General features: G+C 42.2%; 4 protein-coding genes and 17 non-coding genes across 23 annotated transcripts; 4 read left to right on the top strand and 17 right to left on the bottom strand.

The window, feature by feature from the left end:
* Positions 1–3778: 3778 nt before the first annotated feature.
* Positions 3779–3851, bottom strand: trnas-gga (transfer RNA serine (anticodon GGA)). Its single transcript has one exon. It is a non-coding gene; the product is annotated as a tRNA-Ser (tRNA).
* A 2452-nt stretch (positions 3852–6303) lies between these two features.
* Positions 6304–6376, bottom strand: trnas-gga (transfer RNA serine (anticodon GGA)). Its single transcript has one exon. It is a non-coding gene; the product is annotated as a tRNA-Ser (tRNA).
* Positions 6377–11355: 4979 nt separating this feature from the next.
* trnas-gga (transfer RNA serine (anticodon GGA)) lies at positions 11356–11428 on the bottom strand. Its single transcript has one exon. It is a non-coding gene; the product is annotated as a tRNA-Ser (tRNA).
* A 3462-nt stretch (positions 11429–14890) lies between these two features.
* Positions 14891–14963, bottom strand: trnas-gga (transfer RNA serine (anticodon GGA)). Its single transcript has one exon. It is a non-coding gene; the product is annotated as a tRNA-Ser (tRNA).
* A 2452-nt stretch (positions 14964–17415) lies between these two features.
* On the bottom strand, positions 17416–17488 carry trnas-gga (transfer RNA serine (anticodon GGA)). The gene has a single exon. It is a non-coding gene; the product is annotated as a tRNA-Ser (tRNA).
* A 9009-nt stretch (positions 17489–26497) lies between these two features.
* Positions 26498–26570, bottom strand: trnas-gga (transfer RNA serine (anticodon GGA)). The gene has a single exon. It is a non-coding gene; the product is annotated as a tRNA-Ser (tRNA).
* Positions 26571–29520: 2950 nt separating this feature from the next.
* Positions 29521–29593, bottom strand: trnas-gga (transfer RNA serine (anticodon GGA)). The gene has a single exon. It is a non-coding gene; the product is annotated as a tRNA-Ser (tRNA).
* Positions 29594–31034: 1441 nt separating this feature from the next.
* On the bottom strand, positions 31035–31107 carry trnas-gga (transfer RNA serine (anticodon GGA)). The gene has a single exon. It is a non-coding gene; the product is annotated as a tRNA-Ser (tRNA).
* Positions 31108–31532: 425 nt separating this feature from the next.
* On the bottom strand, positions 31533–31605 carry trnas-gga (transfer RNA serine (anticodon GGA)). Its single transcript has one exon. It is a non-coding gene; the product is annotated as a tRNA-Ser (tRNA).
* A 14106-nt stretch (positions 31606–45711) lies between these two features.
* Positions 45712–45784, bottom strand: trnac-gca (transfer RNA cysteine (anticodon GCA)). The gene has a single exon. It is a non-coding gene; the product is annotated as a tRNA-Cys (tRNA).
* A 30747-nt stretch (positions 45785–76531) lies between these two features.
* On the bottom strand, positions 76532–76604 carry trnas-gga (transfer RNA serine (anticodon GGA)). The gene has a single exon. It is a non-coding gene; the product is annotated as a tRNA-Ser (tRNA).
* Positions 76605–86131: 9527 nt separating this feature from the next.
* On the bottom strand, positions 86132–86204 carry trnas-gga (transfer RNA serine (anticodon GGA)). The gene has a single exon. It is a non-coding gene; the product is annotated as a tRNA-Ser (tRNA).
* Positions 86205–105327: 19123 nt separating this feature from the next.
* Positions 105328–105400, bottom strand: trnas-gga (transfer RNA serine (anticodon GGA)). Its single transcript has one exon. It is a non-coding gene; the product is annotated as a tRNA-Ser (tRNA).
* Positions 105401–106843: 1443 nt separating this feature from the next.
* On the bottom strand, positions 106844–106916 carry trnaf-aaa (transfer RNA phenylalanine (anticodon AAA)). Its single transcript has one exon. It is a non-coding gene; the product is annotated as a tRNA-Phe (tRNA).
* A 432-nt stretch (positions 106917–107348) lies between these two features.
* On the bottom strand, positions 107349–107421 carry trnaf-aaa (transfer RNA phenylalanine (anticodon AAA)). The gene has a single exon. It is a non-coding gene; the product is annotated as a tRNA-Phe (tRNA).
* Positions 107422–108358: 937 nt separating this feature from the next.
* Positions 108359–108431, bottom strand: trnaf-aaa (transfer RNA phenylalanine (anticodon AAA)). The gene has a single exon. It is a non-coding gene; the product is annotated as a tRNA-Phe (tRNA).
* A 4473-nt stretch (positions 108432–112904) lies between these two features.
* On the bottom strand, positions 112905–112977 carry trnas-gga (transfer RNA serine (anticodon GGA)). The gene has a single exon. It is a non-coding gene; the product is annotated as a tRNA-Ser (tRNA).
* A 40587-nt stretch (positions 112978–153564) lies between these two features.
* map1b (microtubule-associated protein 1B) lies at positions 153565–176252 on the top strand. Its single transcript, XM_074690086.1, has 7 exons — positions 153565–154000; positions 156861–156962; positions 165818–165900; positions 166660–166800; positions 167694–172845; positions 172943–173178; positions 173985–176252. The coding sequence occupies exons 1-7, from the start codon at positions 153817–153819 to the stop codon at positions 174138–174140; spliced, it is 6054 nt and encodes a 2017-aa protein (XP_074546187.1). The 5' UTR covers positions 153565–153816; the 3' UTR covers positions 174141–176252.
* A 4850-nt stretch (positions 176253–181102) lies between these two features.
* ptcd2 (pentatricopeptide repeat domain 2) lies at positions 181103–184521 on the top strand. The gene is made up of 10 exons (XM_074690580.1): positions 181103–181270; positions 181543–181635; positions 181719–181848; positions 182508–182625; positions 182797–182875; positions 183023–183114; positions 183199–183312; positions 183408–183482; positions 183565–183678; positions 183986–184521. Exons 1-10 carry the CDS (start codon positions 181135–181137, stop codon positions 184205–184207), a joined length of 1173 nt encoding a protein of 390 aa, XP_074546681.1. The 5' UTR covers positions 181103–181134; the 3' UTR covers positions 184208–184521.
* A 651-nt stretch (positions 184522–185172) lies between these two features.
* Positions 185173–193138, top strand: cacfd1 (calcium channel flower domain containing 1). Of its 2 annotated transcripts, none has more exons than XM_074691157.1 (5): positions 185173–185771; positions 188897–188969; positions 189700–189825; positions 190047–190154; positions 190577–193138. In XM_074691157.1, exons 1-5 carry the CDS (start codon positions 185663–185665, stop codon positions 190665–190667), a joined length of 507 nt encoding a protein of 168 aa, XP_074547258.1. In that variant the 5' UTR covers positions 185173–185662; the 3' UTR covers positions 190668–193138. The 2 variants fall into 2 exon arrangements, with proteins under 2 accessions (XP_074547258.1, XP_074547260.1); XM_074691159.1 differs by having other exon boundaries at positions 190317–193138.
* A 3581-nt stretch (positions 193139–196719) lies between these two features.
* LOC141805059 (carboxyl-terminal PDZ ligand of neuronal nitric oxide synthase protein) lies at positions 196720–270601 on the top strand. 2 transcript variants are annotated; one of them, XR_012599683.1, is made up of 12 exons: positions 196720–197233; positions 199296–199367; positions 233784–233876; positions 234003–234061; positions 235364–235472; positions 238056–238197; positions 241799–241968; positions 246839–247000; positions 248804–249002; positions 252550–252880; positions 262038–262272; positions 267246–267386. XR_012599683.1 is itself a non-coding variant. In XM_074689744.1 (11 exons), the coding sequence occupies exons 1-11, from the start codon at positions 197129–197131 to the stop codon at positions 267787–267789; spliced, it is 1986 nt and encodes a 661-aa protein (XP_074545845.1). In that variant the 5' UTR covers positions 196720–197128; the 3' UTR covers positions 267790–270601. The 2 variants fall into 2 exon arrangements, 1 of the variants encoding a protein (XP_074545845.1); XM_074689744.1 differs by lacking the exon at positions 262038–262272 and having other exon boundaries at positions 267246–270601.
* The last annotated feature ends 1168 nt before the right edge of the window (positions 270602–271769 follow it).

The raw sequence follows: 271769 nt of genomic DNA, 5'->3' as shown, positions 1-271769 counted from the left end.
AATGGTATGTGTTATGTTCAAGATTTAAAAAGCAGCTTACAGGGACCATCTCAGCCACATGCACTGGCACAGGGAGAACTGGGGCTGGTCTTCTCACAGCAGCAGGTGGTGGAGCTAGAAAAAAGTCAGACGGGGATGGGCACACAGGGGTATGAGGGCGAGGAGATGGGGAACGGCAGGGAGCTGGGGAATGGCGAGGAGACGAAGGGTTGTGGGAAGATGGAGATTGGGATGGGGATGTGGTGGCAGCAGCAGAGCCAGGGTTACTTTGTGTCTGTGTAGACATTTATAATCAGAATCACAAAACAACACACCAGGTTTTTGTGAGCTCTAAATCATAGTCTTTAATACTTACCTGAGAGGGTTTTTTCCTCTGAACATTGAGGTTTGGTTTTGGTGTATGTGTATGGGACCCAAACCTCGATCTTTCAAACTGAATAAAGTAACAGAGAAATATAGACAATAATTAAAACGCCTATTTCTAGGCGAAAAATACATGTTCATGGTCTTATGTAATCTGATAATCTGATAATTATGTAATCTGATAGTAACTCTACAGTTTGTAGCTTTATAAAGAAGTTATATTTACCATGGACAATACCAGTTTAGTCCTTTTCACAGGACTTGCCCCAGCTGATGGACCAGCTGTGGATTCAGTGGCTGTGGACCCAGTCAGTCCTGCTGTGGACTGACTGGATTGAGGCTGCTGTCCCCCAGATGAAGAAGCCCTGGCATGCTCCCTTGCCTGAAAAAAAGTACACCAGGAGTAAGTGCATTAGTGTGCATAATAACATAAGCAGTCAACATTCGGAGGAAATACTTTAACCCTTTCAGCGGAATGTTGAATTTAATAAGGGTTACCTTGTGAAAGCCACAAGAACAGCTCTGAGGTCCTTGGACAAGAGTAGCCTGTCCTCTCAACTGAAGAGGACACCTCTCTATCTGTAACCACAAAGTTCAACTTTACCAGCTGCAAGAATAGCACAATATAACTGTAAACTAACAAAAGAAATACTATTACATCTTTATTTACCACCATTTGCTGAGCCAGTTGTGGATTAGAAAAAACTTAATATTAAAGTGGGTGTTTTTCTGACATGATGTGTGTGTTCTTTTAAAAGTTTACCATTTGATAATAGTGGTGCCACTTTTTCTGGCGGGGTGCAGGTCTGTTGCCCTCACTGGAAGGCCAAACACCAGTGTCTGCAAACTTTTGCAGGCGATGGTGCCAGTGGGCATCATCCATAGCCTTGTGTGACTTTCCAGACATCTAAAGTAAATAATAAAAATGAAAGGTTGAAAAACATACACTCATATGCTCATAGCCCATATACTAGCACTGGTACTATAAAACAATAAAACGAATCTTTTCCATTTGATTTAAGGAGTAGAAGGTTTTTCTCAACTCTAAAAAGGAACATTTAATCCAACACAAATTGCAGCCTAGTTCTGATGACGTTATTCATAAACTGTGAACCCTTCTATTCACCCCTGGAGGCCAAGGAGGAGGCTTACAGGAGCGGGGACCCAGACCTGTTCAAGTAGGCCAGGAACAAAGTGACAAGGGAGATCAGCCCTTAGAAGTCTAGAAAGGCCTGTGAGATGTCATGAGCTACAGGAGACCTTCCCCCCATCCTGCAGGTAACAAAAAAAAGTCCAGTCCCAAAGAAACCCGCCATCAAAGGACTCAACGACTACAGGCCCTGATGTCTGTGGCCATGAACCCCTTTGAGAGACCGGTGTTGGGCCACCTGAAGGACATCACAGGCCTCCTGCTGGACCCCCTGCAGTTTGTCTACATTTCAAACAGGTCCATGGAGGATGCAGTCTTCTGTCAGTGGATCACCAACTTCCTGACTGTCAGGAGATAGCAGATGAGCTCATATGACCCCACCCACCCACCCACACACACACCCACGCACACACACCCACGCACACACACCCACGCACAAACACCCACGCACAAACACACACACACGCGCGCACACACACACACACACACACACACACACACACACACACACACACACAAACACCCACGCACAAACACAAACACACACACACACACACACACACACACACACACACACACACACACACACACACACACACACACACACACACAACCACCCCCACCACTCTGAAAAGTGCTTGTACACATATTATTTACACTTATTTGTTTAAACTGTTGATCTTATATTGTTTATATTGTTTATTTAGTTAATTGAGTTTATTCTTGTTCTATTTAAGGCCTTCACAAGAGAGCACAGCTCACCAAGTTAAATTCCTCGTGTTTTCAAGCAATACAGCTGGTTCTGATTTTTAATCCTACAGTTTATCATACATTCAAATTGACACACCTCGAGATACAAGTTAACTGAAGAATAACACAGTCTTAGAATTAAATATAGTAAAAATAAATAAAAAAGTAAAGGCAATACTGCCCCTCGTACACGTTGCATACAGTAGAAATCCCATCTCAAGTATAATTGAGTCAAATATACCTGTGCAGCTCATGCCACGACTGAACGTATAACATGCTGGTCACAAGCTAGCGAGACACTCGGTAGCACAACCTTTACCGGCGTTGTGAATAAATAAATGAATGAATGAATGAATGAATGGATAACTTGTGACTTAAAAGTACAACACTAAACGAATAACATACCATAAACGTTATATCAGGCTTTGCACTAACAGCGTCTTTGCGCCTTTTTGTCCGCGCAAAATAAAACGAATATACTTATCTAATAAATTGTGACTGAAAAGTGCGCCGTACGGGCACACATGTATGTAATTATGACATACATTACACTTTCTGACCATTTTATAGCTTGCTGCGTCTTTTTTTCTGCCATCGACAGCTTTTCAAGTGTTAATGTACTTGTTTATCCTACTAGCGCTAGTATACGCGCGCGAGTATAAAAGTACTAAACTTCACTCAACACCAACATATCCCGCATTGTACACAAAAAGAGAACTTAGCTCGTACATTTCTATCAACAAATGAACAAGAGTTTAGAAATTAGTGGAGCATCAACATACCTTGAACGCTCTCCGCCGCTACTTTTCGCCGTTCTGTCGGAGCGCACTTGGTCTTTGACAGATATAGCTCCCGCCCCCCGCTCGCTCCGATTAGCCGGCTAGGAAAGATGGAGAGCGAGCCGTAATTGGTCGACGCGTCGAAAGATGGTTTTCGCTCCGTGATTGGTCGGCGAAAGATGGATACGGCCCGTTGATTGGTTGTAGAAAGATGGATTTGCTCTTGTGATTGGCAGACGAAAGATGGATCTGGCGCTGTGATTGGAGTCGAAGATACAGTCGAGCGGCTGTCGGGTACCGCGAATTTTGGCTCCTTCAGCTCCAATCAGATACATGTGAAAAACCTCATGGACATGTGTGCCTCCTTTCACACTGTGATAGTTGAAAGAGGACAAGCTTGGTGAGGTTGAAAAAGCTTTCACAAGGGAGGATTGCAATAGAGTTTGGACTCAATACAGTGCCCATGATAGAAACATTGCCTTCAAGCAAAGCCCAAAGTCCAAACTATGGGCCCTTCGATAACCATGGGAACCTGAAATGGACTGGTCAAAACCAAGAACAGAAAACTCTTTCTGACATCATGGGCTCTCAGAAAATGGACTTCCATGTGCCTGGCCTCAGGACAGTCTGGCTGAAAAAAGGGACACAAAGTGCCTTTCAAGCTTCAAAGGTTTTTGGTCACATGGCCTACTATGAATACCATTTGAAAGACACATGTGTGCACGCAATGCTTGGCTGCCGAAACCCAGGTTTGAACCAGTAACCTTTAGATCTCCAGACTAAAGCTCTCCCAACTGAGCTATTTCGGCTCCTTCAGCTCCAATCAGATACATGTGAAATACCTCATGGACATGTGTGCCTCCTTTCACACAGTGATAGTTGAAAGAAAACAAGCTTGGTGAGGTTGAAAAAGCTTTCACAAGGGAGGATTGCAATAGACTTTGGACTCAATACAATGCCCATGATTGAAACATTGCCTTCGAGCAAAGCCCAAAGTCCAAACTATGGGCCCTTCAATGACCATGGGACCATGAAATGGACTGGTCAAAACCAAGAACAGAAAACTCTTTCTGACATCATGGGCTCTCAGAAAATGGACTTCCATGTGCCTAGCCTCAGGACAGTTTGGCTGGAAGTTGGACTCAAAGTGCCTTTCTGTTTTTCAAGCTTCAAAGGTTTTTGGTCACTTGGCCAACTGAGAGTACAATGTGAAAGACACATGTGTGCACGCAAAGCTTGGCTGCTGAAACCCAGGATTGAACCAGTAACCTATAGATCTTCAGACTAAAGCTCTCCCAACTGAGCTATTTCGGCTCCTTCAGCTCCAATCAGATACATGTGAAAAACCTCATGGACATGTGTGCCTCCTTTCACACTGTGATAGTTGAAAGAGGACAAGCTTGGTGAGGTTGAAAAAGCTTTCACAAGGGAGGATTGCAATAGACTTTGGACTCAATACAATGTCCATGATGGAAACATTTCCTTCAAGCAAAGGCCAAAGTCCAAACTATGGGCCCTTCGATAACCATGGGAACCTGAAATGTACTGGTCAAAACCAAGAACAGAAAACTCTTTCTGACATCATGGGCTCTCAGAAAATGGACTTCCATGTGCCTGGCCTCAGGACAGTCTGGCTGGAAGTTGGACTCAAAGTGCCTTTCTGTTTTTCGAGCTTCAAAGGTTTTTGGTCACTTGGCCAACTGAGAGTACAATTTGAAAGACACATGTGTGCACGCAAAGCTTGACTGCCAAAACCCAGGATTGAACCAGTAACCTTTAGATCTTCAGACCAAAGCTCTCCCAACTGAACTATTTCGGCTCCTTCAGCTCCAATCAGATACATGTGAAAAATCTCATGGACATGTGTGCCTCCTTTCACATCGTGATAGTTGAAAGAGGACAAGCTTGGTGAGGTTGAAAAAGCTTTCACAAGGGAGGATTGCAATAGAGTTTGGACTCAATACAGTGCCCATGATAGAAACATTGCCTTCAAGAAAAGCCCAAAGTCCAAACTATGGGCCCTTCGATAACCATGGGAACCTGAAATGTACTGGTCAAAACCAAGAACAGAAAACTCTTTCTGACATCATGGGCTCTCAGAAAATGGACTTCCATGTGCCTGGCCTCAGGACAGTCTGGCTGAAAATAGGACACAAAGTGCCTTTCTGTTGTTCAAGCTTCAAAGGTTTTTGGTGACTTGGCCAACTGAGAATACAATGTGAAAGACACATGTGTGCACGCAAAGCTTGGCTGCTGAAACCCAGGATTGAACCAGTAACCTTTAGATCTTCAGACTAAAGCTCTCACAACTGAGCTATTTCGGCTCCTTCAGCTCCAATCAGATACATGTGAAAAACCTCATGGACATGTGTGCCTCCTTTCACACTGTGATAGTTGAAAGAGGACAAGCTTGGTGAGGTTGAAAAAGCTTTCACAAGGGAGGATTGCAATACAGTTTGGACTCAATACAATGCCCATGATGGAAACATTTCCTTCAAGCAAAACCCAAAGTCCAAACTATGGGCCTTTCGATGACGATGGGAACCTGAAATGTACTGGTCAAAACCAAGAACAGAAAACTCTTTCTGACATCATGGGCTCTCAGAAAATGGACTTCAATGTGCCTAGCCTCAGGACAGTTTGGCTGGAAGTTGGACACAAAGTGCCTTTCTGTTTTTCAAGCTTCAAAGGTTTTTGGTCACATGGCCAACTGAGAATACAATTTGTAACACACATGTGTGCACGCAATGCTTGGTTGCCGAAACCCAGGATTGAACCAGTAACCTTTAGATCTTCAGACCAAAGCTCTCCCAACTGAGCTATTTCGGCTCCTTCAGCTCCAATCAGATACATGTGAAAAACCTCATGGACATGTGTGCCTCCTTTCACATCGTGATAGTTGAAAGAGGACAAGCTTGGTGAGGTTGAAAAAGCTTTCACAAGGGAGGATTGCAATAGAGTTTGGACTCAATACAGTTCCCATGATAGAAACATTGCCTTCAAGCAAAGCCCAAAGTCCAAACTATGGGCCCTTCGATAACCATGGGAACCTGAAATGGACTGGTCAAAACCAAGAACAGAAAACTCTTTCTGACATCATGGGCTCTCAGAAAATGGACTTCCATGTGCCTGGCCTCAGGACAGTTGGGCTAGAAGTTGGACTCACAGTGCCTTTCTGTTTTTCAAGCTTCAAAGGTTTTTGGTCACTTGGCCTACTATGAATACTATTTGAAAGTCACATGTGTGCACGCAATGCTTGGCTACCGAAACCCAGGTTTGAACCAGTAACCTTTAGATCTCCAGACTAAAGCTCTCCCAACTGAGCTATTTCGGCTCCTTCAGCTCCAATCAGATACATGTGAAATACCTCATGGACATGTGTGCCTCCTTTCACACTGTGATAGTTGAAAGAGGACAAGCTTGGTGAGGTTGAAAAAGCTTTCACAAGGGAGGATTGCAATAGACTTTGGACTCAATACAATGCCCATGATTGAAACATTGCCTTCAAGCAAGGCCCAAAGTCCAAACGAGGGGCCCTTCAATGACCATGGGACCATGAAATGGACTGGTCAAAACCAAGAACAGAAAACTCTTTCTGACATCATGGGCTCTCAGAAAATGGACATCAATGTGCCTGGCCTCAGGACAGTCTGGCTGAAAGTTGGACTCAAAGTGCCTTTCTGTTGTTCAAGCTTCAAAGGTTTTTGGTCACTTGGCAAAATGAGATTACCATTTGAAAGACACATGTGTGCACGCAATGCTTGGTTGCCGAATCCAAGGATTGAACCAGTAACCTTAAGATCTTCAGACTAAAGCTCTCTCAACTGAGCTATTTCGGCTCTTTCGGCTCCAATCAGATACATGTGAAAAACCTCATGGACATGTGTGCCTCCTTTCACACTGTGATAGTTGAAAGAAAACAAGCTTGGTGAGGTTGAAAAAGCTTTCACAAGGGAGGATTGCAATAGACTTTGGACTCAATACAGTGCCCATGATGGAAACATTTCCTTCAAGCAAAGCCCAAAGTCCAAACTATGGGCCCTTCGATGACCATGGGAACCTGAAATGGACTGGTCAAAACCAAGAACAGAAAACTCTTTCTGACATCATGGGCTCTGAGAAAATGGACTTCAATGTGCCTAGCCTCAGGACAGTTTGGCTGGAAGTTGGACTCACAGTGCCTTTCTGTTTTTCCAGCTTCAAAGGTTTTTGGTCACTTGGCAAAATGAGATTACCATTTGAAAGACACATGTGTGCACGCAATGCTTGGTTGCCGAATCCAAGGATTGAACCAGTAACCTTAAGATCTTCAGACTAAAGCTCTCTCAACTGAGCTATTTCGGCTCTTTCGGCTCCAATCAGATACATGTGAAATACCTCATGGACATGTGTGCCTCCTTTCACACTGTGATAGTTGAAAGAGGACAAGCTTGGTGAGGTTGAAAAAGCTTTCACAAGGGAGGATTGCAATAGAGTTTGGACTCAATACAGTGCCCATGATAGAAACATTGCCTTCAAGCAAAGCCCAAAGTCCAAACTATGGGCCCTTCGATAACCATGGGAACCTGAAATGTACTGGTCAAAACCAAGAACAGAAAACTCTTTCTGACATCATGGGCTCTCAGAAAATGGACTTCCATGTGCCTGGCCTCAGGACAGTCTGGCTGAAAAAAGGGACACAAAGTGCCTTTCTGTTTTTCAAGCTTAAAAAGGTTTTTGGTCACTTGGCCTACTATGAATACCATTTGGAAGACACATGTGTGCACGCAAAGCTTGGCTGCCGAAACCCAGGTTTGAACCAGTAACCTTTAGATCTTCAGACCAAAGCTCTCCCAACTGAGCTATTTCGGCTCCTTCAGCTCCAATCAGATACATGTGAAAAACCTCATGGACATGTGTGCCTCCTTTCACATCGTGATAGTTGAAAGAGGACAAGCTTGGTGAGGTTGAAAAAGCTTTCACAAGGGAGGATTGCAATAGAGTTTGGACTCAATAATATGCCCATGATTGAAACATTGCCTTCGAGCAAAGCCCAAAGTCCAAACTAGGGGCCCTTCAATGACCATGGGAACCTGAAATGTACTGGTCAAAACCAAGAACAGAAAACTCTTTCTGACATCATGGGCTCTCAGAAAATGGACTTCAATGTGCCTGGCCTCAGGACAGTTGGGCTGGAAGTTGGACTCAAAGTGCCTTTCTGTTTTTCAAGCTTCAAAGGTTTTTGGTCACTTGGCCAAATGAGAATTAAATTTGAAAGACACATGTGTGCACGCAAAGCTTGGCTGCCGAAACCCAGGATTGAACCAGTAACCTTTAGATCTTCAGACCAAAGCTCTCCCAACTGAGCTATTTCGGCTCCTTCAGCTCCAATCAGATACATGTGAAAAACCTCATGGACATGTGTGCCTCCTTTCACACTGTGATAGTTGAAAGAGGACAAGCTTGGTGAGGTTGAAAAAGCTTTCACAAGGGAGGATTGCAATAGAGTTTGGACTCAATACAGTTCCCATGATAGAAACATTGCCTTTAAGCAAAGCCCAAAGTCCAAACGAGGGGCCCTTCAATGACCATGGGAACCTGAAATGTACTGGTCAAAACCAAGAACAGAAAACTCTTTCTGACATCATGGGCTCTCAGAAAATGGACTTCCATGTGCCTGGCCTCAGGACAGTCTGGCTGAAAATAGGACACAAAGTGCCTTTCTGTTTTTCAAGCTTCAAAGGTTTTTTGTCACTTGGCCAACTGAGAATTAAATTTGAAAGACACATGTGTGCACGCAAAGCTTGGCTGCTGAAACCCAGGATTGAACCAGTAACCTTTAGATCTTCAGACCAAAGCACTCCCAACTGAGCTATTTCGGCTCCTTCAGCTCCAATCAGATACATGTGAAAAATCTCATGGACATGTGTGCCTCCTTTCACACTGTGATAGTTGAAAAAGGACAAGCTTGGTGAGGTTGAAAAAGCTTTCACAAGGGAGGATTGCAATAGAGTTTGGACTCAATACAATGCCCATGATGGAAACATTGCCTTCAAGCAAAGCCCAAAGTCCAAACTAGTGGCCCTTCGATTACCATGGGAACCTGAAACGGACTGGTCAAAAACAAGAACAGAAAACTCTTTCTGACATCATGGGCTCTCAGAAAAAGGACATCAATGTGCCTGGCCTCAGGACAGTCTGGCTGAAAACAGGATACAAAGTTCCTTTCTGTTTTTCAAGCTTCAAAGGTTTTTGGTCACTTGGCCAAATGAGAATACAATTTGAAAGACACATGTGTGCACGCAAAGCTTGGTTGCCGAAACCAAGGATTGAACCAGTAACCTTTAGATCTTCAGACCAAAGCTCTCCCAACTGAGCTATTTCGGCTCCTTCAGCTCCAATCAGATACATGTGAAATACCTCATGGACATGTGTGCCTCCTTTCACACTGTGATAGTTGAAAGAGGACAAGCTTGGTGAGGTTGAAAAAGCTTTCACAAGGGAGGATTGCAATAGAGTTTGGACTCAATAATATGCCCATGATTGAAACATTGCCTTCGAGCAAAGCCCAAAGTCCAAACGAGGGGCCCTTCAATGACCATGGGACCATGAAATGGACTGGTCAAAACCAAGAACAGAAAACTCTTTCTGACATCATGGGCTCTCAGAAAATGGACTTCCATGTGCCTGGCCTCAGGACAGTTTGGCTGGAAGTTAGACTCAAAGTACCTTTCTGTTTTTCAAGCTTCAAAGGTTTTTGGTCACTTGGCCAAATGAGAATTAAATTTGAAAGACACATGTGTGCACGCAAAGCTTGGCTGCCGAATCCCAGGATTGAACCAGTAACCTTTAGATCTTCAGACCAAAGCTCTCCCAACTGAGCTATTTCGGCTCCATCAGCTCCAATCAGATACATGTGAAATACCTCATGGACATGTGTGCCTCCTTTCACACTGTGATAGTTGAAAGAGGACAAGCTTGGTGAGGTTGAAAAAGCTTTCACAAGGGAGGATTGCAATAGACTTTGGACTCAATACAATGCCCATGATGGAAACATTGCCTTCGAGCAAAGCCCAAAGTCCAAACTATGGGCCCTTCAATGACCATGGGAACCTGAAATGTACTGGTCAAAACCAAGAACAGAAAACTCTTTCTGACATCATGGGCTCTCAGAAAATGGACTTCAATGCAGCTGGCCTCAGGACAGTTTGGCTGGAAGTCCGACTCACAGTGCCTTTCTGTTGTTCAAGCTTCACAGGTTTTTGGTCACTTGGCCAACTGAGAATACAATTTGAAAGACACATGTGTGCACGCAAAGCTTGGCTGCCGAAACCCAGGATTGAACCAGTAACCTTTAGATCTTCAGACCAAAGCTCTCCCAACTGAGCTATTTCGGCTCCTTCAGCTCCAATCAGATACATGTGAAAAACCTCATGGACATGTGTGCCTCCTTTCACACTGTGATAGTTGAAAGAGGACAAGCTTGGTGAGGTTGAAAAAGCTTTCACAAGGGAGGATTGCAATACAGTTTGGACTCAATACAATGCCCATGATGGAAACATTTCCTTCAAGCAAAACCCAAAGTCCAAACTATGGGCCTTTCGATGACGATGGGAACCTGAAATGTACTGGTCAAAACCAAGAACAGAAAACTCTTTCTGACATCATGGGCTCTCAGAAAATGGACTTCAATGTGCCTAGCCTCAGGACAGTTTGGCTGGAAGTTGGACACAAAGTGCCTTTCTGTTTTTCAAGCTTCAAAGGTTTTTGGTCACATGGCCAACTGAGAATACAATTTGTAACACACATGTGTGCACGCAATGCTTGGTTGCCGAAACCCAGGATTGAACCAGTAACCTTTAGATCTTCAGACCAAAGCTCTCCCAACTGAGCTATTTCGGCTCCTTCAGCTCCAATCAGATACATGTGAAAAACCTCATGGACATGTGTGCCTCCTTTCACATCGTGATAGTTGAAAGAGGACAAGCTTGGTGAGGTTGAAAAAGCTTTCAGAAGGGAGGATTGCAATAGAGTTTGGACTCAATACAGTGCCCATGATAGAAACATTGCCTTCAAGCAAAGCCCAAAGTCCAAACTATGGGCCCTTCGATAACCATGGGAACCTGAAATGGACTGGTCAAAACCAAGAACAGAAAACTCTTTCTGACATCATGGGCTCTCAGAAAATGGACTTCCATGTGCCTGGCCTCAGGACAGTTGGGCTAGAAGTTGGACTCACGGTGCCTTTCTGTTTTTCAAGCTTCAAAGGTTTTTGGTCACTTGGCCTACTATGAATACTATTTGAAAGTCACATGTGTGCACGCAATGCTTGGCTGCCGAAACCCAGGTTTGAACCAGTAACCTTTAGATCTCCAGACTAAAGCTCTCCCAACTGAGCTATTTCGGCTCCTTCAGCTCCAATCAGATACATGTGAAATACCTCATGGACATGTGTGCCTCCTTTCACACTGTGATAGTTGAAAGAGGACAAGCTTGGTGAGGTTGAAAAAGCTTTCACAAGGGAGGATTGCAATAGACTTTGGACTCAATACAATGCCCATGATTGAAACATTGCCTTCAAGCAAGGCCCAAAGTCCAAACGAGGGGCCCTTCAATGACCATGGGACCATGAAATGGACTGGTCAAAACCAAGAACAGAAAACTCTTTCTGACATCATGGGCTCTCAGAAAATGGACATCAATGTGCCTGGCCTCAGGACAGTCTGGCTGAAAGTTGGACTCAAAGTGCCTTTCTGTTGTTCAAGCTTCAAAGGTTTTTGGTCACTTGGCAAAATGAGATTACCATTTGAAAGACACATGTGTGCACGCAATGCTTGGTTGCCGAATCCAAGGATTGAACCAGTAACCTTAAGATCTTCAGACTAAAGCTCTCTCAACTGAGCTATTTCGGCTCTTTCGGCTCCAATCAGATACATGTGAAAAACCTCATGGACATGTGTGCCTCCTTTCACACTGTGATAGTTGAAAGAAAACAAGCTTGGTGAGGTTGAAAAAGCTTTCACAAGGGAGGATTGCAATAGACTTTGGACTCAATACAGTGCCCATGATGGAAACATTTCCTTCAAGCAAAGCCCAAAGTCCAAACTATGGGCCCTTCGATGACCATGGGAACCTGAAATGGACTGGTCAAAACCAAGAACAGAAAACTCTTTCTGACATCATGGGCTCTGAGAAAATGGACTTCAATGTGCCTAGCCTCAGGACAGTTTGGCTGGAAGTTGGACTCACAGTGCCTTTCTGTTTTTCCAGCTTCAAAGGTTTTTGGTCACTTGGCAAAATGAGATTACCATTTGAAAGACACATGTGTGCACGCAATGCTTGGTTGCCGAATCCAAGGATTGAACCAGTAACCTTAAGATCTTCAGACTAAAGCTCTCTCAACTGAGCTATTTCGGCTCTTTCGGCTCCAATCAGATACATGTGAAATACCTCATGGACATGTGTGCCTCCTTTCACATCGTGATAGTTGAAAGAGGACAAGCTTGGTGAGGTTGAAAAAGCTTTCACAAGGGAGGATTGCAATAGACTTTGGACTCAATACAATGCCCATGATAGAAACATTGCCTTCAAGCAAGGCCCAAAGTCCAAACGAGGGGCCCTTCAATGACCATGGGACCATGAAATGGACTGGTCAAAACCAAGAACAGAAAACTCTTTCTGACATCATGGGCTCTCAGAAAATGGACATCAATTTGCCTGGCCTCAGGACAGTCTGGCTGAAAGTTGGACTCAAAGTGCCTTTCTGTTGTTCAAGCTTCAAAGGTTTTTGGTCACTTGGCAAAACGAGATTACCATTTGAAAGACACATGTGTGCACGCAATGCTTGGTTGCCGAATCCAAGGATTGAACCAGTAACCTTAAGATCTTCAGACTAAAGCTCTCTCAACTGAGCTATTTCGGCTCTTTCGGCTCCAATCAGATACATGTGAAAAACCTCATGGACATGTGTGCCTCCTTTCACACTGTGATAGTTGAAAGAAAACAAGCTTGGTGAGGTTGAAAAAGCTTTCACAAGGGAGGATTGCAATAGACTTTGGACTCAATACAGTGCCCATGATGGAAACATTTCCTTCAAGCAAAGCCCAAAGTCCAAACAATGGGCCCTTCGATGACCATGGGAACCTGAAATGGACTGGTCAAAACCAAGAACAGAAAACTCTTTCTGACATCATGGGATCTCAGAAAATGGACTTCAATGTGCCTAGCCTCAGGACAGTTTGGCTGGAAGTTGGACTCAAAGTGCCTTTCTGTTTTTCAAGCTTCAAAGGTTTTTGGTCACTTGGCCTACTATGAATACCATTTGAAAGACACATGTGTGCACGCAATGCTTGGCTGCTGAAACTCAGGATTGAACCAGTAACCTTTAGATCTTCAGACTTAAGCTCTCCCAACTGAGCTTTTTCGGCTCCGTCAGCTCCAATCAGATACATGTGAAATACCTCATGGACATGTGTGCCTCCTTTCACACTGTGATAGTTGAAAGAGGACAAGCTTGGTGAGGTTGAAAAAGCTTTCATAAGGGAGGATTGCAATAAAGTTTGGACTCAATACAATGCCCATGATGGAAACAATGCCTTCAAGCAAAGCCCAAAGTCGAAACTAGGGGCCCTTCAATGACCATGGGAAACTGAAATGTACTGGTCAAAACAAAGAACAGTAAACTCTTTCTGACATCATGGGCTCTCAGAAAATGGACTTCAATGTGCCTGGCCTCAGGACAGTCTGGCTGAAAATAGGACACAAAGTGCCTTTCTGTTTTTCAAGCTTCAAAGGTTTTTGGTCACTTGGCAAACTGAGATAACCATTTGAAAGACACATGTGTGCACGCAAAGCTTGGTTGCCGAAACCCAGGATTGAACCAGTAACCTTTAGATCTTCAGACTTAAGCTCTCCCAACTGACCAATTTCAGCTCCTTCAGCTCCTATCAGATACATGTGAAAAACCTCATGGACATGTGTGCCTCCTTTCACACTGTGATAGTTGAAAGAGGACAAGCTAGGTGAGGTTGAAAAAGCTTTCACAAGGGAGGATTGCATTAGACTTTGGCCTCAATACAATGCCCATGATGGAAACAATGCCTTCAAGCAAAGCCCAAAGTCCAAACTAGGGGCCCTTCGATTACCATGGGAACCTGAAATGGACTGGTCAAAACCAAGAACAGAAAACTCTTTCTGAAATGATGGGCTCTCAGAAAATGGACTTCAATGTGCCTGGCCTCAGGACAGTTTGGCTGGAAGTTGGACTCAAAGTGCCTTTCTGTTTTTCAAGCTTCAAAGGTTTTTGGTCACTTGGCCAACTGAGAATACAATTTGAAAGACACATGTGTGCACGCAAAGCTTGGCTGCTGAAACCCAGGATTGAACCAGTAACCTTTAGATGTTCAGACCAAAGCTCTCCCAACTGAGCTATTTCGGCTCCTTCAGCTCCAATCAGATACATGTGAAAAATCTCATGGACATGTGTGCCTCCTTTCACATCGTGATAGTTGAAAGATGACAAGCTTGGTGAGGTTGAAAAAGCTTTCACAAGGGAGGATTGCAATAGAGTTTGGACTCAATACAGTTCCCATGATAGAAACATTGCCTTCAAGTCAAGCCCAAAGTCCAAACTATGGGCCCTTCGATAACCATGGGAACCTGAAATGTACTGGTCAAAACCAAGAACAGTAAACTATTTCTGACATCATGGGCTCTCAGAAAATGGACTTCCATGTGCCTGGCCTCAGGACAGTCTGGCTGAAAATAGGACACAAAGTGCCTCTCTGTTTTTCGAGCTTCAAAGGTTTTTGGTCACTTGGCCAACTGAGAATACAATGTGAAAGACACATGTGTGCACGCAAAGCTTGGCTGCCGAAACCCAGGTTTGAACCAGTAACCTTTAGATCTCCAGACTAAAGCTCTCCCAACTGAGCTATTACGGCTCCTTCAGCTCCAATCAGATACATGTGAAAAACCTCATGGACATGTGTGCCTCCTTTCACATCGTGATAGTTGAAAGAGGACAAGCTTGGTGAGGTTGAAAAAGCTTTCACAAGGGAGGATTGCAATAGAGTTTGGACTCAATACAGTTCCCATGATAGAAACATTGCCTTCAAGCAAAGCCCAAAGTCCAAACTAGGGGCCCTTCAATGACCATGGGAACCTGAAATGTACTGGTCAAAACCAAGAACAGAAAACTCTTTCTGACATCATGGGCTCTCAGAAAATGGACTTCAATGTGCCTGGCCTCAGGACAGTTTGGCTGGAAGTTGGACTCAAAGTGCCTTTCTGTTTTTCAAGCTTCAAAGGTTTTTGGTCACTCGGCCAACTGAGAATACAATTTGAAAGACACATGTGTGCACGCAAAGCTTGGCAGCTGAAACCCAGGATTGAACCAGTAACCTTTAGATCTTCAGACTTAAGCTCTCCCAACTGAGCTATTTCGGCTCCTTCAGCTCCAATCAGATACATGTGAAAAACCTCATGGACATGTGTGCCTCCTTTCACACTGTGATAGTTGAAAGAGGACAAGCTTGGTGAGGTTGAAAAAGCTTTCACAAGGGAGGATTGCAATAAAGTTTGGACTCAATACAATACCCATGATGGAAACATTGCCTTCAAGCAAAGCCCAAAGTCCAAACTAGGGGCCCTTCAATGACCATGGGAACCTGAAATGTACTGGTCAAAACCAAGAACAGAAAACTCTTTCTGACATCATGGGCTCTCAGAAAATGGACTTCCATGTGCCTGGCCTCAGGACAGTTTGGCTGGAATTTGGACTCAAAGTGCCTTTCTGTTGTTCAAACTTCAAAGGTTTTTGGTCACTTGGCAAACTGAGATTACCATTTGAAAGACACATGTGTGCACGCAATGCTTGGTTGCCGAAACCCAGGATTGAACCAGTAACCTTTAGATCTTCAGACTTAAGCTCTCCCAACTGAGCTATTTCGGCTCCTTCAGCTCCAATCAGATACATGTGAAAAATCTCGTGGACATGTGTGCCTCCTTTCACACTGTGATAGTTGAAAGAGGACAAGCTTGGTGAGGTTGAAAAAGCTTTCACAAGGGAGGATTGCAATCAAGTTTGGCCTCAATACAATGCCCATGATGGAAACATTACCTTCAAGCAAAGCCCAAAGTCCAAACTATGGGCCCTTCCATTACCATGGGAACCTGAAATGTACTGGTCAAAAACAATAACGGAAAACTCTTTCTGACATCATGGGCTCTCAGAAAATGGACATCAATGTGCCTTGCCTCAGGACAGTCTGGCTGAAAACAGGACACAAAGTGCCTTTCTGTTTTTCAAGCTTCAAAAGTTTTTGGTCACTTGGCCAAATGAGAATACAATTTGAAAGACACATGTGTGCACGCAAAGCTTGGCAGCCGAATCCCAGGATTGAACCAGTAACCTTTAGATCTTCAGACCAAAGCTCTCCCAACTGAGCTATTTCGGCTCCTTCAGCTCCAATCAGATACATGTGAAAAACATCATGGACATGTGTGCCTCCTTTCACACTGTGATAGTTGAAAGAGGACAAGCCTGGTGAGGTTGAAAAAGCTTTCACAAGGGAGGATTGCAATAGACTTTGGACTCAATACAATGCCCATGATTGAAACATTGCCTTTAAGCAAGGCCCAAAGTCCAAACGAGGGGCCCTTCAATGACCATGGGACCATGAAATGGACTGGTCAAAACCAAGAACAGAAAACTCTTTCTGACATCATGGGCTCTCAGAAAATGGACTTCAATGTGCCTGGCCTCAGGACAGTTGGGCTGGAAGTTGGACTCAAAGTGCCTTTCTGTTTTTCAAGCTTCAAAGGTTTTTGGTCACTTGGCCAAATGAGAATTAAATTTGAAAGACACATGTGTGCACGCAAAGCTTGGCCGCCGAAACCCAGGATTGAACCAGTAACCTTAAGATCTTCAGACTAAAGCTCTCCCAACTGAGCTATTTCGGCTCCTTCAGCTCCAATCAGATACATGTGAAAAACCTCATGGACATGTGTGCCTCCTTTCACACTGTGATAGTTGAAAGAGGACAAGCTTGGTGAGGTTGAAAAAGCTTTAACAAGGGAGGATTGCAATAGACTTTGGACTCAATACAATGCCCATGATAGAAACATTGCCTTCAAGCAAAGCCCAAAGTCCAAACTATGGGCCCTTCGATAACCATGGGAACCTGAAATGGACTGGTCAAAACCAAGAACAGAAAACTCTTTCTGACATCATGGGCTCTCAGAAAATGGACTTCCATGTGCCTGGCCTCAGGACAGTTGGGCTAGAAGTTAGACTCACAGTGCCTTTCTGTTTTTCAAGCTTCAAAGGTTTTTGGTCACTTGGCCTACTTTGAATACCATTTGAAAGACACATGTGTGCACGCAATGCTTGGCTGCCGAAACCCAGGTTTGAACCAGTAACCTTTAGATCTCCAGACTAAAGCTCTCCCAACTGAGCTATTTCGGCTCCTTCAGCTCCAATCAGATACATGTGAAATACCTCATGGACATGTGTGCCTCCTTTCACACTGTGATAGTTGAAAGAGGACAAGCTTGGTGAGGTTGAAAAAGCTTTCACAAGGGAGGATTGCAATAGACTTTGGACTCAATACAATGCCCATGATAGAAACATTGCCTTCAAGCAAGGCCCAAAGTCCAAACGAGGGGCCCTTCAATGACCATGGGACCATGAAATGGACTGGTCAAAACCAAGAACAGAAAACTCTTTCTGACATCATGGGCTCTCAGAAAATGGACATCAATGTGCCTGGCCTCAGGACAGTCTGGCTGAAAGTTGGACTCAAAGTGCCTTTCTGTTGTTCAAGGTTCAAAGGTTTTTGGTCACTTGGCAAAATGAGATTACCATTTGAAAGACACATGTGTGCACGCAATGCTTGGTTGCCGAAACCCAGGATTGAACCAGTAACCTTTAGATCTTCAGACCAAAGCTCTCCCAACTGAGCTATTTCGGCTCCTTCAGCTCCAATCAGATACATGTGAAAAATCTCATGGACATGTGTGCCTCCTTTCACACTGTGATAGTTGAAAGAGGACAAGCTTGGTGAGGTTGAAAAAGCTTTCACAAGGGAGGATTGCAATACAGTTTGGACTCAATACAATGTCCATGATGGAAACATTTCCTTCAAGCAAAGGCCAAAGTCCAAACTATGGGCCCTTCGATAACCATGGGAACCTGAAATGTACTGGTCAAAACCAAGAACAGAAAACTCTTTCTGACATCATGGGCTCTCAGAAAATGGACTTCCATGTGCCTGGCCTCAGGACAGTCTGGCTGGAAGTTGGACTCAAAGTGCCTTTCTGTTTTTCGAGCTTCAAAGGTTTTTGGTCACTTGGCCAACTGAGAGTACAATTTGAAAGACACATGTGTGCACGCAAAGCTTGACTGCCAAAACCCAGGATTGAACCAGTAACCTTTAGATCTTCAGACCAAAGCTCTCCCAACTGAGCTATTTCGGCTCCTTCAGCTCCAATCAGATACATGTGAAAAATCTCATGGACATGTGTGCCTCCTTTCACATCGTGATAGTTGAAAGAGGACAAGCTTGGTGAGGTTGAAAAAGCTTTCACAAGGGAGGATTGCAATAGACTTTGGACTCAATACAATGCCCATGATAGAAACATTGCCTTCAAGCAAGGCCCAAAGTCCAAACGAGGGGCCCTTCAATGACCATGGGACCATGAAATGGACTGGTCAAAACCAAGAACAGAAAACTCTTTCTGACATCATGGGCTCTCAGAAAATGGACATCAATGTGCCTGGCCTCAGGACAGTCTGGCTGAAAGTTGGACTCAAAGTGCCTTTCTGTTGTTCAAGGTTCAAAGGTTTTTGGTCACTTGGCAAAATGAGATTACCATTTGAAAGACACATGTGTGCACGCAATGCTTGGTTGCCGAAACCCAGGATTGAACCAGTAACCTTTAGATCTTCAGACCAAAGCTCTCCCAACTGAGCTATTTCGGCTCCTTCAGCTCCAATCAGATACATGTGAAAAATCTCATGGACATGTGTGCCTCCTTTCACACTGTGATAGTTGAAAGAGGACAAGCTTGGTGAGGTTGAAAAAGCTTTCACAAGGGAGGATTGCAATAGAGTTTGGACTCAATACAGTGCCCATGATAGAAACATTGCCTTCAAGAAAAGCCCAAAGTCCAAACTATGGGCCCTTCGATAACCATGGGAACCTGAAATGTACTGGTCAAAACCAAGAACAGAAAACTCTTTCTGACATCATGGGCTCTCAGAAAATGGACTTCCATGTGCCTGGCCTCAGGACAGTCTTGCTGAAAACAGGACACAAAGTGCCTTTCTGTTTTTCAAGCTTCAAAGGTTTTTGGTCACATGGCCTAGTATGAATACCATTTGAAAGACACATGTGTGCACGCAATTCTTGGCTGCCGAAACCCAGGATTGAACCAGTAACCTTTAGATCTTCAGACTTAAGCTCTCCCAACTGAGCTATTTCAGCTCCTTCAGCTCCAATCAGATACATGTGAAATACCTCATGGACATGTGTGCCTCCTTTCACATCGTGATAGTTGAAAGAGGACAAGCTTGGTGAGGTTGAAAAAGCTTTCACAAGGGAGGATTGCAATAGACTTTGGACTCAATACAGTTCCCATGATAAAAACATTGCCTTCAAGCAAAGCCCAAAGTCCAAACTAGGGGCCCTTCAATGACCATGGGAACCTGAAATGTACTGGTCAAAACCAAGAACAGAAAACTCTTTCTGACATCATGGGCTCTCAGAAAATGGACTTCCATGTGCCTGGCCTCAGGACAGTCTGGCTGAAAATAGGACACAAAGTTCCTTTCAGTTTTTCAAGCTTCAAAGGTTTTTGGTCACTTGGCCTACTATGAATACCATTTGAGAGACACATGTGTGCACGCAATGCTTGGTTGCCGAATCCCAGGATTGAACCAGTAACCTTTAGATCTTCAGACCAAAGCTCTCCCAACTGAGCTATTTCGGCTCCTTCAGCTCCAATCAGATACATGTGAAAAACCTCATGGACATGTGTGCCTCCTTTCACACTGTGATAGTTGAAAGAGGACAAGCTTGGTGAGGTTGAAAAAGCTTTCACAAGGGAGGATTGCAATAGAGTTTGGACTCAATACAGTTCCCATGATAGAAACATTGCCTTTAAGCAAAGCCCAAGTCCAAACGAGGGGCCCTTCAATGACCATGGGAACCTGAAATGTACTGGTCAAAACCAAGACCAGAAAACTCTTTCTGACATCATGGGCTCTCAGAAAATGGACTTCCATGTGCCTGGCCTCAGGACAGTCTGGCTGAAAAAAGGACACAAAGTGCCTTTCTGTTGTTCAAGCTTCACAGGTTTTTGGTCACTTGGCCAACTGAGAATACAATTTGAAAGACACATGTTACACGCAATGCTTGATTGCCGAAACCCAGGATTGAACCAGTATCCTTTAGATCTTCAGACCAAAGCTCTCCCAACTGAGCTATTTCGGCTCCTTCAGCTCCAATCAGATACATGTGAAAAACCTCATGGACATGTGTGCCTCCTTTCACATCGTGATAGTTGAAAGAGGACAAGCTAGGTGAGGTTGAAAAAGCTTTCACAAGGGAGGATTGCAATAGAGTTTGGACTCAATACAATGCCCATGATGGAAACATTTCCTTCAAGCAAAGCCCAAAGTCCAAACTAGGGGCCCTTCGATGACCATGGGAACCTGAAATGTACTGGTCAAAACCAAGAACAGAAAACTCTTTCTGACATCATGGGCTCTCAGAAAATGGACTTCAATGTGCCTGGCCTCAGGACAGTCTGGCTGGAAGTTTGACTCACAGTGCCTTTCTGTTTTTCAAGCTTCAAAGGTTTTTGGTCACTTGGCCAACTGAGAATACAATTTGAAAGACACATGTGTGCACGCAAAGCATGGCTGACGAAACCCAGGATTGAACCAGTAACCTTTAGATCTTCAGACTAAAGCTCTCCCAACTGAGCTATTTCGGCTCTTTTGGCTCCAATCAGATACATGTGAAAAACCTCATGGACATGTGTGCCTCCTTTCCGACTGTGATGGTTGAAAGAGGACAAGCTTGGTGAGGTTGAAAAAGCTTTCACAAGGGAGGATTGCAATAGAGTTTGGACTCAATACAGTTCCCATGATAGAAACATTGCCTTTAAGCAAAGCCCAAAGTCCAAACGAGGGGCCCTTCAATGACCATGGGAACCTGAAATGTACTGGTCAAAACCAAGAACAAAAAACTCTTTCTGACATCATGGGCTCTCAGAAAATGGACTTCCATGTGCCTGGCCTCAGGACAGTCTGGCTGAAAAAAGGGACACAAAGTGCCTTTCTGTTTTTCAAGCTTCAAAGGTTTTTGGTCACTTGGCCAACTGAGAATACAATTTTAAAGACACATGTGTGCACGCAAAGCTGGGCTGCTGAAACCCAGGATTGAACCAGTAACCGTTAGATCTTCAGACCAAAGCTCTCCCAACTGAGCTATTTCGGCTCCTTCAGCTCCAATCAGATACATGTGAAAAACCTCATGGACATGTGTGCCTCCTTTCACACTGTGATAGTTGAAAGAGGACAAGCTTGGTGAGGTTGAAAAAGCTTTCACAAGGGAGGATTGCAATAGAGTTTGGACTCAATACAGTTCCCATGATAGAAACATTGCCTTCAAGCAAAGCCCAAAGTCCAAACTAGGGGCCCTTCAATGACCATGGGAACCTGAAATGTACTGGTCAAAACCAAGAACAGAAAACTCTTTCTGACATCATGGGCTCTCAGAAAATGGACTTCCATGTGCCTGGCCTCAGGACAGTCTGGCTGAAAATAGGACACAAAGTGCCTTTCTGTTTTTCAAGCTTCAAAGGTTTTTGGTCACTTGGCCTACTATGAATACCATTTGAAAGACACATGTGTGCACGCAATTCTTGGCTGCCAAAACCCAGGATTGAACCAGTAACCTTTAGATCTTCAGACCAAAGCTCTCCCAACTGAGCTATTTCAGCTCCTTCAGCTCCAATCAGATACATGTGAAAAACCTCATGGACATGTGTGCCTCCTTTCACACTGTGATAGTTGAAAGAGGACAAGCTTGGTGAGGTTGAAAAAGCTTTCACAAGGGAGGATTGCAATAGAGTTTGGACTCAATACAGTTCCCATGGTAGAAACATTGCCTTTAAGCAAAACCCAAAGTCCAAACGAGGGGCCCTTCAATGACCATGGGAACCTGAAATGTACTGGTCAAAACCAAGAACAGAAAACTCTTTCTGACATCATGGGCTCTCAGAAAATGGACTTCCATGTGCCTGGCCTCAGGACAGTCTGGCTGAAAATAGGACACAAAGTGCCTTTCTGTTTTTCAAGCTTCAAAGGTTTTTTGTCACTTGGCCAACTGAGAATTAAATTTGAAAGACACATGTGTGCACGCAAAGCTTGGCTGCTGAAACCCAGGATTGAACCAGTAACCTTTAGATCTTCAGACCAAAGCTCTCCCAACTGAGCTATTTCGGCTCCTTCAGCTCCAATCAGATACATGTGAAAAATCTCATGGACATGTGTGCCTCCTTTCACACTGTGATAGTTGAAAAAGGACAAGCTTGGTGAGGTTGAAAAAGCTTTCACAAGGGAGGATTGCAATAGAGTTTGGACTCAATACAATGCCCATGATGGAAACATTGCCTTCAAGCAAAGCCCAAAGTCCAAACTAGTGGCCCTTCGATTACCATGGGAACCTGAAACGGACTGGTCAAAAACAAGAACAGAAAACTCTTTCTGACATCATGGGCTCTCAGAAAAAGGACATCAATGTGCCTGGCCTCAGGACAGTCTGGCTGAAAACAGGATACAAAGTTCCTTTCTGTTTTTCAAGCTTCAAAGGTTTTTGGTCACTTGGCCAACTGAGAATACAATTTGAAAGACACATGTGTGCACGCAAAGCTTGGTTGCCGAAACCCAGGATTGAACCAGTAACCTTTAGATCTTCAGACCAAAGCTCTCCCAACTGAGCTATTTCGGCTCCTTCAGCTCCAATCAGATACATGTGAAATACCTCATGGACATGTGTGCCTCCTTTCACATCGTGATAGTTGAAAGAGGACAAGCTTGGTGAGGTTGAAAAAGCTTTCACAAGGGAGGATTGCAATAGAGTTTGGACTCAATACAGTTCCCATGATAGAAACATTGCCTTCAAGCAAAGCCCAAAGTCCAAACTAGGGGCCCTTCAATGACCATGGGAACCTGAAATGTACTGGTCAAAACCAAGAACAGAAAACTCTTTCTGACATCATGGGCTCTCAGAAAATGGACTTCAATGTGCCTGGCCTCAGGACAGTCTGGCTGAAAATAGGACACAAAGTGCCTTTCTGTTTTTCAAGCTTCAAAGGTTTTTGGTAACTTGGCCAACTGAGATTACCATTTGAAAGACACATGTGTGCACGCAATGCTTGGTTGCCGAATCCCAGGTTTGAACCAGTAACCTTTAGATGTTCAGACCAAAGCTCTCCCAACTGAGCAATTTCGGCTCCTTCAGCTCCAATCAGATACATGTGAAAAATCTCATGGACATGTGTGCCTCCTTTCACACTGTGATAGTTGAAAGAGGACAAGCTTGGTGAGGTTGAAAAAGCTTTCACAAGGGAGGATTGCAATAGAGTTTGGACTCAATACAATGCCCATGATGGAAACAATGCCTTCAAGCAAAGCCCAAAGTCCAAACTAGGGGCCCTTCGATTACCATGGGAACCTGAAATTTACTGGTCAAAACCAAGAACAGTAAACTCTTTCTGACATCATGGGCTCTCAGAAAATGGACTTCAATGTGCCTGGCCTCAGGACAGTTTGGCTGGAAGTTGGACTCAAAGTGCCTTTCTGTTTTTCAAGCTTCAAAGGTTTTTGGTCACTCGGCCAACTATGAATACCATTTGAAAGACACATGTGTGCACGCAAAGCTTGGCAGCTGAAACCCAGGATTGAACCAGTAACCTTTAGACCTTCAGACTTAAGCTCTCCCAACTGAGCTATTTCGGCTCCTTCAGCTCCAATCAGATACATGTGAAAAACCTCATGGACATGTGTGCCTCCTTTCACATCGTGATAGTTGAAAGAGGACAAGCTTGGTGAGGTTGAAAAAGCTTTCACAAGGGAGGATTGCAATAAAGTTTGGACTCAATACAATACCCATGATGGAAACATTGCCTTCAAGCAAAGCCCAAAGTCCAAACTAGGGGCCCTTCAATGACCATGGGAACCTGAAATGTACTGGTCAAAACCAAGAACAGAAAACTCTTTCTGACATCATAGGCTCTCAGAAAATGGACTTCCATGTGCCTGGCCTCAGGACAGTTTGGCTGGAATTTGGACTCAAAGTGCCTTTCTGTTGTTCAAACTTCAAAGGTTTTTGGTCACTTGGCAAACTGAGATTACCATTTGAAAGACACATGTGTGCACGCAATGCTTGGTTGCCGAAACCCAGGATTGAACCAGTAACCTTTAGATCTTCAGACTTAAGCTCTCCCAACTGAGCTATTTCGGCTCCTTCAGCTCCAATCAGATACATGTGAAAAATCTCGTGGACATGTGTGCCTCCTTTCACACTGTGATAGTTGAAAGAGGACAAGCTTGGTGAGGTTGAAAAAGCTTTCACAAGGGAGGATTGCAATAAATTTTTGCCTCAATACAATGCCCATGATGGAAACATTACCTTCAAGCAAAGCCCAAAGTCCAAACTAGGGGCCCTTCGATTACCATGGGAACCTGAAATGTACTGGTCAAAAACAATAACGGAAAACTCTTTCTGACATCATGGGCTCTCAGAAAATGGACATCAATGTGCCTTGCCTCAGGACAGTCTGGCTGAAAACAGGACACAAAGTGCCTTTCTGTTTTTCAAGCTTCAAAAGTTTTTGGTCACTTGGCCAAATGAGAATACAATTTGAAAGACACATGTGTGCACGCAAAGCTTGGCAGCCGAATCCCAGGATTGAACCAGTAACCTTTAGATCTTCAGACCAAAGCTCTCCCAACTGAGCTATTTCGGCTCCTTCAGCTCCAATCAGATACATGTGAAAAACCTCATGGACATGTGTGCCTCCTTTCACACTGTGATAGTTGAAAGAGGACAAGCTTGGTGAGGTTGAAAAAGCTTTCACAAGGGAGGATTGCAATAGACTTTGGACTCAATACAATGCCCATGATTGAAACATTGCCTTCGAGCAAAGCCCAAAGTCCAAACGAGGGGCCCTTCAATGACCATGGGACCATGAAATGGACTGGTCAAAACCAAGAACAGAAAACTCTTTCTGACATCATGGGCTCTCAGAAAATGGACTTCAATGTGCCTGGCCTCAGGACAGTTGGGCTGGAAGTTGGACTCAAAGTGCCTTTCTGTTTTTCAAGCTTCAAAGGTTTTTGGTCACTTGGCCAAATGAGAATTAAATTTGAAAGACACATGTGTGCACGCAAAGCTTGGCCGCCGAAACCCAGGATTGAACCAGTAACCTTAAGATCTTCAGACTAAAGCTCTCCCAACTGAGCTATTTCGGCTCCTTCGGCTCCTATCAGATACATGTGAAAAACCTCATGGACATGTGTGCCTCCTTTCACACTGTGATAGTTGAAAGAGGACAAGCTAGGTGAGGTTGAAAAAGCTTTCACAAGGGAGGATTGCAATAGAGTTTGGACTCAATACAATGCCCATGATGGAAACATTTCCTTCAAGCAAAGCCCAAAGTCCAAACTAGGGGCCCTTCGATGACCATGGGAACCTGAAATGGACTGGTCAAAACCAAGAACAGAAAACTCTTTCTGACATCATGGGCTCTCAGAAAAAGGACATCAATGTGCCTGGCCTCAGGACAGTCTTGCTGAAAACAGGACACAAAGTGCCTTTCTGTTTTTCAAGCTTCAAAGGTTTGTGGTCACATGGCCTAGTATGAATACCATTTGAAAGACACATGTGTGCACGCAATTCTTGGCTGCCGAAACCCAGGATTGAACCAGTAACCTTTAGATCTTCAGACTTAAGCTCTCCCAACTGAGCTATTTCGGCTCCTTCAGCTCCAATCAGATACATGTGAAATACCTCATGGACATGTGTGCCTCCTTTCACACTGTGATAGTTGAAAGAGGACAAGCTTGGTGAGGTTGAAAAAGCTTTCACAAGGAAGGATTGCAATAGACTTTGGACTCAATACAATGCCCATGATGGAAACATTGCCTTCAAGCAAAGCCCAAAGTCCAAACGAGGAGCCCTTCGATGACCATGGGAACCTGAAATGTACTGGTCAAAACCAAGAACAGAAAACTCTTTCTGACATCATGGGCTCTCAGAAAATGGACTTCCATGTGCCTGGCCTCAGGACAGTCTGGCTGAAAAAAGGGACACAAAGTGCCTTTCAAGCTTCAAAGGTTTTTGGTCACTTGGCCTACTATGAATACCATTTGAAAGACACATGTGTGCACGCAATGCTTGGCTGCCGAAACCCAGGTTTGAACCAGTAACCTTTAGATCTCCAGACTAAAGCTCTCCCAACTGAGCTATTTCGGCTCCTTCAGGTCCAATCAGATACATGTGAAAAACCTCATGGACATGTGTGCCTCCTTTCACACTGTGATTGTTGAAAGAGGACAAGCTTGGTGAGGTTGAAAAAGCTTTCACAAGGGAGGATTGCAATAGACTTTGGACTCAATACAATGCCCATGATTGAAACATTGCCTTCAAGCAAGGCCCAAAGTCCAAACGAGGGGCCCTTCAATGACCATGGGACCATGAAATGGACTGGTCAAAACCAAGAACAGAAAACTCTTTCTGACATCATGGGCTCTCAGAAAATGGACATCAATGTGCCTGGCCTCAGGACAGTCTGGCTGAAAGTTGGACTCAAAGTGCCTTTCTGTTGTTCAAGCTTCAAAGGTTTTTGGTCACTTGGCCAAATGAGATTACCATTTGAAAGACACATGTGTGCACGCAATGCTTGGTTGCCGAATCCCAGGATTGAACCAGTAACCTTAAGATCTTCAGACTAAAGCTCTCTCAACTGAGCTATTTCGGCTCTTTCGGCTCCAATCAGATACATGTGAAAAACCTCATGGACATGTGTGCCTCCTTTCACACTGTGATAGTTGAAAGAGGACAAGCTTGGTGAGGTTGAAAAAGCTTTCACAAGGGAGGATTGCAATAGAGTTTGGACTGAATACAGTGCCCATGATAGAAACATTGCCTTCAAGCAAAGCCCAAAGTCCAAACTATGGGCCCTTCGATAACCATGGGAACCTGAAATATACTGGTCAAAACCAAGAACAGAAAACTCTTTCTGACATCATGGGCTCTCAGAAAATGGACTTCAATGTGCCTGGCCTCAGGACAGTTGGGCTGGAAGTTGGACTCAAAGTGCCTTTCTGTTTTTCAAGCTTCAAAGGTTTTTGGTCACTTGGCCAAATGAGAATTAAATTTGAAAGACACATGTGTGCACGCAAAGCTTGGCTGCCGAAACCCAGGATTGAACCAGTAACCTTAAGATCTTCAGATTAAAGCTCTCCCAACTGAGCTATTTCGGCTCCTTTGGCTCCTATCAGATACATGTGAAAAACCTCACGGACATGTGTGCCTCCTTTCACACTGTGATAGTTGAAAGAGGACAAGCTAGGTGAGGTTGAAAAAGCTTTCACAAGGGAGGATTGCAATAGAGTTTGGACTCAATACAATGCCCATGATGGAAACATTTCCTTCAAGCAAAGCCCAAAGTCCAAACTAGGGGCCCTTCGATGACCATGGGAACCTGAAATGGACTGGTCAAAACCAAGAACAGAAAACTCTTTCTGACATCATGGGCTCTCAGAAAAAGGACATCAATGTGCCTGGCCTCAGGACAGTCTTGCTGAAAACAGGACACAAAGTGCCTTTCTGTTTTTCAAGCTTCAAAGGTTTTTGGTCACATGGCCTAGTATGAATACCATTTGAAAGACACATGTGTGCACGCAATTCTTGGCTGCCGAAACCCAGGATTGAACCAGTAACCTTTAGATCTTCAGACTTAAGCTCTCCCAACTGAGCTATTTCGGCTCCTTCAGCTCCAATCAGATACATGTGAAATACCTCATGGACATGTGTGCCTCCTTTCACACTGTGATAGTTGAAAGAGGACAAGCTTGGTGAGGTTGAAAAAGCTTTCACAAGGAAGGATTGCAATAGACTTTGGACTCAATACAATGCCCATGATGGAAACATTGCCTTCAAGCAAAGCCCAAAGTCCAAACGAGGAGCCCTTCAATGACCATGGGAACCTGAAATGGACTGGTCAAAACCAAGAACAGAAAACTCTTTCTGACATCATGGGCTCTCAGAAAATGGACTTCAATGTGCCTGGCCTCAGGACAGTTAGGCTGAAAACAGGACACAAAGTGCCTTTCTGTTTTTCAAGCTTCAAAGGTTTTTGGTCACTTGGCCAACTGAGAATACAATTTGAAAGACACATGTGTGCACGCAAAGCTTGGCTGCCGAAACCCAGGATTGAATCAGTAACCTTTAGATCTTCAGACTAAAGCTCTCCCAACTGAGCTATTTCGGCTCCTTCAGCTCCAATCAGATACATGTGAAAAACCTCATGGACATGTGTGCCTCCTTTCACACTGTGATAGTTGAAAGAGGACAAGCTTGGTGAGGTTGAAAAAGCTTTCACAAGGGAGGATTGCAATACATTTTGGACTCAATACAATGTCCATGATGGAAACATTTCCTTCAAGCAAAGCCCAAAGTCCAAACTATGGGCCCTTCGATAACCATGGGAACCTGAAATGTACTGGTCAAAACCAAGAACAGAAAACTCTTTCTGACATCATAGGCTCTCAGAAAATGGACTTCCATGTGCCTAGCCTCAGGACAGTTTGGCTGGAAGTTGGACTCAAAGTGCCTTTCTGTTTTTCAAGCTTCAAAGGTTTTTGGTCACTTGGCCAACTGAGAGTACAATTTGAAAGACACATGTGTGCACGCAAAGCTTGACTGCAAAAACCCAGGATTGAACCAGTAACCTTTAGATCTTCAGACCAAAGCTCTCCCAACTGAGCTATTTCGGCTCCTTCAGCTCCAATCAGATACATGTGAAAAATCTCATGGACATGTGTGCCTCCTTTCACATCGTGATAGTTGAAAGAGGACAAGCTTGGTGAGGTTGAAAAAGCTTTCACAAGGGAGGATTGCAATAGAGTTTGGACTCAATACAGTGCCCATGATAGAAACATTGCCTTCAAGCAAAGCCCAAAGTCCAAACTATGGGCCCTTCGATAACCATGGGAACCTGAAATGTACTGGTCAAAACCAAGAACAGAAAACTCTTTCTGACATCATGGGCTCTCAGAAAATGGACTTCCATGTGCCTGGCCTCAGGACAGTCTGGCTGAAAAAAGGGACACAAAGTGCCTTTCAAGCTTCAAAGGTTTTTGGTCACTTGGCCTACTATGAATACCATTTGAAAGACACATGTGTGCACGCAATGCTTGGCTGCCGAAACCCAGGTTTGAACCAGTAACCTTTAGATCTCCAGACTAAAGCTCTCCCAACTGAGCTATTTCGGCTCCTTCAGCTCCAATCAGATACATGTGAAAAACCTCATGGACATGTGTGCCTCCTTTCACACTGTGATAGTTGAAAGAGGACAAGCTTGGTGAGGTTGAAAAAGCTTTCACAAGGGAGGATTGCAATAGACTTTGGACTCAATACAATGCCCATGATTGAAACATTGCCTTCGAGCAAAGCCCAAAGTCCAAACGAGGGGCCCCTCAATGACCATGGGACCATGAAATGGACTGGTCAAAACCAAGAACAGAAAACTCTTTCTGACATCATGGGCTCTCAGAAAATGGACTTCAATGTGCCTGGCCTCAGGACAGTTGGGCTGGAAGTTGGACTCAAAGTGCCTTTCTGTTTTTCAAGCTTCAAAGGTTTTTGGTCACTTGGCCAAATGAGAATTAAATTTGAGAGACACATGTGTGCACGCAATGCTTGGTTGCCGAATCCCAGGATTGAACCAGTAACCTTTAGATTTTCAGACCAAAGCTCTCCCAACTGAGCTATTTCGGCTCCTTCAGCTCCAATCAGATACATGTGACAAACCTCATGGACATGTGTGCCTCCTTTCACACTGTGATAGTTGAAAGAAAACAAGCTTGGTGAGGTTGAAAAAGCTTTCACAAGGGAGGATTGCAATAGAGTTTGGACTCAATACAGTTCCCATGATAGAAACATTGCCTTTAAGCAAAGCCCAAAGTCCAAACGAGGGGCCCTTCAATGACCATGGGAACCTGAAATGTACTGGTCAAAACCAAGAACAGAAAACTCTTTCTGACATCATGGGCTCTCAGAAAATGGACTTCCATGTGCCTGGCCTCAGGACAGTCTGGCTGAAAATAGGACACAAAGTGCCTTTCTGTTGTTCAAGCTTCACAGGTTTTTGGTCACTTGGCCAACTGAGAATACAATTTGAAAGACACATGTTACACGCAATGCTTGGTTGCCGAAACCCAGGATTGAACCAGTAACCTTTAGATCTTCAGACCAAAGCTCTCCCAACTGAGCTATTTCGGCTCCTTCAGCTCCAATCAGATACATGTGAAAAACCTCATGGACATGTGTGCCTCCTTTCACATCGTGATAGTTGAAAGAGGACAAGCTAGGTGAGGTTGAAAAAGCTTTCACAAGGGAGGATTGCAATAGAGTTTGGACTCAATACAATGCCCATGATGGAAACATTTCCTTCAAGCAAAGCCCAAAGTCCAAACTAGGGGCCCTTCGATGACCATGGGAACCTGAAATGTACTGGTCAAAACCAAGAACAGAAAACTCTTTCTGACATCATGGGCTCTCAGAAAAAGGACATCAATGTGCCTGGCCTCAGGACAGTCTTGCTGAAAACAGGACAAAAACTGCCTTTCTGTTTTTCAAGCTTCAAAGGTTTTTGGTCACTTGGCCTACTATGAATACCATTTGAAAGACACATGTGTGCACGCAATGCTTGGCTGCCGAAACCCAGGTTTGAACCAGTAACCTTTAGATCTCCAGACTAAAGCTCTCCCAACTGAGCTATTTCGGCTCCTTCAGCTCCAATCAGATACATGTGAAATACCTCATGGACATGTGTGCCTCCTTTCACACTGTGATAGTTGAAAGAGGACAAGCTTGGTGAGGTTGAAAAAGCTTTCACAAGGGAGGATTGCAATAGACTTTGGACTCAATACAATGCCCATGATTGAAACATTGCCTTCGAGCAAAGCCCAAAGTCCAAACTAGGGGCCCTTCAATGACCATGGGACCATGAAATGGACTGGTCAAAACCAAGAACAGAAAACTCTTTCTGACATCATGGGCTCTCAGAAAATGGACTTCCATGTGCCTGGCCTCAGGACAGTCTGGCTGAAAAAAGGGACACAAAGTGCCTTTCAAGCTTCAAAGGTTTTTGGTCACTTGGCCTACTATGAATACCATTTGAAAGACACATGTGTGCACGCAATGCTTGGCTGCCGAAACCCAGGATTGAACCAGTAACCTTTAGATCTCCAGACTAAAGCTCTCCCAACTGAGCTATTTCGGCTCCTTCAGCTCCAATCAGATACATGTGAAATACCTCATGGACATGTGTGCCTCCTTTCACACTGTGATAGTTGAAAGAGGACAAGCTTGGTGAGGTTGAAAAAGCTTTCACAAGGGAGGATTGCAATAGACTTTGGACTCAATACAATGCCCATGATTGAAACATTGCCTTCGAGCAAAGCCCAAAGTCCAAACTAGGGGCCCTTCAATGACCATGGGACCATGAAATGGACTGGTCAAAACCAAGAACAGAAAACTCTTTCTGACATCATGGGCTCTCAGAAAATGGACTTCCATGTGCCTGGCCTCAGGACAGTTTGGCTGGAAGTTGGACTCAAAGTGCCTTTCTGTTTTTCAAGCTTCAAAGGTTTTTGGTCACTTGGCCAACTGAGAATACAATTTGAAAGACACATGTGTGCACGCAAAGCTTGACTGCCAAAACCCAGGATTGAACCAGTAACCTTTAGATCCTCAGACCAAAGCTCTCCCAACTGAGCTATTACGGCTCCTTCAGCTCCAATCAGATACATGTGAAAAATCTCATGGACATGTGTGCCTCCTTTCACATCGTGATAGTTGAAAGAGGACAAGCTTGGTGAGGTTGAAAAAGCTTTCACAAGGGAGGATTGCAATAGAGTTTTGGCTCAATACAGTGCCCATGATAGAAACATTGCCTTCAAGCAAAGCCCAAAGTCCAAACTATGGGCCCTTCGATAACCATGGGAACCTGAAATGTACTGGTCAAAACCAAGAACAGAAGACTCTTTCTGACATCATGGGCTCTCAGAAAATGGACTTCAATGTGCCTGGCCTCAGGACAGTTGGGCTGGAAGTTGGACTCAAAGTGCCTTTCTGTTTTTCAAGCTTCAAAGGTTTTTGGTCACTTGGCCAACTGAGAATACAATTTGAAAGACACATGTGTGCACGCAAAGCTTGGCTGCTGAAACCCAGGATTGAACCAGTAACCTTGAGATCTTCAGACTAAAGCTCTCCCAACTGAGCTATTTTGGCTCCTTCAGCTCCAATCAGATACATGTGAAAAACCTCATGGACATGTGTGCCTCCTTTCACATCGTGATAGTTGAAAGAGGACAAGCTTGGTGAGGTTGAAAAAGCTTTCACAAGGGAGGATTGCAATACAGTTTGGACTCAATACAATGTCCATGATGGAAACATTTCCTTCAAGCAAAGCCCAAAGTCCAAACTATGGGCCCTTCGATAACCATGGGAACCTGAAATGTACTGGTCAAAACCAAGAACAGAAAACTCTTTCTGACATCATGGGCTCTCAGAAAATGGACTTCAATGTGCCTAGCCTCAGGACAGTTTGGCTGGAAGTTGGACTCAAAGTGCCTTTCTGTTTTTCAAGCTTCAAAGGTTTTTGGTCACTTGGCCAACTGAGAATACAATTTGAAAGACACATGTGTGCACGCAAAGCTTGACTGCCGAAACCTAGGATTGAACCAGTAACCTTTAGATCTTCAGACCAAAGCTCTCCCAACTGAGCTATTTTGGCTCCTTCAGCTCCAATCAGATACATGTGAAAAATCTCATGGACATGTGTGCCTCCTTTCACACTGTGATAGTTGAAAGAGGACAAGCTTGGTGAGGTTGAAAAAGCTTTCACAAGGGAGGATTGCAATAGAGTTTGGACTCAATACAGTGCCCATGATAGAAACATTGCCTTCAAGTCAAGCCCAAAGTCCAAACTATGGGCCCTTCGATAACCATGGGAACCTGAAATGTACTGGTCAAAACCAAGAACAGAAAACTCTTTCTGACATCATGGGCTCTCAGAAAATGGACTTCCATGTGCCTGGCCTCAGGACAGTCTGGCTGAAAATAGGACACAAAGTGCCTTTCTGTTTTTCGAGCTTCAAAGGTTTTTGGTCACAGGTCCTACTATGAATACCATTTGAAAGACACATGTGTGCACGCAATGCTTGGCTGCTGAAACTCAGGATTGAACCAGTAACCTTTAGATCTTCAGACTTAAGCTCTCCCAACTGAGCTATTTCGGCTCCGTCAGCTCCAATCAGATACATGTGAAATACCTCATGGACATGTGTGCCTCCTTTCACACTGTGATAGTTGAAAGAGGACAAGCTTGGTGAGGTTGAAAAAGCTTTCATAAGGGAGGATTGCAATAAAGTTTGGACTCAATACAATGCCCATGATGGAAACAATGCCTTCAAGCAAAGCCCAAAGTCGAAACTAGGGGCCCTTCGATGACCATGGGAAACTGAAATGTACTGGTCAAAACAAAGAACAGTAAACTCTTTCTGACATCATGGGCTCTCAGAAAATGGACTTCCATGTGCCTGGCCTCAGGACAGTCTGGCTGAAAATAGGACACAAAGTGCCTTTCTGTTTTTCAAGCTTCAAAGGTTTTTGGTCACTTGGCAAACTGAGATAACCATTTGAAAGACACATGTGTGCACGCAAAGCTTGGCTGCTGAAACCCAGGATTGAACCAGTAACCTTTAGATCTTCAGACTTAAGCTCTCCCAACTGACCTTTTTCAGCTCCTTCAGCTCCAATCAGATACATGTGAAAAACCTCATGGACATGTGTGCCTCTTTTCACACTGTGATAGTTGAAAGAGGACAAGCTTGGTGAGGTTGAAAAAGCTTTCACAAGGGAGGATTGCAATAGACTTTGGCCTCAATACAATGCCCATGATGGAAACAATGCCTTCAAGCAAAGCCCACAGTCCAAACTAGGGGCCCTTCGATTACCATGGGAACCTGAAATGGACTGGTCAAAACCAAGAACAGAAAACTCTTTCTGAAATCATGGGCTCTCAGAAAATGGACTTCAATGTGCCTGGCCTCAGGACAGTTTGGCTGGAAGTTGGACTCAAAGTGCCTTTCTGTTGTTCAAGCTTCAAAGGTTTTTGGTCACTTGGCCAACTGAGAATACAATGTGAAAGACACATGTGTGCACGCAAAGCTTGGCTGCTGAAACCCAGGATTGAACCAGTAACCTTTAGATCTTCAGACTAAAGCTCTCCCAACTGAGCTATTTCGGCTCCTTCAGCTCCAATCAGATACATGTGAAAAATCTCATGGACATGTGTGCCTCCTTTCACATCGTGATAGTTGAAAGAGGACAAGCTTGGTGAGGTTGAAAAAGCTTTCACAAGGGAGGATTGCAATAGAGTTTGGACTCAATACAGTGCCCATGATAGAAACATTGCCTTCAAGTCAAGCCCAAAGTCCAAACTATGGGCCCTTCGATAACCATGGGAACCTGAAATGGACTGGTCAAAACCAAGAACAGTAAACTCTTTCTGACATCATGGGCTCTCAGAAAATGGACTTCAATGTGCCTGGCCTCAGGACAGTTTGGCTGGAAGTTGGACTCAAAGTGCCTTTCTGTTTTTCAAGCTTCAAAGGTTTTTGGTCACTTGGCCTACTATGAATACCATTTGAAAGACACATGTGTGCACGCAATGCTTGGCTGCTGAAACTCAGGATTGAACCAGTAACCTTTAGATCTTCAGACTTAAGCTCTCCCAACTGAGCTATTTCGGCTCCGTCAGCTCCAATCAGATACATGTGAAATACCTCATGGACACGTGTGCCTCCTTTCACACTGTGATAGTTGAAAGAGGACAAGCTTGATGAGGTTGAAAAAGCTTTCACAAGGGAGGATTGCAATAGAGTTTGGACTCAATACAATGCCCATGATGGAAACATTGCCTTCAAGCAAAGCCCAAAGTCGAAACTAGGGGCCCTTCGATGACGATGGGAACCTGAAATGTACTGGTCAAAACCAAGAACAGAAAACTTTTTCTGACATCATGGGCTCTCAGAAAATGGACATCAATGTGCCTAGCCTCAGGACAGTTTGGCTGGAAGTTGGACTCAAAGTGCCTTTCTGTTTTTTTAAGCTTCAAAGGTTTTTGGTCACTTGGCCAACTGAGAATATAATTTGAAAGACACATGTGTGCACGCAAAGCTTGGCTGCTGAAACCCAGGATTGAACCAGTAACCTTTAGATCTTCAGACCAAAGCTCTCCCAACTGAGCTATTTCGGCTCCTTCAGCTCCAATCAGATACATGTGAAATACCTCATGGACATGTGTGCCTCCTTTCACACTGTGATAGTTGAAAGAGGACAAGCTTGGTGAGGTTGAAAAAGCTTTCACAAGGGAGGATTGCAATAGACTTTGGACTCAATACAATGCCCATGATGGAAACAATGCCTTCAAGCAAAGCCCAAAGTCCAAACTAGGGGCCCTTCGATTACCATGGGAACCTGAAATGTACTGGTCAAAACCAAGAACAGAAAACTTTTTCTGACATCATGGGCTCTCAGAAAATGGACATCAATGTGCCTAGCCTCAGGACAGTTTGGCTGGAAGTTGGACTCAAAGTGCCTTTCTGTTTTTCAAGCTTCAAAGGTTTTTGGTCACTCGGCCAACTGAGAATACAATTTGAAAGACACATGTGTGCACGCAATGCTTGGTTGCCGAAACCCAGGATTGAACCAGTAACCTTTAGATCTTCAGACAAAAGCTCTCCCAACTGAGCTATTTCGGCTCCTTCAGCTCCAATCAGATACATGTGAAAAATCTCATGGACATGTGTGCCTCCTTTCACACTGTGATAGTTGAAAGAGGACAAGCTTGGTGAGGTTGAAAAAGCTTTCACAAGGGAGGATTGCAATAAAGTTTGGACTCAATACAATACCCATGATGGAAACATTGCCTTCAAGCAAAGCCCAAAGTCCAAACTAGGGGCCCTTCAATGACCATGGGAACCTGAAATGTACTGGTCAAAACCAAGAACAGAAAACTCTTTCTGACATCATGGGCTCTCAGAAAATGGACTTCCATGTGCCTGGCCTCAGGACAGTTTGGCTGGAAGTTGGACTCAAAGTGCCTTTCTGTTTTTCAAGCTTCAAAGGTTTTTGGTCACTTGGCCAACTGAGATTACCATTTGAAAGACACATGTGTGCACGCAAAGCTTGGCTGCCGAAACCCAGGATTGAACCAGTAACCTTCAGATCTTCAGACCAAAGCTCTCCCAACTGAGCTATTTCGGCTCCTTCAGCTCCAATCAGATACATGTGAAATACCTCATGGACATGTGTGCCTCCTTTCACACTGTGATCGTTGAAAGAGGACAAGCTTGGTGAGGTTGAAAAAGCTTTCACATGGGAGGATTGCAATAGACTTTGGACTCAATACAATGCCCATGATGGAAACATTGCCTTCAAGCAAAGCCCAAAGTCCAAAAGAGGGGCCCTTCAATGACCATGGGAACCTGAAATGTACTGGTCAAAACCAAGAACAGAAAACTCTTTCTGACATCATGGGCTCTCAGAAAATGGACTTCAATGCGCCTGGCCTCAGGACAGTTTGGCTGGAAGTTGGACTCACAGTGCCTTTCTGTTGTTCAAGCTTCAAAGGTTTTTGGTCACTTGGCCAACTGAGAATACAATTTGAAAGACACATGTGTGCACGCAATGCTTGGTTGCCGAAACCCAGGATTGAACCAGTAACCTTTAGATTTTCAGACCAAAGCTCTCCCAACTGAGCTATTTCGGCTCCTTCAGCTCCAATCAGATACATGTGAAAAACCTCATGGACATGTGTGCCTCCTTTCACATCGTGATAGTTGAAAGAGGACAAGCTTGGTGAGGTTGAAAAAGCTTTCACAAGGGAGGATTGCAATAAAGTTTGGACTCAATACAGTGCCCATGATGGAAACATTGCCTTCGAGCAAAGCCCAAAGTCCAAAAGAGGGGCCCTTCAATGACCATGGGAACCTGAAATGTACTGGTCAAAACCAAGAACAGAAAACTCTTTCTGACATCATGGGCTCTCAGAAAATGGACTTCAATGCGCCTGGCCTCAGGACAGTTTGGCTGGAAGTTGGACTCACAGTGCCTTTCTGTTTTTCAAGCTTCAAAGGTTTTTGGTCACTTGGCAAACTGAGATTACCATTTGAAAGACACATGTGTGCACGCAATGCTTGGTTGCCGAAACCCAGGATTGAACCAGTAACCTTCAGATCTTCAGACTAAAGCTCTCCCAACTGAGCTATTTCAGCTCCTTCAGCTCCAATCAGATACATGTGAAATACCTCATGGACATGTGTGCCTCCTTTCACACTGTGATAGTTGAAAGAGGACAAGCTTTTTGAGGTTGAAAAAGCTTTCACAAGGGAGGATTGCAATAAAGTTTGGACTCAATACAATGCCCATGATGGAAACAATGCCTTCAAGCAAAGCCCAAAGTCCAAACTAGGGGCCCTTCAATGACCATGGGACCATGAAATGGACTGGTCAAAACCAAGAACAGAAGACTCTTTCTGACATCATGGGCTCTCAGAAAATGGACTTCAATGCGCCTGGCCTCAGGACAGTTTGGCTGGAATTTGGACTCAAAGTGCCTTTCTGTTGTTCAAGCTTCAAAGGTTTTTGGTCACTTGGCAAACTAAGATTACCATTTGAAAGACACATGTGTGCACGCAATGCTTGGTTGCCGAAACCCAGGATTGAACCAGTAACCTTTAGATTTTCAGACCAAAGCTCTCCCAACTGAGCTATTTCGGCTCCTTCAGCTCCAATCAGATACATGTGAAATACCTCATGGACATGTGTGCCTCCTTTCACACTGTGATAGTTGAAAGAGGACAAGCTTGGTGAGGTTGAAAAAGCTTTCACAAGGGAGGATTGCAATAGAATTTGGACTCAATACAATGCCCATGATGGAAACATTGCCTTCAAGCAAAGCCCAAAGTCCAAACGAGGGGCCCTTCAATGACCATGGGACCATGAAATGGACTGGTCAAAACCAAGAAAAGAAAACTCTTTCTGACATGATGGGCTCTCAGAAAATGGACTTCAATGTGCCTGGCCTCAGGACAGTTGGGCTGAAAAAAGGACACAAAGTGGCTTTCTGTTTTTCAAGCTTCAAAGGTTGTTGGTCACTTGGCCAACTGAGAATACAATTTGAAAGACACATGTGTGCACGCAATGCTTGGTTGCCGAAACCCAGGATTGAACCAGTAACCTTTAGATCTTCAGACTAAAGCTCTCCCAACTGAGCTATTTCAGCTCCTTCAGCTCCAATCAGATACATGTGAAATACCTCATGGACATGTGTGCCTCCTTTCACACTGTGATAGTTGAAAGAGGACAAGCTTGGTGAGGTTGAAAAAGCTTTCACAAGGGAGGATTGCAATAAAGTTTGGACTCAATACAATGCCCATGATGGAAACAATGCCTTCAAGCAAAGCCCAAAGTCCAAACTAGGGGCCCTTCAATGACCATGGGACCATGAAATGGACTGGTCAAAACCAAGAACAGAAAACTCTTTCTGACATCATGGGCTCTCAGAAAATGGACTTCAATGCGCCTGGCCTCAGGACAGTTTGGCTGGAATTTGGACTCAAAGTGCCTTTCTGTTGTTCAAGCTTCAAAGGTTTTTGGTCACTTGGCAAACTGAGATTACCATTTGAAAGACACATGTGTGCACGCAATGCTTGGTTGCCGAAACCCAGGATTGAACCAGTAACCTTTAGATCTTCAGACCAAAGCTCTCCCAAATGAGCTATTTCGGCTCCTTCAGCTCCAATCAGATACATGTGAAATACCTCATGGACATGTGTGCCTCCTTTCACACTGTGATAGTTGAAAGAGGACAAGCTTGGTGAGGTTGAAAAAGCTTTCACAAGGGAGGATTGCAATAGAATTTGGACTCAATACAATGCCCATGATGGAAACATTGCCTTCAAGCAAAGCCAAAAGTCCAAACGAGGGGCCCTTCAATGACCATGGGACCATGAAATGGACTGGTCAAAACCAAGAACAGAAAACTCTTTCTGACATGATGGGCTCTTTGAAAATGGACTTCAATGTGCCTGGCCTCAGGACAGTTTGGCTGAAAAAAGGGACACAAAGTGCCTTTATGTTGTTCAAGCTTCAAAGGTTTTTGGTCACTTGGCCTACTATGAATACCATTTGAAAGACACATGTGTGCACGCAATGCTTGGCTGCGGAAACCCAGCTTTGAACCAGTAACCTTTAGATCTTCAGACTTAAGCTCTCCCAACTGAGCTATTTCAGCTCCTTCAGCTCCAATCAGATACATGTGAAATACCTCATGGACATGTGTGCCTCCTTTCACACTGTGATAGTTGAAAGAGGACAAGCTTGGTGAGGTTGAAAAAGCTTTCACAAGGGAGGATTGCAATAAAGTTTGGACTCAATACAATGCCCATGATGGAAACAATGCCTTCAAGCAAAGCCCAAAGTCCAAACTAGGGGCCCTTCGATTACCATGGGAACCTGAAATGTACTGGTCAAAACCAAGAACAGAAAACTCTTTCTGACATCATGGGCTCTCAGAAAATGGACTTCAATGTGCCTGGCCTCAGGACAGTTTGGCTGGAAGTTGGACTCAAAGTGCCTTCCTGTTTTTCAAGCTTCAAAGGTTTTTGGTCACTTGGCCAAATGAGAATTAAATTTGAAAGACACATGTGTGCACGCAAAGCTTTGCTGCCGAATCCCAGGATTGAACCAGTAACCTTTAGATCTTCAGACCAAAGCTCTCCCAACTGAGCTATTTCGGCTCCTTCAGCTCCAATTAGATACATGTGAATTACCTCATGGACATGTGTGCCTCCTTTCACACTGTGATAGTTGAAAGAGGACAAGCTTGGTGAGGTTGAAAAAGCTTTCACAAGGGAGGATTGCAATAAAGTTTGGACTCAATACAATGCCCATGATGGAAACATTGCCTTCAAGCAAAGCCCAAAGTCCAAACGAGGGGCCCTTCAATGACCATGGGACCATGAAATGGACTGGTCAAAACCAAGAACAGAAAACTCTTTCTGACATGATGGGCTCTCAGAAAATGGACTTCAATGTGCCTGGCCTCAGGACAGTTTGGCTGAGAACAGGACACAAAGTGGCTTTCTGTTTTTCAAGCTTCAAAGGTTGTTGGTCACTTGGCCAACTGAGAATACAATTTGAAAGACACATGTGTGCACGCAAAGCTTGGTTGCCGAAACCCAGGATTGAACCAGTAACCTTTAGATCTTCAGACTAAAGCTCTCCCAACTGAGCTATTTCAGCTCCTTCAGCTCCAATCAGATACATGTGAAATACCTCATGGACATGTGTGCCTCCTTTCACACTGTGATAGTTGAAAGAGGACAAGCTTGGTGAGGTTGAAAAAGCTTTCACAAGGGAGGATTGCAATAAAGTTTGGACTCAATACAATGCCCATGATGGAAACAATGCCTTCAAGCAAAGCCCAAAGTCCAAACTAGGGGCCCTTCAATGACCATGGGACCATGAAATGGACTGGTCAAAACCAAGAACAGAAAACTCTTTCTGACATCATGGGCTCTCAGAAAATGGACTTCAATGCGCCTGGCCTCAGGACAGTTTGGCTGGAATTTGGACTCAAAGTGCCTTTCTGTTGTTCAAGCTTCAAAGGTTTTTGGTCACTTGGCAAACTGAGATTACCATTTGAAAGACACATGTGTGCACGCAATGCTTGGTTGCCGAAACCCAGGATTGAACCAGTAACCTTTAGATCTTCAGACCAAAGCTCTCCCAAATGAGCTATTTCGGCTCCTTCAGCTCCAATCAGATACATGTGAAATACCTCATGGACATGTGTGCCTCCTTTCACACTGTGATAGTTGAAAGAGGACAAGCTTGGTGAGGTTGAAAAAGCTTTCACAAGGGAGGATTGCAATAGAATTTGGACTCAATACAATGCCCATGATGGAAACATTGCCTTCAAGCAAAGCCCAAAGTCCAAACGAGGGGCCCTTCAATGACCATGGGACCATGAAATGGACTGGTCAAAACCAAGAAAAGAAAACTCTTTCTGACATGATGGGCTCTCAGAAAATGGACTTCAATGTGCCTGGCCTCAGGACAGTTGGGCTGAAAAAAGGACACAAAGTGGCTTTCTGTTTTTCAAGCTTCAAAGGTTGTTGGTCACTTGGCCAACTGAGAATACAATTTGAAAGACACATGTGTGCACGCAAAGCTTGGTTGCCGAAACCCAGGATTGAACCAGTAACCTTTAGATCTTCAGACTAAAGCTCTCCCAACTGAGCTATTTCAGCTCCTTCAGCTCCAATCAGATACATGTGAAATACCTCATGGACATGTGTGCCTCCTTTCACACTGTGATAGTTGAAAGAGGACAAGCTTGGTGAGGTTGAAAAAGCTTTCACAAGGGAGGATTGCAATAAAGTTTGGACTCAATACAATGCCCATGATGGAAACAATGCCTTCAAGCAAAGCCCAAAGTCCAAACTAGGGGCCCTTCAATGACCATGGGACCATGAAATGGACTGGTCAAAACCAAGAACAGAAAACTCTTTCTGACATCATGGGCTCTCAGAAAATGGACTTCAATGCGCCTGGCCTCAGGACAGTTTGGCTGGAATTTGGACTCAAAGTGCCTTTCTGTTGTTCAAGCTTCAAAGGTTTTTGGTCACTTGGCAAACTGAGATTACCATTTGAAAGACACATGTGTGCACGCAATGCTTGGTTGCCGAAACCCAGGATTGAACCAGTAACCTTTAGATCTTCAGACCAAAGCTCTCCCAAATGAGCTATTTCGGCTCCTTCAGCTCCAATCAGATACATGTGAAATACCTCATGGACATGTGTGCCTCCTTTCACACTGTGATAGTTGAAAGAGGACAAGCTTGGTGAGGTTGAAAAAGCTTTCACAAGGGAGGATTGCAATAGAATTTGGACTCAATACAATGCCCATGATGGAAACATTGCCTTCAAGCAAAGCCAAAAGTCCAAACGAGGGGCCCTTCAATGACCATGGGACCATGAAATGGACTGGTCAAAACCAAGAACAGAAAACTCTTTCTGACATGATGGGCTCTTTGAAAATGGACTTCAATGTGCCTGGCCTCAGGACAGTTTGGCTGAAAAAAGGGACACAAAGTGCCTTTATGTTGTTCAAGCTTCAAAGGTTGTTGGTCACTTGGCCAACTGAGAATACAATTTGAAAGACACATGTGTGCACGCAAAGCTTGGTTGCCGAAACCCAGGATTGAACCAGTAACCTTTAGATCTTCAGACTAAAGCTCTCCCAACTGAGCTATTTCAGCTCCTTCAGCTCCAATCAGATACATGTGAAATACCTCATGGACATGTGTGCCTCCTTTCACACTGTGATAGTTGAAAGAGGACAAGCTTGGTGAGGTTGAAAAAGCTTTCACAAGGGAGGATTGCAATAAAGTTTGGACTCAATACAATGCCCATGATGGAAACAATGCCTTCAAGCAAAGCCCAAAGTCCAAACTAGGGGCCCTTCAATGACCATGGGACCATGAAATGGACTGGTCAAAACCAAGAACAGAAAACTCTTTCTGACATCATGGGCTCTCAGAAAATGGACTTCAATGCGCCTGGCCTCAGGACAGTTTGGCTGGAATTTGGACTCAAAGTGCCTTTCTGTTGTTCAAGCTTCAAAGGTTTTTGGTCACTTGGCAAACTGAGATTACCATTTGAAAGACACATGTGTGCACGCAATGCTTGGTTGCCGAAACCCAGGATTGAACCAGTAACCTTTAGATCTTCAGACCAAAGCTCTCCCAAATGAGCTATTTCGGCTCCTTCAGCTCCAATCAGATACATGTGAAATACCTCATGGACATGTGTGCCTCCTTTCACACTGTGATAGTTGAAAGAGGACAAGCTTGGTGAGGTTGAAAAAGCTTTCACAAGGGAGGATTGCAATAGAATTTGGACTCAATACAATGCCCATGATGGAAACATTGCCTTCAAGCAAAGCCAAAAGTCCAAACGAGGGGCCCTTCAATGACCATGGGACCATGAAATGGACTGGTCAAAACCAAGAACAGAAAACTCTTTCTGACATGATGGGCTCTTTGAAAATGGACTTCAATGTGCCTGGCCTCAGGACAGTTTGGCTGAAAAAAGGGACACAAAGTGCCTTTATGTTGTTCAAGCTTCAAAGGTTTTTGGTCACTTGGCCTACTATGAATACCATTTGAAAGACACATGTGTGCACGCAATGCTTGGCTGCGGAAACCCAGCTTTGAACCAGTAACCTTTAGATCTTCAGACTTAAGCTCTCCCAACTGAGCTATTTCAGCTCCTTCAGCTCCAATCAGATACATGTGAAATACCTCATGGACATGTGTGCCTCCTTTCACACTGTGATAGTTGAAAGAGGACAAGCTTGGTGAGGTTGAAAAAGCTTTCACAAGGGAGGATTGCAATAAAGTTTGGACTCAATACAATGCCCATGATGGAAACAATGCCTTCAAGCAAAGCCCAAAGTCCAAACTAGGGGCCCTTCGATTACCATGGGAACCTGAAATGTACTGGTCAAAACCAAGAACAGAAAACTCTTTCTGACATCATGGGCTCTCAGAAAATGGACTTCAATGTGCCTGGCCTCAGGACAGTTTGGCTGGAAGTTGGTCTCACAGTGCCTTTCTGTTTTTCAAGCTTCAAAGGTTTTTGGTCACTTGGCCAAATGAGAATTAAATTTGAAAGACACATTTGTGCACGCAAAGCTTGGCTGCCGAAACCCAGGATTGAACCAGTAACCTTTAGATCTTCAGACTAAAGCTCTCCCAACTGAGCTATTTCGGCTCCTTCGGCCCCAATCGGATACATGTGAAAAACCTCATGGACATGTGTGCCTCCTTTCACACTGTGATAGTTGAAAGAGGACAAGCTTGGTGAGGTTGAAAAAGCTTTCACAAGGGAGGATTGCAATAGAGTTTGGACTCAATACAATGCCCATGATGGAAACATTTCCTTCGAGCAAAGACCAAAGTCCAAACGAGGGGCCCTTCAATGACCATGGGACCATGAAATGGTTTGGTCAAAACCAAGAACAGAAAACTCTGAAATGTACTGGTCAAAACCAAGAACAGAAAACTCTTTCTTACATCATGGGCTCTCAGAAAATGGACTTCAATGCGCCTGGCCTCAGGACAGTTTGGCTGAAAGTTGGACTCAAAGTGTCTCTGTTTTTCAAACTTCAAAGGTTTTTGGTCACTTGGCAAACTGAGATTACCATTTGAAAGACACATGTGTGCACGCAATGCTGGGTTGCCGAATCCCAGGATTGAACCAGTAACCTTTAGATCTTCAGACCAAAGATCTCCCAACTGAGCTATTTCGGCTCCTTCAGCTCCAATCAGATACATGTGAAAAACCTCATGGACATGTGTGCCTCCTTTCACACTGTGATAGTTGAAAGAGGACAAGCTTGGTGAGGTTGAAAAAGCTTTCACAAGGGAGGATTGCAATAGACTTTGGACTCAATACAATGCCCATGATGGAAACATTGCCTTCAAGCAAAGCCCAAAGTCCAAACGAGGGGCCCTTCAATGACCATGGGACCATGAAATGGACTGGTCAAAACCAAGAACAGAAAACTCTTTCTGACATGATGGGCTCTTTGAAAATGGACTTCAATGTGCCTGGCCTCAGGACAGTTTGGCTGAAAAAAGGGACACAAAGTGCCTTTCTGTTGTTCAAGCTTCAAAGGTTTTTGGTCACTTGGCCAACTGAGAATACAATTTGAAAGACACATGTGTGCACGCAATGCTTGGCTGCGGAAACCCAGCTTTGAACCAGTAACCTTTAGATCTTCAGACTTAAGCTCTCCCAACTGAGCTATTTCAGCTCCTTCAGCTCCAATCAGATACATGTGAAATACCTCATGGACATGTGTGCCTCCTTTCACACTGTGATAGTTGAAAGAGGACAAGCTTGGTGAGGTTGAAAAAGCTTTCACAAGGGAGGATTGCAATAAAGTTTGGACTCAATACAATGCCCATGATGGAAACAATGCCTTCAAGCAAAGCCCAAAGTCCAAACTAGGGGCCCTTCGATTACCATGGGAACCTGAAATGTACTGGTCAAAACCAAGAACAGAAAACTCTTTCTGACATCATGGGCTCTCAGAAAATGGACTTCAATGCGCCTGGCCTCAGGACAGTTTGGCTGGAATTTGGACTCAAAGTGCCTTTCTGTTGTTCAAGCTTCAAAGGTTTTTGGTCACTTGGCAAACTGAGATTACCATTTGAAAGACACATGTGTGCACGCAATGCTTGGTTGCCGAAACCCAGGATTGAACCAGTAACCTTTAGATCTGCAGACCAAAGCTCTCCCAACTGAGCTATTTCGGCTCCTTCAGCTCCAATCAGATACATGTGAAATACCTCATGGACATGTGTGCCTCCTTTCACACTGTGATAGTTGAAAGAGGACAAGCTTGGTGAGGTTGAAAAAGCTTTCACAAGGGAGGATTGCAATAAAGTTTGGACTCAATACAATGCCCATGATGGAAACATTGCCTTCAAGCAAAGCCCAAAGTCCAACTTAGGGGCCCTTCAATGACCATGGGAACCTGAAATGTACTGGTCAAAACCAAGAACAGTAAACTCTTTCTGACATCATGGGCTCTCAGAAAATGGACTTCCATGTGCCTGGCCTCAGGACAGTCTGGCTGAAAAAAGGGACACAAAGTGCCTTTCTGTTGTTCAAGCTTCAAAGGTTTTTGGTCACTTGGCCTACTATGAATACCATTTGAAAGACACATGTGTGCACGCAATGCTTGGCTGCGGAAACCCAGCTTTGAACCAGTAACCTTTAGATCTTCAGACTTAAGCTCTCCCAACTGAGCTATTTCAGCTCCTTCAGCTCCAATCAGATACATGTGAAATACCTCATGGACATGTGTGCCTCCTTTCACACTGTGATAGTTGAAAGAGGACAAGCTTGGTGAGGTTGAAAAAGCTTTCACAAGGGAGGATTGCAATAAAGTTTGGACTCAATACAATGCCCATGATGGAAACAATGCCTTCAAGCAAAGCCCAAAGTCCAAACTAGGGGCCCTTCGATTACCATGGGAACCTGAAATGTACTGGTCAAAACCAAGAACAGAAAACTCTTTCTGACATCATGGGCTCTCAGAAAATGGACTTCAATGCGCCTGGCCTCAGGACAGTTTGGCTGGAATTTGGACTCAAAGTGCCTTTCTGTTGTTCAAGCTTCAAAGGTTTTTGGTCACTTGGCAAACTGAGATTACCATTTGAAAGACACATGTGTGCACGCAATGCTTGGTTGCCAAAAGCCAGGATTGAACCAGTAACCTTTAGATCTTCAGACCAAAGCTCTCCCAACTGAGCTATTTCGGCTCCTTCAGCTCCAATCAGATACATGTGAAATACCTCATGGACATGTGTGCCTCCTTTCACACTGTGATAGTTGAAAGAGGACAAGCTTGGTGAGGTTGAAAAAGCTTTCACAAGGGAGGATTGCAATAGACTTTGGACTCAATACAATGCCCATGATGGAAACATTGCCTTCAAGCAAAGCCCAAAGTCCAAATGAGGGGCCCTTCAATGACCATGGGACCATGAAATGGACTGGTCAAAACCAAGAACAGAAAACTCTTTCTGACATGATGGGCTCTTTGAAAATGGACTTCAATGTGCCTGGCCTCAGGACAGTTTGGCTGAAAAAATGGACACAAAGTGCCTTTCTGTTGTTCAAGCTTCAAAGGTTTTTGGTAACTTGGCCAACTGAGAATACAATTTGAAAGACACATGTATGCACGCAATGCTTGGCTGCGGAAACCCAGCTTTGAACCAGTAACCTTTAGATCTTCAGACTTAAGCTCTCCCAACTGAGCTATTTCAGCTCCTTCAGCTCCAATCAGATACATGTGAAATACCTCATGGACATGTGTGCCTCCTTTCACACTGTGATAGTTGAAAGAGGACAAGCTTGGTGAGGTTGAAAAAGCTTTCACAAGGGAGGATTGCAATAAAGTTTGGACTCAATACAATGCCCATGATGGAAACAATGCCTTCAAGCAAAGCCCAAAGTCCAAACTAGGGGCCCTTCGATTACCATGGGAACCTGAAATGTACTGGTCAAAACCAAGAACAGAAAACTCTTTCTGACATGATGGGCTCTTTGAAAATGGACTTCAATGCGCCTGGCCTCAGGACAGTTTGGCTGGAATTTGGACTCAAAGTGCCTTTCTGTTGTTCAAGCTTCAAAGGTTTTTGGTCACTTGGCAAACTGAGATTACCATTTGAAAGACACATGTGTGCACGCAATGCTTGGTTGCCGAAACCCAGGATTGAACCAGTAACCTTTAGATCTTCAGACCAAAGCTCTCCCAACTGAGCTATTTCGGCTCCTTCAGCTCCAATCAGATACATGTGAAATACCTCATGGACATGTGTGCCTCCTTTCACACTGTGATAGTTGAAAGAGGACAAGCTTGGTGAGGTTGAAAAAGCTTTCACAAGGGAGGATTGCAATAGACTTTGGACTCAATACAATGCCCATGATGGAAACATTGCCTTCAAGCAAAGCCCAAAGTCCAACTTAGGGGCCCTTCGATTACCATGGGAACCTGAAATGTACTGGTCAAAACCAAGAACAGAAAACTCTTTCTGACATCATGGGCTCTCAGAAAATGGACTTCAATGTGCCAAGCCTCAGGACAGTTTGGCTGGAAGTTGGACTCAAAGTGCCTTTCTGTTTTTCAAGCTTCAAAGGTTTTTGGTCGCTTGGCCAACTGAGAATACAATTTGAAAGACACATGTGTGCACGCAAAGCTTGGTTGCTGAAACCCAGGATTGAACCAGTAACCTTTAGATCTTCAGACCAAAGCTCTCCCAACTGAGCTATTTCGGCTCCTTCAGCTCCAATCAGATACATGTGAAAAATCTCATGGACATGTGTGCCTCCTTTCACACTGTGATAGTTGAAAAAGGACAAGCTTGGTGAGGTTGAAAAAGCTTTCACAAGGGAGGATTGCAATAAAGTTTGGACTCAATACAATGCCCATGATGGAAACATTGCCTTCAAGCAAAGCCCAAAGTCCAACTTAGGGGCCCTTCAATGACCATGGGAACCTGAAATGTACTGGTCAAAACCAAGAACAGTAAACTCTTTCTGACATCATGGGCTCTCAGAAAATGGACTTCCATGTGCCTGGCCTCAGGACAGTCTGGCTGAAAAAAGGGACACAAAGTGCCTTTCTGTTGTTCAAGCTTCAAAGGTTTTTGGTCACTTGGCCTACTATGAATACCATTTGAAAGACACATGTGTGCACGCAATGCTTGGCTGCGGAAACCCAGCTTTGAACCAGTAACCTTTAGATCTTCAGACTTAAGCTCTCCCAACTGAGCTATTTCGGCTCCTTCAGCTCCAATCAGATACATGTGAAATACCTCATGGACATGTGTGCCTCCTTTCACACTGTGATAGTTGAAAGAGGACAAGCTTGGTGAGGTTGAAAAAGCTTTCACAAGGGAGGATTGCAATAAAGTTTGGACTCAATACAATGCCCATGATGGAAACAATGCCTTCAAGCAAAGCCCAAAGTCCAAACTAGGGGCCCTTCGATGACCATGGGAACCTGAAATGTACTGGTCAAAACCAAGAACAGTAAACTCTTTCTGACATCATGGGCTCTCAGAAAATGGACTTCAATGCGCCTGGCCTCAGGACAGTTTGGCTGGAATTTGGACTCAAAGTGCCTTCCTGTTGTTCAAGCTTCAAAGGTTTTTGGTCACTTGGCAAACTGAGATTACCATTTGAAAGACACATGTGTGCACGCAATGCTGGGTTGCGGAATCCCAGGATTGAACCAGTAACCTTTAGATCTTCAGACCAAAGCTCTCCCAACTGAGCTATTTCGGCTCCTTCAGCTCCAATCAGATACATGTGAAAAACCTCATGGACATGTGTGCCTCCTTTCACACTGTGATAGTTGAAAGAGGACAAGCTTGGTGAGGTTGAAAAAGCTTTCACAAGGGAGGATTGCAATAGACTTTGGACTCAATACAATGCCCATGATGGAAACATTGCCTTCAAGCAAAGCCAAAAGTCCAAACGAGGGGCCCCTCAATGACCGTGGGACCATGAAATGGACTGGTCAAAACCAAGAACAGAAAACTCTTTCTGACATGATGGGCTCTTTGAAAATGGACTTCAATGTGCCTGGCCTCAGGACAGTTTGGCTGAAAAAAGGGACACAAAGTGCCTTTCTGTTGTTCAAGCTTCAAAGGTTTTTGGTCACTTGGCCAAATGAGAATTAAATTTGAAAGACACATGTGTGCACGCAATGCTTGGCTGCCGAAACCCAGGTTTGAACCAGTAACCTTTAGATCTTCAGACTTAAGCTCTCCCAACTGAGCTATTTCGGCTCCTTCAGCTCCAATCAGATACATGTGAAATACCTCATGGACATGTGTGCCTCCTTTCACACTGTGATAGTTGAAAGAGGACAAGCTTGGTGAGGTTGAAAAAGCTTTCACAAGGGAGGATTGCAATAAAGTTTGGACTCAATACAATGCCCATGATGGAAACAATGCCTTCAAGCAAAGCCCAAAGTCCAACTTAGGGGCCCTTCGATTACCATGGGAACCTGAAATGTACTGGTCAAAACCAAGAACAGAAAACTCTTTCTGACATCATGGGCTCTCAGAAAATGGACTTCAATGTGCCAAGCCTCAGGACAGTTTGGCTGGAAGTTGGACTCAAAGTGCCTTTCTGTTTTTCAAGCTTCAAAGGTTTTTGGTCGCTTGGCCAACTGAGAATACAATTTGAAAGACACATGTGTGCACGCAAAGCTTGGTTGCTGAAACCCAGGATTGAACCAGTAACCTTTAGATCTTCAGACCAAAGCTCTCCCAACTGAGCTATTTCGGCTCCTTCAGCTCCAATCAGATACATGTGAAATACCTCATGGACATGTGTGCCTCCTTTCACACTGTGATAGTTGAAAGAGGACAAGCTTGGTGAGGTTGAAAAAGCTTTCACAAGGGAGGATTGCAATAGACTTTGGACTCAATACAATGCCCATGATGGAAACATTGCCTTCAAGCAAAGCCCAAAGTCCAAACGAGGGGCCCTTCAATGACCATGGGACCATGAAATGGACTGGTCAAAACCAAGAACAGAAAACTCTTTCTGACATGATGGGCTCTTTGAAAATGGACTTCAATGTGCCTGGCCTCAGGACAGTTTGGCTGAAAAAAGGGACACAAAGTGCCTTTCTGTTGTTCAAGCTTCAAAGGTTTTTGGTCACTTGGCCAACTGAGAATACAATTTGAAAGACACATGTGTGCACGCAAAGCTTGGTTGCCGAAACCCAGGATTGAACCAGTAACCTTTAGATCTTCAGACTTAAGCTCTCCCAACTGAGCTATTTCAGCTCCTTCAGCTCCAATCAGATACATGTGAAATACCTCATGGACATGTGTGCCTCCTTTCACACTGTGATAGTTGAAAGAGGACAAGCTTGGTGAGGTTGAAAAAGCTTTCACAAGGGAGGATTGCAATAAAGTTTGGACTCAATACAATGCCCATGATGGAAACAATGCCTTCAAGCAAAGCCCAAAGTCCAAACTAGGGGCCCTTCAATGACCATGGAACCATGAAATGGACTGGTCAAAACCAAGAACAGAAAAATCTTTCTGACATTATGGGCTCTCAGAAAATGGACTTCAATGTGCCTGGCCTCAGGACAGTTTGGCTGGAATTTGGACTCAAAGTGCCTTTCTGTTGTTCAAGCTTCAAAGGTTTTTGGTCACTTGGCAAACTGAGATTACCATTTAAAAGACACATGTGTGCACGCAATGCTTGGTTGCCGAAACCCAGGATTGAACCAGTAACCTTTAGATCTTCAGACCAAAGCTCTCCCAACTGAGCTATTTCGGCTCCTTCAGCTCCAATCAGATACATGTGAAATACCTCATGGACATGTGTGCCTCCTTTCACACTGTGATAGTTGAAAGAGGACAAGCTTGGTGAGGTTGAAAAAGCTTTCACAAGGGAGGATTGCAATAGACTTTGGACTCAATACAATGCCCATGATGGAAACATTGCCTTCAAGCAAAGCCCAAAGTCCAAACGAGGGGCCCTTCAATGACCATGGGACCATGAAATGGACTGGTCAAAACCAAGAACAGAAAACTCTTTCTGACATGATGGGCTCTTTGAAAATGGACTTCAATGTGCCTGGCCTCAGGACAGTTTGGCTGAAAACAGGACACAAAGTGCCTTTCTGTTTTTCAAGCTTCAAAGGTTTTTGGTCACTTGGCCAACTGAGAATACAATTTGAAAGACACATGTGTGCACGCAATGCTTGGTTGCCGAAACCCAGGATTGAACCAGTAACCTTTAGATCTTCAGACTTAAGCTCTCCCAACTGCGCTATTTCAGCTCCTTCAGCTCCAATCAGATACATGTGAAATACCTCATGGACATGTGTGCCTCCTTTCACACTGTGATAGTTGAAAGAGGACAAGCTTGGTGAGGTTGAAAAAGCTTTCACAAGGGAGGATTGCAATAAAGTTTGGACTCAATACAATGCCCATGATGGAAACATTTCCTTCAAGCAAAGCCCAAAGTCCAAACGAGGGGCCCTTCGATGACCATGGGAACCTGAAATGGACTGGTCAAAACCAAGAACAGAAAACTCTTTCTGACATCATGGGCTCTCAGCAAATGGACATCAATGTGCCTGGCCTCAGGACAGTTTGGCTGAAAACAGGACACAAAGTGCCTTTCTGTTTTTCAAGCTTCAAAGGTTGTTGGTCACTTGGCCAAATGAGAATTAAATTTGAAAGACACATGTGTGCACGCAATGCTTGGTTGCCGAAACCCAGGATTGAACCAGTAACCTTTAGATCTTCAGACCAAAGCTCTCCCAACTGAGCTATTTCGGCTCCTTCAGCTCCAATCAGATACATGTGAAAAACCTCATGGACATGTGTGCCTCCTTTCACATCGTGATAGTTGAAAGAGGACAAGCTTGGTAAGGTTGAAAAAGCTTTCACAAGGGAGGATTGCAATAGACTTTGGACTCAATACAATGCCCATGATGGAAACATTGCCTTCGAGCAAAGCCCAAAGTCCAAACTATGGGCCCTTCGATAACCATGGGAACCTGAAATGTACTGGTCAAAACCAAGAACAGAAAAATCTTTCTGACATCATGGGCTCTCAGAAAATGAACTTCCATGTGCCTGGCCTCAGGACAGTCTGGCTGAAAAAAGGGACACAAAGTGCCTTTCTGTTTTTCAAGCTACAAAGGTTTTTGGTCACTTGGCCTTCTATGAATACTATTTGAAAGACACATGTGTGCACACAATGCTTGACTGCCGAAACCCAGGATTGAACCAGTAACCTTTAGATCTTCAGACCAAAGCTCTCCCAACTGAGCTATTTCGGCTCCTACAGCTCCAATCAGATACATGTGAAAAACCTCATGGACATGTGTGCCTCCTTTCACACTGTGATAGTTGAAAGAGGACAAGCTTGGTGAGGTTGAAAAAGCTTTCACAAGGGAGGATTGCAATAGAGTTTGGAGTCAATACAATGCCCATGATTGAAACATTGCCTTCGAGCAAAGCCCAAAGTCCAAACGAGGGGCCCTTCAATGACCATGGGACCATGAAATGGTTTGGTCAAAACCAAGAACAGTAAACTCTTTCTGACATCATGGGCTCCCCGAAAATGGACTTCAATGTGCCTGGCCTCAGGACAGTTTGGCTGAAAGTTGGACTCAAAGTGCCTTTCTGTTTTTCAAGCTTCAAAGGTTTTTGGTCACTTGGCCTACTATGAATAACATTTGAAAGACACATGTGTGCACGCAACGCTTGGCTGCCGAAACCCAGGATTGAACCAGTAACCTTTAGATCTTCAGACCAAAGCTCTCCCAACTGAGCTATTTCGGCTCCTTCAGCTCCAATCAGATACATGTGAAATACCTCATGGACATGTGTGCCTCCTTTCACACTGTGATAGTTGAAAGAGGACAAGCTTGGTGAGGTTGAAAAAGCTTTCACAAGGGAGGATTGCAATAGACTTTGGACTCAATACCATGCCCATGATGGAAACAATGCCTTCAAGCAAAGCCCAAAGTCCAAACGAGGGGCCCTTCGATGACCATGGGAACCTGAAATGTACTGGTCAAAACCAAGAACAGTAAACTCTTTCTGACATCATGGGCCCTCAGAAAATGGACTTCAATGCGCCTGGCCTCAGGACAGTTTGGCTGGAATTTGGACTCAAAGTGCCTTTCTGTTGTTCAAGCTTCAAAGGTTTTTGGTCACTTGGCAAACTGAGATTACCATTTGAAAGACACATGTGTGCACGCAATGCTTGACTGCCGAAACCCAGGATTGAACCAGTAACCTTTAGATCTTCAGACCAAAGCTCTCCCAACTGAGCTATTTCGGCTCCTACAGCTCCAATCAGATACATGTGAAATACCTCATGGACATGTGTGCCTCCTTTCACACTGTGATAGTTGAAAGAGGACAAGCTTGGTGAGGTTGAAAAAGCTTTCACAAGGGAGGATTGCAATAGACTTTGGACTCAATACAATGCCCATGATGGAAACATTGCCTTCAAGCAAAGCCCAAAGTCCAAACGAGGGGCCCTTCAATGACCATGGGACCATGAAATGGACTGGTCAAAACCAAGAACAGAAAACTCTTTCTGACATGATGGGCTCTTTGAAAATGGACTTCAATGTGCCTGGCCTCAGGACAGTTTGGCTGAAAACAGGACACAAAGTGCCTTTCTGTTTTTCAAGCTTCAAAGGTTTTTGGTCACTTGGCCAACTGAGAATACAATTTGAAAGACACATGTGTGCACGCAAAGCTTGGTTGCCGAAACCCAGGATTGAACCAGTAACCTTTAGATCTTCAGACTTAAGCTCTCCCAACTGAGCTATTTCAGCTCCTTCAGCTCCAATCAGATACATGTGAAATACCTCATGGACATGTGTGCCTCCTTTCACACTGTGATAGTTGAAAGAGGACAAGCTTGGTGAGGTTGAAAAAGCTTTCACAAGGGAGGATTGCAATAAAGTTTGGACTCAATACAATGCCCATGATGGAAACAATGCCTTCAAGCAAAGCCCAAAGTCCAAACTAGGGGCCCTTCAATGACCATGGAACCATGAAATGGACTGGTCAAAACCAAGAACAGAAAAATCTTTCTGACATTATGGGCTCTCAGAAAATGGACTTCAATGTGCCTGGCCTCAGGACAGTTTGGCTGGAATTTGGACTCAAAGTGCCTTTCTGTTGTTCAAGCTTCAAAGGTTTTTGGTCACTTGGCAAACTGAGATTACCATTTAAAAGACACATGTGTGCACGCAATGCTTGGTTGCCGAAACCCAGGATTGAACCAGTAACCTTTAGATCTTCAGACCAAAGCTCTCCCAACTGAGCTATTTCGGCTCCTTCAGCTCCAATCAGATACATGTGAAATACCTCATGGACATGTGTGCCTCCTTTCACACTGTGATAGTTGAAAGAGGACAAGCTTGGTGAGGTTGAAAAAGCTTTCACAAGGGAGGATTGCAATAGACTTTGGACTCAATACAATGCCCATGATGGAAACATTGCCTTCAAGCAAAGCCCAAAGTCCAAACGAGGGGCCCTTCAATGACCATGGGACCATGAAATGGACTGGTCAAAACCAAGAACAGAAAACTCTTTCTGACATGATGGGCTCTTTGAAAATGGACTTCAATGTGCCTGGCCTCAGGACAGTTTGGCTGAAAACAGGACACAAAGTGCCTTTCTGTTTTTCAAGCTTCAAAGGTTTTTGGTCACTTGGCCAACTGAGAATACAATTTGAAAGACACATGTGTGCACGCAAAGCTTGGTTGCCGAAACCCAGGATTGAACCAGTAACCTTTAGATCTTCAGACTTAAGCTCTCCCAACTGCGCTATTTCAGCTCCTTCAGCTCCAATCAGATACATGTGAAATACCTCATGGACATGTGTGCCTCCTTTCACACTGTGATAGTTGAAAGAGGACAAGCTTGGTGAGGTTGAAAAAGCTTTCACAAGGGAGGATTGCAATAAAGTTTGGACTCAATACAATGCCCATGATGGAAACATTTCCTTCAAGCAAAGCCCAAAGTCCAAACGAGGGGCCCTTCGATGACCATGGGAACCTGAAATGGACTGGTCAAAACCAAGAACAGAAAACTCTTTCTGACATCATGGGCTCTCAGCAAATGGACATCAATGTGCCTGGCCTCAGGACAGTTTGGCTGGAAGTTGGACTCAAAGTGCCTTTCTGTTTTTCAAGCTTCAAAGGTTGTTGGTCACTTGGCCAACTGAGAATACAATTTGAAAGACACATGTGTGCACGCAATGCTTGGTTGCCGAAACCCAGGATTGAACCAGTAACCTTTAGATCTTCAGACCAAAGCTCTCCCAACTGAGCTATTTCGGCTCCTTCAGCTCCAATCAGATACATGTGAAAAACCTCATGGACATGTGTGCCTCCTTTCACATCGTGATAGTTGAAAGAGGACAAGCTTGGTAAGGTTGAAAAAGCTTTCACAAGGGAGGATTGCAATAGACTTTGGACTCAATACAATGCCCATGATGGAAACATTGCCTTCGAGCAAAGCCCAAAGTCCAAACTATGGGCCCTTCGATAACCATGGGAACCTGAAATGTACTGGTCAAAACCAAGAACAGAAAAATCTTTCTGACATCATGGGCTCTCAGAAAATGGACTTCCATGTGCCTGGCCTCAGGACAGTCTGGCTGAAAAAAGGGACACAAAGTGCCTTTCTGTTTTTCAAGCTACAATTGTTTTGGTCACTTGGCCTACTATGAATACTATTTGAAAGACACATGTGTGCACACAATGCTTGACTGCCGAAACCCAGGATTGAACCAGTAACCTTTAGATCTTCAGACCAAAGCTCTCCCAACTGAGCTATTTCGGCTCCTACAGCTCCAATCAGATACATGTGAAAAACCTCATGGACATGTGTGCCTCCTTTCACACTGTGATAGTTGAAAGAGGACAAGCTTGGTGAGGTTGAAAAAGCTTTCACAAGGGAGGATTGCAATAGAGTTTGGAGTCAATACAATGCCCATGATTGAAACATTGCCTTCGAGCAAAGCCCAAAGTCCAAACGAGGGGCCCTTCAATGACCATGGGACCATGAAATGGTTTGGTCAAAACCAAGAACAGTAAACTCTTTCTGACATCATGGGCTCCCCGAAAATGGACTTCAATGTGCCTGGCCTCAGGACAGTTTGGCTGAAAGTTGGACTCAAAGTGCCTTTCTGTTTTTCAAGCTTCAAAGGTTTTTGGTCACTTGGCCTACTATGAATAACATTTGAAAGACACATGTGTGCACGCAACGCTTGGCTGCCGAAACCCAGGATTGAACCAGTAACCTTTAGATCTTCAGACCAAAGCTCTCCCAACTGAGCTATTTCGGCTCCTTCAGCTCCAATCAGATACATGTGAAATACCTCATGGACATGTGTGCCTCCTTTCACACTGTGATAGTTGAAAGAGGACAAGCTTGGTGAGGTTGAAAAAGCTTTCACAAGGGAGGATTGCAATAGACTTTGGACTCAATACCATGCCCATGATGGAAACAATGCCTTCAAGCAAAGCCCAAAGTCCAAACTAGGGGCCCTTCGATTACCATGGGAACCTGAAATGTACTGGTCAAAACCAAGAACAGTAAACTCTTTCTGACATCATGGGCCCTCAGAAAATGGACTTCAATGCGCCTGGCCTCAGGACAGTTTGGCTGGAATTTGGACTCAAAGTGCCTTTCTGTTGTTCAAGCTTCAAAGGTTTTTGGTCACTTGGCCAACTGAGAATACCATTTGAAAGACACATGTGTGCACGCAATGCTTGGTTGCCGAAACCCAGGATTGAACCAGTAACCTTTAGATCTTCAGACCAAAGCTCTCCCAACTGAGCTATTTCGGCTCCTTCAGCTCCAATCAGATACATGTGAAATACCTCATGGACATGTGTGCCTCCTTTCACACTGTGATAGTTGAAAGAGGACAAGCTTGGTGAGGTTGAAAAAGCTTTCACAAGGGAGGATTGCAATAGACTTTGGACTCAATACAATGCCCATGATGGAAACATTGCCTTCAAGCAAAGCCCAAAGTCCAAACGAGGGGCCCTTCAATGACCATGGGACCATGAAATGGACTGGTCAAAACCAAGAACAGAAAACTCTTTCTGACATGATGGGCTCTCAGAAAATGGACTTCCATGTGCCTGGCCTCAGGACAGTTTGGCTGGAATTTGGACTCAAAGTGCCTTTCTGTTGTTCAAGCTTCAAAGGTTTTTGGTCACTTGGCAAACTGAGATTACCATTTAAAAGACACATGTGTGCACGCAATGCTTGGTTGCCAAAAGCCAGGATTGAACCAGTAACCTTTAGATCTTCAGACCAAAGCTCTCCCAACTGAGCTATTTCGGCTCCTTCAGCTCCAATCAGATACATGTGAAATACCTCATGGACATGTGTGCCTCCTTTCACACTGTGATAGTTGAAAGAGGACAAGCTTGGTGAGGTTGAAAAAGCTTTCACAAGGGAGGATTGCAATAGACTTTGGACTCAATACAATGCCCATGATGGAAACATTGCCTTCAAGCAAAGCCCAAAGTCCAAACGAGGGGCCCTTCAATGACCATGGGACCATGAAATGGACTGGTCAAAACCAAGAGCAGTAAACTCTTTCTGACATCATGGGCTCTTTGAAAATGGACTTCCATGTGCCTGGCCTCAGGACAGTCTGGCTGAAAAAAGGGACACAAAGTGCCTTTCTGTTTTTCAAGCTTCAAAGGTTTTTGGTCACTTGGCCAACTGAGAATACAATTTGAAAGACACATGTGTGCACGCAAAGCTTGGTTGCTGAAACCCAGGATTTAACCAGTAACCTTTAGATCTTCAGACTTAAGCTCTCCCAACTGAGCTATTTCAGCTCCTTCAGCTCCAATCAGATACATGTGAAATACCTCATGGACATGTGTGCCTCCTTTCACACTGTGATAGTTGAAAGAGGACAAGCTTGGTGAGGTTGAAAAAGCTTTCACAAGGGAGGATTGCAATAAAGTTTGGACTCAATACAATGCCCATGATGGAAACAATGCCTTCAAGCAAAGCCCAAAGTCCAAACTAGGGGCCCTTCAATGACCATGGAACCATGAAATGGACTGGTCAAAACCAAGAACAGAAAACTCTTTCTGACATCATGAGCTCTCAGAAAATGGACTTCAATGTGCCTGGCCTCAGGACAGTTTGGCTGGAATTTGGACTCAAAGTGCCTTTCTGTTGTTCAAGCTTCAAAGGTTTTTGGTCACTTGGCAAACTGAGATTACCATTTAAAAGACACATGTGTGCACGCAATGCTTGGTTGCCGAAACCCAGGATTGAACCAGTAACCTTTAGATCTTGAGACTTAAGCTCTCCCAACTGAGCTATTTGGGCTCCTTCAGCTCCAATCAGATACATGTGAAATACCTCATGGACATGTGTGCCTCCTTTCACACTGTGATAGTTGAAAGAGGACAAGCTTGGTGAGGTTGAAAAAGCTTTCACAAGGGAGGATTGCAATAGACTTTGGACTCAATACAATGCCCATGATGGAAACATTGCCTTCAAGCAAAGCCCAAAGTCCAAACGAGGGGCCCTTCAATGACCATGGGACCATGAAATGGACTGGTCAAAACCAAGAACAGAAAACTCTTTCTGACATCATGGGCTCTCAGAAAATGGACTTCAATGTGCCTGGCCTCAGGACAGTTGGGCTGGAAGTTGGACTCAAAGTGCCTTTCTGTTGTTCAAGCTTCAAAGGTTTTTGGTCACTTGGCCAAATGAGAATTAAATTTGAAAGACACATGTGTGCACGCAAAGCTTGGCTGCCGAAACCCAGGATTGAACCAGTAACCTTTAGATCTTCAGACTAAAGCTCTCCCAACTGAGCTATTTGGGCTCATTCGGCTCCAATCAGATACATGTGAAAAACCTCATGGACATGTGTGCCTCCTTTCACACTGTGATAGTTGAAAGAGGACAAGCTTGGTGAGGTTGAAAAAGCTTTCACAAGGGAGGATTGCAATAGAGTTTGGACTCAATACAATGCCCATGATGGAAACATTGCCTTCAAGCAAAGCCCAAAGTCCAAACTAGGGGCCCTTCTTTGACCATGGGAACCTGAAATGTACTGGTCAAAACCAAGAACAGAAAACTCTTTCTGACATCATGGGCTCCCCGAAAATGGACATCAATGTGCCTGGCCTCAGGACAGTTTGGCTGAGAGTTTGACTCAAAGTGCCTTTCTGTTTTTCAAGCTTCAAAGGTTTTTGGTCACTTGGCCTACTATGAATACCATTTGAAAGACACATGTGTGCACGCAATGCTTGGCTGCCGAAACCCAGGATTGAACCAGTAACCTTTAGATCTTCAGACTTAAGCTCTCCCAACTGAGCTATTTCGGCTCCTTCAGCTCCAATCAGATACATGTGAAATACCTCATGGACATGTGTGCCTCCTTTCACACTGTGATAGTTGAAAGAGGACAAGCTTGGTGAGGTTGAAAAAGCTTTCACAAGGGAGGATTGCAATAAAGTTTGGACTCAATACAATGCCCATGATGGAAACAATGCCTTCAAGCAAAGCCCAAAGTCCAAACTAGGGGCCCTTCGATGACCATGGGAACCTGAAATGTACTGGTCAAAACCAAGAACAGTAAACTCTTTCTGACATCATGGGCTCTCAGAAAATGGACTTCAATGCGCCTGGCCTCAGGACAGTTTGGCTGGAATTTGGACTCAAAGTGCCTTCCTGTTGTTCAAGCTTCAAAGGTTTTTGGTCACTTGGCAAACTGAGATTACCATTTGAAAGACACATGTGTGCACGCAATGCTGGGTTGCGGAATCCCAGGATTGAACCAGTAACCTTTAGATCTTCAGACCAAAGCTCTCCCAACTGAGCTATTTCGGCTCCTTCAGCTCCAATCAGATACATGTGAAAAACCTCATGGACATGTGTGCCTCCTTTCACACTGTGATAGTTGAAAGAGGACAAGCTTGGTGAGGTTGAAAAAGCTTTCACAAGGGAGGATTGCAATAGACTTTGGACTCAATACAATGCCCATGATGGAAACATTGCCTTCAAGCAAAGCCAAAAGTCCAAACGAGGGGCCCCTCAATGACCGTGGGACCATGAAATGGACTGGTCAAAACCAAGAACAGAAAACTCTTTCTGACATGATGGGCTCTTTGAAAATGGACTTCAATGTGCCTGGCCTCAGGACAGTTTGGCTGAAAAAAGGGACACAAAGTGCCTTTCTGTTGTTCAAGCTTCAAAGGTTTTTGGTCACTTGGCCAAATGAGAATTAAATTTGAAAGACACATGTGTGCACGCAATGCTTGGCTGCCGAAACCCAGGTTTGAACCAGTAACCTTTAGATCTTCAGACTTAAGCTCTCCCAACTGAGCTATTTGGGCTCCTTCAGCTCCAATCAGATACATGTGAAATACCTCATGGACATGTGTGCCTCCTTTCACACTGTGATAGTTGAAAGAGGACAAGCTTGGTGAGGTTGAAAAAGCTTTCACAAGGGAGGATTGCAATAAAGTTTGGACTCAATACAATGCCCATGATGGAAACAATGCCTTCAAGCAAAGCCCAAAGTCCAACTTAGGGGCCCTTCGATTACCATGGGAACCTGAAATGTACTGGTCAAAACCAAGAACAGAAAACTCTTTCTGACATCATGGGCTCTCAGAAAATGGACTTCAATGTGCCAAGCCTCAGGACAGTTTGGCTGGAAGTTGGACTCAAAGTGCCTTTCTGTTTTTCAAGCTTCAAAGGTTTTTGGTCGCTTGGCCAACTGAGAATACAATTTGAAAGACACATGTGTGCACGCAAAGCTTGGTTGCTGAAACCCAGGATTGAACCAGTAACCTTTAGATCTTCAGACCAAAGCTCTCCCAACTGAGCTATTTCGGCTCCTTCAGCTCCAATCAGATACATGTGAAATACCTCATGGACATGTGTGCCTCCTTTCACACTGTGATAGTTGAAAGAGGACAAGCTTGGTGAGGTTGAAAAAGCTTTCACAAGGGAGGATTGCAATAGACTTTGGACTCAATACAATGCCCATGATGGAAACATTGCCTTCAAGCAAAGCCCAAAGTCCAAACGAGGGGCCCTTCAATGACCATGGGACCATGAAATGGACTGGTCAAAACCAAGAACAGAAAACTCTTTCTGACATGATGGGCTCTTTGAAAATGGACTTCAATGTGCCTGGCCTCAGGACAGTTTGGCTGAAAAAAGGGACACAAAGTGCCTTTCTGTTGTTCAAGCTTCAAAGGTTTTTGGTCACTTGGCCAACTGAGAATACAATTTGAAAGACACATGTGTGCACGCAAAGCTTGGTTGCCGAAACCCAGGATTGAACCAGTAACCTTTAGATCTTCAGACTTAAGCTCTCCCAACTGAGCTATTTCAGCTCCTTCAGCTCCAATCAGATACATGTGAAATACCTCATGGACATGTGTGCCTCCTTTCACACTGTGATAGTTGAAAGAGGACAAGCTTGGTGAGGTTGAAAAAGCTTTCACAAGGGAGGATTGCAATAAAGTTTGGACTCAATACAATGCCCATGATGGAAACAATGCCTTCAAGCAAAGCCCAAAGTCCAAACTAGGGGCCCTTCAATGACCATGGAACCATGAAATGGACTGGTCAAAACCAAGAACAGAAAAATCTTTCTGACATTATGGGCTCTCAGAAAATGGACTTCAATGTGCCTGGCCTCAGGACAGTTTGGCTGGAATTTGGACTCAAAGTGCCTTTCTGTTGTTCAAGCTTCAAAGGTTTTTGGTCACTTGGCAAACTGAGATTACCATTTAAAAGACACATGTGTGCACGCAATGCTTGGTTGCCGAAACCCAGGATTGAACCAGTAACCTTTAGATCTTCAGACCAAAGCTCTCCCAACTGAGCTATTTCGGCTCCTTCAGCTCCAATCAGATACATGTGAAATACCTCATGGACATGTGTGCCTCCTTTCACACTGTGATAGTTGAAAGAGGACAAGCTTGGTGAGGTTGAAAAAGCTTTCACAAGGGAGGATTGCAATAGACTTTGGACTCAATACAATGCCCATGATGGAAACATTGCCTTCAAGCAAAGCCCAAAGTCCAAACGAGGGGCCCTTCAATGACCATGGGACCATGAAATGGACTGGTCAAAACCAAGAACAGAAAACTCTTTCTGACATGATGGGCTCTTTGAAAATGGACTTCAATGTGCCTGGCCTCAGGACAGTTTGGCTGAAAACAGGACACAAAGTGCCTTTCTGTTTTTCAAGCTTCAAAGGTTTTTGGTCACTTGGCCAACTGAGAATACAATTTGAAAGACACATGTGTGCACGCAATGCTTGGTTGCCGGAACCCAGGATTGAACCAGTAACCTTTAGATCTTCAGACTTAAGCTCTCCCAACTGCGCTATTTCAGCTCCTTCAGCTCCAATCAGATACATGTGAAATACCTCATGGACATGTGTGCCTCCTTTCACACTGTGATAGTTGAAAGAGGACAAGCTTGGTGAGGTTGAAAAAGCTTTCACAAGGGAGGATTGCAATAAAGTTTGGACTCAATACAATGCCCATGATGGAAACATTTCCTTCAAGCAAAGCCCAAAGTCCAAACGAGGGGCCCTTCGATGACCATGGGAACCTGAAATGGACTGGTCAAAACCAAGAACAGAAAACTCTTTCTGACATCATGGGCTCTCAGCAAATGGACATCAATGTGCCTGGCCTCAGGACAGTTTGGCTGAAAACAGGACACAAAGTGCCTTTCTGTTTTTCAAGCTTCAAAGGTTGTTGGTCACTTGGCCAAATGAGAATTAAATTTGAAAGACACATGTGTGCACGCAATGCTTGGTTGCCGAAACCCAGGATTGAACCAGTAACCTTTAGATCTTCAGACCAAAGCTCTCCCAACTGAGCTATTTCGGCTCCTTCAGCTCCAATCAGATACATGTGAAAAACCTCATGGACATGTGTGCCTCCTTTCACATCGTGATAGTTGAAAGAGGACAAGCTTGGTAAGGTTGAAAAAGCTTTCACAAGGGAGGATTGCAATAGACTTTGGACTCAATACAATGCCCATGATGGAAACATTGCCTTCGAGCAAAGCCCAAAGTCCAAACTATGGGCCCTTCGATAACCATGGGAACCTGAAATGTACTGGTCAAAACCAAGAACAGAAAAATCTTTCTGACATCATGGGCTCTCAGAAAATGAACTTCCATGTGCCTGGCCTCAGGACAGTCTGGCTGAAAAAAGGGACACAAAGTGCCTTTCTGTTTTTCAAGCTACAAAGGTTTTTGGTCACTTGGCCTTCTATGAATACTATTTGAAAGACACATGTGTGCACACAATGCTTGACTGCCGAAACCCAGGATTGAACCAGTAACCTTTAGATCTTCAGACCAAAGCTCTCCCAACTGAGCTATTTCGGCTCCTACAGCTCCAATCAGATACATGTGAAAAACCTCATGGACATGTGTGCCTCCTTTCACACTGTGATAGTTGAAAGAGGACAAGCTTGGTGAGGTTGAAAAAGCTTTCACAAGGGAGGATTGCAATAGAGTTTGGAGTCAATACAATGCCCATGATTGAAACATTGCCTTCGAGCAAAGCCCAAAGTCCAAACGAGGGGCCCTTCAATGACCATGGGACCATGAAATGGTTTGGTCAAAACCAAGAACAGTAAACTCTTTCTGACATCATGGGCTCCCCGAAAATGGACTTCAATGTGCCTGGCCTCAGGACAGTTTGGCTGAAAGTTGGACTCAAAGTGCCTTTCTGTTTTTCAAGCTTCAAAGGTTTTTGGTCACTTGGCCTACTATGAATAACATTTGAAAGACACATGTGTGCACGCAACGCTTGGCTGCCGAAACCCAGGATTGAACCAGTAACCTTTAGATCTTCAGACCAAAGCTCTCCCAACTGAGCTATTTCGGCTCCTTCAGCTCCAATCAGATACATGTGAAATACCTCATGGACATGTGTGCCTCCTTTCACACTGTGATAGTTGAAAGAGGACAAGCTTGGTGAGGTTGAAAAAGCTTTCACAAGGGAGGATTGCAATAGACTTTGGACTCAATACCATGCCCATGATGGAAACAATGCCTTCAAGCAAAGCCCAAAGTCCAAACGAGGGGCCCTTCGATGACCATGGGAACCTGAAATGTACTGGTCAAAACCAAGAACAGTAAACTCTTTCTGACATCATGGGCCCTCAGAAAATGGACTTCAATGCGCCTGGCCTCAGGACAGTTTGGCTGGAATTTGGACTCAAAGTGCCTTTCTGTTGTTCAAGCTTCAAAGGTTTTTGGTCACTTGGCAAACTGAGATTACCATTTGAAAGACACATGTGTGCACGCAATGCTTGACTGCCGAAACCCAGGATTGAACCAGTAACCTTTAGATCTTCAGACCAAAGCTCTCCCAACTGAGCTATTTCGGCTCCTACAGCTCCAATCAGATACATGTGAAATACCTCATGGACATGTGTGCCTCCTTTCACACTGTGATAGTTGAAAGAGGACAAGCTTGGTGAGGTTGAAAAAGCTTTCACAAGGGAGGATTGCAATAGACTTTGGACTCAATACAATGCCCATGATGGAAACATTGCCTTCAAGCAAAGCCCAAAGTCCAAACGAGGGGCCCTTCAATGACCATGGGACCATGAAATGGACTGGTCAAAACCAAGAACAGAAAACTCTTTCTGACATGATGGGCTCTTTGAAAATGGACTTCAATGTGCCTGGCCTCAGGACAGTTTGGCTGAAAACAGGACACAAAGTGCCTTTCTGTTTTTCAAGCTTCAAAGGTTTTTGGTCACTTGGCCAACTGAGAATACAATTTGAAAGACACATGTGTGCACGCAAAGCTTGGTTGCCGAAACCCAGGATTGAACCAGTAACCTTTAGATCTTCAGACTTAAGCTCTCCCAACTGAGCTATTTCAGCTCCTTCAGCTCCAATCAGATACATGTGAAATACCTCATGGACATGTGTGCCTCCTTTCACACTGTGATAGTTGAAAGAGGACAAGCTTGGTGAGGTTGAAAAAGCTTTCACAAGGGAGGATTGCAATAAAGTTTGGACTCAATACAATGCCCATGATGGAAACAATGCCTTCAAGCAAAGCCCAAAGTCCAAACTAGGGGCCCTTCAATGACCATGGAACCATGAAATGGACTGGTCAAAACCAAGAACAGAAAAATCTTTCTGACATTATGGGCTCTCAGAAAATGGACTTCAATGTGCCTGGCCTCAGGACAGTTTGGCTGGAATTTGGACTCAAAGTGCCTTTCTGTTGTTCAAGCTTCAAAGGTTTTTGGTCACTTGGCAAACTGAGATTACCATTTAAAAGACACATGTGTGCACGCAATGCTTGGTTGCCGAAACCCAGGATTGAACCAGTAACCTTTAGATCTTCAGACCAAAGCTCTCCCAACTGAGCTATTTCGGCTCCTTCAGCTCCAATCAGATACATGTGAAATACCTCATGGACATGTGTGCCTCCTTTCACACTGTGATAGTTGAAAGAGGACAAGCTTGGTGAGGTTGAAAAAGCTTTCACAAGGGAGGATTGCAATAGACTTTGGACTCAATACAATGCCCATGATGGAAACATTGCCTTCAAGCAAAGCCCAAAGTCCAAACGAGGGGCCCTTCAATGACCATGGGACCATGAAATGGACTGGTCAAAACCAAGAACAGAAAACTCTTTCTGACATGATGGGCTCTTTGAAAATGGACTTCAATGTGCCTGGCCTCAGGACAGTTTGGCTGAAAACAGGACACAAAGTGCCTTTCTGTTTTTCAAGCTTCAAAGGTTTTTGGTCACTTGGCCAACTGAGAATACAATTTGAAAGACACATGTGTGCACGCAAAGCTTGGTTGCCGAAACCCAGGATTGAACCAGTAACCTTTAGATCTTCAGACTTAAGCTCTCCCAACTGCGCTATTTCAGCTCCTTCAGCTCCAATCAGATACATGTGAAATACCTCATGGACATGTGTGCCTCCTTTCACACTGTGATAGTTGAAAGAGGACAAGCTTGGTGAGGTTGAAAAAGCTTTCACAAGGGAGGATTGCAATAAAGTTTGGACTCAATACAATGCCCATGATGGAAACATTTCCTTCAAGCAAAGCCCAAAGTCCAAACGAGGGGCCCTTCGATGACCATGGGAACCTGAAATGGACTGGTCAAAACCAAGAACAGAAAACTCTTTCTGACATCATGGGCTCTCAGCAAATGGACATCAATGTGCCTGGCCTCAGGACAGTTTGGCTGGAAGTTGGACTCAAAGTGCCTTTCTGTTTTTCAAGCTTCAAAGGTTGTTGGTCACTTGGCCAACTGAGAATACAATTTGAAAGACACATGTGTGCACGCAATGCTTGGTTGCCGAAACCCAGGATTGAACCAGTAACCTTTAGATCTTCAGACCAAAGCTCTCCCAACTGAGCTATTTCGGCTCCTTCAGCTCCAATCAGATACATGTGAAAAACCTCATGGACATGTGTGCCTCCTTTCACATCGTGATAGTTGAAAGAGGACAAGCTTGGTAAGGTTGAAAAAGCTTTCACAAGGGAGGATTGCAATAGACTTTGGACTCAATACAATGCCCATGATGGAAACATTGCCTTCGAGCAAAGCCCAAAGTCCAAACTATGGGCCCTTCGATAACCATGGGAACCTGAAATGTACTGGTCAAAACCAAGAACAGAAAAATCTTTCTGACATCATGGGCTCTCAGAAAATGGACTTCCATGTGCCTGGCCTCAGGACAGTCTGGCTGAAAAAAGGGACACAAAGTGCCTTTCTGTTTTTCAAGCTACAATTGTTTTGGTCACTTGGCCTACTATGAATACTATTTGAAAGACACATGTGTGCACACAATGCTTGACTGCCGAAACCCAGGATTGAACCAGTAACCTTTAGATCTTCAGACCAAAGCTCTCCCAACTGAGCTATTTCGGCTCCTACAGCTCCAATCAGATACATGTGAAATACCTCATGGACATGTGTGCCTCCTTTCACACTGTGATAGTTGAAAGAGGACAAGCTTGGTGAGGTTGAAAAAGCTTTCACAAGGGAGGATTGCAATAGAGTTTGGAGTCAATACAATGCCCATGATTGAAACATTGCCTTCGAGCAAAGCCCAAAGTCCAAACGAGGGGCCCTTCAATGACCATGGGACCATGAAATGGTTTGGTCAAAACCAAGAACAGTAAACTCTTTCTGACATCATGGGCTCCCCGAAAATGGACTTCAATGTGCCTGGCCTCAGGACAGTTTGGCTGAAAGTTGGACTCAAAGTGCCTTTCTGTTTTTCAAGCTTCAAAGGTTTTTGGTCACTTGGCCTACTATGAATAACATTTGAAAGACACATGTGTGCACGCAACGCTTGGCTGCCGAAACCCAGGATTGAACCAGTAACCTTTAGATCTTCAGACCAAAGCTCTCCCAACTGAGCTATTTCGGCTCCTTCAGCTCCAATCAGATACATGTGAAATACCTCATGGACATGTGTGCCTCCTTTCACACTGTGATAGTTGAAAGAGGACAAGCTTGGTGAGGTTGAAAAAGCTTTCACAAGGGAGGATTGCAATAGACTTTGGACTCAATACCATGCCCATGATGGAAACAATGCCTTCAAGCAAAGCCCAAAGTCCAAACTAGGGGCCCTTCGATTACCATGGGAACCTGAAATGTACTGGTCAAAACCAAGAACAGTAAACTCTTTCTGACATCATGGGCCCTCAGAAAATGGACTTCAATGCGCCTGGCCTCAGGACAGTTTGGCTGGAATTTGGACTCAAAGTGCCTTTCTGTTGTTCAAGCTTCAAAGGTTTTTGGTCACTTGGCAAACTGAGATTACCATTTGAAAGACACATGTGTGCACACAATGCTTGACTGTCGAAACCCAGGATTGAACCAGTAACCTTTAGATCTTCAGACCAAAGCTCTCCCAACTGAGCTATTTCGGCTTCTACAGCTCCAATCAGATACATGTGAAAAACCTCATGGACATGTGTGCCTCCTTTCACACTGTGATAGTTGAAAGAGGACAAGCTTGGTGAGGTTGAAAAAGCTTTCACAAGGGAGGATTGCAATAGAGTTTGGAGTCAATACAATGCCCATGATTGAAACATTGCCTTCGAGCAAAGCCCAAAGTCCAAACGAGGGGCCCTTCAATGACCATGGGACCATGAAATGGTTTGGTCAAAACCAAGAACAGTAAACTCTTTCTGACATCATGGGCTCCCCGAAAATGTACTTCAATGTGCCTGGCCTCAGGACAGTTTGGCTGAAAGTTGGACTCAAAGTGCCTTTCTGTTTTTCAAGCTTCAAAGGTTTTTGGTCACTTGGCCTACTATGAATAACATTTGAAAGACACATGTGTGCACGCAACGCTTGGCTGCCGAAACCCAGGATTGAACCAGTAACCTTTAGATCTTCAGACCAAAGCTCTCCCAACTGAGCTATTTCGGCTCCTTCAGCTCCAATCAGATACATGTGAAATACCTCATGGACATGTGTGCCTCCTTTCACACTGTGATAGTTGAAAGAGGACAAGCTTGGTGAGGTTGAAAAAGCTTTCACAAGGGAGGATTGCAATAGACTTTGGACTCAATACCATGCCCATGATGGAAACAATGCCTTCAAGCAAAGCCCAAAGTCCAAACTAGGGGCCCTTCGATTACCATGGGAACCTGAAATGTACTGGTCAAAACCAAGAACAGTAAACTCTTTCTGACATCATGGGCCCTCAGAAAATGGACTTCAATGCGCCTGGCCTCAGGACAGTTTGGCTGGAATTTGGACTCAAAGTGCCTTTCTGTTGTTCAAGCTTCAAAGGTTTTTGGTCACTTGGCCTACTATGAATAACATTTGAAAGACACATGTGTGCACGCAATGCTTGGTTGCCGAAACCCAGGATTGAACCAGTAACCTTTAGATCTTCAGACCAAAGCTCTCCCAACTGAGCTATTTCGGCTCCTTCAGCTCCAATCAGATACATGTGAAATACCTCATGGACATGTGTGCCTCCTTTCACACTGTGATAGTTGAAAGAGGACAAGCTTGGTGAGGTTGAAAAAGCTTTCACAAGGGAGGATTGCAATAGACTTTGGACTCAATACAATGCCCATGATGGAAACATTGCCTTCAAGCAAAGCCCAAAGTCCAAACGAGGGGCCCTTCAATGACCATGGGACCATGAAATGGACTGGTCAAAACCAAGAACAGAAAACTCTTTCTGACATGATGGGCTCTCAGAAAATGGACTTCCATGTGCCTGGCCTCAGGACAGTTTGGCTGGAATTTGGACTCAAAGTGCCTTTCTGTTGTTCAAACTTCAAAGGTTTTTGGTCACTTGGCCAAATGAGAATTAAATTTGAAAGACACATGTGTGCACGCAAAGCTTGGCTGCCGAAACCCAGGATGGAACCAGTAACCTTTAGCTCTTCAGACCAAAGCTCTCCCAACTGAGCTATTTCGGCTCCTTCAGCTCCAATCAGATACATGTGAAAAATCTCATGGACATGTGTGCCTCCTTTCACACTGTGATAGTTGAAAGAGGACAAGCTTGGTGAGGTTGAAAAAGCTTTCACAAGGGAGGATTGCAATAAAGTTTGGCCTCAATACAATGCCCATGATGGAAACATTGCCTTCAAGCAAAGCCCAAAGTCCAAACTAGGGGCCCTTCGATTACCATGGGAACCTGAAATGTACTGGTCAAAAACAATAACGGAAAACTCTTTCTGACATCATGGGCTCTCAGAAAATGGACATCAATGTGCCTGGCCTCAGGACAGTTTGGCTGGAAGTTGGACTCAAAGTGCCTTTCTGTTTTTCAAGCTTCAAAGGTTTTTGGTCACTTGGCCAACTGAGAATACAATTTGAAAGACACATGTGTGCACGCAAAGCTTGGTTGCCGAAACCCAGGATTGAACCAGTAACCTTTAGATCTTCAGACTTAAGCTCTCCCAACTGACCTATTTCAGCTCCTTCAGCTCCTATCAGGTACATGTGAAATACCTCATGGACATGTGTGCCTCCTTTCACACTGTGATAGTTGAAAGAGGACAAGCTTGGTGAGGTTGAAAAAGCTTTCACAAATGAGGATTGCAATAGACTTTGGACTCAATACAATACCCATGATGGAAACATTGCCTTCAAGCAAAGCCCAAAGTCCAAACTAGGGGCCCTTCAATGACCATGGGAACCTGAAATGTACTGGTCAAAACCAAGAACAGAAAACTCTTTCTGACATCATGGGCTCTCAGAAAATGGACTTCCATGTGCCTGGCCTCAGGACAGTTTGGCTGGAATTTGGACTCAAAGTGCCTTTCTGTTGTTCAAACTTCAAAGGTTTTTGGTCACTTGGCAAACTGAGATTACCATTTGAAAGACACATGTGTGCACGCAATGCTTGGTTGCCGAAACCCAGGATTGAACCAGTAACCTTTAGATCTTCAGACCAAAGCTCTCCCAACTGAGCTATTTCGGCTCCTTCAGCTCCAATCAGATACATGTGAAAAATCTCATGGACATGTGTGCCTCCTTTCACACTGTGATAGTTGAAAGAGGACAAGCTTGGTGAGGTTGAAAAAGCTTTCACAAGGGAGGATTGCAATAAAGTTTGGACTCAATACAATACCCATGATGGAAACATTGCCTTCAAGCAAAGCCCAAAGTCCAAACTAGGGGCCCTTCAATGACCATGGGAACCTGAAATGTACTGGTCAAAACCAAGAACAGAAAACTCTTTCTGACATCATGGGCTCTCAGAAAATGGACTTCCATGTGACTGGCCTCAGGACAGTTTGGCTGGAAGTTGGACTCAAAGTGCCTTTCTGTTGTTCAAGCTTCAAAGGTTTTTGGTCACTTGGCAAACTGAGATTACCATTTGAAAGACACATGTGTGCACGCAATGCTTGGTTGCCGAAACCCAGGATTGAACCAGTAACCTTTAGATCTTCAGACTTAAGCTCTCCCAACTGAGCTATTTCGGCTCCTTCAGCTCCAATCAGATACATGTGAAATACCTCATGGACATGTGTGCCTCCTTTCACACTGTGATAGTTGAAAGAGGACAAGCTTGGTGAGGTTGAAAAAGCTTTCACAAGGGAGGATTGCAATAGAATTTGGACTCAATACAATGCCCATGATGGAAACATTGCCTTCAAGCAAAGCCCAAAGTCCAAACGAGGGGCCCTTCAATGACCATGGGACCATGAAATGGACTGGTCAAAACCAAGAACAGAAAACTCTTTCTGACATCATGGGCTCTCAGAAAATGGACTTCAATGTGCCTGGCCTCAGGACAGTTTGGCTGAAAACAGGACACAAAGTGCCTTTCTGTTTTTCAAGCTTCAAAGGTTGTTGGTCACTTGGCAAACTGAGAATACAATTTGAAAGACACATGTGTGCATGCAAAACTTGGTTGCCGAAACCCAGGATTGAACCAGTAACCTTTAGATCTTCAGACTAAAGCTCTCCCAACTGAGCTATTTCAGCTCCTTCAGCTCCAATCAGATACATGTGAAATACCTCATGGACATGTGTGCCTCCTTTCACACTGTGATAGTTGAAAGAGGACAAGCTTGGTGAGGTTGAAAAAGCTTTCACAAGGGAGGATTGCAATAAAGTTTGGACTCAATACAATGCCCATGATGGAAACAATGCCTTCAAGCAAAGCCCAAAGTCCAAACTAGGGGCCCTTCAATGACCATGGGACCATGAAATGGACTGGTCAAAACCAAGAACAGAAAACTCTTTCTGACATCATGGGCTCTCAGAAAATGGACTTCAATGCGCCTGGCCTCAGGACAGTTTGGCTGGAATTTGGACTCAAAGTGCCTTTCTGTTGTTCAAGCTTCAAAGGTTTTTGGTCACTTGGCAAACTGAGATTACCATTTGAAAGACACATGTGTGCACGCAATGCTTGGTTGCCGAAACCCAGGATTGAACCAGTAACCTTTAGATCTTCAGACCAAAGCTCTCCCAACTGAGCTATTTCGGCTCCTTCAGCTCCAATCAGATACATGTGAAATACCTCATGGACATGTGTGCCTCCTTTCACACTGTGATAGTTGAAAGAGGACAAGCTTGGTGAGGTTGAAAAAGCTTTCACAAGGGAGGATTGCAATAGACTTTGGACTCAATACAATGCCCATGATGGAAACATTGCCTTCAAGCAAAGCCCAAAGTCCAAACGAGGGGCCCTTCAATGACCATGGGACCATGAAATGGACTGGTCAAAACCAAGAACAGAAAACTCTTTCTGACATGATGGGCTCTTTGAAAATGGACTTCAATGTGCCTGGCCTCAGGACAGTTTAGCTGAAAAAAGGGACACAAAGTGCCTTTCTGTTGTTCAAGCTTCAAAGGTTTTTGGTCACTTGGCCAACTGAGAATACAATTTGAAAGACACATGTGTGCACGCAATGCTTGGCTGCGGAAACCCAGCTTTGAACCAGTAACCTTTAGATCTTCAGACTTAAGCTCTCCCAACTGAGCTATTTCAGCTCCTTCAGCTCCAATCAGATACATGTGAAATACCTCATGGACATGTGTGCCTCCTTTCACACTGTGATAGTTGAAAGAGGACAAGCTTGGTGAGGTTGAAAAAGCTTTCACAAGGGAGGATTGCAATAAAGTTTGGACTCAATACAATGCCCATGATGGAAACAATGCCTTCAAGCAAAGCCCAAAGTCCAAACTAGGGGCCCTTCGATTACCATGGGAACCTGAAATGTACTGGTCAAAACCAAGAACAGAAAACTCTTTCTGACATCATGGGCTCTCAGAAAATGGACTTCAATGCGCCTGGCCTCAGGACAGTTTGGCTGGAATTTGGACTCAAAGTGCCTTTCTGTTGTTCAAGCTTCAAAGGTTTTTGGTCACTTGGCAAACTGAGATTACCATTTGAAAGACACATGTGTGCACGCAATGCTTGGTTGCCAAAAGCCAGGATTGAACCAGTAACCTTTAGATCTTCAGACCAAAGCTCTCCCAACTGAGCTATTTCGGCTCCTTCAGCTCCAATCAGATACATGTGAAATACCTCATGGACATGTGTGCCTCCTTTCACACTGTGATAGTTGAAAGAGGACAAGCTTGGTGAGGTTGAAAAAGCTTTCACAAGGGAGGATTGCAATAGACTTTGGACTCAATACAATGCCCATGATGGAACATTGCCTTCAAGCAAAGCCCAAAGTCCAACTTAGGGGCCCTTCAATGACCATGGGAACCTGAAATGTACTGGTCAAAACCAAGAACAGTAAACTCTTTCTGACATCATGGGCTCTCAGAAAATGGACTTCCATGTGCCTGGCCTCAGGACAGTCTGGCTGAAAAAAGGGACACAAAGTGCCTTTCTGTTGTTCAAGCTTCAAAGGTTTTTGGTCACTTGGCCTACTATGAATACCATTTGAAAGACACATGTGTGCACGCAATGCTTGGCTGCCGAAACCCAGGTTTGAACCAGTAACCTTTAGATCTTCAGACTTAAGCTCTCCCAACTGAGCTATTTCAGCTCCTTCAGCTCCAATCAGATACATGTGAAATACCTCATGGACATGTGTGCCTCCTTTCACACTGTGATAGTTGAAAGAGGACAAGCTTGGTGAGGTTGAAAAAGCTTTCACAAGGGAGGATTGCAATAAAGTTTGGACTCAATACAATGCCCATGATGGAAACAATGCCTTCAAGCAAAGCCCAAAGTCCAAACGAGGGGCCCTTCAATGACCATGGGACCATGAAATGGACTGGTCAAAACCAAGAACAGAAAACTCTTTCTGACATGATGGGCTCTTTGAAAATGGACTTCAATGTGCCTGGCCTCAGGACAGTTTGGCTTAAAAAAGGGACACAAAGTGCCTTTCTGTTGTTCAAGCTTCAAAGGTTTTTGGTCACTTGGCCAACTGAGAATACAATTTGAAAGACACATGTGTGCACGCAAAGCTTGGTTGCCGAAACCCAGGTTTGAACCAGTAACCTTTAGATCTTCAGACTTAAGCTCTCCCAACTGAGCTATTTCAGCTCCTTCAGCTCCAATCAGATACATGTGAAATACCTCATGGACATGTGTGCCTCCTTTCACACTGTGATAGTTGAAAGAGGACAAGTTTGGTGAGGTTGAAAAAGCTTTCACAAGGGAGGATTGCAATAGACTTTGGACTCAATACAATGCCCATGATTGAAACATTGCCTTCGAGCAAAGCCCAAAGTCCAAACTAGGGGCCCTTCAATGACCATGGGACCATGAAATGGTTTGGTCAAAACCAAGAACAGTAAACTCTTTCTGACATCATGGGCTCTCAGAAAATGGACTTCCATGTGCCTGGCCTCAGGACAGTCTGGCTGAAAAAAGGGACACAAAGTGCCTTTCTGTTGTTCAAGCTTCAAAGGTTTTTGGTCACTTGGCCTACTATGAATACCATTTGAAAGACACATGTGTGCACGCAATGCTTGGCTGCCGAAACCCAGGTTTGAACCAGTAACCTTTAGATCTTCAGACTTAAGCTCTCCCAACTGAGCTATTTCAGCTCCTTCAGCTCCAATCAGATACATGTGAAATACCTCATGGACATGTGTGCCTCCTTTCACACTGTGATAGTTGAAAGAGGACAAGCTTGGTGAGGTTGAAAAAGCTTTCACAAGGGAGGATTGCAATAAAGTTTGGACTCAATACAATGCCCATGATGGAAACAATGCCTTCAAGCAAAGCCCAAAGTCCAAACGAGGGGCCCTTCAATGACCATGGGACCATGAAATGGACTGGTCAAAACCAAGAACAGAAAACTCTTTCTGACATGATGGGCTCTTTGAAAATGGACTTCAATGTGCCTGGCCTCAGGACAGTTTGGCTTAAAAAAGGGACACAAAGTGCCTTTCTGTTGTTCAAGCTTCAAAGGTTTTTGGTCACTTGGCCAACTGAGAATACAATTTGAAAGACACATGTGTGCACGCAAAGCTTGGTTGCCGAAACCCAGGTTTGAACCAGTAACCTTTAGATCTTCAGACTTAAGCTCTCCCAACTGAGCTATTTCAGCTCCTTCAGCTCCAATCAGATACATGTGAAATACCTCATGGACATGTGTGCCTCCTTTCACACTGTGATAGTTGAAAGAGGACAAGTTTGGTGAGGTTGAAAAAGCTTTCACAAGGGAGGATTGCAATAGACTTTGGACTCAATACAATGCCCATGATTGAAACATTGCCTTCGAGCAAAGCCCAAAGTCCAAACTAGGGGCCCTTCAATGACCATGGGACCATGAAATGGTTTGGTCAAAACCAAGAACAGTAAACTCTTTCTGACATCATGGGCTCTCAGAAAATGGACTTCAATGCGCCTGGCCTCAGGACAGTTTGGCTGGAAGTTGGACTCACAGTGCCTTTCTGTTGTTCAAGCTTCAAAGGTTTTTGGTCACTTGGCCAAGTGAGAATACAATTTGAAAGACACATGTGTGCAAGCAATGCTTGGTTGCCGAAACCCAGGATTGAACCAGTAACCTTTAGATCTTCAGACCAAAGCTCTCCCAACTGAGCTATTTCGGCTCCTTCAGCTCCAATCAGATACATGTGAAAAACCTCATGGACATGTGTGCCTCCTTTCACATCGTGATAGTTGAAAGAGGACAAGCTTGGTAAGGTTGAAAAAGCTTTCACAAGGGAGGATTGCAATAGACTTTGGACTCAATACAATGCCCATGATGGAAACATTGCCTTCGAGCAAAGCCCAAAGTCCAAACTATGGGCCCTTCGATAACCATGGGAACCTGAAATGTACTGGTCAAAACCAAGAACAGAAAAATCTTTCTGACATCATGGGCTCTCAGAAAATGGACTTCCATGTGCCTGGCCTCAGGACAGTCTGGCTGAAAAAAGGGACACAAAGTGCCTTTCTGTTTTTCAAGCTACAAAGGTTTTTGGTCACTTGGCCTACTATGAATACCATTTGAAAGACACATGTGTGCACACAATGCTTGACTGCCGAAACCCAGGATTGAACCAGTAACCTTTAGATCTCCAGACTAAAGCTCTCCCAACTGAGCTATTTCGGCTCCTACAGCTCCAATCAGATACATGTGAAAAACCTCATGGACATGTGTGCCTCCTTTCACACTGTGATAGTTGAAAGAGGACAAGCTTGGTGAGGTTGAAAAAGCTTTCACAAGGGAGGATTGCAATAGAGTTTGGAGTCAATACAATGCCCATGATTGAAACATTGCCTTCGAGCAAAGCCCAAAGTCCAAACGAGGGGCCCTTCAATGACCATGGGACCATGAAATGGTTTGGTCAAAACCAAGAGCAGTAAACTCTTTCTGACATCATGGGCTCCCCGAAAATGGACTTCAATGCGCCTGGCCTCAGGACAGTTTGGCTGAAAGTTGGACTCAAAGTGCCTTTCTGTTTTTCAAGCTTCAAAGGTTTTTGGTCACTTGGCCAACTGAGAATACAATTTGAAAGACACATGTGTGCACGCAATGCTTGGCTGCCGAAACCCAGGATTGAACCAGTAACCTTTAGATCTTCAGACCAAAGCTCTCCCAACTGAGCTATTTTGGCTCCTTCAGCTCCAATCAGATACATGTGAAATACCTCATGGACATGTGTGCCTCCTTTCACACTGTGATAGTTGAAAGAGGACAAGCTTGGTGAGGTTGAAAAAGCTTTCACAAGGGAGGATTGCAATAGACTTTGGACTCAATACCATGCCCATGATGGAAACAATGCCTTCAAGCAAAGCCCAAAGTCCAAACTAGGGGCCCTTCGATTACCATGGGAACCTGAAATGTACTGGTCAAAACCAAGAACAGTAAACTCTTTCTGACATCATGGGCCCTCAGAAAATGGACTTCAATGCGCCTGGCCTCAGGACAGTTTGGCTGGAATTTGGACTCAAAGTGCCTTTCTGTTGTTCAAGCTTCAAAGGTTTTTGGTCACTTGGCAAACTGAGATTACCATTTGAAAGACACATGTGTGCACGCAATGCTTGGTTGCCGAAACCCAGGATTGAACCAGTAACCTTTAGATCTTCAGACCAAAGCTCTCCCAACTGAGCTATTTCGGCTCCTTCAGCTCCAATCAGATACATGTGAAATACCTCATGGACATGTGTGCCTCCTTTCACACTGTGATAGTTGAAAGAGGACAAGCTTGGTGAGGTTGAAAAAGCTTTCACAAGGGAGGATTGCAATAGACTTTGGACTCAATACAATGCCCATGATGGAAACATTGCCTTCAAGCAAAGCCCAAAGTCCAAACGAGGGGCCCTTCAATGACCATGGGACCATGAAATGGACTGGTCAAAACCAAGAGCAGTAAACTCTTTCTGACATCATGGGCTCTCAGAAAATGGACTTCAATGTGCCTGGCCTCAGGACAGTTTGGCTGAAAACAGGACACAAAGTGCCTTTCTGTTTTTCAAGCTTCAAAGGTTTTTGGTCACTTGGCCAACTGAGAATACAATTTGAAAGACACATGTGTGCACGCAAAGCTTGGTTGCCGAAACCCAGGATTGAACCAGTAACCTTTAGATCTTCAGACTTAAGCTCTCCCAACTGAGCTATTTCAGCTCCTTCAGCTCCAATCAGATACATGTGAAATACCTCATGGACATGTGTGCCTCCTTTCACACTGTGATAGTTGAAAGAGGACAAGCTTGGTGAGGTTGAAAAAGCTTTCACAAGGGAGGATTGCAATAAAGTTTGGACTCAATACAATGCCCATGATGGAAACAATGCCTTCAAGCAAAGCCCAAAGTCCAAACTAGGGGCCCTTCAATGACCATGGAACCATGAAATGGACTGGTCAAAACCAAGAACAGAAAACTCTTTCTGACATCATGGGCTCTCAGAAAATGGACTTCAATATTCCTGGCCTCAGGACAGTTTGGCTGGAATTTGGACTCAAAGTGCCTTTCTGTTGTTCAAGCTTCAAAGGTTTTTGGTCACTTGGCAAACTGAGATTACCATTTAAAAGACACATGTGTGCACGCAATGCTTGGTTGCCGAAACCCAGGATTGAACCAGTAACCTTTAGATCTTCAGACTTAAGCTCTCCCAACTGAGCTATTTCGGCTCCTTCAGCTCCAATCAGATACATGTGAAATACCTCATGGACATGTGTGCCTCCTTTCACACTGTGATAGTTGAAAGAGGACAAGCTTGGTGAGGTTGAAAAAGCTTTCACAAGGGAGGATTGCAATAAAGTTTGGACTCAATACAATGCCCATGATGGAAACAATGCCTTCAAGCAAAGCCCAAAGTCCAAACTAGGGGCCCTTCGATTACCATGGGAACCTGAAATGTACTGGTCAAAACCAAGAACAGAAAACTCTTTCTGACATCATGGGCTCTCAGAAAATGGACTTCAATGTGCCTGGCCTCAGGACAGTTGGGCTGGAAGTTGGACTCAAAGTGCCTTTCTGTTGTTCAAGCTTCAAAGGTTTTTGGTCACTTGGCCAAATGAGAATTAAATTTGAAAGACACATGTGTGCACGCAAAGCTTGGCTGCCAAAAGCCAGGATTGAACCAGTAACCTTTAGATCTTCAGACTAAAGCTCTCCCAACTGAGCTTTTTCGGCTCATTCGGCTCCAATCAGATACATGTGAAAAACCTCATGGACATGTGTGCCTCCTTTCACACTGTGATAGTTGAAAGAGGACAAGCTTGGTGAGGTTGAAAAAGCTTTCACAAGGGAGGATTGCAATAGAGTTTGGACTCAATACAATGCCCATGATGGAAACATTGCCTTCAAGCAAAGCCCAAAGTCCAAACTAGTGGCCCTTCTTTGACCATGGGAACCTGAAATGTACTGGTCAAAACCAAGAACAGAAAACTCTTTCTGACATCATGGGCTCCCTGAAAATGGACATCAATGTGCCTGGCCTCAGGACAGTTTGGCTGAAAGTTGGACTCAAAGTGCCTTTCTGTTTTTCAAGCTTCAAAGGTTTTTGGTCACTTGGCCTACTATGAATACCATTTGAAAGACACATGTGTGCACGCAATGCTTGGCTGCCGAAACCCAGGATTGAACCAGTAACCTTTAGATCTTCAGACTTAAGCTCTCCCAACTGAGCTATTTCGGCTCCTTCAGCTCCAATCAGATACATGTGAAATACCTCATGGACATGTGTGCCTCCTTTCACACTGTGATAGTTGAAAGAGGACAAGCTTGGTGAGGTTGAAAAAGCTTTCACAAGGGAGGATTGCAATAGACTTTGGACTCAATACAATGCCCATGATGGAAACAATGCCTTCATGCAAAGCCCAAAGTCCAAACTAGGGGCCCTTCGATGACCATGGGAACCTGAAATGTACTGGTCAAAACCAAGAACAGTAAACTCTTTCTGACATGATGGGCTCTCAGAAAATGGACTTCAATGCGCCTGGCCTCAGGACAGTTTGGCTGGAATTTGGACTCAAAGTGCCTTCCTGTTGTTCAAGCTTCAAAGGTTTTTGGTCACTTGGCAAACTGAGAATACAATTTGAAAGACACATGTGTGCACGCAAAGCTTGGTTGCCGAAACCCAGGATTGAACCAGTAACCTTTAGATCTTAAGACTTAAGCTCTCCCAACTGAGCTATTTCAGCTCCTTCAGCTCCAATCAGATACATGTGAAATACCTCATGGACATGTGTGCCTCCTTTCACACTGTGATAGTTGAAACAGGACAAGCTTGGTGAGGTTGAAAAAGCTTTCACAAGGGAGGATTGCAATAAAGTTTGGACTCAATACAATGCCCATGATGGAAACAATGCCTTCAAGCAAAGCCCAAAGTCCAAACTAGGGGCCCTTCGATTACCATGGGAACCTGAAATGTACTGGTCAAAACCAAGAACAGTAAACTCTTTCTGACATCATGGGCTCTCAGAAAATGGACTTCAATGCGCCTGGCCTCAGGACAGTTTGGCTGGAATTTGGACTCAAAGTGCCTTTCTGTTGTTCAAGCTTCAAAGGTTTTTGGTCACTTGGCAAACTGAGATTACCATTTGAAAGACACATGTGTGCACGCAATGCTTGGTTGCCGAAACCCAGGATTGAACCAGTAACCTTTAGATCTTCAGACTTAAGCTCTCCCAACTGAGCTATTTCGGCTCCTTCAGCTCCAATCAGATACATGTGAAATACCTCATGGACATGTGTGCCTCCTTTCACACTGTGATAGTTGAAAGAGGACAAGCTTGGTGAGGTTGAAAAAGCTTTCACAAGGGAGGATTGCAATAAAGTTTGGACTCAATACAATGCCCATAATGGAAACATTGCCTTCAAGCAAAGCCCAAAGTCCAACTTAGGGGCCCTTCGATTACCATGGGAACCTGAAATGTACTGGTCAAAACCAAGAACAGAAAACTCTTTCTGACATCATGGGCTCTCAGAAAATGGACTTCAATGTGCCAAGCCTCAGGACAGTTTGGCTGGAAGTTGGACTCAAAGTGCCTTTCTGTTTTTCAAGCTTCAAAGGTTTTTGGTCACTTGGCAAACTGAGATTACCATTTGAAAGACACATGTGTGCACGCAATGCTTGGTTGCCGAATCCCAGGATTGAACCAGTAACCTTTAGATCTTCAGACCAAAGCTCTCCCAACTGAACTATTTCGGCTCCTTCAGCTCCAATCAGATACATGTGAAAAACCTCATGGACATGTGTGCCTCCTTTCACACTGTGATAGTTGAAAGAGGACAAGCTTGGTGAGGTTGAAAAAGCTTTCACAAGGGAGGATTGCAATAAAGTTTGGACTCAATACAATGCCCATGATGGAAACATTGCCTTCAAGCAAAGCCCAAAGTCCAACTTAGGGGCCCTTCAATGACCATGGGAACCTGAAATGTACTGGTCAAAACCAAGAACAGAAAACTCTTTCTGACATCATGGGCTCTCAGAAAATGGACTTCAATGTGCCTGGCCTCAGGACAGTTTGGCTGAAAACAGGACACAAAGTGCCTTTCTGTTTTTCAAGCTTCAAAGGTTGTTGGTCACTTGGCCAACTGAGAATACAATTTGAAAGACACATGTGTGCACGCAATGCTTGGTTGCCGAAACCCAGGATTGAACCAGTAACCTTTAGATCTTCAGACTAAAGCTCTCCCAACTGAGCTATTTCAGCTCCTTCAGCTCCAATCAGATACATGTGAAATACCTCATGGACATGTGTGCCTCCTTTCACACTGTGATAGTTGAAAGAGGACAAGCTTGGTGAGGTTGAAAAAGCTTTCACAAGGGAGGATTGCAATAAAGTTTGGACTCAATACAATGCCCATGATGGAAACAATGCCTTCAAGCAAAGCCCAAAGTCCAAACTAGGGGCCCTTCAATGACCATGGGACCATGAAATGGACTGGTCAAAACCAAGAACAGAAAACTCTTTCTGACATCATGGGCTCTCAGAAAATGGACTTCAATGCGCCTGGCCTCAGGACAGTTTGGCTGGAATTTGGACTCAAAGTGCCTTTCTGTTGTTCAAGCTTCAAAGGTTTTTGGTCACTTGGCAAACTGAGATTACCATTTGAAAGACACATGTGTGCACGCAATGCTTGGTTGCCGAAACCCAGGATTGAACCAGTAACCTTTAGATCTTCAGACCAAAGCTCTCCCAACTGAGCTATTTCGGCTCCTTCAGCTCCAATCAGATACATGTGAAATACCTCATGGACATGTGTGCCTCCTTTCACACTGTGATAGTTGAAAGAGGACAAGCTTGGTGAGGTTGAAAAAGCTTTCACAAGGGAGGATTGCAATAGACTTTGGACTCAATACAATGCCCATGATGGAAACATTGCCTTCAAGCAAAGCCCAAAGTCCAAACGAGGGGCCCTTCAATGACCATGGGACCATGAAATGGACTGGTCAAAACCAAGAACAGAAAACTCTTTCTGACATGATGGGCTCTTTGAAAATGGACTTCAATGTGCCTGGCCTCAGGACAGTTTAGCTGAAAAAAGGGACACAAAGTGCCTTTCTGTTGTTCAAGCTTCAAAGGTTTTTGGTCACTTGGCCAACTGAGAATACAATTTGAAAGACACATGTGTGCACGCAATGCTTGGCTGCGGAAACCCAGCTTTGAACCAGTAACCTTTAGATCTTCAGACTTAAGCTCTCCCAACTGAGCTATTTCAGCTCCTTCAGCTCCAATCAGATACATGTGAAATACCTCATGGACATGTGTGCCTCCTTTCACACTGTGATAGTTGAAAGAGGACAAGCTTGGTGAGGTTGAAAAAGCTTTCACAAGGGAGGATTGCAATAAAGTTTGGACTCAATACAATGCCCATGATGGAAACAATGCCTTCAAGCAAAGCCCAAAGTCCAAACTAGGGGCCCTTCGATTACCATGGGAACCTGAAATGTACTGGTCAAAACCAAGAACAGAAAACTCTTTCTGACATCATGGGCTCTCAGAAAATGGACTTCAATGCGCCTGGCCTCAGGACAGTTTGGCTGGAATTTGGACTCAAAGTGCCTTTCTGTTGTTCAAGCTTCAAAGGTTTTTGGTCACTTGGCAAACTGAGATTACCATTTGAAAGACACATGTGTGCACGCAATGCTTGGTTGCCAAAAGCCAGGATTGAACCAGTAACCTTTAGATCTTCAGACCAAAGCTCTCCCAACTGAGCTATTTCGGCTCCTTCAGCTCCAATCAGATACATGTGAAATACCTCATGGACATGTGTGCCTCCTTTCACACTGTGATAGTTGAAAGAGGACAAGCTTGGTGAGGTTGAAAAAGCTTTCACAAGGGAGGATTGCAATAGACTTTGGACTCAATACAATGCCCATGATGGAACATTGCCTTCAAGCAAAGCCCAAAGTCCAACTTAGGGGCCCTTCAATGACCATGGGAACCTGAAATGTACTGGTCAAAACCAAGAACAGTAAACTCTTTCTGACATCATGGGCTCTCAGAAAATGGACTTCCATGTGCCTGGCCTCAGGACAGTCTGGCTGAAAAAAGGGACACAAAGTGCCTTTCTGTTGTTCAAGCTTCAAAGGTTTTTGGTCACTTGGCCTACTATGAATACCATTTGAAAGACACATGTGTGCACGCAATGCTTGGCTGCCGAAACCCAGGTTTGAACCAGTAACCTTTAGATCTTCAGACTTAAGCTCTCCCAACTGAGCTATTTCAGCTCCTTCAGCTCCAATCAGATACATGTGAAATACCTCATGGACATGTGTGCCTCCTTTCACACTGTGATAGTTGAAAGAGGACAAGCTTGGTGAGGTTGAAAAAGCTTTCACAAGGGAGGATTGCAATAAAGTTTGGACTCAATACAATGCCCATGATGGAAACAATGCCTTCAAGCAAAGCCCAAAGTCCAAACGAGGGGCCCTTCAATGACCATGGGACCATGAAATGGACTGGTCAAAACCAAGAACAGAAAACTCTTTCTGACATGATGGGCTCTTTGAAAATGGACTTCAATGTGCCTGGCCTCAGGACAGTTTGGCTTAAAAAAGGGACACAAAGTGCCTTTCTGTTGTTCAAGCTTCAAAGGTTTTTGGTCACTTGGCCAACTGAGAATACAATTTGAAAGACACATGTGTGCACGCAAAGCTTGGTTGCCGAAACCCAGGTTTGAACCAGTAACCTTTAGATCTTCAGACTTAAGCTCTCCCAACTGAGCTATTTCAGCTCCTTCAGCTCCAATCAGATACATGTGAAATACCTCATGGACATGTGTGCCTCCTTTCACACTGTGATAGTTGAAAGAGGACAAGTTTGGTGAGGTTGAAAAAGCTTTCACAAGGGAGGATTGCAATAGACTTTGGACTCAATACAATGCCCATGATTGAAACATTGCCTTCGAGCAAAGCCCAAAGTCCAAACTAGGGGCCCTTCAATGACCATGGGACCATGAAATGGTTTGGTCAAAACCAAGAACAGTAAACTCTTTCTGACATCATGGGCTCTCAGAAAATGGACTTCCATGTGCCTGGCCTCAGGACAGTCTGGCTGAAAAAAGGGACACAAAGTGCCTTTCTGTTGTTCAAGCTTCAAAGGTTTTTGGTCACTTGGCCTACTATGAATACCATTTGAAAGACACATGTGTGCACGCAATGCTTGGCTGCCGAAACCCAGGTTTGAACCAGTAACCTTTAGATCTTCAGACTTAAGCTCTCCCAACTGAGCTATTTCAGCTCCTTCAGCTCCAATCAGATACATGTGAAATACCTCATGGACATGTGTGCCTCCTTTCACACTGTGATAGTTGAAAGAGGACAAGCTTGGTGAGGTTGAAAAAGCTTTCACAAGGGAGGATTGCAATAAAGTTTGGACTCAATACAATGCCCATGATGGAAACAATGCCTTCAAGCAAAGCCCAAAGTCCAAACGAGGGGCCCTTCAATGACCATGGGACCATGAAATGGACTGGTCAAAACCAAGAACAGAAAACTCTTTCTGACATGATGGGCTCTTTGAAAATGGACTTCAATGTGCCTGGCCTCAGGACAGTTTGGCTTAAAAAAGGGACACAAAGTGCCTTTCTGTTGTTCAAGCTTCAAAGGTTTTTGGTCACTTGGCCAACTGAGAATACAATTTGAAAGACACATGTGTGCACGCAAAGCTTGGTTGCCGAAACCCAGGTTTGAACCAGTAACCTTTAGATCTTCAGACTTAAGCTCTCCCAACTGAGCTATTTCAGCTCCTTCAGCTCCAATCAGATACATGTGAAATACCTCATGGACATGTGTGCCTCCTTTCACACTGTGATAGTTGAAAGAGGACAAGTTTGGTGAGGTTGAAAAAGCTTTCACAAGGGAGGATTGCAATAGACTTTGGACTCAATACAATGCCCATGATTGAAACATTGCCTTCGAGCAAAGCCCAAAGTCCAAACTAGGGGCCCTTCAATGACCATGGGACCATGAAATGGTTTGGTCAAAACCAAGAACAGTAAACTCTTTCTGACATCATGGGCTCTCAGAAAATGGACTTCAATGCGCCTGGCCTCAGGACAGTTTGGCTGGAAGTTGGACTCACAGTGCCTTTCTGTTGTTCAAGCTTCAAAGGTTTTTGGTCACTTGGCCAAGTGAGAATACAATTTGAAAGACACATGTGTGCAAGCAATGCTTGGTTGCCGAAACCCAGGATTGAACCAGTAACCTTTAGATCTTCAGACCAAAGCTCTCCCAACTGAGCTATTTCGGCTCCTTCAGCTCCAATCAGATACATGTGAAAAACCTCATGGACATGTGTGCCTCCTTTCACATCGTGATAGTTGAAAGAGGACAAGCTTGGTAAGGTTGAAAAAGCTTTCACAAGGGAGGATTGCAATAGACTTTGGACTCAATACAATGCCCATGATGGAAACATTGCCTTCGAGCAAAGCCCAAAGTCCAAACTATGGGCCCTTCGATAACCATGGGAACCTGAAATGTACTGGTCAAAACCAAGAACAGAAAAATCTTTCTGACATCATGGGCTCTCAGAAAATGGACTTCCATGTGCCTGGCCTCAGGACAGTCTGGCTGAAAAAAGGGACACAAAGTGCCTTTCTGTTTTTCAAGCTACAAAGGTTTTTGGTCACTTGGCCTACTATGAATACCATTTGAAAGACACATGTGTGCACACAATGCTTGACTGCCGAAACCCAGGATTGAACCAGTAACCTTTAGATCTCCAGACTAAAGCTCTCCCAACTGAGCTATTTCGGCTCCTACAGCTCCAATCAGATACATGTGAAAAACCTCATGGACATGTGTGCCTCCTTTCACACTGTGATAGTTGAAAGAGGACAAGCTTGGTGAGGTTGAAAAAGCTTTCACAAGGGAGGATTGCAATAGAGTTTGGAGTCAATACAATGCCCATGATTGAAACATTGCCTTCGAGCAAAGCCCAAAGTCCAAACGAGGGGCCCTTCAATGACCATGGGACCATGAAATGGTTTGGTCAAAACCAAGAGCAGTAAACTCTTTCTGACATCATGGGCTCCCCGAAAATGGACTTCAATGCGCCTGGCCTCAGGACAGTTTGGCTGAAAGTTGGACTCAAAGTGCCTTTCTGTTTTTCAAGCTTCAAAGGTTTTTGGTCACTTGGCCAACTGAGAATACAATTTGAAAGACACATGTGTGCACGCAATGCTTGGCTGCCGAAACCCAGGATTGAACCAGTAACCTTTAGATCTTCAGACCAAAGCTCTCCCAACTGAGCTATTTTGGCTCCTTCAGCTCCAATCAGATACATGTGAAATACCTCATGGACATGTGTGCCTCCTTTCACACTGTGATAGTTGAAAGAGGACAAGCTTGGTGAGGTTGAAAAAGCTTTCACAAGGGAGGATTGCAATAGACTTTGGACTCAATACCATGCCCATGATGGAAACAATGCCTTCAAGCAAAGCCCAAAGTCCAAACTAGGGGCCCTTCGATTACCATGGGAACCTGAAATGTACTGGTCAAAACCAAGAACAGTAAACTCTTTCTGACATCATGGGCCCTCAGAAAATGGACTTCAATGCGCCTGGCCTCAGGACAGTTTGGCTGGAATTTGGACTCAAAGTGCCTTTCTGTTGTTCAAGCTTCAAAGGTTTTTGGTCACTTGGCAAACTGAGATTACCATTTGAAAGACACATGTGTGCACGCAATGCTTGGTTGCCGAAACCCAGGATTGAACCAGTAACCTTTAGATCTTCAGACCAAAGCTCTCCCAACTGAGCTATTTCGGCTCCTTCAGCTCCAATCAGATACATGTGAAATACCTCATGGACATGTGTGCCTCCTTTCACACTGTGATAGTTGAAAGAGGACAAGCTTGGTGAGGTTGAAAAAGCTTTCACAAGGGAGGATTGCAATAGACTTTGGACTCAATACAATGCCCATGATGGAAACATTGCCTTCAAGCAAAGCCCAAAGTCCAAACGAGGGGCCCTTCAATGACCATGGGACCATGAAATGGACTGGTCAAAACCAAGAGCAGTAAACTCTTTCTGACATCATGGGCTCTCAGAAAATGGACTTCAATGTGCCTGGCCTCAGGACAGTTTGGCTGAAAACAGGACACAAAGTGCCTTTCTGTTTTTCAAGCTTCAAAGGTTTTTGGTCACTTGGCCAACTGAGAATACAATTTGAAAGACACATGTGTGCACGCAAAGCTTGGTTGCCGAAACCCAGGATTGAACCAGTAACCTTTAGATCTTCAGACTTAAGCTCTCCCAACTGAGCTATTTCAGCTCCTTCAGCTCCAATCAGATACATGTGAAATACCTCATGGACATGTGTGCCTCCTTTCACACTGTGATAGTTGAAAGAGGACAAGCTTGGTGAGGTTGAAAAAGCTTTCACAAGGGAGGATTGCAATAAAGTTTGGACTCAATACAATGCCCATGATGGAAACAATGCCTTCAAGCAAAGCCCAAAGTCCAAACTAGGGGCCCTTCAATGACCATGGAACCATGAAATGGACTGGTCAAAACCAAGAACAGAAAACTCTTTCTGACATCATGGGCTCTCAGAAAATGGACTTCAATGTTCCTGGCCTCAGGACAGTTTGGCTGGAATTTGGACTCAAAGTGCCTTTCTGTTGTTCAAGCTTCAAAGGTTTTTGGTCACTTGGCCAACTGAGAATACCATTTAAAAGACACATGTGTGCACGCAATGCTTGGTTGCCGAAACCCAGGATTGAACCAGTAACCTTTAGATCTTCAGACTTAAGCTCTCCCAACTGAGCTATTTCGGCTCCTTCAGCTCCAATCAGATACATGTGAAATACCTCATGGACATGTGTGCCTCCTTTCACACTGTGATAGTTGAAAGAGGACAAGCTTGGTGAGGTTGAAAAAGCTTTCACAAGGGAGGATTGCAATAAAGTTTGGACTCAATACAATGCCCATGATGGAAACAATGCCTTCAAGCAAAGCCCAAAGTCCAAACTAGGGGCCCTTCGATTACCATGGGAACCTGAAATGTACTGGTCAAAACCAAGAACAGAAAACTCTTTCTGACATCATGGGCTCTCAGAAAATGGACTTCAATGTGCCTGGCCTCAGGACAGTTGGGCTGGAAGTTGGACTCAAAGTGCCTTTCTGTTGTTCAAGCTTCAAAGGTTTTTGGTCACTTGGCCAAATGAGAATTAAATTTGAAAGACACATGTGTGCACGCAAAGCTTGGCTGCCAAAAGCCAGGATTGAACCAGTAACCTTTAGATCTTCAGACTAAAGCTCTCCCAACTGAGCTTTTTCGGCTCATTCGGCTCCAATCAGATACATGTGAAAAACCTCATGGACATGTGTGCCTCCTTTCACACTGTGATAGTTGAAAGAGGACAAGCTTGGTGAGGTTGAAAAAGCTTTCACAAGGGAGGATTGCAATAGAGTTTGGACTCAATACAATGCCCATGATGGAAACATTGCCTTCAAGCAAAGCCCAAAGTCCAAACTAGTGGCCCTTCTTTGACCATGGGAACCTGAAATGTACTGGTCAAAACCAAGAACAGAAAACTCTTTCTGACATCATGGGCTCCCTGAAAATGGACATCAATGTGCCTGGCCTCAGGACAGTTTGGCTGAAAGTTGGACTCAAAGTGCCTTTCTGTTTTTCAAGCTTCAAAGGTTTTTGGTCACTTGGCCTACTATGAATACCATTTGAAAGACACATGTGTGCACGCAATGCTTGGCTGCCGAAACCCAGGATTGAACCAGTAACCTTTAGATCTTCAGACTTAAGCTCTCCCAACTGAGCTATTTCGGCTCCTTCAGCTCCAATCAGATACATGTGAAATACCTCATGGACATGTGTGCCTCCTTTCACACTGTGATAGTTGAAAGAGGACAAGCTTGGTGAGGTTGAAAAAGCTTTCACAAGGGAGGATTGCAATAGACTTTGGACTCAATACAATGCCCATGATGGAAACAATGCCTTCATGCAAAGCCCAAAGTCCAAACTAGGGGCCCTTCGATGACCATGGGAACCTGAAATGTACTGGTCAAAACCAAGAACAGTAAACTCTTTCTGACATGATGGGCTCTCAGAAAATGGACTTCAATGCGCCTGGCCTCAGGACAGTTTGGCTGGAATTTGGACTCAAAGTGCCTTCCTGTTGTTCAAGCTTCAAAGGTTTTTGGTCACTTGGCAAACTGAGAATACAATTTGAAAGACACATGTGTGCACGCAAAGCTTGGTTGCCGAAACCCAGGATTGAACCAGTAACCTTTAGATCTTAAGACTTAAGCTCTCCCAACTGAGCTATTTCAGCTCCTTCAGCTCCAATCAGATACATGTGAAATACCTCATGGACATGTGTGCCTCCTTTCACACTGTGATAGTTGAAACAGGACAAGCTTGGTGAGGTTGAAAAAGCTTTCACAAGGGAGGATTGCAATAAAGTTTGGACTCAATACAATGCCCATGATGGAAACAATGCCTTCAAGCAAAGCCCAAAGTCCAAACTAGGGGCCCTTCGATTACCATGGGAACCTGAAATGTACTGGTCAAAACCAAGAACAGTAAACTCTTTCTGACATCATGGGCTCTCAGAAAATGGACTTCAATGCGCCTGGCCTCAGGACAGTTTGGCTGGAATTTGGACTCAAAGTGCCTTTCTGTTGTTCAAGCTTCAAAGGTTTTTGGTCACTTGGCAAACTGAGATTACCATTTGAAAGACACATGTGTGCACGCAATGCTTGGTTGCCGAAACCCAGGATTGAACCAGTAACCTTTAGATCTTCAGACTTAAGCTCTCCCAACTGAGCTATTTCGGCTCCTTCAGCTCCAATCAGATACATGTGAAATACCTCATGGACATGTGTGCCTCCTTTCACACTGTGATAGTTGAAAGAGGACAAGCTTGGTGAGGTTGAAAAAGCTTTCACAAGGGAGGATTGCAATAAAGTTTGGACTCAATACAATGCCCATAATGGAAACATTGCCTTCAAGCAAAGCCCAAAGTCCAACTTAGGGGCCCTTCGATTACCATGGGAACCTGAAATGTACTGGTCAAAACCAAGAACAGAAAACTCTTTCTGACATCATGGGCTCTCAGAAAATGGACTTCAATGTGCCAAGCCTCAGGACAGTTTGGCTGGAAGTTGGACTCAAAGTGCCTTTCTGTTTTTCAAGCTTCAAAGGTTTTTGGTCACTTGGCAAACTGAGATTACCATTTGAAAGACACATGTGTGCACGCAATGCTTGGTTGCCGAATCCCAGGATTGAACCAGTAACCTTTAGATCTTCAGACCAAAGCTCTCCCAACTGAACTATTTCGGCTCCTTCAGCTCCAATCAGATACATGTGAAAAACCTCATGGACATGTGTGCCTCCTTTCACACTGTGATAGTTGAAAGAGGACAAGCTTGGTGAGGTTGAAAAAGCTTTCACAAGGGAGGATTGCAATAAAGTTTGGACTCAATACAATGCCCATGATGGAAACATTGCCTTCAAGCAAAGCCCAAAGTCCAACTTAGGGGCCCTTCAATGACCATGGGAACCTGAAATGTACTGGTCAAAACCAAGAACAGAAAACTCTTTCTGACATCATGGGCTCTCAGAAAATGGACTTCAATGTGCCTGGCCTCAGGACAGTTTGGCTGAAAACAGGACACAAAGTGCCTTTCTGTTTTTCAAGCTTCAAAGGTTGTTGGTCACTTGGCCAACTGAGAATACAATTTGAAAGACACATGTGTGCACGCAATGCTTGGTTGCCGAAACCCAGGATTGAACCAGTAACCTTTAGATCTTCAGACTAAAGCTCTCCCAACTGAGCTATTTCAGCTCCTTCAGCTCCAATCAGATACATGTGAAATACCTCATGGACATGTGTGCCTCCTTTCACACTGTGATAGTTGAAAGAGGACAAGCTTGGTGAGGTTGAAAAAGCTTTCACAAGGGAGGATTGCAATAAAGTTTGGACTCAATACAATGCCCATGATGGAAACAATGCCTTCAAGCAAAGCCCAAAGTCCAAACTAGGGGCCCTTCAATGACCATGGGACCATGAAATGGACTGGTCAAAACCAAGAACAGAAAACTCTTTCTGACATCATGGGCTCTCAGAAAATGGACTTCAATGCGCCTGGCCTCAGGACAGTTTGGCTGGAATTTGGACTCAAAGTGCCTTTCTGTTGTTCAAGCTTCAAAGGTTTTTGGTCACTTGGCAAACTGAGATTACCATTTGAAAGACACATGTGTGCACGCAATGCTTGGTTGCCGAATCCCAGGATTGAACCAGTAACCTTTAGATCTTCAGACCAAAGATCTCCCAACTGAGCTATTTCGGCTCCTTCAGCTCCAATCAGATACATGTGAAATACCTCATGGACATGTGTGCCTCCTTTCACACTGTGATAGTTGAAAGAGGACAAGCTTGGTGAGGTTGAAAAAGCTTTCACAAGGGAGGATTGCAATAGACTTTGGACTCAATACAATGCCCATGATGGAAACATTGCCTTCAAGCAAAGCCCAAAGTCCAAACGAGGGGCCCTTCAATGACCATGGGACCATGAAATGGACTGGTCAAAACCAAGAACAGAAAACTCTTTCTGACATGATGGGCTCTTTGAAAATGGACTTCAATGTGCCTGGCCTCAGGACAGTTTGGCTGAAAACAGGACACAAAGTGCCTTTCTGTTTTTCAAGCTTCAAAGGTTTTTGGTCACTTGGCCAACTGAGAATACAATTTGAAAGACACATGTGTGCACGCAAAGCTTGGTTGCCGAAACCCAGGATTGAACCAGTAACCTTTAGATCTTCAGACTTAAGCTCTCCCAACTGAGCTATTTCAGCTCCTTCAGCTCCAATCAGATACATGTGAAATACCTCATGGACATGTGTGCCTCCTTTCACACTGTGATAGTTGAAAGAGGACAAGCTTGGTGAGGTTGAAAAAGCTTTCACAAGGGAGGATTGCAATAAAGTTTGGACTCAATACAATGCCCATGATGGAAACAATGCCTTCAAGCAAAGCCCAAAGTCCAAACTAGGGGCCCTTCAATGACCATGGAACCATGAAATGGACTGGTCAAAACCAAGAACAGAAAACTCTTTCTGACATCATGGGCTCTCAGAAAATGGACTTCAATGTGCCTGGCCTCAGGACAGTTTGGCTGGAATTTGGACTCAAAGTGCCTTTCTGTTGTTCAAGCTTCAAAGGTTTTTGGTCACTTGGCAAACTGAGATTACCATTTAAAAGACACATGTGTGCACGCAATGCTTGGTTGCCGAAACCCAGGATTGAACCAGTAACCTTTAGATCTTCAGACCAAAGCTCTCCCAACTGAGCTATTTCGGCTCCTTCAGCTCCAATCAGATACATGTGAAATACCTCATGGACATGTGTGCCTCCTTTCACACTGTGATAGTTGAAAGAGGACAAGCTTGGTGAGGTTGAAAAAGCTTTCACAAGGGAGGATTGCAATAGACTTTGGACTCAATACAATGCCCATCATGGAAACATTGCCTTCAAGCAAAGCCCAAAGTCCAAACGAGGGGCCCTTCAATGACCATGGGACCATGAAATGGACTGGTCAAAACCAAGAACAGAAAACTCTTTCTGACATGATGGGCTCTTTGAAAATGGACTTCAATGTGCCTGGCCTCAGGACAGTTTGGCTGAAAGTTGGACTCAAAGTGCCTTTCTGTTTTTCAAGCTTCAAAGGTTTTTGGTCACTTGGCCAACTGAGAATACAATTTGAAAGACACATGTGTGCACGCAAAGCTTGGTTGCCGAAACCCAGGATTGAACCAGTAACCTTTAGATCTTCAGACTTAAGCTCTCCCAACTGAGCTATTTCGGCTCCTTCAGCTCCAATCAGATACATGTGAAATACCTCATGGACATGTGTGCCTCCTTTCACACTGTGATAGTTGAAAGAGGACAAGCTTGGTGAGGTTGAAAAAGCTTTCACAAGGGAGGATTGCAATAAAGTTTGGACTCAATACAATGCCCATGATGGAAACATTGCCTTCAAGCAAAGCCCAAAGTCCAAACTAGGGGCCCTTAGATTACCATGGGAACCTGAAATGGTTTGGTCAAAACCAAGAACAGTAAACTCTTTCTGACATCATGGGCTCTCAGAAAATGGACTTCAATGCGCCTGGCCTCAGGACAGTCTGGCTGAAAAAAGGGACTCAAAGTGCCTTTCTGTTGTTCAAGCTTCAAAGGTTTTTGGTCACTTGGCCTACTATGAATAACATTTGAAAGACACATGTGTGCACGCAATGCTTGGTTGCCGAAACCCAGGATTGAACCAGTAACCTTTAGATCTTCAGACTTAAGCTCTCCCAACTGAGCTATTTCGGCTCCTTCAGCTCCAATCAGATACATGTGAAATACCTCATGGACATGTGTGCCTCCTTTCACATCGTGATAGTTGAAAGAGGACAAGCTTGGTAAGGTTGAAAAAGCTTTCACAAGGGAGGATTGCAATAGACTTTGGACTCAATACAATGCCCATGATGGAAACATTGCCTTCGAGCAAAGCCCAAAGTCCAAACTATGGGCCCTTCGATAACCATGGGAACCTGAAATGTACTGGTCAAAACCAAGAACAGAAAAATCTTTCTGACATCATGGGCTCTCAGAAAATGGACTTCCATGTGCCTGGCCTCAGGACAGTCTGGCTGAAAAAAGGGACACAAAGTGCCTTTCTGTTGTTCAAGCTTCAAAGGTTTTTGGTCACTTGGCCTACTATGAATACCATTTGAAAGACACATGTGTGCACACAATGCTTGACTGCCAAAACCCAGGATTGAACCAGTAACCTTTAGATCTTCAGACTTAAGCTCTCCCAACTGAGCTATTTCGGCTCCTTCAGCTCCAATCAGATACATGTGAAATACCTCATGGACATGTGTGCCTCCTTTCACACTGTGATAGTTGAAAGAGGACAAGCTTGGTGAGGTTGAAAAAGCTTTCACAAGGGAGGATTGCAATAAAGTTTGGACTCAATACAATGCCCATGATTGAAAGATTGCCTTCGAGCAAAGCCCAAAGTCCAAACGAGGGGCCCTTCAATGACCATGGGACCATGAAATGGTTTGGTCAAAACCAAGAACAGTAAACTCTTTCTGACATCATGGGCTCCCCGAAAATGGACTTCAATGCGCCTGGCCTCAGGACAGTTTGGCTGAAAGTTGGACTCAAAGTGCCTTTCTGTTTTTCAAGCTTCAAAGGTTTTTGGTCACTTGGCCTACTATGAATACCATTTGAAAGACACATGTGTGCACGCAATGCTTGGCTGCCGAAACCCAGGATTGAACCAGTAACCTTTAGATCTTCAGACTTAAGCTCTCCCAACTGAGCTATTTCGGCTCCTTCAGCTCCAATCAGATACATGTGAAAAACCTCATGGACATGTGTGCCTCCTTTCACACTGTGATAGTTGAAAGAGGACAAGCTTGGTGAGGTTGAAAAAGCTTTCACAAGGGAGGATTGCAATAGACTGTGGACTCAATACAATGCCCATGATGGAAACATTGCCTTCAAGCAAAGCCCAAAGTCCAAACGAGGGGCCCTTCAATGACCATGGGACCATGAAATGGTTTGGTCAAAACCAAGAACAGTAAACTCTTTCTGACATCATGGGCTCACCGAAAATGGACTTCAATGCGCCTGGCCTCAGGACAGTTTGGCTGAAAGTTGGACTCAAAGTGCCTTTCTGTTGTTCAAGCTTCAAAGGTTTTTGGTCACTTGGCCTACTATGAATACCATTTGAAAGACACATGTGTGCACGCAATGCTTGGCTGCCGAAACCCAGGATTGAACCAGTAACCTTTAGATCTTCAGACTTAAGCTCTCCCAACTGAGCTATTTCGGCTCCTTCAGCTCCAATCAGATACATGTGAAAAACCTCATGGACATGTGTGCCTCCTTTCACACTGTGATAGTTGAAAGAGGACAAGCTTGGTGAGGTTGAAAAAGCTTTCACAAGGGAGGATTGCAATAAAGTTTGGACTCAATACAATGCCCATGATGGAAACATTGCCTTCAAGCAAAGCCCAAAGTCCAAACGAGGGGCCCTTCAATGACCATGGGACCATGAAATGGACTGGTCAAAACCAAGAACAGAAAACTCTTTCTGACATCATGGGCTCTCAGAAAATGGACTTCAATGCGCCTGGCCTCAGGACAGTTTGGCTGGAATTTGGACTCAAAGTGCCTTTCTGTTTTTCAAGCTTCAAAGGTTTTTGGTCACTTGGCCAACTGAGAATACAATTTGAAAGACACATGTGTGCACGCAAAGCTTGGCTGCTGAAACCCAGGATTGAACCAGTAACCTTTAGATCTTCAGACCAAAGCTCTCCCAACTGAGCTATTTCGGCTCCTTTGGCTCCAATCAGATACATGTGAAAAATCTCATGGACATGTGTGCCTCCTTTCACACTGTGATAGTTGAAAGAGGACAAGCTTGGTGAGGTTGAAAAAGCTTTCACAAGGGAGGATTGCAATAGAGTTTGGACTCAATACAATGCCCATGATGGAAACATTGCCTTCAAGCAAAGCCCAAAGTCCAGACGAGGGGCCCTTCAATGACCATGGGAACCTGAAATGTACTGGTCAAAACCAAGAACAGTAAACTCTTTCTGACATCATGGGCTCTCAGAAAATGGACTTCCATGTGCCTGGCCTCAGGACAGTCTGGCTGAAAAAAGGGACACAAAGTGCCTTTCTGTTGTTCAAGCTTCAAAGGTTTTTGGTCACTTGGCCTACTATGAATACCATTTGAAAGACATATGTGTGCACGCAATGCTTGGCTGCCGAAACCCAGGTTTGAACCAGTAACCTTTAGATCTTCAGACTTAAGCTCTCCCAACTGAGCTATTTCAGCTCCTTCAGCTCCAATCAGATACATGTGAAATACCTCATGGACATGTGTGCCTCCTTTCACACTGTGATAGTTGAAACAGGACAAGCTTGGTGAGGTTGAAAAAGCTTTCACAAGGGAGGATTGCAATAGAATTTGGACTCAATACAATGCCCATGATGGAAACATTGCCTTCAAGCAAAGCCCAAAGTCCAAACGAGGGGCCCTTCAATGACCATGGGACCATGAAATGGACTGGTCAAAACCAAGAACAGAAAACTCTTTCTGACATGATGGGCTCTCAGAAAATGGACTTCAATGTGCCTGGCCTCAGGACAGTTTGGCTGAAAACCGGACACAAAGTGCCTTTCTGTTTTTCAAGCTTCAAAGGTTGTTGGTCACTTGGCCAACTGAGAATACAATTTGAAAGACACATGTGTGCACGCAAAGCTTGGTTGCTGAAACCCAGGATTGAACCAGTAACCTTTAGATCTTCAGACTAAAGCTCTCCCAACTGAGCTATTTCAGCTCCTTCAGCTCCAATCAGAAACATGTGAAATACCTCATGGACATGTGTGCCTCCTTTCACACTGTGATAGTTGAAAGAGGACAAGCTTGGTGAGGTTGAAAAAGCTTTCACAAGGGAGGATTGCAATAAAGTTTGGACTCAATACAATGCCCATGATGGAAACATTGCCTTCAAGCAAAGCCCAAAGTCCAACTTAGGGGCCCTTCAATGACCATGGGAACCTGAAATGTACTGGTCAAAACCAAGAACAGAAAACTCTTTCTGACATCATGGGCTCTCAGAAAATGGACTTCAATGTGCCTGGCCTCAGGACAGTTTGGCTGGAATTTGGACTCAAAGTGCCTTTCTGTTGTTCAAGCTTCAAAGGTTTTTGGTCACTTGGCAAACTGAGATTACCATTTGAAAGACACATGTGTGCACGCAATGCTTGGTTGCCGAAACCCAGGATTGAACCAGTAACCTTTAGATCTTCAGACCAAAGCTCTCCCAACTGAGCTATTTTGGCTCCTTCAGCTCCAATCAGATACATGTGAAAAATCTCATGGACATGTGTGCCTCCTTTCACACTGTGATAGTTGAAAAAGGACAAGCTTGGTGAGGTTGAAAAAGCTTTCACAAGGGAGGATTGCAATAGAGTTTGGACTCAATACAATGCCCATGATGGAAACATTGCCTTCAAGCAAAGCCCAAAGTCCAAACTAGGGGCCCTTCGATTACCATGGGAACCTGAAATGTACTGGTCAAAACCAAGAACAGTAAACTCTTTCTGACATCATGGGCTCTCAGAAAATGGACTTCCATGTGCCTGGCCTCAGGACAGTCTGGCTGAAAAAAGGGACACAAAGTGCCTTTCTGTTGTTCAAGCTTCAAAGGTTTTTGGTCACTTGGCCTACTATGAATACCATTTGAAAGACACATGTGTGCACGCAATGCTTGGCTGCCGAAACCCAGGATTGAACCAGTAACCTTTAGATCTTCAGACTTAAGCTCTCCCAACTGAGCTATTTCAGCTCCTTCAGCTCCAATCAGATACATGTGAAATACCTCATGGACATGTGTGCCTCCTTTCACACTGTGATAGTTGAAACAGGACAAGCTTGGTGAGGTTGAAAAAGCTTTCACAAGGGAGGATTGCAATAAAGTTTGGACTCAATACAATGCCCATGATGGAAACAATGCCTTCAAGCAAAGCCCAAAGTCCAAACTAGGGGCCCTTCGATTACCATGGGAACCTGAAATGTACTGGTCAAAACCAAGAACAGTAAACTCTTTCTGACATCATGGGCTCTCAGAAAATGGACTCCAATGCGCCTGGCCTCAGGACAGTTTGGCTGGAATTTGGACTCAAAGTGCCTTTCTGTTGTTCAAGCTTCAAAGGTTTTTGGTCACTTGGCAAACTGAGATTACCATTTGAAAGACACATGTGTGCACGCAATGCTTGGTTGCCGAAACCCAGGATTGAACCAGTAACCTTTAGATCTTCAGACCAAAGCTCTCCCAACTGAGCTATTTCGGCTCCTTCAGCTCCAATCAGATACATGTGAAATACCTCATGGACATGTGTGCCTCCTTTCACACTGTGATAGTTGAAAGAGGACAAGCTTGGTGAGGTTGAAAAAGCTTTCACAAGGGAGGATTGCAATAGAATTTGGACTCAATACAATTCCCATGATGGAAACATTGCCTTCAAGCAAAGCCCAAAGTCCAACTTAGGGGCCCTTCAATGACCATGGGACCATGAAATGGACTGGTCAAAACCAAGAACAGAAAACTCTTTCTGACATGATGGGCTCTCAGAAAATGGACTTCAATGTGCCTGGCCTCAGGACAGTTTGGCTGAAAACAGGACACAAAGTGCCTTTCTGTTTTTCAAGCTTCAAAGGTTGTTGGTCACTTGGCCAACTGAGAATACAATTTGAAAGACACATGTGTGCACGCAAAGCTTGGTTGCTGAAACCCAGGATTGAACCAGTAACCTTTAGATCTTCAGACTAAAGCTCTCCCAACTGAGCTATTTCAGCTCCTTCAGCTCCAATCAGATACATGTGAAATACCTCATGGACATGTGTGCCTCCTTTCACACTGTGATAGTTGAAAGAGGACAAGCTTGGTGAGGTTGAAAAAGCTTTCACAAGGGAGGATTGCAATAAAGTTTGGACTCAATACAATGCCCATGATGGAAACAATGCCTTCAAGCAAAGCCCAAAGTCCAAACTAGGGGCCCTTTGATTACCATGGGAACCTGAAATGTACTGGTCAAAACCAAGAACAGAAAACTCTTTCTGACATCATGGGCTCTCAGAAAATGGACTTCAATGCGCCTGGCCTCAGGACAGTTTGGCTGGAATTTGGACTCAAAGTGCCTTTCTGTTGTTCAAGCTTCAAAGGTTTTTGGTCACTTGGCAAACTGAGATTACCATTTGAAAGACACATGTGTGCACGCAATGCTTGGTTGCCGAAACCCAGGATTGAACCAGTAACCTTTAGATCTTCAGACCAAAGCTCTCCCAACTGAGCTATTTCGGCTCCTTCAGCTCCAATCAGATACATGTGAAATACCTCATGGACATGTGTGCCTCCTTTCACACTGTGATAGTTGAAAGAGGACAAGCTTGGTGAGGTTGAAAAAGCTTTCACAAGGGAGGATTGCAATAGACTTTGGACTCAATACAATGCCCATGATGGAAACATTGCCTTCAAGCAAAGCCCAAAGTCCAACTTAGGGGCCCTTCAATGACTATGGGAACCTGAAATGTACTGGTCAAAACCAAGAACAGAAAACTCTTTCTGACATCATGGGCTCTCAGAAAATGGACTTCAATGCGCCTGGCCTCAGGACAGTTTGGCTGGAATTTGGACTCAAAGTGCCTTTCTGTTGTTCAAGCTTCAAAGGTTTTTGGTCACTTGGCAAACTGAGATTACCATTTGAAAGACACATGTGTGCACGCAATGCTTGGTTGCCGAAACCCAGGATTGAACCAGTAACCTTTAGATCTTCAGACCAAAGCTCTCCCAACTGAGCTATTTCGGCTCCTTCAGCTCAAATCAGATACATGTGAAATACCTCATGGACATGTGTGCCTCCTTTCACACTGTGATAGTTGAAAGAGGACAAGCTTGGTGAGGTTGAAAAAGCTTTCACAAGGGAGGATTGCAATAGAGTTTGGACTCAATACAATGCCCATGATGGAAACAATGCCTTCAAGCAAAGCCCAAAGTCCAAACGAGGGGCCCTTCAATGACCATGGGACCATGAAATGGACTGGTCAAAACCAAGAACAGAAAACTCTTTCTGACATCATGGGCTCTCAGAAAATGGACTTCAATGTGCCAAGCCTCAGGACAGTTGGGCTGGAAGTTGGACTCAAAGTGCCTTTCTGTTGTTCAAGCTTCAAAGGTTTTTGGTCACTTGGCGAAATGAGAATTAAATTTGAAAGACACATGTGTGCACGCAAAGCTTGGCTGCGGAAACCCAGGATTGAACCAGTAACCTTTAGATCTTCAGACTAAAGCTGTCCCAACTGAGCTATTTCGGCTCATTCGGCTCCAATCAGATACATGTGAAAAACCTCATGGACATGTGTGCCTCCTTTCACACTGTGATAGTTGAAAGAGGACAAGCTTGGTGAGGTTGAAAAAGCTTTCACAAGGGAGGATTGCAATAGAGTTTGGACTCAATACAATGCCCATGATGGAAACATTTCCTTCAAGCAAAGCCCAAAGTCCAAACTAGGGGCCCTTCTATGACCATGGGAACCTGAAATGTACTGGTCAAAACCAAGAACAGAAAACTCTTTCTGACATCATGGGCTCCCCGAAAATGGACATCAATGTGCCTGGCCTCAGGACAGTTTGGCTGAAAGTTGGACTCAAAGTGCCTTTCTGTTTTTCAAGCTTCAAAGGTTTTTGGTCACTTGGCCTACTATGAATACCATTTGAAAGACACATGTGTGCACGCAATGCTTGGCTGCCGAAACCCAGGATTGAACCAGTAACCTTTAGATCTTCAGACTTAAGCTCTCCCAACTGAGCTATTTCGGCTCCTTCAGCTCCAATCAGATACATGTGAAATACCTCATGGACATGTGTGCCTCCTTTCACACTGTGATAGTTGAAAGAGGACAAGCTTGGTGAGGTTGAAAAAGCTTTCACAAGGGAGGATTGCAATAAAGTTTGGACTCAATACAATGCCCATGATGGAAACAATGCCTTCAAGCAAAGCCCAAAGTCCAAACTAGGGGCCCTTCGATGACCATGGGAACCTGAAATGTACTGGTCAAAACCAAGAACAGAAAACTCTTACTGACATCATGGGCTCTCAGAAAATGGACTTCAATGCGCCTGGCCTCAGGACAGTTTGGCTGGAATTTGGACTCAAAGTGCCTTTCTGTTGTTCAAGCTTCAAAGGTTTTTGGTCACTTGGCAAACTGAGATTACCATTTGAAAGACACATGTGTGCACGCAATGCTGGGTTGCCGAATCCCAGGATTGAACCAGTAACCTTTAGATCTTCAGACTTAAGCTCTCCCAACTGAGCTATTTCGGCTCCTTCAGCTCCAATCAGATACATGTGAAAAACCTCATGGACATGTGTGCCTCCTTTCACACTGTGATAGTTGAAAGAGGACAAGCTTGGTGAGGTTGAAAAAGCTTTCACAAGGGAGGATTGCAATAGACTTTGGACTCAATACCATGCCCATGATGGAAACATTTCCTTCAAGCAAAGCCCAAAGTCCAAACTAGGGGCCCTTCGATTACCATGGGAACCTGAAATGTACTGGTCAAAACCAAGAACAGTAAACTCTTTCTGACATCATGGGCTCTCAGAAAATGGACTTCAATGTGCCTGGCCTCAGGACAGTTTGGCTGAAAGTTGGACTCAAAGTGCCTTTCTGTTTTTCAAGCTTCAAAGGTTTTTGGTCACTTGGCCTACTATGAATACCATTTGAAAGACACATGTGTGCACGCAATGCTTGGCTGCCGAAACCCAGGATTGAACCTGTAACCTTTAGATCTTCAGACTTAAGCTCTCCCAACTGAGCTATTTCGGCTCCTTCAGCTCCAATCAGATACATGTGAAATACCTCATGGACATGTGTGCCTCCTTTCACACTGTGATAGTTGAAAGAGGACAAGCTTGGTGAGGTTGAAAAAGCTTTCACAAGGGAGGATTGCAATAGACTGTGGACTCAATACAATGCCCATGATGGAAACATTGCCTTCAAGCAAAGCCCAAAGTCCAAACGAGGGGCCCTTCAATGACCATGGGACCATGAAATGGACTGGTCAAAACCAAGAACAGAAAACTCTTTCTGACATCATGGGCTCTCAGAAAATGGACTTCAATGTGCCTGGCCTCAGGACAGTTTGGGCTGGAAGTTGGACTCAAAGTGCCTTTCTGTTGTTCAAGCTTCAAAGGTTTTTGGTCACTTGGCCAAATGAGAATTAAATTTGAAAGAAACATGTGTGCACGCAAAGCTTGGCTGCCGAAACCCAGGATTGAACCAGTAACCTTTAGATCTTCAGACTAAAGCTCTCCCAACTGAGCTATTTCGGCTCCTTCAGCTCCAATCAGATACATGTGAAAAACCTCATGGACATGTGTGCCTCCTTTCACACTGTGATAGTTGAAAGAGGACAAGCTTGGTGAGGTTGAAAAAGCTTTCACAAGGGAGGATTGCAATAGAGTTTGGACTCAATACAATGCCCATGATGGAAACATTTCCTTCAAGCAAAGCCCAAAGTCCAAACTAGGGGCCCTTCTATGACCATAGGAACCTGAAATGTACTGGTCAAAACCAAGAACAGAAAACTCTTTCTGACATCATGGGCTCCCCGAAAATGGACATCAATGTGCCTGGCCTCAGGACAGTTTGGCTGAAAGTTGGACTCAAAGTGCCTTTCTGTTTTTCAAGCTTCAAAGGTTTTTGGTCACTTGGCCTACTATGAATACCATTTGAAAGACACATGTGTGCACGCAATGCTTGGCTGCCGAAACCCAGGATTGAACCAGTAACCTTTAGATCTTCAGACTTAAGCTCTCCCAACTGAGCTATTTCGGCTCCTTCAGCTCCAATCAGATACATGTGAAATACCTCATGGACATGTGTGCCTCCTTTCACACTGTGATAGTTGAAAGAGGACAAGCTTGGTGAGGTTGAAAAAGCTTTCACAAGGGAGGATTGCAATAAAGTTTGGACTCAATACAATGCCCATGATGGAAACAATGCCTTCAAGCAAAGCCCAAAGTCCAAACTAGGGGCCCTTCGATGACCATGGGAACCTGAAATGTACTGGTCAAAACCAAGAACAGTAAACTCTTTCTGACATCATGGGCTCTCAGAAAATGGACTTCAATGCGCCTGGCCTCAGGACAGTTTGGCTGGAATTTGGACTCAAAGTGCCTTTCTGTTGTTCAAGCTTCAAAGGTTTTTGGTCACTTGGCAAACTGAGATTACCATTTGAAAGACACATGTGTGCACGCAATGCTGGGTTGCCGAATCCCAGGATTGAACCAGTAACCTTTAGATCTTCAGACCAAAGCTCTCCCAACTGAGCTATTTCGGCTCCTTCAGCTCCAATCAGATACATGTGAAAAACCTCATGGACATGTGTGCCTCCTTTCACACTGTGATAGTTGAAAGAGGACAAGCTCAGTGAGGTTGAAAAAGCTTTCACAAGGGAGGATTGCAATAGACTTTGGACTCAATACAATGCCCATGATGGAAACATTGCCTTCAAGCAAAGCCCAAAGTCCAAACGAGGGGCCCTTTAATGACCATGGGACCATGAAATGGACTGGTCAAAACCAAGAACAGAAAACTCTTTCTGATATGATGGGCTCTCAGAAAATGGACTTCAATGTGCCTGGCCTCAGGACAGTTTGGCTGAAAACAGGACACAATGTGTCTTTCTGTTTTTCAAGCTTCAAAGGTTTTTGGTCACTTGGCCAACTGAGAATACAATTTGAAAGACACATGTGTGCACGCAAAGCTTGGTTGCCGAAACCCAGGACTGAACCAGTAACCTTTAGATCTTCAGACTAAAGCTCTCCCAACTGAGCTATTTCGGCTCCTTCAGCTTCAATCAGATACATGTGAAAAATCTCATGGACATGTGTGCCTCCTTTCACACTGTGATAGCTGAAAAAGCACAAGCTTGGTGAGGTTGAAAAAGCTTTCACAAGGGAGGATTGCAATAGAGTTTGGACTCAATACAATGCCCATGATGGAAACATTGCCTTCAAGCAAAGCCCAAAGTCCAAACAAGGGGCCCTTCAATGACCATGGGAACCTGAAATGTACTGGTCAAAACCAAGAACAGAAAAATCTTTCTGACATCATGGGCTCTCAGAAAATGGACTTCAATGTGCCTGGCCTCAGGACAGTTTGGCTGGAAGTTGGACTCACAGTGCCTTTCTGTTGTTCAAGCTTCAAAGGTTTTTGGTCACTTGGCCAACTGAGAATACAATTTGAAAGACACATGTGTGCACGCAATGCTTGGTTGACGAAACCCAGGATTGAACCAGTAACCTTTAGATCTTCAGACTAAAGCTCTCCCAACTGAGCTATTTCGGCTCCTTCAGCTCCAATCAGATACATGTGAAAAACCTCATGGACATGTGTGCCTCCTTTCACACTGTGATAGTTGAAAGAGGACAAGCTTGGTGAGGTTGAAAAAGCTTTCACAAGGGAGGATGGCAATAGACTTTGGACTCAATACAATGCCCATGATTGAAACATTGCCTTCGAGCAAAGCCCAAAGTCCAAACGAGGGGCCCTTCAATGACCATGGGACCATGAAAGGTACTGGTCAAAACCAAGAACAGAAAACTCTTTCTGACATCATGGGCTCTCAGAAAATGGACTTCAATGTGCCTGGCCTCAGGACAGTCTGGCTGAAAACAGGACTCAAAGTGCCTTTCTGTTTTTCAAGCTTCAAAGGTTTTTGGTCACTTGGCCAAATGAGAATTAAATTTGAAAGACACATGTGTGCACGCAAAGCTTGGCTGCCGAAACCCAGGATTGAACCAGTAACCTTTAGATTTTCAGACCAAAGCTCTCCCATCTGAGCTATTTCGGCTCCTTCAGCTCCAATCAGATACATGTGAAATACCTCATGGACATGTGTGCCTCCTTTCACACTGTGATCGTTGAAAGAGGACAAGCTTGGTGAGGTTGAAAAAGCTTTCACATGGGAGGATTGCAATAGACTTTGGACTCAATACAGTGCCCATGATGGAAACATTGCCTTCAAGCAAAGCCCAAAGTCCAAACTACGGGCCCTTCGATAACCATGGGAACCTGAAATGTACTGGTCAAAACCAAGAACAGAAAAATCTTTCTGACATCATGGGCTCTCAGAAAATGGACTTCCATGTGCCTGGCCTCAGGAGAGTCTGGCTGAAAAAAGGGACACAAAGCGCCTTTCTGTTTTTCAAGCTTCAAAGGTTTTTGGTCACTTGGCCTAGTATGAATACCATTTGAAAGACACATGTGTGCACGCAATGCTTGTCTGCCGAAACCCAGGTTCGAACCAGTAACCTTTAGATCTCCAGACTAAATCTCTCCCAACTGAGCTATTTCGGCTCCTTCAGCTCCAATCAGATACATGTGAAAAACCTCATGGACATGTGTGCCTCCTTTCACACTGTGATCGTTGAAAGAGGACAAGCTTGGTGAGGTTGAAAAAGCTTTCACATGGGAGGATTGCAATAGACTTTGGACTCAATACAATGCCCATGATGGAAACATTGCCTTCAAGCAAAGCCCAAAGTCCAAACAAGGGGCCCTTCAATGACCATGGGAACCTGAAATGTACTGGTCAAAACCAAGAACAGAAAACTCTTTCTGACATCATGGGCTCTCAGAAAATGGACTTGAATGTGCCAAGCCTCAGGACAGTTTGGCTGGAAGTTGGACTCACAGTGCCTTTCTGTTGTTCAAGCTTCAAAGGTTTTTGGTCATTTGGCCAACTGAGAATACAATTTGAAAGACACATGTGTGCACGCAATGCTTGGTTGCCGAAACCCAGGATTGAACCAGTAACCTTTAGATCTTCAGACCAACGCTCTCCCAACTGAGCTATTTTGGCTCCTTCAGCTCCAATCAGATACATGTGAAATACCTCATGGACATGTGTGCCTCCTTTCACATCGTGATAGTTGAAAGAGGACAAGCTTGGTGAGGTTGAAAAAGCTTTCACAAGGGAGGATTGCAATAGAGTTTGGACTCAATACAGTGCCCATGATGGAAACATTGCCTTCAAGCAAAGCCCAAAGTCCAAACTACGGGCCCTTCGATGACCATGGGACCATGAAATGTACTGGTCAAAACCAAGAACAGAAAAATCTTTCTGACATCATGGGCTCTCAGAAAATGGACTTCCATGTGCCTGGCCGCAGGACAGTCTGGCTGAAAAATGGGACACAAAGTGCCTTTCTGTTTTTCAAGCTTCAAAGGTTTTTGGTCACTTGGCCTAGTGTGAATACCATTTGAAAGACACATGTGTGCACGCAATGCTTGTCTGCCGAAACCCAGGATTGAACCAGTAACCTTTAGATCTTCAGACCAAAGCTGTCCCAACTGAGCTATTTCGGCTCCTTCAGCTCCAATCAGATACATGTGAAAAACCTCATGGACATGTGTGCCTCCTTTCACACTGCGATAGTTGAAAGAGGACAAGCTTGGTGAGGTTGAAAAAGCTTTGACAAGGGAGGATTGCAATAAAGTTTGGACTCAATACAATGCCCATGATGGAAACATTGCCTTCAAGCAAAGCCCAAAGTCCAAACGAGGGGCCCTTCAATGACCATGGGACCATGAAATGGACTGGTCAAAACATAGAACAGAAAACTCTTTCTGACATGATGGGCTCTCAGAAAATGGACTTCAATGTGCCTGGCCTCAGGACAGTTTGGCTGAAAACAGGACACAAAGTGCCTTTCTGTTTTTCAAGCTTCAAAGGTTGTTGGTCACTTGGCCAACTGAGAATACAATTTGAAAGACACATGTGTGCACGCAAAGCTTGGTTACTGAAACCCAGGATTGAACCAGTAACCTTTAGATCTTTAGACTAAAGCTCTCCCAACTGAGCTATTTCAGCTCCTTCAGCTCCAATCAGATACATGTGAAATACCTCATGGACATGTGTGCCTCCTTTCACACTGCGATAGTTGAAAGAGGACAAGCTTGGTGAGGTTGAAAAAGCTTTGACAAGGGAGGATTGCAATAAAGTTTGGACTCAATACAATGCCCATGATGGAAACATTGCCTTCAAGCAAAGCCCAAAGTCCAAACGAGGGGCCCTTCAATGACCATGGGACCATGAAATGGACTGGTCAAAACATAGAACAGAAAACTCTTTCTGACATGATGGGCTCTCAGAAAATGGACTTCAATGTGCCTGGCCTCAGGACAGTTTGGCTGAAAACAGGACACAAAGTGCCTTTCTGTTTTTCAAGCTTCAAAGGTTGTTGGTCACTTGGCCAACTGAGAATACAATTTGAAAGACACATGTGTGCACGCAAAGCTTGGTTACTGAAACCCAGGATTGAACCAGTAACCTTTAGATCTTTAGACTAAAGCTCTCCCAACTGAGCTATTTCAGCTCCTTCAGCTCCAATCAGATACATGTGAAATACCTCATGGACATGTGTGCCTCCTTTCACACTGTGATAGTTGAAAAAGGACAAGCTTGGTGAGGTTGAAAAAGCTTTCACAAGGGAGGATTGCAATAAAGTTTGGACTCAATACAATGCCCATGATGGAAACAATGCCTTCAAGCAAAGCCCAAAGTCCAAACTAGGGGCCCTTTGATTACCATGGGAACCTGAAATGTACTGGTCAAAACCAAGAACAGAAAACTCTTTCTGACATCATGGGCTCTCAGAAAATGGACTTCAATGTGCCTGGCCTCAGGACAGTTTGGCTGGAATTTGGACTCAAAGTGCCTTTCTGTTGTTCAAGCTTCAAAGGTTTTTGGTCACTTGGCAAACTGAGATTACCATTTGAAAGACACATGTGTGCACGCAATGCTTGGTTGCCGAAACCCAGGATTGAACCAGTAACCTTTAGATCTTCAGACCAAAGCTCTCCCAACTGAGCTATTTCGGCTCCTTCAGCTCCAATCAGATACATGTGAAATACCTCATGGACATGTGTGCCTCCTTTCACACTGTGATAGTTGAAAGAGGACAAGCTTGGTGAGGTTGAAAAAGCTTTCACAAGGGAGGATTGCAATAAAGTTTGGACTCAATACAATGCCCATGATGGAAACATTGCCTTCAAGCAAAGCCCAAAGTCCAAACGAGGGGCCCTTCAATGACCATGGGACCATGAAATGGACTGGTCAAAACCAAGAACAGAAAACTCTTTCTGACATCATGGGCTCTCAGAAAATGGACTTCAATGCGCCTGGCCTCAGGACAGTTTGGCTGAAAACAGGACACAAAGTGCCTTTCTGTTTTTCAAGCTTCAAAGGTTGTTGGTCACTTGGCCAACTGAGAATACAATTTGAAAGACACATGTGTGCACGCAAAGCTTGGTTACTGAAACCCAGGATTGAACCAGTAACCTTTAGATCTTTAGACTAAAGCTCTCCCAACTGAGCTATTTCAGCTCCTTCAGCTCCAATCAGATACATGTGAAATACCTCATGGACATGTGTGCCTCCTTTCACACTGTGATAGTTGAAAAAGGACAAGCTTGGTGAGGTTGAAAAAGCTTTCACAAGGGAGGATTGCAATAAAGTTTGGACTCAATACAATGCCCATGATGGAAACAATGCCTTCAAGCAAAGCCCAAAGTCCAAACTAGGGGCCCTTTGATTACCATGGGAACCTGAAATGTACTGGTCAAAACCAAGAACAGAAAACTCTTTCTGACATCATGGGCTCTCAGAAAATGGACTTCAATGTGCCTGGCCTCAGGACAGTTTGGCTGGAATTTGGACTCAAAGTGCCTTTCTGTTGTTCAAGCTTCAAAGGTTTTTGGTCACTTGGCAAACTGAGATTACCATTTGAAAGACACATGTGTGCACGCAATGCTTGGTTGCCGAAACCCAGGATTGAACCAGTAACCTTTAGATCTTCAGACCAAAGCTCTCCCAACTGAGCTATTTCGGCTCCTTCAGCTCCAATCAGATACATGTGAAATACCTCATGGACATGTGTGCCTCCTTTCACACTGTGATAGTTGAAAGAGGACAAGCTTGGTGAGGTTGAAAAAGCTTTCACAAGGGAGGATTGCAATAGACTTTGGACTCAATACAATGCCCATGATGGAAACATTGCCTTCAAGCAAAGCCCAAAGTCCAACTTAGGGGCCCTTCAATGACCATGGGAACCTGAAATGTACTGGTCACAACCAAGAACAGAAAACTCTTTCTGACATCATGGGCTCTCAGAAAATGGACTTCAATGTGCCAAGCCTCAGGACAGTTTGGCTGGAAGTTGGACTCACAGTGCCTTTCTGTTGTTCAAGCTTCAAAGGTTTTTGGTCACTTGGCCTACTATGAATACAATTTGAAAGACACATGTGTGCACGCAATGCTTGGTTGCCGAAACCCAGGATTGAACCAGTAACCTTTAGATCTTCAGACTAAAGCTCTCCCAACTGAGCTATTTCAGCTCATTTGGCTCCAATCAGATACATGTGAAAAACCTCATGGACATGTGTGCCTCCTTTCACACTGTGATAGTTGAAAGAGGACAAGCTTGGTGAGGTTGAAAAAGCTTTCACAAGGGAGGATTGCAATAGAGTTTGGACTCAATACAATGCCCATGATGGAAACATTTCCTTCAAGCAAAGCCCAAAGTCCAAACTAGGGGCCCTTCTATGACCATGGGAACCTGAAATGTACTGGTCAAAACCAAGAACAGAAAACTCTTTCTGACATCATGGGCTCCCCGAAAATGGACATCAATGTGCCTGGCCTCAGGACAGTTTGGCTGAAAGTTGGACTCAAAGTGCCTTTCTGTTTTTCAAGCTTCAAAGGTTTTTGGTCACTTGGCCTACTATGAATACCATTTGAAAGACACATGTGTGCACGCAATGCTTGGTTGCCGAAACCCAGGATTTAACCAGTAACCTTTAGATCTTCAGACTTAAGCTCTCCCAACTGAGCTATTTCGGCTCCTTCAGCTCCAATCAGATACATGTGAAATACCTCATGGACATGTGTGCCTCCTTTCACACTGTGATAGTTGAAAGAGGACAAGCTTGGTGAGGTTGAAAAAGCTTTCACAAGGGAGGATTGCAATAAAGTTTGGACTCAATACAATGCCCATGATGGAAACAATGCCTTCAAGCAAAGCCCAAAGTCCAAACTAGGGGCCCTTCGATTACCATGGGAACCTGAAATGTACTGGTCAAAACCAAGAACAGTAAACTCTTTCTGACATCATGGGCTCTCAGAAAATGGACTTCAATGCGCCTGGCCTCAGGACAGTTTGGCTGGAATTTGGACTCAAAGTGCCTTTCTGTTGTTCAAGCTTCAAAGGTTTTTGGTCACTTGGCAAACTGAGATTACCATTTGAAAGACACATGTGTGCACGCAATGCTGGGTTGCGGAATCCCAGGATTGAACCAGTAACCTTTAGATCTTCAGACCAACGCTCTCCCAACTGAGCTATTTCGGCTCCTTCAGCTCCAATCAGATACATGTGAAATACCTCATGGACATGTGTGCCTCCTTTCACACTGTGATAGTTGAAAGAGGACAAGCTTGGTGAGGTTGAAAAAGCTTTCACAAGGGAGGATTGCAATAGACTTTGGACTCAATACAATGCCCATGATGGAAACAATGCCTTCAAGCAAATCCCAAAGTCCAAACGAGGGGCCCTTCAATGACCATGGGACCATGAAATGGACTGGTCAAAACCAAGAACAGAAAACTCTTTCTGACATGATGGGCTCTCAGAAAATGGACTTCAATGTGCCTGGCCTCAGGACAGTTTGGCTGAAAACAGGACACAAAGTGTCTTTCTGTTTTTCAAGCTTCAAAGGTTTTTGGTCACTTGGCCAACTGAGAATACCATTTGAAAGACACATGTGTGCACGCAAAGCTTGGTTGCCGAAACCCAGGATTGAACCAGTAACCTTTAGATCTTCAGACTAACGCTCTCCCAACTGAGCTATTTCGGCTCCTTCAGCTTCAATCAGATACATGTGAAAAATCTCATGGACATGTGTGCCTCCTTTCACACTGTGATAGCTGAAAAAGCACAAGCTTGGTGAGGTTGAAAAAGCTTTCACAAGGGAGGATTGCAATTGAGTTTGGACTCAATACAATGCCCATGATGGAAACATTGCCTTCAAGCAAAGCCCAAAGTCCAAACTAGGGGCCCTTCGATTGCCATGGGAACCTGAAATGTACTGGTCACAACCAAGAACAGAAAACTCTTTCTGACATCATGGGCTCTCAGAAAATGGACTTCAATGTGCCAAGCCTCAGGACAGTTTGGCTGGAAGTTGGACTCAAAGTGCCTTTCTGTTGTTCAAGCTTCAAAGGTTTTTGGTCACTTGGCCAACTGAGAATACAATTTGAAAGACACATGTGTGCACGCAATGCTTGGTTGCCGAAACCCAGGATTGAACCAGTAACCTTTAGATCTTCAGACTAAAGCTCTCCCAACTGAGCTATTTCAGCTCATTTGGCTCCAATCAGATACATGTGAAAAACCTCATGGACATGTGTGCCTCCTTTCACACTGTGATAGTTGAAAGAGGACAAGCTTGGTGAGGTTGAAAAAGCTTTCACAAGGGAGGATTGCAATAGAGTTTGGACTCAATACAATGCCCATGATGGAAACATTTCCTTCAAGCAAAGCCCAAAGTCCAAACTAGGGGCCCTTCTATGACCATGGGATCCTGAAATGTACTGGTCAAAACCAAGAACAGAAAACTCTTTCTGACATCATGGGCTCCCCGAAAATGGACATCAATGTGCCTGGCCTCAGGACAGTTTGGCTGAAAGTTGGACTCAAAGTGCCTTTCTGTTTTTCAAGCTTCAAAGGTTTTTGGTCACTTGGCCTAGTATGAATACCATTTGAAAGACACATGTGTGCACGCAATGCTTGGCTGCCGAAACCCAGGTTTGAACCAGTAACCTTTAGATCTTCAGACTAAAGCTCTCCCAACTGAGCTATATCGGCTCCTTCAGCTCCAATCAGAAACATGTGAAAAACTTCATGGACATGTGTGCCTCCTTTCACACTGTGATAGTTGAAAGAGGACAAGCTTGGTGAGGTTGAAAAAGCTTTCACAAGGGAGGATTGCAATAGACTTTGGACTCAATACAATGCCCATGATTGAAACATTGCCTTCGAGCAAAGCCCAAAGTCCAAATGAGGGGCCCTTCGATGACCATGGGACCATGAAATGGTTTGGTCAACACCAAGACCAGAAAACTCTTTCTGACATCATGGGCTCTCAGAAAATGGACTTCCATGTGCCTGGCCTCTGGACAGTTTGGCTGGAAGTTGGACTCACAGTGCCTTTCTGTTGTTCAAGCTTCAAAGGTTTTTGGTCACTTGGCCAACTGAGAATACAATTTGAAAGACACATGTGTGCACGCAATGCTTGGTTGCCGAAACCCAGGATTGAACCAGTAACCTTTAGATCTTCAGACCAAAGCTCTCCCAACTGAGCTATTTCGGCTCCTTCAGCTCCAATCAGATACATGTGAAAAACCTCATGGATATGTGTGCCTCCTTTCACATCGTGATAGTTGAAAGAGGACAAGCTTGGTGGGGTTGAAAAAGCTTTCACAAGGGAGGATTGCAATAAAGTTTGGACTCAATACAGTGCCCATGATGGAAACATTGCCTTCAAGCAAAGCCCAAAGTCCAAACTATGGGCCCTTCGATAACCATGGGAACCTGAAATGTACTGGTCAAAACCAAGACCAGAAAACTCTTTCTGACATCATGGGCTCTCAGAAAATGGACTTCCATGTGCCTGGCCTCAGGACAGTCTGGCTGAAAAAAGGGTCACAAAGTGCCTTTCTGTTTTTCAAGCTTCAAAGGTTTTTGGTCACTTGGGCTACTATGAATACAATTTGAAAGACACATGTGTGCACGCAATGCTTGTCTGCCGAAACCCAGGTTTGAACCAGTAACCTTTAGATCTCCAGACTAAAGCTCTCCCAACTGAGCTATTTCGGCTCCTTCAGCTCCAATCAGATACATGTGAAAAACCTCATGGACATGTGTGCCTCCTTTCACACTGTGATAGTTGAAAGAGGACAAGCTAGGTGAGGTTGAAAAAGCTTTCACAAGGGAGGATTGCAATAAAGTTTGGACTCAATACAATGCCCATGATGGAAACAATGCCTTCAAGGAAAGCCCAAAGTCCAAACTAGGGGCCCTTCGATGACCATGGGAACCTGAAATGTACTGGTCAAAACCAAGAACAGTAAACTCTTTCTGACATCATGGGCTCTCAGAAAATGGACTTCAATGCGCCTGGCCTCAGGACAGTTTGGCTGGAAGTTGGACTCAAAGTGCCTTTCTGTTTTTCAAGCTTCAAAGGTTTTTGGTCACTTGGCAAACTGAGATAACCATTTGAAAGACACATGTGTGCACGCAATGCTTGGTTGCTGAAACCCAGGATTGAACCAGTAACCTTTAGATCTTCAGACCAAAGCTCTCCCAACTGAGCTATTTCGGCTCCTTCAGCTCCAATCAGATACATGTGAAATACCTCATGGACATGTGTGCCTCCTTTCACACTGTGATAGTTGAAAGAGGACAAGCTTGGTGAGGTTGAAAAAGCTTTCACAAGGGAGGATTGCAATAAAGTTTGGACTCAATACATTGCCCATGATGGAAACATTGCCTTCAAGCAAAGCCCAAAGTCCAAACTAGGGGCCCTTCAATGACCATGGGAACCTGAAATGTACTGGTCAAAACCAAGAACAGAAAACTCTTTCTGACATCATGGGCTCTCAGAAAATGGACTTCAATGTGCCTAGCCTCAGGACAGTTTGGCTGGAAGTTGGACTCAAAGTGCCTTTCTGTTGTTCAAGCTTCAAAGGTTTTTGGTCACTTGGCCAACTGAGAATACAATTTGAAAGACACATGTGTGCACGCAAAGCTTGGCTGCTGAAACCCAGGATTGAACCAGTAACCTTTAGATCTTTGGACTAAAGCTCTCCCAACTGAGCTATTTCGGCTCCTTCAGCTCCAATCAGATACATGTGAAAAACCTCATGGACATGTGTGTCTCCTTTCACACTGTGATAGTTGAAAGAGGACAAGCTTGGTGAGGTTGAAAAAGCTTTCACAAGGGAGGATTGCAATAGACTTTGGACTCAATACAATGCCCATAATGGAAACATTTCCTTCAAGCAAAGCCCAAAGTCCAAACTAGGGGCCCTTCGATGACCATGGGAACCTGAAATGTACTGGTCAAAACCAAGAACAGAAAACTCTTTCTGACATCATGGGCTCCCCGAAAATGGACATCAATGTGCCTGGCCTCAGGACAGTTTGGCTGAAAGTCGGACTCAAAGTGCCTTTCTGTTTTTCAAGCTTCAAAGGTTTTTGGTCACTTGGCCTATTATGAATTCCATTTGAAAGACACATGTGTGCACGCAATGCTTGGCTGCCGAAACCCAGGATTGAACCAGTAACCTTTAGTTCTTCAGACCAAAGCTCTCCCAACTGAGCTATTTCGGCTCCTTCAGCTCCAATCAGATACATGTGAAATACCTCATGGACATGTGTGCCTCCTTTCACACTGTGATAGTTGAAAGAGGACAAGCTTGGTGAGGTTGAAAAAGCTTTCACAAGGGAGGATTGCAATAGACTTTGGACTCAATACAATGCCCATAATGGAAACATTTCCTTCAAGCAAAGCCCAAAGTCCAAACTAGGGGCCCTTCGATGACCATGGGAACCTGAAATGTACTGGTCAAAACCAAGAACAGAAAACTCTTTCTGACATCATGGGCTCCCCGAAAATGGACATCAATGTGCCTGGCCTCAGGACAGTTTGGCTGAAAGTTGGACTCAAAGTGCCTTTCTGTTTCTCAAGCTTCAAAGGTTTTTGGTCACTTGGCCTATTATGAATTCCATTTGAAAGACACATGTGTGCACGCAATGCTTGGCTGCCGAAACCCAGGATTGAACCAGTAACCTTTAGTTCTTCAGACCAAAGCTCTCCCAACTGAGCTATTTCGGCTCCTTCAGGTCCAATCAGATACATGTGAAATACCTCATGGACATGTGTGCCTCCTTTCACACTGTGATAGTTGAAAGAGGACAAGCTTGGTGAGGTTGAAAAAGCTTTCACAAGGGAGGATTGCAATAGACTTTGGACTCAATACAATGCCCATGATGGAAACATTGCCTTCGAGCAAAGCCCAAAGTCCATACGAGGGGCCCTTCGATGACCATGGGACCATGAAATGGTTTGGTCAAAACCAAGAACAGAAAACTCTTTCTGACATCATGGGCTCTCAGAAAATGGACTTCCATGTGCCTGGCCTCAGGACAGTCTGGCTGAAAAAAGGGACACAAAGTGCCTTTCTGTTTTTCAAGCTTCAAAGGTTTTTGGTCACTTGGCCTAGTATGAATACCATTTGAAAGACACATGTGTGCACGCAATGCTTGGCTGGCGAAACCCAGGTTTGAACCTGTAACCTTTAGATCTTCAGACTAAAGCTCTCCCAACTGAGCTATTTCGGCTCCTTCAGCTCCAATCAGAAACATGTGAAAAACTTCATGGACATGTGTGCCTCCTTTCACACTGTGATAGTTGAAAGAGGACAAGCTTGGTGAGGTTGAAAAAGCTTTCACAAGGGAGGATTGCAATAGACTTTGGACTCAATACAATGCCCATGATTGAAACATTGCCTTCGAGCAAAGCCCAAAGTCCAAACGAGGGGCCCTTCAATGACCATGGGACCATGAAATGGTTTGGTCAAAACCAAGAACAGAAAACTCTTTCTGACATCATGGGCTCTCAGAAAATGGACTTCATTGCGCCTGGCCTCAGGACAGTTTGGCTGGAATTTGGACTCAAAGAGCCTTTCTGTTGTTCAAGCTTCAAAGGTTTTTGGTCACTTGGCAAACTGAGATTACCATTTGAAAGACACATGTGTGCACGCAATGCTTGGTTGCCGAAACCCAGGATTGAACCAGTAACCTTTAGATCTTCAGACCAAAGCTCTCCCAACTGAGCTATTTCGGCTCCTTCAGCTCTAATCAGATACATGTGAAAAACCTCATGGACATGTGTGCCTCCTTTCACACTGTGATAGTTGAAAGAGGACAAGCTTGGTGAGGTTGAAAAAGCTTTCACAAGGGAGGATTGCAATAGAGTTTGGACTCAATACAATGCCCATGATGGAAACATTGCCTTCAAGCAAAGCCCAAAGTCCAAACTAGGGGCCCTTCGATTACCATGGGAACCTGAAATGTACCGGTCAAAACCAAGAACAGAAAACTCTTTCTGACATCATGGGCTCTCAGAAAATGGACTTCCATGTGCCTAGCCTCAGGACAGTTTGGCTGAAAGTTGGACTCAAAGTGCCTTTCTGTTTTTCAAGCTTCAAAGGTTTTTGGTCACTTGGCCAACTGAGAATACAATTTGAAAGACACATGTGTGCAAGCAAAGCTTGGCTGCTGAAACCCAGGATTGAACCAGTAACCTTTAGATCTTCAGACTAAAGCTCTCCCAACTGAGCTATTTCGGCTCCTTCAGCTCCAATCAGATACATGTGAAATACCTCATGGACATGTGTGTCTCCTTTCACACTGTGATAGTTGAAAGAGGACAAGCTTGGTGAGGTTGAAAAAGCTTTCACAAGGGAGGATTGCAATAGACTTTGGACTCAATACAATGCCCATGATGGAAACATTGCCTTCAAGCAAAGCCCAAAGTCCAAACGAGGGGCCCTTCAATGACCATGGGACCATGAAATGGACTGGTCAAAACCAAGAACAGAAAACTCTTTCTGACATCATGGGCTCTCAGAAAATGGACTTCAATGTGCCTGGCCTCAGGACAGTTGGGCTGGAAGTTGGACTCAAAGTGCCTTTCTGTTGTTCAAGCTTCAAAGGTTTTTGGTCACTTGGCCAACTATGAATACAACTTGAAAGACACATGTGTGCACGCAAAGCTTGGCTGCCGAAACCCAGGATTGAACCAGTAACCTTTAGATCTTCAGACTAAAGCTCTCCCAACTGAGCTATTTCGGCTCATTCAGCTCTAATCAGATACATGTGAAATACCTCATGGACATGTGTGCCTCCTTTCACACTGTGATAGTTGAAAGAGGACAAGCTTGGTGAGGTTGAAAAAGCTTTCACAAGGGAGGATTGCAATAGAGTTTGGACTCAATACAATGCCCATGATTGAAACATTGCCTTCGAGCAAAGCCCAAAGTCCAAACGAGGGGCCCTTCAATGACCATGGGACCATGAAATGGTTTGGTCAAAACCAAGAACAGAAAACTCTTTCTGACATCATGGGCTCCCCGAAAATGGACTTCAATGTGCCTGGCCTGAGGACAGTTTGGCTGAAAAAAGGGACACAAAGTGCCTTTCTGTTGTTCAAGCTTCAAAGGTTTTTGGTCACTTGGCCAAATGAGAATTAAATTTGAAAGACACATGTGTGCACGCAAAGCTTGGCTGCCGAAACCCAGGATTGAACCAGTAACCTTTAGATCTTCAGACTAAAGCTCTCCCAACTGAGCTATTTCGGCTCCTTTGGCTTCAATCAGATACATGTGAAAAACCTCATGGACATGTGTGCCTCCTTTCACACTGTGATAGTTGAAAGAGGACAAGCTAGGTGAGGTTGAAAAAGCTTTCACAAGGGAGGATTGCAATAGAGTTTGGACTCAATACAATGCCCATAATGGAAACATTTCCTTCAAGCAAAGCCCAAAGTCCAAACTAGGGGCCCTTCGATGACCATGGGAACCTGAAATGTACTGGTCAAAACCAAGAGCAGAAAACTCTTTCTGACATCATGGGCTCCCCGAAAATGGACATCAATGTGCCTGGCCTCAGGACAGTTTGGCTGAAAGTTGGACTCAAAGTGCCTTTCTGTTTTTCCAAGCTTCAAAGGTTTTTGGTCACTTGGCCTACTATGAATACCATTTGAAAGACACATGTGTGCACGCAATGCTTGGCTGCCGAAACCCAGGATTGAACCAGTAACCTTTAGATCTTCAGACCAAAGCTGTCCCAACTGAGCTATTTCGGCTCCTTCAGCTCCAATCAGATACATGTGAAAAACCTCATGGACATGTGTGCCTCCTTTCACACTGTGATAGTTGAAAGAGGACAAGCTTGGTGAGGTTGAAAAAGCTTTCACAAGGGAGGATTGCAATAGACTTTGGACTCAATACAATGCCCATGATGGAAACATTGCCTTCAAGCAAAGCCCAAAGTCCAAACGAGGGGCCCTTCAATGACCATGGGACCATGAAATGGACTGGTCAAAACCAAGAACAGAAAACTCTTTCTGACATGATGGGCTCTCAGAAAATGGACTTCAATGTGCCTGGCCTCAGGACAGTTTGGCTGAAAACAGGACACAAAGTGCCTTTCTGTTTTTCAAGCTTCAAAGGTTTTTGGTCACTTGGCAAACTGAGTTTACCATTTTAAAGACACATGTGTGCACGCAAGGCTTGGTTGCTGAAACCCAGGATTGAACCATTGACCTTTAGATCTTCAGACTTAAGCTCTCCCAACTGAGCTATTTCGGCTCCTTCAGCTCCAATCAGATACATGTGAAAAACCTCATGGACATGTGTGCCTCCTTTCACACTGTGATAGTTGAAAGAGGACAAGCTTGGTGAGGTTGAAAAAGCTTTCACAAGGGAGGATTGCAATAGAGTTTGGACTCTATACAGTGCCCATGATAGAAGCATTGCCTTCAAGCAAAGCCCAAAGTCCAAACTATGGGCCCTTCGATAACCATGGGAACCTGAAATGTACTGGTCAAAAACAGGAACAGTAAACTCTTTCTGACATCATGGGCTCTCAGAAAATGGACTTCCATGTGCCTAGCCTCAGGACAGTTTGGCTGGAAGTTGGACTCAAAGTGCCTTTCTGTTGTTCAAGCTTCAAAGGTTTTTGGTCACTTGGCCAACTGAGAATACAATTTGAAAGACACATGTGTGCACGCAAAGCTTGGCTGCTGAAACCCAGGATTGAACCAGTAACCTTTAGATCTTTGGACTAAAGCTCTCCCAACTGAGCTATTTCGGCTCCTTCAGCTCCAATCAGATACATGTGAAATACCTCATGGACATGTGTGTCTCCTTTCACACTGTGATAGTTGAAAGAGGACAAGCTTGGTGAGGTTGAAAAAGCTTTCACAAGGGAGGATTGCAATAGACTTTGGACTCAATACAATGCCCATAATGGAAACATTTCCTTCAAGCAAAGCCCAAAGTCCAAACTAGGGGCCCTTCGATGACCATGGGAACCTGAAATGTACTGGTCAAAACCAAGAACAGAAAACTCTTTCTGACATCATGGGCTCCCCGAAAATGGACATCAATGTGCCTGGCCTCAGGACAGTTTGGCTGAAAGTTGGACTCAAAGTGCCTTTCTGTTTTTCAAGCTTCAAAGGTTTTTGGTCACTTGGCCTATTATGAATTCCATTTGAAAGACACATGTGTGCACGCAATGCTTGGCTGCCGAAACCCAGGATTGAACCAGTAACCTTTAGTTCTTCAGACCAAAGCTCTCCCAACTGAGCTATTTCGGCTCCTTCAGCTCCAATCAGATACATGTGAAATACCTCATGGACATGTGTGCCTCCTTTCACACTGTGATAGTTGAAAGAGGACAAGCTTGGTGAGGTTGAAAAAGCTTTCACAAGGGAGGATTGCAATAGACTTTGGACTCAATACAATGCCCATAATGGAAACATTTCCTTCAAGCAAAGCCCAAAGTCCAAACTAGGGGCCCTTCGATGACCATGGGAACCTGAAATGTACTGGTCAAAACCAAGAACAGAAAACTCTTTCTGACATCATGGGCTCCCCGAAAATGGACATCAATGTGCCTGGCCTCAGGACAGTTTGGCTGAAAGTTGGACTCAAAGTGCCTTTCTGTTTTTCAAGCTTCAAAGGTTTTTGGTCACTTGGCCTATTATGAATTCCATTTGAAAGACACATGTGTGCACGCAATGCTTGGCTGCCGAAACCCAGGATTGAACCAGTAACCTTTAGTTCTTCAGACCAAAGCTCTCCCAACTGAGCTATTTCGGCTCCTTCAGCTCCAATCAGATACATGTGAAATACCTCATGGACATGTGTGCCTCCTTTCACACTGTGATAGTTGAAAGAGGACAAGCTTGGTGAGGTTGAAAAAGCTTTCACAAGGGAGGATTGCAATAGACTTTGGACTCAATACAATGCCCATGATGGAAACATTGCCTTCGAGCAAAGCCCAAAGTCCAAACGAGGGGCCCTTCGATGACCATGGGACCATGAAATGGTTTGGTCAAAACCAAGAACAGAAAACTCTTTCTGACATCATGGGCTCTCAGAAAATGGACTTCCATGTGCCTGGCCTCAGGACAGTCTGGCTGAAAAAAGGGACACAAAGTGCCTTTCTGTTTTTCAAGCTTCAAAGGTTTTTGGTCACTTGGCCTAGTATGAATACCATTTGAAAGACACATGTGTGCACGCAATGCTTGGCTGCCGAAACCCAGGTTTGAACCTGTAACCTTTAGATCTTCAGACTAAAGCTCTCCCAACTGAGCTATTTCGGCTCCTTCAGCTCCAATCAGAAACATGTGAAAAACTTCATGGACATGTGTGCCTCCTTTCACACTGTGATAGTTGAAAGAGGACAAGCTTGGTGAGGTTGAAAAAGCTTTCACAAGGGAGGATTGCAATAGACTTTGGACTCAATACAATGCCCATGATTGAAACATTGCCTTCAAGCAAAGCCCAAAGTCCAAACTAGGGGCCCTTCAATGACCATGGGACCATGAAATGGTTTGGTCAAAACCAAGAACAGAAAACTCTTTCTGACATCATGGGCTCTCAGAAAATGGACTTCATTGCGCCTGGCCTCAGGACAGTTTGGCTGGAATTTGGACTCAAAGAGCCTTTCTGTTGTTCAAGCTTCAAAGGTTTTTGGTCACTTGGCAAACTGAGATTACCATTTGAAAGACACATGTGTGCACGCAATGCTTGGTTGCCGAAACCCAGGATTGAACCAGTAACCTTTAGATCTTCAGACCAAAGCTCTCCCAACTGAGCTATTTCGGCTCCTTCAGCTCTAATCAGATACATGTGAAAAACCTCATGGACATGTGTGCCTCCTTTCACACTGTGATAGTTGAAAGAGGACAAGCTTGGTGAGGTTGAAAAAGCTTTCACAAGGGAGGATTGCAATAGAGTTTGGACTCAATACAATGCCCATGATGGAAACATTGCCTTCAAGCAAAGCCCAAAGTCCAAACTAGGGGCCCTTCGATTACCATGGGAACCTGAAATGTACCGGTCAAAACCAAGAACAGAAAACTCTTTCTGACATCATGGGCTCTCAGAAAATGGACTTCCATGTGCCTAGCCTCAGGACAGTTTGGCTGAAAGTTGGACTCAAAGTGCCTTTCTGTTTTTCAAGCTTCAAAGGTTTTTGGTCACTTGGCCAACTGAGAATACAATTTGAAAGACACATGTGTGCACGCAAAGCTTGGCTGCTGAAACCCAGGATTGAACCAGTAACCTTTAGATCTTCAGACTAAAGCTCTCCCAACTGAGCTATTTCGGCTCCTTCAGCTCCAATCAGATACATGTGAAATACCTCATGGACATGTGTGTCTCCTTTCACACTGTGATAGTTGAAAGAGGACAAGCTTGGTGAGGTTGAAAAAGCTTTCACAAGGGAGGATTGCAATAGACTTTGGACTCAATACAATGCCCATGATGGAAACATTGCCTTCAAGCAAAGCCCAAAGTCCAAACGAGGGGCCCTTCAATGACCATGGGACCATGAAATGGACTGGTCAAAACCAAGAACAGAAAACTCTTTCTGACATCATGGGCTCTCAGAAAATGGACTTCAATGTGCCTGGCCTCAGGACAGTTGGGCTGGAAGTTGGACTCAATGTGCCTTTCTGTTGTTCAAGCTTCAAAGGTTTTTGGTCACTTGGCCAACTATGAATACAACTTGAAAGACACATGTGTGCACGCAAAGCTTGGCTGCCGAAACCCAGGATTGAACCAGTAACCTTTAGATCTTCAGACTAAAGCTCTCCCAACTGAGCTATTTCGGCTCATTCAGCTCTAATCAGATACATGTGAAATACCTCATGGACATGTGTGCCTCCTTTCACACTGTGATAGTTGAAAGAGGACAAGCTTGGTGAGGTTGAAAAAGCTTTCACAAGGGAGGATTGCAATAGAGTTTGGACTCAATACAATGCCCATGATTGAAACATTGCCTTCGAGCAAAGCCCAAAGTCCAAACGAGGGGCCCTTCAATGACCATGGGACCATGAAATGGTTTGGTCAAAACCAAGAACAGAAAACTCTTTCTGACATCATGGGCTCCCCGAAAATGGACTTCAATGTGCCTGGCCTGAGGACAGTTTGGCTGAAAAAAGGGACACAAAGTGCCTTTCTGTTGTTCAAGCTTCAAAGGTTTTTGGTCACTTGGCCAAATGAGAATTAAATTTGAAAGACACATGTGTGCACGCAAAGCTTGGCTGCCGAAACCCAGGATTGAACCAGTAACCTTTAGATCTTCAGACTAAAGCTCTCCCAACTGAGCTATTTCGGCTCCTTTGGCTTCAATCAGATACATGTGAAAAACCTCATGGACATGTGTGCCTCCTTTCACACTGTGATAGTTGAAAGAGGACAAGCTAGGTGAGGTTGAAAAAGCTTTCACAAGGGAGGATTGCAATAGACTTTGGACTCAATACAATGCCCATGATGGAAACATTTCCTTCAAGCAAAGCCCAAAGTCCAAACTAGGGGCCCTTCGATGACCATGGGAACCTGAAATGTACTGGTCAAAACCAAGAGCAGAAAACTCTTTCTGACATCATGGGCTCCCCAAAAATGGACATCAATGTGCCTGGCCTCAGGACAGTTTGGCTGAAAGTTGGACTCAAAGTGCCTTTCTGTTTTTCCAAGCTTCAAAGGTTTTTGGTCACTTGGCCTACTATGAATACCATTTGAAAGACACATGTGTGCACGCAATGCTTGGCTGCCGAAACCCAGGATTGAACCAGTAACCTTTAGATCTTCAGACCAAAGCTGTCCCAACTGAGCTATTTCGGCTCCTTCAGCTCCAATCAGATACATGTGAAAAACCTCATGGACATGTGTGCCTCCTTTCACACTGTGATAGTTGAAAGAGGACAAGCTTGGTGAGGTTGAAAAAGCTTTCACAAGGGAGGATTGCAATAGACTTTGGACTCAATACAATGCCCATGATGGAAACCTTGCCTTCAAGCAAAGCCCAAAGTCCAAACGAGGGGCCCTTCAATGACCATGGGACCATGAAATGGACTGGTCAAAACCAAGAACAGAAAACTCTTTCTGACATGATGGGCTCTCAGAAAATGGACTTCAATGTGCCTGGCCTCAGGACAGTTTGGCTGAAAACAGGACACAAAGTGCCTTTCTGTTTTTCAAGCTTCAAAGGTTTTTGGTCACTTGGCCAACTGAGAATACAATTTGAAAGACACATGTGTGCACGCAAAGCTTGGCTGCTGAAACCCAGGATTGAACCAGTAACCTTTAGATCTTCAGACTAAAGCTCTCCCAACTGAGCTATTTCGGCTCCTTCAGCTCCAATCAGATACATGTGAAATACCTCATGGACATGTGTGTCTCCTTTCACACTGTGATAGTTGAAAGAGGACAAGCTTGGTGAGGTTGAAAAAGCTTTCACAAGGGAGGATTGCAATAGACTTTGGACTCAATACAATGCCCATGATGGAAACATTGCCTTCAAGCAAAGCCCAAAGTCCAAACGAGGGGCCCTTCAACGACCATGGGACCATGAAATGGACTGGTCAAAACCAAGAACAGAAAACTCTTTCTGATATGATGGGCTCTCAGAAAATGGACTTCAATGTGCCTAGCCTCAGGACAGTTTGGCTGAAAGTTGGACTCAAAGTGCCTTTCTGTTTTTCAAGCTTCAAAGGTTTTTGGTCACTTGGCCAACTGAGAATACAATTTGAAAGACACATGTGTGCACGCAAAGCTTGGCTGCTGAAACCCAGGATTGAACCAGTAACCTTTAGATCTTCAGACTAAAGCTCTCCCAACTGAGCTATTTCGGCTCCTTCAGCTCCAATCAGATACATGTGAAATACCTCATGGACATGTGTGTCTCCTTTCACACTGTGATAGTTGAAAGAGGACAAGCTTGGTGAGGTTGAAAAAGCTTTCACAAGGGAGGATTGCAATAGACTTTGGACTCAATACAATGCCCATGATGGAAACATTGCCTTCAAGCAAAGCCCAAAGTCCAAACGAGGGGCCCTTCAATGACCATGGGACCATGAAATGGACTGGTCAAAACCAAGAACAGAAAACTCTTTCTGACATCATGGGCTCTCAGAAAATGGACTTCAATGTGCCTGGCCTCAGGACAGTTGGGCTGGAAGTTGGACTCAAAGTGCCTTTCTGTTGTTCAAGCTTCAAAGGTTTTTGGTCACTTGGCCAACTATGAATACAACTTGAAAGACACATGTGTGCACGCAAAGCTTGGCTGCCGAAACCCAGGATTGAACCAGTAACCTTTAGATCTTCAGACTAAAGCTCTCCCAACTGAGCTATTTCGGCTCATTCAGCTCTAATCAGATACATGTGAAATACCTCATGGACATGTGTGCCTCCTTTCACACTGTGATAGTTGAAAGAGGACAAGCTTGGTGAGGTTGAAAAAGCTTTCACAAGGGAGGATTGCAATAGAGTTTGGACTCAATACAATGCCCATGATTGAAACATTGCCTTCGAGCAAAGCCCAAAGTCCAAACGAGGGGCCCTTCAATGACCATGGGACCATGAAATGGTTTGGTCAAAACCAAGAACAGAAAACTCTTTCTGACATCATGGGCTCCCCGAAAATGGACTTCAATGTGCCTGGCCTGAGGACAGTTTGGCTGAAAAAAGGGACACAAAGTGCCTTTCTGTTGTTCAAGCTTCAAAGGTTTTTGGTCACTTGGCCAAATGAGAATTAAATTTGAAAGACACATGTGTGCACGCAAAGCTTGGCTGCCGAAACCCAGGATTGAACCAGTAACCTTTAGATCTTCAGACTAAAGCTCTCCCAACTGAGCTATTTCGGCTCCTTTGGCTTCAATCAGATACATGTGAAAAACCTCATGGACATGTGTGCCTCCTTTCACACTGTGATAGTTGAAAGAGGACAAGCTAGGTGAGGTTGAAAAAGCTTTCACAAGGGAGGATTGCAATAGAGTTTGGACTCAATACAATGCCCATGATGGAAACATTTCCTTCAAGCAAAGCCCAAAGTCCAAACTAGGGGCCCTTCGATGACCATGGGAACCTGAAATGTACTGGTCAAAACCAAGAGCAGAAAACTCTTTCTGACATCATGGGCTCCCCGAAAATGGACATCAATGTGCCTGGCCTCAGGACAGTTTGGCTGAAAGTTGGACTCAAAGTGCCTTTCTGTTTTTCCAAGCTTCAAAGGTTTTTGGTCACTTGGCCTACTATGAATACCATTTGAAAGACACATGTGTGCACGCAATGCTTGGCTGCCGAAACCCAGGATTGAACCAGTAACCTTTAGATCTTCAGACCAAAGCTGTCCCAACTGAGCTATTTCGGCTCCTTCAGCTCCAATCAGATACATGTGAAAAACCTCATGGACATGTGTGCCTCCTTTCACACTGTGATAGTTGAAAGAGGACAAGCTTGGTGAGGTTGAAAAAGCTTTCACAAGGGAGGATTGCAATAGACTTTGGACTCAATACAATGCCCATGATGGAAACATTGCCTTCAAGCAAAGCCCAAAGTCCAAACGAGGGGCCCTTCAATGACCATGGGACCATGAAATGGACTGGTCAAAACCAAGAACAGAAAACTCTTTCTGACATGATGGGCTCTCAGAAAATGGACTTCAATGTGCCTGGCCTCAGGACAGTTTGGCTGAAAACAGGACACAAAGTGCCTTTCTGTTTTTCAAGCTTCAAAGGTTTTTGGTCACTTGGCAAACTGAGATTACCATTTGAAAGACACATGTGTGCACGCAAGGCTTGGTTGCTGAAACCCAGGATTGAACCATTGACCTTTAGATCTTCAGACTTAAGCTCTCCCAACTGAGCTATTTCGGCTCCTTCAGCTCCAATCAGATACATGTGAAAAACCTCATGGACATGTGTGCCTCCTTTCACACTGTGATAGTTGAAAGAGGACAAGCTTGGTGAGGTTGAAAAAGCTTTCACAAGGGAGGATTGCAATAGAGTTTGGACTCTATACAGTGCCCATGATAGAAGCATTGCCTTCAAGCAAAGCCCAAAGTCCAAACTATGGGCCCTTCGATAACCATGGGAACCTGAAATGTACTGGTCAAAAACAGGAACAGTAAACTCTTTCTGACATCATGGGCTCTCAGAAAATGGACTTCCATGTGCCTAGCCTCAGGACAGTTTGGCTGGAAGTTGGACTCACAGTGCCTTTCTGTTTTTCAAGCTTCAAAGGTTTTTGGTCACTTGGCCAACTGAGAATACAATTTGAAAGACACAAGTGTGCACGCATTGCTTGGTTGCTGAAACCCAGGATTGAACCAGTAACCTTTAGATCTTCAGACCAAAGCTCTCCCAACTGAGCTATTTCAGCTCCTTCAGCTCCAATCAGATACATGTGAAAAACCTCATGGACATGTGTGCCTCCTTTCACACTGTGATAATTGAAAGAGGACAAGCTTGGTGAGGTTGAAAAAGCTTTCACAAGGGAGGATTGCAATACAGTTTGGACTCAATACAATGCCCATGATGGAAACAATGCATTCAAGCAAAGCCCAAAGTCCAAACGAGGGGCCCTTCGATTACCATGGGAACCTGAAATGTACTGGTCAAAACCAAGAACAGTAAACTCTTTCTGACATCATGGGCTCTCAGAAAATGGACTTCAATGCGCCTGCCCTCAGGACAGTTTGGCTGGAATTTTGACTCAAAGTGCCTTTCTGTTGTTCAAGCTTCAAAGGTTTTTGGTCACTTGGCAAACTGAGATTACCATTTGAAAGACACATGTGTGCACGCAATGCTTGGTTGCCGAAACCCAGGATTGAACCAGTAACCTTTAGATCTTCAGACCAAAGCTCTCCCAACTGAGCTATTTTGGCTCCTTCAGCTCCAATCAGATACATGTGAAATACCTCATGGACATGTGTGCCTCCTTTCACACTGTGATAGTTGAAAGAGGACAAGCTTGGTGAGGTTGAAAAAGCTTTCACAAGGGAGGATTGCAATAGATTTTGGACTCAATACAATGCCCATGATGGAAACATTGCCTTCAAGCAAAGCCCAAATTCCAACTTAGGGGCCCTTCAATGACCATGGGAACCTGAAATGTACTGGTCAAAACCAAGAACAGAAAACTCTTTCTGACATCATGGGCTCTCAGAAAATAGACTTCAATGTGCCTAGCCTCAGGACAGTTTGGCTGGAAAATGGACTCAAAGTGCCTTTCTGTTGTTCAAGCTTCAAAGGTTTTTGGTCACTTGGCCAACTGAGAATACAATGTGAAAGACACATGTGTGCACGCAAAGCTTGGTTGCCGAAACTCAGGATTGAACCAGTAACCCATTAGATCTTCAGACCAAAGCTCTCCTAACTGAGCTATTTCGGCTCCTTCAGCTCCAATCAGATACATGTGAAATACCTCATGGACATGTGTGCCTCCTTTCACACTGTGATAGTTGAAAGAGGACAAGCTTGGTGAGGTTGAAAAAGCTTTCACAAGGGAGGATTGCAATAGACTTTGGACTCAATACAATGCCCATGATGGAAACATTGCCTTCAAGCAAAGCCCAAAGTCCAAACTAGGGGCCCTTCAATTACCATGGGAACCTGAAATGTACTGGTCAAAACCAAGAACAGAAAACTCTTTCTGACATCATGGGCTCTCAGAAAATGGACTTCAATGTGCCTGGCCTCAGGACAGTTTGGCTGGAAGTTGGACTCAAAGTGCCTTTCTGTTTTTCCAAGCTTCAAAGGTTTTTGGTCACTTGGCCAACTGAGAATACAATTTGAAAGACACATGTGTGCACGCAAAGCTTGGCTGCCGAAACCCAGGATTGAACCAGTAACCTTTAGATCTTCAGACCAAAGCTCTCCCAACTGAGCTATTTCGGCTCCTTCAGCTCCAATCAGATACATGTGAAAAACCTCATGGACATGTGTGCCTCCTTTCACACTGTGATAGTTGAAAGAGGACAAGCTTGATGAGGTTGAAAAAGCTTTCACAAGGGAGGATTGCAATAGAGTTTGGACTCAATACAATGCCCATGATGGAAACATTTCCTTCAAGCAAAACCCAAAGTCCAAACTATGGGCCCTTCGATGACGATGGGAACCTGAAATGTACTGGTCAAAACCAAGAACAGAAAACTCTTTCTGACATCATGGGCTCTCAGAAAATGGACTTCAATGTGCCTAGCCTCAGGACAGTTTGGCTGGAAGTTGGACTCAAAGTGCCTTTCTGTTTTTCAAGCTTCAAAGGTTTTTGGTCAATTGGCAATCTGAGACTACCCAGTGAAAGACACATGTGTGCACGCAATGCTTGGTTGCCGAAACCCAGGATTGAACCAGTAACCCATTAGATCTTCAGACCAAAGCTTTCCCAACTGAGCTATTTCGGCTCCTTCAGCTCCAATCAGATACATGTGAAAAACCTCATGGACATGTGTGCCTCCTTTCACACTGTGATAGTTGAAAGAGGAAAAGCTTGGTGAGGTTAAAAAAGCTTTCACAAGGGAGGATTGCAATAGACATTGGACTCAATACAATGCTCATGATGGAAACATTGCCTTCAAGCAAAGCCCAAAGTCCAAACAAGGGGCCTTTCGATGACCATGGGAACCTGAAATGTACTGGTCAAAACCAAGAACAGTAAACTCTTTCTGACATCATGGGCTCTCAGAAAATGGACTTCAATGCGCCTGGCCTCAGGACAGTTTGGCTGGAATTTTGACTCAAAGTGCCTTTCTGTTGTTCAAGCTTCAAAGGTTTTTGGTCACTTGGCAAACTGAGATTACCATTTGAAAGACACATGTGTGCACGCAATGCTTGGTTGCCGAAACCCAGGATTGAACCAGTAACCTTTAGATTTTCAGACCAAAGCTCTCCCAACTGAGCTATTTTGGCTCCTTCAGCTCCAATCAGATACATGTGAAATACCTCATGGACATGTGTGCCTCCTTTCACACTGTGATAGTTGAAAGAGGACAAGCTTGGTGAGGTTGAAAAAGCTTTCACAAGGGAGGATTGCAATAGATTTTGGACTCAATACAATGCCCATGATGGAAACATTGCCTTCAAGCAAAGCCCAAAGTCCAACTTAGGGGCCCTTCAATGACCATGGGAACCTGAAATGTACTGGTCAAAACCAAGAACAGAAAACTCTTTCTGACATCATGGGCTCTCAGAAAATAGACTTCAATGTGCCTAGCCTCAGGACAGTTTGGCTGGAAGTTGGACTCAAAGTGCCTTTCTGTTGTTCAAGCTTCAAAGGTTTTTGGTCACTTGGCCAACTGAGAATACAATGTGAAAGACACATGTGTGCACGCAAAGCTTGGTTGCCAAAACTCAGGATTGAACCAGTAACCCATTAGATTTTCAGACCAAAGCTCTCCTAACTGAGCTATTTCGGCTCCTTCAGCTCCAATCAGATACATGTGAAATACCTCATGGACATGTGTGCCTCCTTTCACACTGTGATAGTTGAAAGAGGACAAGCTTGGTGAGGTTGAAAAAGCTTTCACAAGGGAGGATTGCAATAGACTTTGGACTCAATACAATGCCCATGATGGAAACATTGCCTTCAAGCAAAGCCCAAAGTCCAAACTAGGGGCCCTTCAATTACCATGGGAACCTGAAATGTACTGGTCAAAACCAAGAACAGAAAACTCTTTCTGACATCATGGGCTCTCAGAAAATGGACTTCAATGTGCCTGGCCTCAGGACAGTTTGGCTGGAAGTTGGACTCAAAGTGCCTTTCTGTTTTTCCAAGCTTCAAAGGTTTTTGGTCACTTGGCCAACTGAGAATACAATTTGAAAGACACATGTGTGCACGCAAAGCTTGGCTGCCGAAACCCAGGATTGAACCAGTAACCTTTAGATCTTCAGACCAAAGCTCTCCCAACTGAGCTATTTCGGCTCCTTCAGCTCCAATCAGATACATGTGAAAAACCTCATGGACATGTGTGCCTCCTTTCACACTGTGATAGTTGAAAGAGGACAAGCTTGATGAGGTTGAAAAAGCTTTCACAAGGGAGGATTGCAATAGAGTTTGGACTCAATACAATGCCCATGATGGAAACATTTCCTTCAAGCAAAACCCAAAGTCCAAACTATGGGCCCTTCGATGACGATGGGAACCTGAAATGTACTGGTCAAAACCAAGAACAGAAAACTCTTTCTGACATCATGGGCTCTCAGAAAATGGACTTCAATGTGCCTAGCCTCAGGACAGTTTGGCTGGAAGTTGGACTCAAAGTGCCTTTCTGTTTTTCAAGCTTCAAAGGTTTTTGGTCAATTGGCAATCTGAGACTACCCAGTGAAAGACACATGTGTGCACGCAATGCTTGGTTGCCGAAACCCAGGATTGAACCAGTAACCCATTAGATCTTCAGACCAAAGCTTTCCCAACTGAGCTATTTCGGCTCCTTCAGCTCCAATCAGATACATGTGAAAAACCTCATGGACATGTGTGCCTCCTTTCACACTGTGATAGTTGAAAGAGGAAAAGCTTGGTGAGGTTAAAAAAGCTTTCACAAGGGAGGATTGCAATAGACATTGGACTCAATACAATGCTCATGATGGAAACATTGCCTTCAAGCAAAGCCCAAAGTCCAAACAAGGGGCCTTTCGATGACCATGGGAACCTGAAATGTACTGGTCAAAACCAAGAACAGTAAACTCTTTCTGACATCATGGGCTCTCAGAAAATGGACTTCAATGCGCCTGGCCTCAGGACAGTTTGGCTGGAATTTTGACTCAAAGTGCCTTTCTGTTGTTCAAGCTTCAAAGGTTTTTGGTCACTTGGCAAACTGAGATTACCATTTGAAAGACACATGTGTGCACGCAATGCTTGGTTGCCGAAACCCAGGATTGAACCAGTAACCTTTAGATTTTCAGACCAAAGCTCTCCCAACTGAGCTATTTTGGCTCCTTCAGCTCCAATCAGATACATGTGAAATACCTCATGGACATGTGTGCCTCCTTTCACACTGTGATAGTTGAAAGAGGACAAGCTTGGTGAGGTTGAAAAAGCTTTCACAAGGGAGGATTGCAATAGATTTTGGACTCAATACAATGCCCATGATGGAAACATTGCCTTCAAGCAAAGCCCAAAGTCCAACTTAGGGGCCCTTCAATGACCATGGGAACCTGAAATGTACTGGTCAAAACCAAGAACAGAAAACTCTTTCTGACATCATGGGCTCTCAGAAAATAGACTTCAATGTGCCTAGCCTCAGGACAGTTTGGCTGGAAGTTGGACTCAAAGTGCCTTTCTGTTGTTCAAGCTTCAAAGGTTTTTGGTCACTTGGCCAACTGAGAATACAATGTGAAAGACACATGTGTGCACGCAAAGCTTGGTTGCCAAAACTCAGGATTGAACCAGTAACCCATTAGATTTTCAGACCAAAGCTCTCCTAACTGAGCTATTTCGGCTCCTTCAGCTCCAATCAGATACATGTGAAATACCTCATGGACATGTGTGCCTCCTTTCACACTGTGATAGTTGAAAGAGGACAAGCTTGGTGAGGTTGAAAAAGCTTTCACAAGGGAGGATTGCAATAGACTTTGGACTCAATACAATGCCCATGATGGAAACATTGCCTTCAAGCAAAGCCCAAAGTCCAAACTAGGGGCCCTTCAATGACCATGGGAACCTGAAATGTACTGGTCAAAACCAAGAACAGAAAACTCTTTCTGACATCATGGGCTCTCAGAAAATGGACTTCAATGTGCCTGGCCTCAGGACAGTTTGGCTGGAAGTTGGACTCACAGTGCCTTTTTGTTTTTCAAGCTTCAAAGGTTTTGGGTCACTTGGCCAACTGAGAATACAATTTGAAAGACACATGTGTGCACGCAAAGCTTGGCTGCCGAAACCCAGGATTGAACCAGTAACCATTAGATCTTCAGACTTAAGCTCTCCCAACTGAGCTATTTCGGCTCCTTCAGCTCCAATCAGATACATGTGAAAAAGCTCATGGACATGTGTGCCTCCTTTCACACTGTGATAGTTGAAAGAGGACAAGCTTGGTGAGGTTGAAAAAGCTTTCACAAGGGAGGATTGCAATAGAGTTTGGACTCAATACAGTGCCCATGATAGAAACATTGCCTTCAAGCAAAACCCAAAGTCCAAACTATGGGGCCCTTCGATAACCATGGGAACCTGAAATGTACTGGTCAAAACCAAGAACAGAAAACTCTTTCTGACATCATGGGCTCTCAGAAAATAGACTTCAATGCGCCTGGCCTCAGGACAGTTAGGCTGGAAGTTGGACTCAAAGTGCCTTTCTGTTGTTCAAGCTTCAAAGGTTTTTGGTCACTTGGCAAACTGAGACTACCCAGTGAAAGACACATGTGTGCACGCAATGCTTGGTTGCCGAAACCCAGGATTGAACCAGTATCCTCTAGATCTTCAGACTAAAGCTCTCCCAACTGAGCTATTTCGGCTCCTTCGGCTCCAATCAGATACATGTGAAAAAGCTCATGGACATGTGTGCCTCCTTTCACACTGTGATAGTTGAAAGAGGACAAGCTTGGTGAGGTTGAAAAAGCTTTCACAAGGGAGGATTGCAATAGAGTTTGGACTCAATACAATGCCCATGATGGAAACATTTCCTTCAAGCAAAGCCCAAAGTCCAAACGAGGGGCCCTTCGATGACCATGGGAACCTGAAATGTACTGGTCAAAACCAAGAACAGAAAACTCTTTCTGACATCATGGGCTCTCAGCAAATGGACATCAATGTGCCTGGCCTCAGGACAGTCTGGCTGAAAACAGGACACAAAGTGCCTTTCTGTTTTTCAAGCTTCAAAGGTTTTTGGTCACTTGGCCAACTATGAATACAATTTGAAAGACACATGTGTGCACGCAATGCTTGGCTGCCGAAACCCAGGATTGAACCAGTAACCTTCAGATCTTCAGACTTAAGCTCTCCCAACTGAGCTATTTCGGCTCCTTCGGCTCCAATCAGATACATGTGAAAAACCTCATGGACATGTGTGCCTCCTTTCACACTGTGATAGTTGAAAGAGGACAAGCTTGGTGAGGTTGAAAAAGCTTTCACAAGGGAGAATTGCAATAAAGTTTAGACTCAATACAATGCCCATGATGGAAACATTGCCTTCAAGCAAAGCCCAAAGTCCAAACTAGGGGCCCTTCAATTACCATGGGAACCTGAAATGTACTGGTCAAAACCAAGAACAGTAAACTCTTTCTGACATCATGGGCTCCCAGAAAATGGACTTCAATGTGCCTGGCCTCAGGACAATTAGGCTGGAAGTTGGACTCAAAGTGCCTTTCTGTTGTTCAAGCTTCAAAGGTTTTCAGTCACTTGGCAAACTGAAATTAACCAGTGAAAGACACATGTGTGCACGCAAAGCTTGGCTGCCGAAACCCAGGATTGAACCAGAAACCCATTAGATCTTCAGACCTAAGCTCTCCCAACTGAGCTATTTCGGCTCCTTCAGCTCCAATCAGATACATGTGAAAAAGCTCATGGACATGTGTGCCTCCTTTCACACTGTGATAGTTGAAAGAGGACAAGCTTGGTGAGGTTGAAAAAGCTTTCACAAGGGAGGATTGCAATAGACTTTGGACTCAAAACAATGCCTATAATGGAAACATTGCCTTCAAGCAAAGCCCAAAGTCCAAACTAGGGGCCCTTCAATGACCATGGGAACCTGAAATGTACTGGTCAAAACCAAGAACAGAAAACTCTTTCTGACATCATGGGCTCTCAGAAAATAGACTTCAATGTGTCTATCCTCAGGACAGTTTGGCTGGAAGTTGGACTCAAAGTGCCTTTCTGTTTTTCAAGCTTTAAAGGTTTTTGGTCACTTGGCCAACTATGAATACAACTTGAAAGACACGTGTGCACGCAAAGCTTGGCTGCCGGAACCCAGGATTGAACCAGTAACCTTTAGATCTTCAGACTAAAGCTCTCCCAACTGAGCTATTTCGGCTCTTTCAGCTCCAATCAGATACATTTGAAAAAGCTCATGGACATGTGTGCCTCCTTTCACACTGGGATAGTTGAAAGAGGACAAGCTTGGTGAGGTTGAAAAGGCTTTCACAAGGGAGGATTGCAATAGACTTTGGACTCAATACAATGCCCATGATGGAAACATTGCCTTCAAGCAAAGCCCAAAGTCCAAACGAGGGGCCCTTCAATGACCATGGGACCATGAAATGGACTGGTCAAAACCAAGAACAGAAAACTCTTTCTGACATCATGGGCTCTCAGAAAATGGACTTCAATGTGCCTGGCCTCAGGACAGTTTGGCTGGAAGTTGGACTCACAGTGCCTTTTTGTTTTTCAAGCTTCAAAGGTTTTGGGTCACTTGGCCAACTGAGAATACAATTTGAAAGACACATGTGTGCACGCAAAGCTTGGCTGCCGAAACCCAGGATTGAACCAGTAACCATTAGATCTTCAGACTTAAGCTCTCCCAACTGAGCTATTTCGGCTCCTTCAGCTCCAATCAGATACATGTGAAAAAGCTCATGGACATGTGTGCCTCCTTTCACACTGTGATAGTTGAAAGAGGACAAGCTTGGTGAGGTTGAAAAAGCTTTCACAAGGGAGGATTGCAATAGAGTTTGGACTCAATACAATGCCCATGATGGAAACATTGCCTTCAAGCAAAGCCCAAAGTCCAAACTAGGGGCCATTCAATGACCATGGGAACCTGAAATGTACTGGTCAAAACCAAGAACAGAAAACTCTTTCTGACATCATGGGCTCTCAGAAAATGGACTTCAATGTGCCTGGCCTCAGGACAGTTTGGCTGGAAGTTGGACTCAAAGTGCCTTTCTGTTTTTCAAGCTTTAAAGGTTTTGGGTCACTTGGCCAACTATGAATACAACTTGAAAGACACATGTGTGCACGCAAAGCTTGGCTGCCGAAACCCAGGATTGAACCAGTAACCTTTAGATCTTCAGACCAAAGCTCTCCCAACTGAGCTATTTCGGCTCCTTCAGCTCCAATCAGATACATGTGAAAAACCTCATGGACATGTGTGCCTCCTTTCACACTGTGATAGTTGAAAGAGGACAAGCTTGGTGAGGTTGAAAATGCTTTCACAAGGGAGGATTGCAATAGAGTTTGGACTCAATACAATGCCCATGATGGAAACATTGCCTTCAAGCAAAGCCCAAAGTCCAAACGAGGGGCCCTTCAATGACCATGGGACCATGAAATGTACTGGTCAAAACCAAAAACAGAAAACTCTTTCTGACATCATGGGCTCTCAGAAAATGGACTTCAATGTGTCTATCCTCAGGACAGTTTGGCTGGAAGTTGGACTCACAGTGCCTTTTTGTTTTTCAAGCTTCAAAGGTTTTTGGTCACTTGGCCAACTGAGAATACAATTTGAAAGACACATGTGTGCACGCAAAGCTTGGCTGCCGAAACCCAGGATTGAACCAGTAACCTTTAGATCTTCAGACTTAAGCTCTCCCAACTGAGCTTTTTCGGCTCCTTCAGCTCCAATCAGATACATGTGAAAAACCTCATGGACATGTGTGCCTCCTTTCACACTGTGATAGTTGAAAGAGGACAAGCTTGGTGAGGTTGAAAAAGCTTTCACAAGGGAGGATTGCAATAGAGTTTGGACTCAATACAATGCCCATGATGGAAACATTGGCTTCAAGCAAAGCCCAAAGTCCAAACAAGGGGCCCTTCGATGACCATGGGAACCTGAAATGTACTGGTCAAAACCAAGAACAGTAAACTCTTTCTGACATCATGGGCTCTCAGAAAATGGACTTCCATGTGCCTGGCCTCAGGACAGTTTGGCTGGAAGTTGGACTCAAAGTGCCTTTCTGTTTTTCAATCTTCAAAGGTTTTTGGTCACTTGGCCTACATAAATACCATTTGAAAGACACATGTGTACAGGCATTGCTTGGCTGCAGAAACCCAGGATTGGACCAGTAACCTTTAGATCTTCAGACCAAAGCTCTCCCAACTGAGCTATTCCGGCTCCTTCAGCTCCAATCAGATACATGTGAAAAAGCTCATGGACATGTGTGCCTCCTTTCACACTGTGATAGTTGAAAGAGGACAAGCTTGGTGAGGTTGAAAAAGCTTTCACAAGGGAGGATTGCAATAGACTTTGGACTCAATACAATGCCCATGATGGAAACATTGCCTTCAAGCAAAGCCCAAAGTCCAAACTAGGGGCCCTTCGATGACCATGGGAACCTGAAATGGACTGGTCAAAACCAAGAACAGAAAACTCTTTCTGACATCATGGGCTCTCAGAAAATGGACTTCAATGTGCCTGGCCTCAGGACAGTTTGGCTGGAAGTTGGACTCAAAGTGCCTTTCTGTTTTTCAAGCTTCAAAGGTTTTTGGTCACTTGGCCAACTGAGAACACAATTTGAAAGACACATGTGTGCACGCAAAGCTTGGTTGCCGAAACCCAGGATTGAACCAGTAACCTTTAGATCTTCAGACTTAAGCTCTCCCAACTGAGCTATTTCGGCTCTTTCAGATCCAATCAGATACATGTGAAAAACCTCATGGACATGTGTGCCTCCTTTCACACTGTGATAGTTGAAAGAGGACAAGCTTGGTGAGGTTGAAAGAGCTTTCACAAGGGAGGATTGCAATAAAGTTTAGACTCAATACAATGCCCATGATGGAAACATTGCCTTCAAGCAAAGCCCAAAGTCCAAACAAGGGGCCTTTCGATGACCATGGGAACCTGAAATGTACTGGTCAAAACCAAGAACAGTAAACTCTTTCTGACATGATGGGCTCCCAGAAAATGGACTTCAATGTGCCTGGCCTCAGGACAATTAGGCCGGAAGTTGGACTCAAAGTGCCTTTCTGTTGTTCAAGCTTCAAAGGTTTTCGGTCACTTGGCAAACTGAAATTAACCAGTGAAAGACACATGTGTGCACGCAAAGCTTGGCTGCCGAAACCCAGGATTGAACCAGTAACCCATTAGATCTTCAGACCTAAGCTCTCCCAACTGAGCTATTTCAGCTCCTTCAGCTCCAATCAGATACATGTGAAAAACCTCATGGACATGTGTGCCTCCTTTCACACTGTGATAGTTGAAAGAGGACAAGCTTGGTGAGGTTGAAAAAGCTTTCACAAGGGAGGATTGCAATAGAGTTTGGACTCAATACAATGCCCATGATGGAAACATTGGCTTCAAGCAAAGCCCAAAGTCCAAACAAGGGGCCCTTCGATGACCATGGGAACCTGAAATGTACTGGTCAAAACCAAGAACAGAAAACTCTTTCTGACATCATGGGCTCTCAGAAAATGGACATCAATGTGCCTGGCCTCAGGACAGTTTGGCTGGAAGTTGGACTCAAAGTGCCTTTCTGTTTTTCAAGCTTCAAAGGTTTTTGGTCACTTGGCCAACTGAGAACACAATTTGAAAGACACATGTGTGCACGCAATGCTTGGTTGCCGAAACCCAGGATTGAACCAGTATCCTCTAGATCTTCAGACTAAAGCTCTCCCAACTGAGCTATTTCGGCTCCTTCAGCTCCAATCAGATACATGTGAAAAACCTCATGGACATGTGTGCCTCCTTTCACACTGTGATAGTTGAAAGAGGACAAGCTTGGTGAGGTTGAAAAAGCTTTCACAAGGGAGGATTGCAATAGAGTTTGGACTCAATACAGTGCCCATGATAGAAACATTGCCTTCAAGCAAAGCCCAAAGTCCAAACTATGGGCCCTTCGATAACCATGGGAACCTGAAATGGACTGGTCAAAACCAAGAACAGAAAACTCTTTCTGACATCATGGGCTCTCAGAAAATGGACTTCAATGTGCCTGGCCTCAGGACAGTTTGGCTGGAAGTTGGACTCAAAGTGCCTTTCTGTTTTTCAAGCTTTAAAGGTTTTGGGTCACTTGGCCAACTATGAATACAACTTGAAAGACACATGTGTGCACGCAAAGCTTGGCTGCCGAAACCCAGGATTGAACCAGTAACCTTTAGATCTTCAGACCTAAGCTCTCCCAACTGAGCTATTTCGGCTCCTTCAGCTCCAATCAGATACATGTGAAAAACCTCATGGACATGTGTGCCTCCTTTCACACTGTGATAGTTGAAAGAGGACAAGCTTGGTGAGGTTGAAAATGCTTTCACAAGGGAGGATTGCAATAGAGTTTGGACTCAATACAATGCCCATGATGGAAACATTGCCTTCAAGCAAAGCCCAAAGTCCAAACGAGGGGCCCTTAAATGACCATGGGACCATGAAATGTACTGGTCAAAACCAAGAACAGAAAACTCTTTCTGACATCATGGGCTCTCAGAAAATGGACTTCAATGTGTCTATCCTCAGGACAGTTTGGCTGGAAGTTGGACTCACAGTGCCTTTTTGTTTTTCAAGCTTTAAAGGTTTTTGGTCACTTGGCCAACTGAGAATACAATTTGAAAGACACATGTGTGCACGCAAAGCTTGGCTGCCGAAACCCAGGATTGAACCAGTAACCTTTAGATATTCAGACTAAAGCTCTCCCAACTGAGCTACTTAGGCTCCTTTGGCTCCAATCAGATACATGTGAAAAAGCTCATGGACATGTGTGCCTCCTTTCACACTGTGATAGTTGAAAGAGGACAAGCTTGGTGAGGTTGAAAAAGCTTTCACAAGGGAGGATTGCAATAGACTTTGGACTCAATACAATGCCCATGATGGAAACATTGCCTTCAAGCAAAGCCCAAAGTCCAAACTAGGGCCTTCGATAACCATGGGAACCTGAAATGGACTGGTCGAAACCGAGAACAGAAAAATCTTTCTGACATCATGGGCTCCCCGAAAATGGACTTCCATGTGCCTGGCCTCAGGACAGTTTGGCTGGAACTTGGACTCCAAGTGCCTTTCTGTTTTTCAAGCTTTAAAGGTTTTGGGTCACTTGGCCAACTATGAATACAACTTGAAAGACACATGTGTGCACGCAAAGCTTGGCTGCCGAAACCCAGGATTGAACCAGTAACCTTTAGATCTTCAGACTAAAGCTCTCCCAACTGAGCTACTTCGGCTCCTTCAGCTCCAATCAGATACATGTGAAAAACCTCATGGACATGTGTGCCTCCTTTCACACTGTGATAGTTGAAAGAGGACAAGCTTGGTGAGGTTGAAAAAGCTTTCACAAGGGAGGATTGCAATAGACTTTGGACTCAATACAATGCCCATGATGGAAACATTTCCTTCAAGCAAAGCCCAATGTCCAAACTAGGGGCCCTTCGATGACCATGGGAACCTGAAATGTACTGGTCAAAACCAAGAACAGTAAACTCTTTCTGACATCATGGGCTCTCAGAAAATGAACTTCCATGTGCCTGGCCTCAGGACAGTTTGGCTTAAAGTTGGACTCAAAGTGCCTTTCTGTTTTTCAAGCTTCAAAGGTTTTTGGTCACTTGGCCAACTGAGAATACAATTTGAAAGACACATGTGTGCACGCAAAGCTTGGCTGCCGAAACCCAGGATTGAACCAGTAACCTTTACATCTTCAGACTAAAGTTCTCCCAACTGAGCTATTTCGGCTCCTTCGGCTCCAATCAGATACATGTGAAAAACCTCATGGACATGTGTGCCTCCTTTCACACTGTGATAGTTGAAAGAGGACAAGCTTGGTGAGGTTGAAAAAGCTTTCACAAGGGAGGATTGAAATAGACTTTGGACTCAATACAATGCCCATAATGGAAACATTGCCTTCAAGCAAAGCCCAAAGTCCAAACGAGGGGCCCTTCAATGACCATGGGAACCTGAAATGGACTGGTCAAAACCAAGAACACAACACATTTTCTGACATCATGGGCTCTCAGAAAATGGACATCAATGTGCCTGGCCTCAGGACAGTCTGGCTGAAAACAGGACACAAAGTGCCTTTCTGTTTTTCAATCTTCAAAGGTTTTTGGTCACTTGGCCAACTGAGAATACAATTTGAAGGACACATGTGTGCACACAAAGCTTGGCTGCTGAAACCCAGGATTGAACCAGTAACCTTTAGATCTTCAGACTAAAGCTCTCCCAACTGAGCTATTTCGGCTCCTTCAGCCCCAATCAGATACATGTGAAAAACCTCATGGACATGTGTGCCTCCTTTCACACTGTGATAGTTGAAAGAGGACAAGCTTGGTGAGGTTGAAAAAGCTTTCACAAGGGAGGATTGCAGTAGAGTTTGGACTCAATACAATGTCCATGATGGAAACATTGCCTTCAAGCAAAGCCCAAAGTCCAAACGAGGGGCCCTTCGATGACCATGGGAATCTGAAATGGACTGGTCAAAACCAAGAACAGAACACATTTTCTGACATCATGGGCTCTCCGAAAATGGACATCAATGTGCCTGGCCTCAGGACAGTTTGGCTGGAACTTGGACTGGAAGTGACTGTCTTTTTTTCAAGCTTCAAAGGTTTTTGGTCACTTGGCCAACTGAGAATACAATTTGAAAGACACATGTGTGCACGCAAAGCTTGGCTGCAAAAACCCAGGATTGAACAAGTAACCTTTAGATCTTCAGACTAAAGCTCTCCCAACTGAGCTATTTCGGCTCCTTCAGCTCCAATCAGATACATGTGAAAAACCTCATGGACATGTGTGCCTCCTTTCACACTGTGATTGTTGAAAGAGGACAAGCTTGGTGAGGTTGAAAAAGCTTTCACAAGGGAGGATTGCAATAGACTTTGGACTCAATACAATGCCCATGATGGAAACATTGCCTTCAAGCAAAGCCCAAAGTCCAAACGAGGGGCCCTTCAATGACCATGGGAACCTGAAATGGACTGGTCAAAACCAAGAACAGAAAACTCTTTCTAATATCACGGGCCCTCAGAAAATGGACTTTCTTGTGCCTGGCCTCAGGACAGTTTGGCTTAAAGTTGGACTCAAAGTGCCTTTCTGTTTTTCAAGCTTCAACGGTTTTTGGGAACTTTGCAATCTTTTACTTCCCAGGGAAAGACACATGTGAACAGCCATTTTTTGGCTGCTGAAACTCAGGATTGAACCAGTAACCTCTAGATCTCCAGACTAAAGCTCTCCCAACTGAGCTACTTCGGCTCCTTCAGCTCCAATCAGATACATGTGAAAAACCTCATGGACATGTGTGCCTCCTTTCACACTGTGATAGTTGAAAGAGGACAAGCTTGGTGAGGTTGAAAAAGCTTTCACAAGGGAGGATTGCAATAGACTTTGGACTCAATACAATGCCCATGATGGAAACAATGCCTTCAAGCAAAGCCCAAAGTCCAAACTAGGGGCCCTTCGATGACCATGGGAACCTGAAATGTACTGGTCAAAACCAAGAAAAGAAAACTCTTTCTGACATCATGGGCTCTCAGAAAATGGACTTCCATGTGCCTAGCCTCAGGACAGTTTGGATGGAAGATGGACTCAAAGTGCCTTTCTGTTTTTCAAGCTTCAAAGGTTTTTGGTCACTCTGCCAACTGAGAATACAATTTGAAAGACACATGTGTGCACGCAAAGCTTGGTTGCTGAAACCCAGGATTGAACCAGTAACCTTTAGATCTTCAGACTAAAGCTCTCCCAACTGAGCTTTTTCGGCTCCTTCAGCTCCAATCAGATACATGTGAAAAACCTCATGGACATGTGTGCCTCCTTTCACACTGTGATATTTGAAAGAGGACAAGCTTGGTGAGGTTGAAAAAGCTTTCACAAGGGAGGATTGCAATAGACTTTGGACTCAATACAATGCCCATGATGGAAACATTGCCTTCAAGCAAAGCCCAAAGTCCAAACACGGGGCCCTTCAATGACCATGGGAACCTGAAATGGACTGGTCAAAACCAAGAACAGAAAACTCTTTCTGACATCATGGGCTCTCAGAAAATGAACTTCCATGTGCCTGGCCTCAGGACAGTTTGGCTGAAAGTTGGACTCAAAGTGCCTTTCTGTTTTTCAAGCTTCAAAGGTTTTTGGTCACTTTGCCAACTAAGAATACAATTTGAAAGACACATGTGTGCACGCAAAGCTTGGCTGCCGAAACCCAGGATTGAACCAGTAACCTTTAGATCTTCAGACTAAAGCTCTCCCAACTGAGCTATTTCGGCTCCTTCAGCTCCAATCAGATACATGTGAAAAACCTCATGGACATGTGTGCCTCCTTTCACACTGTGATAGTTGAAAGAGGACAAGCTTGGTGAGGTTGAAAAAGCTTTCACAAGGGAGGATTGCAGTAGAGTTTGGACTCAATACAATGCCCATGATGGAAACACTGCCTTCAAGCAAATCCCAAAGTCCAAACTAGGGGCCCTTCGATGACCATGGGAACCTGAAATGGACTGGTCAAAACCAAGAACACAACACATTTTCTGACATCATGGGATCTCAGAAAATGGACATCAATGTGCCTGGCCTCAGGACAGTCTGGCTGAAAACAGGACTCAAAGTGACTTTCTGTTTTTCAAGCTTCAAAGGTTTTTGGTCACTTGGCCAACTGAGAATACAATTTGAAAGACACATGTGTGCACGCAAAGCTTGGCTGCTGAAACCCAGGATTGAACCAGTAACCTTTAGATCTTCAGACTAAAGCTCTCCCAACTGAGCTATTTCGGCTCCTTCAGCTTCAATCAGATACATGTGAAACACCTCATGGACATGTGTGCCTCCTTTCACACTGTGATAGTTGAAAGAGGACAAGCTTGGTGAGGTTGAAAAAGCTTTCACAAGGGAGGATTGCAATGGACTTTGGACTCAATACAATGCCCATGATGGAAACATTGCCTTCAAGCAAAGCCCAAAGTCCAAACTAGGGGCCCTTCGATGACCATGGGAACCTGAAATGGACTGGTCAAAACCAAGAACAGTAAACTCTTTCTGACATCATGGGCTCTCAGAAAATGGACTTCCATGTGCCTGGCCTCAGGACAGTTTGGCTGGAAGTTGGACTCAAAGTGCCTTTCTGTTTTTCAAGCTTCAAAGGTTTTTGGTCACTTGGCCAACTGAGAATACAATTTGAAAGACACATGTGTGCACGCAAAGCTTGGCTGCCAAAACCCAGGATTGAACAAGTAACCTCTATATCTTCAGACTAAAGCTCTCCCAACTGAGCTATTTCGGCTCCTTCAGCTCCAATCAGATACATGTGAAAAACCTCATGGACATGTGTGCCTCCTTTCACACTGTGATAGTTGAAAGAGGACAAGCTTGGTGAGGTTGAAAAAGCTTTCACAAGGGAGGATTGCAATAGACTTTGGACTCAATACAATGCCCATGATGGAAACATTTCCTTCAAGCAAAGCCCAATGTCCAAACTAGGGGCCCTTCGATGACCATGGGAACCTGAAATGTACTGGTCAAAACCAAGAACAGAAAACTCTTTCTGACATCATGGGCTCTCAGCAAATGGACATCAATGTTCCTGGCCTCAGGACACTTTGGCTGAAAGTTGGACTTAAAGTGCCTTTCTGTTTTTCAAGCTTCAAAGGTTTTTGGGAACTTTGCAATCTTTTACTTCCCAGGGAAAGACACATGTGAACAGCCATTTTTTGGCTGCTGAAACTCAGGATTGAACCAGTAACCTTTAGATCTTCAGACTAAAGCTCTCTCAACTGAGCTATTTCGGCTCCTTCAGCTCTAATCAGATACATGTGAAAAACCTCATGGACATGTGTGCCTCCTTTCACATCGTGACATTTGAAAGAGGACAAGCTTGGTGAGGTTGAAAAAGCTTTCACAAGGGAGGATTGCAATAGAGTTTGGACTCAATACAATGCCCATGATGGAAACAATGCCTTCAAGCAAAGCCCAAAGTCCAAACTATGGGCCCTTCGATGACCATGGGAACCTGAAATGGACTGGTCAAAACCAAGAACAGAAAACTCTTTCTGACATCATGGGCTCTCAGAAAATGGACTTCCATGTGCCTGGCCTCAGGACAGTTTGGCTGAAAATAGGACAAAAAGTACCTTTCTGTTTTTCAAGCTTCAAAGGTTTTTGGTCACTTGGCCTACTATAAATACCATTTGAAAGACACATGTGTGCAAGCAAAGCTTGGCTGCCGAAACCCAGGATTGAACCAGTAACCTTTAGATCTTCAGACTAAAGCTCTCCCAACTGAGCTATTTCGGCTCCTTCAGCTCCAATCAGATACATGTGAAAAACCTCATGGACATGTGTGCCTCCTTTCACACTGTGATAGTTGAAAGAGGACAAGCTTGGTGAGGTTGAAAAAGCTTTCACAAGGGAGGATTGCAATAAAGTTTGGACTCAATACAATGCCCATGATGGAAACATTTCCTTCAAGCAAAGCCCAAAGTCCAAACGAGGGGCCCTTCAATGACCATGGGACCATGAAATGGACTGGTCAAAACCAAGAACAGAAAACTCTTTCTGACATCATGGGCTCTCAGAAAATGGACATCAATGTGCCTGGCCTCAGGACAGTTTGACTGGAGGTTGGACTCAAAGTGCCTTTCTGTTTTTCAAGCTTCAAAGGTTTTTGGTCACTAGGCCAACTGAGAACACAATTTGAAAGACACATGTGTGCACGCAAAGCTTGGCTGCTGAAACCCAGGATTGAACCAGTAACCTTTAGATCTTCAGACTAAAGCTCTCCCAACTGATCTATTTCGGCTCCTCTCAGCTACAATCAGATACATGTGAAAAACCTCATGGACATGTGTGCCTCCTTTCACACTGTGATAGTTGAAAGAGGACAAGCTTGGTGAGGTTGAAAAAGCTTTCACAAGGGAGGATTGCAATAGACTTTGGGCTCAATACAATGCCCATGATGGACACATTGCCTTCAAGCAAAGTCCAGACGAGGGGCCCTTCAATGACCATGGGACCCTGAAATGGACTGGTCAAAACCAAGAACACAAAACTCTTTCTGACATCATGGGCTCTGAGAGATTGGACTTCAATGTGCTTGGCCTCAGGACAGTCTGGCTGAAAAAAGGACTCAAAGTGACTTTCTGTTTATCAAGCTTCAAAGGATTGTTGGTCACTTGGCAATCTTTAACTTTCCAGGGAAAGACACATGTGTGCAGGCGTTGCTTGGCTGTCGAAACCCAGGATTGAATCAGTAACCTTTAGATCTTCAGACTAAAGCTCTCTCAACTGAGCTATTTCGGCTCCTTCAGCTCTAATCAGATACATGTGAAAAACCTCATGGACATGTGTGCCTCCTTTCACATCGTGACATTTGAAAGAGGACAAGCTTGGTGAGGTTGAAAAAGCTTTCACAAGGGAGGATTGCAATAGAGTTTGGACTCAATACAATGCCCATGATGGAAACAATGCCTTCAAGCAAAGCCCAAAGTCCAAACTATGGGCCCTTCGATGACCATGGGAACCTGAAATGGACTGGTCAAAACCAAGAACAGAAAACTCTTTCTGACATCATGGGCTCTCAGAAAATGGACTTCCATGTGCCTGGCCTCAGGACAGTTTGGCTGAAAATAGGACAAAAAGTACCTTTCTGTTTTTCAAGCTTCAAAGGTTTTTGGTCACTTGGCCTACTATAAATACCATTTGAAAGACACATGTGTGCAAGCAAAGCTTGGCTGCCGAAACCCAGGATTGAACCAGTAACCTTTAGATCTTCAGACTAAAGCTCTCCCAACTGAGCTATTTCGGCTCCTTCAGCTCCAATCAGATACATGTGAAAAACCTCATGGACATGTGTGCCTCCTTTCACACTGTGATAGTTGAAAGAGGACAAGCTTGGTGAGGTTGAAAAAGCTTTCACAAGGGAGGATTGCAATAAAGTTTGGACTCAATACAATGCCCATGATGGAAACATTTCCTTCAAGCAAAGCCCAAAGTCCAAACGAGGGGCCCTTCAATGACCATGGGACCATGAAATGGACTGGTCAAAACCAAGAACAGAAAACTCTTTCTGACATCATGGGCTCTCAGAAAATGGACATCAATGTGCCTGGCCTCAGGACAGTTTGACTGGAGGTTGGACTCAAAGTGCCTTTCTGTTTTTCAAGCTTCAAAGGTTTTTGGTCATTAGGCCAACTGAGAACACAATTTGAAAGACACGTGTGCACGCAAAGCTTGGCTGCTGAAACCCAGGATTGAACCAGTAACCTTTAGATCTTCAGACTAAAGCTCTCCCAACTGATCTATTTCGGCTCCTCTCAGCTACAATCAGATACATGTGAAAAACCTCATGGACATGTGTGCCTCCTTTCACACTGTGATAGTTGAAAGAGGACAAGCTTGGTGAGGTTGAAAAAGCTTTCACAAGGGAGGATTGCAATAGACTTTGGGCTCAATACAATGCCCATGATGGACACATTGCCTTCAAGCAAAGTCCAGACGAGGGGCCCTTCAATGACCATGGGACCCTGAAATGGACTGGTCAAAACCAAGAACACAAAACTCTTTCTGACATCATGGGCTCTGAGAGATTGGACTTCAATGTGCTTGGCCTCAGGACAGTCTGGCTGAAAAAAGGACTCAAAGTGACTTTCTGTTTATCAAGCTTCAAAGGATTGTTGGTCACTTGGCAATCTTTAACTTTCCAGGGAAAGACACATGTGTGCAGGCGTTGCTTGGCTGTCGAAACCCAGGATTGAACCACGGATCTTTAGATCTTCAGACTAAAGCTCTCCCAACTGAGCTATTTGGCTCCTTCAGCTCCTCTCAGATACATGTGATAAAGCTCATGGACATGTGTGCCTCCTTTCACACTGTGATAGTTGAAAGAGGACAAGCTTGGTGAGGTTAAAAAAGCTTTCACAAGGAAGGATTGCAATAGACTTTGGACTCAATACAATGCCCATGATGAAAACAGTGCCCTAAAGCAAAGCCCAAAGTCCAGACGAGGGGCCCTTCAATGACCATGGGACCCTGAAATGGACTGGTCAAAACCAAGAACACAAAACTCTGTCTGACATCATGGGCTCTCAGAGATTGGACTTCAATGTGCCTGGCCTCAGGACAGTCTGGCTGAAAAAAGGATTCAAAGTGCCTTTCTGTTTATCAAGCTTCAAAGGTTTTTTGGTCACTTGGCAATCTCTAACTTTCCAGGGTAACACACACGTGTGCACGCTTTGCTTGGCTGCTGAAACCCAGGATTGAACCAGGGACCTTTAGATGTTCAGACTAATGCCCACCCAACTGAGCTATTTTGGCTCTTTCAACGCCAATCAGATACATGTGATAAAGCTCATAGACATGTGTGCCTACTTTCACACTGTGATAGCTGAAAGAGGACAAGCTTCGTGAGGTTAAAAAAGCTTTCACAAGGGAGAATTGCAATAGACTTTGGGCTCAATACAATGCCCATGATGGAAACAGTGCCTTCAAGCAAAGTGCAAACTAGGGGCCCTTCAATGACCATGGGACCCTGAAATGGACTGTTCAAAACCAAGAACACAAATCTCTTTCTGACATCAAAGGCTCTGAGATGTGGACTTCAATGTGCCTGGCCTCAGGACAGTCTGGCTGAAAAAAGGACTCAAAGTGACTTTCTGTTTATCAAGCTTCAAAGGATTGTTGGTCACTTGGCAATTTTTAACTTTCCAGGGAAACACAATCGTTTGCAGGCACTGCTTGGTTGCCGAAACCCAGGATGGAACCAGGGATCTTTAGATCTTCAGACTAATGCTGTCGCAACTGAGCTATTTTGCTCCTTCGGCTCCTCTCAGATACATGTGATAAAGCTCATGGACATATGTGCTTCCTTTACCACTGTGATAGTTGAAAGAGGACAAGCTTGGTGAGGTTAAAAAAGCTTTCAGAAGGGAGGATTGCAATAGACTTTGGACTCCATACAATGCCCATGATGGAAACAGTGCCTTCAAGCAAAGCCCAAAGTCCAGACAAGGGGCCCTACAATGACCATTGGACCCTGAAATGGACTGGTAAAAACCAAGAAAGGAAATCTCTTTCTGACATCATGGGCTCTGAGAGATTGGACTTCAATGTTCCTGGTCTGATGACAGTCTGGCTGAAAAAGAACTCAAAATGACTTTCTCTTTATCAAGCTTCAAAGGTTTTTTTGTCACTTGGCAATCTTTAACTTTCCAGGGAAAGACACATGTGTGCAGGCTTTGCTTGGCTGCTGAAATGCAGGATTGAACCAGGGACCTTTAGATCTTCAGACTAAAGCTCAGCCAACTGAGCTATTTCGACTCCTTCAGCTCCTCTCAGATATATGTGATAAAGCTCATGGACATGTGTGCCTCCTTTCACACCGTGATAGTTGAAAGAGGACAAGCTTGGTGAGGTTGAAAAAGCTTTCACAAGGGAGGATTGCAATAGACTTTGGACTCAATACAATGCCCATGATGGAAACAGTGCCCTAAAGCAAAGCCCAAAGTCCAGACAAGGGGCCCTTCAATGACCATGGGACCCTGAAATGGACTGGTCAAAACCAAGAACAGAAAACTCTTTCTGGCATCATGGGCTCTGAGAGATTGGACTTCAATGTTCCTGGCCTCTGGACAGTCTGGCTTAAAGTGGGACTCAAAGTGCCTTTTTGTTTTTCAAGCTTCAAAGGTTTTTTTGGTCACTTGGCAAACTGAGACTACCCAGGGAAACATACATGTGTGTAGGCATTGATTTGCTGCCAAAACCCAAGATTGAACCAGGGACCTTACAGATCTTCAGTGTCACGCTCTCCCAACTTCTGCTGTCCCCATGTGGGGAGAGGTTTAAAAAACGTGGGCTCTGAAACTCCTAAGGTGCATACATGAGGCCTTTTTTGCAAGGTGAAAAAGACTCCTTTCATTTTTTATTTTTCATTTTTTTATGTTTTTCTTGTTGGGCTGAAACTCAGCAAGACATTGCTGTGGGCTCTGATACTCCTAGGGGGCCACTGTGAGGTCCCTAGTAGTTTTTCTGAAAACCAGGTTTTTGGTCCAACTTTTGGAAAATATGCCTTTTTTCCAAGCCATTTCAGTAGGGCAGAAAAGGCCCTCTTAGTCCCTTCTCCAGTTAGGCCTAAACTCTGCAGGACGTAGCCTGATGGCTCTAATATTCTTTTTTTTTTTTTTTTTTTTTTTTTTTTGGGGGGGGGGGGGGGGGGGGGCGCTCCTTGAGGTCCCCAGGAGCTTCCCCAGCGATCAGTGTGCTAGTTTAGAAGTTATCCATTATTGATTAAAAATGTTTGTTTTCAGTTTCACTACCTTAAATAAAACCAAAGGCATGGTGAGCAAAAGGTACAGTATCTATTCTATTTGTACTAGTTAAATGTTTGTTTAGCTCATCATTAAGCCCCATCTTTAATGGCCCCTCAAAGTATGTGGTATGTGAAATTTGACCCTCAGCCCTTTGCTTTATTTCATCCCCCCACTTCCTCTCCCCATTTTTTTTCAGTGTCTACAGTCCAGTCTTCAGGAAAAATGCATCAAAAACCTCTTATAAATTCCAGAAACATAATAACTGTACACAGGTTTGTCGCTCTTGCCAGCTGAAAGGGGAGAGCCAGGCAGCTCTTTGAAATCTGGTTTCAACAGCTGGTTCTGGCGGAGCAGATCTGTGTCAGAGAGGCTAGAAATAAACCTGACATGAAAAGAACAGCAAGAGTGCAAAATCATTAAAGCGCCTCCATACAGACAGTCAATAATGTGAAAATGATAGTTCAGGTTAGGGAACTTGGCATTGTGTTAACATGTTGTCTGTGGGTGTACTCGGTGTGTTGTCTTTTGTTTCTTTGCTGGGTAAATCTCTTTGAATTTGCAGACTCCACCTGAGTGCATAACACAGTGCATCCCTTCTTTGTTGTTTTTGAGAAGTGACCTGAGGCTGAACAGGGTTTGATGTTTTGTAAGACCCAGAAGGGTTTAGGGTCTCTGAATTATTTAAACTGTCTTTGTTCATTTTTGAACTGCCTGTCTATACACAGAAAAAACACCACTGTACGAGAGCAGGCCAAATCCTACAGTGGTCAAACTCATCAATCACTCTCCTGTAAACACCACACACACACACATTCAACCTGTCACTGTATACATTCAGAGACTTCATGTGGTAGCCTGCTGTATATTTAATGCCTCCTTCTTTCCCAGCTGTGTGTGATGAATGTTTGATTCGACCTCTCATGGCCGTAGGTGAATCAGACCGAGCTGAACCCACCAGGCCTCACAGGGCCTGAAATATTCACATCCAGGAGCAGCTGAGTGTACTCCTTTTCCCCTTCCAGTCAATAACCCACCTGCAAGGAGCCTGTCTGCAGGACTGAAAGCATCAATGAGGCTTCCCTGAAAGAAACCCTGCTTGAGTTTCGTGGGTAAAATCTGTGACTTGTCTTCCAGTCAATATTTTCCTCTGCACAGGGCAAAGATTCAACTTCAGATTATCCTCTGGGGAAAGCTGAGCATCTTTTATCTTTGTATCATAGCTTATTATGCGCTGCCAACTGTATTAAACATCTACACTTGCATTAGGCACACGCTCACAAACACACTGCTTTCTGTCTGATGAAATATGACAGGCCGGGATCCTGTGATCTGCATTTCTTTTCATTTGAAACCAATCTTTAACCCCCTCTGATTTGCACTCTCTTTTCTTCTCTGTGAGGACTCTGTTGGGTAGATGGAAGTTTTCCACAATCAAAGAGGATTTTTTTCCCAAGAGAATCTGATGAAAGTGCTTATTATGCTGCTGCTACCTTGTTCTGACAACGCCTGGCTCTGTTCCCAATATCATAGCCTGTTTAATGTGTTGAGTGATGAAAAAATGAATGAACTTTTAATATAGATGCAATATGTTCTCTTATTTTGAAATTAACAAAGCTCAAAATGTTTATTCAGATTCTGACTAGCATCCTTATGTTATTACGTGTGTGTGCTTCACTGGTTTAGAAAAAATGATGTTTAAGGTTTCCACCTCCGACTGCTCCAACTGGTATTATCTTGTGTTAGCATTATTCTGGTTGTTTAAACTATTAGGAACCTGTTGTTTTCATTTGTGGCAATTATTGTTATTAATCATATAAGACTGATGTAGAAAAAAAAAAAAAAAAAAGTGGCCCTCAAGGTGAATTGCTGAAATATGTTTTGACCTTGAATCCTAAAAATCTTATTTTCAAAAAATAGTTACTGAAAAAAACAGTTTGAATTGTTAATAAAAATAAAATCAGATATCTTCTGAATGCCAGAAACATTTTACCTCTTACAATAAACATTTCAAATAATTCAAGATAACACACAGATGATAAATAAAAGGTTGCTTTTTTTAAATCAACCCCCCCACCCCCAAAAAATAAATAAAATAAAATAAAATAAATAAAATAAAATAAAATAAATAACTGAATGAATAAAAATGAATTAAAATAAAATAAATAAATTATTATTATTATTATTATTATTATTATTATTATTATTATTATTATTAATAATAATAATAATAATAATAATAATAATAATGATAATAATAATAATAATAATAATCACCAAAAATATGTAAAGCAAAAAAGTCAAATGTAACACTCTACTGTAATGTTAGGAGAAATAAGATGATTTAAGCCAATTAAATGTTACCAGTTTGAGGACTAGTACTGATAAGCTAAGTTGTAAAAACCAAAAACAAAACACAATATATACAAATATATAAATATTTCACATTAAGTGAAATGTTTTGTGTTTAATGAAATTCAGAATATTGCACTCCACTCCAATATTGCACAGGGCCACAATAAAAAAATTGTTTATGTAACGTGCTCTGACGGTCAAATATTGCCAAACTGAGAATAAATGTAATTAGGTTAAGCTTTATTTTTAGGCCAGGAGGATTACGGGGTTGGCGCTAACTGTTTCCTGCCATATCTGCATCTGTTCCTCAAACACAAACAGAATATTTCCAAATACTCCAATTCAACTCTATTGTTAATTCTGATCATCTAATATACACTTAAAGAACATTCTCAGGTGCTGCAGACACACTAGTAACTAATGACTTCAGTTTAATGATTGATTATGTTGTTGTACTTGTATTCCAGTGATGTCTCATAATGTCAACCACATTGAATTGAGAATAAGTAAAGGTTTAAAATGAATAAACTATAGCAGCATACTGTAGCATCATCCCAGAAAGACTTAACCTCTCAGCTTATGCACAGTGCGTGGAGTGTGCACTGAGTTTTTTTATTATCCAAAAAAAAAAAATCATTCATCACATCACAGATTGTGGTTGTACACTGACAATAAACCGCTGGAATCCTATTTATAGGCACATCATCTGTATGCCCTCAGACAGCAGAGCTTAATCCCCTCTTTAATACCAAACACAAGAAGAAGAAAAATGGATCACCAAAGAGGAGCAGTGATTGTATAAAATGTAAGATAAATGTTGCACAATCATTCAATGGAGAGGGCCTACATTTCCCAAAATGCAACATGGAGGTAGCATATTTTATACCTCCAGGGGTTGATTCACAGGGGGGCCTGGCCTGGGTGTCTCTGGTCCATTTCAACATCTGATAAACTAAGCATCCTAAAATATGTGCAAAGATTGGCTATGCGCATAAGAGGCGGGGCTTTGGTGCACTGCATACCATTACAGCCTCAGCTTTGACCATAAACAAAAGGATTCTTTGCATTTTTCTGCATTAACAGTGGCTAACGCAGCTATGACCATCACATATTTGTGCATCAATGTGTCTGCAGCGCTCTGCAATACTCTACAGAAACACAGGAGGGCAGTGTGATCTATATGATAGTCAGATGGCCTGCTCCAGTCTGTTTGCTTTTCGATGCACTGCTGATGTGCCACCAGTGCACCGCCGTTGCTCCACTGATATACGGCAAATCCAGACATGTTATAGGTGAATATGATGCGGCCCAGCATACCACCACGGGCTACATAGAGTGTAGGCTACAATGTTGAGTTGATACAGAAGAATAAACCAGGCTTATCTCAGTCCCCAGTTAGGACATTCTTACTGAAAGTCTTGATCCTCCCCTGCCACTCCCTCTCTAATGCCAATTTATTTCATTCTCCACTGAACCACTTGCATCTTCCCTTTTACTTTATCATCTCCAAACCAAGGGAAAGCAAAAGTAGCCTAGATTGATGCCATTATAAGGTGCACAATACAAAAAAACTCCTACTGTCTGGCTCTTTCTTAAAGGCTGTTTATGTTGTTACAGTCCTGCTTTGTGTCAAGTTGTTTGGCCCCAGAATAAAATGTTGTGTTTACGTTTAAAAGCACAAAGTAAAGTAAATAATTTGTGATGCCAGATCCCTGAAGTGATTGCATTTTCATACTGAAATCAATCAATTTCTAAATTTCTAAATTTGAACTTGAAGGTGGTAAAAGTAGCAAGTTACTTCACCATATCTAATGAGTAACAGGTCATAAAGATTCCAGCACAAAGCATCAAATCTCTCTGACTTCCGGGGGCGTTTGATTCGTTGCGGATGACATCAGCTGTGGAGTGAGTGTGCGAAAAACGCACCCGGCGCCCTCTTCTCTCCCCGGTTACCGAACATGACACAATGTCTGCTGGTATAAAAAGCTAGGGCCACTCCTATCCACGCTCCACTTGTATGTCTGGAGACCACTTCAGTGCTGTGACTGCAGTAGCGAACAGAGGGAGGAGGCTGCTGCTGCTGCTGCTGCTGTTTGGTTCCTGTGCGCGTACAGGAGATAAACGAGACAGATAGAGAGACAGAGGAGAGCAGAGGATGGCCACACTGGTAGAACCGGCAGAAATGGAGACTTTAGGCGGTCAAAGCCACACCGGGGCGTCTCCGACCTCCTCAAGCCCCTCGCAGCACTTTAACGACAGCAAATTTTACCTGCTGGTGGTGATCGGGGAGATCGTATCGGAGGATCACCTAAAGTGTGCCATTGCGGACATAGAGAAAGGTAAGATGGAGATGGGGAGGGGGTGTATAGGCCAACCAGAGCTAAACTTAAGATCCCACACCAACTTTAATTGGGATGCTTATCCTTAAAGCTTATTTTTATGTCTTTCAAAGTCAGGCTGCACCTGTTTGAGATTTTTACGCACCATTCCTGCGCAAATTACGCAAATTAATGGGCTATTAACGCAAAAAGATCAGTATTTTTTTTATTTTCTTTCTAACTTAAGTTGATGTTATCATAATGAAGACGTGCAAAGCCCCTCCCTTTAGCATATCAGTAATAAATCACCAAATCCAACCTCCAAAACAAGTGATTTAATCCACAGGTGCCCTCCTTTCCTCCGACCTGCCGTGTTAACACGCACCCAGCTCAGCTTTATGGTTTCTTCTGTCATATTAATGCCACCAGGCCTAATTGTTGTCATTCACACACGTGGGCTAGCTCCTCTAACGAAGCAGGCAGCAGTGATTCAGCAGTAAATCTGCTCTATGCGTCAGTAATGCAGCGTAAATCATGTCTTTGGTTCCAGTGCAGCTGCATTTCCTCTCTGCCACAGCACCTTGCCAAAAGCTTTATTCAGGTGCGTCAGGCTTTTGTTTCAGGGGAGAGGAGGGTCCCACGCAGCAGTTTACAGAAAGGAAGAGACTGGGTTTACAGCTGTTATCAGTGTCTGTTTTTAGGATGATAGTGCTTTGTTCTTCTAAACGACCGCTTCTTCGCGAAGCAGGATATTTTCCACATAATCCCGTAGGAACATCTCCCCATCATCGCTCCGCATCCAGCTCTCTCATCCCTCACCGGCTGGTGGGCGTGGCTCGGTCCGCACTGCGGTCCCTACGGAAAGCCACAAGGAACGATTTTCAAACGGAGCAGCAGGGCGGTTTAGAAATGCTCCAGCTGCCGTAGTAATGTGGTGGCCTACGTCTCTGTTTGTGTGTGTGTGTGTGTGTGTGTGTGTGTGTGTGTGTGTGTGTGTGTGTGTGTGTGTGTGTGTGTGTGTGTGTGTGTGTGTGTGTGTGTGGAGGAGGAGGAGGAGGAGAGGAGTTTGTGGGGGGGATATTGCGCAGTTTGCATGTAGGTGGAAAAACGAACTGCTTTGCAGTGACAAAATTATTTAAAGTGTTTGATCTAAGGGTTTCAGCTATTCAAAAGGATTTATCTTTCTTGTTGTTGTCATTTTAATACCTCTACTTTTATATTTGTTTACTTTATCATTATGTTTACTAATGAGGTTTGGTCCTAACACTGAAAGTTTACTCTTGACCTTGAGAGAAGTCAAACCAGTTTTCCTTTAGGCAGCTTCCCAGGAGATTTTGTTGTGGAGTCCATCTCACTAAAAGGCAGGGTTGTGGATATTCCCCTCCTAAAAGCTTTTAATGTTTGAACACAAGTTTCATTCTTAATTCTGCTATCTATTTTTTATCATAGTTACACCGGATTTTAATAATCTGAATAACTTGTACAAAAGTCATTTAGGTTACCAATAAAAATACTTGAGTCATACATCAGTCATTTTATCCAGAAGTTATCCAGAGAATCTTCCCACTGTTACATACAGTATTCCTTCATTTTCAATATTCCCCCCAAGTAACACTCCCCATTGCACATTCAGCCTAATAATAAATTAGTAAATTACTGGGGAAAAAAAATAAGAACAAATTTCAGATCCATATCACTATGTCAACTTTTGGAAACTTAAAACAAACAAATAAATAATAACAATAAATAATAATAATAATAATAATAATAATAATAATAATAATAATAATAATAATAATAATAATTTTAAGTCGCCCTACAACTAATTTTAAAAATAGTAGGTAACTGTAAATCAAATACACATGGTCCAGAATACTTTCAACTACACACTTCAGAGTTCTTTGCCGAAAACATCAAACCAGAAGCAAGGAAATCTGTGTTTGTGCATTATTTCGTTGGTGTCAAAATACTTTTTCCCTTTTAAATGGGGCCACATTTGTGAAGAACATGTGTTTGTGGGATGAGCAGCAGAGCTGAGTATGTGGGTTGCGCCAATGAAAATTTGCCAAATCTTCTTCACCTATGCCAAACAGCTTATCCAGCTTATTCTCATTTTTTGTGCTGAGTTTATTCCCTTTCAATGCATTTTTGTTTTAGCACCACCTACTGGGAGGTTGACAAGCAAAAATGTTGTGTAAGATAATTCTGTAGGGTAGTATAGACTTTATACTTAGTGCTTGTACTTCATATTGTGTCTAAAAGGTATGCGAGTTGGAGTTGTTTCAATTGTTCTGTAGTGATGACACACTCTTCAGCTGCACCACGCCCTGATATCCACAACATACTGATGTGGACTAAGGTTTGAGGGGCCTGTTTCGTGCTGCTTTAAGCCTTATTTTAATGTTCTAATCAATAAAGTGCCGGCAGATGATATTCTGATTCATCCCCTTCAGAAGATCGTAGAAATAACAAAGAAAAGCTGCAATGCATGACTTTTATCGATATCACTCACATTGATTTCTTTTAGTTAAATAAAATTCTGCTGACATTGATCAAACTTATATTTGGGTCTATTGGTCTCAATTTCCAAAAGGTATCATTTCCAGTCCCTCTAGGAGGCCTTGTCTTTGTATGGAGAAAGGATACCACTCTGAGGTCAGCGGAGGCCACCAGTGCATTTGTCCATCCTGTTCAAACAGAAACTAGGCTATAGATATTTCCTATTATAGATTTTTCTCTTGCCTAACCAGATCAAGTGCATACATGTCCCCTCTAAGTTTGGCCAATGGACTGTCGGCAGACGGGGAGCAGGATGGATATGTTGGTGAGGGTTTCCTCTCCTTTTCCACACTGACTTTAAAATTGTTTGTTTTTCTTGCAGGAATCCGCTCATGGGACACAAATCTTATGGACTGCAACCTAGACCAGGAACTCAAACTGTTTGTCTCCAGACACTCGGCTCGATTCTCTGCAGACGTCAGAGGTAAACAGAAAATAAAACACCTTAGACTCCTTTAAAGGGGCTGTGAGGAGTTTCAAAGTGATCTTGAAAAAGTCTCCCTTCTAAATATATGCCCGATCGTGATCCACACCTTAAAATGACATGTCATAGCGCACAGGGCTGCCGATAGCACTACATATAGCCAGCTACTACAATGTTTGCTTGATGTTACATTTCAAACAGTAGCGCTATATAACTGTACTGATACCTTACCTTGGCACGTTGTATCCAGTAAAAAGTTGTCTTGAACAAAGAACATTTGTTTTGATATGACCTTTATTAAATTCCAAAACAAACACATGCCTCACTAAAAGTAATTTACAACAGTGTGTGTGAGATTCCGGGCCACAAGGTGGCGAGACAATCCAATTAAAACAGATCTTCCTTAGCATCTTTAAGGGGTTTTCACACTCCAGTAAAAAATAAAAAACAAATTATTACAGTAAAACCCACCCCTCAATCATAAAGTTCAAGTGCTGCAATGATTTTCAGACACTTCTGTGTGTCCTGCGTACAAAATGAACACTTAAATAATTCAGTACTAAAGAAACTGCCCAACAAACCAACAGCACTTTATCATTCAACATCCTGTCCTGAACATGCCTTAATTTAAGATAATAGAACATAAGACCCAAGTTACATTTTTTAAATGTATTTAAATAACTTTTGTTATGACTTGTGCACACAGCAAAAACTTAAATCTAGGAAAGTATTTGTATATTATTCTATTATTTATATTAGAAATAGTCTCATTAAGCTGTATATGAACCACAAAGTATCACACGTCAAAAATAATGTCTGAATTGCTTTTAAAGAATAAAAAAAATCTGACTGGTGAAGAAAAATGTGCTTGTTGAGTTTCTTGAAATGAAAACAATGTCTTATTAAACAAGCAAATTTTGGGGTCACAGGTTGAAAAGTGAGGGAACCCTTGGATGAATTCCTCTTATTCAATATGTATGTAAATACAGTTCAACGGGCAATTTGGCATCAATCTAATGGTCTGTTACAACCCAGCCGAACTGTTGCTTACTAACTCTATGCTTGCTAGCAACTGCAACTTCTGGCAATTTGGGGAGCAAAGGCAGATTTAAGAGACAAGAGCTTGTCGTCAGATTAAATGGCAGAAGCCAAAAATGTCTTTTTTCACATAACGTAAAAATGTGCACAACCATTGACCATGCACAAGGTAAAATTCAAACACAAGATAACAGCCCTGCACTGTGTGCACAAGATAACTTGTTTTTACAGACAAAGTCATTATTTTCACACAAGAGAAAACTCACCTTTGTAAGACATTAGCTGGAGGTGGTATCATGAAGTGAAAGACAGTAGATCATGTTGACATTCATTGGGACTCCAATGTTCTTTATATCAATAAAGCTTAAATCCATTTTTAGAAGGACTTATATGATTAGCATTTATTTTTCCAATGATATAAATATTCACATATATGTATACGTGTGTGTGTGTGTGTGTGTGTGTGTCTATAAACATCTATATGCAATAGGGCGATATCAGTGTTTTCAGAGGACATGATGTAAATACTGAAGTCATGTGTTGCCTTAAACCTGCACCCAAACACAGACCCCGAGTAAATAATCTTGCAAACCTCGGCACCTTCTCTCAGTCTCTCTGTCGCTGTCAGCTATAACTCCTGTGCAGCACACTAAGCAGAGGGGTTTTATTGCCTCAGCCTCGATCCGCCCTCTCAGCAGCTCCTTGCATGGGGCTTTTATAGCTGTGTTATGTGCAAGGTGAGGGAGCGGCTCCACAAAGATGGAACCGATCCATGGAGCAGGACATGTGGGCTGTCAGTGGGCAGCACGGCCTTGACAGTCAGCAGCCTCTGCTTGGCTCGGCTCCATATTGGATCTGACCAGCAGGGCTCCATACTGCACATTAGATTGATCCAGCCAACAAACTGCAGACTAAATGTGCAGGTTTTTTTAATGCAGATATCAAGTCCCAGAATTTAGCTTACAGAGGTGAAATAGGATAGATTGACACAGAGGCACACTACCTCTCATCTTCAGCACTCACCCATCCTCCATGCTGCGCTTTCTCCTCTTCCTTGCAAATACTTGCCTTGCAACCAAGCTTCATAGATGCACAGTTTATTCGAGGGTAATTAGCAGCGATGAATCCCTTGTGGCAAGTGTCCATGAAAATAAAGAAGGGAGGGGAACACAAAGGACTCTGGGAACAGAGAGGGTGAGGGGAAAAGACAGAGAAAGCAAACAAGGGAGCAAAAGAGGGAGGGGTTGAGGTGGGGAAGATGAAAAGGAAGAAAAGGGTGGATAAAGATGGGAGCAGTAAAGAAGATGTAACACAGCTCTGATCCGTGTATTAATGAGAGGTAAAGCTGTATTATCAGTTAAACTGATTTCTATTGTCTTCTAAAATTCTTTGCCTTGAGCTCTTTGCTAACTCTCTTCCTCAAAGGGAGGATTTCTTTTGTCTTTAAACTTTTCTTTGTTCAGTCAATTTATGCACTGCTTTATGAAGGGCTTCCTTGAAAATTGTGAGATTTAGCTTGACATTGACGAGGCTTTTATGTTCATTTAAGACTGTTCCCATTGCATTATTCTCATTTATAGGAATGATGTTTGATCTTAAGTCAGAATTTACTCTCTCATACCCATGTGGAACAAAACAAGTCTTTATCTGGATACTTTTAGGAAATTTGTTAATATTATAAAATTATATACAAGCTGCAGAAAGTAGCTAGTTAGCCTAGCTTAGCATAAATACTGGGGGTAATCAAGTTGGGGTGTGTGTTAAGGGGATGAAATAGCAGAACTGCTTCAATTCATCCTGCTGCTAATTAATATGATAGATTGTTGTTTAGTGCAAAATGCTCAGAAAACGTGATGTAAAATCATCTTTTTACAAATACTTGTCCTTTTACAAGACATTACACCCCATTATTTCTGTGTGAGTGACAGCAATTTTACTCAATCATATCAGAAATGATAAAAAGTGACAAGTCCTGGTGGATAGGCAGGTAAATTGACTTAATGTGTGATAAAGCCAGGCTAGATGGTTATTTTCAGCTGCATTTTTAATGCTAAGCTAATCTATACTATCTCTAATGGTAACTTCATTTTTGTTGTAAATGTACAAGTGTAGGGTGTCAATCTTCTCACCTTTCTCTCGACAAGAAAACAAATTAAACTATTTTAATGCAGAAACATCCTATTGTCTCTTATTTAAAAAAATATCAAGATGACCTCAGTTTTTCTTAATGTTATGTTTCTTAATGCTTGGGGTACCTACCAGTGGTTAAAAAAACAAGGGGAAAGGAAAAGAAAACACAGATCAGCAGGTGGTGTCTTTCAAAGGCAGGGAAATGCAATTATCTGTCTCCTTGAGAGATGGCATGACATCCATCAAAGTGCCTCAGTGTGCGGACAGCTCAGACCCCACAGAGAGGAGGAGAAAGGCAGGAAAAAGGGCGAGACTGGAGATCACCGGTGTCTCACTGAGGGATTTGATTTGTCTGGTTAGAGAAATCCAGCATTCATTGTATGTTGCCAGCAAAAAGCAACCAGAGAGTCAACTGTAAACACAAACCCATTAACTGATCAATATTTTTAAGAATCCTGTTGACTTCAACAAATGTCCAAGATAAAGATCTCCCTGATATTTTTTCACCCATACAATCCTGTTTTTGTATAGAATACCGTAAACTGTCATTTCTGTTGCTATGAATCATATGCTAATCAATAAATCAAACAATAAGCGTGATGCATCAACCATCATTAACGTAGCTGGAAAAGTGAAAAAAATACATTAGAAAGACATACCAAATCTACTTTAGCAGTCGTGACTGTTTTCGAATTTGTAATACTTTATTAAAATCTAGCTTAAATGCAACTTAACCCTTTCTGTGAGCATGAGCATCTTACTCTTTCATCGTTATTTTAGGATAATTTCAATGCAGATAATTGCTATGCGAATTACTATCTAAAAAAGCCATATTATCTGCATAAAGTACATTAAAGGCACTCTATCATTTCAGCATTTGACCTTATTCCCACTCTCAAGGATGCAAGTCATTCTTGTCTGGCAGTCAGTGTTTGGAGATAATTTTATTAAGTGCACAGCTATAACCTGGCTTGAGCTTTCAGTACAAAGCCATGGACAACATTTTCCCCATGAATAATTTAACACCTTGTGTATTGTTTACAGTTTAGTTGAACAGCATTTCAACATTTTTTTAAGGAAAGCACATTTTTGCATTCTTTATCTTTAAAATGAGATTATCTGATTTGGCAAACATTAGTTTTATATGCATCAATTTTTTTAATTTTAATTTTATTTTATTTTGGACTATGCAATGAAACACCTTATAGCTAAATTTTTTATGCAACAAAAACTGTTAGATTGCTGCTTTAACTTCTTTGCTTCGTCTTCAACATAACCAAAAAGGAGTGCAAAGAAGTAACACTTATTAATTCCCACACCTTCACCATTTTCAGGGAAGAAATAATATTCATGTCAGCTTCCTCTTTTATTATTACCGACATAAAAAATACAAATTTCTTTCGAGACTTTGTCAGTATTTCTATTACAATTATGATATTATTATGATATTTTTTTTTATTTGTTTATTGTGTTTACATAGTAATGCTGCATAAATGTTACTTGCATTGTCAAAAACACAGGTTTTGATAAGGCTGTAATGTTTTTGATTGTCAGACTGTGGTTCACTTTGACGGACTAAATCATGAACCTGATGGCTGTAAGGACTCGAGAGACACTGCTGATTTGACGTAAGGGATTGACTGTTTTGTGAGTCATCCAGATTAACAACGTGATAAACCCACATGCACAGACATGTTACGTCGACCAGTTCCCCTTTCAATCCAGCTCTTTGGGGACAAAGGATCAGGTGACTGTACTCGGGGGAGCCCCTGTCTTTGCTTCTGAAAGTCACTGAGATCAATTATTCTCTTAAGGTGGAAACAGAAAGGACATCAAGGAGAAATGTGCTGATGCACACAGGAAATCCACCTTAGATGATAAAATTATAATCCCGAGGGGTTTTTTTTGCTGCAAAAGGGAAGGAGACACTGAATTTAGTTATTCCACTGATCTATTTTTGGTGCAGTGCCATCCTCATTGATGTTCCCCTGTCTGGCCCAGCCTGTGGCAGACAGGCTACACCAGTCTTGCACTTTCTATTCAGCCAAAAGGAAAATGCTCAACCGTGCATGGCACATTACTTTGCCTCCTGCTGAGACGGAGGCATGCTGGGAGGTCAGGATTCTTATATCGATCAAAGTAATTGCCAGGGTCGATCAGGCTCCAGTGAACAATCTGTCACTTTTTGATGCCTGGACACACTAATTTGGCGGCGTTGTGGTGCTGGTGGTGGTTATACTGGCTGCAGTGAGCCTCACTGATCTGTAGCTGTCTACTGTATTTTCTGTTTCATTGCATGAAATGTCAATTATCAGGGCGAGCCTCACAGAAAGCCACATAAATAAAACAATGTTTTCAGAGGAACAGTGAAGAATCAGGTTTGGGTTGTGTACAGTTGCTTTAACAGGATGAATAGTGGACATCATTGTTCTCCAGTTTCACCAACCTATAAAACCAAATCATTGTTTGGTCTCAGAAGAACTCCTCAGTGATAAACATAAACATTAAAATTATCCCCATCAATCTCCATCTACAATCCATTTCAGATTTATAATGTCTAAAGTTCTACGTGTCTGCGCTTGATAATTTGCTCTAAAGGACTAAAAATATGTCTTGCTAAACTGAACTGAAACTGAATCAAAAAAATGAATCTGAATTGTACAAACTGAAATTGAATATCAGATTTATGAAATTTAGGAATATAATGAGTTTAGTTTTTAAGTTGGGTAAAATATAATTCCAAAGCAAGTAATTTCGTTTTGAAACAATACTTGAAAAAAAAATGCAACGATAAATTCAATTTCACATTATTCTTTTCAAATTCAAATTGTAGTGTAATTATTCAGACTGAGCATTTCAATAATGTAATTGTTCAAATTCAGTTTCTATTGGCACATATCTCCGTCCATATTCCTATCTGAAATTCTGGTTGTCTTTGGTGAGAAGAAAGAATGTGAAGCGCTATCTTCAGATCACTGTGTATGTCTTAAATTCTAGGGCGGGATCCCTTTAACAATTGTCAAATTAATCCAGTTTGGAGCTGGCAAAAAAAAAAAAAAGTGATAACTAACTGTAAGGATTCATCTGCTATTCAAGACATTGTTAGATGTGAAAACACACTCTAATCATAACAGAATGAAATTATTGTGGGGAAAAGAAGAAGAAAACAATAACAGCAGTGCAACTTAGATGTATATTAGAACAAAGAAGCAGTTCCACTTAATTCCCACTGGTGTTTTTCTAGTATAGGGAATTCTTAGTTTAGTCATCCATAGAAATGTAAGAAGTTGAAGCCCTTCAATAAAGTGCTCAAGATTTTTAAAATAATCTGGAAAAAATTGCCACTCACAACCCCCAGACTACTTATTCCACACATGGCCCCCAGAACAGTGCACATGGCCTCATGGGACTCCCCGGAGGGTTGAAAGGAGGCTGGGAAATAACCAAAGCAAGAGTCATTATTTCTACCTTCCCTGAACTCCACACAATATTAAAGGCTGATAGTCTGTATTGGAACCACTTCCGTATTAACAGCAGTGATCGAGGGGGTTTTTCCATATGGAGTGACAGCCCTCTGGGAGGAAGAGGAGGCAGGGTTAATGGCTGTAGAGCTTTATAATGAGAATCTGCCATATGAAATATGTATAATCAGTCCAGCAGCCAGAATGCTGCTGTGGTATGACGTCTCTAGAGACAAGGCGCAGGCTTTCTCCAATTGTATGGCTGTTATACTCAAGCAACAACTCAGTGCCCTTTAAAACAAACAGAAGACACATTTTTGTTGATGCTGCCCTATTCTGGTTACTGCATGGTGGGTTTACTTTTGGAATCAAATCAGCAAAATAAAACAGATTAGTTCTATAAAAAAAATATATATATATTTCAGCATACTGACAAGGGAACAAGCCGACTAGAGGAAGGAATAAAGGCATAATGTGGTTTTGTATGTAATCGTCAGATGTAACCTGTCTATGCCTCGTCAGCTCTAAACGAGGATTCACCCACATTGGCATCAATGTCATTACCACAATCAGTCAGGAAAACTCAGGATGATTGATCATAAGCTTCTCATAACCTGCTTTTCATTTCTTTATCCAGCAGCACTTCCCTGAATGGGATAATATTTAGACAAATTGCGGAAGACTGAACCATTTAGTCCCCAACGCCCAGACAAGGCCAATTATTGAGTGATTGGAAAAGCACCATCAAGATTTGTCATCGTCATTGGGATTAAGTGGCAACATGAGAAGCCAAGAGGGCTGAAATGATAAGTTCTTTTATTGATTAGGCATCAACAAAGACTCTAATTGGCATCCATTTGAGAACCCATTTTCCATAAAGAGCTTGTAATTCACTTTCTTCAGCTTGTGATTTATCTCTTGGTTCTCTCTTCTTCTGATAACAAAGTATATTCAGACTTGGACTGCTGGCCTTATAACAGTAACCCTATATTTACCTTAACACTAACCCTGCATCATCTTGATCCGGCCTTGACTGTCTGCCTCCATGTCTAAGTCCTCTTCCAAAAGCTTATCCGGAAAGCTTGTCTGAGATTTACATTTCATATGTCCTTGTTTAACTGTAGTTGATTTGTTGGATGGTATTTGTTTTTGACGTATGCAACCATGACCTCTTCCAACACAGCCTCTACCAAACATCCCATCCCTGCGCTAATTTTCAACCACCCTATCCTTAACCCTACTATGACCCTTGATTTATCCTGTGCCCTCTACTAAAAACCCTTAACCCCAACCCCCTAACCCCCCATAATGAAACATGTAATATTTGGTGATATGACTTTGTTTCAAGAGCTTCCCACCCTTCTAGATTCTTATGTGGAATCCCCAAATCTGAGGCAGAGAGAGCACACCTCCACTCATTTTCAAGCACATGAAAAGCCAAGGCAGGAAGAGCAGCAGCAAAGAGTGACAATACATATGAAACTAGAAAAAAACAGAGATGAAGAAGAAGCTGGGTTGCAAATCAACTGACAGCATGAAGAGGAGACCAGCGAAAGCAGTTTAAATAGAGCATCCCTTTAACATTTGTCAACTTGATCAACAAAGGTAATTGGCTGGTGGTGACACCATCTGATGTGCTGTTGTCTGAGCTTGACTCCTTGGCCTTTGTGAATTAACCTCAGCAGGCCTAACCCCATTCCTAACTACCAGAACCCCAATCCCGATGGTAACCCTTGACCCTTACCCTGTGCTCATTTGATTTCGAAACAGGTTTTTATGTCAAGAAGAGGGATTCAAAGTCTGAAGGTCATGTAATTCTCTATTTCCAGAGCTTTCATCAATCTTAGAGTTAAATAGCTCTACTCTGCAGAGACCATTAACATTTACACAGCCATATTGGAGCTGCCAGATAGACGGTGTGAGAAGGATTAAATGATAAACTGGCTGAGCCCGGCTATCTATAAGAGCTGGAGAGATGAGATTCACAAGGACTTTGTAACCAGAGCTATGTCCCATTGTAATAAAAGGAAGTGATTTAATGAGAAAAAGGTGAGAAAGAAAGTGAACAAAATGTATGGTTTTTGTCTGACATGGTTTTATTTCATCACTGATCCCACAGCTCCCGTAGGCTTTGGCCTAAGAATTAGCCAGACTTTGGTCTAGCTGGATTGCTGATTTCAGTATTATTATTCATTATCTGTAACTGTTATCTGTTCTATTTTTCAGGTCAGAGAATTCTCCATCATAAAAGCACTGTTCTGGAGACAGTAGTGCTTATCAACCCTTCGGATGAAGCAGTCAGCACTGAGGTACAACCAGCTATAATTTTTGAAACACTCAAAAATGTGATTAAACCAATACCTTTCTATGTCCCATTTTCCTATGAAGGACAACCAAATCCAATAAAATGTACATAAACAAAGAAATTACAGTGCGTAAGAGATAATTGGTCTGCAATGACCTATCCACTATGGTTGGCCAATCATCCGTTTAGTAAGAATGGTTGTGTGTTTCTCTTAGATGGAGTTTAAATGTTTCGGGAAATTAGGATCTTGATGGACTAAACAAACTTACTGCAAGCAACTTTCCTTTTGTTATTTAGAAAGATTCTGCTAAATTCAGATAAGACGAGAGTCACTGCACTGTCAGGAGCACACATGACACAAGATTTTGTCTTGTGTCACTGCTTCTTTTCAGTGATGTCTTCACCCCCCAGCTATGTCTGCAGTCCTGCTGTTCTTTAATAATATCTCGGAGCACAGCAGGGCGGATCTGGCCAGCTGCCCATGACAGCTGATGTTGCTGCAGTAGAAACATTAAGAGCAATGGAATTTCAAGAAGTGAGAGATAAAGGGTGGGGAGGAAGCTTGGCAAATTGTACCAAAAAAGGACACGTCAGCTAATTAGCTAATGGACCACAGAGGCTTGGAAGTGATGAAATTGCAAATACAATAAATCATTAAGCTGATTACTGCAGCGTGACGGATTTGCATTTGTTTGCGTACACCCAAAATCAATGTCTCCTGCTACACAAAAGTAACTTCCCTTTGTCTCGATTTATTTTCTAGGTTCGTTTGATGATCTCAGACACTGCCAGACACAAGCTTCTTGTTCTCTCGGGTCAATGCTCTGAAAACACTGGAGAACTGATTCTTCAGTCTGGATCTTTCTCTTTCTTCAACTTCATTGATATATTTACAGACCAAGAGGTGAGCCAACATTTTAACTTTTATAAATATCAACATTTTATTGACATATTTGTTACCATGAGAAAAACAAACCATTCAATTTTGTGCATTTTGATTTCCAGATTCACTGACAGGAGTCTATTGTCCTTAACTAGAGTAAAAACAATACAACTTGTTCTCAAACTGGAGAAATGCATTAAAGTTTCAATCTTGACCTTGTATTTTGGCCTTGAGCACACAGACATACAGAGCTCTTCTTATGTCTTACGAAACATTGACAAGAATGGCTACTGCCTACCTGGGGTCTGTCATCCAGGTCTACACACCTTCTCGCCCATTACGGTCTGCTTGTGAAAGACGCCTGGTGCTCCCAGCCCAGCGCGGCTCCAAATCAGTAGCCAGACTCTTTTCCTCAGTTGTGCACAAATGGTGGAATGAATTACCTTACTCTATACGATCCACAGAGTTCCTTTCTACTTTAAGAGACGTCTGAAAACCCATCTGTTCAGGGAACACTTAAGCCATTAAACTGACCCTTCTCCTCTTTGCCCTCGGGGGTAGAATGAGTCAGTAGGTCTAAGACTCAGTCCTTGTGATTTTTTAGCACTACTACTGAATGTTGTTAAAGTTTGAAGTATACTGTTGCAGCAATTAATTGTGGTTTGTTGGCTTGTTGATTATTGACACCCCCCCCCCCAAAAAAAAAAAAAAAAAAAAAAAAAAAACAAAAACAAAAACAAACAAAAAAAAAACACACTTGCACTTAATGGCAGCACTAACAGAGGTTTTCCTTCTGTCAATTCTTGCTTGTGTTGTACGTCACTTTGGACAAAAGTGTCTGCTAATTGAAATTGTAAACTGTAAAAGAGAAGGTATGTTACTAACTTAAATCACTTAATTTTTCCTATGCACAGATTGGTGAATTGCTCAGCACCATTCACCCAGCAAATAAAGCCAACCTTACACTTTCCTGCCCAGAACAGGGCGACTGGAAAAACTCCAACTTGGACAAACACAACCTGCAGGACTTCATCAATATGAAAATAAACTCTACTCTCATACTTCCTGAAATGGAGGGCCTCTCAGAGTTCACAGAGTATCTATCTGAATCCGTAGAGATCCCATCTCCTTTTGACATGTTGGAACCACCAACCTCGGGTGGATTCCTCAAACTCTCCAAACCCTGCTGTTACATCTTCCCTGCTGGTCATGGAGACTCCGCTCTCTTTGCTGTCAACGGCTTCAATATGCTCATCAATGGTGGTTCAGACCGAAAGTCTTGCTTCTGGAAGCTGGTGAGACACCTGGACCGAGTGGACTCCATCCTCCTGACACACATTGGGGATGACAACCTGTCAGGCATCAACAGCATGCTGCTGAGGAAGGTTGCAGAGCTTGAAGAGGAACAGTCCCAGGGTTCCACTGCCAACAGTGATTGGGTGAAGAACATGATTTCTCCAGACATTGGTGTTGTGTTTGTGAATCTTCCTGAAAACCTGGATAACCCTGAGCCTAATTATAGGGTGCGGAAGAACTTTGAGGAGGCAGCATTTACGAAGCAGTTCCTCACAAAGCTAAATTTGAGGATAGAGCCTTTGCATAGGCCTGTTGGGAACACCATAGAACCAGTCATACTGTTCCAGAAAATGGGTGTCGGAAAGCTTGAGATGTATGTGCTCAATCCATCCAAGAACAGTAAGGAAATGCAGCACTTTATGAAGCACTGGACAGGTAGTGAAAAAGACACTGCCTCCATTCTGCTGCCAAATGGAAAAGAATCTGAATTCCCTGTCTCCTATTTGACATCTATTTCTTCACTTATTGTGTGGCATCCAGCAAATCCTGCAGATAAGGTTGTGCGCGTTCTCTTTCCTGGAAACACCACCCAGCTACAGATCTTTGAAGGTTTAGAAAAACTGAAGCACTTGGAATTCTTGAAGCAGCCCGTCGTCACACAGAAAGCAATGTCCTCTACGATGCCGTCAACACCAACATTAAAGCAAGCTAAGATGAAACTCAGAACAGACAGCAAAGAAAGCCTCAAGTCTACCCCAAAGCAATCACCTAGCAAAAGCATCAGAAAGGAATCAAGGGAGGAGGCACCAGAAAAAGCCAAGGCTGATGCAGAATCATCTCATGAAAAAATACAAAAGACAGAGAAAAAAGAAAAGCCGGTAGTAAAGAAAGAAAAGGCAAAGGTTCCAGAGAAAGAATCAAAAACAAAAGCAGAGCAGACAGTCAAAAATGAAACCCCAGAAAAAAAGAAGATTATCAAAAAAGACAGCAAAGTGCCTGTGGAAAAGAAAAAGGAGGTTAAAAAGGAAGTAGCAAAGAAGGAGGATTCCCCCAAACAAGACATTAAGAAAGAGGAGAAAGTAAAGAAAGAGGAGGCAAAGAAAGTTGTAAAAAAGGATATCAGGAGAGAGTCACCTATGAAGGAGAAGAAGGAAGACAAGAAAGACCTGAAGAAAGATGTAAAAAGACCTTTAAGAGATGTCAAAAAGACATCTGCTGGGGGTGAGGAAAAGAGTCTGGCACCAAAACCAAAGCCCCTTAAAAAGGACACTGCCTCAAAGAAAGATGCAGGAACACCAACAAAGTCGAAAGAGAAAGGAAAGTCAAAGGCAACAAAGGTGGATGGGAAACTTGCCACAAGTGCAGCTGCTGTCCCAGATGACCCAGAGGGAGAAAGGTCCTTGATGTCCTCACCAGAAGATCTCACAAAGGACTTTGAGGAGCTTCAACATGAAGAGTTGGCGGAAGATGACGCAACTGTGCAGCAAACCCAGGAAGAAGAGGCTGTGATGATCCATCACGAAGAAATAATACAAACCAAAGAGTCACCTGAGACAGTGGAGTCTGTGGATGAAGGTATAACCACAACAGAGGCTGAAGGAGACAACGGTGAGACCCCAGAAGAGCAAGTTCTCAAGGGAAAACTTAACGGTAGTGTGAGTGAGAGGTTTGAAGATGAGGGCACTGTAATGGAGGAGACATCTGAAGGGGCAGATTACGAAGAGAAAGGAGAGACAGAAGAAGTTTATGAACCACAGAGAGTGGTCCTTGATAAAGATAAGCCCTCTCCTAAAGAAGATGAACCCCAAGAGAAGAATGACAAACCCATACCAGAAGGCGGGGCAGAAGACAATGATGACGTGACTAATAAAAATGTTGTAAGTCTACATATACATGACGGAAAAACAGAGAAACCTAATCTTTATGTATCAGCCTCACCCAAAGTTTCCTCACCAATTTCCCCAGCCGCATCCATCCATGACGAAATGCTTCCGGTTGGCTTTGAGAGCTCAACAGCCTCTGATGATGAGAACAGAGATGAGCCACATGAGGATTATACTGTCAACTCCGGCCACACTCAATCCACTCTTGAAGTCTCCAGTGTGCCCACGCCTATAGATGAGATGTTGACACCTAGAGATATCATGAGCGATGAAATCACCAATGATGAATCACCTTTACAGGATGTGGGCAAGTTAGGGACATCATCGTCTGGAGAGTTTGACAGGAAGAAGTTGTCTCCGCTTCAGGATCTGCTAGGATCAGACCATTCCCACAGTGGAGCCACAGATGGCCAAGACTACAACCACTCTGCTTCCACAATATCTCCCCCTTCATTACTTGAAGAGGACAAGCTCTGTCAGGCGTTTTCCTCAACAGAGAAAGACAGCCAGCTTTTCTCAATGCAAGAGCCCCGTGAGAAGTTTGACATTGACTTAAGCAAACTCAGTTCAACCACCACAACATCACCTCTTATACGTTCCCCCTCAGTGGACCGCAAAGATAAGTTTGAATCACCATCACTGTTTGCCCCTGCGATCGAACTTTCCACTACACTTGCAGGATGTGGTAAAGCAACAGCTGATTCCTCCATCAGTCCAGATGATAAGACACTGGAAGGAGCTAACTCCCCTCAGTCCTCAGGTCACACACCCTACTATCAGTCACCGATAGATGAAAAGGCTGGATCCATACCCCCTATGTCAGAAACCCAAGGACCAACAATTGTAGAAGTCACAAGTGATAAGGAAGACTCTTCCAACAGAGTAACCCCAGAGCCTTATGAGCAAGAGCCACAGAGTTCCTCCCCTGAAGAAAGAGTTATGTTCTCTCCAAAAAGTCCACCTCCAACTGGTCAAGATTCCCTGACAAAGACAGAGAAGTCACTCTTTGACATTGATGAGAAGAAAATCGTTGAGAGCAGTCAATCAATCTTCCAGTCTGCAGCACCAATCACCAAACATGATCCAGAAACTAATCCTTTCACATCTTTTAAAGAAGAGAGCAAGATGTCAATTTCAGAAGGTACCACTTCGGACAAGTCAGGGACTCCTCTAGAGGAAGTAGTAGCAGAAGATACATTTTCACATTTAGCCTCAGCATCCACTGCATCTCTAGCCACCAGCTCCTTGCCCGAGCCAACCACTGACTCTCCTTCACTACATGCTGAGGTAGGTTCTCCTCACTCAACAGAAGTAGATGATTCCTTGTCAGTCTCTGTGGTTCAGACACCAACCACATTTCACGAGGCTGAGGTATCTCCATCCAAGGAAGATAGTCCAAGACCAATGTCTATCTCCCCAGACATTTCACCAAAGACTAAAAGCAGAACGCAAATGCAGGACACAAAATCACCAGAGCATTCCACAATGTCAATAGAGTTTGGCCAGGAATCCCCTGACCACTCCTTAGCCCTGGACTTTAGTAAACAATCACCAGAGCATCCATCATTAAGCAGCTCCCGTGCTACTGAAAATGGTCCCACTGAGGTAGACTACAGCCCATCAGATGCAACTAATGGAAGACCATCCACAGATCAAAGTTCAAGTGTGGAGAAATCTTTGCATTTGGAAGAGAGTGACTCAGTTCTTGCAACTTCTGCAACCCCATCAGATGCGTCCCAATCTACACCCTCTGTAACGACTCCATGCCAAATGACAGGGATGCCACATGCCGTAGCTGAGCAGACAGATAAGTCTCCTATTACTCCAAAAGCATCTTCTCTTACTCACTCTCCTCGCTCAGTTGGACCATCCCCAGTGCTTGGAGGTCCCCCAGCTAAGGACAAAACCAGCCCAACTTCACCAACCGTAGAGAACATCCCCACTCAATCTGAAACACAGCTAAAATATGACAAGTCACCTTCTTCTCCTAAAGACACTTCACCATCATCTTCAACCTTGTCAAAGGAAGGGACGCTTCCGGCTGCAAAAGAGACAAATCCCTTTAAATGTGAGGAGTCCACCTTCGAGGCAAAATCCCCTATCAGCCCCAAAGTTCCTTCCCCATCAAGCCTACCTCTCTTCTCTGATCTGTGTAATTATAATTCTGCCTTTGGCTCCAAGGACCCAGCCTCCTCCAAGAAGAGCCCCACTGCTCCATCCAAAACAGATGTTGACCTCTGCCTAGTCACTTCATGTGAGTACCGTCACCCCAAGACAGAACTATCCCCATCTTTCATCAACCCCAATCCTATAGAGTACTTTATCAATGAGGAGAATGCCATGGATGAAGAGAAGCCTCTAGCAAAGTCTGGTGGAGGGCCCCCACCCCCAGGAGGTAAACTTTCTGCCAAGCAATGTGAGGAGACCCCACCCACATCCATCAGTGAATCCGCCCCCTCGCAGACAGACTCAGATGTTCCACCAGGGACAGAAGAGTGCCCGTCCATCACAGCAGACGCCAATATTGACTCTGAGGACGACTCTGAAACTCTGCCAACTGACAGAACCCTGACCTACAGGCATGCCGATCCTCCTCCAGTAGCACTCAGGGACTCCGCTCCAACCTCAGGCCACCATGATGTCTGTATGGTAGACCCAGAGGCCCTCAAGGCAGAAGAAAACCTCCACAATGCGAATACAGAGGGAGGGGAAAAGCCCAAAAAGAAAAAGCTGACTAAAAAGTCTTCCTCACCAGCAAGGAAGACTGCTCTTTCAAAGGTAAAAGACTCAAAGACATCTTCTCCAAAGAAGAGTGTCGGAGAAGGGAAAGATGCAAAAAATGCAACCAATACCTCTGCATCTAGGGGTGTAAAAAGTGCTACATCAGGTGAGCACCATTTTACCAGATGCATTTTTTAAATCGGCAGCATGATTTAACATTTAAGAAAGTATCTGACAAAGAGGTACACTTTTGTCTATTTCAGGAACAGGCAGTGGGAAGGCATCAGGTGGGGCATTGCCCAATTGTCCTCCCATGTACATGGATTTGGTTTACATCCCCAATCATTGCAGTGCCAAGAATGTGGATGCTGAGTTCTTCAAGCGGGTTCGCTCTTCTTACTATGTAGTCAGTGGCAATGATCAGGCCGCTCAAGAGCCCAATAGGGTCGTCCTTGATGCCCTGCTGGAAGGAAAAGCCCAATGGGGGAACAACATGCAGGTAAGGCTCAGGTTTTGGTTGATTAGACTAGTGGTTCTCAAACTTTTTTCATGTACTTTTATGACATGTATTTTTTCCGCCAAGTACCCCCTAACAAGCGCTAATTAGTTTTGGTGGGAAAGAAAAAAAGTAAAACAGCGCTGTACTATTAGTGTCCAATGGATAAAGTACTCAGTTTAGGAACTTAAACTTATTTGGATTCAAACACTGATTAAATAAATTGTGTTAAAGGGATTTTTCTTGGTTGATATTTTTTTTGAATATACATTTTTGAATCTTGCGTACCCCCTGGAGTGCCCTCGCGTACCCCCAGGGGTACACGTACCCCCATTTGAGAACCACTGGATTAGACTACTAACATCAACAGCTTGGTCTTATAAATTATGGTGCTCAACTGAATGATTGGATTAACCATACTCAAGTAGGGCTTTTAATGTTTGAAAAAAAATGATATTTTGACCCCTTTGGCACACCATAGTTAAACCTCCACAGCTTCTATCCTCTTCCTGTGGCCATTGTGAAAAAATGTGCCACCTCTCAGTTTTGTATGTTACATTTTATTTTAAACATTTCCAGAAAGCTCTGTCTAGTAATAAGACTAAAAAAAAAATGCAAAATCACCAAATCAATCAAGCCTTTAAGTCATGGTCCAAGACCACATTGGTTTATCATCACATAATAAATCTGCATTCAATCCTCAAAATCAAGGCACTGGTAAATGATGTTTTCAACTGTTTTGAAAGGATATAGAAGATTTTTTTCTGTGAGACTGAGACTTGAATTGTTTACCTCCTCTCTGCTGCAAGGTTACTCTCATTCCTACCCACGACACTGATGTGATGAGGGAGTGGTACCAGGAGACCCATGACAAGCAGCAGGAGCTCAACATCATGGTCCTGGCCAGCAGCAGCACTGTTGTCATGCAGGATGAATCCTTCCCTGCTTGTAAGATAGAAATGTAGGCCTGTTCAACAAGAGATCAGGTTGCCTAGTGACTGATAATGAGATAGATCATTATCTGAGGCAGAAAACAGATCCATGTAGCATTGAACCCAAGCAGACATTTAAACCCTTATATGCTAAAACGATGCTTCTTGTGTACTAATCCCCCCAAACCAATATTAATATCAAAGAGGAATAACTCTAATACAGATAATCTCCGAGGGGCTCTTTGCAAAGGAAAGTGTCTTTGATAAAAACATCTGTAACTTCCTCAAGATGTTTTCGTATCTCAAGGTATAAACTGATTATACTGGAAAGAGATTGGGGGTTATTGTTGAATAATTATGCTAAGGCAGATCAAATAATGATGTTGTTGTTGCTGTATTGAGTTTCTTCTGCACCGAACAAACAGAACAAAATATATGAGATCTTTTAATCAATTAACTGCTGTCGAGGAGCAAAATACCCCTGCATATGATACACTTGTGAACAAAGGCTGTAACCCACACCAAAGGATAGAACAAGAAGTTTTCTGTTGCCTTAGGGAGTCAAAATGAATGTATAGGAGCTGGTGCTTGGAGCGGAAGAGTGGGCAGGTAGCTCATCCCAGGAATGGTTACATACTTGAATGACGGTAAATGTGAACTAACTTGAAAGGATACTCAACATCAGCGTTGTAATGATGTCTGATTTTATATTCATCACGGGCCGAACAAAGTGCCCCTGCCATTTGAAAATGTTGCTTTTGTGTTAAAGTTTGATTTGTTTTTGTTTTGTTTTTTTTTAATGAATGGATGTTTGTCTTTATGGTTTGGTTTATTTTGCTGCTGATGTATAAAAATTAATTTATTGTGTTATATTTAATTTATTCTACTTGATTGTCCAGATTGCCTTTAACACTGTGCAGCGGAAAGTTGTGTCAAAATGCTCCCCCTCGTGTTAGTTGCGTCTTTCATTTTCACAATGCTTTTAAAAGGATTGCCTTCTGTTTTAGGTTCTTCATTTAGTTTACAGGTTAACTCAAAAAGCTATCTCTTATGGACATTTTTATATAGCCAGTGAGCTATACAGGAAGGGGGGTAGCCTTTTCCCATTATAAAGCTGGGGAGGCAAAAAATTTCATAAACCTTCAAATGTCTTGTTTTCTAAAGCAGTGTATTATAATTATAAATAGCTTTTTGTCAAAGGATTGGTTGGATGATATGCATGATTTATGAAACTTTGAACATTTCTCTTTGTTTGCTTAGACTTGCATTAAGAACAACAGGGCTATATAGGATTATTTTATAATTTTGGCAAGTCACTCCATGTCTAAGTACAGTACTGCAACTCCAGCCATTTGTAATGGCTCTGTGTCAATATGAATCTTGTTTTTGGAAGGAGCACAGTGTAGATTTTTGAGATATTTGGGCAGGATTACAAGGAAACAGCTTCATTAGAGGCGTAGTTCTTACAGGGGCAGCACACAGAGATGAGAGGGAGAGTGTGACTTGTGTGTGTTTTTCGATGAGAGTATGTTCAGCGTAAACTTGACACTTTAAACACAAGCATGACACGCACCAACCTACAGGTCAACAACCACAGGCCAGCTTTCAGAGAAACGAATCACAACTCGATCATAACAGGCTTTGACGCTCTGGGCTATTCCAACAACTCACCAAGCTCACCAGATATTCCTCAAAAACAACATCAGGTGTTCTTGATTCAACTAAAAAACAGTTTACTGCAGGGGAACCTCAAACCAACACCATGACAAACAACAAACCAACAAACTGACATTTCTCTTGAACGGACGTTTCTCTTTTCTCTGTCTTCTTTCTCTACACATCTTCTATTTCTCTCTCTGGCTATTAATCTCTGCCTTCTTCTCCTTATCTTTCTCTCGGGAGAACTTTAATAATGTTTGTCTGCAGCCGTGTGGTATATTTGTCTTGTGATCTTGCATCCTCTCCGCCCCTTTTTCCCAAACTCATATGTAACCTATAGCGATTAGTTTCAAGTGGAAGTATTCCTTAGTGCTTTCTGATGTTTGTGTGCAATATTTCCTCTACCCATACAGTGAAGCTGATGTAAGAGGAAACACTACTTAAGAACAAACATTCAAAAAGAACCACAATAAAATCTGTTGTGACAAAAGAAGGATTTGTCTGCTTTTGTTTCTTATGGATGATTTCTATCATGTTAAATGCATGCTGTTGTGTAGAAAAATAAATCAGAGCATATTTTTGTACTTGATCTTAAATGTTACAGAAGTTTGTCCATATCATTTTTTGAAAATAGAAATATGACCAGCCCAGAAATACAATCTGTACAATAAATGGGGAAAAACTTTGGCCTAATGTTGCTCCTCGATTACAAGTCAAGTAATCTGAGTTTGGGGTTCCCCCAGATGGGTTAGACATATGTCAACCTGTTGATGGCGCTATAAAAATAAAAGAAGTCACCAAATTCAGAGGGCTTTACCTTTGAGGGTCACACGAGACCGAGAGGCACTGGTTCAACTCAGCAGTTGAAGCACTCTCTATTTAAGGAGGCTGTAAGTCCTTGTAACAGTCTTTAATTTAAAGGTCCCATATTATACAAAAATCACTTTACTAAGTCTTTGGGAAATTTGTAGGTCTTTGGCTTTCCTCCCAGCCCACAAAATGTGACATTTAATGACAAAACCTGTACTTAGTAGTGCTTGTAAATGTAAAATCCTGACCTAAAAAAAGGGTGGTTGACGAACAAACAGGAACTGTCTTCTTTGAGCTTTGCTGTAATGCGGCGAACAACAAAATAAATGTTTTTTTTAGTTCGAAATTTGCTGTGGCTAAATAAATGCAGTATTAATGTTTGATTATTTTCTTAATTGCTCTCTATTTATGATTAAAGACTGAATGTATGCATATTGCTAGCTTGGCCTAGCAGAAAGAGCAGGTTTCCATGAACAGCAGCACTGGCCATTGATTCATCAGTTACAGGTTTTATTCTCAGTTTTGGTTTTTGGTGCATACCCACCCAGAACAAAAAAACAAAACAAATTCATATACCATGCATTCATCATTCACTTACTCTTTGTTAAAATAACGGAGAGTTTTAAAAGCATGCCTGCCTATTGAGTGGCATGTGCACACAGTTTGACAGCTGTAAGTGACAATGAGGCCTGTGAGGGCAGGTGTACTGTTAGCATGCTTGGCTACAAGAGTCCCTGAGTGCCATGAATGGGGACAGACACTTGAAGAGACACAAATTGGCCTTGACACGTTTTTTTTGTTTGTTTGTTTATGTTTTTTTTTACTGCACTTGTTAAAAGAAAATATATATATATAGTTTGTACACTTTTTTAAGCAGTGTCATCCCACTTCAGGGGTTGGAGGAGCATATCTGCCACTTCCCTTCTTGCTGTAAATCTGCTCCACATCAATAATATTTTCATACACAACTTGGGCAAAAGATACTTGAGTGGTCTGTTTAGAACAAACCGTTCTAACCTGGGTTACATGTATGTCCTGTTTGAATAAATCTCTGGAGCTGTCCGTGGTGCTGAAGTATCAGTTTGAATTGACCCTCTGTGACCTTTCTATCTCAGGTACACGCTCACTAGCTACTTAATTAGGAACACCTGTTCAACTATTTTAATGCAAGTGTCTAATCAGCCAATCACATAGCAGCAAATCAATGCATTTAGGCATGTATACAGGGTGAAGATGACCACAAGGAATGGGTATGTAATGTATTGTTAATTGTTACAAGTTATGAGACCATAAATAAAGAACTGATAATGCCAATACTACACAATCAGTTTTCCACTTCTCAGTCAGTAAACTTCACACAAATTTTAGATAATTTGTTATGATCCATTCATTTTCCTCATACACAGCTGACCGAGCTGATCTACTAACTTCAGCAGATTCACATTTCTTGGCTTTTAGTGTTATATGACAAAAATGAATAGAATATGAGCAGCTTTTTTCCCCCAGTATAGGAGCAATGGGAAGCTACACGTGCCCAGCGCAGTGATAGTATATAACATGCACATTCTTTATAGACGGTACCAAGAGAATACATGTAATTACAGAACATAAAAAGTTGCTGCAATCAGCACCAGCTTAAACCTCACGGGACCATGTTGTGAGAAAAAATGCTGAGCTACAAGTACTGCTTCTAATGCAGGGAGAATGTGATTAAGTTATTAAAGTGTGTTAGGACAGTTAAGACATAAAATGGTTTGGACAGGTATGGAGGAAAAAGAAAAGCTTTCAGTTACCCTGTCATGTGTTGAACTGAATAACCTCTTACAGTAGATCGGACGCCCTGGGGAGATTGACTGAGACAGCAGTGGCAGAACAGAGCAGAGTTGGGTAAGAGGACACGTCTCTCTAATTCAGCATCCTTTAGTTGAGCTGTGTGCTACCATGAGTCCACATGTTTGATGTCTCTGCAAGTAAACACAAAGCCTGTACATGAGTCAGCCTCTGCAGCAAACAAACTGCAAACCAGTGAGTAAATAGATTTTAAATGCCCCCCTCCTCCTGTTGTATAACATGATTAAACATGATTTGTAAAAATGAGAGGGCATCCCAATTATTATCCAAACCCAACATGCAGCTTCAAGCATTGACCATTAATTACAAAGCTAGTCGCTGTCTGCGCTGCATGCAGATGCAAAGCATACGTCTTGCTCTGGATGGGGGCAAAACCTTTTTTATATTTTTCAACTCAAAGACTTTTGAGCTGTGACTCACTGTGGCACAGTTATCAGTACCAGCTGTTTTAATTCTGTGCCAAAACACTTTCAGCGGGGACATTTATTAATGATAATGGGACACCCCGGGCGCTTTACAAAACCAAGGGGAAGTGCATACGGGGATAAATCAAAGACGATGTAAGAGCTATCTACTGGGAATTCACAGCCTGAGTGCTAAAAGAGACCCCCATACAAAACCACTTTATTTCCTTGTTGATTTATCACATTACTTGAGCAGGTTTACATCAGCAACCACCACATTTAACCTGTAGCTTAGGCTGCGCTAAATGTTGCATAAGATGTTTCTGAGTGCATGCAAACGCATGTATGCAGAGAGGGAGGGTGAAACCAACAGAGACTCACACACCTTGCAGGATTTCATAAATTATCCACAGCCCTGTGTCTGATTGGCTGAGCAAGCAATCTCAGCTGGATGGGCTTAGATGTTGTTGCCAAGGCAACAGCGGGGAACCTCCCTGTCCCAGCTCTATTTTTCTCTGTGCACGATAGTCTAGTTTAGGGAGTTAATTTAAGGAACGACTCAGTTGGTGAAATGATCTTATCAGCAACAGGGATTCAACCCATTTCTCTAAATATGAGTCCACACATCTTCTCGCTGCATGAAATAAAAACATCTTACTGGTGAAATCAGCTCAGAGGTGGAAGAGAAAAATAATCCCACATGAACTGTATCACAAAGTTGATCAAGATAGTAAAAACATTTCAATACAGTTCATTTTTTTAAAAATAGCATTAGTCCGGGCACATCCAATAGACCTCTTAAGTAAGGATGAAGAGTAAGCTTTTGGTTATGTAACTCTGCAGGTCAATGGGTGCACAAGGATACCAAGCTTTGGTGCTCCTCTGCTAACCTTGAAAGGAGGTCAAAAAAAAAAATGTTTTCAAGAAATCATGGATTTGCTTGTGGTTCAAATGCAACACTCTTCCAGCAAAGTTAGGTCAGATATATTCCATTTTGTTGTTGAATGTTTCAATAACTTCAATCTGAATTCCTATGAGGGGCTTTAAGATTTCTTTGCTAATGGCAGCCCCTGTGTTTTTTAGTAGAAACCCCATCTTAACCTTTTTCTTAACAGTCTAACATTTGACTCACCATAACTCTTTGCTGGGGAAATTAAGCAAAGGCAATTTCTGCAGAGGGCTGATCATCTCTTCATCTACACCCAACAGCAACAGTTTCAGACATCAAAAAATATAATAAGTTTAGTATATAATAAGTTTAAACATGTTTTTTTTTTTTTTTTGTTTTTTTTTTTTTTGCTAATTTTAGAATAGACTCCAGGGACTAGAGACTCTAAATGATTAACAAAAACCAGAAGATGCTTATGTAAGATAAAAGGTGCTATATTTATAAATCAACAGTGCTTTACACCACGGCCACCACTGCCCTAAATTAACAGTATAGTTGAGTAACAAAACACTTTTTATGTTTCTGTAAAGGTTAATTAACCAGCATGGGCAAGTTCTCCAATCTAAACGATATATATCTAATACTAAAATATTATTGTTGTTTTTCATAAATACATAAATTTATAAATACAGTCTTGCGGCAAAGCAGAGAAAATAGAGAAGAAAATTATTTTTTGATTGACAAATCAAAGTTATTGACTCGTGTTCCTGAACAGAAAAAAAAAGAAAAAAGAATGGTTTGAATGTTATTTTTGATTAATATCTGACTTCTCTGAGACGTAGGCCTACAGGTTTCTGGATCAAATTTGAGTGTAGAAAAAAAAATTAAAATCAGTTTGGAACTCCTCACTTCTGTTCAAAATGGTGAAACATAGAGAGCTCGAAGAAAGAAAGAAAGAAAGAAAGAAAGAAAGAAAGAAAGAAAGAAAGAAAGAAAGAAAGTCTGAGTGAAGGCACCCCATGATGCTGTGTGGTTTTCTCCTTTTCATAACATGTGGTACCTTGCTGTGCCCAAAGCTTTCTAACAACTGCTACCACGGCAGACACGGTTTCAGATGCAGAACAAGATCTCCACCTGTCGGTTAAAAGGCGAATAACTTGTCAAAAAGGGAGAAATAAGAAAAAAAAACATAACAGGCTACTACCGCTCTGCGAGATCATAGGGCGCCGCCATCATGGACGATACCAACTGTATTGTCTGTTTTAACAATACAAACCAATCTCTACATTCACATTTTCCATAGAAAATTTAATAAGTATCGACAACTGGTTCGCTTGAAAGTGTGGGTTAAACTTATCGAAAGCTACAGCGTTTTAAACATTTAATTATCTACTGTGTTGTACCCTTTGTTTTCATGCGCATGGTACAGTCGACAGGCAATATGGCGCTGGCCAGACTCGGTAGATGTTGTCGGTCGTTGGTACGTGAGCCCTCCAAAGGACTGTTTTGTGGGATTTTACAGCCCAGTGCAATCGAAAGTTGTGTAGTTGGTAAGTTAAACTAAATTCGTCGGATAGACAGGTGACAGTTTTAACGGCCTGCGTCACTGACAGAGAAGCTACGTAACATATGAACATAAACAAGCCAGATGTATGCCCAGGCTTTCTGCATTACTGCTAAAACAGTCAAAAAATACACTCAGTTCAGTTTTCTCAGTTTTTAATATGAATCTATGGTTACTATACGCATGATAAAGTTAAATTTCCTCTACTGTACGTCAAAAAAATAAGCTGCATGCTTCTGTATTTCTGTTTCTCTACAGCTAAAAGACATCTGTTGTCAGAAGACATCATCAAACTTCAGGACTTCCAGCAAAAGAAGTTAGTTGTAGCTCGTCGTGTAGATAGATTACAAGGTGAGATATGTTCTTACCATTGGCTGCAGTTTAAATTGTTTTGTATAATTCAGCTTAGCTCATATTTAAGCTTTATTTTGCAGGAAACTTTATCGAGTCATTTGGCCAGAAGCTGCAAAAGAACGAGTTGATAGTGAGAGATGACCTGAAACTACTTCTCCACTTGTGCCAGACTGTGGAAGACTTGGTCCTTGCCAGAGATGCTATTTATAGGTAAGTTAAAAATGTATATCCCTGCAAACATACTTTGTAATGTAGGTAAACAGAGCACTGGATAACAAACCAATTAGATTGTTTTGTTCCTTCCCACACTACTCTCACAAACAGGATCAGTCATATGGTGTCATGTGTGTTAACTTTAAAGTTAAGTGTTTTCAACTGAACTAGCCCAGACAATATCTTCTTAATGCTCGCCAGAATAATTGTGGTTTTTCTCTTGAGTATACATTTTTGGCTTAACATTTAACTAAGATGTTCACGTTTCAACTTTTTCAGCCCGGCACTCATCTTAGTTCCATCAGAATATCTAAGAGAGAGATTCAGATACCAGGCTTTTTGTTTGACAACTATTTTGAAATCTAAACATCCAAATTTGAGGCACAAAGTTCCAGAGAGCCTTGCTATTTTTTATCCCAATAAAAAATGTTTGAATGATAAATAAACAAGTTGATCACTTGGATCAAAGCAACACTTGTAATTCCTGCAATCAAGCTTGCTGTGTCAATAATCAGTCCACCTGCTGTAATGCATTTTATGAATACAAATAAAAGGTAAATTACATCCTGAACAGAAGGTAAAAGTGAGAGTCTTTAACGTGCATGTGACACTCATATTCATAGCATCAACTGAATTATGGATAACATGTCTTTTAGGTATCACGCAGAGAACCGAAACACACATCTTGAAGATTTTAGGTTTGGCCCTCTCTTCATAAGACAATGCTATGAGCTGGGAATGGAGGACTTGGCGGCTTCAACACTAACAGACAAGGTATTCATCTTACAGCCCTTGTGAGTAGTTTCTAATAGGTCATGTTAAAAAAGAGAAAAGACAGGGTTGATGATTCTGTTGGGGCCAACTTGGACTGGTAACATGGTCATATTTCTGGATAAATAAAATACTTTTGATTCTAATTCTGATTCTGTTCTCTCATTTGAGCAGAAAATCAGCGGTTTCTTCAATGATGCTACCTCTTTTAACATTGGAATTGACATGCTATTCACAAAAGGTTCTTATGAAGGTGAGTCTGATGTAACCTTTTCTAGTGCACCTGGTCATTCTGTTCTTAATTAATTTGATAAAGTTGCTTCTTAATTTTTAACTTCAATAAAGACCTAGAATGCCATTGAACTAATTCAGATCTTGTGTACTCATTTGTCTTTTACAGATGCCTTGGAGGTTTTAAGAACAATGAAGAGTCAAGGCATAAAGTTCAACAAAGACACACTGATACTGGCATGTGGCACGTGCTACAAAATGGTAAAATAAAGCTTGTTAGTGAATTCTACACTAAGGGTTATATTTGTTGTTGTTAACTGGCTGTTGCTGATTCATGTTGATCAGAACACGGCAGAGTCGTATAGGATCTGCAGCTCTCTGATAGAGGAGGGACACAGCAAAGGCAACTTCATCCCCAGACATGCTTACTGCTTCGCTGTGGCATTAGCACTCCAACAGGTGTGTGCTTTCTCTTTTACATCTTCTCCTCCTTAAACCTTGCAGACTGATGTGGAAAAAGTGAAAACATCACTTATGATCTGTCTTTGTTGCAGAATGATGTTGTAAAGGCACGGTCATTGTATTCTCGAATAATGAACACGGACAGCAGGTTGTGCCAAAATTTAAAGGTCAGTTTTTTGTGTTATGGTGGTTGTAAGTGTGTGTGATGTAATGTTGAGTCATCAATATTTCTTTCAAATTGTGCCTTAGTTCTTATTGCTGGTAAAAGCTGGAGAATTGAAGAACGCCATCTCCATGCTGTCTATGGAATTGTCGTACCAGAGGCCAACTTTTGTGAAGAAACCAGATTTTTCTCAGGAGTTGGTGAGTCACACTGCAAGAACTCAGATACTACTTTATTATTATTTCATAAGATTCAGTCATGCCCAGAAAGTTAGTCTTTTCTTCTTTTGAGAAGTGTTTAAATTTTCTTACCAGCCCAAATGGTTGAAGAGTTACTGTAATTTACAAGCACTTGTAACGTGAGTGCCAGCACTCCAATGGGTTTTAAAGAGTTACACTCAGAACAACACAAATACAACTTTGAATAAATTTTGAATGAGATGATCAAATAATGGTTGCAATATCACTGCTGAAGATGGAACTCATTGCCTCTTTTATCCGGTTTCAGATTCAACTGCTGAGGCTGCAAAGCAAGGACGGACCATTAATGATGGAAGTAGAGCAGGCAGTGACTCAGCTGGAGCAAGCCGGCCAGGTGACCCATCAGACCCTTGACGACATTCTCTGCCACACACCTTCAGGCAAGAGGAAACTGGCACCAATCAAAGAGGAGAAACGAACAAGCAAAAGACGTTTGAAACCACTGCAGCAAACTCTGCTTCTTGAGTGACAGGAACTGTGTACCGTCGATGAGCCGGTTTTCACTAAAAGGTCTAAAATAAGACTTTCCCTGGACAAGACTTTGTTGGATTGCTTTATCTACCTCTCTTAAAACACAAACCCGGTCATCCCTCTTTTGTCTGCTCTTTCACAATTTAACAACAAAGCTTATAGCTTAAGTTTGTGCTTGAAATGACAGCTGCTGAGGAAGTTACACAAGTAACATGATAGAACTCACAGTCTGTACTTGCAATAAGAGTTTTGGAAGATTGGTTTATGTACAGAAGTGTAAATGAGCTAATAAAGATTATTGGGTTATTTAAATATGATTGAAAGAAATGATTTTTGTTTTGAATTTCAGGGGCTGCTTGTGAAATAAAGTGTGCTCTGCCCATGTTAAAAGGTAAAATCCACCAAGGTCTCAGAACATAATCAGATGCCTGCATGTGTAGTGAAAAAGGTTACCCTGAATTTAATCATTCCATCATGAAAAGATATTTCAGACCTCATCCAGCTGTGTCCGGTTCCCCAACAAAGTGCCTGGTGACTCAGCTATTCCTGTGCAAATATTTTTTTTATCCAGATGTGTATTGGAGCTTTCATCTGAAGAGGTGAAAGCACATATTTAGTTTCTTAATATGTGTTATGCCAGATACAGATACCTTTCTGACATAGGCAGATAATTATACACTTAAGAGGCAAAAATGTGAACCTACCCTAATAACTGGTCTGGCCTTTAAGTTATCAAGTATGATTTTAGGATTTGATAGACATGACTAACTTGGAACCTGATGCAAGCCAGCTTGTCACCTTTATTATTTGTAAAAGGAACGTATTTATAACAAAACTACCACCTGAAAAGGTCCAAGCTGAAAACGCCCATAAATATGAACCATATTTACACCCTGTAACCCGCTGCATGCATGTAAACAAAGTATGACGATGATGAAATCCCTCCCACTATGCACCGCTGACACCGCCTGCGCAGGCAGGAAGGAGAACAACGGAGCCTATATTGGAGTTTTTACAGATCCGGTGTGAGTGTTCAGGAATAAAGAAAATAGTGACTGTAGGATAGTGTTTGTTCACTGACAACATTAGTGGATAGTTTCCGACGAAAGCAGCGGTGATACTTTCACTCCTAGCGGCAGTTAGTAGCGGTGCTTCCTAGCATCTGCTAGCCGGGTTAGCTTGATTTGACTGACGGAGGGAAGCTGCTTGAGAAGCAGCTGTAAGCTCCACACGGCAGCCGGTGCTCCACTAAGAAAAAAGAAGATGAAAAACACTTAAAGTTCGACTCCAATCTTATTTAACTGATGTATCCCGCTGTGTTGTATTGGATAAGCTAGTTAGCAGTTAGTTTGTTGAGAATTGCTAACTTAATTTAGCCATTATTGAGCCGCCCCAGGCTAACATCTGTAAATACTGGATTCTGATAGCATCAGCTAACAGCTAGAACAAAACAATGAGCTCTGAAGAGGCTGCTGCGTCCACGAAACCCACTCAGGAGGACGATGGCATGACATGGTGGTACCGATGGCTCTGCAAAATAGCAGGGGTTTTGGGAGGAATATGTAAGTAGTTTTTAAAGTTGTCGTTTCTTGTCTGATCTAACAAATAAATAATCAAATGAATCCTGATGACAACTGCACATAAATGGCGACCACAGCTGTAGAGTGTACAGTGTGTCAAACCTAAACAACATTACAAATGGTTTCTGTGCACTTCTTTGCGAGTAAAATCTTAACTTATTGATTATTACAGTATTCGCATTCTCAGTCTAGTGTTATTATTCATAAAAGATAAGGGGACCTAGGGTAAAAAGTACTGATCTAAGAATTACTCATGGGTGTGAGTCATTTAATGCATACTCAGGTTAGCTCTGTCAGCCCTTTGTCCCTCCAATGCAGTATCCACTATTTAGCATTGGCACTCCCTATTTTCCTTTCTCATTCCTAATAGTTTTTTTTATTTCCAAACGAACTTCATAATAAGAACACACTCTCTGCAGATAGTGCATTTTCCTCTCTCCCGAGAAGCGGTTGTGACTGCTGCTAGCTTTGCAGTTTTTCCAGCAGCATTGCAGCCCCTGTGTCCATCTCTCCTCCACAGTGACACCAGAGTCACTCCGCCTGTATCACATTCACCACCTGGGGCACTGCATATTCTATGTGGTTCTGTATTATTAAGGAGGCTGCTCGGTCTAAAGGAGCAGGACATGCGCCTTGGCTCTTCCACTGTTTGTCTGGCCTTTATGTGCTGACAGTTCAGAGATACTTGGCATGTTTACTCTTTTCTCTCACTGAGGTGTTTCAGGCTTCTCAAATATGCAGGATTATCTCAACTAGCATTGGTGTGTGTAGATTGGCTCTCAAGTTTTGTTTTGTTTTTTACATCCTGTAGTTTTGCATAGCTTAATAACAGTCAGGTACAAGAGTATTTTCCAACAACTTGGATTGTCTACCTTGTTTGAGCTAATTGTTCTTTCCAAGCAACGTTTAAGCAGAAAGAAACTGATTATTTCACTATTCTAACAACTTAGTTTTTTTTGTTTATCTTTTGAGATAAAATAGTTAAAAGGGTTAGACAACCTTTGTCTAACTGGACATTTGATGAAAATAAGTATGTCAGGATTTCAGCTTGGGCCTATTGGTGCCTCATATGTAACAACCTGAAATGTTATAAAAAAATGTCTTAAAACCTAAAATGTAACAAGATGCTGAGCCCGCAAATTATATATTTATTTATTGCAACTTATTTATTTATAACTTTTCCCCCAAAATGTAACAACTTGTTACATTTTGGGGCAGTTATTACATTTTTCTAATAACATTTCATGCTCATCACTTATGTTACATTAAAGACCAGTTATTACATTTCAGGCTTTATTACATCATTAAAAAAAAAAAAAAAAGATTATCATGTTTGTTGTTACATTTTGGGTCATTGTTACAAATCAGGCTCTGACAAAGTTCTTGGACATTTTTCCAGTCACAATTTTCCAGAAACTAAAAAAATTCTTAAAATCTTTAAACAGCCTTTAAATAATTTATAATTACTGCATAGTTTGTGTGACAAACTTTTCAATTTTGAAAAATATTTTTTCTTTCTTTTTCTTTTTCTTTTTTTTAACCAGAGCCGGCAGTACAACTGGCACATTTTGACTGCAGCCCTCCTGAAAGCTGTATGCTAACTGCCAATAATAAACAGAAGAAGAAGAAACCATTTATGTCAAGTTCCAGTTTAACTTGTGTGGTTTTATGATATTCAAAATCATAGAAAACCACAGTCATTGTGGGTTGTCATAAGGCTGAGTCAATAATTTCTTTCAATAATAAAAATACTAAAGTGAAGGGCAAGCTTTGCTAAGCTCAACTAGTAACTTTACACAAGTATATTACAACTGTGCACAAAGAGCGAGGCACCCAGAAGAAGAGGAAGTGACTCTTAGATTGATTGTCATATAGTTTTTGGAGATTATCAATTGATATGAATGCTTGAAAGGCTCATCCTTAGTTTTTAACAAACCTTTTTGTCTCAGCCCTTTTCTGTACTGGTCATGTGCATCCGCAAGTCAAAATACAACAGGAAATGACAGTGACACCTATGTGGAATGCACAAATCATTGATCCCATTGTATACACCAGTGACTCGTCAGACATGCATCTGTCTAAGTACAGAGTGTGATCTGCAGTTTCTTCATGTGTGAAGGGTTTTAAGTAGCTAGAAAGACTGGTTGCACCACACTAATTGTTATAGTTTGTAGCATTGTTTGTTTATGTGCTGAGATATGTGCCACTAAAAACTGAATTTGAATATATATATTGCGAATAAGTGTGTCTCCCTAAACTGAAATGAATTTTATAAAAAGTTGAAAGTTCAACCACAGTTTGTGGTATAAGTATTTAAATTCAGTCTAAAATATTGTATCAAATTTCAAATCCTGCTAATTAAGTCCAGTTTTTTAATGCAGTTATTCAAACTGAGCTTTTCAAGTTTTATACAATTATTAAAAGTCATTTTCTAGTTAGCCATATCTAAGCCCATTTTGGAGCCATTGCAGTGTTGTTACCATTGAATGATGTTGTTATATCTTGTTATTTTAATTTTTTTTTTTCATTATGGTGACATTATTTTTCAAACTACTGGTCTACTTAAAGCAAGCTTGTGCATTTATAATCCTAAAGCTAGCCTCACGTCGCAATGTACACATGTTTCAGACAGGGGGCAGTCAGAAATTGGATATGAGGATGTCTCAACAGCCTTGCATTGTTGAAAGTTGAAATGAAATACAAACTTTATTGATAGGAAGGGTAAAAATAAAGAATATGGTTTGTATTTGATCACTATGAATTGAGTTGTCTTTAAGGTTGCAAAAATTATTGTTTGTGTGAAGAATTTCAGCTGTTATTTTCAGTTTCAAATGGAATATTATTAATTTTCATTTATTTATTCATTTATTATTTTTAGAAATTGATTAAGAAATAAGGTCCATAAAACCTTAATTTTTAACTTTCCTAAGTTAATCAAGTAACATACATCTACATCCGTGGTTTTTGGATCTAGTCTCCCTTCATACAAAACTCTTGAATAATCAAAATGTTAAGCCTTAAAGGTTCTGTGTAGAGGTGTTAACTTATAGATAAGTAACCATGCTAACATCCATTTTTTCTTTGTCTTTTGTCTTCCCAACATGCAGCCTGTGCAGTCTCAGGAGTGTGGAACTGTGTCACTGTGAACCCTTTAAATATCGCTGCAGGAGTGTGGATGGTGTAAGTCTTTATCTCTGTTAAACATCCTTAAATACGTTTGTTTTTGCAGGACCATAAAAAGTTAAAACAGCACAAAGACACTTTTTCCCCTCTGGCTTCAGAAAGGAGGTATTGTCTAAACAGCCTGATGTTCATTTAAAACGCTAAATAAGACAGTACGTTTATTGTTCAGTTTGACTCAGTCATCTCTGACATAGAGACAAATTACATAACAAATTTAAAAGTGAGTCAAGCTCTGAAAAACTGTCAGTGCCGGTAATTATTTTTTGTAATATATGTCTGGCTTTATGTACTTGAATCACCATGATCATGAATGATCGTTCAGGTTTTAGAGTTTTACCTTACATTCATAGTGAGCAGCAGTCTTGTGTATCAAGTGGCCACACCCAGGGCTTAGGTGTCAGAGGTGTGGGGAAATTCTTCTCATGAACATGTTGAACCAAAAACTGCTGTTATTTGCTGAGGGGACTTTAGCAGGTATGCTACAGACTCTCTTTGTGACTCATTTCTCCTTCAGATGGAAAATAACAGTTTGAAAAGCTTCGACACAAGCTAGTTCATGGGGAAACTTTCAAGCTGTGTCCATCAATTTCACCTAATTATATTTGATTATAAAAAAACAATTCATGCATTTTCTGCTGCCTCACTGTGTTCCTCCAGACTTTTTGTTTTTGAGCCAGTTCACAGTTTGATTGACTGCTGTGTTTGTATCCTCTCCTCCTGTCTCAAGGTTGAACGCCTTTGTGCTGTTTCTATGTGAAGTCCCATTCTGCTGCCAGTTCATAGAGTTTGCTAATGCAGTAGCAGCCCGTGCAGACAAACTCAAACCTTGGCAGAAAGCCGTCTTCTACTGTGGGTAAGCGCTACACCAACTATGCATTGTTCCTATGTTATGCCATTGGAGTTGCTTATTCCCAGTATGAAAAATTAAATTTGGGATGTGTATTTCTGATAGTTATTAACATTTCATAAGCTGTATGACGTTTTCTTCCTCTATCGGTAAAGTGTGTATTTCATGTGACTTACTGACTTTTGTTTTTCATCTTTTTTGGCATTCCCTCGGGCTGCTCATTTCAGGATGGCTCTCTTTCCCGTTTTTTTGAGTTTCACTTTTACGACTTTGTTTGGAAACGCCATCGCCTTTGCTACTGGAGTTCTGTATGGCCTCGCATCTTTAGGCAAAAAGTAAGTCACCTGTTTCCTAATAAGTTATACTGATGTAAATGTCAAAAATATTTTTGAAAAATAGAAGTTACTTCAATTCTTACTTTATTTCTGTTTGCCTTTGAGTAAATAAATGCTTTGTTGCAACTAATATTTTTCGTCCCCTTAAATGTATTAAAACAGGCTCCCCTATCATTAGTCCTGCAGGTTATTATTAGTTAACACGATTTTTTGATGCATAAAAGTCTAACCGCTTTAATGAGCCTCTAAAATCACACAGGTTAACTTTGAGAAGGTAAGACGTGTAACAACCCTACCAATTAACACTGTGACCCTCTCACTTCCTACGTGCTTTCTTTTTTTCTATCCACCCTCCTCTTCATAACCTTTTATTACCCTCCTCCTTTCGCATCCTTTTGCTTCTCTCCTGTTGTTTTTCTCAGGGGAGATGCAGTGACCTATGCCAGACTGCAGCATCAGAAACAAGGGGATGAAGAGAGGATGACGGAAACGGCAAACGGAGCTCCAGAGTGAGACGTTGGGCTTTGCCACCCTCCTGTTCTTCTCTTTTTTTTCCTTGCGTTACTTTTTCCTCCCAAGCCTTTTCCTCTTTCTGTCTCTCTTCATCACAAAGCTACTGAGTTTGTTCCTTTAACTGCTGGGTTCTTATTGTCCTGACCCTGATGGTAACCAAACAGATTGATGTTGGATTCAGTCCATTATTTGGTACACAGCGTGTGTAAACCTCAATGTGATCCGATAATATTGATTGTAACTGTGGTTGGTGAGTTTTTAATTCTTCTCATTTGTCGTATTTATGAGTTCAACAAATTGTTGTTGCCAGTTTCAAAAGCTATTTCTGCATAAAAACGCAAAGAACGTCTATTCAGCCCAAGAGCCTTCCTTCAGGAATTCTGAACAAAACTTAATGTGATTGTAAAATGTAAATAATTGACTTCAGGTGTTTTAGTACGAGGCTGTGATTCAGAGCTGTCTGCTTAAGAGAGGGCTGTGTGTAACAGAAAGAGTATTTTATTGTTATTGCCAAGTTTGGGAAGGACCTATCAAAAGCTGAAAACAAAAAAAGCTTTAAGCTGAAAACGGTGGTGTTAATGTTTGATAAATGAAAGTAACAGCTGCAAAAAAAAAAACAATTTCCTCTTGAATTGGGTGGCCTTAGTGGAATTGTTGGATAAAACATTAGTTTTGATGAAAGCATTTGTTTTACTTGCTTTTGACTTGCTTTGAAGAGGGCTAGATAAACATTTTAATAAAAAAAAACTACTTGGCTTTAAAATGATTTAAACTGACAGTAACAGCACAGATGAGTAAATCAGCTCCTGTGAGGATTTTTTGTTTTTACCTTAGCAGCTGCCATTGACTTTATTCTCTGCATTACCAAGTTGTATATTTGATTAAAAAAGACAGATGTCATTCTACGGTAACTATCAAAACATACCACAAGCTGTGAATATTTACAAAGTAGTCTGTTTCTGCAGTTACCATCGTAACCAATATATCAGTATAAAATTCAAGGCACAGCATCTGATTGTTTAACTTTATTTTACCCAGAAGTGACACTTTGCTGTGCAAAGTTAATGATACACAGGCAGCCAGACCAGACTTGCCGCTGCTTTATTTTAACTAGCTCATAATATTTTATGTTCCCAATTTTCCGATACAAAAAAAATCATTCATCTGCTTTTTTAGGTCATATAGAGACCTAAGGATTAATTTCAGTCTGATTCAAAACAACTAAAACTCCTCACAGGATCTGTAAGATTGCTAAAGTTACCCAGAGTACTTTTGGGTATCTGTGTTCCAGAGAGCTTTTTTCATCTGTAGTCATAGGTTTTGAGATGCTAGTTTTCTTTGTCTTAGATTAGTTGAACAAGTTTCCTTGCTAGATTTTTAAAGAAGGAGGGATTTGGTATTCGAGCATTGAACCTGCTGTACAAGCACAACTCTGAATTGCAACCTAAATGCACTTGCAAAAAAAATAAATAAATACATTAGTGATGTTTTAAACATCGGGGAATGTATCCGTGACACCCAAAGATAAAAACAGTTTAACCTTGGTTGGATTTATGCTTTCATGTATTTATTATTTTCCAGTAGGCATTCATGTATTGAACTTTTGATTTAAAGGGAATTTTCTGAAAGCTTTGGACAGCTTATTCTTCTGTTTCTTCATGATCAAGTAGCCAGTAGCAAAGTTATGGCCGCACACATTGTGTTACATTATGTTTTGAAAAACATAATATAACGGGTTTTCTTTTTTGTTTGGGAATCTGTTACTTAATATCTGCTTTATTTATTGAAAGTCTTAATTTTTACACTACTAAAACACATGAAATTGTACTGAGGGGAAATGTCTTGATTCAGGGACTTTGGTCTCTTTCTGTTGGACTATTGGTCTGTTTCCCACACAATCGTCAGAGCCATGGTTTGCCTTTGGTACTCAAATGAGGTATGCAGTGGTCACTAATGTACTTTTTGTGTTGTTTTGTTGCCTCTTGCCTCTGTTGTGTTACAGTGTTATTGATGAGGATGCTTTGTGGATAACTGTTTACATGTACCTCTTACAGCTGTTTCTATCTTTAGTCTTTAACGGGCTGGTCAGTAGCCGAATGGATTTTTCGCATTACATCCAGCACTCAGGTACGATACGACAGCGCTGAGATACAAATTAGTTTGTGCTTACATCATTGATAGAAAACTCTCACTTTAAATGTTAGAAAAGCATCTGTGAAGCTTTTAAATCGTGCATAACCAGCATTCAAAAGTGATGAAACACTAAACCCACCAGCGGTACACTACAGTTGAATACACAACACTACAGTTTTCAGAGGATGTAAAACAAAGAAAACACAGCTTTCCTCGTCCACAAACATCCATCCGCATGTTTTTTGGTTTTAAAGTCAGTGATGAGTGCATATTTTGCTGTAAGGGATATGTGTATAATGCGTGATATGATGTGAATCTGTTGGTGAATTAAACAAACTTGCTACTACTTGGTGTTTGTGTCCTATGTTTTGTTGGCCTGTTTCAGTCTGAATTTTCCCATACGCAGCACCATGAAGCTTGTGTATAACATACTAGTGCATCTCAATAAACCAGAGTGACATATGCTGCTTACCTCTTAGCCAGGCCACCCTTGCGAAACGGATCTAGATCTCAGTGTATCTCAGTGTTTTTTAAAATTTTTATCTGGTTAAATAAAAAAAAACAAAGTAGAATACTGTGGAAAGTTAACTTACTTCAGTAGTTTAATTTAAACGGTAAAACTCAAATTAAATAAATTCAAGCATCTAAGTCCTTTAGTTATGATGGCTGTCTTACATTTAATGAAAACCCAAATTTAGTATCTCATAAATAAGATTATTGGGTAAAACCAATCTGAAAAAAGATTTTTTGAAATAGAAATGAGTGTTGGGGCATGGAGGTGTTATTCAAACTCAGGTTGCTTTGGTAGCTGCCTTCAGCTCGACTGCATCACTGGGTCTGGTGTCTCTCATCTTTGTCTTGACAATGCCACATAGATTCTTCATGGAGTTCAAGCTTGGAAAGTTCCCTAGATAACAAAACAAAGTATTACCATTTAACCAGCTCTTCTTACTTTTGGCAGTGTCAACAGTTGATAACCAGACACAAGTGTGGTGAAAACATTTTATGTTTCCTATCAGTTTAGTTGCTATAAGTTATAAGCCATGTTTCGGACTTGAATTTTAAGTATACAGGGAAAATGTCATGAAATCCTTTGCAACATATATATATATTTCTTGATCAATGTGAAACAGCCTTCAAGGTCTTTTCTTACATCAAAGTATCTCTAAGGAAAACAAATTTAACAGTTAAAAGAGACTAGTATTCAGGTTTTTTTAAAGACAAACACACCTGTGATTTTGGTGCTCATTAGATTAATTTGTTGCATTGCTTTGAAAACCTGCACATCAAAGCTGTGACTGTTTGGTCTCCTAATTAGTAAGTAAATGTAGCTAATTGGCATTCAACCTGTTTGTTATTGTAATGTAGACACTTGAACTGCAGTCCTTTCATTGAGGTACAATACAACTTTGCCTCTACAAAAGAAATAAAAATAATGAGAACTTGCCTCGATTCCTTTCTTTCTTAAACACTGATATAAAGAATAACCCTTTAAAACGTTTGGCCCTTACAGAATTGTTTGAGAAAGAAATGGTTTTATATATGAGGAAAACTAAGCTGAAAACTAGTCAGTGCTCTTAGTATTTTTTAAAAACGGCCAATTTTCTTTTTTGCCTTTTGGGTTTCCATCCAGATGACAGATAGATGACTAATACAATAAACATCCAGGAGGCACATTTTGTTGCAGTTGTAAAGAGTTTTTCAGGCTGTTTGAACCTTTGCAAAACAAAAAATTTGACCTTTAAAAATGGTGTGCATGTCTACTTTCTGTTAAATCCATAGACTGTACGTAGATCAAGCATTTACACATAAAAATGCATGCATATATAAATACCAGTTTTCTTATACATAATTACATACTCTTGTTGAATACATTGTTAAGAAATACAGATTTCCACCTTCTCTTGTATTCAAGAGATCAAAGGTTGAGCTGCTCTTTGAGTTGTCTGGTTATTTCACCAACAGGCCTTTTCAGTATTAACTCGATAAATAAACCACACCCTTCTTTACTCATAACCTCTTTGTATCTGGACGAGTGTATTTTGTGGGCATATTTATTTACATTGAATTTAAGTCAAATAGATTCTGTTTATCCAGAGAGAAGCATCAGGCCAGTACCTATCCAACCCATACTTTCAAATGACTGACTGTGTTCATTCAAAAGATTATTTCATTTTAAACTTGAGTTGTTTTCCTTCATGTATGTTTGACAAATAAAGTCCATGTTTATCATTACACCACTGAATGAAACAGATTTATCCTGTTGGTGAGGCACCTTCTCTGGTCTTTAAGGCACATTATTTTCCACTCTTGAAATCTTGCAAAAATCCTTTATCTACAAGCAACACTAATTCATTCAAATATTACAAAACAATGTCAAGGAAGTTTTTTTTGGTGTATCTTACCAACAGATGGCGCCAGATGACTATTTCAGTGATACTAGTTTTTATTTATTGCTGTACTTTTATAATTGAGTCAGTTCATTTCTGTTTCTTCTATTTGCACAAATAGAAGTTGCTGAAAGCAAAAGACAGGCCATAACAGTCCGAAACAGTGATGCCAATCTGTATTCATGGAGGCAATTCGTCATGCAGTTAGTAATCTCAGTGTATTGACTGAAAGCTTGTTATCACTAATAGATGCATTGGGCTTCTGTGTGAAAAAACAATGATGATGAAAGAGACTGAATGAGGTCTGTGTGATAAATCCCAAACATTTTATTAGCATCTTGATTTGCTTTCAATACAATAAAACTGTTTTTCTGTGTTTAAGCGCCTTTAATGGGTTTATAACAGGTTGTTAAAAGTATTAATACTCTTTATGAACTTCAAACTGAGACAAAAACACTGGTGAAAACATGAAATGTTTCTACATTGTATGTCTTAGTGCATGGAAATGCTGTAGGGAGATAGGTGTTAGACAGAATGACTCACAGCAAAATAGAAATGAAAAATATGTGTTTTATTTCCATTTTATAGTATTTTTTCTCTGAAAAGAAAGAACAACTAACTTTTTTTTTTAGGTTCAAAAATGCATTCCGAGAATGGGACAAGTGCAAGAAAAACAAAACATATTCTACTTTGTCCGCACAATCTTTAATATCCTCCAAATAAGTATCCCCTGGCCTTAAAAACATGACGCCCATGCAGAAGTGCTGCAGTTCTTCAAGAGTCCACTTGAAGCTGGCTGCTGGGACATCGAAAACCACATGTACACTAATTCCCAAAAGGCCAATTTCTGGTTCAACACAACACAGAGGGTCTGAGTAGTTCATTCCTTTAATGTCACACCTTAAATTTAAAAAACAAACTAAAAAAGTAACTTGACTGACAGGCAGGTATCCTGTAGTTGTCTGTAAAAGAGGCTTATGGCCCGCCTCTTGATCTTATCCTAACTCAAATGGAGCTTCTTTTGAAACAGGCTTCAAAACTTCCCATCACAAACAAATGGGTGAGGTCACAGACACTGCACCCATAACTTTTACGGTCTGTGGTTCCTTTTAGTCATGTCGTTTTTGTTTTGATAGTATTTTTTCTTCAAAAGGTCTTTTGGTATCCTGCTTTTGAAGTTATTAGTCAAATTAAGCAAAACAAACAGAAAAACTGTTGAGTGCTGTACTTCAATGAGCAGACCCATGAGGATATTTATATGATATTTAACAGCGCGTTCATAGTAAGTAACATGGTTTTGCTTCTACCAGCCTTTGTCCCCCACCTCCACACCTGACTCCCAAGAACAAGTGAATCAAATTTTCATCTCCTGAGGGGGAGGAGGACTCGCCTGTGTGTCAGCCCAGGGTTGCATCATGCCTGGGAACTTTGCTTCAGTGTGTGTGTGTGTGTGTGTGTGTGTGTGTGTGTGTGTGTGTGTGTGTGTGTGTGTGTGTGTGTGTGTGTGTGTGTGTGTGTGTGTGAGTGAGGGAGAGCGACAGAGAGAGAGAGAGAGACGGTTGCAGATTGAAACCAAAACACTCACTCACAGCTCGAGCAACATCACCTACGGAGAGAAACGCCGATTTTACGCCGGATATCCCTCGTGGCTTTCGGACCGAACGCCCCCCACGCGGTGTGTTTTTATCAGGAATAAACCGTCTCTCGGTGGATATTAGGTGGGAAGGGGGCGCCAAAATCTGTCCCTGTGAGGACGGGACCTTTTGAAAGCTTAAGGAACAACAATGGACCCCGTCTCCTCTGGGAACTCACTCCTGGCACCGAGCTGCACACTCTCATGGGACTGTAGCGTTTCAAACACGGACCACACTCAGCTGTTCACTTCTTAGACAGTGTTTTGTCTCGTGGGAAGGCGTCGTCGGTCAGTTTGTGCGCGTGATGCCCGCGAGGAACAGGTACAACCTGGTGGACGATTTGGCGGACTCGAGGATTCCGCTCCACAATGAGGAGGCGTACCAGCATGGGATTTGTTTCCAAGCCAAGGTGAAACACACGTTATCTGCTGTTTTGACGCCTTTTCCTGACCGCTTAGTCAGTTGGGAGTTGTGTTGCTTTGAAGCGGGGTGGCAGGTGCACTGGACCCACTCAGATGGGGTCTGCTGGGAAGTTTTGGACGCATAGCAGCGACAAACATGTGGTCATACTGCAAGTATGGAGGACTCAAAATGACATTTTTGTTCAAGATAGTCCTAAGATATCTAAAAGATTTAATATTTTAATCACAAAAATGACAAGAAAATTCAGTTTCAGATTGAACAGGGCACATTGTCAGTAAGGTAACAATGTGCCAATTTTACTGGTTCAAAGTCCATCTATAAGCTTGCTAGTTATTTGCTACATGCTCATCTCATTTTGTTATTCGCTATGCTGGCAACCACCTGGCACATGGGGTAAAGAAGCCAAAAATATGCCCATAGAAACAGAGGCACATACAAGCATAAACCAAGTTGGGAAAATATACAAACACAGGTGAACCTGCTGAGAAGTAGTGTCTACTAAATCCATTCCATACCAAACTTAACCAACTCTTGAAACAACACATAATGGTACACTAACTTCTAAAATCTTTTATTTCCACTATGTACCCTGTACACCTGTTGTTGCACATTGCACTTTGGTTGAATGGGCACTATCCTCTGGGGGAAGTAAGGCAAAGCTCTCTGGCAGGAAGCCCTGAAGGCAAACACCTCCTGTTCCCTGCCCTGGCATTGTATTCTCAGCAGGAACATTACAGCAGAGGCAAAGAGAGGCTAAAAAGGATGTTAACTGAGAAAAAAAAGAGAAGGTTTGCAAGCAAGATTGCTAAAAAGGCCTTGGCTAATCACTGCCTGGCTTTTAGTTTTTGTGGTGGTAGTGAGTTCCACTTTAAAGTTTCAAGATGGCATATAAAAAACCTGTATAAACCACCATTTTTAAAAGTGTTGCTGTAAAAATTTAAGTGAATACTATGTAAGACATTTCAGTTCTGGTACAAAACTTACAATAGCTGAGTTGTCATTTTTGGACTTGATATAAAACAAAAACAAGATCTTAACTCTGTGCTTTTGAGCCAGTAGAAGTAGTTGACATATTGTGTAGAATTACTGTGGTTAAGTAAATGTGGTGTCTTGAGCCTGCATTTTTCACAATGACCAGCAGGGGGTGGGTGTGGTAAAAAGTAAGTTGAGCTGAAACCAATGGACAAAGTAAATCTAGTTTTCTGTTAATTTATTACTGAAGTGATTTTTTTATGAGTCTTTGTTTTCTTTTTCTTCAGCTTGAGTCTTTTTCCACAAAGTGTGATGTTAATTTTGTAAATTTTGACCCCAGGTTTTAACAATAAGAGCAGAAACAATCCTATCCTATGTCTGAGGTATTGGTGGTACATGCCATTGGGACAATTGTTATTGATAAGTCAGTTGTAAGTGCAAACAACTTTCTGACATAAAACTGGTGTGTTTTACTAGTATGGACCTGAAAAAGAAAACTATTTTCATGTCCATACGTCTTAAGAATATGAGGTGAAAAAATATGTTACAATTTACCTTCATTGAGCAGTCATTTCTTATGCAATTAAGGTAGCTAATAATCAGCATAGTGTTTTGACCAGATTTGTGTCTCAGATTGTTGTTGTTGTTTTTGGACCATTTTTTTAGCTAAAATTATGAGCATTTATTCACCATCATCGCAGTGTAGCCTTTAGAGATGTAGTTGAACTGTTTTGAAATTAAGCTTAGTTACACCTCTGCATCCAATTGATGGTGCTACCTATGATTTAGCACTTCCAAATGACGCAGACTGCAAGGTCTGTGATTGGTCAGCTTGGCCACATCATTTGACATTAAGGCATGAAGACAGTATGGAAGTTTAGCTATAAATGACTTCAGAGGAAGTCGCATTAAACAGGTACTTTAGCCTTTCAGAAATTCCTCAAACACCTTAATGTGAAAAGCTCATTTCTATTGAACTATGCTTTTATTCCTGACTTTGTCACCATTTAAAACAACTAAACTGCGGTGGGTGTCCTAACATCTTCTAACATGTGTGGTCTGGTTGTTTACTACAGTACGTTGGGAGTCTTGACGTGCCCAGACCAAACAGCCGGATGGAGATCGTGGCAGCCATGAGGAGAATCAGGGTAAGATGAAGTCAAAGAGGACACAGAGACACAACCTTCATCAATCTTGTGGTGTTAAAAAAAAATATAATCAGGCTGACAGAAAACAAAGTTATTGAGTTTGTGATGATGCCTTCACTGTCTGGACACTTGAGCTTGACTTCTGGGAAATAAACACGGGCTGCATTTTGTAGAAATAAAAAGAGAGAATAGAGGACAGTAGTTTATTACCTGGACTGTTTGAGAAAGCTGAAGGCGTCGCGTGTATGTGTGTTATCACAACTTTTAATTAAAGCCAGACTATAAGTTGTTTTATTGTGTGGCACTGATAGTTTGGAAAAACAGGCCATGGGTTAACGTTTTTTTTTCCTTTTGGCCAGATATGCTTTCTCTCCTTTGCCTTATTGTTATTCACACCATCAGATCACAGTCAGCCTTTTTTCAGCAGAGTTACTATGGGGGTCATGTAATCATTTTTCCCTCTCGTTGTCCCAGCAGCCGAGCATTTCCCTCCAGAAGATAACACAGGGCTGTATCAGACAGCCGGGGCAGTTCTGTAATTTGAGTGTGACTCACTGGTCCAGCTCGGTTCAGACACGGCAAGGCTCTCAAGCCCAGCTGAGTGAGCATGCCGGAAAGAGACGTGAGATTCTTACTTTTTACAGAGCTGCTAAAAATCCATAATGTGCATTTATCCTCTGAAAAATGTATGAGTCTTGAGGTACAACACTGAAACAGATTTTGAATCCTTTTGGGGAATCATCCTACTTTGAAACCTCGTTTTGGCTCGTGTAGAGTGAAAGATTGAATTTGTAGGAGGCTGTTTTGTTAGGCTGAGTGTGAAACTGTGTGTGTGTGTGTAAAATCAGAGGAACATGCTGCAAACAAAAAAACTCTACCAAGTAAATCTTTGATACAGAGATAAATTTTCCACTGTTTACGTTTTGATACCTTTGTGAATAGGCTGAGATTGCAAATCGTGAATTCTCTTTACGATTCTCAAACTGATACATCAATACAGCTGTGAAGTAAATAATGTATTAAAAAGAGCTCACCACAGGCTCAAGAGGAGAATCAAAGAGCAGGTTCATGCAGGAAGGAAAGATAGTTTTAATTGCTCAAGTCTAACTTTTCACACAGTCACACACAAGCTCAAATTGCGCCATTTGTGTTTATTTATATCTTGAGTGTGTTCTCAAATATAGATGCATGCACTTTATATTTGTGCATCTGTGTATATTTAGTCCCCCTTGAGATCCAAAGAAAGCCTTGAATGAATTATAGATGAGTGGGTCTATTTAGGTTGTAACTCTCAGCCTATTGTATAGACTACCTTTGCTTTTGAAAGGTTAATGACTGAAGCAGAGCGCAGCTCTCTCTCCAGTCCCCTGAGAGGGATGTAAACAAGAGAGACTGGCTGATGGAAAGGACCAATCTATAAAAAACACCACCTCTAATTCATCAATATGCCATGTGTGTTTAATGTTGTCTCTGTTGGCTGTGATGAGAGACGCTGCTATTTATAGGCCAGTGTTATTACTGTTTACTGACCGATGGGTGACTCTGGTTGAGCTTTTACTGCGTCATGCCATCTATGTTGTTGAGGCTTTAGAGGTGAGAGTACACGTCTTCTGAGAGAAGCAGATACTGAGTTCGAGCGGTAAAATAATGGCTAATATTACTACTACTATGGCAATGTAATTTCTAGGGGTGTTACAAATCGACCCAGTTTTTGAGCCATTGAAACAAATTGAAACTCTACGCAGTAGTACTTGTATGTCCTTCTAACCAGAACAGCCTACATACATCTCTATTTGAATTTCTCTGTGTGAAAATACCACCAAACCATAACTTGCCACAAGATGCCATCTAACGTCCATTCTTGTTTACATCAGGCTGGTTGAGCACTCTGGCTTTATGGCAATAGGAATCTACAGCCCCAGCTAGTTGTAGGCTTCACTACAAGAAAAACCCTATATGGTGGTACAATTAACATCTAAAGAAAATTCTTTCTTTTACAACCAAAGATTGTGCCCAAAAACATGCCGTTTGCACGACAACGTTTTATCTGAAAACGCTAAAACGCAGTGAAAAAAATCTGCGTTTACACGGAAATGCAGATGGACTGAAAACGTTGTAGTAAGCATGCCAGGCCTGTAGGTGGTGCTACAACTGTCTTGTCCAGAAGCCGCTTTTGGGAGATCTCCACCGAAGTAGGGTTGAGCTGATCATCTGGTGGATTGGGGAATACTAAGTGAAAAAGTGGAGCAACAGATGCACATTTTGTTGAAAGAAAGTCAGCAGATAGAGCAGATTGAGCAGCACAAGCACAACACGGTAGTTCGCAACGATCGTACCAACGTATGTATGGGCGCGCGCGCTAGGCAGAGTGTGATGTCAGCGTTTCCACTGAAAACGACAACTTACCGTTTACACAGCAATGGTGTCGGCAGCGTTTCAGAAAAATTCCACTCTGGAAGCCGTTTTAAAAAGTTTGCACTTTAGGTTGGCTGAAACGCGGTTTCCATGTAAACGCAAGGCTGAAATGCAACAAAACTTTTGCGTTTCACCCTAAAATCGTCGTTGTGTAAACGGCCCCTTAGTCAGTTTGGGGAGAGCCAAACATTGTGGTTTCTATTTTGAAGAGCTACCATGCCCTTCATCATTTTAGACCAAAGGTCTCAAACTCAAGTAACCTGAGGGCAACTGTACTTCTCAACAATAACTATTTTCAAGTCCTAACTGGCTTACTGGGCTGCCAGACACCTGGGAGCTTCTTCTCAGACAGCTGGACCACATTTGCTCTGAGGGAGGTGGCAGTTGAAACCTTCAGTATGACTTGAAGATGGACATCACTAAGTCTGGACCTGCTCTTTGATTTGCCTCCTTTCATGCTCTCAGAAATACATTTTGTTGGGGTTGACAACTTTTTTTTAGCTGTTCACCTTGCTGTGTCGCTCATCTCCTTGGATCTTTGTATACTACCCTGCATGTTTAGTTGAACAATGCCACTTGAGGTTATACTCCATGAGAACGGCAACTTTCTCTTTGCATATGAGACAAGTGTAATTCACCTTAAAAAGACAGAATCATAGAAGAGCGACAGTGAACCAGACCATGAACACAGTAGGCCGGATTTTACTATATCTTGATATCCATTAGCAGACTGCATGAAACAATGTGCTGGGCTGCGAACTTGAGACCCCTGTTTTATACAGTTTTACAATTGAGAACCACTTTTATGACCTCCTACTTGAGAGGGTGTGTTTACCTGTCAAGTTTTAGCTGTTTTCTGACTAACCTCACATAGTAACAACAATTAAAGAGGTAAAGTTACATAGCCAAACAACAGTAAAACACTTACTTCTGTTAAAAGACAAAAACCCATCCCAAAATCTATGGAAAGATTTTGGCAAATTATGGCCCATTGTTATTCTTTTACTGTGCTTTCTCACTCATGACTTTTACAAGCTGATTCCTACTTAATGTGAAATATGTATTCATTTTTTACCACAAACTAACAAAGCAAGCTCTCAGAAATAGTAAAAAAAAAAAAAAACAATACCATTAGCATGTCACAGCACACTGGTCTTACCCTGCAGACCTACATTTTAAATGGCGGAAAAGACGTCTCATTCTTGTGAAAACCTGCAATTTTTTTGGGATTAGACTCTCTCAAACAGTAAAAAAAAGAGGAAAACGTGATTGTTTTAGAGTCCTGGTACCCTTTGCCAACTTAGATGTAATTAGCTGTGTGTTGAGTTATATTGCCTGGCCTTACCGACTTCCTCCTCATTGCTCTCCGCCAGAGAAAGAACTTGTCTCTAATTTAAAAGCACAACATTTCATCCCAAGGACTGTGCGGAGACTCTGCAGGGCTGAGAGTGAGTAAACAGAGAGGGGAATGAAGTGATTCCACTTGGAGAAAGACTTGAGAGGAAGTCCTGGCATGGAGAGCATTTGCGCGGTGGCTGGCAGAGGCGTAGCCGTTTCATCTCCCTCGGCTAATCTCTTTGGTCTCAGTCGATGTGAGAAAACAGGAGCAAACATGAGAGGAGAAAGGGGCCCAGCAGACGCCACCAGATGATCATCTCTGAGCAAACAGGGAATATGACAGAGCAAGAGGGAGGGGGCTAGTGTGTGCTCAGTGAGTCAAGACCTCTGCTGTTTAACAAACACACACCTGCCACTCCCACAGGGGGAAAGTGAAAGGGCCTCGTTCTGTACCCTGTGGATCTTTTCAGCGTTGTGTTTTTGTTAAACCTTCTCTCTTTCTGGAAGACTGCTTCTACTGTGCTGCTGTGTGAGAACTGGCTTCATTCAGTTTGACCACTGGTATAGAAACCACCCTGAGTGTGTTAAAAAAAAAAACCACACGTTTTTGCACATACGAGTGTGTGTCGCATTCTAACAACCTCCGTAATTGATTAACGCAGCTGAATGACAAAAGCTGGGGTGGCTGCAGCCCACATGGCGAGGTTTGGTGTAGTCTGCCACAGCTCACTGCCTCCGAAAAGGATGTGTGTATAAACTGGAATTTACTCTGGAAACAAACATGCTCTATTTACAGGAGGGCTGCAGTGTCCCTCAAAAAGGAAACAAGTTAAAGGCTATTCTCTCTTCTGTCATTCCCCCCCTGCCTCCACTTGTTTTCTTTCCACCCCTCACTCTCCTCCTACAAAAATAGACCGTCTCAATTTAGCCCATCTCTGCCCATCTACTCAGTGCAGTCAGGAATAGATTTTTTAGGCTGAGGGCAAGCTATGCATGCTTCCCTTTGAATTTTGATCGGCTCTAATGGGATTTTATGCCTCTCTCACATGTCCATCAGGATGCAGCCTACCTCCTCTGCCTGGCTGCCAAGAGTCTTGCTAAGAAAATAACATGCCCCCCTTCTTTCTGCATTTGTCCCCATGTCTGTTAGAGGAATCTCATGGGAAGATCTCTCGCTTTTCATGTGAGAAAATAAAATCCCCATTCAATTTTAATTTCATTTCTTGTACCTTGATTTCACTAAGGGTCAGATGAGTCCGCGCAAGTCCTCTGAGTGCATGCTTTGCTGTCACGTCTTAGTCAGGAGCAGATGTTTGGTAGACAAGATGGATGTACTTGGGAAAACAGGCCCTCCAGACCTTAAAAGGAGCAGGACAGATAATGTTACTTTGTACTTTGTGTCCTGAAGTGTCTTAAGTCTTAACTCAAACAGTATATAGGAAACTTAAAGTAAAAGGAGATGCACTAAAGTGTAAAAGAGGAAAATTCAGCGCTAGTATTTTCTGTTCTGACCAGCAAGTCACTAAATTTAGTGGCCTAATAGGGACGTGTGTGATAGGATATTAAATCATGGCAAATTAAAATGTGTCCATGAGATCAAAGTACTGGCACCGCTGACCAAAAAAAATGTGAATAAGCACATCCTCGAAAAAGGATGTATTTTCAATGTGATCTTAAGATTTGGATACACGCAGTCTTAAAAAATAACAAGAGAAAACCCAAGACTCTCTCTTTTGAAAAGTTCAATTGCTTTCATTTTAATGGCAGGGTCATGTTAGCCCCAAAAACAAACTTCTACACAACAGGAAAGTTCCACTTGGGTGTAGAGTTGTGGCCTGTAGATGTGCACACTAGGTTTTCAGAAACTATACTTAACTATGGACTCAAGCTCTGCCGAATCCAGACCCTTTAATAACAACCTGTGTTTTGGAGTTAGCCATAACCATGCTATTTAGCAAACTTCAGCCCAACACTTAAGTGATTGGCAGCCGACAGTTACCAGTTAACAAGGTCACATTTTACATTGAAACACCAGTGGCATTTGAAGCTACAAGCCAGTAAATGTGATCTGTATCCAACCAGGTGTGACTGCAAGTAAGTAAGATTAACCACACAAATTATAAATTCAGTTTTTACTTTGTGTAGTTCATGAAAAAGTTGGTTTCAGGCCATGGTTATGAGTACAAAACTCAGTCAGGACTCAATAAGGAGAGTAACTAATATCAGCTAATATCGATATCACTCTGGTGTATTTGATGAGATACCTGTGACAAAAAATATTTAAACATCAAGTCTAACTCTTGATTTCATTTTTGTTAAATCAAAGAAATTAGGATTTTGTTTTCCAAGATGTCCCAGAAAATGAGGAGAAATGAGAGCACAGCTTAACTTGAGGAGAGGGTGACAGTGGGGGAGGACGGTGGGGTGTTGTTTTGTGTGCACTCTCATGTGTAAATAGGGGCCATGATGTATTTAGCGAGTCATGACACATAGTGGGGGGCATTGTTTTCACTTTGTAGCCTATTCATGCTAGCTTAATGGCAGATGTACAATAGCGTAATAGGTGACCTATTTGTGAACTGGATTAAACATGATGGCAGCTTTCAAAGTGTGCAGTCAGCCTTTGTTCATCTAGACCCTCCTAAGAACTGGTGTTCTTGTTTCTTAACAGTCTCTTAAAAATGAGTCACAATGTGGTGTAACTTTTTTTTTTATCTTCTGCATGATCTGCTCTGTTCAAAGCTTGTTGTAGTGACATACAGGAGTCTTCAAGGATAAGTGGTTCAAGAGCTCAATTTGGGATAGTGAATACCAGCTTGCCAGGACAATACTTGTGCGTACATGACAAAATGTTGTTTTAAACTTTCACAATTTCCTGACCTTACTTTACTTTAAAGCTAGCTTTGCGTTTACGAAGAGGGACTATAGCACTTTAAAGTGATACTCCAGGATGGAACAAGTTGGGTCCTATCACAAGGTTTAGGGCAGAAATTACCCCTACAGCAGTGTTTTTGTGCAGCAGAAGCCCAGAGCGCAAGAGCCAAACACCGCCTCCCTGCTCCTCTGCCGGTTTCCTCTGCATTCAGACGGGGCCATATTTTACTTTACAAAAAACACAAATAAATGGACTCCCACCGAGAAAGTGTATCGGTCTACATTCACGCTTATTTAGAGAATTTACAGCACGTTACTTTCACACAAAAAAATCGCTAAATAAGGCTCTAGTTCTCGTCGTGTCTCTTCGTCCTGGCAGACTACCTGCGTTTGTTTATATCTGGCACGGGCTTCTGCTGCACAAAAACACTGCTGTAGGGGTAATTTCCGCCCTAAACCTTGTGATAGGACCCAACTTGTTCCATCCCGGAATATCACTTTAAGTTAGCAAGCTAGCAAGCCACCTTACATTGATGATTAGTCGTGATTTCTTATCATGACTAAAAGGTTAGCTTAAGGGTTTTTCTTCTACCAGTATTTTTTATTATTTCTTACATATGTATGTATGTATGTATGTATGTATGTATGTATGTATGTATGTATATATATATATATATATATATATATATATATATATATATATATATATATATATATATATATATATATATATATATATATATATATATATATATATATATATACACTGGAGATCAAAATTAGAGAACACACCACAATTTTACAAATGTAAACTTCATTCCATTGTCCTCTCATAAATGTATTCAACCACAAGTTAAAGGTCAGTTTTTTGAGCATATTGCACCAGTTAAATTCATTCTGAAACACAGAATCAAAAACTTAAATCAGATATTCAAGAAAGGACACTGATCAAAATTAGAGAACACTTTCAGATCCCTCCATGTAATTGGTGTTAGTCTGGCACCTGGTGCCAATATCCTTAATTATCTGACAAACCCTATTTAACTGGCAGCCTAACTTCCAGTTTTCACTGACTTCACAAGATGGCAAGCCGTTCTAAAGTCACAGAAACCCTCCGGCAGCAGGTTGTCCAGATGAAGACCAAAGGGATGACCTTGTCAGCAATAGCAAGAGAAGTTGGGCATTCCAAATCTGTGATATCCAGAATATAACATCTCTTCAAAGCCACAAATTCATTTAAGTCCACCAAGAAGTCTGGTCGTCCACAAAAGACAACTGAAAGAGAGGACAGAATAATATGGAGAACCTCAATGGACAATCGGTTTAACACTGCAGCTGAAATTGCTCGTCAGTTCAGTGACCAACAGGGTAAGACAATATTTCGTCATACAGTGTCTCGACGTTTGAGAGCATTTGGACTGGAAGCCCACTCTGCAGTGACCAAACCTCTCATTAGCAGAAAGAATCAAAAGGCTAGACTAACCTTTGCTGGGGAACATGTTGTGTGGACAGAAGAAAACTGCTCCAAAGTTCACTTCAGTGATAAAAGCAAGTTTAATTTGTTTGGGTCTGACGGAAAACACTATGTTTGGCGTCGGACTGGGGAAAGACTGAACCCAAAGTGTGTCAAGAAGTCAGTGAAAGGTGGAGGAGGAAGTGTTATGGTGTGGGGAGTGTTTTCTGCAACGGGAGTTGGGCCTTCAATACAGCTACATGGCCCAGTGAATGCAAATGTGTATAAAAGCCTCCTTCTACAGCATTTGATTCCTCACCTGCATTCATCACCCAATCAGTCAACAATTTTCTTGCAGGACAATGCCCCTTGTCACACAGCAAAACAAGTAAAGCAGTTCCTTAAAAGTGAAAACATTGAAGCAATGAATTGGCCAGCCCAGAGTCCCGATCTAAACCCAATAGAGAATCTCTGGGAAATCCTTGGAGACAAAGTTATGGCCAAGAAACCGACTACTATCACTGAACTGTGGAAAAGACTGGAAGAAGAGTGGACCAAAATCACACCAGAGCAGTGTGAGAGACTGGTTATGTCCTGTGGTCGTAGATGTGCTGGAGTAATTCACAGCAAAGGCCTGTACACTTCCTACTAAGTTTTGATCATTGTAACCTCCATAAAATGATGTTATTATCTTTCTTTGTACTACAGGCGTTGCTGTTCTTTAATTTTGATCATCATGTTTTTTACAAAATGAAGTTGTTTTTGTCAGTGCTTTATGTTTTGATGTAAAACACTGTTCCAGTGGTATGGCATTGCCACCACAAAGAATCCTTTAAATGTTGAGCATTGAGGATTACATTATTTTGGAAAAAAACAAGTGTTTATAAATTGTTCTCTAATTTCGATCTCTAGTGTATATATATACATACATACATACATACATACATACATACATACATACATACATACATACATACATATATAAGATCTGCTTTCAAAGCAGCTGTTTTTTTAAAGCAAATCATCCCGAGTTACAGCTCTGAAACTTGATGCTTTGCAGTAGAAGTCAGATGAGGAGCACTTAGATGATATTCCACCAGCAGCTCCCTGCTGAGTACCAAACCCATTACCTCTGTGAAATCATTTCTCTTCATGCTGAGGTTGAAAGCCATAGCTCACCTTTAAAAGATGCATAGTCATTTTAAAGCACTCATGAGTTACGATCACGTTATGTAAGCCACCTCTCTTTTGTTAAGTTTTTTCCGCTAAGCTCATGCTTTTTTTCCCACACTCGTGCGCTGTTGGTTAAACACACTGCAGGGACAGCAGGTCTTTGCTCACATGGTTGGACAGACAGGTGGTGAGTGGTCCCTGCCTCCACTAGCAGCATCATGTCGCACGCATAAATACACACACACACACACACACACATACACACAGGCTCCTGCTTTCATCATCCACCCTGAAGCGATGCCATGTCTTTCAGCACTACAATTAGTCAAGCTTTATATACTCTGATCCTTTCTACCCACGCTCTCCCAAAACAAGACCCATGCTCAGAAAAAGACATCACTAAAGCCATGAAGTCAATCCTGCTGCAGCGCCTGAAGGCACATTTTCTTTGCGGGGGCTTCCCTGACCATTGATTCCAGCCTCGGCACACATACTGGAGATAGTTGTGGTTTTATGTGCTGAATGCAATGATAAATTTATATATTTAAAGAGTGTTGTCTGTGAAATAAAACAGATTTTCTAAGAATAGCACGAAGCATATGATCAATTTTTAACTAAGAGCTTATTTTTACATTTCTGTGTAAGGTCCCTGCTCTGAAACCTGCCTGTGACTGTTGCTGTTGCTGTTGCAAAGCATCCTGTGGCTAATCTCAAGTACAAACACAGCTAAAGTCAACAGAACAGGAGCTGTACATGTGTGGTGCAATAGGGTGGCTACTATTGGTGTGTGTGTGTGTGTGTGTGTGTGTGTGTGTGTGTGTGTGTGTGTGTGTGTGTGTGTGTGTGTGTGTGTGTGTGTGTGTGTGTGTGTGTGTGTGTGAGTTCCTGCTCCTGCAAACTGCCAGTCAGCGAAGCACATTTACATCCAGGTGTTTCTTTGTCTTTAGGTTTGCACAGAACCCCACATGGAAAGTGTAAGTTCATTAATCTTATGAAGCAAGGACAAAGATGCACACTGCAAAAACTGAAATCTAAGCATGCATGTCTTATTTTTAGTAAAAGCTTACTTCATTAGTCTTAATATGGGCCACATTCACTTAACAAGTCCAGAAAATTATTTACTTTTAAGTATTTAAAGACAATTTTTTTTTACAAATAGCTTACAAGGTACAAAAAAATCAGCAAATAGGGTAAGAAAAATTAGCTTGTCTAGTTTCTTGAAACAGGAATGATATCTTAATTAAAGAAACTGGAAGCATACATTTGTCTTACCTCATTCAGATTTTTTTTAATTCTTCACAAGCATTTTTGGCATCAATTTTGTTTTTCATTGTCTTGAAATAAGACATTTCCAAAATTTTCTTGGATTTCTTTTTTTTTTACAAGAGGATAGAAACCAAAGCAAGAAGAACAGAAATGCTCAGAGATTACTGTCTGGCTTTCTTAATTACTTCTGTGATGTTTTAAAGGAAATTACTTGAATTGATCAAAACCCCATAAAGTGATTACTACTCAACACTTAAAGCAGTCCCAGGGACAACCTCATCATCATACCAACAAGATCATTTGGTGAAGGGAGTTATGAGGAATTCCATCTGCCTGGATATTAAAACTTAAGTTTCTGGTGATTACTTTCTAAATGAGTAAACACTGTTGCAAAGTAAGCTTCCATCTCAGGCTGGCTTTCAGTGTTGGGGAGTCATGACAGTTGAGGGCATAGCAGCCTGAGCAAAATCCTGTCCTGCAATCCGGGCAATACCAGTGGAATTATGATTTTTATGTGCATGGCTTCTAAAAGTCCTTCATACCATAATGGCTCAAATATAAGACTTGTTTTCTTGAAAAACATGTTCAAGTTAATTGACAGTTTTTGCCTTTTGTTTATTCTTAATCACAATTATCATACCCATCTTAAACATTCCCTCGGATTTGTCTCCATTCTTTCTGCTACAGCAGATCCTTCAAAAGTTTTTGAGAACCCAGGAAAGGCTTAAAGTTTTGTGCTGATGCAGAAACTTAAAGGTTCTGAAATTAACTTGAAACATTAGTTTCTTTTGGAATTGAAAATTACAAAATACTTGGACAAAGTTAGTTTCATCTAATGCTGTCTATTTTTTTTAGAGCTGTGAAATAATGACAGTTGAGGGAAGAGATAGAAGAGCAGCCTGAGGAGCCACTTAGGCCCCAGCTTTTTCTGATGGAGCAACATTCTGTCCTGCAATCCAGGCAACAGCATGGACAGGATTCTGATACATCTAGCAACCTAATCCCTAAACATATGTTTTTACATGTATGTCCTTGAAACATTCCCAGACAGATGCTAATTTGACACAACGTGATGACCAACCAGATCTGAAGATCTTGGTCTAGATGATAAAAACAAAAAAAGTTGAGCCATTCTGCCTGGCAGCGTTCCTTCTTACCACGAGCAGGCAGATAAACTAGGTCTATTGTATTATGGTATCGTTTGTTGGATAATGATTGAGGAAAGCGCTGCAGGCTTTCGAGCTGGCAGATAGGCTGCCCTACTTCTCAATGATATTTGGAGTTGTGTGAGCGTGTGCTGGTGTGTGTGGATGTGTATAGGTGAGCGAGGGAGCATTCATCTCACTCCTCTCATCTTGTTCCAACATTCTGCTTGGAAAAGCCTCAAGGTCTCCTTCTCCTGCTCTCATCGTTCAAGGTCTCCCCCCTGCACCAACTCCCTCCCTGCGTCGCCACCTTCGCGTCTCTTTTATTGTCGCTACATTTATTCTTCTGCTCTTGTCTCGGTGTGTGTTTGTTTGAACATGCAGGAAGCAGACAGGGTTAGAGGCTCTGAAGCTGTTTTGACAGTTAATCGTTTCTGACTTCCTGATGTTGACATCTCTATTAACCGGTTACAGACATCACATATTCATATTCCAGTTTCTGTGGAGCATTGGGAATAAAACATTTAATGATGCAGTGTAATGATTTTATAACAGAGACTCACCGAAAACATTTTAAAAGAATTGATCACAGGTTGCCAGTAGGGATGTCCCGATCCAACACACTTATCGTATCAGTGCCCAATATGGCTAATTTTGTAGGATCGGATAGTATCAGTCTAGTTTTCACATGTTTTCAGCACTGTCACGCTTTATGGCTGCTGTAAATCAAACCTAGGGATGGGAATTGATGAGATTTTGTCAATACCGATTCCCTTATCGATTTTGCTTATTGATCTGATTCTTTGTCGATTCCCTTATCAATTCCTGTTGTGAATTTTCTTGGTACAAAAAGTAGCTTTACAGGCATTCTGTGTCAACAACAATAAACTGAGTTAATACTGTAAGTGAATAAAATGTAATTGGTCCCTGAGTCTGGATATTTTCTGGGCATAATTATACAGAAACAGGTAAAAATTTCACACAATGTGACATTGATGTATTGTGTTGTAATATATTGATAATTCAAGTAGGCCATCTAGTGTCTCAAAGTGGTTATAGCAGTGGTTTAAGTTATTTGAAAGCTTTCCGTAGTTATGAAGTCAGCCATGAGCCTTTAAATTGCCCGTTAGCTTTTGACATTTGAAATTCTCAGTATTTTTTACAAAAGTTGATGTGATATGTTTCTGTGATGAAAGTTGAAATTCTATTCTGAAGCTGAAGTTATACTGATGTATGCTAACTGCTAGCATATCAATGCAGTTTCCCGTATACGTTAGCATCAAGCTTGTGCTATTTTGTTATTTTGGTAAATAAGGTGATTTATACCATTTCGAATGTACTGAATATGAATCTCCTGAGAGAGAGTACTGTACATTTCTTTATGAAGTCAGTTCTTCAGTAAAACTTCAAGCTAAAAATCCTGAATCAGAGTTTTCTTGGGAAACTTTATCTAACTGCCGAGCTAAGATAGCTGCAGCAGACTAGTCAACGTAAGGCCCTGCGGCTCTGGCGCAATGTAAAGAGCTGATAAGGGAATCGTTAAGCACAAAGGCTAACGATATTAATGGATTGAAACATTTCTTATCAATTCTCAACAGGAACCAGTTTTCGATTCCCATCCCTTATCAAACCACATTGCACACATGTCCGCTGTGTAGAACTACTTCTCTTTAGAAAGAAACGATAGTAAAACAGCATCTTGCAACATTTGTAAAGTGAGTGTTCCTTGAGGAGGTACAGAATTTATCAGAGAAAGGTATTGGTATCGAATCTGTATCAGCAAAACCTATCATGAAAAAAATCGGATTAGAAGTCAAAAAATCTGTATTGGGACATCCGTAGTTAGTGGCAGACAACTAGGGTTGTGATGCAAATTGCTCGAGTATTAGATAAAAGCCGTTAACAACAAATATTAGAAATGGAAAAATGTAGCCGATCTGATAAGATCTCGTAAAGATTCTGCTACAGGTTTTAGAATTCACTGTCTTACTCAAGACGCCTCAGTAGTAGGAATTAAACCCCCAACTTACCAAGTAAGACACGTCCCACTCAACTACTGAGCCACATTCAAGGGGTTAAAAGGCTTTTTTACTGTCTCTGTTTCTCTTGTTAGTCAACCAGTAAACTCTTGGGCTGTGATAATGCTCATGACTATTTGATTGTCATTGGCATCTATTTAGTGATTGGTCTACAGTCGCAGCAGTTTTTTTTCTTTTCTGGTGCTTTCTCAAAGCTCTGCCACCATACTTCCTGCGACTGTTGCTGATGTTTTCTTCTTTTGCTATTTCATTCAGACGCTGTTCTTCTTTTCCTGTGATGTAATACGATTAGCAAACAGCTTTGAGATGTGGTACACCCACCTCCTGGCTGGAATCCTGTATTAAAAGAAAAAATTGTAACTTCTTAATGAGATAATATTCGTAAAGAAAACCTTCAAAGTTTTGTTTTAGTTGTCACTTAAACCTTTGTTTTGTTTGTTGAGTGTACCAATGTGTGGCTTTGACAGCATTCCTCTGGTCTCTAAAGCCGTGCTCTTCGCTATAGAGCACAGTTTCAGCTGACCCTGTTACACTCTAATTGGATAAATGATGTGTGCAAACTGCTGCTGCTCATCTTAAGGACTTTAAACAGCTTCAGCACCGCCATCCTCACAGCCACTAACACGATAACGTATCATCTCTTGTCCAAATTGACAAGGCTAATGTGACTGTCATTCAGATTAAGCCTCACAGAGGACCATATCACTGCCTGTCAAACTCTGTCCACTCATTATTACATGCAATCCAGGGAGTGATGGAAAAATAGACTGTATGTTTTATTCTTCAACAGAGGAGAAGGAATTTTTGCTGTTTGGTTTCACAGCATCTGATTCCTGTTTATATAACACGCCACTTCACAGGGAAAGTTTGAGAAGCTGTTTTTCCTGCAATCATTGTTATCTCCACATGAATCAACCCATCAGGGCAGAAAAACTGAATGAGTAATGAGAAGAGGAGACGGCCCATAAGCTGTCTAATCATATGCACTGGAGGCATTAGCATATTTTTGGATCACAATCTCAATTTCCATATTCTGTACTTTTTGTCATGTTTTCCTTCACTTCCTTTGAATAATTTGATCCCAATTGGATGTTGGCTTTTTCCACTCTGCGTTTGTGTGTTCTGATAAAGTCTGCTCTCTTCAGATCTCTTTCTTATCTTTGCGTCTGATTGTCTCTGGCTCCCCTGGCTGTCACTAGCCTCAGATTCATCAAATAAATGCAGCAGGGTGTCATGGCTTCCTAACATTATCCAGACTTTGATATCCAGACATAAAGTATGACATCCCTAAGATCTGGGTTCATGAACTAAACACTCTGGATAATAACTTGGTACAGTGATAACCACCAGTCCACAAACCTCAGCAATAAACCCTTCATGTTTCCTTTACATAAAAGTGAATTTGATTCCTCTTGGAGATTTTTTATCCGGGTTGTGCACGTTTACTTTTTAAATATCATCGCCCTCGCAGGTTAGAACCAGAATCACAAGTTGGATTAATACAATAATCATATTTTGATAATTAAAAGCCCCAATGCCAGTCATATATTGTGTCTTAAAAGCAGACACTTACGAGAGGAGGCTTGAGCTGCACTTAAAGGGACAGTTCAGTTTTTTTGAAGTGGGGTTGTATGAGCTCTATGTGACCACTAAGGACATTAGATACAGTAGAAAGTTGTCTCCTGTCCCTCAGTAAGACACAGACGAGGAAATAGGCGCTAACAGAGAAATACCATACCAGATTCAAAGGCTATTTTCTCTGCCTACAATAACTAAAATCAAAAAGTAATACCACAGTTTAAGGGTACGCAACATAAAACATTTTTTAAGTGCATTAAGTCTTCTGAAATATAAACATTTATCTGGACCTAACTAAGTGGTCATGTATCCTTCCATGCAGTGCTAGTGCGCTCCGTCCCCCCTCCTCCTTTCAGCTGTAGGGAATGTAAACAAGCTTTGCTTCGGGCGCCGGTTGTAGCCTCGTGTAAGTTTGATCAAGTATCATAATTCTCTTGTTTGTACTCTAAGGATTGTGAGGCAGCGTAGGAAATTCAAAATGAGTGACTATGACAGCGACAATGAAGTTTCTTTCACTTTGGAACCAAAAGGATACCTGCATGAACCGAAGTAAACAGAAGAAGAGCTGCTACAGATGGCGACTGAAAGGAATACAGAGGAAACATCCATGGACACAAAAAACTGAACTATCCCTTTAATGTTTATAATGCTTTACTACCCTGATGTAAATAAGCACGGGTTGTCAGATGGCATCTTTTAGTGTGGCATGGGGTTTATCTAGATTATGAAGATGAAGTTGTATAAAGGCTTTGGCTGGACTTGTTGTAGCCTTAGCCACACAAAGCAAAAACAATTTGACATTGTTTATACCTACAGACTCCGTGGGTAGCCAGAGTCCTGCTGTTAAGCGGCACTGGATAAAATGTGCTAACATTTTGACTGTTTTCTTTTTGTATTGTTATAGTTAGACTTGACAGTGAATGGGAAATAAGTTTTTGTTCAATTACCCTGAGAAAGGTCACTGGGAAGCAACTATAGTTTCCATTCAGGCTTAGGGATTTCCAAAACACAGAGACTGATGTACAATTTGATATCTACTTAAAGGTCCTCTCAGTTAATATGAAAAAAATAAATGAATATACGAAAAAACAACAAACATCTGTGAAATACAAAGCATTTCCAATCACAAGTTTTTCTAACCAAGGCAAATAATTTAATTTAAGGGCTGGATGCTGGTTAATATCAGAAATGAAACAGGTGTACCATGTCATGCCAACTGGTATGTATTATGTTGAACTAGAAGATTGGATATTGGATGTAGTTACAAAGCCTCTTAGCTTACATCGCACATACATATCAGTCTGGTTGGTTGATGGTTCTTGAGGCACTTGAGTATAGGTGCCCCTTGGAAGTTGAGATTAGATTAAGAGCCTTGACTCTGTGTTGTCTCACGTTAGATTTGAAACAAGTGTTGTGCTTATGTTAACATGTACTGTTGGGTGTATATTTTGAATTTGTGTCTGTGGTAAAAATGTAACTGTGCTGCTGCTGTCTTGGCCAGGACACTCTGGAAAAAGAGATTTTTAATCTCAAAAAGTCTTTTTTTCTGGTTAAATAAAAGTTAGATAAAAACAGCGACAGTGACTGAAGAAGTATGAAATATTTCTACTGGTCTGTGCTGTTGTTTCTGCTCCAAACCAGCAACTGTTAGCAAACAAGCAGGCTAACGCAAGATGCAAAACAAAGTTAAATGACGTGAGTATTTTAGAACTATTGCTGCAGTATTTGCAGCTGAACAGGCTGAAACACTACAAAAAATTATGTCTGATGTTTTGTTTTGGGTTATGTCACATATTTTAGTCTTCAATTCATCCAAAATTTTAGAGCGCGGGTTTCAGGTTGTTTTGCATGCTCCTGTATCATAAGTAGTTTGCATCGGCTGTGTACAGAGCATCCCATCATGCTTTTATATTGTAGAGTATTGTAACATATTATGTCACATTGCATGATAGGTTTCCCAGCAATTCCCACCCTGTTACCGAACACTGCTCATCCTCACTAAGTCCTTTTATTCAGTATAAAAGGCATTCAGTGTGTTTGATCATTTGATTGCCTTTAATCTGCTGCAGTGCAGTGCAGAGCTCATTCTGACCCTCAGAGGCTCATTAATAGAGGGCACTTAAAAGAGAATACTGCCTTTGCAGAGCATCATAGATAAGGGACTACCTAGACAGGAAGCAGTGAGCTGTAGGGAGACGGTGCAGACAAAAGTGAACTGAGTGAAAATGACCGTCATCAATCAGTGCCATGTGGTGGCACACTTTGCTCGACCTGCTGCTGTCAGTCGACTCGTCGCTGCTGTGCTTGAGAAGCTGTCTCAGTCAGACAGGGATTTAAGCTACTCATGATTGAGCTTTATGAGAGCTCGCACACACTCAGAAAGCCTCTTCTGAGGGGCTTTTTAGGGCGTGTTTGCATGTGAGGCACAGATGGCACCCCTGATTCACACTCTGTGTTAACCCCCTTTAACAGGGTTAACATGTGGTTAATCAGGCAGTTGGCCTTAAACCTTATATCATTAAATAGTTCATCACCTACATTTAACTCTGCCTGGTTTCTTTTGAATACATACAGCCATAACATCTACTTAATTCTCTCAGTCTGTGTTGTTTTATTTTATGTTGGTTTTCTTTGACATTATACATATAGAGGTGGGAGATATATCAATTATACTCCCTATATCACGAGTTGTTGCACGTGAGATGTATGAAATAGTTACATTGTGTCCATTAAGTACAAATTTTAAAGTCAATGTTTTAAGACATTGATATGTAATTCTCTTTCGAGTTTCACTTCCCTCATTTTCTGCTGGTGCTCCTCTCACAGCAAGCAGCACACTCCCCCTGTCCACCCAGAAAACTCCTGCACGAGCGTGTTTTTGTATCAGGAGAGGAGGAGAAAAAGTTAGGGATGCATGATTTTGGATTTTTGACGATATCTGATATGCCGATACATCGAAACCCCTTTTGGCTGATACCGATTCCGATAATCACAAGTTTGTTTCTATTTTTCACTGTACAGAAAGCTAAGTCTATCCTGTACTGGAATTTATATGTTACTCTTATTGTGACGGTCTTATTTGTTTAAGAAACACACATAAAACGAGACAAAAAACATTTGATTTTACCATAAATAAGAAATGTATTAATTTTTCAAACTCAAGACATTCAGTATTGAAATACAGAAAAATAATTTCTTTAGATCACATGAACTTTAAATGTTCAATGCATTTTTAAACATAACCAAGTTGCATTTGATTATTTTAGAGCTACTGTAACAACCTGGTGACAGACACAGAGCTCTGCAGTGCAAATAAATGAAGCGCTACATTTTATTTAAGGAGCTTATTTTTCAGATGGAAAATAATAATAATTCTAACTGAATAGCACCTTATTGGCTGTGCCTCTGGCAGAAATTTTCATATCTGCCTATACTGATAAACTTGTTTTTAAGCTTTTATCAGCCGATACCGATATTGTGCCGATAATATCATGCATCCCTAGAAAAAGTCGCTTGCATATCTCTTCAGTCACAAGTTTGGGGTTTACAAATGCAAAATATTGTCATTTTATGCACCACAGGGTTGACTTTATCATTTTATATAATTATTCACCAGAATATGTAGATGCATATCCTCTATCAGGGTATACTTACAAGATTTTAAGATATTGGTTTTAGGCCATATGGTGCAGCCCTATATGCATAGAATGTTAGAATTTGGCACGGGGTATGTAAATAAACGTTAACGAGGTAAAAATTCACACTTGCAATTCTCCTTGTGGGTTAATGTTAATCTCTGTTATGATAGTTGATGGTTAATCCTGATATTGTTAGACACAAAGACATTCAAATAATCTGCAAAACAGTATCTGAGTGTAGGGTTCCTGCTGAAAAGAACTGCAGCAGACTTCAGAAATATATGCTGTGTAATTTATTGCTGACGAACTTATCAGTGATCCAGCTTGTCATTCCAGCTGTAGAGTCTTTTTGTGTAACTGTATCACAGGATCTGTTCCTGTTGTCCCCCCTTACACTTGTTTCTGGGTTTTTGAAGCCCGTGATCTGACAGCATTCGTTCGGGTAATCCTATTACTCCTTCTGCCGCTCTGCCAGACTACTGCACAGGACTGCATACAGCATCTTTTTATCACACTCAGTATTGAGTCGTTCACTCCTTTGCCTCAGATCTTCACCTCGTCCTCTAACCTGCTGGTCTGTTCAGACAAAGATAGTTTTCTTTTGCCTCTTTGTCCTGAAGTACCACATCAGCCCACTCACCAAAGCCAACAAGATTTTTTTATACTCCTAACTGGATGAGCACAAAATGATAGCCAGGCTGCCTCGTTTGTTGAGCCAGTGAAGCACTTTAGGAAATGATGTGCAACTATTTACGAGCTCTAGAAAGCTTTCCTCTGACACTATAAGAAGGCTTAAAAGATGAAGTTGAGTCTCAAGGAAGAAGTCTCCTATAGAAGGGCCTTTAATATGCACAACATCCAAGTATTAAGTCTACAAGAAATTGCCAGGCTGAAAGATAAAGCCATTTTCATGAGATAACATCAAGATTCCTAATTAATTCCACGGATCTTTAAATTCTTAATCAACAGTTTTGCATTCTTATCTTAGTAATTTAAGCAGACGTCTTTTTAAAAGATGACCCTCAGATTCATAATGAGGCCCTTTATATATTTAGCTTTGAAAAGTAATTCATCTGATGTTTTTATTCAACATGAAAGTTTAATTAATAGCCAAGAATCTATAAAGGTATTCTTTTCACACTAAGAAAATACAGAGTCTTTGAATATATGAAAATCTTTAGAGACTCTACTTCAGAGAAAAGCTGTTTTTCAGCATTTAAATAGAAGCGTCAAATTGCTACAGCACATCCACGTCTCCAAACTTGTTTTTACTCCTCCACATTCTGCTGGTCCATACATGTTGAAAACCCAGATTCCCTCTGATTACTGAGAAACTGTTTTTCAGAAGCAGATGATTGTGAAATGAAGCTACTTGTGTCGACCTTTTGATCATGCAAGTGGAGACACAGAAAGTACAACACAGGTTTGAGTAGGTAGTGAACATGTGTCATTTTTTTGTGTCCAGATGTTTGATTTCCCTCAGGGCAGAAGCTACAAGCTTCATTATGAAGCATGTTCGTGCTAAGATTTGAAACAAATTATCACTTTAACTTTAACCCAGAAATCTTAAGTTGCTGTGACACCAGAGGGGATTTGGCTAAATGTTTTCTCCGACATGAAAGCCTCACTGTTATTGGGCACTGCCTGGACTTGCCTTTTCATATAGGTTACACACAGCAGGTGATCAGATGTGTCTGTTCCAAAAATAGCATCAGATTTTCACCAGATTTTCATCAGATCTTTATAAAACTTGCAAAAAAATGTGTCATCTCATAAGGAGATCCTTAGTAGTTCATGACTCCCAACTAGACGGATGGGCCTCAAACACCAAGGCCTGACCGTAGGCCTTCAGAGGGCAGGCCAATCGAAAGGGAAGGGAGTTTGTGGATTGGGATGCCTTAAAGAGACAGCAGCAAAAACAAGGCATGGGCTCATAGTCAATAAATTAATTAATTGTACAATAAATTAAATGAACTCAGTAATTTTGCCGGCTTCAATATATTACCATTTCCATGCGTGTTTGTTGTCCTTGTCTCGCCTCCAAACAGACTGGATGTCAAGAGGGTTCACCCTGTGCATTGCTCAGCACCTGGTTGCTTTTGTTTCATGAGGAATGAATGGAGTGAACGCTTTCATCCAAAATCTTTGTCTCCAGGGGAGTTGGGGGCCATTAGCATCAGGCTAGCGTAAAAAGGGTGCAGCAAGTGAACCTTGTGGGCTTGTGAGGGGCTACACAGGTTAAAGGAGTAGACATCAGGAGGAAAAAAGATGATTTTAAAATGAAACGCCACAGCTCCAGCGTAGAAATAGGCTGTTGAAGACTCATGAATGAGAAGAAACTTCTTCACAAACTTTGCTACACTGCAAAAAAATGTTGCACTTCAACCAGAGAGCCCATTTTAGTTTTATTGTTTTTTGTTTGTTTTATTGGAATATTTGAGAGTTAAAGTAAATTTCAATGGTAAAAAATACTCATGAGAAATAAAAGTTTATTACATTTGAAATGGTGTATTGTACTGTCATGATATCATTATATTGGTGGCTAATTTGGTCTCAAAATAATATTAACAATGATATTGTTTATCGTCAATAATTGAGGGACGATATTTCATCCAGCAAAAAAACAGTTATCCAGGCCCAGGCCTACTAAAACGAAACGTTTCAGACAAGATGAAATAAGAATTTTCTAAAGCACCAGTGTGAGACACAAAGGCTGTAACTCATACAAAGCTACAGGGGTACCAGAGGAACAGCATAAAGCCTAGAAAAGGCACAATATCCCCTCTTTAAGCACTGTTCACACAGTATTACCCAGGGACCTCTGTGAATCTATGAATCCCCCCATGATGTCAGTGTTTGGTGTGCCATGTTCACACAAGGTGCAGATGTTCTCACAGTTATGCCAAACTATCAAAGGTCCCAGTAGTATGGCTGATACCATGTGAATACTACTTTGGACAGTAGTATTCATGTGTTAGTCCCAAAAAGTTGGCAAACCCTCCCAGAATATGTTGTCAGAATAACGATAAAGAAGATGGTTCTGAGATTGATAACTCTTAAAAATCTCACAGGACGCATCCCAAACCCCAACCCAATGAAGGATAATAATAAACTGGCACTCAGGGAGATGTATAAAAATGAGGCTGGTAGTATTCTCACATGCACTCCCCCTCGAGTAAATCTTGGATGATTTTAGAAGTGCAGTACTTGTGTGAAAGGGGTTTAAGTGAGTTTTTCTTCCTCACTACATCTTCACCAACAATGATGTGATACAATGTGACTTATTTTCTCTAATTGCAGTGGAATTGCTTGTCTCTTTGGTTTGCATCTGAAGGAGACACTGCCACAGTCTCTTAATGCACTGACTTGAAGGAGGATTAAGAAGTGTCAGACTCTAGAGACTGCAGGTGGAGCTCTGCTTTCCTCCACTTCTCCATGCTAAAGAACACATCTGCATGATTATCCTGTTTTTTTTTCAGTAGTCTGTCACTGTGCATTTAGGATTTAAACTCAGTGTTTCATCACACTAGAGGTTTTTTAAGTTACTTTAAGATGACTATTCTAATGTTCTGCAACAGTAAACACTTCTCGGTGAGTACACGTGTGTTTGTACACAGTAAGGGTGTATCCTTGTGCACCCCCTGCCCCTCTCTCATTGAGAAAGAGTGCTTTGCATGCTCAGGTTGCTCCTTTGTATTTTCCCTCGTCCCATGTGACTAACCCTGAGTAGCTGCCGTCAGCGCTCTGGGACTGGCTGTCCTCTCACTGTGCCTGTCAGCGAGTCACTCAAGCGTGAGTCCATTCTCACTGCAAGGGCGCCAACACTCAAGGAGTGTCTGTCCGAGCCCGCACTGGGGCTTAGCTGTTTCCTCTGACAAGCCTGCTCTGAGCAGAGCTGATTCCTCGCCAAAGGTACGGGTTGACTCATCCTGCATCGCGTTTAATGTCGTCAACTCCGGCAGCTTCTACGTCTGACCTTGGGGCATAACGGTGATCAATCAGGTTTGCTGCACGCTCTGTTGTAAAGGCTGCTAAGAGTTCAGGTGCTTTGATTCTGTCTTTCTTCTTCACAGCCATTTTAACACAGACACAGGGCTGATCGATTCTGTCTGTCAGACACTGTATACACTGTTGCAGAGTAAGTAATGAAAGCCATCTATCTATGAAGTCACAGCTGTAGCTTCCAGATGGAGCTGGTACATAGACACTGCCAGCAGTGGATTCTTATCTGTCCTCCTGGAGATTACAAGAAACATAGTTTCCCTTCCAGTTTCAGGGATGCCTCTATACGACCATCCATTATTCATGCCCACGTCACATCCAGGGACCCCATCCTGGAACTTATCCTTGCTGTCATTTGGAGTGAGCCAGGGTACACCCTGGACAAGTCTCCAGCCTAGGTAAACAATCAATCACACACACACTTAAGCCTGGAGGTTATCTGGAGTGACTAATCAAACTCACGTTTTAAAAAGGGAGCTTAAGTCCCGGGAGAGACCCTAAGCATTCACAGGGAGAGCACTGGCCCTAACCACTGCAAATGGAACTTTAGGTAACTCTCTACATGTGACACTCCGTTCATCAAAATAAAAGTTGTCAAAATCCCTGAATCCACCTGAACTGCTTGCACATGAGCTCCATGAGATTTGCGCAAGAGCTTCACAAGACCTGATGAAGTAGTGCGGGATCTCCTTACTGGTTTGTGACATGTTTTAGGGCCTCAAAGACCAACCACATACACACCAACCCCCCCTCCAAAAAAACAGACTTTTATTTACAGTCTGGTTCAAAAAATGGCTTGGGTCTTGATCGCTACTTTCACTATCAGCATACACTGTATTGGGGGTTGAATTTTTTCTCACTTAGGGATTTGAAAGAAATTAAGATTGTTAGTTTGTCCAATTAGAGGCATAATTCACATCTGGCACCCAAAAGCTGTAAGTGCGGAGGCTCAAAGCCCACCTCCTAAGACTTTTTTGTGCTGTAAATCATGCAGAGCTACTAAGGTGTTACCTGAAGGACTGGGAAAAAAACAAATAAGCTTGTCAATTAGTGCTTTAAACAAAACAGCTTCACCTTAACAAAAAGTTGTTTTACATTTAAAGCATCATTGATTGATTAATTGATTGAGCATCATTGAGATGCCTTCTCTGAAAATGCAATTAGGTAATTTCACATGAAATCAAGTCTATACATGTTTGAACCTCAAAAAATAATATTAATAACTTTAAGAATAAGAGTCCGTCACCAAATGCTACAAATTGTTATTCACATAAGAATGACTCAGCTCTCGCACTAATTTCCAATCGTGCTTCAAAACTTTTTTTTATCTATTCAAAAACAAAATAAATGTACTAGAGTGCCTCCACACAAAAATCATGAAAAGACATGCTATTTAAAAAAAAGAAATCATGTACTTAAAAAAAAAAAAGAAAAAGTATTACTTCCCATACATCCTGACAGTAAAGTAAAGTAAAGTCATGTAGAAGCCCTCATTTAGCAGCCCTGTGGAGGCTAGCTGCTCCCTGTTAGCGCCCCCTTTCCCACAGGACCAGACTGCTGCTGCTCACTGGAGACTGCCAACACACTGGTATCCAATCCAAGATCTCTGCACTCAGGCAGAAACTACTCGCACAGGCACGGACAGGCACCAGCAAGCACTGAAAAGCCAAGAGAAACACACTTGTTTTTAATTATGTCGGCCTATCAGTCTCTTGTATCTTCTTTAACACATGACACTGCCTGCCTCTGCCAACGCACACTATCTTTGTGTGAAAATCTAGGCCAAGGTCATCGTCCGTGGCGGCTCTCGAGGTAATTGCTCCCTTTATCACACTCCTGCTGACTAATAATGAGACGTGCCAGTTCACTCTGGAGGCTCAGACCCCGTCTTCTGCATCATGGGAGTCACTCTGTCCTCCCCGTTTTGCTGCAAGGCTAATAGGCCTGTCTGAAAAAACCTCTCGCTGGGAGAGGAACTCGTTGAGCAACAGTGATTAAAGCTCCAGCTCTGTGTTAGACTTATGGGACACTGTGGAGAGCGGCCGCTCCGCTGCCAAAGCACGTGATTTCCCTTCTAGTCTTCACGGTTGGAGTTTGAAATAAAACTAATTCAACTTAAAGCTATTTCCCCGTACTTTGATTTCCAGGATTTGTTTTCCCGTTCGTGCAGCTGCCGTATTTCTCAGCCCCTAAAACAGTCTTCTCTTTGTGTGCCAAATTGTGAAAAAGCAGTGAAATTCTTCGGAAGTCCCCAAATCCTGGGAATTGTAATGAAGGGTTGCTGGGTTACGATCTATAGAGGCTATTGTGTGCTCCTGTATGGATTCATTGGTACTGCAGGGAGCACCAACCACCAACAATGCCCCCCACATTCCTCTGCTTTTCAGGGTTGAAGAAGGGGTGGTGGTTGCCCATATTTTCCATGATTTGGTTCAGTTTGCAAAACTGAAACTCTGTATAATTGTTCACTAAAAGAATACTCATGAAAACCAGGAGGAAAAAATAACCCTTGTAAATTTTACTTTTAAATGTATCAGATGCCAGGCTTTGAAGTGTGCTTCCCTGGTGGACTGAGAGTCCTTTCTTTAAAAGGTTGTTGGCAGGTGACTGCTGAAGCCTTGAGGGAAGATTATTTATCTGCCACAGAACTACTCCTCTGTAAGACTGAGAGCTGTTTCTCAAAAAGAAAAAAAAAACAATGATATCAGCATCATAGCAGTGCAAGTTACCAGACTTATCCTTCTGGGTGTCCTTGACAGTTTGCTCCAGGACCCAAGCCTCCTTATCCTCCGTGTTATGTGAGGAAGAAGGGATTTGATCTGTATCTTGGGATCCTTTTGAGAAAATCAATATCAGTCTCAGCTTGGGTTAGCATAAAAGGAGCAGCAGGAAGGAGCGTCTTGACACACAAAAACTACAGCTCCACATTTTTAGGTGTCTTGCAGAGATCAAGATAGTTTCATATTATTAACTAGTAGGGCTGCAACAAATAATTATTTTAGTAATCGATTACTCTGATGATTATATTTATGATTAATCGATGAATTTGGGAAAAAAAAGAACATGAATGACATGAATGTATTGTCACTTAAAGAACCAACAGTAATAAAAACCAAAATAATAGAGAGTACATCATGCCATCATTTCAAAAGGCAAATAAATAAAAATGTGTCCTCAATTCACCTGCAGGTCAAACAGCTCACCCCTCCTGCTATACCATCGTCTGTAGCAGCTAGCGCTAATTGCTAATGTTAATTTAATGAATTCCTCGAGGTTTTCAAACAGGGTGATACTTTAATAAGAAGACTAAATGAGTCCTAAAGACATGCTATGCATTTCACAACATATAAAAGGAGCTCCTCACCTCACTGTTGAGCTCCCCAGCTCGTCATCGATGAGCCCAACATGTTTGCGGCATAAGTGCTGGATCATTGCAGTCATACCACTGTGCCATGCAAGGTCATTTTTCATTTTGCAAATGTTGCACTTAACACACTGTGTGCTTTTACTCAGCGTGAAATACTCCCAAACTCTGGGAAGTTTTTTCGACGAACGGCTTCTCCAGCTCTGCCATTATTCACGTGTTTACTTGGCTTCTTCTCCGCCACACTGATCTGTTTACATGTGATGCATACAGCTCTGCAGCCCAGGTAATCTACACTCCAGTCAAGTAGGTGGCGGTAATGCACCTTCAGCAAGTTACCAACCGCTAAATAACCCAACAAAATGGAAGAAGACAAATAAACTGAAGACAAACTAACACAGTTATGATGCAGCACAATGCATTGATTTTGGAAAAACATTGTCGACGCTTTTACTAATCGATTTTTATTGACTCTATTGATTCGATGTTGCAGCCCTAGTTACTAGATCACATATTGTTTATATATAAAGATTAATTTAATTGTATTGATAGAAAATGTAAAAGTAAAAGGGAGACATGTACCTTATGGCCAAGTAGGAGAATATTGTTCCTGATATAGTCTGTAGACATCTCCATCCTCATCATTTCAATCAAAGTATTAAATTGAATCAGCACATCAGGAGAAATGCATATTGTCCCAGCCCTAGGTGTAACCCAGTTATAAGAAATTGATGCTTAGTGGCAAAAAGCATATAAGGACATATTAATCTAAAAGTATAATGAATTATTTGAGTTAACAATGTGGGGAAAATAAAAAAGTTGAGTAGATAAACCATTAATCTTTCACGCTCTCTGCATGGAGACTCTCAAGCCAGTAAAACTCCTTTTGTTGGTTATCCTTACCAGAGTTGTTTGGATCACAAAGATGAACGCAAAGAATGATGGGTAATAAAGACTCTGTGAGTTTAGTCTACACTGAAGCTTTAGGCTGCTTCTTTTCCCGCTGTGCTCAGTTCTCGATGACTTTAAGATATAAAATAGTGATTAAAGTCGAGCTCTGGTCTCAGCTCGTTATACTCTGACTGCTCTGAAGCTGTCACTGTTAATTCTACTGTGTTGGCTGACTCAGGCATTATTTACGAAGAGTGAATGGCCTTGCATGATCTTTGTTTTGAACTTTTAATATGTTTTGTCTGTTTTCAGCAGCAGAGGCTGCCTTCTGAAATTCTGCAGAGGGTCTGCACCCTCCTTCTCATTTTGTGCACACAGAGCAACAGCCATCACTATTCACTTTGACACTTTCATAATGGATTGCAGAGGAATGTTGGCGGAAATTTGTTACGCTGTCTGCAAAGACTGATGAGGCTGACGGCTTTTATGCACACATCCAGACTCAGAGAGGTTTGAAATAAATTCACTCACTCTGATTCCTGAGCTCCACTGCAACACTCTCACAGGATGCACAGTTTGAAGGTGTTAGGACAAATCTTTTAGGAGTGCATGTCAGTGCTTGGAGCCCACTACTTAACACATATTAGTCATAGGCTTTTCATTACTATTCGCTTGTGAATCCTCAAGGCAGCATCAGAAAGTCTCAGAATATTCAACAGCAGAATAAAATAAAGCAAGCTCCTGTCTGGAATATATTTCCATCTTGTCTGAAAGAGTGTGAACCTGACATGTTAAGAATTCAGGTCGAGTACAGAGCTTTTAATTGTTTGCTCCACTGTTGGTTAAAGGAAAACCATAACAAACCACGTGCATTAACAGCCTGAATATTTCACAACACTTGGCACTTAAGCAAAGAAAGTATGAAATTTTCATACTTCGAATGAAGTTGCAAAGTCCCATTTTGCTACCCCAGAATGCTGGCATAAACTGTGAATTATAGAAGATCTGGGTTAATGTTTTTTCTTGGTTAGGTGCCTAAGATAGCAGGTGTGTGTGTTGGGTGCTGATGTTCAGTGTTGTTTGGCTCTCTCTTATTGGTGGAGTTCACATATTGATGCCCCAGAACTCTGTTCATGTTAACTGTGTGCATGATGAGGGTGTAGCTGAGAAGATGTCACACATTGATTGTGGGTTTCTTTGCTTTCTTTGCACAGTGTGATCTGTTCAATTCCCTGTTTCCAGTTCTGTTATGTTCTCTTCTTTCTTTTTAACAACTGTCTGGGCATATTTTGTTTATAAAAGCTAGGGGTGGGAGAAAAAATCAATGTATCATTGTACCACAATTTTTTGTTCAACAAGTTGAAATCTAGGTTTTTTTGTTCATTTTTTTCAAACTAAGATCCTTTATTGTAGTATTTGTTTATAAGCTGGGTTGGAAAAAAAAATGTTAAGATGTCGGATCCCCAGAATAAATCTTCACGTGCCTTTTTTTGGGAAAATGTGGGTGTTGTAGACATCATCATTCAACTTTTTTGCTTGGTCTGGTGATAAAAGAAAAAAAACACGTCAATTTAAATCATATTCAATCAGATTTTAGCACTTCCGCATTATCTTATTCTCAGACTGGAGGTTGCCGCTTGAACCAGGCACACTGACCTCTGAGACAGTCTTTGGCGGTGTACACCTTTACATCCTTACATCCAGTTTTTGCATGATGAGCCTCCATCCAGCGCCAGAAGTACGACCAAGAGGTCAAGGTCAGTTCCTGGAGGAGGGTAACACCCAGAAGACAGCTAGAGGCATTCACCTGTCACTCAAAGTGCCTAAGTCCTTAATTATATATAAATTCAATCCCCACTATAATCCCAACTGTTGTTATATAAAATTCACCAGGGGAGGATTTACCAAGTGTGGAGAAATCAGTTGCAGAAACAAGAACTGTTTTCTTTACCAAATCTGTTCAGACAAGCATATTCTTGTCTACCATTACTTCCTTTTTGGTTAGTCTTCAGAATCCACAGTTCCTTTTCCTCCTTAATTAATATTTCCTGAATTGCCTTTTTATCATCACTCGTTTCAGTGGGTTTTCTTCAGGGTTCATAAGTGTACTGATGGAGATAAATGGAAGTTCAGTATCTGGGTTTTGGTTTCTCACTCGGCCACTTTCCTTTCATCTCATCCTCCTTCACTTCACAGCCTGAGCGTTTCCCCATCCCTCTCTGTCTGTCTGTCTCTGCGGTGTGTTTCCTGCTCTCCCTCTCTAAACCTATTCTCCATTTAATCAGCTCTCTCAGGACTCGCTTCTGTATAATTAGAGGCTGAATCTTTAATCACCATGGATCCGGGGCAGGCAGAGCAGGGCATTTCAAACAGACACAGGCAGAAAATCAGCATGAAAGAAGGTGTGTGTAACATGAAAACAAATGTGTCAAAGTGTTGCATCATTTACAACGTGACAAACATTCACAGACAGCGACGACATGCCCGAGGTTCATGAGAGCCAAATAATTTCATGACCGTGTCTGCTGTGTTCGACCTGTTCATAATGCTCGGCTAATTGATCCATGGCAGCATTGTGTTGCAGGAATAAAAGGTCACAGTTTGCAGGAGGTCCTTACATAACAACAGCTGTCTCCTCAGCTCCTCTCCTCCTGTCTCCCCCTATCAGCTCACCTCCTCCCTCATCTTTTTGGGCTTTATTTACGCCTTTTGTCTTGTCTCTATATGAGCACTTATTTAACCCCCTGTTCTCTTCTCTCTCCTTCTTACGTCTTCATTCCGCCGTCCTCCACTTTTGCTGTGTGTGAACATTTTGGCAGACTGCTTGAAACTGCTAAATTGAGTTTTATTGTTTCCTGAGAGGCTTTGCCAGCTCCTGTCAGAAATGCTTAGTCAGCAGTAGCAGATCTGAAAAAATAGAAACGAAAATTGACCAAACTTAAACTTTTACTTCCTTCTGTGGTCAGGAATAGAATATTCTATCAAAAACTGTTAAACTTTGATGTTTTTGTGCTGTTTTACTTGAGACCAAAAACAGAGTAAATGCTGGAAGCGTGACACTGAGTAAAAGAAAGGAATTAAACTTACCACAAAAATAAAGAAAAATATGTGTTTGGTAGATTATTTCTTTGCTGGGACAATACTTGTTGGCAATAAGTCATATGCCTTTGGAAAACCTGTTTATTTGCCAGGTACTACAGCAAAGGCTAGCTAGTTGGTTAGCCGGTCTTCTTCTGCTGCTGCTGCTTTTTCTTCCCTCTGTTTTATTGTTTGTTGCATCCAGCCTTGAGCCCTTACCAACCCATACTGTGAACAGAAAGGAACTTACTACAAACTGTTAAGTTAACAGTATTTTATCACAAAAACATTTGGATGCTAGGGATGCTAATCCTCAGTACTGGTATATTGGGACATAGTGATTTATACAACAAAGATGAAATGTATGAGAATGGTAAAAGACCTTATTTCTAGAAAGAAATTATCTTAAATGAGCTTATTTTTATAACACTGTTGTGCTAAGATAAGCTGATATAAGAATGATATCAATCTTATGGTCTCAGTTTTTTGCGGGAACACCTAGTGGCATCCATAGACTGTAAAAAAAAAATGGACGTCATCTTGCTTCGCTCTAAGTGAGGTCGCCAGGAAAACTGGCTGGTTGCAGTAAAAGTCAAAAAATGCAGCTCTCCAGTCATTCCAGATGGGCTGTGGTCAAACTTTAAAAAATTAATACACCTGGTAGAAATGTTTTTCACATCAGATTGTTGTGGTAATGTGAAGACATTATTTGGCTGCCTTGTATTCAAGTCCTCTTTTTACAGAAAAGTTTAGTTTTCAGTAGCTATAAGAGGTAAAAACTAGGTTTTATGTCACGTTTAACGATGATTGTCAGCTGCTATTCTTGTGTATTTTCTTCAGGGACTGCAAAATATGTCGGGAGGTAGAATCAGGAAGCGATTAGACACTTGAAAGAAAAAAAATTATTATCATTTTTGTCACCCGGCTCCACTCAGATTCTCCCAGAGGCTCTCACAGTCTCTACTGCGCAGACTATGGCTGCAATTGCTGCCAATGACTGCGCCTGTGACGGGGAAATTTTGGCTTCAAAACCGTACAATGATAAATGGCGGAGCCACGCTGTCCACTCTATATACAGTCTATGGTGGCATCACGGTGAGAAAATTAGCTCAATTAAAGCTAGATTTTCTGAAATGCTACGCTAAGTTTTTTGCACATTTAGCTTGTTATGTAACAGATACTAATGTTAAATAAAGAACAAAGGCCCTGTGAGGACTATCTGTTTGACAGGAAGACACTGTTCCCCATGAAGACTATCACCCACTGTCGTAAAAACATTACTCTTTCCACATTACTTCTGTTTTCAAAGCAAATGAATGGAAATCACATCTTTTTGATGCTACGTAAAGGTATCAGTTTATCACTGTACACACAGCCTGCAAACATATCTGACTTTGAGTGCACTGTAAAAATAAAACACCTGCTGTTTGTTGAATTGTTGGAGGCTGTGGCCGGAGAGTCACTCTGTCGTCTGCGACAGCTGGTGGTGACTAAGGGTTAAATCCTTGTGCTTAAAAAAACAACACTGATGTGAGCTGATGGCCCAGCCTTGCTGAGTTCCCAGCAGAGAGCCTGGACCGCTGACGAGGTGGAAACATTTGAGTAACTCCGTGCAGACACAGCTGTTGTGTTCAAGTCAGCAAATAACATGGAGAAAAAACTTTTCTTTGAATGCTGTTAGTCTGCTGCTTTAGTCTTTGTTGTTTTACCATGAGAAAAAGAAATTCAAAAAATACTTTAAACTCTCTTAGACATAAAATAAGTAAGATCAAACATGAGTGTTTTTTGATGCTTGAGTCAAATAAAGTTGGGCAAGCTCTGTTGTTTATGAATCACTGTTGTCCATGTTTGTCCTCCATCCTTTCACCGCCATCTCAAAGCTTTCAGAGTTCACTCAGTTGGCTTGGCGACAAATATTCATAAGACTTTATGAGTGCTCCCACTGCAGGCTGCCAAGACATTAAAGACTGTGATGTATTAAAGTGCACTGCAGATGATGTTTTAATACTGACAGATTGTTCCCTTCCATGCACTGACTTCTGTGAAGAGCCAAGTGTAAGGCAGGGCTTAGAGTTACTGAAAGGAAAAGGTGAAACCATGACAGAGCACATGCTTGACACATGAAGTTAACAATTGTCATGTCATATGTGTTAAATATTCTGCTACTTTGGGTCACAGTCCTGGACAAAAACAAGCTTTCTGAAAAGTCATCTGGGGTTTTAATATGCATGGGGCCAAACAAAAGCGACATCTGTTGAAGTAGCGCTAGTTTGATGTCAAATGTGATGTGTTTTTAGGGTGGATTAAAGGGATTTCAAGCTTTTGCAAAGTTCACAAGTTAATATCATGAATATCTGTCCACTTATGAGTAATCGACTGTGTCTCTATGCAACAAGAAAACTTCAAATAAAAGGCAGATTAGCCATCTGGGCTGTGTTATAACAGGCTGCTGATAGCCCTTCTGCAATTTAATGCAGCACATTGTCTTTCCTTTTTTTCTTTTTAAATACTCTATGAAATTGCAGCTCAGAACAAACATTTTCTATTTAGAAAGGATCACATTTAAATGTTAATGTTTCCTCTAAATGTGAAAATTATGCACAGGAGAAAACCTAGGATGAGTTCATTTAAATAAGTCGACAGTAAATGGGTAGTCATCAAATCAAAATAGCTGACTTCCTGTTGGGATATATAAGTTGATGCAATAGGATTTGTTGTAGTTCTTCTCATGATACATATGCCTACCTATTTTCATGGCTGTGTTTTGAACCGTGTTGAGACACAGAATGTCCAAAATTCAAAACTCTAAGGGCATGTTGTTGAGGAATTTTTGGAAATGTATACACGGGTCCATCAAAATATCACATTTTTCATCAGGCCTGGTGCATGTGCAAGTTTTGAGGCATGATGAAGGCACAGTATTTTGGATTTATTTGGACAAAGAAAGAAAGAAAGAAAGAAAGAAAGAAAGAAAGAAAGAAAGAAAGAAAGAAAGAAAGAAAGAAAGAAAGATAAAGGAAAGAAGGATTCCTCGCTGACATTGTGATTGGGCCTTGGCCACAATAAAACATCTTGCTTGCTCAGTGCTAGAGCTTAGAATACATGTAACTTTTGGATAAAGGTTTTAATAAAAAGCTTTTATTTGTTTGAACAGGGAGGCTGTACTGAATGCCACTGTTCCAAAACTTAAAGTGACTTTCGACTGCACAAACTTTCCTTTGGAATAAGGGACTTTTTGAGGAACTATCCCTTGAAATGGCCCTGCCAGGGGAGTACCACTTCCTCGATGTCCAGGAACTCTGGAGGGTGAAGGCCTGTACACTGAACATTTCCGATTGTCAGGGCATCCACAGTGTTTTAACTTCACTTTTACTTCACTTTATCATCCCACATAGGTGTGACTTACTTGGTTTAATAACTCTTAAACAGTTTTCTCATTTGAGCCTGATAGTGTGAATGTGTCTCTTTCAGCTCCTGGTGTTACAGTTTAAAGAGTGACCCTGTAAACTGGAGACCTTCAGCTGAACGTGTCAGTGGATATTCAGTTCACAACAGCTGTTTCAAGAGGGAAGAAGTCCTCTGGAGTATATCCTAGTTTTGTTTTGATACAGAATTTTGTATGTGGCAAAATGTTCTTGTCAGATTACTATTTCATGATAATTAAAGCAATGTCAGGAGGTTTCATCTCGCTGAAGATGGTCAGTTATCTTATTTCAGGCTTTTTGAAACAGCTTTGCTGGCCTGTTTCCCCCTTTTATAGTGTCATTTTTGCTGATCGACCTTCACTGTTGTCTTCCTGCCCTCTACTGGTCTGGCAGTGTGCTGCAGTTACTTTTTTTGTTGGTCATATGTCACTGGTTTGATTTAGATGATCTACCAGGGTCTTTGCTAACAAACAGTTGGCAACAGGAACTTTTTAGTTCCTTGGGATGTCTTACCAGGACCTAAAAGTTTCTGGACCCACTGTTGAAAAATAACCCTAAGCAACACAGTCTGGCCACCTCTGTTGAAGAAAAATCCTGGTTCTGTCCCTGAATCCAGTCCTGCTTATGTTAAACCATGCTGCCTGATGTATTCATGTAGTTATGACTGATTTGAAAAAGAAAATATGAGATTATATGATTGTTTAAAACTGCATTCTTTTCTGTTCTTGTTTGTTTAGTATGAATTCAAGGCTAAAAACATCAAGAAGAAGAAGGTCAGCATTGTGGTGTCTGTTGACGGGGTCAAGGTGATGCTGAGGAAGAAACAGAAGGTAAGTCACTCAAAATTTCAGATTCAAAATGAGAGAGTAGTGTCTACTCATTTTAAAATATGTATAACTCCTTGATTCAAAATGCTCCAGCAGTGCTTGATCACAGTCATCTATTTTTAACCTCAGAGAAAAGAGTGGACATGGGATGAGAGCAAGATGCTGATCATGCAGGATCCCATCTACAGGTCAGTCTCACCTCTCAGACCTTTGAAGTTTATGAACACTACTGCTCTGTAAACACCAGGGATTAAACTGCTTCATGTTCTTCCAGACTGTTAATTATAATCCTTATATACTTGTTTGCTTTTACTAGAGTAATAACTGTGGATGTGCTGCGTGTTACATATTGTATGTGTCTCAGTGGAGATCAGACCCTTTAACACGAGTATAAAGCCAATGCCTGCTTTATAGGCCACCCTACATACTTACTCCTACATACATGCAGGACGTATGTGCTCTAATGTAGCATGCTGTAAGCGCCAAATTCATTTACAATCACGAGGCAGCATAATGAATAATCCATAGCTTGTGCATGTCGTTTGTTCAGCACATTATGATAGCGTACTGTTCCAGGTGATGCATGTAGTCTTAAATTATTTTAGTCATTTCTTTAAGGAACACCTGAACAACAAATTTCCGTTTGCTTGGTTTATTTGCCCAAAATGCATTTATAACAGCCTCAGCTCCCCTCTGACTTTGCTGTTAGAGTAATGCCAATCCTCAGCGGGCCTGTGAAGCTGTCAGTCAGTGTTTGACAGATCGGAGCAATTAAACCCTGAAGTGTCAGAATGATTCAACCTGCCAGGTGAGGAGCAGGGCAGAACAGTTTGAAACTGAATTTTAAATTGTGATTATTTTTGGTGGGGAAGGGTGTGAAACGGCTGAATATCAGACATCCTCAAAACATTTATAGCGAAAAAGAATTAATCTCATTTGGCATGTGAAATTTCAGAGATGGAAAGAAGTGGGTTGCTGCTCGAAAGTACTCATGTCATTAAAAATCCAACCTCTGTATGTGTGTGTGTGTGTGTGTGTGTGTGTGTGTGTGTGTGTGTGTGTGTAAATAATGAATAAACCTGTTGGGCGATTTCACTTAGCAAAGCCACATCCCATTAAAGAACCATGTGTGTTAAATTCATGTTATCCTTGCTCCAAATCACGTGGTTTTAGGACGTAACTTTTTATATTTTTTACCTGTTTGTCTGTGTTAATGCAGTGGAGCCAGACATTTATGGTTTTGAGTTTCAGTGTTGCTGGTGAGGACAGAAATTTTGTACCTCACTCAAAAAGATCAAAGTAAAGCAGTGGTATCTATTTATATGAAATATGCTGTGAGTGTCCTCTTTCAATTATTTAGTATCTGCATTATGTAACCTCCCTCTCCCTAATTACTCCATGATACTTTATTGTTTTCAGAGTAATTTCTCGTTAAGGAAGCAATGATTGTAAACTTCTTTGACCTTTTTATGTTTTGTCACATTTTGCAGGATTTTTTACGTTTCTCATGACTCCCAGGACTTAAAAATCTTCAGCTACATTGCAAGGGATGGGTCCAATAACTCCTTCAGGTGTAACGTCTTCAAGTCAAAAAAGAAGGTGAGAAAAAAAAAAAACATCCAAACAGCTCTACCCCACTTTCTACTGCCACAGATGCACGCTTTTTTAAAGCTCCTGTGAGGATTTTTAGCTGGCAAAACACACTGAAATCATTGTTGAAGCTTTTAAATGAGCCATAAATACAAAGGACATTTTCTGCATCAAAACACATTCTTTTCTATACGGTTTATTTTCTACAGCTGACACCCAGGCAGGGGGGTGGGTGTCCAACAAGGGGATTAACAGCTAGCAGCAGAAACAGATTGATATATTTTTAAAAATAAAGATTTTAAGAGAGTTGATACATTTGACTGTTAAATGATGGCCTTGGATGCTGATATGGTTTAAGGTTAAAGTGCCCCAAAAGGCTGGACTTCAGGCAGGTTGCCCAGGTTCCAGTCCAACCAGCAGCCTTTTTTCCTGCTAGTCATTCCCTTCTTTCACTCTCTACCCACTCTCTGTGGTCAAAGGCATAAAAGGCCAGAAATAAATATCATGACAAATATTTTCATGTTTTGAAAAATTACATTACATTTCTATATCAGCTTTCTCGGGGGCTCTAACAAAAAGTGTAATTTCAAATTCTGGGCAACATGCTTTGTTACTTCTTATCAAAAGTACATCTTATTTCTAAACTTGGCGATTCTTTAGCATTTTATTTTGCTAGCTGCATTGTAAGCATTACTGCAGCAGTTCCCTCTTCCTTGACCCTTTTTCCATTTTTTTTTTACTCATTTTCATCATTTTTGTGTTTAGAGTCTGTCATTACTTTTCATGGCTTGTTTGTTGGCCATTATCACAAAACTGGTTACGTCTGCTGTATTGTTTCTACTATTTTTGTTCCTGTGTTTGTCTGGAGATTCTACATGTAATAATTTCCATGTTGTTCACATATTAAATCAGCTGTTAGCAGCCTGTAGCATGTTGATGCTAACCAGTGCTAGGCCTGGAGTTTCCCTGTGAGCTGAATTCTGTATAAAAGTCACTGACATCTGTTCAGGGATTAAATCTTGCAGTATTACACCTGTATCTACAGCGACTGTGACTTTCTTCCCCCTTTGCTAGTTAATGCAGTCACCATTTCTTTATTTCCCGTTATGTAATGCAGTTAGCAACAGCCACCATCTGGTTATAATACCTTATTACAACTTGGAAACGGTAAAAACAAAAAAAATTGTAATGAGATAATATTCGTAATGAGCATGCAATTTTAATAAAGTACTGAATATTTGACCATTCAAATTGATGACCCATTTCTAACTGTTATTCTTTTGGCGTCAACGGTGGAGGTTGAATCAGGTCCTGTGTAAATAATATTATGGGGGAAACATTAAAAATATGTGCTGGTGTATTTCAGCTGTCAGTTGGACAAAACTACCTCTATAAGTTTGATAGAGACCAAAACATTTCTAAAAACTCTTCTGGAGCACTCACCAGTTTTTTTTTTGTTTTTTGTTTTTTTTTGGGGGGGGGGGGTTCCACCTCTGCATTCATTGACACCCCCTCCTCATGTATCATTCTGGCTGAATTTGTGATGTCTTCGCCACCGTAGTCACTTGTGAATGAACGAGGAAAAAAACATCATTTAAGACCTTTGAACTGAGGCTAACAGCTTGCCTGGCTCCATCTGATGATTAAACCATTCCCTTATCAGGACTTGTTGACTCTCTAATGAACACAGCAGGGTTATCTCTTTTATACTCTTCCCAGTCTTCATACCAAACTATCTCTAGGCTGCAGCTTCATGTTTAATGGTCCAACTTTTCCCTCAATTTCCTAGATGTTTAACTATTCCTTCAACGTTTAAGTACGGATACAGAGCTGTTAAATATTAGATAACACTTTTCGGGGGAATAAGCTTCACGCTCAGCTTCACTTCTGCTCTTAAGTGACATCACTCCAGAGAGTTCTTGTTCAAATAAATGATAATGAAACTGTCACGCTGTGTGATACATACAGTGCGACAAATCAGGGGAGATTTCAGCTTTATCTGCATCAGTATGGATGGATTACTTTATTAAGATTCAATCTCCTCAGACTTTGATTTGAACCCAAGTTGAAAGCAGCGGTAAGTGCCTGCAGATCTCAACGTGATGCATTGCAGTTTTCGGTAATGAATCACCGAGACTTGTTTACATTATCTGTTCTCAGTTGTAATTTTATTTTCTCAAGAACTAATTTCCTGCTTTTTGTTAGCTCTGTTGTTCAGAAATGTACAGAAAATGTTTCAGGGTCTACAGGTGCACACAAGGACGACATTACACGTGGCTCATTGCAGACACCTTCCTCAGTCTAAGCCGTATCGCAGCAGTCGTTTCAAGTTGCCGCTCTCTTGGCTCAGACATCTGGTATTATCAGTCAGCTGCAATGAGAAATGTTCCATAGAAGTGATATTATTAGTCTGAGCCGGGGGTGTTCAACTGTGTGCCAAGGATGACTGAGAGCATGTTTTCAGTCTATCTTCAGCAGCTGATTTCACTAATTAACTCTTCATGATGCAGACAGAAGTCATACTCCACCTTTTATGGAATAACTCTCCACTTTTATCTCTAACTCAGTGTTTTTCTGTTCCCCCCCCTTCAGACTCAGGCCATGCGTATTGTACGGACTGTGGGTCAGGCTTTTGAAGTGTGCCATAAGCTCAGTCTGCAGCATGCTGAGCAGGATGCTGATGGACAGGCGGATGGAGAGAGTGACAAGTCCACAGGGGAATCCAGCAGTAATGGTGAGGCCTGCAGAAAAAAAAAACACTCTGGTTATTTTGCTGTAGCAGATTTTCACATCTATAAGAATCAAACAAAACAAAATCACAGTTTTTTCAAATGAATTCTTTCACTTTGTTTTTCGTTTTGTGTGCCAGAGTCTGTTTGTACAGTTAAATGTCTGTTTGGAAATGTTCAAACACCTGCTGCTTCTCTGTGCCTCCCAGCTGTTACGCAGCAAACCTCTCTTTATTCACTAAATAGAGCTTAAATTACACAGAGCCACATGCAAACATTTAACTCCTCTGGGAGTGTTCAGTAAAATTATGTGCTGCATTCAACCAGCTTTGTTTTAGATAGTAAAAGGTATAGTTTATGTTTTTTTGTTTTAAGTGGGGTTTGCATGAGGTCATTGTCAATAGTAAGTGTGTTAGCCACAGATCAAATCACAGCTCGTTAACAGCCCTGCAGGCGACATGCTAACACGCTGATCATCAGAGAGCAGAGCGGATGCTGATGGAAAACTTCACTGAAAGTCACGAGACCAGCAAAATCAGAATCCTCTGTGCACCATGAATGTCTTTGCAAAGCTTTAAGGCACTAACATCATTGTTGAAGCACATTCACTGCAAAAACTGAAATCTAAGTGCTTATGTGTTATTTTCATAAAAAACATTTTGTGCATTAAATAGGTCATGAATTAGAAACCGAGAGAAAATATGAGCTAGAATAAAACACACAATGGTTTGGAAGTCAGAAATGTTACATACATGTCATGTTATTTAAGTGATTTTACAAAATAATCTGATCAGAAGAAGCTTAACTGCAAAAAAATAAGAATCTAGATGGAGTTAAAAAAAACTGACTCGTTTGGTTTCTTGTTTTAAGGCATTTTTCTGAGTTTAATAAACCTGACAAGCCCCTTTTTTAAATCATTGGCAGTTTTGTTATCTCTTACGAGCAATTCAGGTGTCATTTTTTATTTTTGTTTTTAAATATCTTAAAATAAGACATTTTCCAGACTTGTTATGGGGATGTGGCTCATACTGAGTCCAACAAGACATTTTCTAAAAATTTATGGACTAATTAGAGGTAAGAGAGTAGAGGTGCATACCTTTTTGTTTGTGCTTAACTAATATTAAATATTAAAAAATGATCACTAAAATTTCTCTTGAGCTTATTACCTTTATTTAGTCTAGCCCAGTTTTGCTGTTAAAGAACATAAATGAAGTTAGCAAAAGTTCATGCAGGACACGGAAGTCATACACCCAGCTGTGATCAGCTGACAGGCTGATGTTCAATCTCTAACCCCTCTCAACCAATCACAGCACGTGTCTAACAATAAGGCAGAGTATTTATATCACGTCTTCACTCTCTGTTATCCCTAATACCTCCTTGTTAGCCAGTTGCTGCCGTCTTAATAATTCTAGTCTTTTGTCAGGTAACTGTAGGATGATCCATGTAGGATGCATGCTGCATCACAGGATCTTGCAGAGGTCTACAGCATGCTTGCTGTAACACATAATTCTAGTCTCATGTAAGGTAGCTAGTATGACTCATTTAAGATGCATGCTGCATCATAGGGTTTTGGGAGTTTATAGAATGCCTTCTGTAACAGGTTTAGTATCACTCATTTTGCATGTTACCTTCAGGATGCTTGCTCGCATATCAGTCCTCCACCATTTGTCGCAGCATATGATTCAAACTGGTGTTTGGCTCTTTTGTTTTGGGGGTTTTGCTATGCACTCCCTGGAAAGCTTGAGCAGGCTGCTCGGGTAACCCAAGCTCACCTGAATGACATCCCTTAAACTTGTGTGCGTGCAATACAGCAGGCTTAAATCTGAGTCTAAACACAGCTCCCACGAGTGTGCATGATTCACAAAGGGGAAGCCCAGCTGTGGGGCTACAGATGTAAATATTAGACATAAATGTGACAATTGTGTCATGTTGTTTTCCCCTATTTATCAGCATTCTACGGAGCCCCTTAGGTGCCACAGAGAACAAAGAATATAAATCGTGCACACGAGATACTAAAACGTGCGCACATTTTGATATATTGTGCACACATTTTAGCATCTCGTGCGCACGAATAAGTATTTCATGCACACATTTTAGTATCTTGTACGCACAAATAAGTATTTTGGGTGAACGTTTTAATATATCGTGGGCATGTTTCAGTTTCTCGTGCACACGTTTTAGCTTAATCTTGCGCACGAATAAGTATTTCATGCACAAGTTTTAGTATCTTGTGCGCACGAATAAGTATTTCATGCACATGTTTCAATATATCGTGCACACGTTTTAGTATCTGGTGCGCACGATTTATATTTTTTGTTCTCTGCGGCAGCTTAGTGGCTATTCTGATACATTAGTCCTCATTGTCTCCATTTTAGGGCTTATTTATTATTATGTTAGTAGCATTTTGACTTCGCCACAAATTGCTTTAAAATTTCAGCTAAGCAAAATGATCCCTTACTTGGGAGAAGAGGAATCAAGTCGGTCTGCTTCAATGATCAGTGATATTATGGGGCTTATTTCTGCTGTAATACGAAGTTGCATTAATCACCTTGCATATTATATATATATATATATATATATATATATATATATATATATATATATATATATATATATATATATATATGTAAACATATGAATGACGCTAACACTAGCTTAGATATCAGTCTTCACAGTGTAGCAATTTTACACTATGACCAGTGTCTCAGCTCTAAAGATGTTGAGAATTTTTTGTGTGTGTGTCTTAATTCAGTAGAAAAATAACATTCAATAAGCCGACCTGAAGAGCATCTTTAAGACATTTTTAGATAATTTTAACAAAGGGAGAACAGATGATGTAAGTCAGGGCCTCTGTGGGATCATACACTTGATAAATAATGGTAAAAAATGTGTTATTGGGGTGCAGATGGCCTTGCGGTCTAGGTAGCGCCCCATGAGGTTTGCCCTTGAGTGGGTGGCCTGGGTTAAAGTCCAGCCTGTGGCCTGTGTCCCACATGTCAATCCCCACTCTAGCCCCCTTTTCTACTCTTGTCTTCTCCTTTATCCTCTAAACGCCCCCCCCCCAAAAAAAAAAAAAAACAGAAAAAATGTGTCATCAAAGTGTTACTTTGGAAGGTAAGACATTCATCGGCCATTGCAACTGCATCAAATCAGTCTTTCTCCGTACGAGAGCATGAGCCTGTAGGATTAGTTATATTACACCCCTCTGTGCAGCCAAACTGGATCCATGAGCCCTCTGCAGCTTTTCAAATCAACTCAGCGATCAAACAGCGATAACACTGACGTCCGGTTGTGCTGGAATGTAAACAGATTTGAGGAAAACATGATGCTAATCTTCATTTGAGTGCTCTCAGCTTCATGCTGCTTTCATTGTATGTCTCACAGACAATAATGATGGGAGAGATCTCTGTGATTATGACTTTGCTGTCATTGCACAAGAGAAGACGATAAATGCTGGTGATGTTATAATGAGTGTAATTTAGACGGTGAGTGAATATTAAACTACAGTTTATGTGACGTCTGTTTGGGTTAAACACTGTGTACAAGCTTTAGTTACAAGATCTAGGTCTCTTCATTTTGCTTACTGTCTTGTTTGTGATTCCACAGGCCGTAAACTAACAGGAGCTGAACAGGAGGAAGAAGAGGAGGAAAGCAAAAATGAAGGAAGGCAAGGAGAGGATCCTTCAGTTGGCACGTCGCTGTGTGAGAAAGCAGTCAGCGAAATTCTGCAGAGCCTTGCTGAGCTGAACGTGGTCAAACCTGGACAGACGATCATCGTAAGATAAACACAAACATAAACATTTAAGCTTTAAAAATGCTTTGAGAATTTCTTGTTGATTTTGGCGCCACCTGTGGACAAAGGGAGCAGGTTGAAATAAAGCCTGTACACCAACCAGACTTTCACTAACATCAGGGATGTAATGGTCCCAAAAAGAATCAGTTCCACTCAGTTCTTGACTTAATAGGTCAGTGTAATTAATTTATAGTGTGTTACTGTAACAATACACTGAACTTCACACTCCAAATACAACTGGATATTACTTAAATGGATCTCTGATACAACAGTCATTTCTGTCTTTTTACAGTCAAGATAAACAGTTAAGATAGTAAAACAAAACAATATTCCATAACATGTCACCTTTAAAATACCATGTTGAAATCCCATCTGTTATTGGCTATAATATTCTTGTTGCAACTTAAAGAGGGGGTATTCAGCTTCCCCATATTTTAGTCATGAATATACAGCAACAGTGCCAGATGTTCCTACTACACGATAATTGTTTTAGGGTGAAACACAAAAGTTTTGTGGCGTTTCAGCCTTGTGTTTACACCAAAACAGCCTTTAAGCCGCAAACTTTTGCCCCCAGAGTGAGATTTTTTCTGAAACGCTTCCAATACCGTTGCCGTGTTAACAATAAGCCTGTGTTTTCAGTGGAAACGCCGATGTCACACTCCGACTCGCACGTGCACACACAACAGGACAACAGCACCGTTGTTACAATCGTCGGGAACTACCGTGTTGTGCTTGTGCTGCCCGATCAGCTGTATCTGCTGACTGTCTTTCAACAGAATGTGCATCTTTTGCTACACTTTTTAACTTAGTATACCCCAATACACCAGATGATCGGCCCAACTGTACCTCGGTGGAGATCTCCCAAACACAGCTTCTGGACAAGACAGTTATAGCACCACGTTGTTACAGCATTTTCAGTCCCTCAGTGTTTCCGTGTAAACGCAGATTTTTTTCACTGCGTTTTTACAGCGTTTAAGCGTTTTCAGATGAAATGTTGTCGTGGAAACGGGGCCTAAATTTGTCCAAATCCACAAATCTGTCTGAGAACTGCCCAAAACGGTCTGTTCTAAAAACAGCACGAGATCTTAACAACACTAGTTGAAACAATGAGGTCATCTCATGAGGTTCTCTTAATTGGTTCAAGACACTTTGGGGGGGAGGGGCCTCAAACACCAAGATACGCCCATAGTTCTTCCCCAAAGCTGACCAGTCAGAGGAAGGAGGGTTTGTGGAGCAGGGAGCCTTAAAGAGACAGCAGCTAAAATGACGTGTATCACACAGGCTGAAATAAGCTTTTTCTAAAGCAATGGAGCGAGAAATATAAGAATTTTTATGAGCTGTAAATCATGTAAAGGACTACAGGGTACCAGAGGAACAGTATAAAGCCTCTAAAATATCCCTTAGTGTCCCCTGAAGTGGCTGTGTTCCTCGTATTTGACCATTAAACTGTTCCATCAGCAAAATGTAAGAACACTCTCCTTTTATAGTTTCTTTTGTAATAGATGCTCCACTTTATGAATGATATTAAAAAGCAGACAGGTTTAATTGTTACAGGGTTCTTTGCTCCGGACCTCTCTGGCCTTGTAGCTGCAGCACTCTGTCTCTGCTTTGATTCATTGCTTTGGCTTTAGTTGTGTTTTGATGCTATTATCCAAGCAATCTACTGCCAAACGCCTCATTGAACTTCGAAAGCACAGTAAAGTGCTTTGTCATCGACTGCAGCACCTGACCAGAGCACTGAGTGCAGCTCTGTTTTGCTGGCAACAGATTGTGCAGGTATAAATTTACCTGAGCGCTCAGGCATGATGTGAAGAAGCTACATTTCTGTATCTCTGCTTTGACATTTGTTGGATTCTAAATATGAAGTCAGGAAACGGTGATTATCATTCAGGAGTGTCTGACTTTGCAAACGCTCAGGCTGTGGTGCTTCATGATATGTTCATTTGGATTTGTCAGCAAAGCGAGTGTGGGAGACGCAGCTTTTATAAGGCTGCTAAAAGGGAGAGGGGGAGAGAAAGAGAAGGACTGGAATCCGGGGAACTTGGATATTCCTACTGGCTGTGAAAGGGGGACACCTAATCCCAAAAAGCCCAGTCTGTTCTCTTTGATTTTCTGAGAAACGCCAGCATAATCCCATTGAAGGGTTCATGAACATCTGCTCCGTTGAGATAAGAGAAAAAAAAAGTAGGGAGGGAAAATGAGAGCAAAACAGAGCAAGATGAAGTAAGGAGTAATGAGGGTGATCAGGGGAATGTGTACAAAGAGTTGACAAAAAATGAATTAACTACAAAGAGAGCTGATTGTACTGGAGTGCACAAAAACACAAACATGTGCCTTTTGCTGCCTCTAAAGTTAAAGACCCTGAAAGTTAATTTATCTCTCTATTTCAGATATTTCACCGCCTAAGTGTATACAGACTTATTCTTTAAACGAGTCATCATTTTTTTTATTCAGTTTGTTTTCATCACTGCTTTGAAGAAACTGGTTCTGAGGTTAAACGAGTTAAAGTCATGTGAGCACGAAAGGCTAGAAGGGGAAGTTTCATGTAGCATTCTTTTTCGTGACCTTTTTGGGTTAGGATGAATGTAAACTGCATTTCCCATGACCACCATCACCCACTGTTGTAAAGACGATGCTCTTGCCAAAAGTTTTTGTTGTTGAAGCAAATGAATGAAATACAGACGTTCTTGTCAATGTATGAAACTACAGATTGGTGCTTCAGTTTGAAGCCCTACCTACAACTTGAAGAGGGGTGTTTTTATTTAGCTTTACACTGACTCACTGCTTCCTCAGTGTTTGCTTTACATGATTTACGGCTCAAAATAATCAGAATTTTTTCTAATGGCCGTTTTAGGAAACCTCTGTTTCAGCCTCTGTCTGAAACACTTTTTTTTTTAGCTGCTGTCTCTTTAAGGCGCCCTGCTCAACAAACCCCCTTCCCCCTGATTGGCCAGTCCTCTTCAGGCCTCTCAGGCTAAGGGTAGAGCTTGGTTTTTGAGGGCCAGCCTTTTTAATGTGTCATGAATCAGTGTAGGAGATCCTCATGCTGTGACATCATCCTTTCAGCAAGTCTTGGGGAGACTTTGTGAAGATTTTGAGCTTATTTTTGAGCAGGCTGTTTTAAGTTGTTTACAAACCCCGTCAGTGATTTCTACGACTATGAATGTGTAGCAGTTTGAAAATCTGCACACGATTAGTCTGAACATCCAGCATTCTTACTTTATATCCATGTTTAAAATGTGGGAAAACATGATACCACCTCTTCAAAACCGATTAAACAGAAACATAAAAACAGAGACCTCCTTCATTAAATCAGTAAAACCTTAAAAAGTCCAGTGGAAAAATGCCTGTCCTTAGAATAATCACTTGAAATTAGATATCAAAATGATACCATGTACACCCACAGCCTGAGATCTTGCACTTAAAACACACAATGTATCAAATGATAGTTTTATTGAAAACTTATTGTTCAGGATATGTGTGAATGTTTTCTGGATTTGGTTACAGATTCATAGAGCGGGTTGCACACTCTTCAACCACTGTAACTCTATGATTTGTTGTTCTCTGGAATCCTGGGAGTGCACTCTCTCATTTCCTCTATTTTAAAACATCCTTTTTATTCGTACACCTCTGAAATCCTTCCTTAGAAAATCAAGCTTGGACAGGTAACAGGGTGTTTTCCTTCAGGGTTCTCCTGGCAGATTGTATCCACTCAGGCTAGATTGTGCAAGAACATGCTATCAGAACATGGAAGATATTCCTTCTACGACTAATCAGTATTTGATTGGTTTTCTAATCATGTTTCAAGACAAAACACTTGTTTTTTTTTCAAAGCATTGGTTTTGTTTGGGTTGTCTCAGTGAAGTTGAAGCACCTTGCCCTGAGATGCATGCATGTATTTTTGAGTGTACAGGGACTCCCTCTAGTGGTGGGATGTTTGAGTTACAATAGTCTGAGTTTCATATCACAACTGTGTCTATTTTTCCTGACATTATCAGCTTTTTTTTTTTATTATGAATACATACAGTCAGTGTATCTGTGTGACTCTGTGGTAGCTTGCAGTCTACATGTCAGCTCTAATACAGAAAGGTGAAAACATAAAAAAAAAAAACTAGTAGGGGTGGGAAAAAATTGTAGTATCAGGTTGATTTGACAACTTTAAATCGTTATTTTTTGTTGTTGTTGTTCAAAAATGTAATATATTTTTTTAGATATTTGTTTTTGATTTACGCCTTTGTTTATAAGATGGGTTGGAAAAAGTTGAAATGTCAGATCTCATATATAAATCTTAAAAACTGACTCACATGTGATGTGCATTTTTTGCAAAAATATGGCTTCTGATATAGTCTGTAGACATCATCATCCAACTTTTTTCACTTGGTTCAACTTAAATTGGCATCCCAAAAATCATAAAAGAATCAAATTGGGAGACAAGCCTATCCTCGCAGCCCTAAAATGTAGACTTAATAAAATCTTTCTGAAGTGAACCTGCTTGAAGACTGCTTTTGCAGTTGCATCCTGGGAGGGATGAGTCTGAGGTGCATGATTAGAAGCTGAAGAAGAGAGCATGTGGTGTGGTAATGAGTTCAGAGAGAAATCCAGCTCAAGTGAGGAGTGACAGTGACGCTCAGGAGGCTCCTGATCAACGGGTCACAGGCCGTGTCCTAGGGACTGAGTGGTTTCTGTCCTCTTTATGTGTTAATTAGCTTTGGTTTTCACGTCCCAATCCTAAAAGAAGCCCACATTTGTTGCTAAGATCAAAAAAGCTGCACTTTATTTCCTTTGGTCAAACTACAATGACTTATGTGGCTTCTCTCACCATTTGAATGTGGACTATCTTTGTCTCTGTTCAGGACTTGGATCGGAGGTCCCTCTTCACTGTGACTTCTCAAGGCGTTACTCCCAGAAGCCCTTGCTCTCCATCTCTCACCCCACTGGCATCGCAGCACTACCTGCAGCTTCTACAGCAGCAGCTGCAGCAACAACAGCAGCACACACAGGTGGCTGTTGCTCAGGTGAGAAACAGTCGAATGCAAACACAGTGTGAAGGTCGAAGATATAAAAGCTGTAATTTTACTAAGGAGGAACTTTTTACTGTGTCTGTTACTGCTCTGCTGAGCTTTAAGTGACCATGAAAGAGTGGTTGTTAGAATAAAAAGGATACATACATGTATTCCCATTTTAAAGGGGGGGTATTCTGCTTTTCCATATCATAAACATGGATATAAAGTAAAAATGTTGGATTTTCGTATTAAACATGTGCAAATTTCTAAACCTTTACTTAGTCATATTTTTTCAAAATCCCCTGAACCTATCCGTAAACTGCCAAAAACAAGCTGTTCTCATGATCCTTCATGAGACTTCCTGAAATGATGAGGTCATCACATAGCTGGCTGATGACATAGTTAAGGAGAGGGCCTCAAACACCAAGGTCTGCCTAAAGCTCTGCCCTGACAGACCTCCAGAGGACTGGCCAATTAGAGGGCAAGGGGTTTGTAGAGCAGGAAACCTTAATTCCTTACTGCCTGAATTAATAAACAATTATGAAAAAAGATTTTTTTGTGTGTTTTTGCATTCTTACAGTTGTTGAATTGAGTGGAGATTGTATATTTGAGTATAGTACACACACTAGTTATAACTTAGTTTTATTATATATATAGACATGAGAAGTTCATCCTCTGAACAATATATTGTGATATAATGGATCTAATATGACCTGTGGTATGTGCAGAATATGAATCAATAGGTAATAATTAGATTCAAAGATCATTTCAGCTCCATCAAGTTTGTCTCAAATTTGCGGCGACAGGCATCAAGAGGTTAAGGAGACAACAGCTAAAACAAAGTGTTTTTGAAATAAGTGTTTTCTTTCCCAACTGATAATCCTGGAAGCTGCCATGGGAGGAATCAGCCTGAAAAAAGAACAGTGCCCCCTCTTTAAAGGTTAGATTAACTGTGAATCATATCCGTGGAAATAAAGGCAGGCAAAGAAAAGAAAACATCAAAACCTTATCTGAATCAGGAAAACAGTCAACACCCAGGAATTTCTGGGAATTTTCCTCTTATTTACTCAACTGTGAACTGATCCTGAATGTGTCTATTATTATCTTTCCTTCAACCAACTAATTAAGTCATTGCTTCAGCTCTTTTTTCATGGGTTAACATTACTTACTTTGACTTTTACTTATACTATTTTTATTTTTTAAGTTGTTGCTTCCATTTCAATCTTCCAAAAAGAAGTTGATGTTAAATCACAGTTCTAATAATTAATACAAGAAACACTACTGCTTTCAGTTAAAGCCAACAATTACTAACCCACTGTGCCCTGATTCTGGACTCAGTCCTTGTAACTGTTCAAAAGTCTGTCAGATTGATCCTGGCATCCATTAATTCATCTTATTCAGTGAAGAATGAATCATTCACAATTTATTTGGCTGTACTGTTTGTCTTAGCTTGTATTTTCCCACTAGGGGGCAGCTCTTATACAGTAATGGAAGAACAGACAGATCTTGGCTGTATGTTTGAGGTTGATTAAAGAGAAACAGGAAAACATTTACAGCTACTTTCCACTCAATCAATACTGTCAGTTTCAGTTGTGTGACTTTTGATGTTAATGAGTTAGGAATCTGATTTCATCATCATTATTATATCATGAATAAAAAACAATGATAGTGACGGAAATGAGTGAAATCAAGCGCCAAACCAGGGCACAGGAACTTGTCAAAGCTGGCATTTTAACTGATGAATCAAATCACAACTTTCCACCCTAAAACAAACACCTTGTGACAGACTGACCTTGTCCTTTGTGTCCACTCCAGGTGCAGCTGCTAAAGGATCAGATGGCAGCAGAGACAGCTGCCCGCATGGAGGCCCAGGCCCGCGTCCACCAGCTGCTGCTGCAGAACAGGGACCTGCTGCAGCACCTGGCCCTGTTGGTGCAGCAGCTGAAGGAGCTGGAGGCTCTCTCCCCAAAAACAACAGGACAGCCACAACAGGAGCATCTAGCAAACGGACACGGTGAATGACTCACGGGGTGACCGCCAGGAATGTGTAATCCCTTAGACGGACTCGTGTCAGGTCTTGTCATTGCTCTTCGGCTTGTTGACAGGAAGATGGTTTAATCAGCCATGACACAAATTGTGATCCCTTGCTGGCTTCCTGCCTGCAAACATTGTCTGTCCTGTTTGACGGGCAGACCCACAGCTGCTGTGTTTGAACTTCGCTCTTCAGGTGACCAGAGGGGCTTTTCTCTTTTAGCCACCTGGATGTCTTTAATGACGCTTTTTTTCAGTCTCCAAAGAGAGGAAAAATGGTGGCTGCTAGGTGCAAACACAGCCAATTTAGTGAGCTTTTATGTTTAAGATGTAGGGATCAAAGAATCAAAGGGGGGCATGTCAGGCAGGTTTATTTATAAGACACCTTTTCAGATAAAAAGCAGATCAAAGTACTCATTGGGCAGCAAAATAAATCTTACAGACACTTAAAAGACAATAAAAAACATTAAAATTCACTTTTTCAAAGAAAAATGGTGCAAAAGAGTGGAAAGGAGTTCTGTCTCTTTTGAATAACAATCCTGACGCAACACTAATATCAAATTCAGGCTTCTAAAAGCCTTTTAAGTGCTCAGGTAAATGAGCTGAAAGTTTCAATTGACCACAGGTGACCACTTATACATCAATTAAAAGAGTCAAACTAAGCCTGAGGGTAATGCAGATATTTTGCTTGTTTTTTATGTTTTTGGTAGCTTGTCTCATTCAGAAAAATTTGACCTGAAGCAGCCTTGCCATCAGGTCCAAAAAAAAGGACAGAGATCAACTTAAAGAGGGGGTATCATGCTTCCCATATTTAAAAAATGGGTTTAAAGTAACAAAACTAAATTCGCTTATTTAATGCTCATACATACACAAGATCTTCACAAGATCTTTAAGAGATCTTTCTGCAATAATAATACTGTCATAAGGATCTCTTAATTGGTTTATGACATGTTGGAGGAGTGGGCCTTAAACACCAAGGTCTACTCATTATTCTGTAGCAAGCAGGCCTCTAGAGGACTGGCCAATTAGAGGATAGGGGGTTAATGGAGCTGGGAGCCTTAAAGAGACAGCAGCTTAAAGCATTTCAGACAGGGGCTGGAATAAGGGTTTCTTTAAAACCAGTGAAAGAAAAAAAGAGGGAATTTCGGAGCTGAGAATGAAGCTTAAAGCGGACATATCATGCTGATCCTTGATTTAATACTTACATATAATATAATACATTTGAAAACAAGACCTTTCACCCCCTGAATTTTCAAAAAATGAGATATTGTATTTTTTCTGATATCCCAAAACGAGATTTGATGCCTCTAAAAATAGGTCATTGCAATTTGGCCGCGAGATTTCGACCTTCGTGACGACACGAGGATCCTTTGTTTTTATTGGAGTAATCTGATAAAGCAGCTCCTCCTCTGTGATGTCAGTTAATCACACAACCGCCACCGAGGGATACACCCGCCAAGAGCCGAGTATAAATAAAGTTTCCTACTAGCTCTGGCTAACTTGACTGAGTGCTGGATGCAGGGACTCTGCTCTGCTGAGCAGCTCGGCTTTACATGGTGAATTAGCAGTTAAAACACTGTAGTTTTAGCAAACGTCGTAACACTTGTGAGACTGTGATATTTGCCTGCTTGTTCTGACATGCACTGTGAACCTGTGGACCACATTAATGCTGCGGTAATAACATAGTGACGAACTGACGGTAGAGGCGATCTTTAGACTACACTTTCAGCAGATGGATAAAACAGACAGAGAAAAGTGAAGGAGCAGGATGGAGCCCTGTTGTAGAAATAGTTTATTGGTGAAGTCTGCCTTTATTCTCACGTATAAACTATACATGTTACAGTACCGGTTTGACTCACCACACTGAAGGGTCCTGAGATGATCTGTGTCGAGGTGGATTTTCTTCCTACTGAGCTGCAGAACCGTCCGGGTCTGACTCGGGGTCCAACACAAAAGGACGTATCCTACACTCTGCCATTTTATTAGTGCTATCAATGCCTTACGGTGAAGTTTTGGAAAACAGCAAACTTGCTCGGTCGGTATGGCGATTTTGTAAATACTGCCATGCTGCAAAAACCGCCCCCTGGCTCTACCCCCTCCGCCCCTCTGATAGAACTGACCAATCAGAGCACAAAGGGCTGTGACGAGCGAGGTTACTGGAGGTCATTTTCGAAATGGAGCGTTTCAACGAGATCTTCAGAATGGCCTAAAATGAGGACATTGAGAACGCTATGAAGGGACTAAATGACTTGTACTGAGGGCAGAAATGCTTTACAGGCATCCTAGTCTGGCATAGTGAAAAGGAGAAACAAGCATGATATGTCCCCTTTAATAAAAAGCACAGTCCCCCCTCTTTAAAAAAATCATCATTCAATCCTTTTTATATCTGAGTCCATACAATAAGAGGCTCATACATGCAGCACAATGTAACAAGATTAATCCCAATTCTACAATTAAGAGGATTTAACATTTAGCTCTTGTTTATACCATCTAATAGGTGTTAATTCAGAATAAAGTGTGTTACTGAGGTCATAGTTTACAATTCTATTGTCCTGAATTGAACCATGTTTCCAATAATCTCACTCCCTGCTCATTTTTTAACCCCATAATACCCAACACCCAATGAAAAATATCCCAGTATGTCAAAAAACTACACATTTAAATCTCAGTGATACACATGATGCACCACCAGAGTCAGAACTGAATGATATCACTCCTTACATAAGTATAGTTTATGTCTGAGCTTTGGCATCAGGTTTCACAGGTGTACACAGGCAATGTTTGGGTAAAAAAATGTATTTTCAGCTTAAGTTGCGTCAGTTAGAGAGCAGAAAAGGATTATTGATCTCACTTTGAAATGTTTTTGCGGTTTAACAAAGGTTTTATAATTGAATCAAGGGCCCCACATTGTGTTAAACAGCATGCACACTCGATATAACCCGATGTGTGTACTCAACATATTTTTCACAACAATAGCTCTGTATACCAAACTAATGAGAGGTTATGTAATCACTGCAGATTGAAAACTACTCTGCCACATTATCTCACACTCCCAGACACTGGGAGAGTTTTTAAGTTGTTAAACGTTTTGTTTTGGAAAAACACACGAAAACTACTTTGACGCACACACACACCTTTCTCCCACAGGAGGGAGAATTTATTTACAGAAGCTAATAAAACTGTCAGTCTGCCAAATATCAAAGAAAACTTCACAGAACAGAGCTGTGTGAGAGTGTGTGCAATCTGTGGGCGACGTTTTCCCATGTGTATCTGCACTAACACGTCATGTTCCATGCTTGGATTAATCATATTAGTTCCTCTGCAAGAAAATGCTAATCTTGCTAAGCTCAGACATGGCTGGACTAAGTGTCTACTGGAGTCATTCCAGCTGCACCGTTCAGTAACCAGAGTCAGCACTTAGAGATAGCTCTCAAAGGAAGAAAAAAGCCAACAAGTTAGAAGCAGATAAATCTTCTACATGGCTTAACTCGTATTCAGTTTGGCATTTCACCGATTTCTCTTCCCTCCAGGTGATCAGCAGTCATCCGGCAGCCCAGTTTCCACATCAGCAAAGTCTCTGTCCCTGAATCTGAAGAATCACTACAGCCAGAACCTGGACCAGCTCATCACCTCCACCCCTGCATGGCCGCTACAAACATCACCCCTTTCCCCCTCCCAGGTGGACAGTGCCGAGTCTTACCTGAACCTCCTGAACCTGGAGAACAGCACTAAACCTGACGCTTCAGTTAATGGGGACTTGGATCCCTTCATCAGAGCCAACGTGGCGGCGGAGAACAAGGAGAGCTCGGGGAGCGAGATCGTCCCCTTCACTCTGAGGAACTCTGCCAGCCTGGATGAAAAGTAAGACATCTGTTCTTCTGATTACTACAAGAAGAGGCAGTAATGATTGTTAGGAATGCACCAAAAACACTAAAGCCAATTTAAATTAAAGGGATAGTTCAACATTTTTGAAAAATGTTAACTTTTTGGCAGAGGGAATCAACATGTTCCAAACAACAGTACCAGAAACCAACATGTGAATACACCAATAGGTCAATCAAAAAAGAAGGCCTAAGGTACTTCAACCAGATAATTGTGAGAAAATTCGACTACGTTTATGCACAAATTGTTCTTATGTTGTCATTGTCCTGGTTTAGTCGTTTCAGGAATCTTGTGGCAACAAAGTAAAGTGGGAAACAGATCAAACATGTTCTGTTTTATGTAAACTTAAACCCCTAGTTTTGTCATATCTTTGAAATGGATGAAAAAGGCATTTGCAAGTACGTTTTTATTTTGGACGGCATTTTGATACCACCACTAAAAGTGTGGGTTGGGACCCCACTATGGGGGCTTTGCATCTTACCTCTATCCCTGCTGTGTCTTTCCTGCCTTTACCTTTCAACTTCAACTTTCAACTATATTTAACTTTTTGGCACTTTTCATGCAGTTCAGCAACACAAAGTGCCCCACAGAGGATAAAAACAAAACTAAAACTAAACAGAGCCAAACAGAAATAAGAAACAAGAAAAAAGAAACAAAGAAATACCATAAAAACCCCAAACCTCCCACCCCCACAAATATACCGGCACACACAAATATACACACACCCTCACGCATACACAGGCTGTCACTGAGGAGACATGGCTGGGCACCAAGATCTGAGGTGAGGAAAAAGCCAATGTCATATGTACTGTTCTGCATGCTCAGTTCTGTACCTGTGGGTCTTTGCTGCTGCTCTGCCTGCCTTGCCCAGCTAGTTTGTTTGCTAGTTTGGGCATGTTTTGGCTATTCAAAGTGCTTCACACAAGACCTATAAGGGGATACCGTTTGGGGCATCGATGTGGTTCGCCCTCAAGCGAGTGGCAAGAGTTCAAATCCAGCTTGCGGCCTCTTTCCTGTATGTCACTCCCCACTTCACCCTGTTCCTGGTTCTATCCACTGTCCTGTCCTCTGGTTGACCCTTTAAAGGTCCGCAACAAAAGGCATAAAACAAAGCACTTAACATGTATAAATCAAGTCATATTGCACAAAGCTACAAACACTGTCAAGTCATACCTCAACCAAAGTTTCTGTTCGTTTGAGTAATACTTGAGTTTCAACTCTGAGCCAGTGTCCTAAATACCAATATTACCACCCCTGAACACGTTTCACAAGTGCTCCCTTTGTTATGAAGCCAGAACGATTCAAATAGACCTTGTAGATGTGGAAAGATACTCTTTTTAATTTAGGTTTGTCATTTTTCTAGCAGAGACCCAATAAGAATCCAGGGCTTAAAGGGTTAAAGTCATAAAAAGTCATAAAAATAACTTAATAAAAATAAAAAAGGAAGAGGAGGTGTGCTCTGCCTGCTTCAGATTTTGGTGTTTCACATAGACATGTCTGCCAAATAAGCCTTATATTTGATGGACACACATGAGGAGGAAATTCCATTAACCTCACCGCCAGAGAGCAAAGATTGCCCAAAATGTTGAACTGATCCTTTGATGTCTGTATGTCTTCATTATGTGATCCCTGTTGGTGTGTAAGAAGTTACCAGGCCACACACATGCACACACTCTCAGTGACACATACAGCTTGTAGCCTTTAGCGTTATTATCACAGAACAGCTCAGCTCAGCAGAAACAGCCCTGAGGTAATGAAAGTAAAATCATGGAGAAGCTTTTGTGTCAGAAAAACAAAGCGTGGAAAAAGAGAATCAGAGATATTTTAGAGAAACATGGAAACCTCATCAGCTGTATCTTGGTCCCTGGGACTTTGTTTGTGAAGTAGCTGATTTAAAGATGTTAAAACACATTCAGAGGGAGTGAATGGAATAATTTATAAGGAGTGCTTTTCAAGGAAGCTCTTTTTCTAAATGTCTCAGTGTATCCACTGAAGCGCTTTCCTCAACTTTACCTCTGACTTAATGCCTGAGTGTTGCACAGCTCTGTGATACCCAAGCAGCTTATATCCTGATCGCATACACGTATGAAGCTACAGCATGTAATGACTTTGTAATGAGCTTTTTAATGAGCTTTTAATCTCTGTAAAGCCTCCGCAAAGAGCAGGCATGGTAAAGGAAAGAACATATTTACCACATGAGATCAAGCAGGAGTCAGTCTTTATTCTTCTTCCCTCCTCCACCTCCTTCCTTTACAAACTTTTCTCATTAAAATCTCAAAGGAGGACACTTCAAAGTTGATTTTTAGGCAAAGAGGATAAATAAGATGTCAGAAGTGACTGTGTATTTGTCGTGTATGTCTGCGTTTGTTTAATGTGTTTTTCTGCAGCTTAGCTCCTAACAGCCTCACTTACATCCTGTGGTTTCCTGCTGCACAAACTCCCAGCCAATCCCCGCTCTTATCCCTTCACAACATGAAACTCTACCCAGCTACATGTCCAAATATGTTTCTCTTTTCTCCTTTTCTTTCTTCCTTCTTACCCAACATTTCCATTTGAGCCTTAGTTGCATTCCCACATGCACACCATTTTACCTTTATTTGTGTTATATAACAACCTGCAGCTCCTCTTTTCCTCCTGAGCTCCTCTCTGCCACCACATTTTTTATTTTCTCTCTCAGAGGCTTAAAAAAAAAGCAGTAACTGAGAAACGCTCACAGCGGGACATTTTTATGTTTCCCTTCAAAAGTGACTCTCTGCAATCCTCCTCCCTCTTTAGCTGGCTTTAATTCGCCTCATTTCCTGCATGACATCACTTTTCCATACACACATAACACAACACAGGATGATATTAATCATAAAATGCTGGTTTAGTAAACAAAGGGGCTGTAAACATAATGGAAAAAATGCTTTTTGCTTATTTTATTATTTGAAAACAACTCTGACCTTTCAGTGTTTGGAATAAGAGCGTAATGAAGCTTGTGTTACTCAGCCCTACGTAATAATCTCTGGAAAAATAAGACCCTGACCGTGGAAAATTCAGCTTTATTGGGTCATTTCCAAACCTCTTTGTATTACCTCTCCTGCAGTCACACTCTTCTCCTCTCTCCCTGAGCACAAGGCAAATTTTATTGCTTCCATTTGCTTTTGTTTTCTGGATTTTCCCCAGCGAATCAATGTTTACAGCCTCAGTGGCCTTGTTTTATGTCCTGCGATCCAGCAGACACACACTCCTTTGCCATCCTTTCACACTGTCTCACCTTCTCCTCCTTCCTCCTCCTCCTCTTTCTTTCTCATCATCCAGCTTGAGATGACCTCCCAGGTCCACGTCTGGTCAAGCAGAACAGTCGGGTGTGACCTCACATTATGAGTGCAACTAAGCTTTAAATCACACAAGTTATCATCCATCGTGGATCATATTAATGTACGCTCTCACACTGGCCATCTGTGATATATGATCAGTGCATATGGTGTGTTGGCATTGAACAATACTAGTCACACTTTACACAACAAACAAAGAATGGAAGATTAAAATAGGATGTTGTAGTAGCCTTAAAAACAGTTTGTGTGCCAAGTATTGAAAGATGCTGTTTTTCTACTCTGTGATTCCCCAGCTTCCTTTCTGTCAGACAGAAACAAAACTGAACTTTCGGCTAACAAAGAAAATCAAGTTGTTTCTTGTAGAAGAAAGACAAGCTTAAGCTTTGCAGCGCTGCATAGGAATGCACGTGCAACAACGTTCCAATCACAGGCAATAATTGATGCAAGCTGCTCTCATTACCGTAACTCTTCAACCAAATGGGCAAGAAAAAAAAAATCACAGTTTCTGGAAAAAAAGAGAAGATGAGTTTTCCAGGCGCATGTCTGACTTTTTTAAGGGCCAAAATGGTGACAAGAAGGCCCAGTGATGTCTAACACATCAACAACAATGCTGCTGTTCAGATTCAGCATATATGAAATTTAGGCAAGGCACATGTCATACTACATGACAGGAATGAGTCATTCAGAGAGATTCACCCAAGACTTTATTGTACGATGACAAAGGGCAGAAGAAACACGTTAAAAGGGGACAAAAAAAACTATTTAAGCAGACATGTAGAATAAAAGCTCAGAATAAAAGCTGCTATACTCCTGCCATCATGTTGGACTTGGTTCCAGATATTTGGAGCACAAATCTGCTGTATTCAGCAGTACTAATTTAGAATCTGGTCTCTGACTGCAACTTCAGAATTCTTATTGGTTTTTACAGCAACAATAATAATAGAATAATAATAAACTTTATTTGTACAGCACTTAAAAAAACATTGGTTTACAAAGTGCTTTGACAGCAGGAACACGAGACAACAAAGCACAAAAGTTTAGAAAAAAGGACAACCGAAGACGGTTAAATAAAATCAAAGAGCATTTAAGACAAACAAAAATGGCAAAATGAAATATAAAGAGATCATAACACAAAAAGAACTTCAACCCCAAAAGTGGGCACAACAGACCAGGCCCAGCCACTAACCATAGACACAGAGGAGACCCCGACCTCACAGGGCTGGAGACACAACACACCAGGGTACAGCAAAAAACAAGTGCAACTGTACCCTGATGGTGTTAACTAACATGGGGCGGGACCATGTCCAGTGACTCCAGCCCCATTAACCAAAGGGCCCCCTCCATAAATCATAGGAACCCAGACAATACAGGAACACTGCTACATAAAATGAGACCGTGAGGACCACAAGAAGGTTAGAACACAAGTAAATAAATATTTTAAATTAATAAATAATATACATTAATAAATGAATAAAAATAGGAAACAGCAATAAAACAAATATTGATAATTTAAAAGACAGAACAGTAACACAATTAGCTTAAAAGTCTTCAATATAAGATTAAAAGAATGACGGAAGATGAAGCAAAGATAAACAATCTGAATAAAAGTGATTAAAGACACCAGTCTGTTAAAATAACAGAAGTCAATCAAAGACGAAGAAACTAAAATTATTGGAGCAATTCCTACAAGTAAGAAGATAAAAAAGGCTAAAACACAAATAAAAGAAAAGGAGACTAAAACACAGAGAAGGGAGCAAAATAAAATAAAGACTAAAAGGACTAAAAAGACGTCATCACATAAAAGCAGTTCTTTAGAAGTGAGTTTTTAAACGTCACTTAAAAGAAGCTACAGACTCCACATGCCGTATGTCCTCTGGCAGGCCGTTCCAAAGTGGAGGAGCTTTGGTGGAGAAAGATCATCTTTAGTTTTGAGCCTTGACTTTGGAACAACCAGGAGGCCTTGGCCAGAGGATCTAAGGCTGCGGGCTGGCTATAAGGAATTAAAAGTTCTGAGATATAGCTGGGGGCCAAGCCCATGAGTGATTTAAAAGTTATCAATAAAATCTTAAAATCAATTCTTAAACTGACACGAAGCCAGTGGAGAGATGCTAAAACTGGAGTGATGTGATGTCTTCTACTAAAACCAGTTAAAAGCCAACACTGAGAAAAAGCTGTTTTTTACACTGATCAAGTCGAGGTCTTACTGGTATATGAGTCCTTAAATCTTGGGTGTGTTCTTTATGTGATGGCAGTTCAATTTAGTAAGTTTGAGTCTGAGACAACACTTGCGTCTGACTCGGTCAGTAGTTTGCAGCTGAAATAACTGGAGCTATGCAACTTTTAATCTTCAGCTTTGCTTCAAAAACAAGCTGCCACAGGTTTATCTGGAGGAAATAAAGCAATACTACTGAAGATGAAAAAGTTTATAGCTTATTGTCTTGTTTTGCCCCCGCAGTCGTTGAGAAATCTCATTCGCATTCCCCAAAGTGAACAGATCTTCCATAACATTCATGATCTGGCAAACATTAATACAACATCTACACAACACTCCATGTAGGTGTGTGATTCAGATACTGAGATATAAAGCCCCCAAGCCATACTGCAACATGCCCACACAGAGCAGAAACCAACACATATGGTGTTCAGCTTACATGAACCTCCAACATCCATCTATATATGATTCGCGGTGAGTCATGTTTTCCTTCAGTAAGGTATAGCCTGCGCTCTCTGTCTGACAGTATTAACTGATGCATAATCACATTTCCTGACCTATCAGGCGATCTGTCTTCCCCTCCATCCTTCATTTTCTTTCCCTCCCCATCATTAACATCATTTTCTGTATCAGAGCTGAACCGGCAGTATCGTTAGACGCTAATGCTGTAGCACAGATTGTATGATTGGGGCGTAATGGTTGATGGATTCACTGTGTTACAGAGGAGCTGTGTTTTCAGACTCATGTCTGGTTTATTGAGAGAGCAGTGAGTCAATTTGTTTGCAATTAAATGATATCTGACAAGGACTTTGTCAGTCTGTTAATTTTTGGTATTTGTGTTTGCAAACTTAACGACTGTATTGCCATCATACTCCTCCAGACTCCCACAATGATCCACCTACACATTGAAACCCTCCACACAGACTTATCACACACTTTGACGGGTGTTATTAGAAAGCAAGCTCCTTTCACAAAGGCCCTGTGTCCTCTCTTCAAGTTCGAACCTCCTGCTTGTTTCTTTCAGCTGCTTTCTTCTGTTTGTCCGTCTGAAAGGTTGAAGTATTGAAGATTTTATCAGAAGCTGTTCTTTTCAAAGACATCATTCAATCAGGAGTCTAAAGTGTTTTACTGTTTTTTCCCTGGCTTTACCTACTTGTTTGTAGAGCTCCCACTGTTTTTTCTTAAAACATTTTTCTGCAAATACTGAAAAGTCACTTAGCATGCTGTTTATGACTCATACTGTATGAAGTGCAGACACAGTGGGGAGTCATTTTTATTTCTAACACACCCTTGCCACTTTTATCTGTACATCGATTTTTTTCAGCTTAAAATTAACCCAATTACAAACTTTAAACTCTGCAGTGAGAAGCCTGAAACTTGTCTCTAAAGCTTTGAGTGTTTTTCCTTCGGCTCCCTGTTTTCATCCACTTAATACTTCAGTTCTTAAAGTTCTCTGACCTTAAGGCAAATATTGGTACCCCAGTCTTCAGTGGATTGATTGATGAGTGGAGCTATTTCTTCTAAAGATCCAATGTATTTATTTAATATATGTTTTAAAAAGTCAAAGGACATAGATTGCTTTGAACAGCTGAACTAACTTGTCCAAGTCTCTGAGAAGTTCAAAGTCAGTGTTGATAAGGCTAGAGGCTTTTATTACAACTCCCACGGTAGTTTTTAGCAAAAACATTGACCAAAAATAATTTAGTTTAGTGGACACTGCGGCCAAGTTGTAGAGAAAGACTTCACCATGGGGAATAATAATAAAACGAAGACTCAAGTAACTTTCTTGCTGTGTTTTTTCCCCCACAACATAAAAGTTGAAGGATTTTAAAGCAACTTTAGTTCTCATCCGCCTCAGTGTTTTTTCTTCAGCTGAGGCTCATTGGTGTTCATTTCACTTCCTAAATTAACAAAGGAAACTTACAGTGCAATACAAGCTTAAAGAGCTAGTTTAACTGAGGTTGTATGTTTTGGAATTTTTCAGTACTCTTTTGTACTCTTTTTTTTTTCTCTGCTTTTCTGTTTCTGCGCTGTTTTAATGTCCACTTAACATCATTTCAATCTGTTTTCCGAGTGTATTTGCCATTTGCAGAGCTAGAACCACCAGTCTACCAGGGTTGTATCTGTATTTTTGAATACTCCAAAAATTATTTAAAAAAAAACAAAATCAAATAATTTGTGTGACTATTAGCTCATCTTAATTTTTTCAGCAGTTTTCATTTGCCTCTGGTTATTATGTGATGTAACTGTCAATGGAGCTTGTAGGGCAACTGAGAACTGTTTGCTTTAGGGCATGAAATAGAAAAAAAAAGAGACTTCTGCAGCACCAAAAGGCTCTGTGAGGAATTTCTACATATATGAACAAAAACTAAGGTTTAGTAAAAACTTGGCTTGATAAAACTAGAATATAAAAACATAGATATGTCTATTTGTATATTGTGTCTTGCCTCCAACAACTTTGCACCTCATTATTCTCGCAAAGCTGTGAATGGTTATCAGTGACTATCAGATAGTATTTTTGCTTGAAATACAACATCCAAATGTATGTGCTGGTCACTTATTTAGTGGTTTAGTGGTAAGTGGTTTTATGCCAACTTCATTGGGCATAAAGGACTATTTGGTGACCAAGTGTTTTTCCAGGATATAGACTCTGTGGGCACTTGCACCCACTACAGTGAAGACGTGACTCTTACCAAGGGGTGCTTTTGTTTTGAAGCAAATAAATAGAGATCATATCTTCTTTTTAACACCACTTTACTTTGTTCAATACACAAAGTGATGAGGTACTGTACTTGTTTACAGTTGCGTAGCGCTGTTGTTTGAAATGTGGCGACATGCAGACTTTAACTCAGTTTGTACCGTGGTTTAGTACAAGGCTATATTTAGCACTAGTCACAGCCCAGTGCTCTGTGATGTGTCCTACTAGTGCTCATCTACCAACTCCAACCTCACCGAGCAGAGCAAACATAATCTGGCTTTTCATTTTAAAGATAGACTCTCACATTTGAACAGATCCCGGCTACATGTGGGTTGGAATTAACATTATCACAAAAACACAAACATATCTAGGAGTTAGACTTTTTTTAAGATCACTGAAAAGTTCATTGAGGTATTGTAATTCAGTCTACGCATAACTTAATCTCCATTTTCTTGATTAAAAAATGCCAAACCAAGGTGACTGAGACGGAAGACCCTCTCAGCTTGAGCTACATTCCTGGCTAGTGGCTCATGGCTGCACTAAAACTCGGAAATAACACACAAACAGGACACCAGCATAATAAAAATATTGATTTTTCAAACTGTCTTTAGTCATTCTGGTTCCAACTAGCAAGAATTATATTCAATCTTGATTCAACTGAATGCTGTTTAATCTGCAACAATAAATATTGGATTGGTTAGTTCTGGGAACAAAATTGGCCACATTCTTTGTCCTTTTTTTGAGTAGATTTTTTCTGGGTTTTTTTTTTGGGGAACCCTTAGGCACATTTTTAACTTTGACATGACCTTTTTCTTCATGAAAACATTCAAAATAACAAACAGGGATTTTGACTTACTAGTCCCCTCCATCGCTCCCTGATCCTCTAATTGTTGCCTCTCTTTGGTACAGGTGCGAGGACCCTCTCCTGCTCTTCCTCTTCCTCCTCTAACCATCCCTCATTTCCCTGTCAGCTCGCTCAAACACACAAACTGAACCCCCAGAAAATTATCCATTCTTGCTTCCATGCCCTTCCATGACCCTCTTCTCGTTTCCTGCACCAGCCCGCCTCTGCTCCTCCTCTTCCTCCTTCTCCTTCTCTTCCTACTCTTCCTCATCTCCTCTCTGCCCCTTCTCCTCCCTCTATGTGAGTATTACTCATGACTACCAGCATGTGGAAGCAGCGTTTTTGTGGCACAAGCATGAGGCTGTGCATGTGGTGGATGAACAGTCAGTGAACAATCAGTGTGTGGGTGTTTGTTGGGCTTGTGTGTCCGGTGCTGTCTCTGCTAATGAATGCATAATAAACTCCATTTCCATTCGGATGTGATTCTGCATATTCATAACCATATTAGCACTGAGTCAGCCAGCGAGTCACAAACGTCCATGCATGGGAGCACCTTCTGTGTCGTTGCCTCACTTTACTGACTGTGTACGCTTGTTTTTTGTTCAGCATAGAACTTTTGCCGGAAAAAAAAAATGTTCCTGTCAAGATCTGGTATTATTTTGTCAGTGGAGGTTCCACCTGAGCAGAAAAGCTGTTAAAGCAGCATCAGACGTACCTCCTGATTCACCTGTCCTACACACACTTTGTCACTCCAGAATGTGTGTTACACTTGAGTCCCTGTTTTTTTTTTTTGTTTTTTTTTTTTTAATGCATGTTTTACATTGACTCTACCTATAAAACAGTCCTCTTGAAACACAATGTGTTCAGCCAATCAAAGAGCAGCATGGGAGGGTTTAAGATTTCAAATTCTTTGACTGAAGCTCACAAAGATAATGTGGGGTATAAAACTCAACAACAGAAAATCAATCTGATGTATTCGCTCCACATCCTCATTTAAATATTCCTAACAAAGTGAATCATATGTTTTCATTGTGATCTGTTATAAGTAAAGCAGTGTAGTAATCAAGTCATTAAATCTCAAGTCTGAATTAGGTCTCTAGTCCCAAGTAAACAAGTCAATACCATCAGAGATGAACCCAAAGCCCACGTCGAAACTCCACTTCCTGTCTGTATTACCTGATTCCGAGTTTAGATCAAGTCTCATGTTCCCAGGTGTACAAGTCCAAATCACCAAACTTTGAGTCAATTCAGTCAAGACTCAATTGAGTTCAAATCTATGGCAGAATCAACTCAACAAGTCAAAATCTGTGACAAGTCCCCGATGCCAGACATCAAATCGATGTCCAAATTACATTTATTTAGTGTAGGGTCAGGGGTCCCTAGTCAACAAGTCCAAGTTACAAATAGGATCTAAGTCTCGTGTCTACAGTACTTGTTGCCAAAGTCCAAGTCTGTATGGGGTCCCCAGTCAAGTCTTGACTAGCCACTTCACAAATCCGAGGCACCAAAGAAGAATCCAAGTTCCATACATTCAGCATTGTCACAAGACTCCAAGTTAATTTTGGGTCCACAGTCAAGTTTTGAGTCCCTAGTGTGCAACTCTAAGTGACCAAAGGAGAACCCAAGTCCTTGTTACTCGAGTCCAAGTCTTTGTTTGTACCTCAGTACAGTCTCCAGTCCCTAGTGTACAAGTCACCAAAATCCAAATCAAGTCTGTTAAGACTCTACTTGTGGAGTCAAAATCCTGTTAAGGCCCCTGGGCCATACCCCTATGGGTTGTAGCTCCAGATACCCAGGTCTGAATCTCTGTAGAGTCTCTACTTCCCAGTGTACGACGAGTCCAAGTCAACAAGAAAGTTTCTTGCCCCAGGTCTCGTTACTTGACACCAAGGCTATGTTAGTTCCCTAGTGGAGTCTTATGTCACAAGTTAACTTGTCCAAGTCACCAAAATCTGTTGGTCAATTATTGGGTTAAAATTAATGCCAAATCCCAATAACCAGACTTCGTGTCCAGTTGTCAGTTTCTCATGTCTGAATTCAAGTAGAGTCTTCAATGCAAGTCACCAAAGATGAATCCAAGTTTCATGTCCCAAGTCCTTATGCTGAACTAAATCACAAATAACAGTAAATTAATTTGACATTAGTTGATTAATTTTTTATTTCAAACCTAAATCAAAGGTTGTTTTTATTGTGGAAAAGTGCATTCAGATGTCCCTCTCAATCAAATTTATGAAGTTTACACAAATTGTCTGACAAGTTGTTGTCTTCTGCCGACAGACTCCAGTTTTACAGCATCGTGCTTAAATGAGCTGAGGAAGATATAGGTGCCTTGGTTTGTATTTTAAATGAATGAAACCGGCTGGGTGGAGAGACAGAGATGGAGTCATAAAAGAAAGAGCAGAAGCAGAAAAGACACAGCAGAGGAAGATAAGTCAGTTAAGTGAGGAGGAGTGTCAGTGTGATAGAAGAGGGAAGTGCTGACTCAGAGTTATGATAATGGGGCAGCCTGCTCCTTGATCCAGCTGCAAATTCATCTCCACAGCTCAGCAGTGAGGAAGAAGAAGAGGCAACCACAGCTGAATGCAGCTCGTCCTTAAAGACTTTAATACACGAGGGAGGGAAAGAGCACCAAGTATCCATCACACAGGAACAGCATGTGGGCATCTCAATCACACATTGTCACATATCTTATGTAACCTTTGAAATTTATCAAATTGTGTTCCTGACAAAGACTTTGTTGTGTCACTTTATTTACTGTTATTTTGCTCGTAGTAGGTTATTCCTATTAATACAAGCCTTTAGGACCACTGGCCAATGTCTTTACGTCTTGAGACGTTCAACGCAGCTGTAAGTTAGCATAAAGCGCTACCTACCAAGTACCTTCTCCGTTTATTGCTCACCATCAACTTCAGAAGCAAAAACGTAATCAATGTGATGTTGATTTGTTAAAAAACACACGTTAAAATTGATACATTACATTAGTCTGGCTAAAACTGAACTGATATATGATTCATGCTCCATGGTTAGCATGCCAGGCTTCAACTCCCTGAGGTGGAATAGCAGCATTAATGCACAGCAAACAAAACCACAGCATAAGAAGAAGAGGTAAACAGAGGTTTTGATAGAAGCCAGCTAAAAGGAGGCTCATAGCCACGTAATCTAGTGGAGGCGGATATACTTTAGCTAACAACGGTTAGGTATGTGCACGCGAACATACTGATTGTTAACTGATTGACATATTCATTTCTCTTTGAAGACACAAATCAAAGCTAAATTATCCCTTGACGGCAAGTAGCTCACTGCAAAAACTGAAAACCGGCTCGTTTGGGTACTTGAAATGATATTGTTTTCCTACAGTTTATTATTTTTTCAGTGCTTTACTTGCCGTGCCATATTCATTTGTCTTTGCACTAGTTTCCTTGTTAATTTTTTTTTTTTAAATTGGTGTTGGGATGTTCTGAGCAGACTTTTTTTCTAGTCCTTTAAATATAAACTAAAATTCTGACTAGTTACAAGAAAGAAGACTTATTGTCTTTCCCAGTGTGGCTAACATTAGCAGAGCTAGCACCACCAGTCTTGAGTCATGAGTCTTTATTTTCAAATATTCAAATAAACATGTGCTTTAAAAAAAATATGTAGAAATAAGACTTGTCAGGTGAATGTGGCTCTTATTAAGGGCCCATTTATTCTCACTTTATGTACGAAAATGTATACATCCTTTTCAAATTATGTTACTGTAACTGCTTACTAACTTCTATGCGTCCTTTAATGTGGCATTGCTGTTTTACAATACATCCACCAGGGGGCAGCCCAGAGTCAGAAGTTTCTGACAAAAACAAACTGAAAAACAAACATGGCAACTCTGGAGGAGGTATTGCTGTTGTACCCCTTGCATAAAAGACAAAACACAGAGGCAGCGTTGTAGGAGACCACGGTTGGGGAGGCTGTTAAATACATCCCTAAAGTCCCGCCGTTAAATCTACCTGTCTCACTAAGACTTAGAATTGGGAAGTAACAGCTACAGACAATGCCACCAGTTAACGGTGGCGACAATATGGACCAAATAAACACAGAGCACGGAATGAAGGCTCCGTCTGGATCTGTATCCAACGTTGAGCATAAATAGGCCCAAAGACTAATAAGACAATTTCACTATAAAAAGACAAAAATAGGCTACTACTTCTCTACTCTGGGCTACACCAGAAAACATCCGTATCCACACTTAGAGGTTTCGTCCTCTGGGATTCATGAATGCATCGATCAGAATTCATTCCACTAAATGGTTTTCAGTTTGACTTCAGATCTTTGTGTTGCTTGAAAAAATGGTTTGATCGCCAAAGTCAGAGGCTTCTTCATACAATCATACATTTGGAGATAAAGTATTTTTGTCTGCATCACAGTGGTTGACACACCAGACATTCACGAAGCTGTTTCTATATCCAATGCTGCTGCTGTTGTTATAAGAGAAACGGTCTCCTCTGCTGAAGTCAGGGTTCAAACTGTGTTTACCCTTCAATCCCACATGGACCATCTGTTAGCGGAGGAACACAATCATCTCTGGAGACAGATTCTGCACCATTACCACAAGCCTGTCATTACTGCATCCATTGACACCAGCATCCAGAAGCGGAGACAGTAAATGCATCAGCGAGTCATATAAGTTCATTACAGAGACCAGGAATCAAACCTGGACCGGATCTCACAGGGGAACGAAGTTAGCAGCCACCAGTACAATACAGATGGGAGGAGTCAGGAGCGAAGTGAGGCTTGTTAGCGGGTTTGTGTCAGGATTCATTTTCCAGCAGGATGGTTGCGATTGTGTGTGGATGTTGCGCGCACTGATGCTTGTCGAGCCATTTCTGTGGTACAATCAAGGAGGCTGCTGTGGAGCTATTTCTGGACCAGAAGGAGGGGGAAAGCCTGTGGCTCCTTTCTCACTTCCTTAGCGCCCACGCTTTTATTTTTTATCTTCAGTTCTCTTTCTTTGCCTGTCTGTCTATTTTCACAACAGAGGAACTGTGGGGTGTAGATAAATCCCCAGAGAGCTGAAACAACAGAGGGACACAGAGAACAGAGAGTTGGTGTCTGTGTGCTGACAGTTTGAGTCACATTATGCTGGGTTAATGGGGTTTAATGTGACTGATGGAGGGGAAAACTAGCTTTGGGCGTGCAAAAGATATACAAATGAGCAATATTAGAGACTGAGTTATCTATGTCTAAATGTCAAATCCAAAACATTTTTAGATGCAGCTAACCAGTGTGCCTGTTTTCAGGTGTATCATCCCCAAACTGGACCCACCTCCCCCGTCCTTGAATCGAAAGCGAGCCAGCAGGATGCTGTCACCAGGGTCAGAGGTCACAGCCACAATCAACCCCGGAGACGTCACCACTAACGAAGCTGCCCCCAGCCGCAGCAGCAGCCTCTCCTTCCCGGACGTCACCCCCAGCTCCCTGTCATCGGCGGACTTCCACTCCCTCTGCAACGGCGAAAGCAGCTCCTGCTCTGCCAGCGAGGACTCCGGCGTGCGCTCCGAGACCAAATCCCTGCTCTCGCCGCTGAGAGACGACGAAGACCTCTTCGGGGACCGTGGGACGTTCATGACGGCGTCCAGTGGCTGCGACAGCCCGCTAGAGGACAGGTGTGAAGCAGCTTTCCCTTCCTCTGAACCCCCGACGCTCGTCTCGGATTCGGACACCTGCGAGCAACCACAGCCCGGCTCTTCGCCCATGAACGAAACCTGCCTTCACATCAGCTTTTCAGAGGATGAGTTGCTGGAGAGCAACCAGGAAGACGCTAATATCCCACAGAGGAGCTAAATGGAGACATCCTACTGTCCTCCAATCAGATTTTAATGCAATACTTCTTATCAGACTCCTCAATGTTTGCACTGGGAACTGTAACTTTTCCGTCCACTTGTGACACACTGTAGACAAACAGCAGCATATACCAGCTACTGAGAATAACCCATGGTATAAATTATTAGCCGACGTACAGATTTAGTATTTTTGTAATGAATTTAATGATCTAATTTACTTTATAGAGACTAGAATGTTCAGCAGTTTCATGTAGCAGGTCTGGCACTGTTAAAGTCACTTGTTATTTACGTTAGAATTCAAAAGGAAATGAGGGAACACATTTTATTTTTGCTAGTTGTCAACATGAAAAATGTTATTTTTTATGATGCTACTCCGTGATGCAAAGACAAAGCGATGCATGATGTTACTGATGTTGGGAAGAACCTCGTCTCCTGTAGAGCACCTGAATGAAAGATGGAGAGAAAAGAACAAGAAAGTGAGATAGAAGGGTAAAAGGGATGGTTGATAGTTTTTGGTTTATACACATCCATTTGAGGCTGTGTCGTGTGTTTTCTGTTACCAAGGTTGAGTGGGTTTTAGTACGTTTCACGCTACTTCTGTGACTGGAATAGCTGAATGGATTTTGAGGTCCGTGCTAGATTGTTTAGTTTATGGATCCAGTCCTTCAAAATAAAATGATTTCTGGATGTAATTTAAAAGATTTTGGTTCAGAGAAAAAGTTCAGGGTGAGAGCAAACCCTCAGAAAAGATCCACACACAAAGAGCTAATGGCCTTTAAAGCTGCGGGTCGCAGCTGTCTGAGTGGGGAGCCTGTTATGAAATAAACCCACAGACTCAATGTGAAGAGAAGTGGGTAATCAAAGAGGACCTCAGAGAGAGTATGTCAGAGGGATTTATTTTCCTCTTCAGCCTTTTATTTTGTAAAATATTGAATTACTCACAAATCTGTTTCACTCCACTGCAATCAAGAAAAACCTGATCTTTTGTCCATGTGGATTTTCTTTTTGATCATTTTTTGAAGTAAACATTGTCGAACTGAGGCTATATCCACACTTTTATGGATATTTCTAAAAACAGTTTTCTCAAATAAAATACTGTTCACACTAGAAATTTTCGAAATGCAGAAAAAGTTGAAAATGCCTGCATATGTGTACCAGGCCAGCAGTGGGTGCTGTAATCATAATTGGAAATTTAAAAACTACTAGGATGTCTGCATGACAACCAAGGGGCAACATCCGGTCAGTTAAAATGAAGCCTTTGCGGAAGTGCTAAAAGTTGTTGTTCATTGAGAATCCACTTGAGGCTGGCTGCAGAAAGACCAGAAGTCACATACACACCCAGCCATAAAAACTGACTTTTAAAAAGCAACTTTAGAGCCGGGTTCAAAAAACAGCTTGGGTCTAAAACACTGATTTCACTATCGGCACACACTGTACGGTGAGTGAATTTTTTTATTATTACTCGGCAGTTTAGAAGTTATTAGAATCGTTTTATTGTCCAATCAGAGACACATCTCAGGTCATGTGACTGGCAGGGGCCCTGTACCTGTTCAAAAGGAAACTCACAGCCAGTGTCACTATTAATCATCATCGTGTCACGTGGCATTAGCTAACTGCAAGTCTATTAAAGCTCCTATGAGGAACATTCTGTCGATTTTGGCGCCCCCTGTGGTCACACCTTTGCTTCTTATCTTCTTGGTGATTAAGGCTGAGATGTATAACTAGTGTTTTGACCAGGAAATTTTATATCGCTATTCCAGTCAAATCATAATTTGTATATCATATGGACGCAGCATCTGTGATGTCACCCATTTATTTCGATGGAGGCTGTATTTGTAAATGTAGAACTCAACTTAGCCGTTCCTCAGGTTAGGATAAGGTAACGAGTTGAGTCTTAATCCTCTTTGCAGGCAAATAGAAGGTGCCCACCTGTCAGTCAGGTCACGACATATCCTATAAATCAGCAAAACTTATAAGTTTGACAATCAGGAGTTTATAACTGTGTTCATTTTTGCTGTTATTATCAGCTTATGGCTTGGTGTATGTGCTTTCCAGAGTTTCTACTGCTAGCCTCATCAGGTTTTTAAAAGAGCTGCTGATTTTAGCTCTCTCTTAGCACACTTATGTATTTGCTTCATATTTTTGGACCAGAGGTAGCAGTACAAGCCAAATGTACTCAAAACTTTACAAAGTAGTCTTTTCTGCTGTGTGTTTGTTTTAAGGTTGACACAGCAGTGGTTTCATAAATTAGCCTCTTTAGAGAAATGGACTAACAGTGTTGTTTGTGTTGGTTACACCACAGAGAAGTATGGAGATCAGTTACAGTCTGTTTGGTTGTTAGAGAAAAACTCCTCACAGGAGCTTTAATATTAACATGAAGGAAAAAAAAAAATCAAATCTGTGTTCTGACAAAATTTTTCCCTCTGAAATTGAATACAAAAAGATTTTCCTTTGTTTTTATTTCATATTTTAAAATTTCAGCACAAACTTCGAGGAAGAACTGTGTGAGATAATAACTTGTTTCAGGAGGTGAGTCGAACGTGTTGAGGTGTTCATTTGCTGATGTCTGTGGGAAGAAACTTTATAGCTTTGTAAGTGGTTTTTGTTTTTCTTAATAAAGCGCACAGGTGTAACTTTTGACAAGTAGAAGTGGCGTCAAATCGCCGTAAGAGGAAAAGCAGCGGGGGTGTGAAGGGAGAAAAGAGGGTGTAAAGGTGCAGCTCACAGAGGCGAAGTGTTTGACACACAGGTACGAGGCTTTTCCCAACATCACGTGTGGCAGGAAGCTTTGACAGCAATAACACATGGATGAAAAAAACAATAAAAAGTTGAAGAAAAAAAACTGTTATATTCCTTTTTTTCAATATGAAGATATACAAATGCATGTTCCTTTTTTGTTATGTTGAATGCAGAAAAGGGAAAAATGATGTGTTAGTAGGTTTTAAATGAAACCTCTGCTAGCTTTTCTGCCTTGTCTGCAAGTCTGACAGGTTCAGCTGAGGTAATCATTACAAAAGGGGCTCCCAGTTAGATTCAAGTGCAACTATTAGAAAAAATAAACACTATTTTTTTCTATTTGGTTTAAACAGAAACAAGCTCTGCCCTTTTCCTTTGGAATAATTATGCCCCTTTACCTTCACATTTGGCATTTCTAAAACTCTTCCTGACATTTTTCATGCCTGCTCGACACGTTCTTGTCGCTTTCTCTTGACTTTTTGGAGCAGATTTTTTCTCTGCTATCCCAGAGCGTACACAGCCCACCTCTGCAGTGCTCAGCGTCGCCTGGGGGCAGGAGCAGGTGACTGACAGGCCTGATGTGTTCAGGGCCTCAGAGGGTTGCAGTAATGAGAGTGGAGGCAAATAAGAAACTCTGCAGCTCAGAGGTTTTAGAGCTGTTATTTCCACTACACCTCTCTGATCTCAGGAGTACAAACACCACCTTTGGTACTGGCTAAAAAACCAAGAATTGATGCTCGATATATTTTACTCAAAGCGACTTTGTGTCCTCCTTTAACCTGGAGTTTCCTCACCTGGCTGATCAATAATGCAGGATGTCTGCGAAGCTCAGGATAGCAGAGGCTGCCCCCTCCACTTCTTCTCCCCCTTCTCCTGAGAGGTGGCCTCACTCTGCTCCAGTTCAATACCAGACTGCATCTGATCTCAGATCAATCCCATGCACCTGCAGAGATGGATCACAGCTTGACATGGACCGTTAAACCTCAGCTGTGTGGCTCAAAAACGACAGTCCCTTATGAGCCTATTAACGGTGCTGAGAAGTCATTAGTGTTTGCACGGACAGGAGCGAGCCCGTCACTGATCAAAGCTTTGTGTGTGAGGATGCTGATCACAGACACGGGGATCTACACACCTGATCACGTCTTTTCATTTTAACAGCTGCCAGAGGACAGATAAGACCACAGAGCTTCTTTTCATGTGCCTTCAAAGAGATTTTCTTACTCATTCATAACTGTGAGAGTACGA

Source organism: Halichoeres trimaculatus, unplaced genomic scaffold, assembly GCF_033239565.1.
Source record: "Halichoeres trimaculatus isolate MK-OKI-2021-1 unplaced genomic scaffold, fHalTri1.1 fHalTri1_scaffold_16, whole genome shotgun sequence".
Taxonomy (NCBI): Eukaryota; Metazoa; Chordata; class Actinopteri; order Labriformes; family Labridae; genus Halichoeres; species Halichoeres trimaculatus.
The sequence above is the reverse complement of the archived record's forward strand: the minus strand, read 5'-3'. Positions and strand labels throughout refer to the sequence as shown.

Bases quoted from the DNA above. Each gene is read 5' to 3' on its own strand.
- map1b (XM_074690086.1), top strand. From the start codon at position 153,817: ATGGCCACACTGGTAGAACCGGCAGAAATGGAGACTTTAGGCGGTCAA. The intron at 165,901-166,659 runs GTACAACCAGCT...TTTATTTTCTAG, and splicing joins ATGAAGCAGTCAGCACTGAG to GTTCGTTTGATGATCTCAGA. The intron at 173,179-173,984 runs GTAAGGCTCAGG...CTCTGCTGCAAG, and splicing joins AATGGGGGAACAACATGCAG to GTTACTCTCATTCCTACCCA.
- ptcd2 (XM_074690580.1), top strand. From the start codon at position 181,135: ATGCGCATGGTACAGTCGACAGGCAATATGGCGCTGGCCAGACTCGGT. The intron at 181,271-181,542 runs GTAAGTTAAACT...GTTTCTCTACAG, and splicing joins AATCGAAAGTTGTGTAGTTG to CTAAAAGACATCTGTTGTCA. The intron at 183,313-183,407 runs GTGTGTGCTTTC...TCTTTGTTGCAG, and splicing joins TGGCATTAGCACTCCAACAG to AATGATGTTGTAAAGGCACG.
- cacfd1 (XM_074691157.1), top strand. From the start codon at position 185,663: ATGAGCTCTGAAGAGGCTGCTGCGTCCACGAAACCCACTCAGGAGGAC. The intron at 185,772-188,896 runs GTAAGTAGTTTT...CCCAACATGCAG, and splicing joins AGGGGTTTTGGGAGGAATAT to CCTGTGCAGTCTCAGGAGTG. The intron at 189,826-190,046 runs GTAAGCGCTACA...TGCTCATTTCAG, and splicing joins AAAGCCGTCTTCTACTGTGG to GATGGCTCTCTTTCCCGTTT.
- LOC141805059 (XM_074689744.1), top strand. From the start codon at position 197,129: ATGCCCGCGAGGAACAGGTACAACCTGGTGGACGATTTGGCGGACTCG. The intron at 197,234-199,295 runs GTGAAACACACG...TGTTTACTACAG, and splicing joins GGATTTGTTTCCAAGCCAAG to TACGTTGGGAGTCTTGACGT. The intron at 199,368-233,783 runs GTAAGATGAAGT...TTGTTTGTTTAG, and splicing joins CAGCCATGAGGAGAATCAGG to TATGAATTCAAGGCTAAAAA.